Source organism: Lepisosteus oculatus, chromosome 10 (genome assembly GCF_040954835.1).
Source record: "Lepisosteus oculatus isolate fLepOcu1 chromosome 10, fLepOcu1.hap2, whole genome shotgun sequence".
Lineage (NCBI taxonomy): Eukaryota > Metazoa > Chordata > Actinopteri > Semionotiformes > Lepisosteidae > Lepisosteus > Lepisosteus oculatus.
This window is the reverse complement of record NC_090705.1, coordinates 19,562,870-19,810,113: the sequence shown is the minus strand read 5'-3', so window position 1 is coordinate 19,810,113 and position 247,244 is coordinate 19,562,870. Positions and strand designations below refer to the sequence as shown.

The following is a 247,244-nucleotide window of genomic DNA, read 5'->3' as shown; positions in this document are numbered from 1 at the left end:
TATATGAGTCAATATAAAGTGTTAACTCTTATGCAGTTAAAAGTTACATACTGTAATGTGTGATGTAGTGCAGAAGATTTTATTTAATTAAAAAAAAAACAATTTAAAAGAATAACATATTAACTTAATTGATGCTACTAATGCACATGGACCTACAGGTTTCAAGGGGTGACTTAGGCTCTGGGGGCAGTTCCAGAGGCTCAGTTTTTGTTTTGTTTTGTTCTCCACATTGTGATGTTACAGCTCTTCTTGTTTTCACTACTTTATGCACTGATGATGATACTTATTAATGCCATCACAGCGTGTATACAATTCATGATACACTGAGACGCATTTAAAGCAGAACAATGCTATTGGTTCCTATACTAATATGTTGCATTTAAAAATGCCTCTTGTTATATGATTTAAACCTATGCAAAAGATGGGGAGGAGGAAACATGCTGCAGGGGAATGAGCCTCTCCAGGGAGTAAATAAGGTGGTATGCATTGCTATATTCCAGGTCATTGCCTACCAGCTTGTGTTCCTTTACAGCAGTACAGAATTAACTGTCAGTGTGGACAAATTGTGCAGTCAAGTATGTTGCAATGTACTGTGTACCAGAAGGTGGCAGTATACGGTCACACAATGGCAGAAAAAGCAATGATGGCTGTCTGCTAGAATTTAGGTAAAATACCCACTTCAAATCCAATTTATCTTGAGTATCTCAAGTTGGCCTGCTTGCGTTGGGAAAAGTGGTTTGGACTAAAATCCTGGCAGACAGAATAACTCGGAGTCCATAGCCTCCACCCCCCCTCCAAAAAAAAAGAAATAGCAGCTGTATTCTCCTCAAGCCAAGTTTACTGCTTTTACAGCTTTCTTGTGGAAAAAACGTTTTTTTTTTCCTTTTGATAGCTTCAAAACAATATAGTATAGAGTAATACATTTTTGCTTTTCCCAGACATTTGTCAGACAACAATGGTGAAAAGCATTCACTTAGCTGAGAAATACAGCTAAGTTCTGCAAACTGTCAAAGAAGTATAGTATTCGTATTCTCAAACCTGTGATTTTTTGCTGATGCTTATAAGGTCCATTTTGGGTTAACTGGAAAGCGTAGTTAATCTTTGTTTGTTATAAACAGCTATGAGACCACTAAATGCATCCTTTGTTGAATTTAAGCATTTTTTTATGTTTATGGGTCAAAATATACAGTAGGTACAACATTTTATGTGAAGTACCATAAAGTAACTGCACTGTGAATTATGGTAATATTTTGAAGACAATTCACCGTTTTCTAGGATTTATGCTCTATTTAAAATTATGTTCAATTTCAAAACAAAACTGCAAAATTTGCATTGCTGCATTAACAAGTATCCTTGAAGTATCCATATCAGTGAGCTATCTTTACTGAAAGGCATTGCAAACTAACAAATACTATTGGTTCCAACACTCATTTGCCTCTGCTTATATTTTTGCGAGTTGCATGTTTATATATGTATTAGCTTTTTTTTAGCTAACTCTTTTATTTAGAGATGATTTTGAACAGGATGGAGACAAGGAAAGTCAAAGCAGTTAAGAATACCTCTACCATACTGTACTTCACAATTTGCTCAGAAGTACAAAGATGAGTCAGGAAAGTTTAATGGACTCATGAGAGCAAGATAAATTTTACCAAAGGGACAAAAACTGTGGAGAAAGAAGGGAACTGTAGATCTTCCAAAGAACTCCTCATCTGTCCTGGTCTGGTCATGCATGGCCACCTCTGGAAATGGCTCACCCGTCTTTATTAATGATGTAACTACTGCTGGCAGTATAGGATTGAGTTCTGAAATCTACAGAAACACTTTGCCAGCTTATGTGGAAGAAAATGCTTCTATACGGGTTGAATGGCTTTTCACCATGGAACATGCCCTAAAACATAAGGCCATTGCAACCAAAGGCGAAAAAAAACTGGAAAAACGCAGACTGGCAAAAGTCAATTTAAATCCTATTGAGCATGCATTTTACATGCTGAAGAAGAAACTGGCAAGAACTCAAAGTGGATGCAAATCTCAAATGATTACAGAGACTGGTGAGCTCAATGGGTCACAGACCTTATGCACTTACTGCCTCTAAAGTACAGTGCATCCAAACAGATACGTTTACACTCTAAAATTTAAAGGGGAACTGCGGACCCATTTTCTCAGACTGGTTATTAAATCTTGGTAACAAAATAAACTAATTGGCAGTGTAAAAAAAATTGTACAGATTTCAAATTAAGCACAAAATCGTGAACTACAGTAAATAGCAAACCCCTGGTCTCGCCATGGGTGAAAGCAAGAGTTCCCACGAATTGTGATGTGATGCGGCCCTTCCTGCTCACTAGTTTCTGTAATGACTAACGAAATGTGATATATGGGCAAATAATTACAGGTTGTGGACCAGACATCTCAAGTCAGAAATGTTCCAATGTAATTTGGTTTTATGCTTTATTTAAAACCCGTCTCGAAGGCGAGAGCAATATTTCTATTGGAATTAAAAGAGAATTCACAAGCCTGCTTCTTAACAATGTAACAGGGCCAATCACATCTCCAGGTGTTCTGTTGCCTCATTCTGAATTCCAGATGATGGCTCTGCACATACCTGGAAATTTCATCTATAGTGATCACACCTTAGTGATGCAAACTGGAGATTTACATGTGTGTACGTTTTACTTTCATTGTGGTTTGAAATGCACTCATCGGTGCTGATTCTTTCTAATCCTGAAATATAAAAAATAGCATTGCAGTTCCCCTTTAAAGCGAACGTGTCCCAGTACTTATGATCACTTGAAATCACTGGATTGCACACGTTTATGTTTGTGCTCTAGAACGATCACATGTATGCATGGAGTTACAAAAATGGTAAAAACAGAAATGGTATTTATTATCGCATACAAATACGTTTGGTGGCCACTGTACATGTGTGTAGAGATGATCATTTAAACGTTGCTAGTCCTAAAAAAACTAATGTGGGGCAAGAAATATCAGAGACGTGCACCTACTTAGAACAAATAAGTAATGAATATGAATTTGATTTAAAACGTATGGTACAAAGTCAAGTATCACAATGAACTACAGTATAAACAGTATGCCCTATAAACCTTTCAGTTCATTGAATTTTTAATGTAAACCATGTTATTGCTTCAAGGAAAACTTGGACTGCAGATCTGTTGTGTAACTGGACACCTCTGCTGAACAAATTCCCAGTTTTGAAAGCTCAACTCCCCCAGCCCTGTCTCAATTCAGAAAGTCTGGATTCTTTCCTCATAGTGCGTTTTCCATGCTCTTTGTTTAAAAGTTTTGAGTCTCCTGATTTCCCGTGGTTTCTGAAAAGATATAAGCAAGGCTGCAGCAGGATGCCTCTTACAGTGCACATCTGGTGCTTTACGAGGGCGATAGAGAACTCACCTCCTGCCCTTCTAGATGCAATTTTTTTTATATTTACGAATGACACTAAATATTTTGGATACCATCAGTCTGTATTTGCTTGTCTTGGATCACTATTGGTAGTTAGGATGAGTGCTGTACATATGAAAAGCTGTGAGTTAAGGAAAAAAACATGATTGAAGAAATAATTTTGGTTCATTTTCATAACTGGTAAAGAACGCTAATGCCCAAATCTAGGAAACAATGACTCTGTCTCCCTACAGGATACACATAAGCATCTGTACTATGAACTGCTGCTTAGTTCCATAATAGCACAGCTGTTCTTTAGTGGAACAGGCAGAGTTTTGAAACAAAACAATTTAAAAATATAGAATTACATTACATATATACAGTACAAACACTTAGTCCATACTTCATTCCAGACATCGAGTCTATGACCCTGAAATTTCATAATAAAAGTAAGGTCTGATTTCATCCAGTAATGACAACAAGACCAGATGTGTATACTGTAATTAATTATGGAAAAGTACTGGAACAGTAAAAGTTATGCCATACACAATACAGGATCCTCTTCACTGACCAAAAACAATTCTTGTTGAATATAAAGACTAAGAACACATTATGACACTTTAAAACACTGGACCCTATTTTCAAAATACTGTAAATTTCCATTACTTCCTATGGTGATTCAAGCAGTTAGGTGTTTTGAACATAGGGCCTAGTATTTTTAACATACTGAGAAATAATTAGAAAAACAATGACCTTTCCATGTAAGTAAAAGAGGTACTACAGTATATAGTATCAAGTATTCCATTACAATCTTATTGTATTTATTCATGAATCATAAACATAGTTTAATGCCACTTATCAAATATAGGATTCTCAATACTCAAATCAAATATAACAATTTCTAAATAATAACCACAGCAATGCTTGGCAGGCATTGTTATATAATTATAACTGTTTATGTGATAATGAAATGAAAGCATACACAACACTAAAGTACTCAGGTATGTACTGTGGTGCCAACATTTGTAAAATCAAAGTTGTTTGTTCCATTCCTGCCCTGTCAAATTACAGCCTTTTTATAATCAAAACAAAAAATGTTTCTTCTCATGATCACACATTATTTGTAATTAGTGTGTAATTTCTACAGCTGATTGAAACAAATGGTGTATGTCAGGCTTTTAAAATGGCTTTAAAAAGAAAATTTGGAATTTGTTATTTGTTATTAGTTAAAATGGCAGTTCTCTCTCTGCATCCCTCCCAGTTAAGGATGATTGTTTTCCTTGATGGCCTTATCTATGGGTCAAATAGCTGATGATGTCAGTTTCTATTTTTGAGAATAATTCTTCCATTCCAGCCTTTTGTAGCTCACATTGTCATTGCTTGGTTTTGAAGCATCATTCTTGTCCAAACATCTCCCTTACGTTGGCCTCAAAGTCATCGTCTTCTGCACTTTTTACCTTGTATGCATACTTTGAGTGAGCGGTGAGAAAAAGACTTGCTTTAGGAGTCTAGAGTTGGACTTTGGGACATCATAGCAGTTCTAAAGACATTGATATTGGAAAATCATAATTCCAGTGCTCATCGCATTGACTTAATTGACCTCACTGTTCACCAGCATCAAATTGTTTTTGTCTCCCATGAATGGCCTGTTTTCAATATAGGAAACAATTAGGTCAGTTCTTTATTTCCAGAGACACCAATTTAAACATAACTACATTCAAAATATTTTTACAAGATGGTAAACTTTGGTTGCAGGATATTTGAAGCTTCCCTCCAGTGGAAGCCAAAGATTCTTGTCCAATCCAATCTCTCTGGCATGAACTACCTTGGGGTTGATCTGAATCTTCAAATACATTCCACTGCTGTAGTAGAATACAAACTACTTAAGGACTAAATGAGTAATACGGCTACATAGATGAAGATTAAACTCTCCCATAAAACAGCTCTTTATGGCACAACCAATGGCCTATCTACAGTACACAGTCTAATAAAGAATGTGTCATTTCCCATTTTCATACCTCTCTGATTGAGTATTTGATCTCCCTGAGGGAGAAGAGCCCCACTCTTCTCCCTCATGCATCTATTACATCTCTTCAAATTTTCGAAAACTAGGCCACCATGCCTGATCGCCTCACAAGTAATTTGTCAACACATTGCTGCCTTTCAGTTTTCCTTCAGCTGTTGTTGCTGCTGGTGTCGTGTGGGTAGCTGGGTGTGACATCTCTTTCTTGTGTTCTGGCTATCGAACAGTCTTTCCGTGTCAAGAGTGAATTGCTCATGCTACAATTCTGCACAGCTGGTTTTTGTATTTTTTTTAAACAGTTTTAGAAAAGCTTAAAAGGAAAAAAACCCAACAAATTTAACCCCGTGGCTTCTGAAAGATGTCATGTCAATGTAAGAAATACCGTATACTAGAGTGTGCTCAGTCATGCCTTTATAATAAAATCTAAACCAAATAATAAATGCAAATTAATTGTTGAGGAAAGACAAACCGTATTTGCCTAGCAATAAGAGTTAAAATGGGACACTTGAAACAAAGCGTGACATATTCATTCCATGGTATATTATTGCACTACAGTAAATAAAAAAAATACTTGTAGGTTCGTCTTTTTGGTTTATTAAACAGAGGTATTAATTAAAGCAACTGAAACTGACGAGAAGCTAAAAAACAGCACTACCTGTACAGTTAGAGAAAGCATGCAATCACAAAGCATGCAAGCTGAAACTCAAAATGCCCACCTCAAAAAATATTACTTTTCAGTGTTGGAATTAAAGGCTCTTAAAAACGGGGGTTAATTGCAATAAGAAGCAGGGAATAGTTATCAGTTGCTGCTCTTTCATAAACCTGTCACACATCTTAAAAGCAGAAGAGTGAGGACTGAGGCCTTGACCATTCAAATTCATTTTGAAAACAGAGAAATACTGTAGCAGCAGTAAATGACGATTAATGACACAAACTTAGATCACTTACATACACAAATAGGATAAAAATCCAGGTGCATCATCCAGGTGGGTGCAACGCATTGGTGGTGGTGGAGGGGAATCCCCATAATGTGCACATATTGTGTTATAAATGTACATATGCCATTTCTAACGTACGAAAAGGGAAACTCAATTGTCATTAAAATAGCCGATTTACATAATAACATAGTAGTAACTGGTCCATCTTCTGAATTCTTTTCGTTATTGGCAAGGCATGCTCATAGACAGTACCACAATCTTCTGAACGGGACTTTATAATTTTGTGGCTTTTTTTCCAAATTATATATTGTAAAAATGTAAATTAAGTTTTCAAAATTAACAAGGTCTACAATAAGAATCTCCCTCTATCTCCCACTGGTTTGTTAACCTGACAATATTCCTGAAGTAACATATTGGGGGGAGGTTTTCAATTCCTATTACACATTTCTTGGCCTCAATGTCGGTGAAAAGAAAGACTTGTCCTAAAATAATACTCTGCTAAGTGAATTAAACTCCTAAACCTTGAATAACATCATAAAAAGGAAACAGACCAGAGTAACATATTTGCAAAAACGAATGTTAAAATGAGGTTGAAAACTCAATTTACATTTGAGGTTGAAAGCTACACTTGCAAAAAAACCAACGTAACACTGTTGTTTGTGATGAAGGAATTCGATGATGACTTGCCAAAAAAGTTATTCTGCTATGAAATTTTAAGAGGTAAACCATAGACCTACCAGAAGTATTGCTTTCTCATTAGAGATGACAGTATACACATGAAAATACAGTTCTGTATCTATGTATTTCCAAAAGCAATTACTTTATTTTTAAATGTGGTACAACTAATCGATCAGTTTCACCATCGCTTTATATTAAAATAACACTTCCTTAAAGAATTGAAAAACAGCCAACATTAAACAATAAAGCCTTTTAAACTCATGTTATATGTTTATTTGAAACAACACAGGTGTAGTTGGCTACTTTCAGTTCTGATAGTTTGCATTTATTTCCAGGTGGAGGAAAAGTAATTTGTAGGTATCAAAATATTAAGAAAATAATTTTAGTACAAAAATCATAGTATAACAGCAAAATGGTCAACTGCTAACCAGCAGCAAAGTTTTATCCTATATTTTTTAGCAAACATTATGAAAGTAAAACACTTTTTCTAGAAAATAACAAGAAAACAATTACCTTATAGAATGGTTTGGTATGAAAATCACAATTATTTTACTTAATTTAGTCAAAATTGATCCTTATAATGGTATCAATGTATATAAAGTCAACATGGAAGGTGTTAATTTTTTTATCAATATAAATATCTCAAACATGGCAAAGCTATTGTAATGTTGGTGTAGAGGCTGTACTCAAACTGTAATTTACTAAAAAATCAACAGACCTTCATAAACACACATTCTCATTAGGAACCATTAATATTTTAGATTTGACTAAGTATAAATGAAATTATTATTCTCAGCACATTTCTATGAAAATACTGTTGGTCTTTACATAGTAAAGGGTTATTACTGTATGTAAAGGAGAAAACACTGAGGCAATCATTTCAAACAGAAATAACTAAATTATCTGGAAACAGTGGCATCGCACTGTACTTTTTACTTTTTAGGTTTGCCCACCTAACCTCAGCAATTACATCCACATTGCTTTATTGTTTGTTTGGTCATAGTGAGCTATAGCATTTACTAACCAATAGAAACAATGAACAGATTCCAAGGTTAAACAGCCACATTCGCAAAACGTATTTCTTCATCTCTGCCTCTTTCTTTTAACGTGTGTGTTTGCGTGGCATTTCTGTAGCTCTTTAATAAAATCCTCAGGGATATTCAAAACATCACCCATACTGCTATTCTCTTGAGTGTACAAAGGGCTTGTGATTCCTTCAGAGTAAATCCCACTCAGTGGCTTCATTTGAATTTGAGGAAATTCCTATGCGAAGTTGTTTTAATCTCCTTCACTTGCTCTATCATCAAAATAAACTAAACATAAAAAAACCACAAAGACTACAATGATTTTGGTTAAACAAATACTGAACCTTTTTCTTTCCAGTATTATTGCAAAGCATCAGGGATTCCCATATTGAGAATCTGTTTAGTTTCTCAAGAGTATTAGAAAGAATTCATTTGGTACCAAAGCCTTACCCCAACATCACATTGACAGAATGCTGACTTCAGACCACACATGCAGTTGTATTCCAAAACGGTTTGTGGTATCTAAATAGGGCAGCTAAATTTCAGTTTGTAGTGCTTAACAGCCACAATTTACACGAGCTGGTTGTTAACTTCCAACTTCAGTGGTATATTTTACTTTCTCTGTGTTCTCCAAAACCATTTGCCATATTATAAGATCAGCTCAGGACATGCCCAACCCAGGAAGAGAAATCCCAATATATACGGAAAATAACACTCTACAAAAATCTAACACCACATTTAACTTTAAAATGATGGTCCTGTATGCATATATTTGGAATTCTGAGAATATTTTTAACTCCTGTACAAACAAAGGTACTGTGATATACAGGTGTAGCACACATCCACATATATCACAGTTTACAGATGAATTCCATACAGCCAGCAGTGTGGAGCAGTGGTTAGGGTCCTGGCCTTGTAACTGAGAGGTTGAGAGTTCAAACTGTTATATCACCAGCCTCTCTGCTTCAATGGTGGATCAACTCCCCCTTTCAAGCACATGAAATATAAAGGATTGTATTGTGTGCACTTTTCTTTACAATGTCTTAATGATTAGTGTAATGAGGAACACAAATGACACACTTATTTATAACATGAAAAACAGCACGTTACAACGAGCTTCCTGAATGACTGTTCCTTTCCCTTGATTTATACTATTTTAAAGATATGTTGGGTTGACTAATAAAATGATTGGACAAATGAATGTAAAGCATTATTGACAAAGACAGCCTTTTCATTTTGGATGAAAAAATATATATTTTGTTAATTTAAAATGCTGAATTTGCCTTTAAACATACTGGTGTTTTTAATAGACCACTGACACTTTGTTGAATTTAATTCCAATTTCAGTCCAAAACCGAGCCTTCTTGCAGACTTACTTCTGTCTTCTGTTGTAAACTCAGCACACACTTCCCATCTTCAAAAAAAACACAGCTTACTCTTTGCACATAAGCAAATGTTAAAAATTTTTGTATTGTGTACGTACTGTAAAGAACTTGGATAAATGTAGCATTAGTACAAACATCTTACGAACTACGTTTTCATAGCGTAACTGATTCTCTAACACTGATAAGATAGAATTGATCTCTTTTAATGCTTCCAAAGTTTTCTTTTCCTACTTCTGGAAGCAAGTGTCCAGTTTTTAATCCCTTCCAACAGATAACCCCATTAATATGTATATTTACCAGAACAAGCTGATATGGGATAGTACTCAGAACAGATGACTAGCAGTAAAGGTAGACAGGTTAGCTCAGCAGCTATGTAGTGAAGTAGACGCCGTGTTCATATCTTACACTTCAGGTTCTTTTAGGTCTCACATGGTGTTTATCCTTTAAAACGTAATGCATTACATATGCAAAGCACCGGCTTTTTCACATCTGGAAACTCTTGAGTACTTTTGTTCAGCTCTTCCTGGTCGTTCGCTGCCGTTTTATTCAACAGAATGCCGTTTTAATCCCTCTCCCCTCCCCTTGTGCCCGAAGGCAGATGAATTTCGTGGCATTAATCAGAGAACCTTTGCTGAATGACTTCCTCTCTCCTGACGCCGTTATCCAGAAAACGGTCACAGGGGAACTCGATGAGATCTGCCTCATCAATGGCGCACATAACATTCCGGGGGCGGCTAGCCTGGTACCCCGTGAAATCAGATGACACCCCTGTGCCCATGGAGCGCAGCGGACGCCTCGTTGAATACATTTGTCTCACGTGCACGGCCGACTTTCTCCTGTTGAGCCTTTTCCTCAGAAACTTTGAGAACCACACGGAGAGAACCAAAAAGACGAGCAGGGCGTTGACGCCCAGCATGATGACAGTGAGCAGCTGGAAGTCCACGGCCGTCAGCTTCTCTGGGAGGGTCACCACTCCTGTGCAGTGGTCCCTGGAGGCCACCTGGCAGACCAGGTCAGCAATTACACTCTCGATGCAGACCATGTAGGTGGTGTCCTCCTTCAGTTCCTGCAGAGTTACTGAGTTGGACTGGTCCCGCACATAAATAAAACGATGGAACCTCACTGGCTGGCCAAACCTATCAAACAGGACTCTGAAATGAACCGGCGAATTCTTGGGGCCCCGGTGCTCCAACACCTTCCAGCGAACAGTGGCGGTAGTGGGCGACACTTGCTCTGCTGTTATGTTAAGGATGAAGAACCTGTTAAACTCGCAGGGGTCCGTTACAAGTGGAAAAGCCCCATTTTCTTGCTGAAATAAATTCAGTTTCTCAACTTTGCCTTCGTAAGGCTGTGGCGTTGTCAGGGAAAGTGGATCGAGGCTGCCCCCTTCAGCCAGTACAGTAAAATTTCTGTTAGCTGGGGTCCCTAAGGACTTGTTTTGTTCCAGTTTTCCTGATACTTCAGACCCATTTCTTCTTGCACTTGCTGGGGGTCGTGTCCTGTGGGCACTGGCCTCCTTCTTTCGTTTGTTTTTTTCGGAAAGCAGTTTTTCTGGAGATCCCAGCCCTCCTTGGTCTGCCTGAATGTTCGCTTCTCCCCCGGGCAGAGATCCCTCCTCCCCCGGAGCACCTGGAGTGCGGTCTTCTAATGAATCGGCCGCAGAAAACAAACAAACCTTGGAATCATTTCCCGAGGACAGTAACTGGGAACTGTTCAGATAGTCCAAGTACTTTCCTTTCAAAAGGAGAGGGTGACGGCACTGGACAAACACAGTCAGTAGTTTGCCTTGTGAATGGGCTGAATTCATCCAGCGTTTAAATCCTCCAAGTCTACAGTCACACGTCCAGTTATTTTCATTTAAGTCAAGACTATAAAGACCATTGTTAAAAGCAAAAATATTTCCAGAAAGGGCCGTTAGCCTATTATTTTTCAACTTTAATACTTTTAAATGTTTTGATTCTCTGAATGCTAAGGAGTTGACTTCAGAGATTAAATTATGACTGAAGTCTAATTCCTCTATTTTTTCCAAGGGATCAAGCAACCCCAGTGGTATGTCTGTGAGCAGGTTCCCATCTATCAAAAGCTCCCTGACGGCTGACAGTCCTCTTAGAGCTTGTGTGCCCAAGTGAGAAATTTTGTTATTGCTCAAAGAAAGTTTGGACAATTTTTTCAGATTCTGAAATACTCCGTCCCCGACGTGTTGGATATCATTTTCGGAAAGTAACAGCGTTGTAAGGGATGAGAGATGGGCAAATGTGAGGACGCTGCGTAGCGCTGTTTGCTTGTTACCAGAAAGATTAAGAAAACGAAGTTTCCCGAGCTTTGTAAATGCGTTCCTGTGGATGTAGCGTATTTTATTAGATTCCAGATGAAGATAAAGCAAATTTGTCAAGCTTTTAAAAAGTGCATCCTGTAAAACTTCTATCGAGTTGCCGTCTACTCTCAGCTTTATAAGATTGTCTAAATTTGCGAAGTAGTCAGGAGTCAGCTTTCTTATTTCATTGTTGTTGGCATATAGAATTCTTAATTTTTTCAGAGAGTTCAATGTACCGGGAGAAACGCTTAGTATTAAATTGTTACCCAGATAAAGTTCCTCCAGCCTCGACAGCTTCTCAAACGCTTTCGGGTGGATTGACTGGAGTTGATTGTACTGCAAGTCAAGTCTTATCATTTGGCTAAAGCGGACGAAATCGAAAGCAGAAATGTTGTTAATGAAATTACCTCCAAGGCTGAAGATGAGGATTTCTTCGGGATTCTGGATAGCTGCTTTGGGGACTGACCGCAGCCCCCTGTTCGTGCACAAAAGGTGTTGAGAATTCTGACAGTCGCACCGATCGGGACAAATAGCATTTGCAGAATAAATGAAGGGGAGAAGTATTATCAAGCAGATACCACACAGGTTTGCCATTCCCAGACGTAGGTGAAACCGACGTTTTCGGCATTCCTTTGTGTTCTTCACAGTTCTTTTATATTCCCCTTTCAAAGCCTGGACATAGTCTTCCACCAGCCACCCAGTAACCAAACATTAGCAGTGCAAATGCAAGCATCAGTCCGAGCAGAGAGGAGCGTGATCACAAAGTGATGTAAAACATGCAAAAAATAAACTTCGCACCGCACTCCAGCAACTAGTGCAAGGAAATGTCCTCTTCCTACACTCGAAACCCCCCAAGTGGCAGGCTAGTGCAAATCACAGATCTGCAAAATCTTCTCATTTTACCAGCTGAAAATACCATCCCCCACCCTCCAGCCTTGAGATGCGTTTTTCCCGTATTAACCGTACACTTTTCTTAAAAGTAGAAATCACACAAAATGTAACTGCTGTCGGCCAAACAACGGTGGCTGTGTGTAGGACAAGAATTTTACTTTTCTACTGTTGCACGGGGTCCCCCTTGTTTAGTGGACAGGGAGACTTGGAAATGACCGACAAAACGGACGGAAAAGCTTCCCACACACTGCTCCAGAGAGAGACGAGTTCCGTCTTGGATTGATTGTGATTTCTGGGAGGTGGGGGGTGGGAGAACATGCGGACGAAAACATTAAAAGTGGGAGGCAGGCACTGTAAAAATGTAAAAATACCGTTTCATTTTCATCCGACAGCTGTCTAAAGAGGGGGAAACTCCCCCCCAAGGAAAAAAAAGTTACTTTTTGCTGAGTGAAGTGCACATGCACAAAAAGATACATCAGAATTTAGCGTGTGCCTTATAACCTATAAACGCTAAATGCAGAATTCAAATAATTATTTCAAGAAAACCTCAGGGATTCCCCACATTTTTTCAATTCATACACGTAAAATTCCAAACCGCCAAATGGTAATTTGACTAATTCGACATAGGCCTACTTTAAAGACTTCCTTAACGGTTTACAAAATCATTGCAAGTGTTAGTGAAGGTTCTCTTTTAGAAACTGGGAGACGATTTCGAACTGAAAAAATATACATATACTGTGTACTGTACATATAGAATCAATAATTCAAATAGCCTCAATCGTACTGCCACCCTTACAAGAAAAAAAACAACTCCTGATAATGGAACTGATTAGCGTGCTTTCTGCATCAGAAAAAGAGAAACGTAATAATTACCAACTCCTTAAGCATAATTGCATCTCTGACATAAAAATTTTGATGACTCAAAACTTCCTTCATCTTAACTGTGACAAGACTGAAGTCATGCTTATTGGTACCCCCCATCAACTTCGTAAAGCCACTCCAGTAACCCTGTCTGTAGATGGCTCTGTACTTGAGCTTCAATCAAAATTGAAAAACCTTGGGGTTTTATTCAATCTTTTTTTCCACCTTAGAAATATCACAAGACTACGTCCTATGCTATCATTAACTGTGGCTGAAAAGCTGATCAACATATTTGTATTCTCTCGAATGGACTACTGCAATGCTCTACTCCCTGGGGTATCTAAATCTACTCTGAACAAGCTGCAGTATGTCCAAAATTCAGCAGCCAGAATCCTGACCAGGTCTAGTGCAAGTGTTCACATTACTCCTATCCTGGAGTCCTTGCACTGGCTTCCGGTCAAATTCCGCGTAGACTTTAAAATCCTCATGCTCACCTATAAGGCTTTACATGGCTTGGCACCTCAATACCTGTCTGAACTTTTAATCGCCCTACTACCCACCTCGCAACCTCCGCTCTTCAAATTCTGCCCTCCTTACTGTCCCCCAAACCCGTCTACATTGTTTGGGCGACAGGGCCTTCTCCTGCTATGCCCCCAAGCTCTGGAACTCTTTGCCCAAGGATATTAGAGAGTCACCTTCTCTAAACTCCTTCAAATCTAGACTCAAAACCTTCTTTTTCAGGAAAGCCTTTACTTAACTGGTTCCATTCTTCACCCCTCTGCTCTTCTTAATACCACCTTCCACGGTCTCCTCTATTGTTATTGTTGTAATTATAATTGTGTCCTATCTTGTGAAATCTTCTTATTTATTGTTGTAGTCTTCTTATTTATTGTTATTGTTATCCTGTAAAGCACTTTGAGAAGCCACCTTTAAAGGCGCTATATAAAATAAACTATTATTATTATTATAATCCAAATCATTATTTATGAGGAGGTAAGAAAAAAAAAAGTCTTCAAAAACACTTCTCCATCTCTTAGATTGTGGTTGGTGCACATAATAGCTAAAGCTGAGGAGTAAATTGCATGTTTCCCATTGAATATAACTACGAAGAAGTCATCTGAAGAGTTTACATAAAATGAACAATGCTCTCAACATATTTAAGAACTTTTGTGGTAACAAAATATTCTTTATCACACATAGCCTTGGTCTAGAATGTGTCCCTCAATTTATTTGAAATGCACAAATCCAATTTATATAATACAAAAAAACCATGATGTTTATCACAGAACGTTTGATTATATAAAAGGCATCAGTAATATTCAAAACCCGAAGCACATGAACACAGGTTAACGGAAGAAAAATGTTTTCTTCGATATCAAATATGAGCGTTAAAGGTACGATTTTAAGAGAGGCAGCCTAAAATTACACCGAAGTATGGCTCTAAAAAAAAAACAAAAAACAGATGGGTAGTACAGTACAGTTTGAGCTTTCAAACTGTTGAAATTGAGAGGATTATGTCAATCTTAGTTACTCCCTTCCTGTAAATGATTCCTAAAATTGGTACCTCTGGAAGACTAAAACTTAAAAGTATATAGTGCTTGAGAGTGAAAAGTGGATGTTAGCCACGCTCAACTCCCCCCCCCAAAAAAACCTGTTAATATTTTTAATTGACCAATGAATGACAAGTCTATCCATCCATTTTCTAACTACTTTAACCAATACAGGCAACAGCACACCCGTGATCTCATCCCAGTAAGCAATGGGTGAAAGGTGGGGATACACCCTGGACAGGACACCAGTCCATCACAGGGTACACACACCACAGCCAGCTTATTTAGCACTATGTCTTTGGGCTGCGAGATTTTCATTTTAGAAAATCTCTAGAACTAAGAATCCTTATTTTCTCAGGGTCCAGCAAATGGACCACCATTTTAGCCTTCTGATCTCATGTTCATGATAATGTAGTTTTCTATTGTAAATCTTTGTGCTGTTACCAAGTCTTCCTGGTGGCATTGACAATTAAATACTTAAATGGTTTGTCTTTCCTTATTCCCTGAATTTATAACCTAAATTTTGAATAAAATATTCAGCAAGCTCTTCTTACTTTCATAGGTTTTTTGTAAACCCCAAGTTAGTAAAAGGCAAACTTACAGTTCCCCTCTAAACACGTAAGAAAAAGTATCATGTTCAAAGTTTCGGTAGCTAAATGACTACAAAATACAACTTTTTGCAAACTTTATTGAAGCAAATTATGTTACTGTAGTAAATTGTTACAATGTACCCATAGGATAGAGTATACAGTATGAAAACATTTACATTCAATTCCAAATTAGTACAGACAATCAATTATCAACAATTGGTGATCACATAATCCTGAGGAATCAAAACAGAACATTACTTCCACCCCCCAATGTGTAAAAAGAAAAATGGGTTACCACCCTTTCATTGAAAGAAATCTGTCAATCATATCAAAAGATCTTTCTGGCTGATCGTAAGGTAAAATATGTCCCCCACCACGGACAATCACCTAAAAAGAAAGCAAAGAATGAATTTAATTCAAATAGGCCATTTTCAATTAACTACATAGTAGAGAGTCACTTTATGGCTTACCATTTTTATGTACTGCATTTCTTTGCAAAACGGAAATAACTCGGAACTGAAATTTTATCCAAAATTGCTCCCGAGATCACAGTAGGGCTGACAGCTTGGCTTTGAAGTAAATTTCTGCTTAAAAGTCCAGTATTTGGAACAAATCAGAATTAAAAGGCATTACAACGTTCTTCAAAGTTTAGTACAATGACGGAATTATTCATTTGAAAAGACTATACGATTAAACTAGAGGCTGAAAGACCTAAAATGAACTAGTTCAAATAGGTAGCTGCGTCAGCATGCGTAATCTGCAAAGGTTTATTCTGTGCTGAAAAGAGAAGGCTCCACAGCCTAAATGTTGCATTTCTTTTCTTCTCTTTTCAGCATGGAATAAACCTTTTTGTTCCTAAAATGAACTAGGCAGTCTGAAAAACCTCCCAGTGGCATGTTTTTAAATGCCACTGTCCTGGTTTTCCTCTTCCTTAAAGGGTTGAGTCCCTTTACCGCAGATATGTGGTACTGAAATTATGCACTTCAAATTGAAAGTCAAAAAACAAAAGAGAAAATACATTTAATTTTGTGCCACACTAATTAGTACATTTTGGAAAGCAATACATCTAAGATTCACCATCCTTTAGGCTAATATCAGCCATCAGTCAAGCTTTGTGCCCTGAAACAATGAATTTTATACAAATCTTAGTCAACAGGATAAATCAAGAGCAACTACTGACCTTGTCCTCATCATTTCAATTAACCAATGCTTAGATCACACTTAGATCACACAGGTGATTACTACCTGCCTTCATATCCGACTGAGTTGCAATATTAATTCTTGTCTGCCTGACATTTGCTCTTGTCCTTGTTTTTTTGTCCATTTTCTGTGTAACATTTGAATCTTCTCCAAGACGTTGTTAGCTCATTTCTGTTCAGGGTCTCGTTTTCAACTTCTCATCTTAATCTTTTTAGATTTTCCCCCTCCATTATTTACAATAAGACATGACAAAGGACAGTAAATATAAACCAAACTAAGCAAGATACAGTATGCAAGAATTAAAAACAAGCCGTCCACACCTCACAATTAAGGTGGCAGAACTAGTGTGTCACCTAAACATACATAACCCTCCCTTCCAAAGTAGGGGTTACTGTGATGTGTCATACCATGGTCTTCTAACAGGGTGTGGATGCATAACTGGCTAGAAATGTACTTCGCTGACCAGCACATTTTTGTCACAGTACAAAAAGCAACAGTGGAAATTACCCAAAACGTTATTCACCAATGGGTTGTTAAAATGAAAAGCCCACCTATTTATTACACTTCTGACTTTTGGATGAATATTTGGTGTCCACCTCTAAACACATTACTAGTTAAAATTCCACCGCACCTTGGGTCACAGGTTTATCTAGACTATCTAGGTTTATCTAGGTTTATCAAATAACACTCAAATTACTGCTTAAAATAGCACAGTTGAGGTCCTAACCACTGATTCTAATGGCTATGCACAGGCTTTTAAAAGTTTTAAACAGTGTATTAAAATTGTAGGGGTAGATTTTACAAGCCCAATTTTATTTAAGATTATTGCAGTAAAACATCTGTGAAGACTTGCTTTCTGAGCCATTGTGAGCACCCTGAAATAAAGCACACAGTCATGAGGATGTCTGCTTTCATAGGGTTGTTACAGTATCTGCATTTCAAACTCTACACACCTCATTTTTACTGGGGTTCATACTACATACCTTTGTCATATTGCTGCACCCCCTGTCCTCCATTTATATGCTAGGCTGTTTATCTAAACTTCCTTTCCGTTTCTGCTAGGACACTACCAAAATAATTTACACATACCCTATACAAGCACTGCTTTAATGGAATGGAATTCTCTCCTTACCATTTACAGACTATAGTTATATCTTTCCGAAGCCTTGGACAGATAGCTACTATTTCCCCTCAATTCTGTCTGATTCCACGCCAACTTACTTTTAGTTATAAATAGGACCACATAAAACACTTTGCTCCATGATTAGACCCTTATAGGCTTTTTTCTGCCTAATCCTTCGATATATTTTTAGCACTCATTTGATTCACATGGAATCGAAATGTAAACGGCCTATTTTGTGACTACAAATCCATTCTCTTTTATTCTGTGCAGCTTGAAGCATGATTTTAAGAGCAGGGAAAAGGTTACCAACTCATCTTTTGAGCTCGAGTGCGGACATACCCCTCCTGCTCCTACTTATGTTATTCCCATTTTTTTAAATATCTATATTACATGCCAAAGAATGACTCAAATGTTCTACATGTAACTATAAAATGATGAAAGTGGGTTGTGAATCAAAATTCACATTCACAATTTGCTCCGTCGCCGTTTCCTTTTTCTTGTCCTCTCTGGTACAGCGTGTTGTAACCCACTTTAAAATGGAATTACAAAGAAACTATTCAGGATTTTTTTTGACAGTGCTTCCTGTCACCATCTGCCCAATTTGGGAATACTTAAGTATCTAATGTTCCCACATTACTTTCTCCTTCATGCTGTGCTTCCTCTTCAAACACCAGCCAAACCACCAAGGTTGACGAGATGTTACTTATTAGATTATGCGGAATGTGTTGCAACGTGTCCTTTGTTGCCAAAATAATTGGCAAATGTTAAAAGTTGTCTAGATTAAAAGCTTTTGAGGCAATAAAATATAAGGCCACAAAAACTTGTGGGAACTTTTGTCACTGGCAAACAAAACTAGCAAGAAAAACAATACTCTGCTCTGGAGGCTGTCAAAATGAGTTGAGCCATGTTTCTTTCCAACTTTAAATTACATTAGAGTGCAGACAACAGTGTAATCAGAACACAAGCAAAGTCTTTCTGTAGTGCCGTAACAAAGCACGCTAGCTGGATCTCTGTCACAGGCATCACCATTTTGATCCTGCCCACGCAATAGTAGTGACAATGGTCCGATTGCTACAGCAGGATTGAGGGCTATTTCTCTCCAATTTTTTTTATGGAACTGTGCCATTTTAAGATAACATTTCTATTTATACAGGGGATAACGAAAGATTGCCTTGAGTGAGAAGAATTCAGTTGGCAAGGATAATGATGTGCACGTGTTATGTATTGCAACTCCAAGTAAAATACCTTTGCGTGACACCCCGTAAATGTCAGAGCGATCATTAGGTTTAAAGAGTCACGACTTAGTCCGAGAAGGGTTGAAAAACTCTAGACTTACAACAGAACTGCAATCAAATGAAACTGCACTTTGTCACTGAAGCACTATAATTGGAGACAAAGGTCAGTTGTCTGGTTTCAGAAACAGAGATGTACTGGAGAACGAGAATATCTGTTGAATTGTGCTGTAATGCATACACACAGCTATTACCAAAACTAAAATGAAGAAATGAAAAGCATTCTAAACACCTAAGCTTGGCAAAAAATCTATTAACTACAGCAGGTGTAACAGTGGGCAACTCAAAACACTTTTCTAGCTTATTTTATACTAATAGGGCCACAAAAATCATTCATTCAAGTGAGACCAGTCACCCGTTTTCATAAGGCAAGTATCATTGTACTTCAATGCCAGTTCTTAAATGATGGAACTAGTCAGTTCCCACCCCTCCAAAAAAACATATCGACAATTTTACAACCAGGTTTGGTTTCGGTATTAGCTACGTGTCCATGAAAAGCAAAAGAGAAAAGTTAGCAACCAGTCATTCTCAAATGTTGGTCCAGTACAGTACTGTACGTCAAAAGAATAAATGCTTGAGTTCATCATTGTTCATTTTAAAACGATGGTTACACTGGTCCAGTTTATCATTTGGGATCAACCCAAATTTGAGTTTTAGGTGCAAAAATATCTGCACAAGATCAGTTAGTGACATATTACCATGAAGTAGAAGATTCAAAGGAATGGTGGGCATGTTTCACCAGAGAGAGGTGCTCTCTTTTTTTTTTGTTACCTGACAGAAATCTCCGACTTGACGGACATAGCCAGCAACTTCTCGGTCGCCGGGGCGGACTTTCCAGTAGAACCGGGCGGCCTTCTTGTAGTCCTCCACTTTTGACCACGGCACAGTAGGAAGAAATCGCTCAGTGAGTGGGGCGGCTACTATAACATCGAGCTGCCCACTGTACATCAGTACCTGATTGAGGGGGAGAGACAAATTTAACAGTCAGTAGAACCACAAATGACTGCTTCAGTTTCCCACTTTACCTTCTAGTCTGTAATCAGCAACTCATGGTAGGAGGCTAAAAAAAAAAAGTCAACGTGGCACTTTATCTACATTTTTAGCAGCACATTCTTCCTACTCCCCGCTTTGAAAATGTTCAAAGCTTTTCTCCAAGCTTGTTGCATGCAGTTTTGGCTCACTTCCCCCAAAATGTTTTTAACAGCATTTCCTGCAAACAACTTTGAAGCAGCGTAATCCTAAGGGAAGCCATTTAAAACATTTCAGCACGAGAGGCATTTAGGGGCTTTTATCCTTGTGCAAAAGTTTGTCACGTTTCATGTAAATGGCGAAACAAGAAATGCAATCATGGAACTTGCTGGTTTCCTTAATAAAAGGGAAAGTCAGAGCAGTTAGACTAAATTCACTTAAATTCTCCAAGAAGATGTTTTCTTCCAAGACTTTTCATGTAATGCAGATTACATGCAAGGGTATAATGTAAATGAAACAGTAGATTTACAGTTATACTAGTGATCACATGGGGATTTAAGTAGCTGGCCGATACACACAGGAAGCACTGTTAATACTATATGGTTTATTGGACAAGCCTGACATTGTCAAAAATGTCCGTGCAAAGCTAAAACAGATGCTTGCTGGACTTGCTTTGCTGCTTCTCAAGAATCCAGAGAAGGACAGGTTGATAACGGAGGTTGGAGATGGGAAATCCAATTGAAACCAAAGCAAAGAGAAACTACACTGAGCTTGTTACAAAGGATTTGGCCAGAACGTCTCTACCCACTATTTGTCAGAAAATGCCTAGCAGTTCCATAAGAATATAAAAATAAAATAATGCATTCTGCAGATTCTTTCTTACCCAGGTAAGCACTTGCCATAGGTTTTGTATTCAATTTGGCTCAACCGGTGATATAGCAATCATGTCTAGCAGTAACACGTTATAGAATGTCTCATGTGCAAAGACAAGTTGCAGAATTACAGGTTGATTTTATATTTTTTCCCCCATAGTTCTCATACAGGTAATTTACTATAGGCTTTGCTGATGTGCTACTACAGTATATGAAAAGAAATCTGATTTTAGGAATGGAGAGAGATTAGTAGTGATGTTTTCAAAATTATCCTGTTGCGACCAAGAGGAATTCACTGATGACAATCGATTTCTAAATAATCTACTTGCAGATTTCTGAACAGGCAAGAGCAAATATCCATCAAACATCTATCAACATGCATACAGAACCTATCAGTTTGGGTTGATTCTGTTCACACAGAACAACTAAAGATTACAACCATTTTAATTGAGAACAGATTTCTTCTATACTTTTCTTTCTAAGGTCAAGAAAGGCATTAATATTAGCTATTATTAAACAGTCACAGATGAAAAATATTCTTTATCCTTTGCATTCCAAAACACACAACAGTGAGCTAAATGTGGTCATGTTTTAAATTAGCATTCCACTTAAATTTGTTTAGGTGGAGTTGTGAATAATGAAGAAAGACCACTCCATGGTCTACATTACTACAGCTTGCCCCATTTTTCTTGGAATTTTCACAGACAACACTGTGCTCCTTTCCCAGTGATCCAGTGACCCTAATCTCTGACATTCTGTGGTTTCCTGTTTGGGGAAGCATTTGAACAGCAGCCCAAGCCGCTGCACAAGCCCAGCTGACTGAGTACTCGCCTCTCACGTCTGACTGATTGCGATCACTGAAACTAGACCTTGATACAGATGCTAAAAGCGTTAAAGACATCTGGAAGGAAGCCTACCTTATGAAAATATGCTCTACTATTAAATCTTAATCAACTTTTCTTCATTTTCTCATCAATGTGCACAGTATGTAAAAGGCTGGAGGTGGAGGGTGTTTTTCTACTGCACCATACAGGAAAATTTTCATTCTTCCACTTCTTTGCAGTTTTAAGAAAAAGCTATTAAAATTACCTTTCAGTGTTTAGTGGGTGAGAACAGGAAACATGTTTAAAAAGTGATTTTTAAGAACAGATTAACCAGCTGTTCCCAATGTTTTCCTTTCGGATTTACCAAATCCTCTCTCATACCCATATAAAAACTGAAAAGGTGGTGGAACAACAAGAGCTCAATGCACAGCCCAGCTCTCAAACTATTGAACAGCTGACACCTGCAACTGCCCACAGTTCTAGACTGTTCCAAGTACTGCACTCCAGGAGGTGAGAGGGGAAATGGGTCTTCAAATCAAATGAAGGATCATTTGAGTATTTCTGAGGTTTGACATAAGACCATAACATTCCATTATTAAATCCTTTCAGTGTTCAGAAAGTGTTTTAAGGAGTACTGATAAATGGTGCAGCAGAATGTCACTGGTACTGCCAACAGTTTCAACATAATACTCATTTTTATGCTGGAAACGAAGTTCAATCATGATTGCAAAGCTCATTCTAATGCAAGATTCATCTCAGTCATATGCAGCAACATCAAAGGCAGATCCCCTGTCCAATAAAGTTTTGACTTCAGAACTAATGTCCTTATCTCACTAAGAGATGGATCATTTTGCAAAACATTGTGTTGAAAATGTGCTTGTAAAGAAACTGAAGTTTCAATGAGTATAATATTATGGTTTTAGCTATGAAATAGGAATGATTGTGAAAGGTTTCATTCCATTTGGTCTAGACTTCTTGAAGCCCCATTTAATTAGCCTGCAGTTTAACATTAATCAATGACCCTAACCTTACCAAGAGTCAAAGTTCTCCCAGCACAAACCACATGGGGTTACTTACCCCTGCAGAGAGCAAGGTATTTGCTGCCTGACCTTTTCCTCAGCGACCTTTGTAAACCGTTTCATTAGTAAAACAGGGATGTCTTAGCACGTCTTGCCTTCTTGACCCTACATTTTGATCAATTAATGCTACTGCAAACACTACTTCACAAATAATTATACTGAAACATCATATGTTATGAATACCAAATAGATTTATTTTTCATTCACATTAGTTAGCTAGTCCAGATATTGCTATTGGTGTACGAAACATCCAAAAGCTGAGGGGTGCTCTGTAAAAGTTGCCTGTAACATTGCCATTAAAGCAAAGCATTTGAGATTTAGGCTACAGGATGTCCAAGGCAATTTTGCCTCTTTTCAATTTTCCTTCTTTTATGGATTTATTTAATTCGAAAGATCTTCACTTTTTACCCCATTCAAGATACTACAAAATGTGTAATTCTATCTCACAGATCAGAAAAGCCGTGCGACTTGACCAACAGAAGGGTTCTTGCATAAAAACAATGCCATTCTGATGAACGGTGACTCAGTGCCATGAATCACCATTAAACTTGTACTGGGCTTTGTTGGAATCCAAAATTGCTTCTCTTTTTTTACCTGGTGTATGTCAGATGTGGTCAGTGATTGGGGGACAAATTCAGAGAACTTTAAATTTTTACTCCAAGAATAAAGGTAGTTGAAAGCAGTGAGTCACAGTGGCACAGTAGTTAATCTTTTTTGTCTTGTCACAAGCAAATAAAGCTTGAAACTCCACTCAACCTCCTGCCTCGATATTCATTTTGTGAGCTTGCAAATTCCCTGAGCTTTGAAACTTGAAATTCAAGTCACGCTGTAAATACTAACAGAGTAGTGAGAAGGGGAGGGGGGGGGGGGGAGGCCATTTTTACAGCTTCTTGCTCCAGGGCACAGTCCTGTTCTGCTACTTGTTAATCAAAGCAAACAGTGTTTGTCCTTTCTAGAAAAAAAAAATCCATGAGGTTTCATCAGAAATAAAACGACATTTGTGAATGAGCGCACAAAGGCTTTAAAAAAGAAGTTATGCAGATATCAAAAAAACTGCTTTTGCATTCAGACCTTTTTAGATGTTTCCGAAACCCTACATGAATTCTTTACCAAATAATTTTCTGCATCTGGGCAGAAGTTTAACCAGGAAAAAAACCCAAACAATGGTCTCCATTGGAAGAAAGGCATTTGGGATAATTTCCTTAAAACACTTGATGCTTTGAAAAATCTCATCTTGGCTTGAATAATGTATGTACTTTATAAAGTATCTGACTGAAGGTTATTTACAGCATTATTGGTGTCCATCTACAGCACACTAGCATGCTCAGTAGTTAAGATCTATGGTCCTTATTTTATTTTTTTTCCAAATTAACAAGGGGGAATGAGGGCACTACTTCAGCAGAACTCAGAACAGCTTTTACACTTTATGGTTCACTGTATGTTCGTGTGGGTATTCTTCAGTTTGCAGTCTCAAGAATGTCTTTGTCTATTTACAGTCCATGGGAAATAATAAAAAGGGGGTGAAGCAAAACATGTACAGAACTCCGTCAGAAAATAAAAATCCCAAAATTTCACATCCTTGCATCTAAATGATACTAAAACAGGTTTCCATTGAGGGACAGCTGTACAACCGTTGGAATAACAGATTAGAAATTGAAGAAGAAAACAGACCACCTCCAAAAAGGTCCAATTTCTAAAGTTAATTACATATAGATTCACTTTTAAATGAACTATGGCACATTTTAAAAAAGGAGCTCCTTTCCTTTTAATGAAGCCAGCAAGTGGGATAGTCACAGTGACAAAAGAATCAGTTTTCTGTCGACAAGCATTTGCCAGATGTTACTGTAGCTCATTCCTAGTGCAAAGATCATGCATTTGTTTCATCTGCTTCCTTGCTAGATCTCACTATTACACAGGGCAACAACTTTGTTATACTCCAGATAGACCTTAAACATTCCAGACCCAGATACACACATACTGTACACTACAGCAATGCAAGTTACCTTTTGTTTCAAGTATCTTAAGTGTCAATGAGAACTCACACGGTAGTTATCCATCAGTACTGCCAACCATGGTTTTATGGTCTTCATAACATCTTGCAGCAAGTGCTTTTCCACTTCAGAGCCATCGTGAAAGGTCAGATTCCCCACGTGGATAGATGTCCTTACTTCTATCAATGATAAAAACTGGGAAAAATACCCCTGATCTTCAGGCTCCTGTATGAGGATTGAAAAAGAAAGGAACTGTTAGATTTGTTTTAAAAGTAAATGTAATGCCCCATAATTATAAAGTTGATATATAAACAAACTTTGAACTTAATTACAGGAAACAGTTAAAACATGTCAACTTGTCTCATCTTTCTGTATTAAATTTAAAAAAAAAAGATGAAAAACGGCCTTAAGTCTGCGAAAGACAAACTCGAAAACCTTAATCAGCAGCCTTTATTAATTCACACATCTCTACATACTAAATTAACTTAAAAATCATGTCTAGTAGATTAAAAAAAAACTTTACTAATGCTTCCTCACAAAACTTTAAGTACATGGGAATGGTAACTATTCTATGCATGTTTTACCCACAATTGGATACATCAAGTGTCAAATTATAGTAAGAATCCAATTAATAACGATTCTAAAAATCATTCTCGTTTTCAGACAGTGCGGACACTGGAAATCACCTTTACCTGGCACTGCAGGAAGTTGAAATAGTTTTTACATCCTGTAACGTTTTCATAAAAGGATGGGTATGGGATAGTGTCTCCATTTAGCAAGATATCAAAAACCTGGGGAAAAAAAAAACACAAATAAGCCAAGAAACAATTATGTGATGATTAAAATAAAGAGAGTGTAACACTTCTGACAATGGTTCAAGTTGATGAGAAAATCTGCTCAGTGGTATTTCACTCAGCAGTATGGAAGAGAGACAATTGAAAACACATGTTGGTATTTTCATGTCTCCCCCCCATCACAATAGCACTCTTCTCTACATGAAAAATGAGTCTTCAGTTAGAAACAGAAACAAAACGGGTAACACAATGCCTGATGCATACCTCTTCTTAACAAAATGAGAAATAGATTTCTATCTCCAACCTCATACTTCCCAGTGAGTTAAGCCACAGCTGGACTCAGCACCTTAATTTTCTGCAAAACGGTCTTAATTATCTGGGATTTACAAAAAAACATTAAAGCGAATGTTTCAAATCAAGCAATAAATGCACTCACGGATGCATTACTGGTAGTTTTAGATCTCAATTACATGAGAGAGATAGACACATCTTGAGCCGGTAACTTAAAAGGAAAGTGCCTGCACATTTGGAGGTCATTAGTGCACAAAGAAAAACTCCTTTATGGTTACCAGCAAACCTGAACTTCAAATACTGGCAATACCATTTAAAAGAAGCCCTGCTACACTGCACTTGGACCTAGAAAGCCTACACAAAAACTCTTAAAAATATCAATAGATTAGGGTTAATAGTAACAAAGAAATCCAGTAAGTGCAGTTACCAAAATATATGATTAGAAGTATGATTAATTGGGAGTTCATGGTTCCATTAACAATCCGCAATGATCATTGTGTAGGTAAATTTTGCCACAGGAGCTTTTCCGTTCCATTTTAGAACTAAAAATCCATCCCTCTGGTAATTCCTCTTTTGCATGTTTTTTTAATCTGTAAGCCATGTGCCAGGTCATTCTCTGTAACCCCCCCACTCCACCCCCCAAGAGCTAATTATACACCAGACAGTCTGAACTGTAGGTGGCTAAGATTTGCCGAGTGGTAATTTAGAATGGACAATAACTAGCCCCACATCAAAAGACATGCGGCAGTCTCCTAGAAACTATGGAGCTATGCTCTGCAGCTGCCGTGTTTCTCCTTGCATTTCGCTTCCACCCACTACATCACGGCTCCTGCAAAAGAAATTACAGCATACCCCCTCCCAATCACCCATATCTTGGACAGACTTTGAATAAGCGGATTCAATAGACAACACAAAGAAGATGCACTGTAGTCTGTATACTGTTTGCACACCAAATTTCGGCCATCAAGATTCCCCACTGAGAGATCTGGAATGGAAAGGACGACTGCGTCAATACATTGCACCTAAACTGTGAAAACCTGTTGGCCAAAATCATAGAGGACAGATGACAACAGAAGGGCAAGTACGACAGTTAAAACTAATAGCTGAACAGAGAACTTCACCCTGTATTGCATTATACCAGCTTATAAACTGATGATAAAATATAATAACATCACTTTATTAACCCCTTACAATTTCTTGCATTAGGAATTTGTCTTTTCGCATACCCCAGCTTGCTCTCCATGAGACACATAGATAGGAAGAAATCCTGGGGTCAGAGGGCAGGGTCTGCCATTGTACAGCGCCCCTGGAGCTGGGGTTAAGGGCCTTGCTCAGAGGCCCAACAGAGTAGGATTCCCCTGCCGGCTGTGGGATTTGAACCGGCAACCTTCCAGCCACAGGCACAGATCCTTAACCACAGAGCCACCGTTCCGCCCGTGATAACTTGGAGAAATAACTTAGAGAAGCTTCATTCAATGGGATCTCTCCCCCCACCCCTTTAATACTCTCAATGACATGCAGTGCTTGTGACTATGCAGCAAGTTTCTAAAAGGGCTTAAAACTTCTGGCCCCCATTAAAACTCCCTGCTGCTCAGCTGGTTTAAATCGTTTCGATGCAGGCATGGTTCACTGGTGCTTACTTCAAAGGCTTTCACCCACTTCTGCTGCTGGATGTAGGACACCCCCAGGTCAGTTTGCTGCTGGACAAACTGTTTCTGCATCTCATCCACAATTCCAGTCTGGTACAGGAACTCAGCGTAGCCACCCAGCATCTGGCCATTGCACATTGGGAGAGAGGGGAGGGAAATAGGTTATTCCTAAAATAGAGAACAATCAGCTTGCTTCTCACAATGACTGCAAACCACCAAAGTTTGATTCTACAAACCTATAGAAGACTAAAGCATGTGGAAGGAATTAGCAATAGAAAGCCCTGTTGCGGAAAAATCCCCCCACACACACACACACAACTCACTCCATCTAATTACCCCCCACCCCCCCCCCCAAAACAATTACCCACCGTTTCAGGATCACAGAGGCCATCTCCAATCATGACTCCTTTAAAGTTGATTTTGACTTTAGCAGAGGGGTTATGCGTGTGGATGTAGTAGCCAATAGCTGGGACATATTTCCCTGCATAAGACTAAAACAAAACAAAAACACACAAACCTCAGTACAATCACCACCATAAAAAACACATCAGGATTAGCTCCCCAGCACCTGTAACTAGGAAAAAAAGCTTAAGGAATGTCAATTTTACCTTGTAACAGTTGACTTTTTTGTAACTAAGGAGTTTAAAATCTGAAACATTCAATGTCTTTTAATGGGATAGGATCTTTTATTTGGAGAATCCTGATGAGAAAGATTCAGAGAGAAAAAGGTCTTTATTTAAGGCACCTTTGTTAGTCACATGTTACCACAGCAAATGCAGCTAGAAGTAAAATTACAGTTCAAATTGTAAGAACCTGCCTGTCTGAAATCAAATTAATTGAGATGAGGTTTATTATGAATCCCCCTGGACTGAACCTTCATAATTTCCACCCAGTTATCTGTACAGTATTTTTTCAGGATGCAATGGAAAGATCCGTTTCCTCTTTAAAGGATACATTTGTTGCTTACAATGATACTGTATGTCTCACTCAATTCAACTGTTGAACTCTTTTGAAAGGTGTAATTCGAGACATGTTAAAAACTGTCAACGGATTAACCAACAATAATCCTAGGAATGCATAAGAAAATATCACTTCCCTTCCTTTGTTTTAACTGATGGAGTTAACCTCACATTTCCAAAAACTGGATTAAATCAACACTCATCACCGGTCACAATTTACCAACTAAGAACTAGGGCATGTCTGCCTATTGGAGACTTCTCCTTTTACTCAACAGAAAGTCCCTATCAGGTACTGTGGTTTGTATTCGGCATCGGTTATTAGGGTCGAATCGGCCAGTTTTGTTTTAGAGTGATCTGAACATGACCTCACCTTAGAAATTAAATGCTTTGCAATGCACGATTAGCTATTGGCATTCAGCTATCAAGGAGGCAGTCATGAACAGAATAAAAGGTCTGCCAACACAAATCTTTGCAGCTCTTCAGGACTTGGGATGAAAAAGGTATACAGTACTTTGTATGTAACTGAACAGACAGTGCCCATTAAATGGCAGCTTCTTAACCAACAAGAAAACCAATTCTTGCTGAAGTAATGTTTGCTCTTTCCAGCATAACATCAGAAGATGAGACTTAACTGTAATGAACTGCAGATGAAAGAAATCACGAACCGAATGCATTTCTAATTAAGCATTGTGTACAATTCATCAGTTCCCTGTTGCCGTGCACATCTACAGATGGACACACAACTGCATAAACCACAAAGCACTTTGTTGTCGATCAACAAAGACATACTCCCTGGATAATTATCAAACAGTATTTATTTGTTCCCATAGATCTTTCAAATAGGCCTGCCTATTAATCTCAAACTGTATTCATAAACCTCTCTCTTTTAATAAAGAGATCGCCTCTTTCTTTTAATTGCAATACAGTCTTGTTCAGATCATACTTCGTAATGGTTATTAGTTTCTCTTACCAGGTTAAAGATCTAAAGTTAAAAGCAAAAGCCTGAACACTGGTTCAATTGCACTAGATACGGAGAAATGCCATGTTTGATTTTTTTTGTGTAAATTTCTGCTCCAACTATCATTTAGAAAGAAATGGCAGTACTGTATATCAGTTTTAGGGACTAACAATCTCCTTGTCACAGTCTTAAGATATTTTTTAAACACATGCTTTCAGATTTATATACAATAGGTGTATTTATAAAAAACACCTTAAAACTGATGTACCGTAAGAGTTATGTTACTCAATATTTACTGTTGTACAACCACAAATATGACTCCCAACTGAATTCTCCCTTGGGAATGACCAAGTGTGAGAAAAAAAAAAGACAAAGGAGAACAGGCCTACCTCTCCTGTGGCATAGAAATCATTTTTCTGATACTCCCAGTATATCTGAAAGAACTGTGTAAGAGCACTGTGAGAGAACCAGAAAGAAAACATTATCTCCAGTCCTCTACACATCTGAGAAACAACAGAAATAAATAAAACAAATTTGTTTAAATACAATTCCACGTCCAACCTGTATAAATCTCTCCCCACGTCGTCCTGATTCCGTGCAAAACCTTTATCATCGTCTGTGAAGCTGAACCCAGTGCCAACCTTGGGAAGAGAGAAAAGCATACAATAACTGAATCCCCTTGTCACCCAGCTCCACACTCTGATGGAAATCAACACTTTATGAAGCTTAAGTACATATTCCTTATACAAGCAAGCCATATAGTAAGAGATGGATTGCATCCTGCATTTTAGATTTGCAGTAATTCATGTTAAAAATTACAAGATACAGGAGCTCTGAGAGATCATCCCAGACAATTCTAATTTGTAGCATTATCTTGCAGTTACTAAAAGCCACTGCAAAACTGTTTTTGAGCTCCATTTAATACCACAAGCATTCTTTTTTTTTTTGCTAAAAAAGGATCAGCCCTCAAACTGCTTAAGAAATTTCGTTATGAAAAAAAAATGGCTGAAAGCCTATTTTGACTATCACTTGGCTTTCCGGGTAAACCGCGAGAGGGGAAACGGGGTGCATCCACACAGACTCCAGCTTTGCTGGGGGTTCAGCCACATGCATGTCAAGAAACATGTGGCATGTGTTTGCGATAATGGTTAAAGGAAGTTCTTCCAAACAGATGTGAAAGGTCAGCTATATATATTCCCACTGAGATGGAACACTGACATGTGATGTCTGACAGAATCCTATAGTCCCATATTAGCGTGCCCTCCATAGAGGAGCAGAGAGACAGGGTCAAAAAGCAGCAGCTGGGAAAGGTTTAGAAAATGACAGTTTTAACCAATAACAGACAATGCAGACTGAAAATTTATAAAATAACCCATTAGTGGAGAATTTTACATTCGCTGCAAATAAACAAAAGAATTCCATACAAAAACCAGCAGTTACAGTACTTCTTAGCAAGTGAACACTGATTTAAACCATAAGACCACAAACACAGTGGGAACTCAATATACTGTACCCACTGAAAGCCAGATTGTGGTCGCGGAAGCTACAGTACACGGGTATTGTGAAGTCTGCTTATTAATTTTCAGAACAATACCATTTAATTTCAGTGCAGTGCTAGAAGCAGGTTGGTTACAAAGCTCTGGATGTTTACCATGTGGTGTGGATTCAAATCTTACAACGTGTTACATACAAACAAAGTAACGTACTGGGTTATCAATGTAGAGCATCGAATACTTGTCGGTCCATGGAAAGCTCCTTATACCCACTGCAAATAGACATACGATCAGGTTATTTTTAGTGACATTTCAAGCACGAACAAAGGAAAGATAAACATTACTCAATACGAGCCATCACTTCAAAGTCTGGCATTCCTACACCTCATGCCAAATCTATGACGCTAATTCACATTCACAGGTGTTCAGGCTTAAGAGCCTTCGCAGAGCTGCAAGTTGAAATGTTGCATTGGGTTTGCCTACGGATGAGAATTTACATTTTTACTTTTGAGAAATCTCATCACTCTTTGAATTGGCCAAAACAAAGGTTACATCCTTGTTTAAACAAGACTCACTTTCCCTGTCATCCGGCAGTCCACAACGCAGGCAGAATAACCTCCTAAACCGTGGAAATAAGACTGTGCACAGGGACGACTACAGCCTTGGCTCCGATTCCCCATGGCATGAGCTGCTGTTGCTTTACTTGGCACAGGCCACACACAAATCCTCATCCAATTGTTTCCCTGCTGTAGATGACCATGTCTGCAGTCTAGACTCCAGACATGACAACTAATGAACTTTAACCTGCTTACAATTCAAGAAAGGTTGTCACACCTAGTGATGGCATTAAGCGCTAGAATTTCCCAGTTTCACAGCCAAACAAAATGAAAAGAGAGCATGTCAAAGCCTGCATTCTTACGGGAATCTACAAACTCATTTTAAAGAAGGATGTCTCATTAAAGTATGGGGTCAGACACTGTCTGAACTTTGTTAACAGGCTTATTATTCTATATTTGAGAAACGAGTGCTTTAAGCTAATGCAGTAACTATTAGATGGCACAGCAACTGGCACATTGCACCACAATCATGCCAACATGAAACGATTCCCATAGCTTTTAGCGATGCCTGCTCAAGGGTCACTGCTAGAAAAACAGCTAAAGTTTAAATGATACGGTGCCATGACACTGCTTTTTCCAGAAGAGCTATATTTTTTTAATCATACAGTAAAGGCCTGAATATTGCATGCAGTATCAATCCTTACAGTACATTACTATATTTGCTTAGCAGAAAAAAAAACTAGTCAATATTTGATAGTTTTCAAAGGCTGACATATTCAAGTATTTAAAGGTTGGTTTAAAACCAGTTGCAAGATAATAAAATGCCTAATGTACATTTTCACTGTGATAGCAGTGTTACCACTTTCTGGTTAACAAGACTGATCCTGGTCACTGTTGGAATGGAAGACCAAGGTGCTGGTGTGAGTGGTACACTTCCTTCTGCACCAGAATTCCCAGTCTGACACATCAATATGTTCACAGGGGACAACAGTTTACGCCAATCTTTGGGTGATACTTTAAGCCCAGGTCTAAAATACTAGGTTATTTAAACTCTTATAGCATTGTTCATCAGAGTAGGAGTTAAAAATCCTGTCTTGGCTAAATTCCACTCTGGCTTTGCACCATCTGCCCAACATCAAGGTCCTCCTTCATTAATTTGGTGAATCAATTTCTTACTTCTTACCTACCTGGTAGAGTACATGCAAGTAAAACACACAAGTCTATTACAAATAGTTTTAATAATCCTTAACACTTACCTGTCAAGTTTTTGTATACAACATAAGGACCATGTTCAACAAATAGCCCAAACATTGAGGTACCTCCTGGACCACCCTGAAGCCATAACAACACTGGTGCAGTCTCAGGGCTTACCTAAACAGAAGACACAGGCATAGTTCAACTACTGTACGCAAAGAATATACAGTACCTTTACACACCTTGTACCCATACAGTGAAGTATACAGCGGCTCCCAGCTCTTCCATTGAAAAGAGCAGTCACAAACATGAGAAGGCCCTTCAGTCCATCCAGCCCATTTGGAAATTAACAGCTAAATGATTCAAGGATTTCATCCAGCTGTTTCTCGAAAGAAGCCAGAATATCAGTTTCAAGTATTTGGCTGGGTAGCTTTTTCCATGTTTTAACCCTTAGGACAAAAAAAAAAAAGTGTATCCTGTTCTCTAAATGCACTTCCACATAGCTTGTCTCCTCTGGCTCATGTTTCACTGCTCATTCTGAAGAGATCCTATAGGTTGATTATTAGTGCCCTGGAGGATTTTGAATATTTTGTTATCAAGTCCTCTCATAATCCTGTCTGTTCACGAGTAAAGGTTCAATCCCTTTAGTCCGTCAGTGTAGGCATTCACTAAAGTGATTACCCTTATTCCAATCATCGGACATAGCGGATGGAAAGGATTGCCAGAATTGTTTTATTCAAAACAAAAAAAAGTGTGCATCCATTCGCACATGCAAGATTTGTTTAAAATCACTGAAGAACAAAGGAAACTTACATTATGACCATACCCCTAATATTTTTTTCCTAAAACATTCCATGGAGGAGTACAACAATACTTGTAATCCAGAAAATGACTGAGTTAATGTTCCGGGGCAGGAGACAGAAATCAGGAGAAATGTATGCAAGACACCATAAAGGGCTTGAGAACTGACGAAGACTTGCTGTAGCTGCAGCTCAGTATAAATGGTTCTGGTACTGTAAGTTTGCTAAACTTTGTTTTACGACGTTATTTTTATGCGTTATCATAGCGATATGGAAGGAATTAGAATGGCGTTTAACCTTATTCAAGTAATGAGTCAGTTATTCTAGAGCTGTTAACACAAAAAAAACCTACAAGGTCATTTCCATCTGCAGTTCCAAACACTTTCATATAAAGTCTTTATAACCACCTTCAGATCTTGAATAACTTAGTACTTTGTTGACCTGTGTGAATATTTGTATGTCAAAGACATAGAGTCCACTAAAAGTACATCCACTGCAAAAAATAATGCTTCAGTTAGAGGCTTTTAGAAGCCATTTTAAGCCATTTTCTCTGGAGTATAAAAAACTGGATTAAAAGTTTACTTTTACATATTAGCAAATTGGTGCCCCTGAGAAATGATGGTCATCCGCTATGTCCGATGATGACAGTTGAACTTTGTGCAGCTCATCTGTTTGGAAGATGAGCTGCACAGAGAAACCTGTGCAGGAGAGCATTTTTTAAAGTGGGAAAGCCGTTGTACTGGGGCAGTCCCACTTTCTTGACCTCAGAAGCCTGGGTCCAGTGGTACAGGTAGTCGTCACAACTGCAGACTTCCTTGGTTGCAGTGATGCCTTTTTGTCCCATCACACTATACTGGGGCATTAGGAGCCACACAGACCATGGGATGAGCTCCCCCTGCTGGCCCCACTTACACCTCTTCCAGCAGCAGCCTTAATTTTGCCCAGGAGGCTCACAACTGCTTAGCTTCAGTGGGTTGCCAGTTGCGAGTTGCAGGGTGATATGGCTGCTGGCAGCCCTAAGAAATACTAAATTATGATGTATCCCACAATGACATGAATGGATATTCATTAATACATTGTTGGGAAATTAAGGGACTTTTATAAATGGAAGACAAGGCTCCAAGCGCATCCACATAAACAGGAAGCAAACTCAAGTCTTGCAAATATTAGTTTATGTACAAACCAACAGAAACGTATTCATAAACTATTTGGAAAGACTGCAAGTCCATGAATAAAGGTCTTCTAGAGAGCAAAGCTCAAAGATAAGCCAACCTGAGTGCAAACTGTAACAGACTGCACCACCTTGAACAGGTGCTATTGATAGTCACTTTGGATAGGTCTGCCAAATTAATAAATGCAAATGGAGTTTGCAGGCTAAATACTTTTTTAACCAGAGCCCCCTACATGATAAGGAGGTTTTTTTCGAACAGTTTCTGATCCATGCACATGTAAAAATTAATGTAGCAATTTTTCAAGTGCAAATTTCAAAAAGCTTTGTTGGTTGATGTAAACCGCCAGATTAAATGCAAATTGTGCAACTATTCATTAGAATTTTCAGGAGTGTCATATGGACATTTTGGTTGACAAGACCCCACATTTTTTTATAAATTGAACCGTTTATCAGGCATATGGAGACAGTCTATCATGAAGCTTCATACTTTCTGCCTGGCAGCCCAGTCTTTCAACAAAAGAAAAAAATAAAGCTTCTCTACAATCTCTATTAATTTCCACTATCATGGATACCTTTGGAATTAACATGGGCATGGAGTTTTTGATCTTGAGCGGTTTGCATAGAAGTCTGTTTTTAACCTGCAGCTGGTGACCTGCTTAAGACCGGAAAATTATCACTGCAACTTGCAAGGTGCAAATCAGTACCAGCTTTAGTTGTTGAAGAGATTCAATTACTGTAGTGCTTGTGAAGACAGACAGCTTGATGTGCGAGAGTAAAAACAGAGGACCAGCAGCATACAATAAAGTGTGCTCACTAGGAAGATAGTAACCATATTAGGACTTAATTGACCAAATGTATTTCAAGCAGGAGATCTTTACGTGATGGGGCTTGCGTTTCAAGTTTGACCAATGGCGGACATAGAAGTTTCAGACACAAAATGACAAGTTTGGTTATTAACAAAGTCTGAAAGTTTGGAGTCAGTCTGAGCAGCGGTTCATAAGAACATTTTGACGAGGTTTCAGATGTAAAGGTCTGGCTACAATCTTGGCTGCAGTAAACCTGAAATATTCGTAACAGATATAATGGCTCATCTTTCTCAGTATGATGATGCTAGCTGGCCTGGTCTTTCAACACCAGGAGCTGTAAAAGTATTTTTTCTTTGAACAAACACTTTAGATGGGACTACAAAAAGCAACAAGCAAATAACACGCAAAATGATGTTTTATGTTCTTAGAAATAGTGCCACCGTGTGGTTAATCTGACTGCACTAAAAGGAAGCTGTGGAAAAAATGGATGTGTAACATCAATCTCTAAAAAAATCTAAAGTGAGTTACAAGTGTTTGTAATTAAATCAATTCTAGTGTTCAATCTTAATCACACTTTCACCAAAACCTCCAGTGCTCTCTGCTACTGCCTGGACAGATAGTGTGACGTCTTGATAAACCATGTTTTTATAAATTATAATTACATGCCAATTAGAGGGGAAGAAACCTTACCTTGGCAGGAAAAAACCAAAAGAAGAGGTTGCTGTTGTAGGTTTTATTGACTGTGAGGTACCCAGAGTAGCTTTTCACATTTGTTCCAGGGAGAGGGCCCACTAAACTCAACGTCCTGGCTAAAGGAGCAAACAGCAGAATTGACACCAAACAAATTTCACATTCCCTCATGAAACGCCAAAAAAGGCAGTACACAAAGAATGCTGGTACTGTACAAACTGTTCCAAAATAGATTAAAAAAAAACACACAAATTTTGCCGTATTTGTGTTCAACAAACCTAGTTACGCCTTTCATTCTTGTTACAACTTTACCACACTTCTTCCTATCAACACCAGTTGTGTTCTTAGCTTAGATCAGGAGCCACTAGACCTATCCTTTGAAAATTCCAATCCTGTCAAAATTATGGGTCATCCTAAATTCTCATTTTCCATATATCTGAGATATTAATAAGTTACTAATTAAGGTCAAGGGAACTCAATTTTTGCCAATGGCCTATTTGAATCTTATAATATAATCTTCATTAAGCACAGCTAAGTGCTCTTTCCTCAGTCCTGTCTCACAGACCACACTGGTTTTGCTGTGTTTTTCTACAGCTACCCAAATGTTGTGATGAAGTTATAACCTTAACACGGTCAGAACCCCACTTAAAGTAGTAATGAGAAAAAGTTATTGACAGGTTACAGTGATGATTTTCATCATACTTCTCACAACACAATCACAATCTGCTCCACCTTGATTTCTGTTTAGAGGCAGGGGTGTTCTAAAATGGATGCAAAATAAGCATGACCGAAAGGATTAATTCTGCAATACATTTTTGGAACGTCTGGTTACATTTCTTGAGTGAAAGGGATGTTTTCATTATATCAACATCAGTAAAACACCTTAAGAAAAGCAAAAAAACAACCACATAGGAATGTATAAGGAACATCAGATTTGTTCATTGAATTATATTTTACAGCTTGGAATCAGCATACACCCAAAAGTCAACTGAGAATATCCTAAACGAACTCACGGAAGTTTTAAAAGCCCTTACCTTCATCAATATTCCCCGCTTCCAGATAAGGTGTGAGAAACAGAGGCTGCCCTGGGACAGGTCCAGCTGGTCTGCTCAGATGGGCATTTCTTGAACAGAAAAATCTGGAGCATCTCTTGGCAGAGCTTGGTTCAAAACCAGCCCAAAGGAAGACAAACCCAAGAAAAGCAGTCCTCAGCATCCTACAAAGAACCCATCCAAGACAACAATGAAGGGCTTGCTCATGAAAGTGAGCAATAACATACTGTAACAAAACAATGAGAGTTTGCCTTGATGAATGCCAGAGTACTTTTGCCAAAGAGTTAACCATGTTTATTACACTCATTGTGTAAGTTCTTACCCTTTTGCATTTCCATAGTGCAAATGTGTAGAAAAGGTTACAAACTATCTACAAGGAAGTGCAGTGCACACCCTAGCATTAGTGGAATTCCTTCTCCCATGAAAGGCAAGAAATCAGTTCTTTATGTACAAGTTATAGAATCATTTTAATTGCTTAATCTCAAGTGTGTATATTAGCAGTAGTTTGTATTGTATACTAAGTAAGCAAATGAAAAATTAAGTTTCCCACACTCAAAGCAAATAATAATGAATATGGCTGGAAAAAACAGGTCCTTGTTATTGCAGAACACTGTTCACGCACATGATCATTACGAAACTGAGATATTCGCGACGAACTCTTAACAGACGACCTTTTATGATCTCGATTTCAGTGGATACTTTTCTTTCCATTTATGACACCACTAATGCCCGTGGACATTGCAGAGGATATTCATTTACAAATATGCAATCATAAAGGATTTTTATCAAATAAATACGCAAAACGTGTGACTCGGTACAGAATCCACAGTAACTGCTGCCCTTAGTTATACGTTTCGTCGTCTTATTTAAAGTCCCTAATTCTTAGCATAGCGGCGTTACCTCCCGTTTTTACGGTACGCTCTCCCTCTCCCCAAGGCCGGGCTCAAGGCACAGGCTTTTCCGAGGAGCCTCTTTTTCTCCCAATAGGCCCAGATAGCGAAAATGAAACCGCCACGGTTTTGACCCAGAAAGGGTAGTTTTGTAGAGTCGCCGGGACTTTTCGCTTTATTTGTACTTAAAGACACCGAGATCTCGCGTATTTCACGGTAAAATTACATCTCCCGGACCGAAACACTCGCACTGCTACCTGACCTCGTACGAGAAGAATCATCAGTGGTTGCTCCCTGCTGCTAAATGGAGTAAACTTCAGAAGCGAAACCTTAAATTCTTCAAAACAGCAATTTGGAAATGCAGAACAATATAATAATTCGTTTTCACTTCTACCTAACGTTTTCAATGTGTGCTGTACACTCACGGGTTGCTATAGGTATTAAACGAAACCTGCATTTCCACAATTACATTATTTTTACCTCGTGATTTTTTGTAGATTGTTTACAGCACGGTTATTATCTACTTCCCCAAAGCAGTACAATTCCGTAAAGGACATATAGTATTAGCTCGCTCTTGCATATTTCAGCATCTCAATCGTATACAAGTCGTGAAAATACTGTAATCATCTTTTTTACTGTGCTTGCAACACACTTGATGTCTGCTTAAAAGAACAAAATTAAAGAGTATATAAACTTAATTTTCTGCATTTCCACAGTGCAATTGTGAGGAACGAGATGCAAACATTATATTTTTACCTTCAAAATCATTAACTCCCATCAACTTTTCCTTGGTCAGCCCAGTGTCAAAATGCTCTATTTCAACAACTTCAGCATATAGAAATTTACACAGCATCTCCTCAATTTGGATATTTTTTAACTAAACCGCTCTTACTAGTTGAATAATTGATGATGAAGAGACTCAGGTGGGAATGGCAGAGATGCCTACAAGCAGCACGTTTCACAGAATTGCTTAAGATTCAGGCAGCACACCTGAATGAGGGCAGTCCTGAAACTCAGAATTGGTAAAGAGCTGATACCAATTACAAATCGCCTTTGGCACTGACAATTTTAAAGCAAATTTAGAAATGGGTTATTTTCTGTTTACGTGTGCTCCTATTGTTCAATGCTTGATAAAAAAAAAAAAACTAGCCTGTGTTGGCTAAATGGTGGACTGTCTGCATTAGGTTTATCTGCTCAAAATATAACAAAACTTTTAAATATAACAAAGTTAAAACGTATAGAAACTTAATTTGATTATGTTAATGATTACTTAATGTTTATGTCATAGTCTGCAATAGTTAAACAAGTATACTGCCTGTGTAGTGGCTCCACTGAAGGTCCAGTTGTGGAGTTGTTTAGTATCTCCTCTTGAAATTTGACTAATAATCCTTTAGTTGAGAAGACAGAACATGGTGGTGGTCAGAACACAGTCAACATAAATTCCATTAAAAATGTATATGAGAGCATTTAAAAGAACACACTGTACATGGCTTTTGAGCTGCTGAATTTTCACAGAAACCAGTTTTATTCAGAACATCTTTTTCTGATGTTGAGACTTAATAGATCCCCTTCCTTTATAATAATTGCAAATGCATAATCATTTGCATGAAAAAATGCAAAATAAAAATGGAGTCTACCCAGTTTTGAATAAGAAACCAAATCCCTGCCAAACGTAAGCTGAAATTTTCATGCTCCTTTCCCTTCAGTACTAACAATGTTGCAATTTTTTCATGTTCATCCCAAGTAAGGCTTATTAATATATGAGATTGTCTAAACATATGAGAAATGTAAAGAGACTGTTGTTCTCATTCTCCCAACACAGACCCGGAGTTGTACAGTAACAGGACTTACAGCTGTTACAGTTCCAGCAGACCATTCACCATGCAAAGGTACACTATTTGCCTTTTAAATATAAGCAGGACTACCACACAGCTGAACCCAGGGAACACTAGGACTTGTGTGCTCACGTGACAGTGAAAAACTTTCAAAAGTTTCACCATTGTCAACTTCTTATGTTCTTTTGTGAGGAAATGGGAGAAATGTTGGTTCCCTTTCTGTGTGGAATGTGAAAAGGCAGTACCTTGCACTGATATACTGAGTCTTGTACTAATCAGTCCCGTGAGGCTGCAGACAAGTCATCTCAGTCATCCCCTTGTCCTGAAATATGGATGTCAAGTGTTACTGAGTAGTTTTAAAGGGAAACTGCAGCCCCGGTTATTAAATCTCAGTAACAAAATAAATTCATTGACTTTATAGGAAAAAAGTACAAATTGTGAATTAAGCACAAAATTGCTGTAGCAAACTCACATTCGAGTTCCCATGAATTGCCACATGATCCAGCCCTTCCTGCTTACTAGTCTCTGTGATGACTAATGTCATGTGATGTACAAGCAGACAAAAACAGGTTGTGCAGCAGAAATGTTACCACAGAAATGATCCATTTGACAGCAAAACTGCATTGAAATTGAAAGCAACATCTCTGTTAGATTTAAAGAGATGTATTCACAAGTCTGCTTGTTTACAACGTAACAGGGCCACACACGTCACTGAAGTTTTGTTGCCTTGTTCTGAATTGCAGAACAAGGCGCTGCGCATACCTGAATATTTAGTCTATTTTGTGATGGAATATTGAGGTTTTACACGTTACTGTGTACATTTTACTTTTATTGTGGTTTGAAATGCACTCATTCATGCCAATTATTTCTAACCCTGAAATATAAAAGTAGCATTGCAGTTCCCCTTTAAGATAATTTAACAGTAAATATACTGTAAGTGCAGATACCCCAGCAACTGGATGATGCAGAACTGTCATTTTGCCTAGTGGCCAGACTTATTGCCACGTATGGGATTTTAAAATTGGCCTATTGGAACACCTGGACAATGAATATCAGTGCACTGTGGAGTCCAAAGTATTTTGTATGTGAACTGAATTTCAGTGCTCAATAGTGTATTTTTCACCACTCATTTACTTCAAGAGGCTAACAGCCATTGCAAAACACCCTATTAGAGTTATTTTAGAATCAACAGATCAACCCTGGATCAATGATTCCTGTTCTTTACTTTCCTGTTTTTAACCCCCTTTCTGAGACTCAATATTTTGTAATACCCTAAAGAGTGGTGTTTGTGAACAACAGCTGCTCCCTACCCCTGTCTGACAACAATGCCCAGAGTGGTTTATCAAGCCTTTGCTATTTAACATTTGAAATCAACATGTTTTCCCAGAACAGAAATTTTAAGAAAGAAAAAGGTACTGATTCTGTCACTGAAGACCCACAGTCATCACACCTGTTCATAAAAGTCTGTTACTGACATTTATTGGAATTAACTTTATTTTCTCATTCACATTGAAAGTCAATTATTTTCAGATACAGTGCTAGCAAATTGGACAAGACAGACAAAATCCCCCAATAGTCAGTTTTCCCAAGATCCTCATGTTTTCACATTCCCGGCAGAAACCACGAAGGGACGGGTTCCATCGGTCTCCACTACCTTCCTGTCCACACAAGAAGCCGCAGGGATAGGGGACCCCTACAGCATCCTGGGATCAGAGCATGCGCCTGAAATTGGCCACGGCCTCCTCTACCTTCTGGAGCTCTGTCAGGCTCTGCTGCAACTGTGATATGGGATACAGGGAGTAGAATTATAAGTAAAACAAATGACAGCACCACAAACAAACATGCTCTGTGTCTTAAGTTACTTAACATGTAACCTAATGCTACAGACTGTTCCGGATAAAGGTGCTTGCTGGCCCAGGCCTCACCTTCTCAGCGTCGCTGTCCTGCACCTTCGCCGGCACCTTCTCCCGATAGTCGGCTTTGCCCATTCGCTCCTGCAGCTTCTCCAGCTGCCTGCGCAGCTCGGCCTCTTTCGCCGTCAGCTTGGCGATCTCCTTCTCTGCGTCAATCAGGCCCTTCGGACAACAAGCAGACGGTCACCAGACAGCAGGCATCTTCTCGCATCAGTAAAAAGCCTCCTCTACTTATTAGGGGATTTAGGTGTATAATATATGACCACACAGACATGCGTGAAACACCTTTCAGGCTATTGGTGTGCATTTAGAACATGCAGTTGCTAATTATGGGGAAGAATATTGCATAAATCACTCTCTGTATAATTATGCAAGGAAGACAGAACCGTGTTTTACGACTTTTAATTCTTCCTTTCTCATATACCGTATAAAATTAAAGTCAGCAGCCCCCCCATCAAAAAATGGCAAATTATTTTCCCAAAAGGATTATTCTAAGAAAAATGAAATGTCTATTACACTGGTGTTAGTTAAGCCACAATCACGTGCCTTAATAATGAGGCTGTCTATACCTGTTAACTTAGACTTTACTTAATGAATTCTTGCACTGCAGATCATGTCGTCATGCTGTTAAAACGACTGCACATTTGCTATTAATGCCACAGTATGAGGTGAGACCTGTGCAAGTATCTTTTTAGTGTATTGAAATCTGAGAAAACCCCAGCCAGAAGCAGCGCACCTAACAAGACCAATGCTCGGCCAATTCTGTCCCCACCTATGATGACCCGGTGAGGCATCCCACACTCAGACCTGCAGCAACAGTTTGGACCGCAGGGCTCAGCCTGCTCTTTGACAGCAGTCCTAGTGAGTACTGTTAAATATCGCAGCCTTGGCCGGGCTTCACCTTCAGCAGCAGGTGGACAGTGCACTTGTCGGATGCGATGGCCACAGCACAGCCCTCAGGAGGTGTCTTGGCCTGCAGCGCCACCACAGACTTGGAGGAGGACAGAGTCTGGATGTAAGGACTATACTGCTGCACCAGGCTGTCTGTCTCTGCGTCCAGACACTGCAGGTAACCTGGAACACAGGGAGGAGGGAAATGAGAAATATCAAAATCCAGAGAAACTTCCAGAACAATGCTCCCTGTCTGAGAAATCACCAGCCAGAAGGGAGGAAACACACCAAAACCGTCTCACGGAAGCAATGCTAAAGAGGAACTGAACAGTTGATTTGTGTAAATGGTTACTGTCTGTACTGAGTGTAATAATTCCAATGTTTTAGCTGGTAATTCCAGATTACAAAATATCTCATGCCACCTCTGCTCTGCACAAGCAAGTCAGTTCTACAGTGAGCCCTGTTCTGTTTAAAGGGGACTAAAAGAAATAGCACATAAATGCTAAACATCTACAAAAATATCTTAAATGTCTGAACGCACACATCATTTATCATTTATTGATTCAAACCTAGAAAAATGAAGTTCAACTCACAGTCAGCCTTGGTCTTGGTGAGGTTGTAGTCAGCCCTGAGAGAGCGGATGGTCCTGACAACTGTCATGATGAACTCCATATTCCTGTCAGCCTCTTCGCTTCTCCAGCAGAACTGAGAAAAGATGGAAAAAAAGGAACGTTATAGCAATGTCTGAGACAACAAATCCTTTCAGAATTCCTAACAATTAAAATTTCCAAGTGAGAGCAGTGGGACACTTTCTCTGGTCATCGTTTACCTCTGATGTCTCTGGGTAAGGCGAGACGCAGATACTGGGTGGGGCCTGGGCGGAGCGCTTCGGCAACCGCTGGAAGAGCTCCTCGGTGACAAATGGCATCAGAGGGCTCAGGAGCCGCAGCCCCACCTCCAGGCAGGTGTACAATGTCTCCCTGGAGATGGCCACAGCAGTGACATCACTTCCTGTGAACACGGGCTTTAGGCATTCCTGCAAAAGAAGTGTAGCATAAGAAACTCTTGACCATAGACTCTTGTCTTACAGTATGTATGATTAAAGCAACAGAAGGCACCTGCAGGGTCACATCCAATATTGTGTGTTCAATTGAGGAAACTGCTGCTTGGGAATCAGTACAGATAAGAACAACCAAATATATCCACAGGTTTAAAGGAATACCCTACTTTGACATGGCACTGACAAACTGAATCTTATAAACATCTTCAGGATCAAAAGTCAAATACAAGCCAGGGGACACGGTAAACTTTAAACTGAGAATGGGAGGCACTGTTTTATACAAAGGGTTGTGGGGGACAGGAACAAGCTACTCTGTCATGTTGTTGAAGCTGATATACTCTGGTTTCTTCCAAAATGTATATGGATGAGATTCTCAAATCAATAAGCTACCATTGTCTTAATGATTTATACAGACTGAATGTTTGTGTCAATCATTAAGCTACTACTAGGCTTCTTAGCCCCTCTTATTTAGAACATTTCTCATGTTCTAAGTGCTAAAAATCTTCTAAAAAAGATTTCTAAATCTTTTGAATCTGAAGCTAAAATTGAATTGAAATTGAATCTCCTAAAAAAGGATTCCACCAAGAGACCCAAGGGGCTGTGCTGCAGGATAATCAGTAAGTAGAGGACCTGGCGTCACCACAAGAAAATAAAAGCAGAGGCATTCAGCACAAAACGCAGGAGGCCCTTCTGTACAAAGAGAGAGTCAAGAAGGCAAAATAAATATTGTACAGATAAAGCTTTACAGAGGAGCATGTCGGCACCATATTTAAAAAAGGAGAATGCCAATACCAGATAGACGTCACACAGCTCATACAACCAGAAGTTGTAGACCGCTGTAGTAATGCCTGGGAAATCATAGCTCTTGAACCCAGAGTCACAGAGCTCCACGGCGTGAGAGAGCCGAGACAGAATCCAGCGATCGACCAGGGACTCCTGTCCACCCAGCTAGGAGAAAAGAATCGAGAGAGATGTCAGTCAAGCATGGCACATGGCAGACAGAGCTGAGAACACGCAATGATCCTCTAGTGTACAGGAGAGTGTTACTGTATTGAAATTGTGTAACAGCCTTTACATGTACAGGATAGCATTACTAGAGAGAGAAATGAAATAGTAAAATAAGACCAATAACAAGGCTGAAACCAGATTGTAGAAGCATTGTCATTTTTTATCCTGTTACACTACCAAACAAAGACTGACAGGGAAGCTAGATCAGAGGAATGTAGTTTTAATTCATTATTGAGCTAAAGACACAATAATCTCTCTTTGAAGCTACATTTCACCTCCACCCTCTCTCTTGCAGCTCACCTGCGCTGCTCCCTTCGGTGAGAAGTTGTCTCCGAGTCCCCGGATGGCGAATTTGGTGGCGTTCCACAGCTTGTTACAGAAGTGCCTGTACCCCAGGATGCGGTTCACATCCAGGTTGATGTCACGGCCTGTCACAAACAGAAGGGGAAGAGGGGGAAAAAAACCTAAGAGATTGATGGAATTACTCCAGCTGCAGTGAGCACACAGGGAGTGCAGAGAAAGTTCCTCTGGCCAGTGTGAACACACAGAGAGTGGAATATTATTACCCCGGCTGGTGTGAGCACACAGAGAGTGGAATATTATTACCCCGGCTGGTGTAAGCACACAGAGAGTAGAATATTATTACCCCGGCTGGTTTAAGAACACTGAGAGTGGAATATTATTACCCTGGCTGGTGTAAGCACACAGAGCGAAGCGCAGGGCGTCTGTCCCACACTCTGGAATCCCATTGGGATAGTCAGCTTTCTGAAACAGAAAATTCACAACATCATTACAAAACGGCCCCAGACTAAGTCCAGAAGAGACAGAAGTGTTTCTGAAAACCTAGGCTTCCCCTCGACAAAGGGTAAAGACATGTTAGAGTCCTGAAAATAATCACTTCCTGCAGAAAAGGATGCAGGTAAAAAGGAAAGATTTTCTCAAAGGAAGACACACCTGCCCCTGTTTGGCTCGTTCAATCTCCACGGGGTCCAGGTTGCTGTCGGCCAATTGGTCGTGGAGGCCCTGGGGGTGAAGAGAGAGCAGATTCAGCTAGGTGCAACGCTGAGGGTGTTATGAAATGTAATGTCATCAAATACTTAATTTACTCCTGACACTAGTTTGAATACAACTAATTTACAGAAATTATATACTGTAACAATACTAGCAAGTGTGGCTATAATTGTAATTACAGACCTCCACTGGTCAGGCTTCTTTAATTCACCAATAATTAATTGGAAGTGGAGTTATTAACAGGATATAGCTTAAAAGTCAAATAGTTTTAAAACCATGAAATGTAAAAACTAAAAAACAAATTTGTCTTAGAGCCTAAAACGTTCAATACTAGATCCCTAACACTGACCACATAAAAGCACTCAGGAGTAGACACAAATCACATACAACAATCCTTCTTTGAGCCTGACTGCATCTAATCAGTTCCACAAAAGAAAATACAGTTACTTGCCACAGCTCTGGTCTAAGTCCCTTTCATGTCCACTATCTGACAGTCCATCCATTTATCCAGGAGGAATTCAGACATGAAGTTATGGGTTATAAAGCTTTAAATCACTCTCTCCTGTCTTGTCACTACTTCTCTCCACTTCAGTAAAAATTCTAAACCCACCAACTGAGGTAAAGTTCCATTCCTGATTAAGTTAGGCAGCCACCTGGTCTCAACTTCGCAGGCCCATCATCCCCAGTCCAGAAGGCATGGACAAGGTTTCAGTCCATTCAGGCTCTTAACGACCTCAGCCCATTGATGGCTTAATAGTTTAACTGTTCTCTTCTCTGGGCACTTCAGGTGCCGCTGCTTTAAAGACACCTAGAAGACCTGCCAACACATCGCCCCTCTGTGACAAGGACTACAGCAGGGCAAGGGGCTGAGAGTGGAGGGGGAGTTCTTTTGTAATGTAAGGGGGTATGAATACAGGCGTTTTGAAGATACCCCCTGCCCGCACACCCAACATCGTTATGTTATTGTTCTCACTTCCAGCGAGATCCCGGTCACCACATCCAGCGGGTCGATGACGTTGCCCAGCGACTTGCTCATCTTCCTACCGTGGGCGTCTCTCACCACCGCATGCAGGTACACCTGAAACAGAGAGCTGCTGTAAATACCGGGGACACAGCTGCCCTTGTCAGAACGGGCTTTTACCACACACTGGTTCTGTCATGGCTTCAAACATCTGTATTACACATTCAACACAATCCAATACACCTCCCCTTAGAGTACAGGATGTTTTTTGTCATTATTAACCATTTTAAATTTATACTGTGCTCTACTGAAAAGAAAACAGGGCTAGAATGTGAGTTTAATGGGCTCAGAGATTAGGAAAGTCCTGTGGGGGGAAACATGCAATATAACTCTCACCTACTGTATAAAGCTATCATGAGGGACTAACGACACAAAAACCTTTACACCTGAATTGATCATTGAAAAGCAGCTCCTTAACTGGGAAACAGATCAGTCAATGCTGAGATTAAAGCAACAAAAACTAAAGTAATCATACTTTACACTTTACATTGCAGTTTCATATCACATATCATATCACATTTCAGACATTACATGTTTACCTGTCATACAACACAATGCTCACTCACAAATTCTTACACAATAGCCATACTAATCTCTGCTTGTTGTCAACTTACCTAAACGTATGAATTCATAAAGCCGAATATTTTTTTAAAAAATCAGTTAAAATCAAAACGAACACAGTGATAACAGACAGATCAAACTTTTGAACTAGCTCCGGTGTCCCTATTCCCCCCTCCGCACTCTTACCTCCTTGAAGGGCAGTTTGCCGGTCAGTTTCAACCCCATCATGACCATGCGGGCCACCCAGAAGAACAGAATGTCATGTCCCGTCTCAAGAAGAGTTCCAGGATAGAAAACCTGCAAGTCCTTGGACTGGAGACAGGGAGAGGGAAGGATTATGAGTTTGTCAACACATTTTTCAGCTATAATGTTCCTTTATGTTAACATCATCACAATATATGCGATTCCTATACTTTGTGCAGAAGTCAGAAATAAAAGAGAACAAAAACAAAGAGGAAAGAAAAAAGGTTCCCTTGGGGCAATCAAATAAACAATATTAAGAACAAGCTTGAAATTTTAAGAGTGAAGAAATAAGGGTAATTTGCCATTTGAAATTGATTGGATTGTTACCGTCTGGCAGGGCAGGGTATGACCAGCCTCTGCAGTGAAAGCATTCTCCAGGAGGAGGTGCTACAGTCTACAGTTTAACATCTCTGAAGGACTAGAGCCACCAGCCTTACCACCTTACCACCAGCAGAGGCAAGGCTTCAGTGACGTGGCTCCAACAGATAACATTGTAAGACCTTGGGTTCAATGTTATCAATGTAATCCCAGCAGTGAGAGGCCTTACAGATGGTTTTCCCAAGCCTTGCATTTTATCCCAGATGAGCTGTGTGACTTAACCAGATGCTGGAAAGAGCACCTCTAGCACACTAAGAGCTATAACATGTTCAATAAAAAACACAAGTAACAAAGGGATCAGGAGGATGGAAGACAAACACACCACCCTCAGAGAAAGCAGGGTTCTAATCGTTACCTCGTTGGGCCAGCCGAAAATGGAGAAGGGGAAGATCCCAGAGGAGAACCAGGTGTCCAGCACGTCCTCATCTATGAGACAGATAAAACCGAACAAAAATAATTTCATCTTGCCGTATGTGCTCTCTCCACGGTTGGTAACACTATACCACAAAAGCCTGAGGCCTTTCCTACACATATGTACAGTGTAAGCAGTGTAAGTGGAGCGTGAGTTTAGATTCCATTTTTTAATTTTGCACGAACAGTATGTCTTAATATTAATGGCAAACTTGTCCAGAAGGAAGAGTGCCATCTACTGGATCATCAACACCACATACAGCGGGAACCTGATTTTCTTATCGTTCTTCTAACCCATAACTGACCATTAACAAGCTAAGAAAGGCTAGGGGAGATCTAATGAGATCACAACGGTACAAGGTAGAAACATGACTGTTTCGTTTTCAAAACAGAACTCGGCTAATTTGCACTGGAACTGGATCTACAGTATGTGCTGTGGTTTATGATCCGTATTTTTTAAAAAGTTACAAGATGGTCCAGTGGTTAAGCTGCAGGGCTTGTTATACCAGGTCAGCTGTTCCAGTCTTTAGCATACAGGGTTTAAAAGTTGCCCGCTGCTCCGGTGGTTAAAGACCATAACTCACCCTGCCGGAGGGAGATCTTGTCAGCTGTGACTCCAAACATCTTAGCTGCCTTCTGTCGGGCCTCATCTTCAGTGCGGCCACTGACCCAATACTTCCCATCCATGTCCTAAACACAAATAAGGTCAGATTAATAAAGCATTTCCTAAAGGATTAATCCCTTCCTGCCTAACTTTTCTTCACTGCAGTTGTCCCAGTGTGCCCCTGTGTTAATGGGATCTATGAAGCTTCCTAGTTTTGCTTGTCAGCTACAGTTGCAAGAAAATGTTTTTGGACCCTTTGGAATTACCTGGATTTCTGCATTAATTACTCATAAAAATGTGGTCTGATCTTCAACTTAGTCACAATTGTACTTCTTCTTGTCAATATTAAACACATTGTTTAAACATTCACAGTCCAGGCTGGAAAAAGTATGTGAACCCTTGTATTTAGTAACTGGTAGAACCGTGCACAACAGTTAGTAGGAATTTTAGACCATTCCTCCTTATAAAACTGTTTCAGTTCCTTGATATTTCTGGGATTCCTTGCTTGAACAGCTCTCTTCAGGTCATGCCACAGCATCTCAATTGGGTTGAGGTCTGGACTCTGACTTGGCCATTCCAGAACACAAATGTTCTTCCGTTTAAGGCATTCTGTTGTTGATTTACTCCTGTGTTTTGGGTCATTGTCTTGTTGCGTCACCCAACTTCTATTAAACTTCAGGTGACGGACCACTACCCTGACATTCTACTGTAAAATTGCTTGATACAATTTGGAATTCATTGTTCCCTCTATGATAGCAAACTGTCCAGGCCCTGAGGCAGCAAAGCAGCCCCAAACCACGATGCTCCCTCCACTATGCTTCACGGTTGGGATGAGGTTTTTGGTGTTGGTGTGCAGTGCTTTTATTCCTCCAAACACAGCGTTGCACGTTTCTGCCAAAGAGTTCAACTTTTGTCTCATCCACCCACAGAACACTGTCCCAGAAGCATTGTGGAACATCCAGGTGGTCTTTTGCAAACTTGAGACGTGCCTCAATGTTTTGTTTTTTTGGAGAGCAGTGGTTTCCTCTGTGGTGTCCTTCCATTAACACCATTCTTGTTCAGTATTTTTCTTATAGTGGACACATGAACAGAGACTTTGGCAAGATCAAGAGTTTTCTGCAGGTCCTTTGCTGTTGCCCTAGGGTTCTTTTCACCTCCTTTAGCATTGCAACCTGCGCTTTTGCCATGATCTTTGCAGGACACCCACTCTTAGGGAGGCAGGCAACAGTACTGAATTTCCTCCATTTGTAGACAATTTGTCTTACTGTGGATTGATGAACAACCAGGCCTTTAGAAATGCTTTTGTAGCCTTTTCCAGCTTTAAGCATCTCTACAATTCTTCTTCTAAGGTCCTCTGATATTTCTTTTGATCAGGGCATGGTTCACATGAACAGCTCTTTGTTAAGAGCAGACTGTCAGTAACCAACCTTTGTGTGCCTTTTTTATAGGGCAGGGCACCTCCAATCTCATCTCATTGATTCCATCACCTGACTCCAGTTAGCTTTTGGAGAAGTCATTAGCTTAGAGGTTCACATACTTTTTCCAGCCTGGACTGTGAATGTGTAAACGATGTGTTCAGTACTGACAAGAGGAAGTACAATTATTTGTGTATTATTAGTTTAAGCAGATTGTGTTTGTCTACTATTGTGACAAACGTTTCCCATCATGTGTATCACATGAAAGCAAACAGGCTAAAGGAGTCACTTTTACACTTTTACACTTGAACAATAAAAAACTATGAACTGTGGGAAGGCCAGATCATACAAGAGTGCAATGTATTTAGTACAACATGATTAACACCCCTATCTTACTCCAATGAGATGCTATAGAAACACCGTTAAGCAAAGACTATATACCCGTCACTATCTCCAGTGTAGACTGAATGGCAAAAAATTACGGACAGAACAAGAAGCCTTACCTCCCCAGCTGGGACTGAGGGATCATCGACAGTCACAAAGTAGGCCGGGATCCGGTGACCCCACCACAGCTGCCGAGAGATGCACCAGTCCCTGCAGGGCAAAAACACACAGCATTCAGCACCTTTGCCAAAATTAGGCTCCTCTTCTCTCCTTATATCCTAGTCCTGTGATGAGGCTTAGCTTGCACTGTGTTACTTCACCTGATGTTGTCCATCCAGTTGAACCAGGTCTTGGTGTGGGATTCCGGGACGATCCTCAGCTCTCCTGAGCGGACGGCCTCAGCGGCCTGTCGACCCATCTCCGCACAGTTCACGTACCACTGCGGCTTCATCAGCGGCTCCACCACATCCTTCGAGCGGCTGCACAGACGGCAGCGTGAGAATTCAGACACATTCACCCAAGAAAACGTTCACACTACTTTTCTAAGGATGGGAAGGTGGATGTGATGCTCACCTGCAGACAGGAACGACCATAGGGTTGTCCTTCACCTCCCTGAATAGGCCTCTATCCTTCAGAGCCTGGAGAACTGCCTTCCTGGCATCAAACCTCTTCATTCCCTGAGAAAGGGGTTAATACAGACACACTGACTGACTGGGCACTACAGGACATTAACACTGCACTGAGACAGAGGGGGGTTAATACAGACACACTGACTGACTGGGCACTACAGTACATTAACACTACACTGAGAGAGAGGGGGGTTAATACAGACACACTGACTGACTGGGCACTACAGGACATTAACACTACACTGAGAGAGAGGGGGGTTAATACAGACACACTGACTGACTGGGCACTACAGGACATTAACACTACACTGAGAGAGAGGGGGGTTAATACAGACACACTGACTGACTGGACACTACAGTACATTAACACTGCACTGAGAGAGAGGGGGGTTAATACAGACACACTGACTGACTGGGCACTACAGGACATTAACACTGCACTGAGAGAGAGGGGGGTTAATACAGACACACTGACTGACTGGGCACTACAGGACATAAACACTGCACTGAGAGAGAGGGGTTAATATAGACACACTGACTGACTGGACACTACAGTCCATTAACACTGCACTGAGAAAGAGAGGGGTTAATACAGACACACTGACTGACTGGACACTACAGTACATTAACACTGCACTGAGAGAGAGGGGGGTTAATACAGACACATTGACTGACTGGACACTACAGTACATTAACACTGCTTTAAGAGAGACGGGTTAATACAAACACACTGGACACTATAGTCCATTAACACTGCACTGAGTGATTGGGGTTATTACACACCCACAGACTGAATGAACACTAACTATAACCCTGCTGAGCTACAATACAGATATACAGACTGGAATACCTGCTCTGAACCCACATCCCACTGGACTGAACTGGGAAAAGGCTCAGAAGCAAGAGATTTACCAGGAATGGTTCCGGCACATTGATGAGGAAGCCGTTGTCATCCAGGATGTTAATGAAGTCCAGGCCCTGGCGCAGCCCCACCTCGTAGTCATTGTGGTCGTGGGCCGGTGTGATCTTAACCGCTCCTGCACAGGAGAAACAGGAGGCCATGACTGCCTGTCCCCAGCCCAGGCCGGGAGTAGCTCAACCTCTCTGTCGAGAAGACTTATACCTCAGCACTGCAACTGTCCATCATCCTTACACAGCTGTAACACAGCTCCCGCACAGACTCTGCCCCTCACCTGTCCCAAAGCTCATGTCCACAAACTCGTCAAACACCACGGGCATCTTCCGATCGCAGAAGGGGTGAGTAGCGGTCTTGCCTCTCAGATGCTGCAAGGGAGGCACAAGTCAGGTTTCGGTCAGAGGCTAAAGAAACCCTCCTCGGAGAGTGTTTAAAAACGAAGTGCGCGACGGAAGAGCGCTGACCTGGTAGCGGGGGTCCTGGGGGTGCACAGCCACGGCGGTATCACCCAGCATGGTCTCGATACGGGTGGTCGCCACGACAACCTCTTCATCTGAAACCGAGAGTAGAGGCTCAAAGAGACTGCAGTAGGCCTGAGAGAGTGAGAAACCACCAAAATAAAACTGACACTGCTTTCCGGATGGGAAAAGCTCCAACGTTCAGTGCTCTACAGTAGGTCTTTCCCATCACAAGGCGTGAAGGAGGAAATAATTAATGCTGTTTTAAAGTTAGTACAAAAAAGGTCTGTTTCCTAGTAACGTATTATGGACTCAAGAGTACTTTTCATAAACTTTTAAAATATTATTAGGTACACTGTGTTTATCAAATTTCCATGGTGACACCACACCCTGGACAGTGATGTGCCTATGTGGTTTTAGGGATGATGGAAAGGGAGATGTGTGGTTTTTGATCGCTCACCAGAGCCCTCGATCTTGTAGGCAAAGGACACCAGTACCCCGAACTCGACCTTGTCCTTGTACCCCGGGACAGGCAGCAGAGTCCGCCCACTCAGCTCCTTTTTATCCACCTGCACAAAGACAAAGTCTGACATTACTGACCGGAATGACTGGGCGCTGTCTGACAGTAAACCGCACGGGCTCAAACAACATGGTATATAGCTTGAATCTCAAGAATAAACATAACACAAATACATAAATAAATCTGTTCAAATGGACTGGATCATTGGTAAGGTTTAAACGGAACAGTTTCAAAGCTAGACTTAAAAGCAGACCAATATGTTCGCGGATGACTGAAACCACATAAATTATCTGTCATCAAACCCACCTCAATGTCGGAGATGGCAGAGTTTAGGGTGCAGGACCAGTTCACCAGCCGCTTGCTGCGGTAGATCACTCCTTCCTCGTGCATTTGTACGAATGCTTCTTGCACAGCATATGAAAGTTTCTGGAGCACAAACAGGAAAGAGGCTCTGGGTTAATGGAAAGGGGGGGCAGAGGATGTGTGTAAATTTTCCAAGCCCACTGTGTCCTCCCTAACTGAACCGCTGAACCTGCATGTGCTTTGTCCTTCCAGTGGAGAAACTGAGGTCCTGAGTGACTGCAGGTCCTTCTGTTACCATCCCTCACTCTCCACTTTAAGAATAAACTACTAATTAATAATAATAATTCCTTACACTTGTATAGCGCTTTTCTGGACACTCAAAGCACTTTACAGGTAATGGGGACTCCCCTCCACCACCACCAATGTGCAGCCCCACCTGAACGCTGCGACAGCAGCCATTGTTGCGCCAGAACACTCACCACACATCAGCTATCAGTGGGGAGGAGAACAGAGTAATGAAGCCAATTCATAGACAGGGATTATTAGGAGGCCATGATTGGTAAAGGCCAATAAGATGTTTGGCCAGGACGCCAGGGTTATACCCCTACTCTTTTCGAGAAATGCCCTGGGATTTTCAATGACTACAGAGAGTCAGGACCTCGGTTTTACGTCTCATCTGAAGGACGGTACTTTTTTACAGAATAGTCTCCCATCACTATACTGGGGCATTAAGGCCCACAAAGACTGCAGGGTGAGTGCCCCCTACTGGCCCCTCTAATACCTGTTCCAATATCAATCTTAGTTTTTCCCAGGGGATCTCCCATCCAGGTACTGACCAGGCTCACACCTGCTTAGCTTCTGTGGACTGCCAGTTGTGAGCTGTAGGGTGATATGGCTGTTGGCTACTGGCTATGTACAGAAGAGCCGGCTACAAGACGATTATGTCTCCACTGCCTGCTCTGGGAAAGGAACTGTTTCCAAGGGGGGTAACTGTATAATTTACATTACATATATAATAAATGTCTGTTTTCCTTGTAAATTCAAAATGCTCACCAGTTTTCTTCAGAAATGGTGAAGTTACAGTAAATTAATTGTGTGGTACTGCCCCCTTCGTCTGTGACCTCTGCACTGTAGCTTCAAGAACCCATTAGAAAGTCATCTCGTACTCACGGAGTCCATGGTGAAACAGGCCCGGTCCCAGTCCAGAGATGAACCTAACTTCCTTAGCTGGTGGTAGATACGATCACCTTTCCTGGTAGGAAAATGAAACATCAGTCTTATACCTGAAATATACCTGCAGGGCGGTTTTGTAGCTTCTGAGCACGCTTTTGCTGAGTTTACACCAGGTATCCTGGATTTGTGTTTTACTTTAGGTCACCTCACTACTCTGTACCATGATTTCACTGAGATTTATTAAGGTTTACTGTGCTTTTACAGTATACAAGGTATACAACAACACTATTACTAAACAATGCAAGGATTAAGCAGCACTGATCTATCAGTGTAAAAATAATAATAAACTATTTCATATAGCGCCTTTAAATGTGGCTTCTCAAAGCGCTTGTGATCTGTGTGGACTTTGCATTAAACTGCACAGATCTGAAAGTGATTCCTCTGCTCGGCTGGCTGACCGTCCCAGCTGACAGGAGTGAAGACCTCATGACTGAGATCTATAAAGACACAGGAGGGATAAACGTCTATAAAGAACTTGTAGCCATTTGAACCATTTACTCTACTTACTCGTTCTTCCACTTCCACACCTCGGCGATAAAGGCGTCTCGGCCGAGGTCGTGCCGCGTCTTGCCCTGCTCCCGCCACAGCTTCTTCTCCACCACCACCTGGGTGGCGATACCAGCGTGGTCGCAGCCCGGGTTCCACAGCGTGGTCTCGCCGCGCATCCTGTGCCTGAGTGAGACACAGAGACAGGCTGGCATCGCTGGGGCTGCACACAGACAGGGGCCGACGGATGGGTAAGTGAACAGCATTTACAGCAACACAACTCACATCGGCACACATGGACACGCAAACACACTTCCAGAGATGGAGACAGGCAGGCACGAGCTCTAAAGACACACACAAACCCGCACTCACCAGCGGGTCAGCGAGTCCTGGATGGAGTTGGTGAGAGCGTGGCCAAGGTGGAGAGATCCAGTCACATTAGGCGGAGGGATACACATCATGAACACACCTTTGGGGTTGGGCTCTGATATATCCTTCCGCTGGATTTCAAAAGAGAGAAAGAAAGCAGAGTTTCATAAATATGCATCTCCAACAATTCTTAATTAAAGGTAAATGAAGTGCTTTTGCTGTATCTGATATTCTATTTAAAATACGAATCCGGAAGTGGGGCTCAGAGCCTTAGTTTTTTCCCCTCACCCCATATTCTGGTTTGAAGAAGCCGTTTTTTTCCCACCAAGGATACCAGGCTGCCTCCACATACTGGGGGCTGTAGGAATCAGGCATTGGGCACTTCACATCTACAGAGAGAGACAGGGGTTAATACTGAAGGGTTCAAAATTCTTTATCTGTTTCAGCAAAATGCCAGCTGCAACATTTCAGTATCTGCTGCCAATAAGACTAAGGGCCTGCAGCCACAAAGAATGCTTGTTTTAAGAATCCCAAATAATTATTTTGTGTGGAAGGCCAATTATAACTACCTGCTTGAAGAAAACACCGATATAGCTTAGTTACGTAGACATCTTCCGATTAAAGCAGAAGTTTGCTTAACCAACAGAAATTAATTAAGAGTGAAGTTACTTGTATTCCTTATCAAGTAAGTGTATAAAAGGTCAGCTGTAACTTTTCTTGTTGGAACCATCTTCCTAATTGCAAGGAAGGTGCTTTGCTTTGGCTAAAAACACAATTGAAACTCTGACACTGTTGTTCTGGGCTCATTAACACAATAACAGTTCAGTCACTGGGAGCTTGTCTGGCTCCTTTTGAAAATCAGGCACTGACCTTTCTTCTCTCCTGGAGGTGTTGGGAGGTTGTAGCTGATGACTCCCAGTTCCTTCTTTTCCAGTTTAGGCTTTTTCTGTGGCAAAAATAAAACGTCTTAAAGGGAATGTCTGAATAGGAGAAGTCTTGATCATGATCCCAGTAGGAACACAGAGTAAAGTCAGTTAGGAAAGTCCCTTTTCATTGGCTTTTCTTTTTTGTCAGGCCATACAGTTACCAGCTTGGCTTCATTTTAATGGAAAATCCTTACCTGACTACAATCAAACTCTCAGTTGTCTCTGGTGACAGCTGTGAGGCTGACAGTGAAAAGAATCAAACCTGCTTTTTAAATTAGTTTACCACCAGTACTTAAGGAAAAGATGCTATATTAGCACATACATTTCATTATGTATTCTTTGACTCAAAGAATAAAGGGACATATTTCAGATTTTGACTGATTTTTAATTTTTCCATCTAGTTTTGAAGCCCACCCCAATTAAAGACTGCAGTAAGGGTATGTGGCCTGAGACTGAACAACAGGTGGTATCAGGCACCTCAGTCTGCTGCTCCTTCTTCTTCTGCTCCATCTCCTTCTTCTGCTGGAACTTCTCCAGCTTCTCCCTCTTCTTCGCCTCCTTCTTCAGCTGGGCTTCGGTCTTGGGCTGGGAGCCGGCAGGCGGCTGCAGGCCTGCAGTGACAGGGAATTCAAGAATTCCTGGTGCAATGATTCTCCATCCGGTTTTATAGCTCTGTGAAACCACTATGTCAGTCGGACATAAGGTCAAAGGGAGAGAAGTGCTCACTGAAGACAGGACGTGAACTCTCTCTTGCCCAGTCTAGAGAAACTGTTTTACATTGAAGGTTCTGAACAAAGAATATACCCTGGTAATGAATTCCATGTCTACATAATCCTTAAATAATACACTATTTGTGAAGTGTATTATTTAAGAAGAAACTATGTACTGTTTAAAAAAGAAACCCAAAGTACTGTAACCATAAACTCATAAAACATGTAAACCCAGCACAGTGCAACAATTCACAGATAACAGACATCTGGTACAGCCCAGTCTCCCAGCTCCAGGGTATCAAACTCAATACCAATTTGGCATGCCTGTCTTTGTGGAGTTTGCATGTTCTCACCACGTCCTTGTGAGGCAGGTTAGGGCTGACTGGCTACACAATTGTCCCTTTCGTTCTTTATCCTGAATGTCTCACACAGATTTCCACACAGATCTGGTTGTGGCCTCCTTCCCCTCTCACTTACTGCTGGGCGTGGGCACTCCGTTAACAGCCGCTGGCAAGGCCTTGACTGGCACAGCCTTTTCACACAGCACAACGTCTCCCAGCACCTTCTTGATCCGGGGCTGGTTTAAACAGGTCACAAACCAACGGGTCACGTTGATGATGGGTTTCCGGAGCCCAGGTTCCAGCACCTGCATCAACAGAACCCCGTTTACCCAAAACCGCTCCCGTTTCTTGCGAGATGGGATGGTATTTGAAAAGGACATCAGTGTCAGCTTGGCAAACAAAACCGAATCCCCAGTGAGACCCCATCTACAGCTCCTGACTCATCAGCTCTGAAGTAGACTAAACACAGCCTGCAGCAGAGGAACATCCTCTCCTCTCCAAGGTCTACATGATCAACACTGGTAGTCAGAGTGCTTAAAAACTGTCTTATAAAATTGAACTACTATTAAAATCAGAACCAGAAGCATTACTGTTGTCGTTTCCTCTGCCTATTACTGCTGGTATTTACACTATTAATGTACTAGTTCAGGTGGGTAGCTGCGTCAGCATGTGTAGGCTGCAAAGGAACAAGTAATAGGTTTATTCCATGCTGAAAAGAGAAGAAAGGAAACACAACCTTTTGGCTGTGGAGCCTTCTTCTGGTGCGAGACAAGTATTAATGTACTAGTCTTCTTGAGACGTCAAGGGCTCTGCTCTCTGCCCCATCCCTGTCACGAGCTCTCCAAATGCGAAGGCCCACAGTAAGACGATGGGGCGGCAGGATCTCAGGAGGAAAAGCAGAAAATGGCTCACGTATTTGAAGGGCAGCAGCAGAGTGGTCGCCATGGTGATGTCAGCCAGCGTCACCGCCTCCCCCACCAGGTAGGTCCTCAGTCTCAGGTGGGCATCGAGCACCCCTAGGATCTTCTGCAGCTCTGCCCGGGCACGCTCCACGGCCTGCAGAATCACACAGGCCAAAGGAGTAATGCAAAAGCACATCTCACGGCTCGCAAGTTGATCATCTTGTAAAGGTCTTGCTCACCATGGGCCACGGCTGCAATGTAAGCCTGGATCATATCATTAGCCCATTAGAAATAGGGAGGCACTGAGCCAAACTGGGAAGGTACCGAGACAAATTGTCTCACCTCTTGTGCACACTGAACCGCTCTCACCTGATCGTTGGCCTTCAGCGCCCCCAGCAGGGGAAAAGCCACAGCACAAGCCACCGGGGTCAACTCAATGTTGGCAAAGCTCAGCCACTGATGGACCAGAGCGGAGTCCCGCAGCCCAGTCCCACACATCTGGTCCGGACACAGGAAATAGCTCACAGCCGGGGCCCCAGACAGGACCAGGCCGTCGCTCGTCACCAGACATGGCAAGGCCTGGCCACCGGGGGGCGCTGTAACCACGCTGACAGCCGGCTTCGAGGGAGAGAACTCCGCTGCCACAAGGGCAAGCTGGCAACGGAAATCATCTGGGTGCCCAGATACGTACAGAGTTGCCATGCTGCAGATAAAAAAAAAGAAATGCAAGACGAGCAGTTTCGTTAAATAGTGTGGCAGAAAGGAAAGAAAAGAAAAAAACAGAGACCTACTGAATCCAATAGATGTTAATTCGCTATATCATATCATTGCAAACACTGTTAGCTTTTTAATTCATTTGGGTGTGTTTTCAGGTGTTCTGCCCCCACTCCATGTATATAAACAGCCAAATTCCAGGGACTATTAGGATTATTACTGCTTGCATTTCATATTTTCTATAAAATTGCTTTTATTAATATTGTGCTTTTTCACAATATGACACTGTCTTGTTAAATTCACACGGAATGCCCTAAAAGTATGTTTTGTTGAGTTGATAGGGGCTCTAGGAAAATATATATATAAAGTTACAATTGGTCATGAAGCATAGATGAAAGTTTTTTTTTAAAAATATTATATTTAGAAACACCAAAACCTCTACAGAAAAAATGCTGGCCTCACCAGCCCAGAAACAGAGCTTTCAGGAAGCCTCCAAAACAGAACAAGCAGTCAAGACACTCAGGTCTTAGGCAGGTTTCCTGCTGGCTGAGCACCTCGCTACAGAGCAGCCCTGGCTTCTGTAAGCTCATGATTCAGCTGAGCTAGACCATCACAACAGACTCATTTTCCTGTTTGAAAACTGAATTGCTCTCTGGCGGCTATCGGCCTTGCACTCTACATATTTCCATGCACACACCTGCAAATACATTCATAACAGTAAAAGTATAATGCATCCATTTAATGTCACATTTGGTCCACTCTCTCCATTTATGTTAGAAGTCTTTGTTGAGCTGTCATTTGATTTAAACAGATGCAGACTTCCTGTTTGTTTCTAGACATCAGCTTCAGATAATATCAGTCAATTTAGACCCATTAGCTGTTATTCCCTATTTTTCTTAACCTCTTGTTAGAATCTGTACCAGAAAGACTTTTAAAGAAATCTGAAAACGTTTATTTTTAAAAGTGTTAAATAGATATGTATTTGCTTTTAAAAACATTTATAACACCCTGGGATGCCACACCATAAAGGTTTCTATAGAAGGATCAATTCGCCTTCCATCTTAACTTATTTTGCAGCTTTATTTCTTCTTTGTATAACTATGCTAGTGAGTTGCAGATATGATAGATATCCGGGAACAAAAAGAGGGATCTGAATTCGCATTATATTCAGGGTGATCAATTCTACGCCTTATATGACTAGCGATTCGACTAGTCATCTTCCCGATTTTCATTCATGCCACACAATCAGAGATAAAATAATCACACTGTGCTACTGTAATTATTGCAACTGCGTTTAGCAGATCTATCCTTCAGATGGTACACCAGACCTCCCCGCCTACAATTCACCTGCAGGTCTCTGACATACATAAGGAGAAAAATCTACATTTTAAAGTATTTAATACCAGGATAAAAAACTAATGATATATTAAATGTGCAAATTTAAGAGTCCATAACATTTCTACTCTTCTTCTTCAAAGACAGCACAAACTTCCACACATTTTAGCAACATAACTTCTACTCATTACAGATTGATCGGCATGATCAAATCTAAATTGAATCCCTGTTTTTGGAGCAACGACAATAAAACTCACCCCCTTTTTAAAACGGATCTTAAACAGACTTTGAATAATTTTCTAATCCAATGCCAATAACTGAAACTGAAAACCGGCAGTGCTGTCTGATGAAACTCCCCGAGTCAAACCCACGTGCGACACTTAGCTGAAGACTCCTTAGGACCCCTTCTGCTGTACCAGGCAGTCCCTGGCTGTGCCTGAACAGAATCGATACACAAAAAAGACATTTCAAACAACTGAACCTTCCTTGGATATTCAAACGAACAGAAATTTGTCTCTCTGTTTCCTAAAATGTGTTTTTCTGCATTATAAAGTCTGGATAGGATAAAGTAGATTCTGTCTAAGCGAGAAAACTAGCTTGTTGGACAGAACTTAAATTGCGTTAAAGATCTAATACAAAACTTTATCAGGACCGTAATTTATCATTTTCGAAAATCCTAAAATATTAAAATAGTCTCTCCTAACAATGCAGTTATGATTGAGAACTCCACTTAAATAAGGACCCTAAATTAAGAATATACATTTAAAAGTGTTGTTATTGCATTGGCGGTGCTTACAGTATATAGAAGAACAATTTAAGTGTAATAATACAATAATAAAAGTTAAATAGAATACACATCAGTCAGCTAATATTACAATAGTACAAACCAAAACAACATATGAGCATCAAGAGACAGCAATAAGGATATAATTTAAAACACATCAAATGCAATCAGAAATGATCAAATATGAAGTTCAACAGAAAGTATGAAAGATGCTTAGACAAGACCGAATAACTACTTTTGTATTTTTTGTGCAAAATACTGTATTTCCAAACAGATAGTGCATGGGACATAGACAATATTACACAGTGTGATTACGAAAAGCAATCCAGTGTCTGAGTTAGTCAGGAACAAGGCTCTGGAAGAACTACTTTCTCAGCAGACGCCCCCCTAAAGGGTTTCTAGTTTTACATTAAGCACAGTCAACAGTAACTGAAGCAAAAACAGCACAGAACAAGACTGAGGCATTATAAAAACGACACAATGAATAATTAAACAGTAAAAACAGAACAGAGGGCAGGAAAGCCATTGTGTGAGGGTACTGATTGTACAGACTGTTGGACTTTTTTGCTCTTGAAGGTGAAAGGCTTCTTTCTGTGGGAACCCCCATTGTCCGAGAAAACGCATATCTTCCTAGTCTGCTGGATAAAGTTATTTCTCATTTAAATGTATCATATCAATGATAATGATTATAATAATAATACAATCGGCACGCAAAAATGACAGTTAAACCTGATAGATCCTTCACCTTAGTTGTCATATTGAAAAACGTTACTGTGAGGGAGTCGACATTACAGTGTGGACTAGAGGATGAAGCATCCATTGGAAATAGCCATTTTGGCTCTTCTTGGAAACAAGGAAGGCCACTGAGCCAAAATGGAGACCAACATCCAAGCAAATGAGTTGCTGTAGGCAGGGATAATTACTCGTAGCTGCTACTGTATATACAGTACACCCTGTTGAAAAGAGTGGGTCTGTGTTTATTGGGAAAAGCAAAGACAATTATGGAGTGAAAAATGAGTGAACTGAGAAAAATATAAGTATCCTAAAAAAAATAGATAAGTCAAGTGTATATACTTGGTTTTTACACTGTACAGCTTTTTTGGAATCAGACCTAATTCATTCTGCATAAGATGTTTATTAAAGTGAAGTTAGAACTTAAGACGTTAGGACAGGGTTTTAATTTGAACTGAAAGAAGTTATCCAGGTGGGTGTTTCACATTGGTGGTGGAGGGGAGTCCCCATTACCTGTAAAGCACTTTGACTGGAGTGTCCAGAAAAGTACTATGTAAGTGTAAGGATTACTATTACTTTATTGTATAGTGTTGATTCGGTAGCAACATTTTAAAACGATGAAATTCCACATATTGCTATCCCCTTTATTTCTGGATTACTACTTAAATAGCCAAACAAATAAAATCACAACCAAGAACTATGTATATAAAAATCTTGCTTATTATTGTTTTTACTTCATGGACTGTTAGAGTTACAATAACTGGTTTCCCAATTAAATTAATACCATGTTTTAAATGTAATGTAAACAATGCAAGAACAGGCAACTTGCTGTTAAATATTCGGAAATGTACAGTATGTACAGTTAAAGGTTCTTTTTCCTGTTTCATTCCACTGCATGTCAACTACTTGAATTTTCTTTTAAACTGAGCAGAACATAGTTTTACAGCATGCTTTCCTCATCATCTCAAATGTGTTGCTTTTGACAATGAATTGCTTGTAAATTCAAACTTACAAACTATTTTAGATCTACAGTAGAAGCCAATCTGATTCAGTGCATTTGATCGAGACTGTAAAATAGTCAATGCTTTGGATTTCAAACCTATTATTGTACAAAAAAACATACAGAAGGTGCTAGTGTTAAAATACTAACGAGTAGCCAAAAACACTGCCAGGAAAATCATGTGCTAAGGTACTAGAGTCCTTGACAACTGCTACCTAAAAAACACTGAGTATATCCTGTGTTGGAGTTCAGCCTGTATAAGTATTCTAAATTCAGTGAGAAGTAAAAAAGTAGTTAACATCATTTAATAGACTTAAGAATACACTTTTAAAGATAAATATAGAAACTACAGTGTGTAATTCTCTCCATAACTGTGGCAGGAGAAAGACTTTTTCTAAAAAGACTCAGAAAAGAGTCTGTGCTGCTTGTGTTGACATACTGTAACTAGCTGTCAACACAACAGCTACAGTAGATGGGCTGACCAGCCTCCTCTTGTTTGTAACCTTTCTTTTACTGTATATTCAATTGCCATTTGAAGACAGACACATTTCGCCTTTCAGTTTTGTCTGCATTCTCCCTCCATATAATCATCACCCCAGATCATAACATAAGGACAATAGGAACCTGAATTACTTGTTTGTATGGCATTTAGTTCTACTTTCTCTATTAAAAGTAGCCATTTGACACAAGTGGCAACAGCTACTGTAGCAACGCTGCAGAGAAGTAAGTCATTTGTTTTACTTTTCAGACACTGCTCAAGTGCATTTTAACAAACAAAATTGTTTCTCTGTCATCTGAATGATGTACATATTTTTCTATGTACAGTTTTTTAAATCAATTGAAATTTTTACTTGAATTTCAAAACGAAAACTTAATGCCATTGTCAAAAGAGGCAGTGTTGGGTGTATCTAACAGAGAGATGCCAGTCAAGTATCACCTGTTACCTGGTAGACAGCCTGTGAGCAGGTATGGTAGCAATGTTTCTGTGCAGTTCAGCACATGTATGTACTCATTTTTTGTTCCAAAAAAAAAATTTAAAAGAGTTTTTAAATTGCTGTGTATGTTATGTAAATCAAGGGAAAATTCATTTCAATGTATTAAAAAGTCTGGTTGTAAAACAACAGTATTTGCAAAGTTCAGGGAGTGAATACTCTCTGAAGACACTATATATGCGCATTAAACTCAGCTTTCACTGGCTGTTCTTTAAATAGAAATGCATAATCACAATTCAAAAGGATATATAATTTCAGAATTTATATAATCTACACTGTATTCTGAATTTAAATAATATGATTTGTAATTATTTATTCTTGTGGTATATGCTTATATTTTAAATCCTGTCTGAATGTATTTATTACAAAAATGTTTGTGATATAGGTTATTTTATCTGATTCTTCACCCTTCTATGGTAAATTTGCAATCATTAAATCATTACATTAAATTGCATATTTTAACAGTGACATATTGGTCACATTTAAAGGGGAAATTCATATACCAGCAAACAGCACAAATGAATGACCTTTTATCAATACAGAAAAAAATATGCTGCATTTTTAGTTTATACTCAAACCACATTACATTTGAGCAAGATTATTTTTTATAATGAACCATTCGTGCTTTTCTCAATGTGACAGCTCCTTATTCCCTTTAACTTGAGTGCTTTGTAACAGGTAGTTGCAGAATTCAACCAATCATGAAGCAGATTATGTGGTTCTCCAGCCAACGAGCCTGTGATGCTAGTGAAATAGCCTCCTCATTCCCTGCTAATCCTCAGCCTCTAGTTTCTCTGTAGATGTCTGAGATTTCTGTTCACATCCTTTTCTCAGAAACTTGCCACTCGTCTGAGTATAAACGAACATATCAAAATTATTAATACTAGGCAAAGTCTATGTCAGATCATCCTTGGGAAAACATACGTAAACAAGACTAAGACAATTTGGCTTATACAATATCCTAGTCCAGTAATATACTGTACTCAAATGTCTGTTTAGGTGGATCAGACTGGATGAATAGCTCTTAAGTCGCAGACTGAGACCACTATGGACCTCCACAGACTGGCTGAGACTGTGGACAAAGGATGATAAATGGAGGCTGAATCAGCCCTAATAATCTCCCTCTATCTCTGTTTTTCTTTTAACTCCAGTTTGGTTCTGGAGCGACACAACCTGAAGATGCCAAGGCTGAAAATCATCAGAAGCAATGGTGACATAAACATTCTTTTCATGAGATGAAACCATAAAAAAAAATGTTTCCAAATGTATGAGCTGCTTTTGAGTTCAGCCTCATACATTTAATAACAAATCAATACAACTGGTGGCAGTTTGTAACATTGTAACAGAAGGGGTGGGAAGTAAGTGATAAGATTCAGTTTACGCTGGCTGCTTCATGACAGCCTGACTGTTCTTCTGCCTGTTGTTCCAGCTCAAAGAGGCTCTGCAGAGAGTCGTAGTTGTGGCAGCAGTGGTGATAAACGTGCCAAAGAAGACACCAAAGCACGCAATTGTATGTCATATGAGTTTGATAAGCCAAACCTGGCTGAGGTAAGTTGATACAGATCCTGACTGAGTGGCTGAGAGATGAAAAGGGTGTGGACAGGAGAGGCTTAGCACAGACAACTGCTGCACTGCAAAACATGAACAATAAAACCAATCTCATGAAAGAATCAGTACTCATATACTGTACAGTGACCTCTCAAAATAAGAGTGAACGGGATAGAGCCCTTTGTCTCTCGGATGTGGGACAGAAAGATTTCATGTAAAATGTGAGATTTGCTTTGTTAAAACAAGGAAGTGACAGGTATCGTCAAGAAAACCACAGGCACTTAACCTGAGATAGGAGGGCCAGATATGGGAGTTATTTCTCAGCTGACGTCAACTCTGTATCGTGTAGCTGCAGCCCACAGCTGACTCGGTTTATCTCCTCGCATGACCATTTGGAACATCCTGCAGTCTAGGCAGAGGTTTGGTTGAAAGACACTCGAAAGAAGAAACAGAAAGAAGTTCCTCGTATTTTAGATTCTTGTGTGTTGAAATGAAATCAATTAAATCCCAGAGAATTCTGTGAAACCTGAATATTGGGATTGCTGTGAGGATTCCCAACATAGCAGTAATGAGCAAATATGAACTTACCTAAATATATAACTTGGTGATGTTTTTGCTCAATTATCACAAAGCAAATTTCTAACATTTGTTAAGAAGAAGTTTGAATAATATAGCCATGAAAATAAAGGTGGAATAATAAGAACAAAAGAAAGGTTATAAATGAGAGGAGGTCATTGGGCCATTCACTTGGTTACAGCTTCAGTCTTTCAGCAAAGCTCATTTGATCTTAATGCTGTGATTTAGTGGAAGACAGGGAAAATTATGTTTAAAATGGCTTTAATAAAGCCTATACTCAGATAGAGATTTTAAGATTTTAAGCTGTTAGTCCTAGGAAGGGAGACGTTTTTGTGTAGAATCAACTTAAGTGGTCCAGTTAGCCCCCTGAGGCCTTATCATCGATATTCACTGATAGCAAACCTGTGTTGAACTGGCGGTTTCTCCACAGGTCACGGTGCACAAGGTGATGGATGTCTTCAGGGGCACAAAGGCAGTGGTGGAAAAATTAAAGGTGAATAAACAAAGAAACGGGGGGTGAATCTGGGAGAGGGAGAGGAGTCGATGGGCTGGATAATTGGTACTTTTTGTCATCAATACATGAATCATTTCATTGATAATACTGTATAATACCCACACACAACAAAGAAAAATCCTTCAGGATTCTGAGACTTAAAGCCTTACTGTACTCAATATGAAATAAGATCCACAGGAAGCATTTGGGTTTACCAAAGCAGTCATTTGCAGGATACTTGCAGGATTGTTTTATTTTGAGCAGGTAACAAAAGGCTTGGTTAGCAGTGAGAAAGAAATTGTGCGACACAGTTAATTGGTGACCAGCAACCAGGATAATAAATGAGGTCTGTCCTTATCCTCACTAAGAGGCTCTCCATATCACCTATGCTTCCTCCACCAGGGATGCTGTAAGTACACCAAGAAAGACATCCAGAGCCTGGAGGAGAGTAAACGCGTCATCCAAGAATTGGCTGCTGAGCTGTACAGGGTCTCCCAGGTATGAGGAGGGGGAAGGTGTGGGCAGCTGGGAGGGAAGATTTGTAGCACAAAAGCAGGAGGGTGTGGGGTTCACTGGGTGAGGTAGAAACATACAGCTGAATGAGAAAAGAAAAATCAAAAAAGAAAAGAAGGAATTGAAGTTTTCAGCAAAATATTCATAAGATAAAAATACGTTTTATATTTGTACCTTCCTCCTATGCTGTGACTGCATCAGAACAGCGAGGTTTTGTCAAGAGCCTGCAAGAACGATGACACCGGCAACCCAAAGGAATGCAAAAAGTTTATCCTGGAGTGGGCTGAGGAACTGAAACCCACATTACAGGTACACAGGGCCGAGAAACAGAGGAACACAGCACAGACACACAGGGCTGAGAGACAGTCGCACACACAGCACAGGCACACAGGGCTGAGAGACAGTCACACACACAGCACAGAGACACAGGGCTGAGAGACACAGTTACACACACAGAACAGATACAAAGGGCTAAGAGACACGATTGCACACACAGCACCGAGACAAGACTGAGAGACACAGTCACACACTGCACAGACACACAGGGTTGTAAGACACAGTCACACACAGCACAGACACACAGGACTGAGAGACAAGATCACACACAACACAGAGACACAGGGCTGAGAGGCACAGCATGTTTTTGCTGGCTGGTCTCTTCTTTTCCCTGTGGATTCAGGATCAGGTGGAAGGGTAAACACATTAAATCTGAGGGTTTTTTTTTAATTGTTATGTTTAATCAATCGGTTTGCCTGCCTGAGGGTACTGCATGACTATAAATAATAAAATAATAAATTATAAAATTAACTTCTGTGTTCAGCAGAAAATTGTAGGTGTGCCTCCAAGCGAAAGGTCATCAGAGGTCCGTGGTGCTGAGGAACAGAGCCAGTCAGAGCCCACTGAGCCCCAGAGTCCAGCCCAGGAGCTGAAGATGAAGGACAGCCAGCACATCCTGTCTGAGTGGGCCAAGAGCTTGAGGTCACTTCCTGAGGTCAGAGAGGTTCTCAAAAATCCACAATTCTGGACTATCACTCAACTTACTCAGCTTAGTAACTCAGCTCTTACCAGCCCAATATCACTGCTGTCAAACAGGACATACTGTACTACTGTACAGTACAGGACACAAATATGTCATGAGCCCACTGTAGTGATGAAGCAGCTCAATATCTGATGTACAGAAAATGTTCTAGAGAGTCGTCCCTTTATATTTGTTTTTCTGTATTCTATGACTTATAGCAATGTTCCTCTTCTCTTTCACACTCATTTTCTTTCATCTTGTTGTACTACATTTTCTCACACACACACAATGTCTTTCTGCAGGGCTCTGTGTCCGCAGGACAGGATGTGACCCAGGTACTGGAAGAGCTGGGCAGCCAGTGGAAGAGAGGTCTTCTGCCCAACATCCTCCCCATCCTGGAGTTCATCATGTGGAGTGTGATCAGAGACAGACCTGAGGAAGTGAGTGAGGCTCCTCTGAGCTCTTTCAACACCACATAGATAAAACCCATTAGGAGCAAACCACAGCACAGATCTTCAATATTAAACAAAACAAACTTAAAAAAATGTCAAGATATACATACCAGTCACCCAGATTCTTCCACTGAATTGTGCAGTTACTGTGAATTTGAAGTGGATGGGACTTTGGCTGAAGAGTCAGAGCCCTGCCTTTCTGTATGTTGTACACCTCCGCTCCTGTCACCTCCTCCCGTGTCTGAGAGAAATGGTTTTGTTTCCCCCAGGGCACCATTCCCCACCTGTGGCTGTCCACCAAGCAGAGGTTCAGGTGTGCAGGTGAGTGCAGAGTCCCTGCCCTTGACACAGTGTACTGAGAGACCTGCCTGAAACTGTCCAGCTGTGATTCACTTCTGTGTCAGAGGTCTAACCAGAGAGACAGGATTCATGCTGACCAAAGTCTTAGCTTGAGGCCTCTAGCTTCATCTGACCTTTTGCTAGTACCAAAAATCTCCACAACCACATTTCACCTTCTTTTTTGTAACAGAGTTTATTTTGTAATGGCCGGATCACCTTGATATTTTAGTATGTTCATCCAACTAATTGTCTTGGCTCTCTAGTGCATAGAGACAATATGCCCGTCTCAAAATCCAAATTCTGCGATTTGAATCCTTGTAGGCCAGGTCTCTCAGAAGCTGACTGGAGCTCAGTAAGCACTGTTGTCAGCCCTCAGGACTACTAGAAGAAGCCATGGTTCCCACGAGAATACCTGTGGGTTTTATCCCATTTTCCTGTTAATAGGTTTTAATTTAGAATTCCTCTCTGTAAGATAAGCAAACCAAACACGCTAAGCCAAGCATACTGAATTTTGAGAAAAATCATTGCAGAAAGAGGAGTATCAGTTGAACACAATCCCAGCGTTTATCACTTTGGATTTCTTTAGAGGCCTACTTGAAGTCAGATAATTCAGGAATGCGACAGGTGGAGCTGTTCTGTTATTGGTATTATTTATTATTGTATTCACAGATGCAGTGCAACACATCCCTGACTCAGGTAAGTTTCTTAACTCGATATGGAATGTACAATAGTAGATAGTATGCCTGTCTACAGACCTTTGAATCCAAGTTCTTGGGTAAGAATTACCTTAAACTAAATTAATGTCTTTTTTATTTTCAGTCTGGAAATGGATTAATAACATGTCAGGTATGTAGCCATCTTTAATGTAACTCCTATTTAGTATTTGAAAGTTTTTGAAGTAAACTCACTCCAAAGTTGTTTGTCATGACGTCATTATCTGTAGACGAGGACAACTCCTTCTAGCTGTTTCAGCCTCTCCTCACTGACAGTTCATACAGGTCTTTTCACAAAGTAATCCAGACTTTCAAACAGAAGACAGCTTCCTGTATGATACTCCTCAATGTGAACCAGCTTGTATTCAAATGCCATAGAAGCAGGCCTGTAACATTATCCACAGAGATACAGATGAACACAGAGGCGTAGGAACCACTTCAAGACAATCATTCTCCATCCCCTTTTCACTTCTATCCAGATGATGTACAGCTGGATCCCAAAACAGCCAACCCAGGCCTCAAGCTGTCCGAAGATGGAAAACGTGTGCAAATGGGTGTTATAATTGAAAGTACCAGCTCAAACTACCCTGTTTTAACTTCTCAAAAATATGATGGGTGGTGGTGTGTCGTGGGGAAGGAGGGCTTCACCTCAGGGAGACACTACTGGGAGGTACAGCTGTCAGGGAAGCAGGACTGGAGGGTAGGAGTGATCAGAGAGTCTGCCCCACGCAATGGGTTCGTTGACCTGAACACAAGGACAGGTTACTGGACCCTGCGGCTGCAGAATAGTCACTTCAGAGCCCTCACTTTGCCGGCCACCATCCTCTCAGTGAAACTGGTTCCCTCCAGGCTTGGAGTCTACCTGGACATTGAGGAAGGGCAGCTCTCCTTTTACAATGTGGAGAGAAGAAGTCACATCTACACTTTCAATGCGACCTTCACTGAGAAAGTCTATCCTGTGTTCGGTACAACAGAAACAGGGATAGACCTAGAAATAGTTGACACAGGAGGAGAAAAAAGAATGAGATCTAAAAATGTCTAAATGCCATAAAGCTCTGATTGTGTTAGATTATGTTTTTGTTCTTATTTTTTTACAGTATGAACGTATAAAATTTTAAGCCAGAGCATGTTCTCTCCCACCCTGTAATCACAAAGGATTCCACACAGTACCAGAACCCCTGTCTTGTGAACCAACTTTTAGCTGTACCAGCACACTTACTATTTCATTTAAAGAGTTTTTAGATTTGTCTGCAGCCATCTAAATTTGCTTTTGGCCTTCATTTAACTCAGGAATGGAATGTTTCAGCTCAGTAAAGTTCACAAAGATGATACAGTATATAACTCTGCCCACTGTCCCATTCATCAGTGCTAAATCTGCCGTGGGAGCAGCATTTAAATTTTAAATTATTAGGCAATGAATAACATTATTTATATAGTATGTATTCCTAATCTATTTGTTGTCCAAATATGGACCCAGCCTGTGACACAGGCAACAGAGAACCCATTTCCCTCACCCTCTCCACTCTGTCCTGGATCTCAGTGCTTTCAGCCTGTGTGTGTCACATTTCTTTCTGGTGTTTCACTGGATGGTGCTGTTTATGTAAATGTATGTAAATGTTGCACCTTAATACAGAAAATAAACATATTATTAAAACAAGTTTTAAAATGTAATTGCATTTTCTCACGCGTGCACGGCTCCATCTGCCTTATTCTTCTTAAAGGTAAAGACTCAGCTTTGTAATTGCCTCCTGTGTTCAGCACTTCAGACTCTGTTGACTGACTGTTTGGAATCAGCACTAGATGGCGCTCAAGCACTACACACATCATCAGTGACCACAAAGTGTAGGGCAGTCTCTCTTGTGTGCAGTGTTACTGCAGGGCTGAAGGGCTTTCTTCTGACACCAGCTGCCTTTAAAACAAAATGAGCTGTGAACTCAATCAATTCAAAATTACAAAATCGTTTTTTTTCTGGTTCTCTGGTTAAATCTGGTTTTCTAAAATGTGTCAAAAAGGCTATATTTAATTTTCAGCTCAGAAATTGAGCCAATCAAAAGAAATTAGCAACAATATGTAATGGAGGACTCTGTTATTCACAACTAAGAGTGAAGAGTGTCTTCATTGCAAGTAGTTAAATGGAAGCATTCTTTACTTAAATGTCCACATTTTCTTGCCAATTGTTTTATTTCTTTCTGAATAAAACGCTTTCAAATCTGCAGATTTTATTCTTTCTCAGTTACGTAATGTATTTTCTGATTTAATTATGTGGGCTTTTTCCCTCTTTCAGTAATGAGCCAGATTAAGAGCGGGCAGGTGTGTCCACATGTGTCTAATTCCAGGTTGTTACAATGGAAAGTGGATGGTGATTGGTCAGAACCCAAGTGCAAGGGACCGGAGAGTGGCAGATCAGCCCTCATGGTGTTGCTATCTTGGCTTCGGAGTGGATTCTAGCTGCCGAGCTCCCAGAAAGAGGAGACCAAACAGCCTCCCTAGTCTGGGTCCAGGCAGATGGACTAACAGACTGTTGCGGAGGGAAATTCCAAGGGAAAAAATAAGAAATCCTGGTCTGCAGAGTAAGGAATGCCCCGCAGGTTCAGCAAAAAAAAAAGAGTGGGTGAAGCACAATGGTAGAGGGAGAGATTAATGCTCTAAAGAAAAAAGGAGCCACCTAAAATCCTCTGTGGTCTAGTTGGAGGACCCAGGAGCCTGTGATTGAAGATGGATGCCCTTAGCGAGGTCTCTTCCCAGACCAAGCCAGATGTGCACTGTCAGCTTGGTCTCCCAGGCTCCTCACTCTGATGGAAGCGCCCTCATGCAATCAGCATTAGATATCCAGGTGCCCTTTGGATCAAACCAGGAGAGACATCTGCTAGGGGCAGGTGAAACCTGTCCTTTAGTCCCCTCTCATCTTCTGGAGCCCCAGATCATCACAGGTGCTGGGGATATTCTCAGTCAGAGCCCAAGAACGCAGGAATCCTCGGGGTTTTGCTCATTAGGCTTCAGGGCACATTCCTAATGCCTGGCTCCTGGGAAGGAAAAAGGAAGACTCCACAGTGGTGCTGGAAGGTGGCTAGGAAGGGAAAGAAGACAAAAAGCAAAGAAGCCTGAGAAAAGAGGGTGAGAAAAAGGAAAGAGCCCTGAAGGACCGGAGAAAGGCCGCCCGGAAGGGAAGCCAGAACTGTGGCAGGGATGAGGGCAGTCGAAGAGATGGCCTCTACAGGACAGGAATGGAGCTGCTAGCCTCAGGGACGATGAGTCCCAGAGAGAGCCTGGGGTCCTGGATGACACAGGCTGTCCCCCTGCAGTGAGTCGGACGATTGACGGGGAAGAGGAGGCCAGGAGGACAGAGTCCAGGGATCCAGGGGCGAAGGCCAGGAGCCACGGGGCAGACTGGAGTGCAAAGCACCGAGATGACCAGGAACTGGAGCTGCAGTGCAGGCTGCTTCGGGGAGAAAGGCAAGGCTAGTTGCCAACAAGCCCTGGAGTTAAGGAGCCCGGACACTCAGTCCGTCGACTGAAATCAGAGAGCCTTGGCTTTCAGGGTGGTGGCCTCTTGGTTTTGGAGCAGACTCCTGCTGCCAAGCTCTAAGGAAAAGATTGGGTCACAGGTCTGGCATTGCAGGGAAAGATGAGTGCCCATGAAAAGCCTCTGAAGTTTGAGCCCACCAAACTGGAGAATAATAGAGAGAGTGAAGACAGTACTGCACCCGAGGAGAACAGCAGAGTCAGAAAAAGAAACGATGATGAAGCATCGCCAAAGTGCCAAAGCAGTGCCTGGGCATTGAATAAGGAAACAGAACAACTGAATAATTGAAATCATAATTCCTCATTAGGAAGAATTACCAGAAGGGGGTCTGGGCAATGCAGCAAGCCCTGGAATATCATGAGTCCTCGTTAGAATGTAACGGTTTCCCAAGGCAGAGACGTGAGATGCCTGCCGTGGGACAGTAGTCATAACACGGGTACGTTCCTTGGTTATTCAGGTAAGATTAGGACAATTGAGAGCTTAGAAAAAGGAAGATGTGTATCCACAATAGAAAATTTGTCATTTTCTTCAGAAGCGGACTGATCTGATGATATATATGAATTATTTTGTTTGCTCGATTGTTTCACTTCCTTTTAGTGTGATTCCCATAATCGCTCCTTTGCAGCTTCTTGGAAACTGTGATCACACACTGATGCAGGGGCTAGCATTGCTGTCTCACAGCTCTGGGGCCCTAGGTTCAGTTCTGGAGCTGGGGTACTATCTGTGTGGAATTTGTATGTTTGCCCCCTTTTCACAAAAAAACATTTTTCTGTGAGGAAAATGTATACTGTTGTGTTTTTACTGCACAGCCATCAAATCTGGAATTGTCAATTCAAAACTTTTCTTGAATAACTGCAACTTGCAAATTGACTTCCTCTCTGAATTGTGTGGCACTTCTCATTTTGTACCGGCTTTGAAGCAGTGCAGACCTTATTTAAAACAAAAAGTAATATTAAAATAAAGATGTAAATGCAACCAACTGAAGTTATACCCAAATTGAAATATGTGAATTAGAATGGAAATGCCAAGATTTTGAAGACATGCAAAACATTCTACACTAGAGAGTGTTTGCATTATTTAAAATACAATTCTGGGCTTGTGGTAGTCAAACTATACTTGTCCATTTGGTTTTCTGCAGTATAGGTACATGAATTTCTAGAAGTGCTAGGCATTTTCTGCTTAATTTTTATGAATTAAATATAAAGTAGGTTTAAATAAATGTTTTAAATTGATAAAATAGATTTAAATAGATGAGACCTTGAAAATGAGGGGCAACGTGCGGTCATAAATGGTCCCACATTGCTGCTCAAGTAGAAGTCCTAACCCTGGTATCCAGGCACTAAATATGAGTAAATTCAAAGTCAGGCTTTTACATTTGCTTTGCATCATGGAGCTGCTGGTGTAGAATGTTTGTGAGCCCCTCCTGACCGGTAAAGAGCTTCTGAAGGAGAATGAAAATTGCTATAACAAGGAAAGGTCTGCCTGTCCCACCGTCCAGCTATTTACAATCAATCCACTGCTCAGTCTCTTCCCCTTCCATGTACCTAGTGGTCTTTTCTAGGGAACCTGCTATCAAATCATTTAACGGAGGAGAGCTGCACTCCTGCCCTCTAAAAAGACATCTCTTTACAAGCCAAGTGGTGGTGACTGGCTGATGAGGTGAGCAGCTTCTGTGTGTCTGAGTGTACGGCAGGTGGGTTTTTGTCTATGAGTCTGTCAGTCACACCTAAGGTGTTACAGTAAAACAAAAGCAGAAAGTATACAGTATGTCCAGGAATCTCAAAGAAAATGTCAATTGGGATGTGGTGAACGAGTTCTCCATCCAGTAAATATCCATTGATATTTTTAGAGGTGTATTGTTGTTTCAGTCTGTTATACTGTACAGTACTTAATATTTTACCAAGTAAAGAAGAGGTTTCCTATGATTCACAGCATATTTACAGAAGTCCGTCTAGACCAGGGATAGATGAAGATCTTTCCAGGTCACTTGCAGCCCTTGTAGTCCTAGGTGTTTGCAGTGCTGCTCCAACCAGTTCTGCCATTATTGAATTGATAATCAACAATTTGTCACAAACAGTTCTTTCCGGGCCCTATGCAGATGACACGATCCGGTTGTGGAGGACACAGTAGGGAGAAAATCATGCAGGAGAAGGGTATGGAGACAGGGGGGCGTGTCCAAGGTGAGCAGGTGTCCAGGGGAAGCGAGTCCGGGGCGAACAATCAAAGACGAAATCCAAAACGGGGAATTCGAAACAGAAGAGTAGTCCAACGCCAGACGATCCATCCGAAGGAATTAAAAACCAGGAGCCGGGTCGGGACCGGCGGGGGGAATCAGGAACAAAGGGTTAAAACCATAACGGAGCCAGATACAGCAGGACCCCTGGGTTCTCAAGAAACGGGATTCAATGAGGAACCAGGAGTTACGTCTGCGTCTGGCTTTTAAGGTGGAACGGGAATAAGAAACAGGTGCAGGTAATGGGGCAGAACAAGAAAGGGCTGGAGCACCCTAAAGAGGAGGATTAGCGATCGTGACACAATTAAGTCTAACAATTATGTTGCTGGTTGAGACAGCATTCTAGATTTAAAGGGCCATGTGTTGAGTAGCACTGCTCTTAAAAATACAATGGCATTTTCCTTAAAGTCCCTCTCTAACATATCAGGGGCAGTCCTGAGAATTTTACCAAGAAATCCACCTTTGTCCTCCATTGAGCTTTTGACACAACCAAGCCCTTTCAAAATGACTTATTGTGAGCCAGTGCACTGAGCTCTTACAATTGAAAAATCTGTGAGGAAGAGTCGTATTAGAACTACAAACAAGTGTCACGTTCTTTACAGAAAGAGATCAGAATATGAAACCACCTGCTGGGCAAAAATTGCAAATATATCTGGATCATCATACAACACTAGCTGGTATGCAGCCATGAAAGAGAAAACAAAAAAGCAGTGACTACTGAGTTACTAAAAGAAAATGTTCATACATATGCAGCTGTTGGCAGTGGAACCTAACTGCCAGGTGATTTGGTTTCCTTACATGTATGAAAGACGTGCTGGGTAATTTTATTGACTGTTCTAAATTGTCTCCTTCTCTGTAGCCCTGTGATGGACTAGTGTCCCATCCTGCTAGCTAACAGGTGTTTGCTCTCAGTCCCAGTCTATTCCTTAGGCTTCTAGGATAAAGGCTCCAGCTTTATCACCCTCATCAGGAAAAGTGGCTTTCCAATAATGGATGGATTGTTTTAGATTGAATCCAGGTCTGTCAGGTAGTTCTAATGTACCTGAGAATTACTGCTGCAAATATATCCTATTAGAATATAGCTGGAACAGGCAGTGCAGTTTTATATATATATCAATAAAATCTGTTTTAAAGCTTGCTTTCATTTTATTCTTTTACTTCTGCTTAGACTTTCTTTACAGTGCCATCCTTAAAGGAGCGGCCTGGATGTCAAACATCTGTTCTGCTAGTGTCATGGTCTTTGTATCACACATCACTCTGTGCACCTCACTGTTTGACAACAACAACAGTATAGCCATCCTTTGGTATGTATTCGATTTTATCATAAAGTGGCAGTGATTTTCTCTGGGCCCAGAAAGTAATATCATAGTGCACTGTCTGTTGGAATCTGATGGTGTGATTTTTATTTGACTGTGAAAGGTCTTGTATCTGTGCTGAAAAGTCCACATACGTTGTGTGACCAATCTGTACCCTAAGGAGTAAATGGAGGTGAATTCCACACTGAAAAGTAAACAGAAGAAAACATAAACGTACAGTACTTATTAATTGAAGTTTGAGAGGGATAACAATGGCAAGTTACACAGCTGTACCTAATCACCACCATTATGAACTCCCTAGATATACTGGCCTCCCTTCGCATTCATCTCAATCGTCTATCCTCCACCCACCACAACCTTGCAGCTTCCGCTTGGTTCATTCAGTTTGAATGGGGTTTGGGCCACCTTGTCCTGTGCCCAAGAGGCTACCCATTCACCAAAGGGGTAAAGCCACACTTTCAAACATATATTCCAAACATTCACAAAGCATTCAATTCTTGGATGTTGTTTTTCCTAGTGAACCATGCTTTGGCTGTCGGTGGAGCCTCTTCAGGTGTGTGCAGAAGAGAGCAGAGGAGTGAGGGGAGTAAGAAAGAGATCTTCAACCTCGTGTTCTCATGTTCTTTCTTGCTTTTCAGCATGAAATTAACCTCTACGTCTTCCATTGTATCTCACAAGTTGATATACAGTAAAAAACAGTACAGTTGAATACATTTTTAATACATCTGCCATTGAGATCAATGGTATTCACTCCTGGGGGTCCTCAAGGGCCCTAGTCCACCACGTTACATAATGCTCAATGAGTAAAGACCTGGTAACCAGTACTGTACGTACATGAACAGATGAGTCAAATAAACTCTTTAACAGTCTGGTTGGAATGTTGGAATGAAAAGCAGAAGAAACAGCGCTCCCTCCAGGACTAGGGAGTGAACATTATTGTAGGGGGTCGTATCTGGTGGAACCAGCCCTTGACATATCAATTGAAAAACATATCAATTTCATTAAAAAAACATATTTTTTTCTCCCAAAATATGAAAATATTTTGAGGGTGTTAGTTTCAATATGATTTCTTCTTGTTTTCTTAGAGGAAGGAAAAGACAAGTTGTGGAACATTTATGAGCTGGTCTCGCAGTAATTATTTAAAACTGGTTTAGAACAGAGTTTTATTTCTACATTTACAGTTCACTCTTTAGCTCCAGAATGAGGGAAGAAAAAAATAAACAAACTATCCAAACAACCAGTGGGCTAGCCCTTTTCACCAATGACTCAAGGCTGGTTAAACTCCCACTTCCCTTTAATATGGCTTAGTTTTTCTATTACCTTTAGGCTACAGCTCTCACTTTCACTGGTCATGTCTATGTCTTTTCATTTCTCTCCCAGCTCTGGAACAGATTTCACTCACCAGCAGGAGATGTCTCAAAACTAAACACCAGGAATTGTGTCTCGTGTCCCTGCACAAACACCTAGAGACAAGAGAAAACATCTACAAGTAATCAGTGCAGTGAAAATGATCTGGTGGCCAGCAACAGAATAGTCAACGATAGTCCTACAGCTTTCTAACAGCAGTTGTGGTTTTAGTCAGTATGGCTAAATAAAAAATTATGAATGACAGGTCGGCACGAATACAAGGGTTATGAACATTCCCTCACCCTCAGCCACTGCATACCCCGATATGTGATAAAAGACAAAGGTCACAAGTTTAACAAGATGGCAGTGTGTGTGGCTATCAGCTCAGATTCATGCTAGTATCATTGTGATTTCTTCATTGCTAGATTAACAGAGCAGGAAGTTTCCAAACAACCCAGAAAAGCAGAAGCACAACTTAAGTCTGGCAAGTATGACTCAAACAAAAACATTACAAAATACTTTATGGATTTTGTTATGAATTCTAAATGTTATCGTGTTTCATTTTTTTTGTACTTTATTATAATATTTTATATCTTAGTCTTCACATTAGTATTAGCAGAAGCATGAACCCAGGAGAGAACAGAATAAAGGTTTTTCAGGAAACTAGGGACAGGACAGAGTGGGAGCGCCCTCTGGCTGTAGAGAGCGTGACAACATTACCTTTGATACATATGGTTTAAAAAAGATTTTTCTATTAAGTGGAGATGTTGAAGTAATTTGAAAATCTAAACATAGCATTTCATTTGTACAGTTTATACCCATAACTGCTGTTGTTAGTTCAAATTATTCTTAATAAGCTAGCAATTCTTTTAACAAGTCAAGTATTCCTTTCCATACCCAGCAGCCATATCACTCTGCAACTCACAACTGGCAACCCACTGAAGCTAAGCAGGTGTGAGCCTGGTCAGTACCTGGATTGGAGACCTCCTGGGAAAAACTAAGGTTGCTGCCGGAAGAGGTGTTAGTGGGGCCAGCAGGGGGTGCTCACCCTGCGGTCCATGGCGCCCCAGTATAGTGACGGGGACACTAAACTGTAAACAGGTGCTGTCCTACGGAAGAGATGTAAAACCGAGGTCCTGACTCTCTGTGGTCATTAAAAATCCCAGGGCGTTTCTCGAAAAGAGTAGGGGTGTAACCCCGGTGTCCTGGCCAAGTTTCCCATTGGCCCTTACCAGTCATGGCCTCCTAATACTCCCCATCAAGAAATTCGCTTCATCACTCTGCTCTCCTTCTCACTGATAGCTGATGTGTGGTGAGCGTTCTGGCGCACTATGGCTGCCGTTGCATCATCCAGGTGGATGCTGCACATTGGTGGTGGTGGACGGGAGTCCCCATTACCTGTAAGCGCTTTGAGTGGAATGTCCAGAAAAGTGCTATATAAGTGTAAGCAATTATTATTATTATTATTATTATTATTATTATTATCTCTCTTATAATCACTTTAACATCCCTTGCAATTAATTATACTCCATTTCCTTACATTGATGCTGTTTTTAATCATTTTTTAAAATGCTTACAGGGAACTTTACATTCCTTTTATAAAGTACATGTGAGTCACCGTGCTGCCCCACAATTTTGGTTAAGTAATGTTCAGAGTGCAACGATACGATTAACAGTGCATGAAGGATATGTTCTTTCATGAGGTATAATGAAAATGTTATAGAAAAGAAACTACACATAATCCAAGATAGTCATTACACAAAAGGGCACAAAGTGTGAGTTACATTGTTTGATCTTTATTTCATTTATATAAATATATAGTACCAGGCAATCTATGGCACTTGAGAGATCATGTTATTTCTTTGGAAATATATATTTCTCTAAAGCATTTCTGACTATCACTTAGAATCCCTTAGAATCTTTTTGCCATAAAGATGGTCCTGTAGTTTAGTCCTAAAAGGAAGGATTTGGTACTATTTGTTCTATTAACATCCGGATGGACTTTTAAAACAATCAGAGATCTCAATGTCCACAGATGAGAATGTTTGGCATTGACAGTACAGTATAATTTAAGGGAGACAACCTCAGCAGCCAAGAAATATTTGACATGTAGCCATGAAGACGGGCTGCTGGGCACACACTATCAGCCGCTCCCTGTGTTTATGCCATGGCACACCTGACAACACCTGGCCTGGCACCTACTGTAACAATACACATCTCCTCATGTCCTTGAAGAGACACCTGTCCATGTTCTGCAGCCATTAACGCAGTGCAGCAGGTAGACAGGTCTTGGCTGCAGGACCTTGACACAGACTTCTGAATGTGCAGCTGTTACTTTGAGGCGGACGGCTGTGTGCGTTCGAAGGCTACATGGAATGGTGATGTTTTCATTTCAGGTGGCTAAATCCGTGGAGAGGGGGTACAAACACATGCATTGCAAAGGGGAATCTTGTCGCCTCATTGAGACACACTCCAACAGTTTCCAAAGAACAGAGACGGTGTGTTTGCCATAGATTGCTGAAGTCGTGTGCTTCATGACTAATACAAATGTGAAAAAGGCTCCTCCAGTTAATATCCGAGGATGATGATTCATGCATGGAATGGTTAATACTAACAGGATATTTCTACTACTTTTTTTCCTGTTTATTTAAAAGGAAGGCAGCAATCATCACACATCTTCTTTTGTGAAAGCACAAGCACTTGAAGCACATCAGATAATCGCTTGTCAAATACACTTGTTTTTCGCAGAAGAACCCAGCAAGCTATATGATTATATTGGATACTTCTATCTTGATTTTGTTGTTCTAAAACAATGCAGTATTTCACTTCACAAATTCAACAGTTTCATGGGAAAGAGGAATTGTATGCTAGAAATTTAAAAAGAATGAGTTTGCTGCTGATTTTGGGGGTTCTGTACCTTCTTCCACATGGAGGTGAGTATTGCACCTTTAATTCTCTGCATTTCTAAGCAAGTACCAAGCCACGGGTTTAACAACCCTTACGGAACTGAAATATATGTAAAATATATATTTGTTAAATATATTACTACTAATATGAATAGATTTTAAAATGTTATAATATACTTTAAGGATAAATATATTATAATATCCAAAAGTATGCTAAGATATATTTTAAATATGTAAATTAAATTTTTATATATTGCAATATATTTTCCAACATATACAAAATATATTTTAAAATACTAGGTATAATATAATGTAAGATACATTTTATGAGTAATATTATACTCTTATACTCCAGAAGTCTTGTTATTTTATTTAAATAATTCTGTGACAGCAGATTTATTATATCACACGCATTCAAAAATCATATACAGTTTAGCACATAGCACATACAGTATGGTGTTTTAGTGAACCTTTAGTGAACTTTAGAAATGAACTTTAAAAATAAACAGGCTTACATGCACAGACAAAATGAAACTGATTGCAGATAAAGTACAAAAAACATTAGACCAACATAACATAAATGGTATCTAATTTAATTGTTTAAACATTATTGCTTTTTGATAACAAGCTGCATAATCATTTTAATCATAGTTTGTTGCTTTGTATTTTGATACACGAGAGAATGTACAACTTTCCACTCATCTAAAATTTGCTTAATTAAGGACAGATGCTTTAATATGTCAGATCTGTTTATAGTTTGCTTTTAGTCTGACAGTATACTTATTCACTTCCAAAAACTGACTTATATTTGCTTTAAAAGAGAAGATTGAAGAAATCACTGGTATTGCATGTTTTTTGCAAATTATCTTGAAATGCATATCAGAATACATTAAGATTACATTACAAAATGTTTCTTAAAACAGTCAGCACTAACAGTAGATGAAACATTAAATAAAAACAGTAGAGCATATAGTGTATACAGAGCAGACTGAGAGAAGTAAATAACTAAGAGGCTCAACACACACACACACTCACAGACACACAGTGTCAACACACACACATTATCCTGAGAAGGGTTTAAATCACTTATAATTAAAAGACTGTGTATCATATCAAGACCTAAATGATTTCTATTCTATTATTAGAAAGTTTCATACAATATTGACATCAATACAGTAAGTGCAAAAAGACTTTTAAATTAAAAATTACATTACATTAGTTGACCACAATGAACATGTTTTTTTTAGAATTATTAGATTAATTCCTTTGGTATACAATTGGATCTTCCAAACATTGTTCACTGTAACAAAGTTACACAAAACAAAGACTGATTAATTCATTAAATTAATTCAGAAATATATTCATCAATGTACTTCCTACTACTCAAAGCAGTACAACTTTTAATTTAAATGGCAAAAATGCCAAAAATCAATGGGTTAAACTTTAATAAAAAGTCACCTACCTTGTCTAATCTCATTGTTTTCTGAAAAAATCAGAATGTATGTTGCATAAAACAAACCACCAATGGAAAATGAATATCAAAACTATTGCGAAATTAAAGCAAAACAAAAACTAAAGTGTCTGGATACAATTCTGGTGCTCTGAATTACAGTACATCATTTCCTTCATCATTTACTTCAGCTGCAGGTATGATTTCCTGTTTCATCTTCCTCAGATAGTAACAGGGCTTGATTTTTCCATACAGTATGTAGTCTTCCCAATATCTCCTCTTTTAGGTTCCAGGGAATTTCCACTTAGATTCATCTGTTAAAATAAAGTGGGGAGTAAACTTCTTATTACTAGAGTAAACTGCTAGGCATTCCACAAATTGTGAAATGCTTTGGAATCCTTTGGGGGTGCCAAGCACTATATAATATGAAACCGTTTTCTTACCAACAATTGCACTCAATTTCTGCCTCTTTTCTCTCATCCTCTTTTGCCTGTCTGCATAAAAAGAAAAAACAAAACAAAACATTAATCCCATTGCAGGAACTAGCAGTAGACCATAGTTTGGGTATAATACATCTATAGTTTGGGTCAATTCCATTTTTCCAAAACTATTTTCACTTATAATTGCAGTTAACCGTGATGGACAACCTAATTGAAAAGACGAAGGAAATAAATGTATTCCAAAATCTGTGATTCAGTTAACAGAATTGTATCATGTAATCGGTGGTAAAACGAATTGTGCTTCGTTTTTTTAAAAGCATCTAGTAGAAACATTCAAAAGACTGTCCATCCTTAACATTACAAGTCCTGGTTTACCCGACCATTGATGTTTTGAATTATCAACAGGATAAAACAGAGGCTTAATTTTGAGGTAAAACGTTCATTGCTGCGTTAAAAACACGTAGCATTCCCCGTCGTAATCGGTTGTCTGTGAAATCGGGAAAATTGAAATCAATTAAACAAAAGCGAAAACGATTGCGTCTAAAAATCTATTGTGCCTCTGCATCCAAATATCTTGAGTTCTCTCCAGTTTTTTTTTAATTATATCTGACATTACTGCACATGGAAATGTTAAGTCTTCTACGGAGGGGTTGAAGATTCGTTTTGTTTTTGTTGAACAAAGAATGTATTTCCCAGCGGTGTCATAAACGGGTCAGTGCAACTTTATAAAGGAACACAAAGTACAGGAGCTCAGGAAATGAGCAGCGTGTGATCAGGTTATTATGCGGACTTGGACTGACCGTGCTTCCACGTTTACTTTTGTGTGCAATCCTGCCCCATCATTAACCTAATACCTAATATTATCTTTTATAATGATAGTTATAAAAAATATAATTATTTTATCCTGGTATTGTCAGTTATAAATCTTGCACTCTATTATATCTTCCGAGTTGAAAAAAGATGATCAAAAACGCTATTAGGTTATTAACACAATTTCTCCATCAAATGGTAAATTGTCGAGATAGAATTTATTCAATCACAAAGAATTCTCCAGTAAAACAGTTAGTGAGGGATATCTCCCCAGCACAAGTTGAAACCTTTTGGATTTAACGTACTGTACCTGTACAAATTGCCATTTTACTTGGGTATTCCACTGGGTAGCACAATACTGTCTGTTGTATGTGCTCAATAAATGTTAAAATGTTAAACGAACTTAATAATGTTTCTTAAAAATAAACAAATAAAAGGCAAGTCAACAGAAGGAAAATCTCGACAGCTTGGTTCAGGTCAGACTTGCATGGAATGTGCGTCATAGTCTCACTACATCACTGCACAGGCTTGTTTTAATGACCTTTCTTTTGTCTTCATCCAGAAGCCATCAATGTCCGACTGGTCAATGGACACAATAACTGCTCTGGGAGGGTGGAGGTCTTCCGCAATGGTCAGTGGGGGACAGTGTGTGATGACAACTGGGACATCAATGCGGCCCAGGTACTGTGCAGAGAGGTGGGCTGTGGACAGCATTCACTAATTGTTCCCCTACATGGCGCCTACTATGGAGAAGGACATGGCCCTGTTATCCTGGATGATGTCAAATGCACTGGGACTGAGTCCTCACTGCTGAACTGCAAGACTGGTGAAACAAAAAATCAAAAATGTGATCACTCGGAGGATGCAGGGGTCGATTGTTCAGGTAGGACCATTTGTATTCCTTGTTTTTCTTCTGACAACGTGGCAAGTCCATATACTGTACATGCGACAAACAGTTGCAACTGCCCCGTTAGATGGCCAGCTTTGCAAACTCACAGACACGGTTGGATAAAATCTGGGGCTCACTGGAATTCTAACAGGAGACGAAAGCCTGAACAAGACTGTTTGCTTATGGAAAAGACCAGCATGGGTTCCAGAAAACACAACTTTTTGTTCCATGTGCTTCAGTGCAGCCAGTTTAAAAACTGAGACAAGAGAGTTGAGAAACTCATGTGGCAATGCCTATAGTGATAGAAAAGAAAACAGGACTGCAGAGTAGGTCATTACAAATCATTATGTAAACGCTGTGCTTTTGAATGAAGCCTCACTAATCGTCCATAGTTATTAACTCTAGAGAGTGACTTCTAAAGTATGCAGACGTATATTTTCAAATGTAAATTAGTGACTGATGTCACTTCAAAAACTTTAAATTTTAAGCCTTCTTTAATACCATCTAAAGAATAAACCAGTTATAAGTCGCCTTATCTTCTTTTCCCTTCCCAGAATGTTAGCTATTCTTGGATCAATTTTGTGAGAGCTGCACAAAGCACTTTCTGTAAAACATGGGATGAACTCTCTCAGCTTTTGCTAGGTTAAACATATGAACGGAAATGTGCATGATAATTACACAAGCTACAGTTCCACTCAACATGAAGTAATTTTCTATGAGTTTCCTCTTCAAGTGTAAGTTTTGATCTCTCAGCACAAAATTGTAGTTTCCTGGCAGCCAGTACTTCCACTGTTTGCCTGAGACATTTCACAAACACTCGTATTAGCAGTCATGTTCAGGGGGGTGATTGAAAATCACGCTGAAATCTGAACAGGAAATCTCAACTTACTCCATTGTTTCATGAAAATAAACAGTTTCCAATGAAAACTGAGAGAGTAGTCTCAATAAAGTTACAAAAAAGAGAAGGACTCTCAGACACTATATATAGAACACTCTTGTAATTACTGTGGACTAGTAATATAGACTTCTAATCACACAACAGCACCGTGGCACATACTTTTAATAGGTTGTTCTGTACACTCTTATATGAAAGAATAAGTCAAATGGCTGTCCTACAGAAAGAGCAGTGTTTTTTTTCTGCTTCCATCATTCACCTGTGAATTTCTAATTAAAATAATTGTCTACCAGCACAGATTTTTTTATATTTTCATTTTTGGCTGTGCTGTGAATTCTGAAATAGAACATGTATGTAATTGAACAACAGAATTTAAATCCAGGTACTGCTATATTCAAGATATACAAAACACAAATAAGAATTAATTTAAGCCTAGATACAGTATAAACTACATGAATAACTATGTTTGGGAACTACAGTATCTGCTATATACTGTATGATATTCACTCATGGTGAATAGTGTAAAATCTAAATGATCGTTATTATTGAGGTATAGATTTAGTGTAATAAATTAATAAATGTCCAAAATTGAGTGACATCTACAACAGCAACATTGTCAGCAGGAATCATGACTGACTGTGAAATACAAATCTTTGACTGACCGACAGCTAAAAGGTTATGCCATTAGATGATAAGTTTCACAGTGAGAACTACTGTATACTGTATGCTTACAAATGTTCAGCTGTTAAACCCATTGATTTTTAATAATCTCTTAAGTCCTCAGTTAGATCGTGGATGGATTTAATGGCTTAAGCAAACATCCTGCTTACCCTTACCATATTGTTATTTTTGCACCTACTGTACTTGTTTCAAGCTTTTCAGCTGAATGTGCACTTCTTGGTTATCTCTCAGTGGCATGATTTCTTTGACCCTGCACTGTGGCCATTTCCTTTGTTATAGAGTGCTTCATAAATCCAGTTGCATCACACTAGAAGTCATTACTACCTCTGGCATCTAGCTTCCTAAGGCTGTTTAAGTACTTAAGAAGTGTAATCATTCCAAAATAATCATTATACAGAGTTTTCAACAAACGTTTGGGAGGATAGATGACAGCCAAATTCTCTTTTACTTCTGCTACACTAATTCATAGCCTTCCTGTGAACAATGACACTGTGAACATCTCCCTTCCTTGCTTTATTATTCCCTCCACCCCATCACCATCTGTGCAGTTACCCCTTGGTTAGCTCCTCCCTTTGTATGGGGGTCCTACATTCATTTCCTTATCTTATGCCTAATCTCAATAAATTCCTTTTTCCTGTCTTATTCCTTAAAATACTTAAAATTCCTTAAAATATCACATATACTGAAATTGAAATATCCATAGTGGATATGTTAGTTTAGTTTTGTGAAAAAGGTGCCAATACATAAGGGTTTTTTTTTAACAGACTAACAGGAGAAAGGTCAGAACCTCATCTTGTCCACTTCTGCTCTCCTATGTATATTTGTCTCGACTTAAGAGTTTCCCTTTGCACATCTCGCACTATTCCCATCTTCACCCTTGCAGCAGCCCCCTGGTTCATTCCTTGTGAGAGTGAGGGGGGGTTCGGTCAGCCCCATCCTTGCGATAAGGCTGCCGTTCCCTCAGCAAGGCATTGTCCCACACAGTCCAATAACACATTTCATCTCAATGGCTCATTTTTTTAAGATGTGGCCAAACTACTGAATTGTTTGTATTTGATATTAAGATCATTATTTTTTTGCGAGATAGAAGATTTGTGTTATCATACTTAATGGGTCAATGGAACAAGTAAAAGCTAACATACTATCATACTTTGACAAAAGTGTTTGGGTAATCAACAGACTTACTGAAATATTAATAATTATAACCAATTGATTTGCAAATAATCCCCAGATAATTATTGAGAGAAGGTGGTTAAGACATTCACAAACAATTCACTAATACCTAGACATGGGGACACTCTAAGGTTGAAAACAAAGAACCCCAAGAAGAAATTAAAATGTACTGTACACAAACACAAGAAATTGAAAATTTCACCTTACGTCAAAACAGCTCAAGACCCTCACGATTCCTTAAAATTTAAGTCAGATGTATACAAATTAGTAGCACAAAAGCACTAATATCCTTGGAAGAAAACAGTAGAAGATAGCAAAAAGTCCAGGTTCAAACATGAATGAGGTAATGGGATGATACGAGCTTGTTTTCAGAGTACCCTGGTACTGCTCAGTCAATGCTACAGGAGCTAAGTAGCGCCACAGAGAAAACAAATATTGTCAACGTGAGATAATATTGCGTTTCAACACAGTAGTTAATTTGCTAATGATATTTCCTACTATATTAATATCTTGCATTACATATACAATAATATGCAAAGTTGCATTGACTTTAACAACAGAAGGATATCGTTACATTAGGTAATCATCAAATCCTCTTTTTGGAAAAGAATCTAAAGGAGCACTTACAGTATAACATAACATCACTTTATTACCCATATACAATTCCTTGTATTAAGAATTTGTCTTTTTGCAGACCCCAGCTTGCTCTCCATGAGACACACAGACAGGGAGAGAGAAGCTTGGGGTCAGAGCGCAGGGTCGGCCATTTTTACGGTGCCCCTGGAGCAGTTAGGGTTAAGGGCCTTGCTCAGGGGCCAAACGGAGTAGGATTCCTCTGCTGCGGATTATGGACCGACAACCTTCCAGCCAAAGGTGCAGATCCTTAGCCACAGTTTATATATGTGAAGGAGAGCACAGTGTTAGTGAGCATTACACACTTCCAAACCTATGGTGCTCACTTCTTTGTAAAACCAAAGAAGTATTTTTTTTCATTTGTTGTATTTCATTTTCTCTGCAGTACATAATATAGTATCGTGTAATGGAGCTAAAATTTTAATGGCACAATATTGGAACATTCAGTTTCTTCAAGTTTTCCTCTGTTTTCGTACCTGCCAAAATCCATTCGTTTTTCATTTTCATGACGTTGAACTGGGTGGTAAGCCGATAAATACGAACACGCCCGAGGCTTCATTCATTTCTCCCTCTCGCCTGCAGGCCCAGAGATCCCCAGAATCAGGCTGGTCAATGGAAACAATAACTGCTCTGGGAGGGTGGAGGTCTATCAAAGGGGCCAGTGGGGGACAGTGTGTGATGATCACTGGGGAAAGGCTGATGCCGAAGTCGTCTGCAGAGAGGTGGGCTGTGAAGGCAACGGGTCTTCTGTCGCAGTACATGGCTCCTACTATGGAAAAGGGAGCGGTGTCATTCACATGTATGGAGGCTGCAGTGGGAACGAGTCCTCGCTACTCAGCTGTGGGGCAATGAGACGTTTTCACTGTGACCACTCAGAGGACGTAGGAGTCGATTGTATAGGTAGGACTGCTCCGCTTTTCATTGAAATAGCTAGATATACAAACTTGGTTGTTATTCTATTGATATTCGTAGACACAGTGGGTAGTGTTATTGCCTCTCAGTGCTGGAGCCCTGGGGTGCTGTCTGCATGTTCACATGGGTTTCATCCAGGTGCTTTGTTTTCTTTCCATAGTCCAAAGACATACTGGTAGGTGAAATGGCTTTTGGCAAAATTGGCTCTGCTGTGTGCGTGCATATCTGAGTGTGTGTGTGCCCTGCAATGGACCATCCAGGGTGTTTCCTGCCTTGCGCCTATTGCTTGCTTGGGATAGGCTCCGGCTCCCACATGACCCTTGGATAAAATGTTTAGAAAATTATAGCTCCAGCTTCAGAAGACACAGCTTGGAGTCTCCGCATCATGAAAAGGAGAGCGAGATTTGCTAGAACTGGATGGATGGACTACAGCTGATTACAAATATATCTACTGGGTGGCATAGGATTTCAAAGTGACTCACCAACTGAGTCCATAGTTTGCTCCAAACAGGTAGTATGAATTTGGAAATATGTAACGTGAGGCCTCTTTCATCTTGCTTTGCCGGTAACAATTATTGGAATGTTTTGGAAATTAATTGGATCCTTGTATCTTTCGCAGTGTGTATAAGCACACCATTCATCCATCATAAAAAGGCCACTTAATACTTGTACTGGCAACCCACATCCTGTCCTGGATGTACTGTATAGGAAGCAAGACAGGACTACACATGATGGAACCTCAATCCATCAGTGCACTGCAATGCACACACATACCCACACAAGCACAAGCATAGAGGGACAATATAGAGACACCAATTATCTTAACTAGCACATCAGCACCCACAGGAAACTCACACAAGAATGGGGAGAGCACACAATACAGTAGGTGCAGCAGACTAGAATCAAGCCCAGAACCCATGATCTGTGAGGCAGCAGAGTTGACGTCCCTGCCACTGTGTCACCTCTTTAAAACAAAAGGAGTTAACATGTACAATGGAATCAAGCTGGAGAGATGTAAACAACACATTCAGGCCTTATCTTACCTCATGACCACAAGACTCCAGCAACTGTCCAGACCTGAGGCTTCAGCTTTAGGTTTTGCTTTAGTTCAAGGTGGGCGCCAGGTACAGTATGTATTTCTCAGTGATCTAAAGCGTTCTCTCAAGCTGTTGTTCATTTGTTTGATAAAGAGTCTTCATAGTGAGTTATTTCAGTCGTGACTTGCAAATCTGGAAGGAGGCGGTGTTAAATTAGATTATTCTTTCTAGGTAGTCAGAGAGTATATATTATTACTCTCTGTGTAGCTTTAATTTAACATTTCTGCCGTACATTTAACAACATAACGACATTAGAAATATTTAAAAAATGAATAATGTATACATTAATTACATTTATACATAATGTAATTAAATAATGTATAATAAGGTATACATTAATAATATGCGGTGCAATCAAATCAGAATCATTGTGTAACAAATAATCCTAAGAAAATAAATCATTATCAAATAATGAAAACTTGCTTAATAATCTAGTGCTACACTAAAGCTTTTCATCTATGATTTAGATTTACTCTTGATCTTTGTCAGTTTGCTGCACTTTTCTTTCCTACTTTTCCTTTCTTTTTTTCTGTTATGTGTTGCTTCTGTGCAACTGTACTTTTTGTTAGGCTTTTAAGTGCTCAGGATTCAAATTGCATTGATGTTACAGCCAATACTTGAATATAAGCAACGTCAAAATTATGGGTCTTAAGACCAACCAGTACAAAACACTCATCGAAAGTGCTCTTTCATTGTACATTTGCTCTTGTGTGAAGGCTTAGAGACCATCAAAGTCAGGCTGGTCAACGGATCGAATAACTGCTCTGGGAGAGTGGAGATCTTCCACAGAGGCCAGTGGGGGACTTTGTGTGACCATTCCTGGGGCTCAACAACTGCTCAGGTAGCATGCAGGGAAGCAGGCTGTGCGGGAAACGGCTCTGCCGTTGCAGTATATGGAGCACACTTCGGCCAAGGAAGTGGCCCCATTATTATGACTGAGTTCTGCAGTGGGGACGAGTCCTCCTTGTACGAGTGTGGACTTCATGGAATGGGACACTACGGGTGTCAACATACGGAGGACGCAGGAGTCTTCTGCTCGGGTATGAAATGACTTTCTTAAAATGAGTTTTGATCCCATTTTCCCAATTCTAGAATATTTCTTCAATAGTCTTTATTACAAAACTTGCCTCTTTCCACTCAAGAAAATATATTAAGTTGCTGCGTGACATCTCTTCAATTGTGCTGTGTTGCTTAAAGAATATCTTTTGTTTTTCAACACACTGGTATGGGTGGACAGCAATGATTAATGAACCCCGCAAGGTCATTAATGCTATTTTGTACTGTTATCATGTAGTCACCTTGGACATTTGATTATTGGTAACCAAAATAAAGGAAGCAATTACTGTCCATGATACATTTGATTAGTGTAGTCTGAGTCTTATCAGCTAACCTCATGTTTTCGTCTGCAGATTTACCTTAAAAATAATATATGTACGGTACTACTAATGAATTGTAAATACAGCAAACACTTACAGGCCCCTCAGTTGAATTGATGCAATTAAAACTCAAGCTTCTAGCTAAGGTTTAATGTATTTAAACAATCTCATCAATTAAATAATAGAGGGAAAGGAAAATGTGCGAATTTTGGCAAATCTAGATTTGCCAGAAGCATTTGTCTGTGGTATTCCCCCCTTCCTGCAAAAATAAGAAAATCAAATCAGATAGACTATCCAAGGACAAATCCTTAGGATAAGATCAGAAAATGATACACAAAGGCATTGTCCAGAGAAAACACTGAGGTCTTTTAATGCAAACATGCTGGTGGTCAGAGTTATTGTTTCACTTGCTGAAGTATCTCTGAGGAAGAAGTGAAACTAAGCAGAACGTTGTCTACGTTCTCTCCTTTCAAGGCATCGATACCTTAAAAGTCAGGCTGGTCAACGGATCCAATAACTGCTCTGGGAGGGTGGAGGTGTTCCATGGCAACCAGTGGGGGACAGTATGTGGTCATAGCTGGGATACCAATGGAGCCCAGGTGTTGTGCAGGGAGGTGGGCTGTGGGGAGGCGGAGAATCTTATCCCTCTGCACGGAGCCTACTATGGAGAAGGAAGTGGCCCGGTCTTTGTACAAGGTCACTGCACCGGAGACGAAACCTCTCTGCTGCAATGTGGACTGCGGACTGTGAGGTACTTTGGCTGTGATCACTCAGATGATGCGTCAGTTGATTGCTCAGGTAGGACCTTTTTTTTTTTTACTGTGGATTACTTTTACAATGCAGAAATACTATTGGTAAATTATCTTCAGTTTTCATTTCTTTTAGACAGTTACGTAGAAAAAGGTCCCATTTAACTTTGTCAGTATTTTTCCTGATTGGTTTTTGTAATTATTATTGATTTGTGTCAAAAAAATCTTCACTGTCCCCAACCCTAACTTAACAACTGGTCTCCCTTAGTGGGCTGCCGAGGAAAACTCTGATTTCTGAAAACAACTGAGATTGCATTGCTTTTTATAATCCAAAAATCCACCATTTCTGTGGTTAATCTGTGATTATAGATTTGCAGGAGCACTTGCCCTCTGACTCCAATTTACAAAGTCTGAAACTGAAGGTGCATTGTTTCTAAACTTCTAGAAATCCCAGCAGTACCCCAGTTACAGAGTGCATGAAAAAATAAAGAATTCTCAGACCAAAATTAGCCAAGGCTTTTTTTTACAACGAAACAATTGATATACAGCTTAACTTCCTTCCCAAGAGTGTGCCTAAGCAGGTGTTTCTTCAGGTCTTTTCTTAAAACAGTACCAATTCAACCAGAAAAGAAGAAACCCAGTTATGGATTGCTGATAGATATTACTGAGGAGTTTCATTAGCTCAGAACCTGACTAAGGTGGAAACCTTTGGAGAACCAGCAGTTTCCCGATCAGTGTGCCCGGCAATCTCAAACCCTGCCACAGCACTGCACCCACAGTTCATTCTTCCTGTGCTGAGGGCTTCAGGAAGGACGCAGGAAAGACCGGATACCTTGGCTCTTCTTTCAGTAGGCTCACAGGAAGCTGGATCTGTTGACTTTGACAATGTTATCTACAGATTTTCTGCTGGAAAATCGAGGGGGAAAAGTCCTCTGAATAGTAAGCCACTCTGTAGTTTAAAATGTTCATTTCTAAAATTCTAATGCATTTCAAACTATAGAAGGATATCACAATACATTTCTGTGCTGAGGACAGAAGAAAGTGGAACCAGTCGATGTAAGTTGCTCAGGGACAATTACATTTTGGTTCTGGGCCTTCTTACTTTAGACATAAAGATGACAGAAATATATATTTCTATATATATTTGTTATTGAGCACATCAATATTGCATTGAATAAAACAAATCAAAATAAAAGTGCCTTAAAATGTTTCTGTACTAGGGCTTCTTCCTAATATATATCAGTGAACTAGATTTTTGTATAATTAGCAGACTAGACAGGTTTGCAGACAACCTCAAAGTAGGAGGATTAGCAAATATTACAAAAGCAGCAAATGAGATTTTAAAAAAATACTATAGATTAAAATTCAAGATTGGGTGAACACCTGGCAGATGCTGTTTTATGTAGACAAGTGAAGAATCAGTCCAGAGAAGAGAATCCAGAAGAAATTGTGGGGCTTAAAGGAATGTCATATGATGACAGGCTGAACAAACTGACCCTTTTTAGTCTGGAGCAGAGAAGATAGCAAGGGGATCTGGTACAAGTATTGACAATCTTCAAAGGCATGAACAATGAAAGACATGGGAACCAGAAGAACAGGAGTTACTGTACTTCCTTACCCAAAAGGCTATGGGAGTCTGGAAGATGCTACCCAGTCATGTTGCTCAGTTGATACTCTGGTGTCTTTCAGGAAACAGCTGGACAAGATCCTTGGATTAATAACAGTAATTACTAGCTACCAAAACTGAACCGATGGCTTGACTGACCTCCTCTCGTTTGTAACTGTGCTCATGTTCTCATTTTGTTAATGTGAAAAAAATGTTAATGTTAACGTTTTTCAAAAAATATTCCTGCACATAATATGAAATGTATATATTTATGGTACAGAATGTACCTTGCAAAACTAGTCACCCCCTTCCAATTATGTCCCATTTTGCTGAATTACAGTACAAATTATGTATAGGTATTTTTAATGTTTTTAATCAAAGTTTGAATTCTTCACTTGAACATTTTTAAGAAGTCACCTCTCAGCAAAAATAAATCCAAAACTAAAATGGACTTTAATATAAATATACAGGATGAAGGCTTGATAGTTTGCAAGGCACTGTAAGTGCAATGAGATTAACTACGGGATTAGATGAGCTGAAATCATGATAAGCAAACAATAATTTGTTTCAATAATTTCATTAACTACTTTCTGTTGAATGCAGGCACAGAGAACATAAGAGTCAAACTGGTCAATGGACACAACAACTGCTCTGGGAGAGTGGAGGTCTTCCACAAGGGCCAGTGGGGGACTGTGTGTGACCGTAACTGGAACAGCGAAGCTGCTCGAGTGGTGTGCAGAGAGGTGGGGTGTGGGGATCGCGTGTCTGCAGTGGCCGTGCACAACGCACACTTTGGAGAAGGAACTGGAACGAGCTATGTGCATGGCCACTGCAATGGGGATGAGCCGTCTTTGCTGAGCTGTGGACTGCGAGACAGGGGATATTCTAGCTGCGGTCACACGGAAGACGCAGGAGTTGATTGTGTGGGTAAGAACCATTTCCAATTCTTCAAAGCGTTTTGAAGCTGTGCTACCTTCTGGTTGGACTACAAAATTATTAAGGGGGCCTTATTAAGGGGGCTGTAAGCAAAAGGAATTGCGATTTCGGCTTTGTTGCCAAAAGTTCGCAAACAGCAGGTTTTAAATGCCAGTGTTAAATTCTACAGAGTTCTAATTTTCACATTTTTAAAGACTGTGCAAGAAAAGTAATAGTTCTGTGAAGACACCCCAAAGCTGTAGGTTAAATCTTAACATCTAGCTAATGAAGTGAAGCTTGGACTTAACGTGTAGATCCTGTAAAGCATTCTTGGTTTATGGTTCATTATCTAAGAACAGGTACAAAGGAGAGAAAGACATTTGGCTCGTCTAGCATGTTTTTTTGTTCTTTATCATTATCTACTCTAATCTTGTGCGAAGGCATAGAGAACATGCCTATCAGACTGGTGAATGGACACAACAACTGCTCTGGACGTTTGGAGGTGTTTCTCAGCAACAAGTGGGGGACAGTGTGTGATGACAATTGGGATAAGGCTGCTGCTGAGGTGGTGTGCAGACAGATGGGCTGTGGAGTGGGTGGGTCAGCCATCGCCATACACAGTGCACACTTTGGAGAGGGAAGTGGACCCATTATGCTACTGAATCACTGTAGTGGGAACGAGTCCTTGCTGCAGAGCTGTGGAATACAATACATGGAATATCAAGGCTGCTATCACTCCGAGGATGCAGCTGTCGATTGCTCAGGTAAGACCAATTATTGCTGTTTACATAATTCTATTTTAACACTAAGGCTTGACACAACCATGGCTTCCATGAGAAAATATGCACATTTTCAAGTTGCAGTCTTCCAATGGAAAACAATGCATTAGCTTCCCGGTATTGACAAACAGTTTTGCTATTGGCCAAGGTCTTGATTTCCATACAGGACCAGAAAGATGGGAAAGGAATAATCTGTTACGAAAGAAAAAAAGAGAGGTCTCCCCTGTGGTCAGTGTGCTCAATCGAATCAATGACACTATTTTTTAGATGTGGTTATGTGCAAACAACATTTGGTTTGGTAAAAAATGTAGACGGAAAAAGTGGTGTAATACATTACTAATTACCAAAGTTAAAATCCCTATCTTATTTTCCACTATCAGTAAGAGAACACAATCATTTTGTACAGAAATGTTGTCTAGAAAGGTGGTTTGGTTGGCTTTCTCACTCCTAAGAGTAATACCATGGAGTCTTCAACATATTCAGAAGTATGTAGCTCAAGTTCCTGATTGGCCATGACAATCCCAAGACATCAGTCCAAAAGAACTTTCATGACTTTTATGAAATTACAAGCACAGGTTGTGAGACTGATATGTGTTAGGAGAAAGGTCTGAACCAATTAAAAAGCTAAAATAATTAAGAAATTTATTTGCAGCTGTTTAAATACATTTGCTGGCTGTTTAGAAACAAATGAGTCTTTTTACACTTGCATGTCACTAGTCTGTACAATAATAGAAGCCATTTGTTTCATCATTTGAATTTCTGCAAAACAATCCTAAATCTACACCTGTATTTTCTTTGATTAATTGCCATTTTATGTACACTTTATTTTCTTAAGACTTACATTTTTTTTATATCCTCTTGTCACTATTCTTTTCAGGTCTTGTGAGTCCAGGCATTGAAGTTTTTGTACAACCTCAAGCCAGTAGCAAATACATTGTGATCTGTTCTTTCAATGTGCACATCAGAGGAAGTACTGTTTATTTAAATGTCGTGGGCCACAATAACTACACTGTGCATGCTTTCCATGAAGCAGAAAACATATCCGTGTTCATTATCAATGAAGCTCCTCCAGTGTCCTTTACCTGTGTGCATGACATATCAGAATCTGGACAACTTGGCTCAGCTATGTTCAGCGAGACAAAATCTTTCAGCGTTCAAGGTAAACCCTCATCACCATGTGTGAGTCATTGTCCTTCAATCGTGTAACCTTTTATCTTATTGCAGTTAAGACATTCAACAGTGGCTCCTAAAATGCTGACCCTCAGGAAGTGAGAGAGGAGACCGCATTAGCATTGCACTAACGCTGATATACACCCCTGTCCCTCTGGCTTTGCATGCAATGGAAACTAAGCCAAGGAGAAAAGAATAAGAAAGACGCAGCAACAGTAGTAACAGTGGTGACAGAATCAGCAGTAGCGCAGCAAAAATAAAATTAGCAGTCATAGATCAAATATACAGTGCCTTTTGGGAAGTATCTAGTTTTTTGTGTGTCCTTGCGCCATCTAATTAATGTTTTTAGCTCACTGATATTGTTTTTCTCCATACAGGTGCTCCATACAATAATTGCGTCTCCACTAAAACCTACACAGCATTTATTGTGATTGGTCTGATTGTGATCGGGGCGATTATCGGGGCTGTCGTTTTCACAGAGCTCAGGGCACGACGACGAGGTAAATGTGGGTCCTTTAATGACAGTTTAGGAGTTTTTGGGGTGCAGTTGCCTCATTCTTTGAAATGCAAAGATTTCTTAGCCATCCTAAGATGAACATCAAACTAAAGTAAGTGCAATGATAACAGTGCTAGGTTAGTTTTTAAGGGGAAACTGTGTATAACAATCCAAAACTGTCACAACGTCCTTCATGCTACATCCTATTGTATGCATTTTAGGAATGTTTCTCATATAAGCATAGATGTACTGTAAGATGTAAAAGATGAAAGAGATGTTACTGTGTAAAAGTTGAACACAGACATAATGCTTCACATACAAAATACACTATATTTCTAGAGTGTACAGGGGACTGGACTCGCAGTCCATTCAGATATGTACATTAGAACTGAACAATTTCCAGTTCCATGAACATAAAGGCACTGAAGCAAAGTGTCCTGTTTAAATGAAAAACTGTACATACAGTATACAAAACACAGTGATGCAGAAACACAATGCATTCAGAAACTGAGCTCATTGAAGTCATTCAGAGTAATTTGTACATAATGATTCACAATTGCTATAATTTTACGCTGAAATAATCGAATGATCTTTTCAAAGTTACCACACATTCTTTTTCTACCACAGCAGCCTCCAGTGATGAAAAGGACAACAGCTGTGAATCTCAAGAACTTTCTCTAATAGAGGACACCTCACCAACGGCTGTTTTGCTTAATTCAAGCTAAATACTGTATGGGTTTCGAGACGCATATCAGCCTCTTGGTTTCAATGAGAGCTTTTTATTGCTTCAACTGTACCCCAAATATAATGCCAATATTAGAATATACAATACTGTTATAACTCTTATTTTGTCATTTATCTTTAAAGTATTATTGTACAGTGGCTGTTTTTATTTTTCCTAATCATTTTAATTAGTACACAACAAAAAATGCTTCTGTGCTACATTTAGACATTAGTGTTTAATCTAAAAAATGAATTTTAGTCCTTCAGTTGCTTTAACACAATATATAGGACCTATAACAGCAAGTTCACAGCTAGCAATGCCAAAGACAGCTGTACTCTACTCAGGTAGATATGATCTATGCAGAGAAAAAAATGCATGCAGTGAAAATGAAAGAATTTGCAAATAGCTGGGTAGCAAGAGACTCCTCAGGCCACAAACCCCTCTTGTTCCATTTTGATTTTCATGCTACTGGGCTTCCATCATGATGAAACACTGCCATCCAAACCTGCAATCCTCAGAACGTCCTCGCACCTGTGAGTAAGTGGGAAGCTGTGCGTTGGGTTCGAATGTTTGAGACTGTGGCTGCAAGGACACACCTCTTGTGCGGAGAGGACACCTGTCTCCAGGCTGGAGAACTGAAGCACCCAATCCCAGTAAAACCTTGTGTACCATCCTCACCTTCAGATTAATCTCTGGCCCGGTTGGTCGAAGAAATGGAGTTTCTGCGATGGAATCTGGCCTTCTGCATACAGTATGTGCAGCACCATTTCCTCCATTTTAATGAGCCCTGGACAATAAAGCCAAAGTGTAAAGAAGCCTTTTCTGTATAAGGACAGCTGGATAATTATGGAAGGTGTGCACGTGGCCTGGTAAATCAATTTAGGGTACTTCCATATTCGTTTTGTCTTCTCTGCACACAGCTGATGATTCACATTGTTGTAAAATTTTCAGCGCAGACCTCAGCTCCTCTCTGTGAATTTATTCCTGAACAGTGTGACAGGCCTCATCCAGCCAGAGGGGGATAGACACCCTCCAGAGTCTTGTGTCTTGTGAAATATTAAAATATTTCAAAGTGGGCCCACTTGTCTATTGTGCTCATTTTATTTTTATGTTATGGACACTCATGCAATATCCCAAGATGAATAAGGGCAGTAACAATTTAGCTCTAGCCCAAATTTCTAACCTGCCTAAGAAGGTGGGTTTCGTCTCACTTAGATTAATTTCCAAATTGGGATTTGGCCAATGGGCTTATAAACCACATTTAAAGCTTTGAGCAGTATTTCATGGAAATGATTCTCGTTGCACAATGGGTCATTGTTGAAACTGAGGGTAAATTAGTAAATATAAGTGGCAAAATAATCTGGAATAATCAAATACATTTAAGTATCCTTTACAAACAGAAGGTGACTAAGAAAGCCAAAAGCATTATGGAATGTGTGTCTCACCCTCTCCATTGTGAATTCACACTTCTCCCATCTGGGAGACACCTCTCTACCCCCAGGTGTAAAACCAACAAACTCAAGAAATCTTTCATCCCTACTGCGATCACACTCTTAAACAATGCAAAATAACTACCTTATCTCTTGTTACCTTATCTCTTGTTATTATAAATTGTCACACCATCTCAGAGCCTCATTTGTAACCAAAAACTAATAATTTATTCTGCATTATTTCCATTATATACTCACATTTTTATTGCTATAAGTTACATTGAATACAGTACAGTATATTCATCTGTATAATAATTCTGTGATATATCATAGCCTCTGATCACCACAGACAAGCTATAATTTATTTTTGTATTTCATCTCAGGAAAGGGTTCCATACTGTGACTTTGTTAATGTGCTTTATTGCCAACAGAGAGGAAGAGCACTACTCAATGACCGCAGGAGAAACAAAAACAGAGAGGGAAAAACAAAGAAGGAAAATATTCAGTTTTCAGTTCTCCTATTTTAATATCATCTGCAAAGTGCTACTTATACTGCAGTGCAATTATCACTGAGACGTGTGGAGACACACGATTTGGACAGTATGGTTTCTCCAGACCTCATCTAGGCAAGAGATTCTTCACCAGCAGACAGGGTTTTATTGGAAATCAGATATGAATTGTATAATACTGTGGTGCGACAGCATATTATTAAAGATAACTGATGAAATACAAAGGCACCTGTTGTGGATGGTTTCTTTTTTTCTAGAGAGATATAAAAAGAAATAATATGCAAAAATATTATTTTGAGCCTGTGTACTCTACAAAAATTAAAATATGTCTTTTTTTTTGTCTTTTGATGTGGGATAAACGAAATGTCCATATTTAACCTTAAACCTATTTCTGTAAGAGCCATTCTGCCAGGTCAGGGAGAAGTAATTTCTTAGAATTCAATTCTGCTGGTTAACATTATATTCCAGTTACAGATGTTTCCTGGAGGATATTGCACAAGAATCACTGTTAAAATTGCTATACTGATTGCTTAATAAAGACATTTTGATTGACATTACTGTATATCTGTGTGTGCTACTGAAATATTGTCTCTCCAAAATCTAATATCGTGCAGCCAGTTGGGCTTTACAGCACGCCTACAGTATATACTTCTGCCTTGGTGGATGTGTCCTCTGCAGTAGCTGCCAAGTTCCTTGCCACACAGATCACAAAGAAGGAAAATACTGCGCAGACTTGGACTTTTTATTTTGAGTGATTAAATGTGAATGTGAATCACTCTCTTTGGAGAGTTCCTCCTGGATATAAACAACAAATTAAAATTACTACTAGGGGGGAAACGCTTTAGACCAGTGCTATACCATGCCATTGCATGTGCTCCCCTTGGACACTCAGACCATAATTTGATCTTCTTTGTCCCCAAATACAGACAGAGGTTGAAAACAGTCACGCCTAGTGTCACAGTCACGGTTCCACGCAAGGTCGTGCCCCCCGCTACCCGTTCCAGCCCCCACACCTGGGGCGCAAACCCGGGTCTCCAGCGTGATGCAACAGGGCACCAACTGCGTGAGCTTAAGGAGACCTCCCCCAGCCCAGGCAGCTGGGGACCCTGCTATGCGCAGTGAGGGCGCTGACGTCACCACACGAGCTCCGCTACACTAGCATTAAAATTGTGTGAACATTCACCACAATTAGAGGACATGCTAAGAGACTGTTTTGACATTCCGCAGTCTGGAATGACTTCAAAGACTCTGCAATCTTGATGAGCTGGCAGATACTATAAGGTCATTTATCAGCTTCTGTGAAGGTGTGTGTATCCCCTCTAGGACAGTGGCTGTTTATAACAACAAACCACGATTCAAAGACTTTAAAACTTTGTAAAAAGAAATTTGACACATTTAAATGTATAGATAGAATTTTGTACAAAGCAACCAAATATGAGTTTGAGTGGGCAGTGTGGAAAACAAAGGGCCAAGACAGAGGTGTGCTGAAAGGCAAATTGAAGTAGCCCTTGATAATGACCCAGAACTCCCCCAGAAGTTCTATGATAAGCTTTCAGGTACAACAAATAGTTAACGTACCTCTGGAACCCTCTTCTCCTCCCTTCATCATCTGAGAACATGAGGTTAGACATCTCCTTTGCAAACACAATGGGAGGAAAGCTCTGGGCAGAGATCATGTTTCAGTTGCTACTTTGAAATCATGTGCAGATCAGCTGGCACCCATGTTAAATAATGTCTTTAATGTGTCACTGCAGCAGTCTAAGTTTTCCAGTGTGTTTTAAGTCTGCTGTTGTTATCCTAGTGCCAAGGAAAACAATCATAACATGCCTAAATGATTTCAGACCACAGCCTCTCCATCAGCCATTAGTTAGTCTGAAAATATCTGTTCAACATCCAGGTTAGACATATACCAATTGGCATACAAGGCAAAGATGTCTGTTAAGGATGAGGTCTCTGAGTGCATCCAGTACATCTTATAGAACTTAGAGGCCCCTAGTATATGCTGTACTCATGAGTCTTGTTGGCAGATTACAGCTTGGCCATTAATACAAGTGTACCCCAGAGGCTTTTGCATAAACTAACTGACAAGGGTATAAATCAATCAACGTGTTTCTGATTCTCTAACATCCACTGATTTTAAATACGGGTTCCCCCTAGGGTTGTGATCTGTCACTATGTCTGTGCTCCTTCTTTACTAATGACTGTGCATCTATTACTAGTTCTGTGAAGTGAACCATGTTTGCAGGAGATTACATCCTGGCAGTGCTAATATAAAAATATTAGCACTCGGTCTCTTTGCAGGAAGGAGGTCAGTCAGTGCTTTGGTGAGCTGGCGCAGTCAAAACAATCTCCAGCTCCATGAAAGTAAAACCAAAGTGGTAATCTTTGACATCAGATGTCAGATATGACAGCAATGAATTACAACCCTTTTAAGCTCTTTGGCACAGCAATTTCCTCCACTTTGAAATGGGTGGCCGATATAAACCGAAGGCTGAAGAAAGCGGAGAAAAAAGACCATCAGAGACTCTGTTTTGTCAGGTAGCTTAGAAGTTTTGGTGTGTCTCTGGCCATGGTCCATTTTTACAGGCAATAATTGAGAGTATGTCAATGTTTTCTGTCAAGGTCTGGTTTAGGAATGTAGCCTCTTAATAGAGAACACATCAGGATATAGTCCACACTGCTTCAAATTAAACTGGTTGTGACTTACCATCTGCTGCTTCCATATATGCAACACATTTCAATGGGAAAACTCTAATGGTGAGAGTGGGTGCCCACTCTCTCCCAGCTTTTCCCTTGCTTGAGCTCCTTCCCTCAGGAAGAAAGTTAAGATGTACGAAATCTAGAACAGAGTGGTTCCAAAATAGCACCTATACTAAAGCTATTTGGTCTTTTTGCCTCAACACTGTTATAAAAGTATGGTTTTGTATATGAAATGTGCATGATACAGTATGTGCATGACTTGTATGTAATATGTGCATGTTATTTATGCTTTATCTCCTTTTGGTATCTGTCTTTTTTATCTCTGTTATTTAGAGTGCACAACAACAACAACAAAAATCCTAGTAACCCAAAGTGCTGGTTTGGCAATAAAGTACACTTTTGACTTTTCTTATTACTTTTTTGAAAGCAGTGACAGTGCTCTAATGAAATCATTTTCATTGCTGAAAATCAGTCACAAACGCCCCTTTCCAATGTCCTGTAATCGGTTGTACACATGAATTATTCTAATATTAGATTCATGCAATCTAAAAGCAATCCAGAGCCAAAAAATGCTCCTCTCAGTTACACTGTATAAAACGCCACAACATCTCTCGGTATCACCCCAATTACTCTCTACAGAACACTACTACTCTTCTCAGTGCGATACTAATTATTTTGGGATCCAGGAATATGTTAATGTGAAATGAGGAAGAACATTTCCTGTTCATGTGTTAAAAATCTTCTCATAAAAGGATCTTCTCATAAAAACGTAAGCGGCGCACTGTTCAAAAGAATAATAAATGCGCCACCTAGTGCTCATTTATAAATAATCACGTATTTGAAGCTTTTGTGGTCACCAGTCTGCCACAGTAATATTACAATGGTTTTAATTTTGTGTGAAGATATTACCCCAGTGCACAACAGATCAGGTGGAAAAAATCAAATTGAATTAAGAACCAACTGAATTAATAAAGGGTGAAATTAGGAAGACCGGATTGTACTAACCCTGAGTAGTATTTAGAGAGTACACCAATATTAAAAACAGGAAGCCCTCCTGTACTTTCCTTGTCAGTGCTGGCTAATCATTTCTCCTCTTTCAGATCCAGGTGAAAATTTTAAAGAGCAAATCATATCACATTTGCTTCAACAACCCAAAGGGTTTTTACTTATAGATACTTATATCTCAAAACAGGTAATTGTCAGGGTTATGGTGAAGGTTTAAGATCATATAGTCATTCTAAATGCTAGATATAATATTCATTTGCTCTTAGCATGTCAAACACTTGCAGTCTGTGGTTACTAAGCTTAACTTTATATATAAAAAAGGCTGCATTAGTTATATTATGGTTCTGTCTCCATAGCCAAGCTTTGTGAAACTGCCAGAGGTTCATCATTCATCCCTATAATATATTTACACATACAGTAAACAGTACATGACAAAGGTGCTTGTGTTATTCTGACAGGATAGTGTATATGTATGAATGCTAGATTTGTAATGTATTCGTGTAGAATGACCATACTGTGTCAAATGAGCTAACAGCTGCTTCTGTAATTTCACCCCTGCATGAGAAATTGGAGATCTTGTTGCCTAATTGAATTCCCTTAAATGACAGAAAGATATCACCCATACTGATATTAATTATTGTCTCATTTTTTAACAATATTTCTTACATCATTTGGATTATAAATAAAGTAAAACAAAACAAAACAAAACAAAACAAAACAAAACAAAACAAAACAAAACAAAACAAAACAAAACAAAACAAAACAAAACAAATCAGTGTTGTTGCCAACATCTGGGGTCTCCATGACAATTCCATCATCATCATGTGGCATCACAACTTGTCCCTCTTCTGATGTCATCGGAACCCTTGACATGAAGGTTCCAATCTTTTAAAAGCAGAAACCCAGAGGTAAACTGGGCATTTAGTGTCTGGCTACCATAGTAAAAGGATGCAGGCTGTGAAGAGTCTACTGGCAGCTTTTGGCCTCCTAGTGTGGGGAGGGCAGTTTGCTAATGAAAAGAGGGTCCCAGTCTCTGTAGAGCTCCGCTTGGTGCCCACTGAGGCTGAACTGCTGATCAGACAGGAAGAGAAGCTGTGGGGGCTGGAGAAGGACAGACAGGAGACTGGGCAGCTCACAGTGGAAGACACACTGGTAGGAAATAGCAGGCTCTGTCAGGACAAATATTATATTGTACTGGCTGACCAACATCTCTTTCTGATTCAAAGGCAGAGTAAAGACAAAATACAAAATAGCACGCAAAGCAGTTAAAATACTATCTTGATAGATAGACTTAATTTCTAGGACAAATTACATTATACCTTATTCTGTTTTCCTAATATTCTTAGAATTTTCTGATTTTATCTACTCAAATTTACTATCTTTCTTGCAGATTCAGGTCAACAACAGGAAGGGAGAGGAACCCAATGGACCAAAACTGGCCTTTGACCCCAAAGCTGCCGCCAGTGCAGCCCAGGGGAAGAGCTCTGAGAGCTGGGCCCAGATGATCAGGACCCTGGACCCCTTGTCCACAGAGACAGTGAGGGCAGGCTGCCGTCTGTGTGTGGAGTACAGTGGGCTCCTTCACCTCCTGTGCTGTGTCCTGGTCTGGATCAAGAGGCGTCTCCCACTGAAACAGGTCATTGAGTCAGTCTGGTATAACTGCACCTCAGTTTTAGGTACACAAATAGTTCAATCAGTGGACAGTCGTCCACTCTAAGGCACATGGTACAGAACTGCACAAGGGGAACATGAGCAGGCAAAAAATGAAAAACACAAAACCAGTCCTTTTTGTTCTATTGTCTCCATACAGGCTATAATATACTGGCTTTGCTGAAGTCAAATTTAGAATAGACCCCTACTGAGTTCAGAATTGTACTGCCTGATTATAGCCCCATTCTACACGTTTCAATCAGTTTTGCCCCAGATTAAGTCATAGAAGTCGTGTGTACTCAGGGACATCGAACAGAGACGGCATGTGTTGAGTTGAGATGCTGTTTCTTTCTCAGGACTGTGTAGCCCAGAATCGACCCTGCCCAGGCTGTCTGTAGAACTGAATGATCCTCATACTCATGGAAACACACACAGGATACAGAACAGGACAGGATGAACACATGACCCATCCTTTTCATGTTGTCTTCAGGGCTTCATATCTGCTAAATTATATTGGCTTTACAGAAGTTATGTTTTGAGTAGGACCCTACTGAGCCCAGACTGATACTGTCTATAACCCCATTCTACTAGTTCAATGACTTGACTTCAAATTAGATTTGGCCATGAAAGAGAAGAGTACTATCTAATATTTGTATCTTTGTGCTGCAGAATCGACCCTGCCCAGGCTGTCAGCAGAAAGAAGAGAGGGAGAGACAGAGAGCTACTGGATACTAGAGCCCCACCCCTCACACCCAGCTCACACAGCACACCAAGAAGATGAGCAGCAGGGGGAAGGGAACATTCTAGATTGACCCTGGGTATCAAGATAGGTGCAATTTCAAACTTCACCTGTTTCATGTCATTACCTATTAAAGATGTTTTACTTGTTTAACTATATCTGTTATGTTCTCTTTTGAATAATATAACTTACAAGAACAGAGTGGTTGAACAGAGTCACATCATTCAGGTGGGTGCTACACATTGGTGGTGATGGAGGGGAGTCCCCATTTCCTTTAAAACACTTTGAATGGAGTATCTAGATAAGTGCTATATAAGTTTAAGGATTATTACTTTTTATGTACACAATATTTAGCTACTGTATGTGGATTCTTAATGAACTAGCACCATACAAGTCCTCAATTCCTTGCTCAACACCCCGTCTCTCTCACTGACGTGTGCCTCACAAGAGCCCAGGGAGTTGACATTTATAGGAAGAACAAAAGGAAATCCTTCAAAAGAGTTTCACACAAGAAGTAACACTAACATTAACTTGACATCCAGCAGTGTTTGTTATATGTTTAGCAGCTGCCTTCATCCAAAGTGACTTACAAAATATTCAATAATACATTAAATATGTGAAAAAGAAATAATAAATTCAGTAAAAAAAAGAAACAAAATGGAAAAATACAAGTGACAAGAAAATCAGAGACCTGTGGCAGCCAGGATAGACATATACATGTTATATATTTAATTGGCATAGGCTAATTTAAAATAAGCCTAACCCTGTATCTTAGTTACAATTAAAGCAATATAAACACAACTAAGTCAGTAGAATTAATAGCAACCTGACAACATCTGAAAAGTTTTCATAATTTGTAAGGTGCAAAAGCAATGTAATTAGATTGTTGTTTGTCATTTTCTCTAGTTTTCTATTTATTTATTGCAACACAAAATGTATACAATATATACACAAGAGTGCATATAACATGAACAAGGATACTTGCATTTACAAAAAGATTAAATTAATGAATAAAGATAAGGTACGCCTAATTATCATGTTCATCCATTTAGAAAGAGTCTGGAGATATGGTTCTCTAGCTTTTTGTGCATGGACGTAAGATTTTCCTGGGAAACAGACCGCAGCGAGATAATCAGCACGTCGTTCGCAGGAATCATGGGATAGCTGTGGCTCTTTCCGCTTTTAGTTTGTGTTTCCGGGTGACTGTCTAGGAGGTTGTTTTTTAGAGTAGTGTGAGTATGTGTTGGAATTTTTAACGAAAGGTGGGAAGATGAGCGACTCTCCCGTGCATGTGTCTCCATCTCCCGAGTTATCCGAGAATTTGCAGGCTCGGCTGCGGGACCTGCAGGAGCTAAGCGAGTTTGTGGACAGCTGCCGGGACCAGCTGAGCGGCGTGTTTGCGGCCCTGGGCTGGAGCCAGGATACCGGCGCGGCTGGCATCCAGGTACAGGAGCTGAGGTCTCCAGATATTGTGCAACACTGGTGTGTGATTAGCTGTGTAGATGTTTAAATAAACTCCGAAATATATTACACGAGCCTTCCATTAGCGGTTGAATTTACCGCCTGTTAAGTGATGTCGTCCATTGCGGTTCTGATCTTTGTTCGCAGACGGGTATCGGTTGTGCTTGTGTATTTTCAGGAGCCGATGACAACGTGTCCGTATGATCCCCATCACCGAGTTCCCGAGAGGAGCCTGGAGAAGCACCTGGGGAGCTGCCGGCTCAGCAAGATGGGCTACTGCCGGGAGGAACAGGTAACACAAAGGTGGTCTTAAAAATACGGGATTTTTCTGTGAGTCTGGTCTAAGTGTCCTAGTCCCGTGGTAAAGTTTATTGATCTGAGAACAATCAATGTGAGGTTCTGTTTTTAACAGAATGAAGTGCATGTGAAAAGTAAAGTCGATGTAGTTTAAGTGTGAAGGGGGTAAATGACACAAAATTCTGATGCCCAGAAGTACAAAGCTGGGGCTAGCCCAGAACATGGAACTGCATGATATGGTTGGATGTAACAGAAACTGGGCTTTTGTCAGTCTCACTACCTGTATCATTAACACCGAAATGAGAAGCTGGTGTTAAAAAGTGTCATCTGTTCTTTGAAGAATAGCAACAGATCTGTTCTGCTAAGTAGGGTTAGCATACTTTGGCCCTATTGTCCTAGTTATAACTGATGGACAGATTCCAAAGTTCACCAGGATATCTTAGCTGAAAAATATAGCCTTCTGTGAAGAAGAATACTACTGTAACAGATGCAGTATTGTTAATGAGCAAGTGGTTTGGAGAACAGAAACATTAGTGTATTGGTTTGGTCATCGCTGTCTGTAATGGCATATTAGAGGTATGAACTGAGGGAAGCAGATCACAAGTGCAGGACACAACTTGGGGAAGCTGGAGAGGTTCTGCATGGAATGCACTCTAATATCCATTGGGAGTGATAAGTTCTAAGAACCAGTTAAAGTCCGAGACGCTGGCTGGGTATGAGTAAATCTCATAGAGGAAGATCAAACATTCAGAAATACTCTAAGAATAATTCTTTTCTACAGGTGATCTGTTCATGCATCTACCATTGAAAAAATCTTAATGCTTTTTGTGTTATCAAGTTTGTTCTAATTTATCAGTGCCATGGAAGAGTTTGAAGACTGCTGTATGACATCAGTCAATCAAGGTTTATTTATCAGTGCATGAACAGTACAACATACAGCGATGTTGACAGCACAAAAGCTGGTGGTCTTGGTCTGTATACTTCTGTATCGTTTTCTGTATGGTAGTAGAGAGAACAAGTTGTGGTCAGGGTGACTGGGGATAGACCTGGCCTTCTTGAGGCACCTAACAGAGTAGATATCCTCGATGTTCGGTGGGATGCAGCCGGTAGTGTTTTGAGCCAGTTTCACCACCCTCTGGAGTACCTTGCACTCTCAGGCGGAGCAGTTCCCATACCAGGCAGTGATGCAGCCGGTTAGGATGCTCTCAGTGGTGCACCTGTAGAAGTTGAAAAGGATGCGAGATGGCACGTCGAACTTCTTTAGTCTGCGGAGGAAGAATAGGCGCTGCCTTGCTGTCTTGGCTACGGGGTTGGTGTGGTGGGTCCAGGTTAGATCGTCTGTGGTGTTGACACCTAGGGATTTGAAACTGTTGACTCTCTCCACTGCGGACCCGCTGATGTGAATGGGTGCGTGGTCTATTCCTCGATGCTTCCTGTAGTCCACGATTAATGCCTTAGTTTTGCTGGTGTTCAGAGAGAGGTTGTTGTCCTGGCACTCACCCTGTACTCAGACTTATCACCGTTTGTGATCAAGCCGATGATCGTTGTGAGACCTCTTGCGTAAGACATCTGTTCTTTTACAGCTCTGTAGCTGAGGTTTGTGATGGTAATTCTAGATGGTGTCTTCTGACAAAAGGCCAGTGGTTAAACAGCTGAACTATCCATTGATTTGTTTTGTTTCTGACTATTTTTTTTCAGGATGAAATGTACGATCCCTCAGTTTGCTATGAGAAAGCAAATGTGCCATCTGTAGTCATTGGTGAGTACAGCAGCCTTTCAGAGTTAGTTGTGCAAAAGGAATACCAGTGCACTGTTGATATATGGTGTACTGTACTCATATTTGCAATCTTTATGTAAGAGCAGTTTTTAATTTTTAATGACCTGTTTTTTCTTGCCAATCCTGATGCGTAGAACAGAATGCTTTAGTTAATGAGTATCATCTTTTCTTCTTCATCAGATCGCCATTTGCAGCAGCAGATAATTGAGCAAGCACGGGCAAGCGCCCCTCTAGGCAGAACGGAAGACCTGCACTCTCAGAGTAAGAACATCTGTGTGTCTGGGGCATGTTGCTTGTGCTGTGTTCACAGATAGAAGAAAAGGTGCTGCTATATTTTCTGTGTTAAAATTTATGCTTCAAATATTTTAAATAATTTTGTCAGCACTTGATTAATGATCAAATACTGGGATAAGCTCTTGCCGAATTTATACAGTAGGTGTCACTCATGAGTAGTAAGAAGGGCACAGGAGTTGTCAGCATCTGGACAGCATACTTTGTTTTTATGCAAGATCAGATTCAGTTAGCACAATATAAATGGTTATGTTTTAAAAAAGTAGATTTGAAGCCACTGTCTTAGAGAGACAACATACAGTATGATGATAATCTACTGCAGTTTGTGAAAAAAAATTAAGACTACCTGTTACAGTAAATAGTTTATTTTCTCTGTTTTTGTTAAGTCTTTAGTTTCATTCAATTCATTCTGCATAGTGTATTTATTTGTAAAGTCAATTCAATTGTTTGTTATTTCTGATATTCTTTTGTTGATTTAAGCTATTTTCCGAGTCCTCGACAGTGTCTGCCTTTTGTAAACAAAAATCTCTTTACAGGGAAGAGTGAGGTTTCATTATGCAAAGTGTCCTGTGTCAGCACCTGATTTATCTTTGTCCTTATATTCTCCTTTCATCTCTGTTTCTGTTTGGCTGTCGGCCCAATGGGATGGTCATTTTCAACATTTTTTTTACAGAAATCTTAATTTCCAAAAGCAATTTCTGCTTAAACACAACACTTTTTTTTCTAATTTGTGAGTATGTCTGACATGTGACGAAATGTTTCAGATGTGCAGAAATGACCTTGGCAGACGTTAATCTAAAGTGCTGGAGAATTTTTCATTTTGCACATGCAGGAACTAAAAAGTAATCTTTGAATAAGTATCTATAAGTATCTTGATATCTAAACAAGAAATGAGAGTATTGGATTTTTTCACTGTTTTGCGCAGTGAAAGAGATGTCTCAAAAAAATAAAAGCATAGATCTAATCGTTTTAAGGTTTAATCACTTAATACAGGAGGAAAAAAGACATTAGACACTTTATACAGATGGGCTGTCCCCTTTGCACAGACAAAAGACACATTAGCTTAAACAAAGAAATCAATTTTAAAAAGGATTTTGTATGGCAATTTTTGAGGCTTCTCCTAAAAAAGCATGTCTGGAAGGAGCAAGCCTGCTTCTGGAATAGTTCCCCACTGAAACAGCAACAGAGATACATGGGGGTGCTTGAATGGATACTGTTTGAAATGCAGAATGATCCAAGTGTGCATTTTGTAAAATATTTTTTTATGAATGCCATAGAACAGGAAAGCCTTTCTTATTGGTTTATGGTTCCGCTGTTCAGTGTTATCACTTTATTTTTTTGTCTTTTTCAGTAACAGGGGTGAGTATAAAGAGGAATTGAGAACTAGACTGTTCTTCTCTCATGCAGGCTTGCCTGTGTACTTACAGTATCCTTTAAAGATGATATCCTTTCAAACAAATTGTGGGTGAAAGGCAGTGCTGCTTCCAGTGCAGGCAGGAGAGATGCGAGGAGCTCAGACTAAAAGAAGCATTGTGCTTTGAAAGTGCCAAGGTGCAACTCCACTCTGCAGCAGAGCCGTAAAAGTCACAGCACACTGCTAGTAGGAGTTACTGTGAGCCTGAAGAAGCAGAGGTCAGAATATCCCAGATCAGATCATACAGCATGACAGCATCACTGAGGAATTTGAGATAATTATTAAAGGCTTTTATGAGACAAACACAAAATATTCATATATTAAATCATGTTTTTTATGCGAGTATTAATTCATTGGCAAAAGCAGTAACATCCATCATTTGTGAGAATGTGCTGGCCTTGCTCTGTCATTCACTGTTGATAGAAATCTAGTCAGTTAAGAACTCTACATATGCTCCCCTGCCACAAAAAAACAAAGGAAGATTTTTCAGTGAAGTGGACGCTGGGTTTATTTAATTGGATTTATATCTGAAAAACATGTACCCGCCAGCTTTGTGTGAGTTGGGGAAAGGTTTGATAATTTTTTATGCTTTAAAAGATCCAGTTGATACAATATTATTCTGCGAGCTGCTGTTTTCCAAAATGCAGCAGTATTTCTTCCGATGTGGAACTCTACCTCTTCTGTGTCATTGTCTAACCTTAACTGTAAATTATATTGTTAGACGATACTGTTTTACCAGTGAAATCGCTTGTGGGTTTATTGATCTCTTAGCAACCCCACACATTTGTGAGAACCTGCTTATGCATTAGATTAAGATTTAAAAATGTTTAATTGACTGTCTGTTATTAATTTACTATAAAATAAGGTACTGTGGAATGTTAATGAAACATCCATAGATGCATAGTAGTGGTTGTACTAACCTCATCACTACTGACTGTGGATATGTGGATTAACATTCTATTCACTGCTATAATGTATATAGTATGTGGGTAAAGAAATATCTACGGTGTTATACTCTAATGCAGAGATGTAGGGGAAGAAGATGACAACAGTCTCTCCGGTTCAGGAGAAAACTTACTTTTCCGTAAGGGCTGTAAATGAGGCAGTCAAACCTGAAACGGCAAATGTGATGGCTCATCTCGGTAAAAAGGCACAGTTAACGTGACACAACTGTCTCAGATACACCATGTTTTCCATAGAAGTCCTGCTTCAGGGTTCATGCAGAACTCTTTAATTGTTTTCATACAGAGGCTTCCAAGTATATAATACTTCCACATTTAAGGGACCTTTTCCTCCAGGCTCATTTCGTAAAGCTTTAGTTTGCTTTTTTTGGCGGTGTTGATGGCCTTTCTGTTCCCTGCACATTCAGGGTAATGCACCATTCCCGAAACATCTTGAAAACAGCTTGTCATTGCTTACAGGTTTGTGCTCCCAAATTGTTCAGAGGTGTGAACGCACTTTGAAAGCACGGTTAGCAAATACACGGCCAATAGTATATTGGTAACATTTCAGGAACACAAGTTTCGGATTGCAAAAGGTTTCTTTTGGTTAAACTAGCCAAGAAAGTCATGATTTCTGTGAATCCCATGAATCGCACACTTAATGTTATAGCTGAATTCAGTCAATGAGCTGTGTGTCTGAAAGAAAACAATTTAAAAATTGAACTTCAGCTTGCTATGACAAAGCAAGGTTATTCCCGAGACTTCAAATCACAGAAATAAAGTGATAAACTTGGAAAGGCCACGCATAAGTCATGAATTCCTCTTTTTTAGGAATAGTAACTGTGTTTGACTTTTTACTTGTGGTCCAACATCATAAGATCACAGATCACCTGTAGTTTGCAAAGGGGATCGGGGAGATGCACAAGACTTCTCTGTGCCTCTTCTCCCCCTCTGCCCCAGGTAAAGACCCTGTCTGTGTGCTACAGGTGAGTATTCTACAGAGGCTGCCGATGTTCCTCAGAATCACAAGCACGCTCTCTGTGACCTGACTGTGGCTGACCGGCTGGCCATCTATGACTACGTGTTGCGAGAGACAGCCCAACAGAGGACTCGTGCAGAGGTGGCTGAGAATGATGACCTGTATGTGGATTTGGTAAATAAGCTTAAGAAAGGTAAGTATTTTTGGAAAGTCCATTGTGATATTTAGAAGTGGCCACAAAACTTTGTTGGCTTCTTTCTTTTCACATACGGTTATTTTCCATTTAAAGAGGAGCTTTGCTAGCTGCTCTCAAGCCTTCTCATATCTTCATATAACAGTGTGGTTTATTATATGCATTGTGGTAGCAACCTTTTGTTTGTCCTCTAAAGATTGCTTCATTAAATCCCTTTAGATGATGGCCAGAACGGTCCCAAGTCACACCTTGAAGTTCTTGCAGAAATGAGAGATTATAAAAGGCGGCGCCAGTCTTACAGAGCCAAGAATGTTCATATAACAAAGAAGTCTTACACAGAGGTAAGAGTTCCTTTCTTGTCCTTGATATGGGATAGCTAACGTTGATTATCTCTGATCATTTAATCTTATGCCACAGTAATGCTGGGCATAATGTTTGTGTTCCATATGAGCAGGTAATCATGTGTTCATAGTAACAGTAAGTATTAACTTATTCACAGGTGATCCGAGAGGTGATAGATGTTCACTCTGGAGAACTGGCCAGACTGTGGCAAGAAGACAAAGAGATGTGCTCTTCAAAGCCCTCGTCACACAGGTACAGACACCTTAATTTAAAGCACAGCTAAGGGTGCAGATAAAAAGCCTTTTAATTTATTATACCCCTAACATGTTTGTGTTGACAGGTATTGCTTATAGCGAGAAATAACTTCTATAAAGTTTAACTGCAAGATGCAGTTCACTGCCAGTCACAGTTTCTTACAATCTAGACACTGTCTCTGCACATTTCCTGTCAGTTCACATCTGTATTGATAATGGCTGAAAAAGGTCTGTGGCAGACAAAACATCCATCAATTTCCTAACTGCTTTATCCAATCCAAAGTTATGGGGAAGCAGGAGCCTATCCCAGCAAGCAGTGAGCGCAAGGCAGGATAGATCCTGGATGGTATGCCAGTCCATCACAGGCACATACAGACATAAACACACATGCACCAGGGTCAGCTTTCTAGAAGCCAGTTAACCAACCAGTATGTCTTTGAACTGTGGGAGGAAACTGGAGCATCTGAAGGAAACCCATTCAAACATGGGAAGAACATGCAAACTCCATGGAGTTAACACCCCAGGAACTGAACTCACGGGCCCCAGTTTATTTCCTTTATGGAAACTGAGGTTCTGTTTATATAACCTTATATGACATAGGACCCCATTGCAGTTTATCTTCATCTTTTCCAGGCGGACATCTGATGCTGGCAGATCAGCCTCTGTGGAGTCCCGGCACTCTCCTGGGAGCTCCAGAGACGCAGAGAGCTCGCGGCGCCGGAGGAACCTCAGCCGGGAAAGAGACAGAGACTCCCGGAGGAAAAGGTGGGTCAGCATCACTAGTGTGCGGAATAATAGAAAGTGAAGTCAAGGGTTTTAATCTTGTCTGCAAGCTTATGGACATTAGAGATGAGGCCATTAGTCAAGTCTTGCAGTTTTGATGGGTAATAATTTACATGATTCAACAAAAAGTTTTCCAACTTCAATAATCCAAATAAGTGCTTCACTCAGATAGGAGACAAGTACATTCTTAGTCGTGGATTATTCTGTGAGGATGCGCACCCTGCAATTACTTCTCAAGCCACCTTCTCTAAACCTCAGTTCATTTAGTCGTTGGCTATTTACGAGAACATATTTGTAATTCTAATTTAGATCCATTCCAATGAACAAAAAAGCTAGCTATATTGATCCTGAGTTTAGCAATTGCATAAACCAAAGTACATCTTTTTACAGTCTGCTGTAGGTAGTTGTACTCAGCAAGGCCATACTTTTTAGTCTTGAGGACAAGGAGTATTGAATATGCAGCAAGTCGCAGCTATCTAAACTGTAGATGACTAGAACATAAGAACAGAGTTTATATACACTGTTACCTTCTTCAGGTGAACATTTTCCTTCCTTTCTTTGTGGAATTAACACAGCTCCACCATTTAGAGTACAGAATGAGCAATGTTGTTAAATGAGGTTTTGTATCATGGTGTACTTTTGTTTTATTATTGTGGTTTATGTTAAATGTTTATGAGCTCTGCAAGTACAAGGTAAATTTCCTTAGGGACAAAGTTTAGTTCAATTCAGGTCACTTGAATGGTTTTATATTTATTGGATAACAACATTACTGCTCCAGATAGAGATGCATTGCATCACTTATCTGACACTTGGTAGTATGTGTTTGATAAGTAGTTTATGAATTTAGCTATTGCATACATTGCAAATTAATGCATGTAGTTATAAGATGCTCTCTGTCTGGTGAAGGGATCTGGAATCCATGAGGCTAAAGCTGTTAATATTGTTCAGAACTGGAATTCTGCTCTAATCTCGAGGTTCTGTTCAGTTTTTGTGATTGGTAATGAGACTGTGATTTCACTCACTATTCTAAAAAAGATATTAATGCTTTACATAATTTTACTACATTTGAATTCTGTGCATTTTGAAATCGATGATAAAAATAATAATTTTAGATTGCTAGATTGTCTTGCTTGGTGTTATCAGTCAAGCTCTGTGATCATTATTTACTCGATTTTCTCTCTTAATTCTGTATCATGTGTAGCAATTAACATGCATTGTAAATGTGCAATTACAGTTTAATTGTAAGCAGTGAAAGACATTTACTAAACAGGTCTCTGTAGTACAATTAAACAATGCATACCTTGCTTTGTACTTTAAAAAATGTTGGCATTTTTATTTAATTTTTTTTAACTTATTTTTCAGAGAATCTCGCTCCCCAGATGAAAGACACCATGACCGCAGACGAAGAAAATAGATCTAAGTGGAGAAAGTATTAACATTTGTGTATAGTGAGATATACAGTGTTGGGGAAAGGACTGTCACAAAATGACTTTATTAAAGAACCGTGTTGAGACTGACAGGAAAAATTTCAGGAGTTGTGAGTCAGTCTCTGGAAGGCTGTGTTTCAGACGAAGAAAAATTGCAGGAATAGTAGCCATGTGACACTTTATTAGAAATAGACTCTTAAAGTCCTCCTTGAGTCTGATAGTAATCATCTTTTAAATTGGTGTAGTTTTTAATACGTAATTCTTCTCAATTAGACTAGCAAATCCACGGTAAAACTTAGTTGGAATTTCACTTGTGGATAAATCGGCATTATTGGTATAACATCAATATTTTTCAAAGAATCGTTTGCCTGCTGATTTGTTTTAAAGTGAATGTGAGATAGACATTGAGTTTTATGTTGCTAACCCTAGGTCTTGCTGTAAGAAACCGTGTATGCAGAAAAACAGCAGGAACAGCTCTGCATATAACTAGTCCTTTTCACAGCAGCTCCAAATCTCAGGAATGCATCTCGCAGTGTCAGGGTGCCATGCGGGTGTGGAATCTGTTTTATGCAAAATCTCCTGTATTCTGTGGCATGTCAAGTTTCAGGGAAGAGGAGCACTTTTCTCTTGACCTATTTTGTTTCACATTATTTTCGTTTACAAATATTTCCAGCACAAAGTACTCCTCTTTGCAAAACCTGGGTATGCTTCTTTTTTTATTGTAATCCTTTCATTGTTTCAGTGCACATAGATCCAGAGAAAATAGTGCACTCTTTCTGTGCTTAAAATCTGCTCATGGCAGGGGGTGCTGATATAAAGAGAGATTTAACAATCATTATTAATATTTATTACGATGCAATTCCTGCTATTGTTTGATTATGAAAATGCAATAAAGAGCTATTGGTGTCAGTACAAATTCTGTTTTGGTCCTCCTTTTTAATAGGCAACACGGCAATACTTTCTCAAAGCAACTGGATCTTTGTAATCGATGGGCTTCATCATGTCCTGTGACTAAGAGCTGACAACTAAGATGTCACAGAACTCATAATTGAGTCTGGTCTCAATATGCTTTTTTTTTTTATTCTGTTTCTCCCGAAAATGATAAAATTGTAAAGCAGACAACTTAATTTTTTGTGTAGGGTAGCTGCTTGACCTTTTAAAAGTTTAGAGATCATTTCTTGACTTTATGTAATATATAAATGTCTGTCCTTTATATATGGAAATTACAGCTCTTTCATCCTTAAACTCCCACTGCAATAGCTGTAAGTGGTTGCTGCAGTACAAAATTAAGACTGGAATAATCCAACTCCCCTGTAGTACTTTAAATATCATGAACTCGGTCCTTCCTTTCCATAGGCTTGACATTAATGGGGAAACAAAAGTGGAAGGAATGGCTGTCTCTTCCTGGGAATCGCCACTTCTGTGTGTGGAGTACTATCCCATAAATCCACCTTTAAGTCCAGAGGGTGGATCCGCTGGCTTTGGAAATTTCAGATTTCTTTTGGAAACCCTTAGCTACGGCTATCATGTCTAATTTTATTTATTTTTTGTTCCAAAACTTGGTGACATTGGGTTTTGGGCAATAAGCAAAAAATGAAAACAATTGCCGACGAAACTTCGACGGCATTTTGTCTTCTGGCTTCAATGCTCTGATTCTACTTCATCATTTTTTCTTTCCTGAAGACAGAACTTGGCGTGAGAGGAAAAGATCCTCTGATCCATTGTCCTTTCTGGTTGCACTTCTCTTGGTCTTGCAATGTCGAAAGCCGGCACATTAAAACGGCGCGGGGTTTGGGTGACGCCGGCCTGGAGAGGCAGGCCATGCCACGTCGCGAAGCCTCCATCAATCAGTTCAGTGTCTGGGTGAGGAAAGTGCTCAGGAGGGATGTTTGCACTTAAGAAGGTCAGGTATTTCTCACCAGGTTGGGGAGAGCAAATCGCCTCCCTTGGCCCCCTGAGATCAGCCTGACACGGATGGCAAACGCAGAGGTGTAGAGAAAGCCCTGCCTTGCTTTCTCTAGGCAGAGCTCACTAGGCAGATAGGAACCTGGTGAACAGAGAGGCTACACCACCCCGGACAAAAGAATGATGTAAAAAGGATACCTGAGTGAGTGAAATCGAGAAGGGCCCTCTACAACTCGCCAATATCTGCACCCATCAAACTGTCCTGAAGCCATGGCAGCTGGAAACGCAAAGGTAGGAGTCAGTTGCTCTTCTGTGATCTTCCTGGAGCTTCCTTCAGAAGATTCAGCACAGAGCGTCTTAACTGTGTCGCTGAGATGCCCTGACACATCTGCTCATTGATGACGGTTGCAGTTTGGCAGGGGCAAGGAAAGTATGTTCGCAGTACTTAAAAATGTTTTACCAGGTGACTCGGTGTAGGTTATAAAATGTCCGCGGGAGTGTCCTTTACAATTATTGAAATAGATTATGCTGTTGTTTTCAGGAGAATTGTGTGATGTACAATGCACAGATACCTTTTATTGTCCCAATGATTTGCTTGAGAATCAACCAAGATTTGAACCCCCTGCATCAGCTACCTTTTATCAATACAGGATTCATTGAGAGGCGAACTGCCCCCTTTGTGCAGGTTGCATGTGGAGTCTTGTGACCCCTAGACTTGGCAAAAGGCTAGTTGAAAATGAATCTTCAATCATAATTTGAATGCATTAAAAATGTTCTTGTCACTGTTCTGGGTGGACTACTTCTATAGGCAACCTGAAATGATTAACTTTTAAAATGTTGCTCATATTTGTATTGGTTTGTTTAGCTCTAAACAGACCTAAGTGGAGTTAGAACTTGCATCCAACGTGAACTATAGCTTACATATCAGCTGAACTGTGTTCTTGGAATGATACTCCCTGTATCCCAGCTAGGCAATGATTTGAAGTTATCTTGATAATTGACCTAAAGAGTAAATAGCCAATGTAGGACTCTGCCATTTTACATTTAAGGCAACGAACATTTAAAAGGAAATAACTTTTGTGAAATTCTGAATTGTTAGAGTTTAATATAAGTGGATATTTAAAAATTCATCAAGAATGCGGAGAACTTGTCTCGCTTTGTCAATTGGCATTTTTGTTTTAAGAGTTTGCCATTAAACAGAGCTTTATAGGAGCACTGAGGCTATGAGTCTGGTTTTCAATGCTGCTCCTCTGACTCCCTGGAAACCTGAGGGTCTTTTACAGGAGCAAAACTGGCACAGAGACAGATGACCCCTACTTTAGGTATTCACGTAGCACTCTGCGTACTGCTCTGTGCCCTCTGCTGGTGTTAGCGCCATCGTTCAACTTCACAGCTTCTATTTCTGTTATTGTATTCGTTTTATGCTTGTAATTCAAGTGGTTGTGTATTACCCTAAAGTAAAAAAGTATGAAGTTATTTCAGCTTCCAAAAAGAGCACTTTATGATGAGATGTACTAGCTTACTATAACTTAACCCGTTGAAAGAAATCAAATTTTCTGCTGGGAACTCAGTCCGCTTTTTGGTCACAAAAGACACAATTTTGTGAAATTAAACTTTTGAAAAGGAAAATTTGCTATCCTGTCTGAAATGATTTTTTTGTTGTATGAATCTAAATCTCTGTTCGAAAGCTGGACAAAGGTTCAGCTCAAAAGCCACTATGTTAGAAGACGGTATTCCAGCCTCATGCCTGGCTGGAATGTTGGACTTGTGGGAACAGTCAAACCTCTGTCCTTGTCTCAAGCCGGGCTGTATCCAGAGGAGAATCATGCCTGGTTTGACTCATACACTTAGTGTTTGAAATACAATTCACTGCATGTTTCTACAATTACATTTGAACTTTGTTTAAGCATCATGAATGTTTGGAGACACCATGGACAGAGATGCAGAGGTACAGAACAATAATGACCCATTTTCTTAACTGTATTTGCTAATTTCATTAAGTTTCTCTCATCTTTTAATATTTATTACGTAACAGTATTATTCTGCTTCCCAGTCTCTCTGTACATGGTGTTGTCAAACGTTTGAATGGTGCTGTACTGTAAGTGAAGGACATAAAGTAATTTTTGTTTTTGCACCCAAAGAAACTTCAGACGTTTTAAGGGTTTCCGTAAATTGCCCTCAAATGAGCTTTCAATTGAAAAGCAAATAAGAGCATTGGCGTGTTCCAGATGAAATAATGAGAATCCGGTATGCCGTCCTAATTAGATCTGTGCAGAAAGAATTTCTCGGGGTTCTGCGATGTGCAGCTTTGAGGGCTTGATCAGTCGAAAAATGGCCACTAGGGGGCGACCGTGGTCATAATATAGCAATGGGAAGACTAGTACTCAATGTTCTGAAGCCAATTCAGCTTTTAGTTCATTTTCTCAGGTTGCATTTGAACAATAACCTAGTTCAAACTCAACGAAAGAAAGAGAATAATGGAATCAATGACTTCTTTTCTTTTAAAATGATAATTTAAAAGCTGAAATTCTGAGTTCAGTTGTCACTAAGGCTAATTAATATTGTACCTTCAGGTGAATTTTGTCCAATTGTGTTTAGATAAAAGCAGACCGAGGACTTCATGACAAGGTTTGTATACAGGGACCTGTGAGTGTGCTCCTGTTTCTCTGTTCTGGTGAAGGCAGATTGATAAAGAGCACTTCAGCAGCTGTTTCTGTGTGTACATACAGTATATGTGCAGAATTCAGAGGGGAGAGACACACCAGTGATGAGTCAGGTTTTTCAATCGTAACTCTCATTCCTTTTAGCAGAAAATGTGTCTATAATGCCAGTGATTGAAGATAAGAAGACTGTTAAAAGGATTCCTGTGGTTCACTACAGACCTGAACGCTACTGGTGTAGACACTCTCTGGCTTGGGGGTGTCACATGGTTTTGAAAACTACTGTTGCAGACTCTCTCTTACTGGGCAGAGTGAGACAGTTCTGAACACTACTGGTGCAGACTCTTACTGGGCAGAGTGGGAAGGTTCTGGAACATGTAATAGGTTTACTGTCTCACTCTGCCCAGTTTAGTCTGCATCGGTAGTTTTCAGAACTGTCTCACTCTGCCCAGTAGAGTCTTCACCCTACTGGTGCAGACTATACTGGGCAGAGTGAGAGAGTTCTGAGCACTACTGGTGCAGATTCTCACTTACTGGCTGTCTGGCTGGGTGGGGCAGAATTGTTCTGAAGAGTATGATCTGTGTTTTTCCCCTGTGGTCCTCCCAAAGTTAACTGTGGGTCATCAAATGTTTGTGGAAGAACAATTTACTGTGTCACAATGTAGTTTTTAAAGAGTTGAAATGTTAAAAGGTTTGAGATTGGGCTCTGAATGAATGTACTCTTCCTTTATAATGATCTTACTGTATTTTAAAATTATACAGTATAGTTAGATATTTTACCAGGATATCTCAGAATATGATCAAAGATTATATACAGTTTATGAATTAGAATGATTGAGTTGGATTTGTCTTATGCTAGGAAGGAGGTTGTTGGTTCCTTTATTAGATTTTGAACTGTCTGTCAGTTAGTTACTCTGGCAGGCAGTTAGCCTCAGTCAGAAGAATGAGTTTAACGTTTAAATACAGTAAATTGTGTTGGATTTGAATACAGAAAGACTTGGGAGGATATTTTGGGGGTTTTGTCCTCTCCCAGAAGTTTTGTAATATTTTTGTAAGTGAAAGCCCCACCTTGACAACTGTTACTGTACCTCCTGTAGCAAAATTGACCCATTTTCAGAAAAGCCAGATGCACAGATCTCTATTGCATTTGGGTGTGCTGGGGCAGCAGGCATCTAATCAAGTCATTGCTTAGGGAAAAGCACATTCAAAACGACTGGTTACTGTGGGAGCTTAAAATATCACAGGGTGGTGAGTATAGAGAACAGGCTTTGACACATAACAAAGATGATGAAAATCATCAAAGAACATTGAATATATTGGATCTGCGACTCAGTGCAGACGCATGTCAGTGAACCCTTTTTTCTCCCCTAGGTTTCTTGCACAGCGAGAGCAGGGGTTTGGCTGTGGCTGACTATCTGCAGTCTCACTGCTTTCTGCACCCTCCCAGTGCATGGCCAAGACTACTCTGGGTACCACTCAGGTCAGTGACACTTTGCTCCCTTATCCACTTACACAGACTGTGACATAATTGCACTGTAACACTGTGTACAGCTGCATGTGCAGAATCTCCTATCCTTTGCATTGTTTGTATTGAAACAGCTCTTACACTTAGCAATTAATGCCAGTACTACCTCATTTATTGAAGTATTCCTTGTACTCCTTAATAGATTACAGTAATTGCTGGAATTGTTTGCTGATGTTCACCTGCCAATAATGGTGTTGTGCAACTCACCTTATAACTGACAAAAGAAGGCTGTTTAGTGGTTCAGCCAGAAACAGCTGCAGTTGTAGAATCTAACTTGTCTTTATCTTTTAAAAATAGGATGATTCACTCACATTCCATAAAACTGTTTTCCATGTGTTTAGTGATTAACCCCAAAACAAAGAACTGGGCTGTACATAGTAAACACCAGTACTGTCTCTCACTAATATTACCAACAATCTTCCCCCTACTGTATGTCTTACACAGATACAGAAGGCAGAGGGTAATTTATTAGCTTTTTAATAGTTTAATCCATTTTAGGGTGTTCTTTGAGATGCTGTGACATCATGATGCACTGCACACAGTTAAAGCTGTTATTGTCATTTGACTTCCTTTTTTGCTTCTTCTTCAATCCCAAACTCGAATTCCTTCATTACAGCTCAAGTCTAAGATGAAATGTTAGCAGTTCTGCAAAGCAGCAGAGTTTTGTCAAATGACACCGCCCCCACGTTACTACTATTGTCTCTGTAATTTTTGCTTCTCGACGTTCACATCCTGTCAAATGTTTAATTATGCATCTCAAGTGCCGCACGGTCTCAGGTGCCATGAAGAGACCAGCGTGTGTCCGACATCGCTCGTGCCTGCAGAAACATTTGCCTGCAAGCGCTGAGGAAATGGGAGTGCCTTCTGTGTGCACTTCCCGATAACCAGAGCAGTGACAGCGTGCCACAGAAAGAGCTCTCCAGCGCATCCCAGCGCTGCAACAGAGCACCTGGGACCACGACTTGAAAGCCAGAGCAGTTGAGGTTCTAATTTGTTGATTTAAAAGCTTGTTGAGTTGTGAGAAATGCAGGGGAGAAGCAGAAGGACCTGCGCTGTGTCTGCCTTCAGTGATGTGCTGGGTGTGTCTGAAACCTGCTCCTTCCTCTAGCAGAGCGAACAGGAGCTAGAGATGAGCAATCAAATGAATAGTACAGGAAGCCACAGGATTTCCAAATGCCCCCTTTTAATTTAGTTGATGCCATATGCTAATTTTTCAGATTTACAAAAAGCACCACGAGTTAATTTGAATAAAAGAGTTACAATATGTCACATTAATGAAGAGGTAGCTAACCACAAACACCCATGTCTGTATGCAGGAGAAACGAGACATATTGTTAGAGACAATGCCTCTAGCAACATAATCCACACCCTACAGTAAGTACCTTCTTCAGTGCCCAGTGGTTCTAAATTCCTAACCAGCATTACATATCTCTGTTGTTCTGCTCATGTAAGGGCTAAGAATACTAAAGGTGTAGGTAATGCAGAACCCTTTGGCAATATTCTATATCACTGTTCCTAGTTTTCAATGCAGGACTGATGTAATACAATTTACTTGGCATCACACTGATAGAACGGCATTCTTTTTCACTTTTTAAATGAACACCATAGAAAAAAATAAGCAAAAGACTTGGTTTCCTATGGCATCCTTTTCTAAAAGCACTTAAGAAGATTGCTGATATTGAAAAATGTGGTATTAGAATTTCAGAATGGGTGATGTTATTGAGGTGATATCTTTCAATCACCATGGTCCCCAAAGTGGTGCAACATGTTGACTTCACAGAGGCACAGCAAAGTCAGTTGTGGGATGAGAGACCTCTAAGGAAAAGCAGTTTGCTTCTTAAATGATTTTGGTGGAGAAGTAGGTGTGCTCTTTCCTCTGAACCAGTATTTCCAAATTCCAGTGAGCCAGTATGGTGAGACAGAGCAATAAGGTGTCTTGGGTAAATTCCCACTTGGACATATACAGTCTTCACCATCCCATCCACCCATTTTCTAATCATCGCTTCAATCAGGCTCACAGAGGAACTGGCGTCTATCTCGTCTAGCAACAAGCACAAGGCAGGGTACACCCCAGACAGGGTGACAGTCCATCGCAGAGCACACACAGACACAGACAAAAACAGGCACACACTCTCACACCAGCGCCAGTTTCCCCAGAAATCAATTAACCTACCAGAATGTCTTAGGACTGTAGGAGGAAACTCTCACTCCTACAGAAAACTAAACAAACACAGGGAGAACATACAAACTCCACATAGATAGGTCCCCAGAATTGGGTCCAGAATTGAACCCAGGGCACCAGCACTGCAAAGTGGCAATGCTAGCAACTGTGCCACTGTGCTGCTCGCCAGTCTTCATGATATTTCCTTTAACTCAATTGAGTATTTTCTCATTTCTCCCTCTGATCTGCTATGTAGAGAGGTGGCGGGTGCATAATGGCTGGCCTGTGTGTCACCCAGGTGGGGCTGCACTTCCCTGGTGGAGGATGTGGGTCCCCTCCTGAAGGTGAAGCGCTCTGGGATCCTTGAGATGAAAAGACATTTATAGATGCAAGCAATGAATTATTATAGCAGACAAAATTTCCCTCAACTTCAATGCAGCTGGCCAGCTTTCACTACAGAATCCCCACATCTGCCCCCACCACCCTTCGGAATAGGCATTTGCACCACATTCTGAATAGTACTTGACCTTCCAGACTCAGGAATGTCCTTCTTTCTTTTGGGCTTGTTATTCTTATACAACAGAGCTTGTGTGTGTTTAACATGGCTCTGCCTAAATAATTAATTTGCCCCATGTATTAAGTATTCCAGAAGAAGATGGCTTCCTCAAAATCTACTACTCAGATGTAGAGTGGGAGGATAATAAGTTTATAACAGCACCCTGAAGCACACTGTGAACGTGCTGTGGAACTGATAAAGTTCCCCACAGCCTCACTCCAGCCTTGAGCCTTCTGTGCCTGTCAGAAAGCAAGAATAGTCAATAAAGAAGCTAGGGTCCCTACAGAAATGAGTCAGGAAATACTGAAATAGCGCGGGAGAGTGGCATATGTCAACTTCCTTTTTTCAAATCCTGTCAAGAGGGGAGAAATTAATTTTCTGCCGACTTTGCAGAGTTGTTTTATTTCATGGAAATGCTGAAGTTTAGGAAGTTTAATTCTGTAATGTTCTCTTTATTTTGAGATTGGAACAAACAGTTGCTGAGATAAAAAAATATATGAATGGTTAAATGGAACATGTTGGAAACACATTTCACTGCAGTACAACATTGTGCTGCTGGGAATTACAGTACTTGAAACTCCAGAACAAACCTATGAAAGATATGTTTTACCTACCCACTAATACATCTATCCTTATCCTTATCTAACACTGTGTCAGTGTTGCAAAAGATCTTTCTGAAGACTTGTCTAGGATTAGGGTTTAAGTCTAGGTTAAAAATAACATCCACTCTTTTTTAAGTAAGTTATTTTTGGAAAAACTACATTATCTATACAGTACAGTCATGATGTGTGTGGGATACATCTTTAAGAAGATTATGTTGGAATTCTTTTGTTATCTCAGTCTTTTTTGCTAAGACTGCTTGACTTTCCTTATAGCAGCTGAAATAGTCACAAGCTTTAGCTACAGTATCACTGGCACCCTGCTTTCCTTTCTTTCACAACCCCTCCTTCCTGTAACTCACCTCTGTTTGTGAGAAGAGAGCAGCTGACAGGTGTTAACACTCTGGAGAGAGCCCAAGTTTCTCTCATTGACAGAGAAAGTCTTTTCTTCACGGACGGATTAATTTTAAATACTTATTCTATTATTTAAAGAACAATAGAATCATTTTTCTTTAAAAATATGTTTTCACATATTTTCAGGGGTGCTACTAGCATGAAACATACAATAAAAAATTTAATTCTGAAGGATGCCTGTCAGTAGTTCACAGGTTAAACAGATAATCACGTGAGTGTGTTCTGTGCCGAATGCTGTGCTGTACTGGTTGTACAAAACCTGAAGGGTTCCTTTCCATCTCTGTGGAGTTCGATAAGAAAGACAGATGAAATGACTGTAAGAACCCTGTCTTGCTTTGTGTTTTTGAAGGAGATGAACATGTCTATGAAGGCTCAGTGGTTGACTCCTATGAAGAACACTCTGGATACCACCGTCCAGGTACACTATTACAGTACCTCTTCAGTGTGACTTCATAGAGTCGTCTTGGTAATTCTCCCTGTAAAATTCAGAGAAATGTAAAAATGTTATGGTGTGTAACCATAACATCCAGTAATAATGTTCCAAAGGCAGAGTTCCAAAAACCTACAGCAAGGGCAAAGTTGTGATTTTGCAGATGTAATAAAGATATTAATTCATTAATTACCTTTTGCCAGTGGATCCTCCCGTGTTTATGAACAATGTTAGCATCCAGCTTTTCCCATTTATTTAATTTATTTACTGTGGTTGTATTGATTATGAAGGTAACTGCATTTTGCTTTCTACCCCTTCAAAAATAAGCACCATGCACTGAAAGCAAAAAAACCTTGTGAAAGAATGCAAAATTCGAAAGCAAAATTATGCCTGTAGGGTCAGGTGTTTCGGTATTACTGATCATTGTGGGAGACATTGTAATCTTTCCTGTTAATACAGTACAATATTATGGGTAACTAATCAAACAGTCTACAAGCATCAGGTGTACAATGGGAATTCATTTTCAAATCCACTAAATTGAAAACCACCTTATGTAGTTCAATGTTGCTGAATTTCTAATGGTTCAAAAGGGAAGAACCTCAAGTAACAGTCTGAGACTTTATTTAAAAATAAATAATAAATTAAGAAGTGTTGATACAACTATAACATTTAGGATCACGTGTTCTCTTTTCAAATCCAATTGGTATGCAGTAATTTAGAATATCTAGAGAAATTCGTTTTCAACATATTATTCCTAGCACATAATTAAAAAAAAGGTCGCAATCAGATATTGTGGGTGAATGTGAGTACATGTGAGTACAGTTAGTGAGTGTTCAAATGTGAGTGTGAGTGTGAATGTGAGTACAGTAAGTGTTCAAAACTACAGATACCAGCTGTCTTTTTCTGAACTCTGTGTTAAACATCCCCTATACATTCAGGGGTACAGGGTAGTCTGGCAAACTGCAGAACTACAGTGGAGTGATAACATTCAAGCTGATGTCTGGAGGCTGTGTATGATTAGTGTGTACATTTCAGGAATTCAGCAGACGATGCTTTGTCTTCAACCCACTATTATATTGATTGATGAGCAATATTTTGGGGAAAACCGATAAAGCTTAAAATTGCAATCCTACATTTCTAGAGGAAGAATTTAGTTTATTGCTATAGTTATTGTTGTTCACTAAAGCAAAGAACCAGAGAAGCGATGAAATGTGCAGATTTTGTACGTTCATTCAAGTTATGATGAACATAGAAGAGTAGGGTGCTGCCATATTCTAAACAGCACCAGCAAAATTGTGCAAATATTCAATTTTCCAACAATGTTCTCCCATACATGATAAAAATACTGACTTCTACAAGATGCACAATTTCAGGCTACAAGATTTAAATTCATGTTAATTCCTATATTTTTGTTTTGTGCTTCACATTTTGTCACAATTGTACACTCACTATCACAAATATTAGGAACGTGCAGTCAGATGAATGGAGTCTCTCAATGGCAGCAAGGCACTGTGTGGTGAGCAGGAGACAGAGACTTCCTTTACCTTCCCTGGCCAGCGCAATCCTTTTATCTCGGTCCTATTGTATGGCAGATCAACCTGAAGAATGCTCAGTTCCATCCCACACACCATACCCTCATTGCAGCCTTTACCGAAAGAAACAAATGGGATAAAAGTGGCCTGCGGATATTCCATGCCCTGTGGACTCCACACCACTCTTGCTGCTCAGAGAGGCCTAACACTATCGTCAGAGGGGGTTTCCTCTTGTTTGGTCAAGCAGGTGTGTTAGTCTCGAGCTGCTCATTTCAGTGTGGCTAGGACTGGAATATCCGAAGTCCTCTTTCTGTGGGTACCTAAAGTGAATAAACACAGCACACCCTGTACAGGCTGAAGAAGCGCCAGACCTAACCTTATCTGAAACTTCCTCAGACGAGTACCCCGAGGAGCCAACGCCAGGGTATGAGGAGCACACAGCCTCGGGATACTACCCCCCTCCCCAGCCCACCCCCGGGGTGACCATGATCACAGAGGAAGAGTACCCCTATGCCACCACCACTGAGTCCTACCACTACGCTAAAGAAGTCACCACCATGACCACCAGAGTGCCCTACGAGTATCCCACTACCACACCCTCACCATTCGAGGAAGCATTCCCAGCCCCTGATGTCTACGATGATGAAGGTACCTGTCCACCTGTCTGCACAGTCTTTCTGTTTGGGTCTCTGTCCTTTGTTTTCGGTTTTCCTGTTTAGTTAATATGCCAGTAAATCCGTCTTTTTGGTGCAGCCGTCCCTTTGTGTCAATACTTTGATAAGTCAAAGTTGGTCTGTTTAGCTGATGTTTCTGCTTAGCCTTTCCTGATCTGTTTAGCCCTCTTCCAGTTAGCCTCAGTTTATTGTAGCATCTGTGTGCATTTGTGTAAATATGGTACGTCTGGTATTTAGACTTTCTTTCACAAGCTGTAAATATTTAAGTATCATTCTCAAACCAATCCTTGTGTATATGCTGTTATTAGTTCTAGTTTAAAAAACAGAAATGGGAAATTACAAAATAGACCCAAATTTCCCTGTTGACAAACCGCTCAGTTATTTACTGCCAGGATGCCCACTGGGGAATTAAACGTGATTCCCTGCTGTGCTCACCCCTGGTTTATGGTTTTTGGAATAAAGTTATTAAAATGAACAAGCAAGCAACCTTATCGACCAGCAGAACTGCTATAGCTGTTTTTCCCTCTCAGATGTGCCGCTCTCCTCACACTCTGTCGTATTTTTGCCTATTTGTTTTTTGTCACTGGAGATGAATTTGCTCTTTTCTCTGTGTTTTAAAAGAGTAAGCAAGCGTTTTGTCCATTTTGTCCTGATGAGAAGGAACAACCACACGTGTTGTTTCATTTTGCCATTTGCGCAGGGCATTTTGTGCAAATTGTGACAGAACTGAATCATGTTTTGTTTAGTGTGTTTCTTTGCTTTAATTCAAATGTCTTGTTACATTGTGTTCTGGTGTAGGCTGAGAATTTTATGTTGCCCATAAATGAGGCTGAGCATCATTTACTGTAAATGTAGAAGAGACACCATTTAGCATACTGAACACATTTAGGAGTACCTAATTGATCTGAGGATTTCCTCCAGCTGTTCTTGAAAGAAGTCAAGGTGTCAGCTTCATCAACGTTGCTGAGTAGCTTGTTCCACACTCCCACAACCCTTTTCTTATTGAATTTTCCGTGGTTTACTTTCATTGTCTAGAAGTTTTCTGTTATTGTACCAGACGCATTTCCCTTTGAGTTTTACATTTCTTAACATTATAGCATTGTTATACTAGATGTATTAACATAGGGTTAGAAAATATATTGTTAATAATATATTAATACTAATATAAACTATTTAAAAAATAATAAAAATAGCTGAATTTAGCACAATACACCATTGTTTCTAAAAGAGTTTCATAGAGGAAGTTCGGCCTTTTCTGCTTGAAAACATGCATGTTTTAGTTTAACAGATTGTTTTGACACTTTCAGTGGCCCCAGTCAAAGGGAGATTCCTGGAGTCTGTTTGTGGCATATGAAGGAAAGACTGAAAAATTTTCATGGTCAGGCTAAGTTCTGTGAAAGTAAATTACTCATGTTTAAGTAGAAATATTGTCAAATTTTCTTCGCTGAAAAGCAGCACAATCATGACATTTACTGAAGGTCAAGGGGTTCTTAAAGGACACAGGCAATGAAGAAAATAGAGGACACTCGTGCTAGACTAACTGGGATATACTGCTGAGTATAGCAAAGTTCGGAAAAACAGAGTCTGTCTTAATTTAGTCGATGAAAGATGAAAGATTAATAAGATTAAATATTTAAACTAGAGCACCTCAATTTTTTACATGAAAAAAAGCTGCAGAGACGCAAGAAATGCTTATGGTTCTCCATGCTTTCAGTTGGAAGAAAGATCTGTAGCTAGACAACAAATTAACTAGAAAACTAAACAAGAATAAACTGTTTTACAGTTTGCGTTTTACTTTGTTACTTTGTTTACTTTAGGATGCTTTTGTCTTGGCTAGAGATTAATGTGTAAGACGTACGGTACTGTTTTAAAATATTAGCTTCGTAAGCTTCGATCTGTCAGAAATTTGATTTGTGTTCTTATTTTATTTTCAAAATGTAGAAGTGAGTGTGTAAAATTATTTTGTGTGCTGTACATTTCACAGCATGTCATAGCCATTAGAAAGAATGTTCTTTAGTTACGTTTGTTTACAGTATGTGACTGGGTCTTAAACTAAGCTAGAAAACATAACAGCGTCAATATCACATTACAGCAAGTGCAGGCATTTAACTCTTATGTATGTATTTCTTCAGAAGAAATACATACGGCATCAAAAGGGCTAGTTATTAATAATATCACTGAGTTACTGTATGTTACTTGTCCTGTCTGATTTAAATATTTTTAATAAACTCATTCAGTAGTTCCCCTGTAGTTATTACAGATTCAGTATTGTCAGGAACCTCTAACCAAATTTATAATAATATTGCTCTGAACTTTTTTGAAAAAAGACACTTTGGGGAAAAAAAATGTTCACTAAAAGCTTTATATAAAAGTACAGAATTACTATTAACAGTGCCAAAATAGATTTTCTTTTTAGGAAAAATTCACAATGTCTGGATAAGGTTGTATATTAATCTTGCACATATATATTTTTTATTTTATATTTTAATTTTGGGGGATCAACACACTTTCTGTCTTTGTTGCACAGTCTAATCTTATCGGATGTGTTTAATATTTTCTTAGAAATGCAGTTTATTACACGTGTATACATTTGACTATACAAATAAATTAAACTGCTTGACTAAAATGTGCCTAAAACTGTTTTGGTCAACTACAAATAAGACTAATTATAGTCCAAACTTAGTTGACTAGACTAAATTAAATATAGTTCAAGTAGGTAGCTGCGTCAGCATGTGTAGTTTTTAAAGGAACAAGTAAAGGTTTATTCCATGCTGAAAAGAGAAGAAAAGAAACAACAGAAACAGGCTGTAGAGCCTTTTTCAGATGTGAAGAAGAAGCCGAAGGAGTCACACCGAAAGAAGGCACCACAGCTGAAACATTGTTTTTCTTTTCTTTTCTTTTCTTTTCAGCATGGAATAAACCTTTACTTGTTCCTTTAAATGAAATGTTGGAGACTAGAAAATGACCATGACTAATAGACACTTTAGTCAACTTGACCAAGACTATAACTCAATCAAAAACTGGTGACTAAAAACTGGTGCACAGAACATTGTAGTGAAACAGTGAGATAATGGGAAACACAAATTAAGAATAAGATGATGTGGACTTCTTTGTCTTAATTTATAGTTTTTTCTAAGTTCCAGTATCATTTTAAGTGGTGTGTAGTTTTAATGCATTGCATGGCTTGAGACAAATTGAAGTTCATATACATTTTAATCAAACTGCAAGTTACAGTGTTTTAAATATAGCTCAGAAAAGTCAAGCCGTCAATGTGAATAAATGTTCATTTTCACCATGTACTGTATATATTTGATAATACGTTGAAAAAATACATAATTAGTGTAGTAATATTCCTAAGTAACATAAGGTTCTGTTGAAAATAAATATATAATTATATTTTATGATCGAATATGGGCTGTATATGATCCATCACTCTCTCGTGTGTGAACCACAAAACAGCCCAGGAAGACTCAGAGGACCACATGCAGGAGCCCTGAGTCTCTCCAGCACTGCTTTGACACTGTGGCTTCTTTCAGGAACGGACATATTGACGGAGCTGAGAGTCTCCAGTGCTGTAGGGGTGAACGTGGTCCCAGGAACGCAGCCAGACCGGACTGCCTACCGCCTGAGCCCTCGAGCGCAGGCCAGGCGCGAGACGAGGTGAGGCTCTCTTCATGGCAGGGCTCGTTCTGAGTTGGCGTTCCGAGGCAGAATTGAGCAAATGCCTTGGAAGTCGAAAATTCGGCTTTGAAACTCTGGCAAGCTCTGAGCAGGGCAGCAGAAAAAACAGCTCGAGTTTGTCAGTTTTTTTTCAGAATGCCACTGTAAGCTTTTGACACGTAACCTGAGTGAACAAAATGCCCACATTCTCACGACTGAGAAAAAATATATGATCCAGTGTCTCGGATCACTTTATGAGGAGAGTTCTCACAAGTAATATATTCTCTTAAAAATGTTTTCTTCTATATTAATGTGCCCCTGACTAACTGTGTCTAACCTCAGCAAGTTATTTGACTGGTGTGTGGGCCATCTCTGGAGTTGAGACATGAACCGGAGGTACTGGAGTCGGTGACTCTGCAGCAGCAGGGTCCGGGACACTTTTTCCAGCCCTCGTCTCTGGATGATGCTACAGGATGTGCGTCTTGCTGAGGGCGTCTATGCGTGTGTGTGTGTATCACGCAGGCTGGTGCAGCCTCAGGGCTTCCCTGAGGAGTTCTCGGTGGTCTCCACGTTCCGCATGCGGGAGGAGACCCCCCAGGAGGTGTGGAACCTGCTGCAGGTGAAGGACAGACAGGGGGGCAACCAGTTCCACATCCGGCTCTACGGAGAGATCGACGCTGTCGACGTCTACAGCGCTGCGGCGGCCGGCGAGGAGAAGGTCGCCACGTTTGAGAACGTGGGCCAGCTCTTTGATGGCAGTTGGCACAAGCTGGCCCTCAGCGCCCAGAGGGACCAGCTGACATTGTACCTTGACTGCCAGCAGGTGGGCAGCACCCCTTTCAGTCGCTATGGCTCCATCCGAACAGACGGACTGACCTCCATTGGCACCAGGAGCAGGGACTCCGCCACCCTACCAGTAAGTCCCAGTATTCCCCTTCAAGAGCAGTTCAACACTTCCCTGTTACTGAAATGACTCGGATTTAACCAAATTGGCTCATGGTACCACACAACACACGACAAAAAAAAACAGGTAAAAAGCACATTTGAACACATTTGAAAATTAAAAAATTGAAGGAATACTTCTGCCTGAAGTAACATTTAAGGTGTAAATAGTTTTATCGTAAAATGAAGAGGCCTTTTAAATACACCTAACGAGAGATTCACAATGGCTTGCAATTTTTTGTGTTTATTTGTCCTTGAGCTTATTGATGTGTTTTTAACCTTATAAAAGCAGTAATAGAAGAGGTGCTGAGATGTAAGGTTTCATTTTCTTATTACTATATGCAAGAGAATGAAATTCCCTTTGTAATCTCTTTTATTAGACATTTAACTGGTCTTATTTGTCAGTTTATTTTATTTTTTTGTATTTACAACATAAAGGGCAGAAGGTTGGCGAATGAGCAGGAACAAATATCCTAACCAAACCAAATAGGCCTAACCCTGGTGTTTCCCAGGTCCACAGGAAGGTATCCCTTTTGGAGACTGCATCATCATCATCATCATCATCATTATTCTGTGTCTGAGAGTTAGGGATTAGATTTGGGTTGAGTGGAATGGACTGATGGTTTTATACACAAGTGTGATGAACAATTAGCTCAAAAAAATGAGGATGAATAGTGAGAGTTGTTGTTGATCTAAGGTGGTTTCTGGATCTTGTTCAGTCTGAATTCTCAGTGATTTTCTTGTGTAAGTATTTAACTAAAAAGACATGTACATGTACTGTATCTATGTCTTCTGGCATTTTATTGAAGCTGAAGCTCTAAGATGTCTAAGAAAATAATGGAGGAGGATGAGACATTTTGAAAAACTCCAGCTGGATCAAAGACCAGAAAGAGTTGTTGGTGGTCTCCAGGGGGGGAGTGCGTGAGTCTTGGGTTACAAGTTAAAATTTCGTCACTTCCATTCCAGGTAGATTTCCAGCAACTGCAGATCTACAGGGATGCCAACAGGGCTGGGGACATACCCTGCTGTGACATCCCTGGCACGGTGAGCAGTTTTCTGATCGCCTTGTTTCTGGCTGAGGTCTGGCCCCCCTTCCTGTCTCACTAACTAACCTCATCTTCCTTGTCTCTGTTGTTTGTTTCTGCAGGCAGATGAAAGGGTGAGTCTCTTCTCTATTTTACTGACTCTGTTGACCCCCTAGCATTTAATACACTTCCCACTCTTTTAAGGTAACAGACCTTCCTACTTCTTATTTCTCACAAACCAGTGTGCCATACTGGGAGCCGAGACTGGCCCCACAGACTGTGACTGTAAGCCTGGGGAGCCTGGTTTTGCTGGCTTTGCTGGACCAAAAGTAAGTTTTTTTTTCATTGTAATAAATATGTATTTTGGAAAAACAAAATATGCAGAAGGATTCATTTCCACAGCTGTTTCCGAACACGTTAGCACGTGAGAGGATGGTTTTCAAGAGTTTCTGTTGCAGTCTGCTCCTCATTCTGGAGAATAGCTGTGAAATTTCTAATGTGCAGGGGAATTAGAAGTATTTCCAGTTTGATCAAATGAAATAAATCAGTCAAACTTTGAAAGTCATCATGTCTGATTCTTTTCATTGTTTTCTGCTGACAACAATAGAAGTTGAGCTCATGATAAGCCAAGCCAAACTGGCTGTTATAGTTTCCACAGCATTGACAGTGTGACTTGTTTGTGACGAGTGGGTGGAAATTCATATGAGGTTATTAAAGAAACTCCCGTTGAAATTATTACAGTCTGAAATAGTAAACAAAACAGAAATGCTGTACAGAGTTCCCTCACTTCCTGGGTTTGAATTGTGAAGGAACAATCTGTACGTCTTTGATATATATGCGTTTCATACATGGTATGGAAAGCAGAGGATTTTTTAACACATACTGTAAGAATGGTTACAAACAAGAGGAGGCCATTTGGACCATGAGGCCCATTTGTAACTGTAACTAATTGATCCAAGGACCTGTTTACAGTTTTTAATTGCACTGTAGTTTCTACTTGTTTCCACTGCTTCATAACTCACAGTGCATTGTGAAGAAAACAGCTATGTTGATCTTGTCGGTGCCTTTGACTTTGTATCTGGTTGCCCTTTAATCTTCATATGCAAGACTAAAAAGGATCAGGTCCTTAAGGATACTTCCCTTGAGCCCAGAATGTATCTGGTTGCTCTTCTTTAGATTACAGCACAGCAATTTCTTTATCTTTTTTTATAATGTACACAATATTCTAAATGAGGCACAGTGATTGTCATGCTACTGCTGAATCCTAATAAGGATGCTTATCTAATTGATTATGGCAAACTGTTTACTGAAAATGGGTTATCATACTTGATGAAGCAGTTTCATGACCAATGAGTGGAGGGAAACTCTTGGGTATTGGGGGGACAATAAATATTACATGAGTTATTTTTATTTTATTTGAAAGTACTAAACAATTAGGACGGCAAAGCTATTGAGAAAAAAATGTTGGAGTCCATGCTAGTAACCCCTACTAATTTTTATACTTTTCAACATCTTCCAGAGAAAGTCATCACCACCATCTCCATCAGTGGTTTCAGCTATCCTGATACAGTGGAAATTCATCAAATCCTGTTTTCTTTTGGGTTTCTTGTCTAATGCATTTGCTAAATAAAAACAGCTTGACTGCAGATTGGCCAGCCCAGAAGAGCATGTAGATTCTTCTAAGCTTAGGCAGACTGAAACAGAAAAGGTTGGGCCTGTCCAAAGAGAGATGAGGGAGACAGACCAAAACGCAAGCAGTGGTGAGAGTTGTGCAAGTTGTACGTTTCCTCAAACTGTTTTTTTTTCCCAGGGCGATAAAGGAGAACAGGGTCAACATGGATTTCCTGGAGTGCAAGGCAGAGAGGTAAGGGCAAAGAATCCTAGGAAGCTGCTGAGACTGAAGGCAGCTCCTTTACTTTCCTGAGGTGCCTAGCCGCAACCTGCTCTCAAAATGGACAGGATCTCGGACCTTCAGAGTGGCTCAACATGTTAAGGTGCTGAGCAGATGTTGGGCTCTGTGATGCCGGTGTCAGGGGTCCAAGCATGGATTACATCAGTAGCTGACTGGGATTGAGATTCCTCCAAACAGAGGTGTAGAGCTTGTTGGACTCCACCAGGGGTAGAGTCGGAATTGACTGCCAGTACACTCGGCAATCCCTGTAGATTACTGGACACCTGCAGGCTTGTGATGTATATGAGAGATGTGTCTCTCTAATGAACCTCCAAATGTAGCTTGGGAAGTGTTAAGAGATGTATCTCCTCATTTCCCCCACACATAGTTGCAAAAATAGTAACTACTGTATGTGCTGAACCATGAACACAGCTAGCAATTCTAGATTGACTAGGTATATACCAGAAACACCTGGAAAAAAATAATAAGCCCAGAAGATGTTTCAAAACTACACCTGACACTGTGATGCAGTCACCAAATTAACTGGAAAATGTTGAGCACTGAAGATCTGAATAACTTTTTCTTATCTTTAACCTTTCTTATGAGTCAGAGTGACATCACTTCCTATACTGTTTTTAAATAATACTAAAACTTTTAATGTTTATGCGTTTTTGTGGAGCAAAGATCCTGTACTGTGTCTGTTTTTTCCAAAGGCTAAAATAAGATCATCTCCCATTTTGTGCGTATGTCCTACATGATTTCAAAGTGCCTTTTCATAAATCTTTGGTGTAGTTATTTTTTGTGGTTTATACAATAGTTAAAAATTGATTAAATGGTAATAATGAGGTATAATCAGTATCTTTGTGTTCTACAGAGATCAAGGAACTGCACATCATTACATTTCTCTCCCCTGTGTGATTACTGATAATACTATAAATGTGGAACATAGCCTCAAACACTGATACAAATAAAAGTTTAAAAGACTTACTAAAAACTGTCTGGAAGGTCTGGGACTTTCACAGTGAATTTTGAAGAAGAGGTTGTGTAGAGTGTTCTTTCAGGGTTAAAACAGCCAGGGAGCCTAAATGGTGTTTGTGAATTGATGGTGATGACAGAGCAGCGACAAGAACTTGGAGCACAACAAGAAGGACTGGCTACAAAAGCCATGAAATCTGATCTTGTAGTGTATAAACACAGCTTGTGAATTGGAATGAAGCTATGTACAGTTCACAAGGCACCCACAATGCTGTAGCAGCCAACAACCTAGTATAAAATCCTGGGTTTGGTTTAGGGTTTTAGGCATTCATGTGAAGGAAAACAGAGCTTTCACTGGCCGATTATCAAACTTTATTGATAAAAAAACAACAAATCTAGCAGACCAAGAAAGAAGAAAAAAAATAATGGACACAGCGCGAGCCTGAATTCTCTCCTCAACCACCCTTTTCCTTGGATCAGAGATGAAAAAAAACTTCACTCACACCAAACAAATTACCACACACAAAACACTGAACATGTTAACCCAAATATGTCTCACACTAGCAATTCAAAAATGATTTTATGAATAGGCATGATTTCTGGACTTCTGCTTGAAAGTTAAAGCAAACCAAAGCTGCTGACAAATTGGTAACATGTTAGATCTCCAGCAGGTTTCTCCAAGTAGCCCTGGATTTTGATTCTGCCATCCCTACAAGCCTGTTAATAGTTAGTTAATCTGGCACGGACCATTGCTATCTTGTTTGGAGAAATGCTAAGTGCCCAGCATGTTGGCCCTTCTGCTTTATTGTTTGGTTTGGAAAGCTCAGGTACCAACTGGCTTTCACCGTGCGCCCAGTGCTTTCTGGGATAGGCTCTGGGCCACTTTGACCCTGAATTGGATAAGCAGTTATTAAAAGTGTTGTGATTTGAGTTTCCCAGTCTCTGGATCAGATTTGGCTCGGAATGGGATTTGGGACCAGTGCAACTGTGGAAGATGAATGTCTTTATCATGGGCACTGGCTGCGCTGATTAGTCACATGCATAAAATATCTTCAAACTATCCCTGCCAAAATGTGCAATGAGCACCTTAGATTTATACAGTTAAGTCTTGGTGTGTCTTACCATCTTTTGAATAAATCTTTAAAAAAATTGAATTGTCAGTTATTTGTTTTATATCCATACACTTTGGGTTTTGCTATAGTTTTAAGATTCACATTCCTAAGCTCTTGGGGAGAATGAGGATGTGCAGATTCTTGCCTGTCAGGGCCACACTGCAGGATTACAAGGGAGCTGGCTCCAATTGAAGGAATGGTGCTACTCTCACCACCACAGGCTTGCAGGTGCCCAGTGGGTACCAGGAGTCACCGTGACATCATGTATTGAAAGCACATGGCCAGATCATGTCTGCCCGACACCTGGCAGCATCCATCCAGCTGGTCTGCTAAAGATATGGCCCACACTAGAACTTGTGACTTCTGACCTACAGTATAAGGCTCAGCTCGTTCTTTAGGCCAGTGACTTTACTGGTTGAGCCACCCAGGAACTGACACATTGGCCAGCGGTACTCTGGTACTGTATGTTTAGCAACACAAACATAAACTATGCAAAAAGAATTTGTAAAAGTACTTAAATGACATTATTCTACCTTATTTGCAATGTACTGTGAACAATTTCAGTAATGGGCTTAGTTACTGATTACCAACAAATCTGGTTCCTTTGGATACTGAACGTTTTATGGAAAGTGAGATGAAACAAGCTGCAGGTAATAGTTTAAGTTACAAATAGTTACAAATGACCAGTTAAAGAATATGTAACATTCTTGTCTGTAAGAATTAGATGTAACTCCAAGGGGCAGATACGATATTCCAATGGGATAATTTAAAAGAACAGTGCCCACGTGTGTTTTTATCTTTTATTGCCAGGGATACAAGGGTTTTAAAGGGGCACCAGGAAGAAGGGGAGACACTGGCCCAGAGGTGAGGTCATATCTTCTTCTCACAATGCTGAAGAACACAGATGCTCTGGTCTCAAAAGAAATGAGGTGGATTGCATGTATTACTGATACTACACAGCTGGCTGTGGTCTAAAAAAAGAGGTGCTCTTTTCTTCTGCACAGCAACACTGTTTTTCCCATGCACCCCAATGATAATAATAATAATAATACATCAACAGAGTGGATGAGTGTTATAATTATTATTGTTGTTGTTGTTTTATATACTGTAGCACACTTGAGAGTAGATTCTCTTAGCGCTTCACGGTAAGAGAACACATTGAATGTCTATTAGACTAAAACAGTCTTGCTCAAAGCTGCAAGCTCCATATGGTGAATCTCTTGCCTAAGTGTGCCAGAGATCAGCCATTTGCACTGGTGCTACGTGTGTGAATACAGAATTGGATCAGACATACTTCTCACTAACTATGGAGATCTTCTGTACCATGTAAAGCAGAAAAACAAAAGCCCTATTGCCTATTGCATTTCCCTTGCCATGTGATGTAGGTAGTGAACTGTGACAATTTGATTGGGGATAGGAATAGCAGAACCATATAATGACGAAAACTGAACTGTACAATTAACACTGTGATAGAATATATAACTATACAGTTGTAAAAGCTGTAACCTGTGTTTCAAGAAGCATAACTTATGCAGGACTGACCATGGCATGTTGTTAAAGTACGGCGGGAGTGGGTGTAATAGGCTGCAATAATGGTTTACAGCACCTCACTTCTGCCATGGAAGTTTATTTTAGTCTATAAACAATTAGTTTGAGTAAATATGCTGGCTGTAGCTGATAGAATAAAAGCACAGAAGAGGCATGCAGTTGAAGCCAGTTCTCTCTCTTGGCAGGGTGACTCTGGTCCTCATGGGTCTGATGGTCCTTCTGGGTTTTCAGGAGCCATGGTGAGTGTGCCCTTCCTCAGATCTCAGATATTCAGATATATCTCAGATATTCTCTCTTTGCCAACGTGGGCTGACTCTGTGGTTGTGTGATCTCTATGACAGGGGCTCCCAGGATCTCCAGGGGACAGAGGCGACATGGGTGGGTCAGGCTCAAAGGTAGGTATTGTAGGTACTGGCACATGCTTTCTGGCTCCCCAACTTCACTTCTTAACAGTCACAAAGGAGAAAACTCCTCATCAAATACACTCCAGTGCTGCTTCCAGTATGGCTGGCAGAAGACTCAGTGAAAAAGACCGGCACCATTTCCACCAAGCATGTTCTGGAATGTCCCTGGTACCTACTTGACATACAGTAAGACCGTGCCCATTAAGTGATCACTGAACAAAGAAAGAACAATAAAAAGGAGTCCCCCATCTTTGTCACTGATTTTTTTCCTCTGTAAAGAAAAAAATGTTTTTCTCTTTTCTGTGGTCAGTGAGAGACTTTGGTATTAGGATTTTTTGCACTGGTTTTGCAGTTAAGAGTTTAGTCACTAAGACCCTGCTGTGAGAGGCTGTGCTGCAGCAGTTGTTAATGTTGTTCACTTCACATCACTCCCTACCCTCTGTAAGCCAGCACCTGCTTAATAAATGCTTACTATAACTAATTTTGTCACTAGAGCTGACATATTTTAAAAATGTATTTGGATGAAAGAGCAGATGTTGTGAGATCACCTCTTTATTACCCAGAGTTTCCCGGGTGGTGGCACACAACTGGCACATTGGCGCCAGTGGTAGGGTTGGGATTAATGGGCCTCTTAGCTCCTGGCGGTGACCCCTGTGAGTTTTCAGCTACCTGCAGGCTTGGAGTGATGTCACTGAGAATCACATCGCTACTCCCGTCAAAGCTACCATTCCTGTTGGGCTCTGCTGGGCTTGCAGCATATCATGGGATGAGTGGCTCAGGTGGGAGTCAGAGGAGTTCTTCTGCCAACCCTCATGCCCACCTGCAGTACAGGAGTCAGTGCTGTGAGACAAGACACAAAATATCAATTGGTGATTCCAGATTGACTATGTCTATGTCTGTTATGATCATCGCATTTTATTATTGCAAATTCCTACTGCAAATTAACATTTTCCCCAAGTAGGGTCAGTTTTTTTTTACCTGCTGACCCATCTAGATGATGCCACTCCTATTTGTCTGGCACAGGGTCTGTTGGGTAACCAGGAGGATGATGTCAAACTTTCAATCTTATTTGTTATACCGTGGACCCTGAACCCTTCGGCATCAGTCTCATAAGATTTATGAGACAGTTATTCAAAAAGCTCCTAACTACAAACATCTAAAATAAATTAAAATCTGCCACCTTAAGTTCCAAAATTCCAAAGAATATAAGCAGCTGAATTCAGAATGCATAACTGCTGGAGTTAGACCTTATAATGACTGTCCTCTCTGTCTCAGGGTGATATTGGACTGCCAGGGCCTATGGGAGAAGCAGGACCAAAGGGAATAACTGTGAGTACTGTAGAACTGTCATGAATGATACTTCTCTTCCTGTTGATGGTCCCTGGTGTGAATCAAACGAGTTTACACGTGATCTTAACATCTGATTTAAAAAATGAGGAAGTACAGAGAATTTGCAACACTGAATTTTCCTTGTTTTAACCATATTTGAGACATCGCTCTTTCAAACTGTGTTTAATACAATTGTCTCATGGCAATTGTGCTGTTTTACACTTTTTCACCTCAGGTGAACAGCCGTCATTAGCCAGTTTCACTATTGCTGTGTTATGAGTCTGTACAACCCTAGTCTAGTTTCCATGAGTGTAGAAACTCTGACTGTTGAAGGTGACTGCACTGTTTTCCATCACGTAACCTGCGTTTTACAGCAAGAGTCGTTAAGTTATTGTAAGAGAGGCAAAATTGTGAAAACAAGCCTTTTGCCCTTAATATGCACAGCCTACGTTATCACATACATCAAAATGTGATAACAGTAAAGCATACGACAGTAAAATTAAAAATTACATTTTGATAAAACAACGTAAAAACAACACAAACTGTTAAAATACAGGCACTTGTAGACTAAAGTAGCTGTGCTCCATTTTTGTCAGTGACATTTTCTCAATTAGAGCTTGAGTAACTTAGAGTTACTGCTCACAACTGTTGTTAAAGCTTTGTTATGTACTGTACAATCACAGTCATCCCGTATGGCAATCAATGCTATCGACACACCTTCAGATATTCTCCTTGGGCAGGTTAGTCCATTGCAGAACATTTTTTTTAAATAAGGAATGCTTGCCATGTCCTCGTTTTGCATATTTGTATAAATTCTGGCAAAGAAACATAATGTGGGACAGAGAGTAATCTAGGCAAATTATTTCTATGAAGGAATAATTTGTTCTTGTGCAGATGGGAACATTACAGAGAGAGTTTGTTCCCAGACAGAATTTTGTTCCCAGCCAGAGTAGAGGGACTCAGTCTGTTGTTCTATTCATTTCAGGGGGAGTCTGGTGAGCCAGGATCACCTGGGCCAGCAGGGACCAAGGGTGAAAAGGTAGATGAAATCACTTTTATGCGAGTCATTACATACAGCGCCTCTGTCTTTTCCCCCAAGGCTTAAAAAGATCTGTTTTTTCTGGCTTTTCCTAATGTAAGCTGGTGGGAGACAACTTGCTTTGTGGTAGAGGAGATGATTGTATCAAAGCCACAGCCCTCATATAGCAAATTAAAAGCCCAGCATTTGATGAAACTTTTCTATGTCAATAACTATTCACTTGTCAGTGTGTACCTGTTAAATGTGTTCTGATTAAGTTCTGATTAATTTGGTACTCCATCTAAAGAAGAGAAATTGTTTCGCTTTCCTACCACATTCATTCTCAGCTCAGTTCAATCACACCACCAACTATTGCCCAAAAAATGAAAAAAAGGTAAGTGTTCTTGAGGTCATTTTTTGTTATTTAATTATTTTACTGCTGAGAAACAAAGGGCCCAAATTGTTTTAAAACCTTAGCATGAATAACAGACTTGAACTGCCGGATGATATTCAAAAGCTAGTCTAGAACTACAAACATTGTTATTCAGTTTTCCACTGTGGATAAATAACGATACACCATAGGTCAAGGGAAGTTTCTTCTTCTTAGAGTATAATTACATAAGAATGCAAAACAGGATTAGACAAAAGGTTGTAAACTGCTGGTGTATCCATTAATTCTTCTGAACTATTTCTAGTACAGTCTTATTTCTGCAGTAGTAAGGACATAATGGGGATTAATGAGGCCTTCATCCACAGGGATCCATTGGACAACCTGGAAAACAAGGACATATAGGACCTGTGGGAGAGAAGGTACGGACAGAAAACATTTTCTTCTGTAACACCAGGATGTTCACCTTCTTCTTAATCAGCTTCTCCAAAGTTTCCTAGGTCTGCTAAATTGTGCCCTTTTTTCCCCCCAACACATACAGGGTCAGATAGGAGCACCTGGATTTTCCGGAGACGTCGGAGAACAAGGATACATTGTAAGTGAGAGCAATTGTTTTAAAAAAGAAGCAATTGCCACATTATATTTTTTCAAATTTTTTTCTCCCAGTTTGAAATCACCAGCTGCCAGACAACAGCCGTGCAAACAATAAAGCCAGCTGTCCTGCTCCTTGCCTGGCCAGTTACAGTGGAGGATCTCTATGTCAACTCCTATCCATCTTCTTGTTTCAGTTTTGTATGAATCTACACATTCCAAGCACAATAAAGATCAGTACAATGAGCAGTACAGTTCAGTAAGTTTATCGGGTTTGCCAGCGCTTGCTGTAGATGCTATGAGATCAAACATTACAGAAACTAACATTAACAATGCACTTAGTCCATCCATTTCTGAATTACACAAATTACACTCTAGGTCCAGAATTGAACCCAGGGCTCCAGTGCTGTTGTCCACCAACAATCCCAACCACTGTGCCATGTTCTGCCCACTAAGTATATCTGGTTTGCAAACACATGCTGGAGGTGCTACAATACATGCAGACAGCAAATATTATAGTGCACTTAATGTGTCCAGTACTTTATTTTTTTGTAATACAAATGTCTGAGGCAAAATTAGCATGTATATCGACAAGTGGTTTATAGTGAAAGAACTAACAATGAGACTCCAGTCTCAAACTGATATCGTCTGGAAACTATTTAAACCCACACAAGTGAATACGAAGCAGATGGTGCACATTTCATTTCCAGGTGGATGAGTTTTTAAAATGTTTTTGGTAACTGATGAGAGAGGTGTGCAACGGTAAATTGAATCTCAAGGTTTCTTTATAATGCCCTAATGAGCTTCCTGATACTTTCATAGGGATATCCTGGAATCCCGGGAGAGAGGGGACATTCTGGTGAAAAGGTATTCAACAAAAACTCTTCTTATAAGTGATGGTGTTTTTTTGTTGTGTGCTGGTGAATCTCCCTTTTGAATTTCTGATATGTCTTCAACCTGTACTAAAGCATAAATGCTGTGGTACAGAAATCAAATTTCAAAATACATTTTGATCTAATCCCATTTTTGTTATGAATATTATTATTGTTGAAAATTATTATTCCCAGACCATTGCTGCAGATTAAGGATATCAGGTTAAGGTTAAGGATATCAGATTCATTAAGTCCTTCCTGATTTCTCTAGCATGTTGGTCTGGATTCATGTTCACAGCGAGCGAGTCTATAATGCCAATCAATACCAATCCTTAATAAAATGGATGCGCCCCGTTATGGAAAAACATTCTGATTAGATGGCAGTTTTCGTATGGATGAAACAGTAAATACTCCTCCTACAGCTGTGGAGTGTCTTTGTTGAATGAAAGGTAAGACTGTGAGAGCATTTGACTCACATATGTGAAATCCTGAAAATACTTTCACAGATGGTAGAAGGAGCCTGGAAGAAACTGAACTGGTCAGTTGTTATGGTTGATTACCTAGAATTCTACAAGAGACAGATTGACAAGATCCTTCAATCAATCTACTATTCCAAACTAAATAAGCTCCAGTCAGCCTGGTCTTGTTAGTATCCTCTTTTATGTTCTTATGTTTCTAATGGCTGTTTTCCATCTCACTTCCTGCACAGGGACAGAAGGGTATTGGGGGAATGCCTGGCAGCGATGGGGAGCCTGGAGAAGACGTAAGTGGCCTTTCAGATTGAACTGGAACAAAAGCAGGCATTTCATGCACTGTTTCCCAAAACAAGGCTCTTGACTTCTTTCTCTGTCTTTATAAAGGGTCCTCTGGGTGTCCCTGGATTGAGTGGTCTGCCAGGATCTTTTGGGAAAAAGGTAAGGAGGAAGGCAAAGGTTGGGAATTAAAGAGACCACAAAGAGCCAGCTTTTTCAGGATGATCCTATGGGAGAGAATTCTATGGGGTTAGAAATGTCAAAGCTGATATAAACAAAGACAGAGCTGACATTTTCTTTCTCAGAATAAATGTAAAATGTATTGGATTATCATAAACAGGGCAGGTTGATTGGGGAATCCATACTTTCTGCACAGCTAGGAGGAGCAAAACTGTCTTAGGGAATGAAGTTACCCAGCTGTCAGAAATGACATTTGTTCTCTCTCTGCTTTGGATAGACAATTGTTTCCCTTGCGTGGACTGCAGGAGTTTAAGTATCACCCTGGCACTTGTAGAAATGACTACTGTGCGAATTCTGTTTCTCAAAATGCTTTACAAGCTACAGCCTATAATGGACAAGTCACAAAGGATCTGTATAGTTTTACACCCTCTTTTAACCTGCGGGGGTTTGTACTCCTGCCTCTGCGTGCCAATGAAGTTCCGGCTGTGTTAAAGTGTGAACTCGGTATGCTGTCCAAGCAACTACTAGTGCCATGACTCTATTCCTCAGCAAGCTTCTATGTACTGTATAAGTCACCAGCCAGTTGCACTGAGTGAGGAGTCAAGACTCTGTTTTCAAGGAATTTATTACACCCACAGACCTTGCTCTGTAATGGCGATAAGTGTCCCCGACTGTATCCTGCAAAATGTCAATGCTGTCCTTAGCACTAATTCTCCATCTCAATTCTCTCCATCTTTCCTGAAGTAAAATACAAGATTGTTCTCTGTGGCTGGCTGTTCTTGTACTTGATAGGACACCATAATAAGAGAATATTCAAGTCTCTAAGTAATTGTATCCTTGAAGGAAACAATGTACAACTTAATCGCAATTATTGTCTTAGTGTAGTTTCTTATTTTACTGAACAGATAAGTGCCCATTTAAAAAAAAGTTCAATTAACCTGGTTAAAGGAACTAGAAGAAACAATCACCTCTTTGAAATAAAAATCTAGGAAAGAGTGGTCCATTGTGCTCACCTAGTTCATTAGATGGCATTGGGGTACCTATATGCTCTGTAGAATTTTCGAGAATGTAGGAGGACTTTTTTCAATCCTGTAACAACTGGCTCTGCCTATAGAGTTTCATTTTACTCATTACAATGTTAGTGGGCAAGCTTAAAGAATACCATATTCTGAGCAAAGCTCAAATGAACTAAAAAAGACCAAGGATATTGAGGTACAGTATGTTAGACATGTTGACATCTATCAGAATTGTACCGAGATCAATCATTTTAATGTAAGCAAAGCAGCATAGCCTGGATTTGAACAGAAGTGTTCCCTTTGCAAATCTGAGAAAATTTCACAATCAAGATACTCCAGAATCAGAATGGAAGACTTTTGCTTGCTCTGAAATTGCAAAAGGAGAAAGCTCTGTGCTGTTCATGAAAGCAGAAAACTGTAAAGGATCAAAAGCTTTCAGCTCAGGACAGATCGTCAGTATGAAAGATTATTGTGTGCTGCTCTGAAATCTCACCCTATGGGCTGCGCTGAAAGATCGAATCAATCTTAACAAATAACTCTAGTTTGAATAACAATATTGTTTACAAACTTCTAAATAAAATTGATGGAATAGAGGGCATCAGCACTTATGCCTTGTTACAGCTTAACAGATAAATACCAATACATCCAGTACAATGAAATAGGATCCACAGGAATAAACTTTGTCTGGCACATGTTGTGTGTCCTGTCCTTCAGGGTGAAAGAGGGGATCCTGGACGCAGGGGACCGCCAGGGAGACAGGGTGCCCAGGTGAGACACCTGCTGTTGAAACAGAACATAACATAGTCCTTCTGTTGTCAGCTTTTATGTGTTTGCTGGTTTATCTGGCCTTTAAAGGTGTGAGAGGCTAATGTTATTAAACCATTATTAGTGTTTGCAATGTGTTTAAACAGAAAAAGGAGATGCATTATATTTACAATGTTAACAATCTTTGTGTTACATATACAGGTATGCAGAAAAAAATAATCAAGAGAGCGGTAAAGCAAAGAGACATATTTGTTCAAAACGGACACCCTTAGCATTGTAAAGAGATTTTTTGTAGCATTTTTGGAGCACAAAAAAGTTGCTGTTTAAACCGTGCCATCACCAATCCCAAATGCATCCCTCTCTGTCCTGGGATTCTTGGAGTCTTCCACCTAAAACTGTGGTGGCATTATTATCCACAATTCCTTTTCATTGGTTTTCTAAAAAAAGAGCCCTGGTTTGTATTTGAATATATTCGTGCTTTTAAAAAACATTAATGAACTTGGTTATAAGAACTATATGAAACAGTCACTCCTTTGATTTGTCGCTTGATTTGGTGCCCCTACCTCACGCCCCTGTTTTAAACTCTTTAGTCCTTAAAAACCTGCTGTCCAACAGAGGCAAACTGCATCGGACAGGTAAATCTTGGTTGCAGGAGCTACACATGGCTGTCTGCTGTGCCAGATTGGGGTCTTGGACACAAGGCCAACTAGGTTTGGAGACCATATGGAAAAGTGCCAGTAGCAGGGCCTTATTATGCCTCTGTGTGAGTCTGTTCAGTACCATTATGGGGGCTCAATACCCTTTTCATTATGTGTTGAAACACCCCTGTACAAATGTTTTCCAATATTTTAAAATAACTGCAAAATATATGTTGAGAAATATTTAAAAATGTAGACATACACATTTACATCTCAATGTACTGTAAATATAAATTTAGGTCGTACTGACAAGTTTAACACTTATACATAAGTGTAAAGTGAAACACACTTGTAAAGTGTCTAACTGAACTGTTTTCTTTGCCAAAGACACTGTATGCCACTTGTACTTTATATTCAGCTAACACCATTTCACTAGGGATACAACTTCCAGGATTTGAATATTTTGGCCACAGAACAAGGAGGCTTGAACCCCAGTCAGGCTGAATGAATCAAGGGGAAGCTGCAAGGTGGAGATGGGGAGGATGACACGAATGTGAAGGGAGCTGTCGAGTTCTGTTTATGTAGCTACTGTAGTTTGGTGGTGGTGGTGATTGGGTGCAGCTGTGTGAGACTGATGTGTCATTGTCATCCCTGCTGAACTTCAGTTCATCACTCTAACTGAAGCTCTGCTGTGCTTATTCAATAATAATTTACAGTTTTAAGTGCTATTTTAAAATATTTAGAAATTTTCTTGAATAAAAATCTCTGGTGTGATTTTCAAGACTTTGCATCAAGGAAAACTTGCTCTTGACACACTTTCTGTTTTTATAGTTATGTAACATTTTTTTTCTGGGTTTCTAAAATGACAGGGCTAACTATGCTGACATTGTTACTGAGGAAACAAAGTTTTCTATTTTTTTTGTCGTTTCTGTCCATGGCAAAACGAAAAATCTTTGAATATTTTTTAATGTCTTTTCTGCTGGGTTCATTTTAACTGAGCTTTTAATGACTAAACTGAATTAGTTTGTTCTTAACTTGTCTTGAGTTCCTAATAAAGCCTGCTGGATTTGGGCTTTCACTGCATTAAACGTTTATTAAATGAAAATATGAGTGAAATAATATTTATTCACAAATCCTTATTTGAAAATTAGTTTTACAATACAATTTGAACACATTTGAGAACAACAAAATTTGAATTTGTATGTAATTTAAATTATAGTTTACAAATGTAATTTGCAGTATATCCTGATCATAGTTAAGGGCCTATAAGTGTACTGTACTATTAAAAGTACAGTAAATTACTGAGAAACAAATGCATATAGAACACCATGCTTTACAAAAACACAGTAGTTGTATTCTGTGAGGGCAGAGGTTAGTGATACGTACTGTAAGTGGGTAGTTCTGTTATCTGCCCCTCTCATGTGTATGTCTGACTTTTATTGTCATCTCATTTAAAAGGTTTTTTTGTCTGTGACTTGGTAAAAGAGGAACTCTCTTTAGAGTTTCACACAGACCACGCTCTGGTATTTACAAAGGTTAACCCACAGAACTGTGTGGGAAGACTGGAATGTTTAAAGACGCACAGGACTTGAGAGTTTGTGAGTTGTGAAATGGCATGATTTGCCTCACATTGAAAAGAGGCTGAAACACATTATGTGGGAAAGATCACTTTTGTTGCTCTCCAAGGTTCTGAAAATCCACAGAAGGCAATTGAATTCTTTTTATGAATCCATAGCTCTTATGATGTGCCTGTGTGTTGTATTTTTACCTGTACTCTGTTAAAGGATATTAATTTTCTACATGTCCATATGACAAGATAGAGAAAGTTTTGACCAAAAAGAGCTTAAATGATTGTAGTTGTGAGACTGAAAATGAGAAATAAGACTGCCGGCTTGGAATGATATTGTAACGCTTACGGCCGACAAGCACTGTGTGTAAGAGCCGGCGTACCAGAGCGGGTGACGTCACCGCCCTTCCCTGTGATAGCAGGACCACAGCTACTGGGCTGTAGAGAGATCTCTCTTTAGCTCACGGGGCTAGGTCGCTGCAGAGAGACGCGGAAGTCCCGGGTTCGAGCCCCGGACGGTGCAGGGGCCGACCAGATGCGGCAAGGGCGCCCGCCTGAGCCCCCGTTGCGTTACAATATAATGTTTATGTCCATAGTGTCTCTTAACTGAGACATTCGACTGCAGCTGCCTTGTCTCACTCTCTCATTTCTTTTTTCTTTCTGTTCTTCTTATCGCGGTGCCTCGTCAATGTGCCGTGTGCATCAGGGAGCCCGAGGAGACTCCGGAGATCCAGGCACCCCAGGGAAGCCTGGACCCCAAGGTCTGAAAGGACAGCCCGTGAGTCATTCCACCCCTGGATGCCGCCAGATTTCCCTTTCTAAACCTTTGCCGCGGTTGCTGTTTTTCTTGCCCTTTGGCCCAACCCTTCTGATTTCTCTGGCGTGTCTTTCCACAGGGAGCTCAGGGAGAGACCGGTCCAGATGGGAACAAGGTGAGCTCACTCAGACATTGGGGTTTCTTTGCGTTAAAGAGTTCAGAGTGTTGTTCCAGCAGAGGTGGGTAGACAGGGACTCTGACCCTCCGTGTACCCAGCAAACAGCAGCCTGCCAGCCCCTGACATCAGTGCTTCCTGGGTGCCTATGTCCAATCAATTTTCTTTGCTCCGTAATAAGACACTGCTCAGAAAGTGCAGCCTTTTGAAATAAAACATGACAGGATTGTTTCACTCCCAGGTTTGGTCATTATTGTTTTTCAACAAGCATTGAATAATTATTTTACACTGGGCTCTAGCAGTACTCCAGCCATTAATGCTGTGCTATCTCTAATAGTTTCCTAAATGTTTTTTTTTCCTACAAGTTCTGTCCATGTAACGGCTTGCAGTGACCAGGTACAAATTCCTAGCACAAGCTTGTGTTCAGGCCTTGAGTATTTGTGGAGTCCCAGATGCCAAGTGTTCCATGTGTGGTAGCCTTGCACACGGTATGGATTCACTCTGTTCTGTGTGGTCTTGTCTCTTCAGGGTGAGCGGGGAAGGAAAGGCATCAAGGGAGATAAAGGGGAGGAGGTAAAGCTTTACTTTTTCACATGTCCATCTGAAGCCCCTGGAATATCCTGGCATCTGTGACCCCTTGGCTTCTTTTTGTCTCTTTCCATCACAGGGAACCAAAGGATCCAGAGGAGATAAAGGACAGGTCTGTAAGATACATTTGTTTGTTTTGTTTTTAAAATGTCACTTTTTCACCAAATCTTCAATTGCCATTTTCGATCTGAGAGGGAACCGATTTTACGGCTGTGTTTTCTGGGACACTGTGAGTTACGTCACCTCACACGGCCAGCCTAGAGCTTCAGTAGCTGGGCAAGGGTGCCAGGCCATCACACTGGAGCTTCTCTAATATCGCACTGTCCTGGTGGAAACTGCCAGTTGAACCTGGTTTACACCAGGCAGGATCTAAGTAAAGAGCAGAACTGGTCTGAAGAACAAAGCGATGTACATTCTTTGGATAAATTTAAGCCTGTATCTAAAAGCCTAATAAAAATAAATATAATTTATCGTATATAGTGAAAGCAGGTTAAGTGAAATGTAATTTTTGCTGTGTGCTATTGAAATGTGTTTTGCATAGTTATTTAACCATGTTAGAACAACATAATTTGTTGTGTTCAATCCTCCCACTTCAGTGAGCAAGTGCTCATCAAGTGTAGTCAGCATTTGGTCACATATCCCTTACATGCAATGGCTGCTTCAAGTTTGCATCCCATTCACATCGTCAGACTCTTGATATGTTCCTTTGAGATGCTTTGCCAAGCCTAAAATTAGACCATTTTCAGTTTGTGCTCTTATGTGGGGTTATTGGCTTTTGTTTCCAGCTAGTCATTTTGTTTGAAAAGGGCTCTGTGAACTATAGCAGTCCACCACTGTCACACAAAACCAAATTTCACTGAGAGATTTCACTGTTTCAGAGCTAGTACAGGTTTCTAATTTGTGAGATTTTCTCTGTTCATTTTAAATTCAACTTCCAGTCAGAACACTGTCAAACAAAGCTATCTTTCTCTTTTTGCTGGTAGCATCTTTGCAGTATATTGGCATTCAAGCTAAATACATCCAGGTAAAATACACAGTGAATATTTCTAAAGTCAAACAGCATGAACATACTCAAAAAAACCTACAGTTGTGAATGAAGTGGAAGAGACCAGCTCAGACTTAAATAAGCGCAACCTTTGGTTGCTTGATTAATCCCATCCGAGGGCTGCTTGGTTTCTGACGCTGTGTGCTCTGTTGGCAGCGTGGAGAGAGGGGCTCTCTGGGCCCTGATGGCCCAGTGGGACGCAGAGGCCCCCCAGGGATCCCAGGCCCAAGGGGAGTTCCTGGTCCCAGTGGAGACGCCGGGGACGCAGGCCCAGCAGGGCCAAAGGGCGTGCAGGGGCCCCAGGTGAGTCGACAGCGGTATCAAGTAGTGGTGCTTGGCATTTTCAAATGAATATCCACAAAGCCTTCTCATGAAAAACATTTCCCACTGCACCAAAATAAAACAGATAAGGTGTTAAACACGCAAAAACTATAGCAGGGGCATATTTTCCAATGATACTTGATAATATTCAATGATATATACAGTATATTTCAGTAACAGAGAGTGAGGGGGACTGAGGTTTTACCTTGACTTCACCTTTGGTGTGGTTTGCTCAATCACTGAGTGCTTGTGCTCCTAAAACGCAGAAGTGTTGTTACAGCAAGAGAAACTGCAGAGGAAAAAGCTCTGACCATTAGAGAGAAACATACATTTTTGTTAATTCATTTAACCAGAGGCTCTTATCCAAAGTGACTTGGAAAGGGCGGCGAGTTGCCTTGTAGTTGTCCTGTAGAATACCAACAGTCCATGAGCTTGAAACTCCATCTCAGAGATGGTTTTTTTCACACTATTTTATATCTTGCCAAAGCATAGTTAATTATCCAGTTGTTCTCATTGTCATTCATTTCACTCTTGCATGGAAAGGATTACATTCAGCTGTAAAATATCATCAACGCTTTTCTGCCTATATAACAATTTCAAGAAGAAATCAAAATCTTCATTATAGACGACTATATACTAGAAGGATTATCTGTTGAGAAAAACTTGTTCTCCTCCAATTGGTTCCGGTTAATGGGGATGGCAGGTCATTCCCTACTGATGTTTGGGGAATGTGGTTCATACTGTACAAGCACTGCCATCTTGTTTGAAATGACTTCCCTTTTGCACATTTCAGTAAGGTCCACTGCTGTTTTAATGGTTTATCAGATGTCTCTTTTGTAGGCCACTCTTAGCATATTAATCCATTTTGATGGCATATTAAAATGTGTATGTTTGTTATTTTGTTAGTAATTTACAAAAAGTTCTGAGGGAGAAGCAGGAAATTCCCTGGAGTCCCTTTTTTGCATGGTACTTTCAAAGTAGATTGCTATCGCTATCACCGTCACTTTTGATGCGATGTGCTTAATTCATTGTTTTAATGTTAAAAAACAGATATTCAACTACACTGTGTAATGTCCCACTACCGAGGAAGGACTCATAGTGCAATCCAGGAATATGGAAGAACCACTTGCTGGGGGAGAGGCAGCCGGGCTTGGGAACCTGCCAGCTACACACCAGGAATAGCCCAGAGCTGCACGTTACTGATACCAGTGGGAGTAGGGAACACTACTTGCTGACAAACGAACGTAGTAGCCATGCTAACAGACAGGCATGCTGTAGTGGCTAGCTTGGGGGCTGAAGAAGTTCAGTCTGTAGTGAGGATGAGTTGTATTCGAGTATCCAAGTTCAAATATGAATCCAAGAGAGACAAGATGAGGACACAAACAAGGGTCAAAGCTGAGGAGCACAAAGTAAGGAACCAAAGCCGAGGGGTAACAACGAAATAACAAGCTAGAGGGATTGAATAAGTACCAACTACCAAACTCAATGACAAAGCCCCGCGCTCCTTTAAAATGTATTGATTTTTTAACTTTTTTATGATATTACATAGTTCATTCCACTGTGTTGTGTTTTCTGAGCACTAGGAAAAACACCCCTATTGGTGGTGAAGCTCATGTTCTTCAGTTCTAGCAATAAGAATGATCCCCTGCAGTGCATCTAGAACTGAGACTGGTCCTAGTGTTAAGACTAGAGTCTGTGGCATTCAGCAATGAATCAGTCCAGTCTGGTCAACCACACGAGAGCTAGTTTCTTGAAGGAATTCCCCTTATGTGTTCCATGTTTTCTGTGTAAATCTTGAGTTTGGAATATTCTGTGGTTTTGGTTTCCTTGATGGTACTACATTTTATTAAATAGAAAATGTGTAGTTCTTTGTTTTCTCCTGGCCTTGTTTTAGTTGTCAGTTTATCAAGAAATGAGATACTGTACATTATTGTTGTGTTTCTGTGACCTTAGCAGTAAGTTTATCACTTTGCCTTTAAAGGTGTCAACAGTAGAATTCCTGGAATAATCCTAATTTACTAAGAGTTCGAGTTACCAGGTAATCATTATTGATGATGTATTGATTACTTTAGATCTGTTTCACCTGTTCGACTGGACTGATAAGTTGAGTCCAATAAGACTCTAAACTAGGATGCTCAGTTGTTCTAATTCAGCTTTCACAGCTCCAAGTGAATACAACAAAGATAGATTACTTTTGTCTCCATGTAAGGAGAAGAATAAAAAGCAAAGAGAAAATCAACAGTTGTCATTGAGCAAACCGACATTTTGATCTGCTTCCCAGGGTCCAGGCTTGAGTGACGCACAGATCTATGAGTTGTGCCGAGGTGTGGTGACAGCGCAGATCTCGCAGTATGCGGTCTCCATCCGCTCCAAGTGTGCCCAGGGCTGCCCCATCAACAACAGGACACTGATTGGCCCCCCTGGCGTCAGAGGACCACCTGGCTTATCTGGGAAACCTGTAAGAACTGCAGGGCTTGCACCAGTTAAACACCAGAAATGATAAGCAGACCCCGCTCTTGAGGAAAAATGCAGAATCAAAGTAAAGTGAATGAAAACTAAACCGTTTTCAAAGAACAATGACTCTTGGCACATCAAGGTTTGTTATTCATGTAAAACTGATAATGTCTGTTGTGGAGGACTAAGCTACTTTAATGGGGTACATGGCATACAGTTAGGTGATATAATGACACAGAGTCAAGATGTTTAACAGTTTGCTCTTCAGTTCATGATTTAAAAAATGATGCTATATTGCAATTTTCTTTATTCAACCAAAGGCTTGTGGTGTCTTTTTTCCAGGGGAAGGCAGGACGTACTGGGCTCAAAGGAGCCCAGGGGCTGAGAGGGCCAACTGGATTGGAAGGTCAGAAGGGAGCAGTTGGAGAGAGAGGTAAAGTCCCTTTTCTGGAGTCTCACTCCTCCACTGTCTACACTCCCATGACTGTGCAAGGGGTGGACAGGCACACTCCATTCTCTGAACAGTGTGGTGACTCTGGCCATGTTAAATCCAGCAACCCAGTTAACTTCTTTTGCTATCTGCTTCACGCACTCTGGGGAGCATGATAAAAGCTGAAAAGGTGTGGCTGTAAGGAGTTCCAGAGGCTGTTTGTTCTGTGCCTTTCCCTTGCTGTGCTCAGTTTATGCCATGGCTCTTTTATCTTCCTTTACAATGACTCATAGCTGGTCCCATCTCTTCTTGAACTCCAGGTCCAAAGGGCAAGAAAGGAGAGCGGGGTGATCCGGGCATGGGATTGCCAGGACACGACGGACCTCAGGGGCTCCGAGGTAGGACGGTGTAACACATTCATCACAGGGCAGACCTGTTACTGGGGCATGCTTACTCTGGGTTACTGCAGGATCACTGGAGGGTGAGGACTGGGAAGGCCAGTAGAGGCCTACTTCAGTGTTTCCCACCATGGCAGGCCAATGAAAATCGGTAAATCCTAGAGTAGTTTCATTGCCATATTGTCCTCTTGATGGCTGTTATAAGAACGCACACGTCTACTGCTCAATAGCGCACTTAAAAGTGGCAAATGTCCTTCCACAGGCTATCCCGGCTACGCAGGACTTGCCAAAGATGGAATCACCGGCCTGGAGGGCCCACGTGGTTACTCTGGTCCTGTGGGTCAGTCCGGCTTGCCTGGGCCTCCAGGGGTGCCTGGGGTGTGTGAGGCTAGGGACTGCAGCATCCACGCCCCTGTGGTGAGGAAGGAGCAGGGCCTGGTGAAGCACCCTTCCGCCTAACAAAAAGACTGACTGGGTGAAGGACCAATTTACCTCACCGATAGCTCAGGTGCGAGTTTTTCCATCTCGGCCTGGAGGTGCTAGAAACATCCTGCACCTTCCTGAAACTTCAGTCTGGCCACGGGTCTTGACATTTTTCTTAGAAATCACGAATTTCATCTTGTTCTTGAACCACCAAGACCGCGAAACATCATTCCACTCCGAAGAAGAAGGACCCCCTCCTTTATCCCTCCACTACTAACCCTCTGACTCTGGTCACTAAAATTCATATTTGAATCTGAAAATGTTTGTAATTGTTTTAAAGCTAATTAGATTTTGAGCTATTTAAAGATGTTTTTCATGCTATTAGTAGTGCAATGGTTAAGAGGAAAATAAAAAAGAACTGTAAATAATAACTGTAAAGTATCTTAAGTACACAAACCCATCTTAAAAATACAAGTGTGTTTGGATGTTTTCAGCAATTTACAAACCAGCAAAAGAGAACTTTATGAACCATGTTTCTAAAAAAGAGATTTATCTGAAATGAAGACTTCAATTCTAGCAAGAAAACGAAAGGATGATTTGTTTAAGCCCAAAGATGTATTTGTTAGGAACAGTTGAGCATAATAGATATTAATCAATATTACTGTCAGTCATAGATCATTTTTGCTGATTTGATTATAAGTCACATATTGTATATCTTGATCAGATAAATTGATTAAGAGCCAGCTTAGGCTGTCTTCATTAATGTCATTTGGGTTTGTGTTATATGTCATCTTTGAACATTACAAAGGAGAACAATATAAACAATATAAAGGCATCACAGTCGGATCAGTTTGAGCCAGACACATCAAAGTCCAGGTCAGGTTTCTGAAGGTTGGATTTTAACAATCACACCTTGTTTTAGCCTGTTTTGGGGTTTTGTTATCAGTTATAACTCCTTAAATACTCAGCTTAAAGCTTTTTGACTGGGACCAACATTACAAAACACTACCATGGGTAAAAAGTAATTTCTCACGTTTGTGACTCCAATAAATTCTACTGTATTTCTACACTACATATTTGATGTGATTGTATTACATTTGTCACAATATTTATTAAAATGACACAAGGAGAAATCCCACTTTCTGCTTTATTTTTATATTATTTTAATTACATCTATTTTTAAATACAGTTCGTTTCAATTACAGGATGGGTATTGGTTTCATTTACTCCTCAGACATTACTACTGACCACATCTTTTCAGTTATGTCAGGATCTCATGCATTAGAATTAAACCCATTCATTCAAAATCAAAGGACTTTTCCTACTAGAGGACAGAAGTCATAGATACTGATTTGCTTATAGATACGTTTGAAATAAGTGTGCATGGAGTTACTATTTTTCTATGGTATTTATATCAAGACATTCTGACGTTGTCCCTCCTCCCCGTTGATAGCTTTGATTTTTTCTGTAATTAAAAACAAAGGACGATGGTATTTCACATTGTTTTTTATTGTGTGATTGTGTTCCATCTGTTCCACTCCAGAGATACCTGACTCTCGTCTCCCCTTTTCCAGAGATACCTAACTCGAGTTCAGCCAGTCCCAGAGATACCTGACTCTCCTCTGCCCTTTTCCAGAAATGCCTAACTCGAGTTCACCCAGTCCCAGAGATACCTGACTCTCGTCTGCCCTTTTCCAGAGATACCTAACTCTAGTTCACCCAGTCCCAGAGATACCTGACTCTCGTCTGCCCTTTTCCTGAGATACCTGACTCTCATCTGCCCTTTTCCAGAGATACCTGACTCTTGTCTGCCCCATCTCATTGATACCTGACTCTCATCTACCCCCACCCCAGAGATACCTGACTCTGGACCACCCTACCCCAAAGATGCTTATTCCTCTCTTTCAGATCCTAGGGATTCCTGATTCTAGACAGCCCCCCTCCAGAGATGACAGGCTCTAATACACCTAACTTTGGGGAAACCTGACTCCACCCCTGCAGCAGTCACTTGAGCAGCCCTACTTGACAATTTCTTGTTACAACTAAGGACAAACCTAGATTTACTAGTCATCTTGAAATCGACGCCCTGTCTACTTCATGACGTAAGTACAACAGGGAGCTGGCAGCCAGGTGCTCAGACAGTGCAAGAAGATAACCCATGTCTTGTTTCAGTCACCAGCTGTGCCCAACATTAAGTTTGGGTTTGTGACCACACAGTATAAGACTTTTCATCTGTGATGTCCTGTTGCAACTTGATGACAAAAAAGAACCGTCAAAGGGCTTTTGGAGTCAGCATTTTTTAAACGTGTACGACATTTCTATGATCCCAAATGCTGCCGGACGTAACGGCGGTAACCTCACAAGACCGTCAGAGAGCCTGAACACAGTACAAAGTGGTTTTATTTACCTCATCCTCTAAATAATCATGTTTCCAAGGCGTCACTTCCTCCTGCAGCGGGACCACAGTGGCGGCCTCTCTCTGTGAGAGAGCTCCTGGCTCTGGAGCCAGAGACCGGAGAAGGTCCACAACCTGCTGTAGGGGCCAAGCAGACCACTCAACTGCCGGTGCTGGGGCATGCATGGACATCAACATTGGTATGGTCTTTCCAAGGATTTTCCATTCATCCTTTCAAATGACAGCTTGAACAGATTTTGTAAGTCTGGTAAACAAGAAGCGAGATACTTAAAAAAATTCCATGCTGAAAATAGAAAGTGGAAGTGAAACCAGCCAGGCCTTACAACGTCATCCCTCCCAATGCAGCAGAGAGTTTTCAGCTTGTTTTTAGTAGTAGAGGAAAAGAAGATCACTTTCAGTTACACCCTACTACAATACCCTGTTTCTTCTGTCATTGTTAGTTTGATCATTTCATCCTTTGCTTTTTTTTAAATTAGGCTGTCACATCAAAAGAAGAATTTATTTAACCAGAGTAACTCAAACAGAAACAACAGAGAGTTTTTCAGTTGTCACGTGACAAACGCAAGTAACAGTTGAAAAACTGATCTTCCAAAATGATATGTGAATAAAACCTGAATAAACCCTGTGGAGCCATATGAGAGAGAGTCATGTTTTGGCCACACTTGATTTCATGCTTGCTTTTCTCTGCACCTACGTAATGATGTCAACATAGAAACAATAATCAATATTTGCAGTTCTAAGTTGGACAATGATAGCCAAAAGGATTAAGTGTTTAAGATTCTTGGGGAAGCCTCCCAAAAGTAGATCAATACAGATTGATAATGATATATTGAGAATATTCAGGTGACAATAAATCAATACATCCCATTGCTGTTATTCTGCTCACTCCTGACACCAGCAGTATGATCAGTTTTATGATCAGTAACATACAGCATAAATTTCCATGAGAAATTGAGCCAAAGGGACTGAAACTCGTGGAAAATTAGCACTTGTCTAATTTAACTGGGGTAATTAATTGCAAATACTAACAGACAAAGGAAAACGCATAACCATAAATAATAAAATGTAAGGGAATTGAAGAGGTCAGTCATCTTTAAAACACTGAAGGTGCTGTACTACAGTATGTAGCCCCTGGTACTGTATATAACTCATCACAATATTGCATCTACGACAACTTGCATCGTAGTTGAAATCCCAGATACTTCTGGGAAATATCTCACACTGTGGCATTTGAAATTATTTTCGTATTTTTTCAGTTCTAAAATGGATACATGGACAACACCGCATGCGACCAAATTTGCTCCTAACAACGTTGCAAAGAATACATCATGTGTCCACACTAACACTGAGAACCTCCAGTTTCGAAAACTACGTCTATTTGTCTATTTGTTTGCACTTCAGAACCTCAATACAATTTGGCTATTAATTTGAAATGCTGCCAGTTGCTTACAATAATATCAACAGCCTTGATCTGAATCAGTTATTATGTAGGTCAGTCAGTCAAATATTATTATATATCTTTACCATTTCATGAACTGATGAATCCTAGCAAGAAATAGTAAAGATTCCAGGTGAAGTAGCTCGAGTTCATTGGATGTGATACAAATGCGCTGCGCAGTCTTACAGGAAACGATTCACTGAACTAGTGAATAACTATTTCTAATTATTTTCTGAATGTATAAAACCTGTTTCAGATGAAGGGTATGCAACTACAAATGGGCAATTACAGAACATAAGACTATAAGAAAAGTAACGAAGAAGGCCTTTTGGACCATTCTGTTTTCTAGCGTAGTTGCTTATTATTCTGTGAATCTGCTCCATCCAGTCCTGGAAGGAGCCCAGGAACCTCTTCCCATCACACGGTTGGGCATCTTGTTCCAGACTCCACTCACCCTTTGTGTAAAGAGATGCCTCCTGATCTATGTTCTAAATGTGCATCCTCTTCATTTAATCCTCAGCTCTGTATTTCATCATTGGTTATCAATAATGGCTGGATTGTTGCAACAAGTGATTGCCAAGTCAAACCACTGCTAAAATTATTTGTTTTGTTTTTTTTATCCTGTCAGTGCAGGTCATGTCATTAAGTCCAGGTGTCACTGCTGATTCTGACATGGTCCATTAGATTGATATTGGTGGGGGTGCAAAGTCTAGAAAGAGTTGAATCACTGATCATAACACTGTATTTTTATTGCTACAGTATGTACAAAAAAAACATACAGTTCAATCATACACCCATAGTCACAAACACAAGCATCTCCAAACATAATAACTCTGTATCCAATTCCCAAAATGGTTTTGCAAGCTTCTCCCCACACCACCCCCAGTAATAAAAAAAAGGAAAAGGTGTTTCAGACCCTTCCACCCCTCCAGACCCACTGTAACTCAAAAACAGGATCCTCTTCCCATCAGCCTGCAACACCCTATGGGGCAAGATGGGTCACTTTTCCTGGGCTCATTTTGTATTTTTCTTTCAATGTTTAAAACCACGTGTGTTCAGTGGAAAACTGGAAAGGACAGAAAATATTCTGAAAATAAGGTAAGAACCCCGCTAGTTTCATGTAGCTAGACATACAGCTACATGAAAAATAGAACTAATTATTAAATGATCCAGTAAAGGGGAAACATCCAAAATGAACACTTCACACCATAACAATTGAATCATTATTTCCATTAATGATTACGCTAAGGGTTCTTACAGTAGTGGAATAAGTGTATACATTGGATTAGTCTTTCAACTGGCATATCAGGAAGATCAGTGTCAGCCACAAGATAAATTAGAAAAAATAATTTACTTCAAATTAAAATATAAAGGCTACATCACATTTCAGGTGGGATACTTTGGACATCAGTGACAGCAGCGAGAGACACATCTTTTCTCCAGAAAGCCCTGACTTTCCTGCCAGGCACAGTGCTGTATGGGAGTCACTGTCAGAGAACTGAGTCTTAACATTAACCGACAATTCCCCACAAATGTATACATGTACAATATTTGGCTCCAAGCAGTGAAGTATCACATTGTATGATACTTATATCAAGGATCCCTTATTCTTGCAGAACATACCAATATAAAAAGAACAACTGCAAACAGACCCACGCTGAGACAAAGTCCTGAAAAACAGAAAGAAAAAATATTTAACACCATCCACAACAATTTTACGTCTGCACTGAAATCACTGTGAACAAAATATCTTACTAGTGACAGTCAAGAATAAAACTCACCACCATCTAAATATTTTAAGACGCATCCACAGTATGTTATTCATTTCAAGTAGAGGGGTAAGTATCTGGTAATGCAGTATCTGGTACTAAAACAAATACAGTAATTGGATGCATGCATTGAAATCACTAGAAGACCTTCTGATGTCCATGGGTCATGGTTGTGAAGGCTCTTGATGATCACGAATGACCATAACTGACTGTCAATGCTGTTTTCAGGTACATCATCTTTCAATTAGACAGATCTATAACTTAGCTTTAATTACAGAAAAACTATAGGCTGGCCTAAGAGCAAACAGCATGTGACAAAAATGTACTTTGAGTTGTTAACTTTCAATGTTCACTAAAAGAGGTATGAAGTGCTCCATCTGAGAGTGGACGCTACAGTATCAACATCCACAGTAGGAAGGCCACAATAAGGTATGGTATCAAATAAAAGGTACTACTATACCTATGCGTTTGTTCTGTCCAAAGCCTTTGACTTTCTTACCTGAAATACACAAAAAATGTTTCTGTTTAAGAGAAAATAAAAATGCAAAGAATACATCATGTGCCCCCACCAACACTGAGAACCTCCAGTTTCAAAAATGAAGTCTATCTATATGATTATCAAACAAAAATAGAGTAGATATTAACAAACATCCTCCAGGATAATTGCAGTCAACAGTGTTTAGTTATCTGTTTTTAATCAGGTTTGATCAGTATGGTTTTATTCCACATTTCATGGGCACAAGATTTTCTTTTCAATCACCTGTGAAATGAAAAAAATGTTACCCACCATTGAAATGCACTCTGACTTCCTTCCAGGTGTTCTGAAAAGGTACAAACACAGGTCAAGTAAAAATGACACGCCTTTTAACTCAAAGTATAAGATCTCATTTTTTAGTCACTCCCTCCAAATACCTTGTTGAGCCTCTGTGAGCAGTACCAACAGCTTGGACTGGGTGTGGGATATATTCCACAAGTTTCAGAAATATTTTCTGCCCAGTCTAGTCTCACTCTGATAACAGGATCACGTTTAGCTGAGGCTGCAATGAGGGTCATAGTTTGTAAGACTAACATCTGTGATCTGGGGATTATTCTCGCCAGCAAAGGCGACAAAATTGGCTTCTTGAGGCAATCGTGTATCGTCTGCCACTGAGCGTCTAGTCATCCAATTGGATGTTTGTAATATTTTACATTTTAAAGCGAAAATAAAATCAAAACTATATGTACTAAGTTTCCATCCTTTGCAGACACTGTCCACTGACCTCTGGGGTTTTCATGAAAGTATTATGTAAATTTGGAATGGAGTTTTCTTGATTTGTTTATATCTTTTTCCTGTAACTTGTTAGAAAATCCAGAAACCCGTGTTTCCAGAAATCAGTACATCTAGCAGCAACTTACTGTATCCTCAGAGCACACAACAGTGAGAGTGAGATCTACACACTGGTTGAGCTGGATCTTCCCAGAAGTGGACCATGTACAGGGACTCCTGCATTCACTCTTGTTGTGGAAAATTGAGACTGGAGAATTCTGTAAATCAGGAAGAAAGTCACACTAATGCAAGCAGACATTTGCTTGTGCATATACTGTACAAGATACTGTAGAAAGTTTGAGCACATGTGTAATGTATTTCTGCTGCTATGAATTTTATTACGTTTCACTGTCACACAATGACATTTTAGACATTGTGAGACATGGTCAGATATACCATATGTAACAAATGTGTTACATGTTACAGTTGTCTAAAGTAAAGAATGGTACCTGTTGTCCTGTACCCCCAACACATTTGAACAGAGCAGAAACACTGAATGGGTTCCCATCTTTCAAAATCCTCTTATGCTTAAGATTATGCTGAAGATAATGAACACAGTCCTGGGGATTTCTATAGACAAAAGGGATCTTTTCACCCTCAATCTACAGTAGTTCAATCATCCATCTTTAAACCAATTCTTCCAATTCAACATTACAGCGGAGGTGGAGCTTATCCTAGCAAGCAATGGGTGTAAGGCAGGGTACACCTGGACACGATGTCAGCCCACTGCAGGGCAGACAGACACAAACACGCACACATTCACATTAGGAACAGTTTATCCCAGAAGCCAATCAACTTACCAGTAAGTTTTTGGACTGTGGGATTTAAACTAGAGCACCTGGAGAAAATCCACACAAACACAGGGAAAACATGCAAACTCCACACGGCTCTGGAATTGAACTGTGGCCCTAACCACTGTGCCACAATGCTGCCACCTCACTCCACTAATTTCTCAGATCAACACTGTATTAACACACAATCGACCTGCTCTTACAGTAAATCTCTTAACACCAGTTCCACATTCAATATTACAGGATAAATGAAGCTTGATTGGTAGAGATTGATCATGGAACAAAGAGGCTACTGTAATGTATGTTTTAGGACTGCTAAAACCATAAAAGACCAAGCAGCAGAAAGCTGTGCTGTGCTTGTCTGACCTCGTTTCTTTCAAAAGAACACTAAGGTTGCATATCAAATTGCACAGCAGGTTCAGCATTCTAGTGCGTCCTTGACAAGACCCCTTTTAACACTCTGACCCTTCAGCGGTTGTTAACAGCATGGTCTTCAGAAAGGTCATACAGCTGACATGAGGCTCTTCAAGAACAGTGTTATTGTGGACAGGAAGTCTTACACTTGTCTTCAGAGTCCATGTCTGCTCACAGTGCTCAATCCTGTAGTCTTCAAGCAGGTAGGACACTTCATATATGTGCTCTCCGTCTGGGCAAAAATATTCTCTGTACTTTTCAATGATGACCGAGGTGCATAGCGCTGAAAGAAAGGGGATATCAGTGATATCAGTAAGAAACAAGTTATCAGTAATGTTGGCAGAAAGTATAGCTCAATCAGCTGAACTACTGACTTTTCTCCAACCCTTCGACCCTGGTTTGAGTCCTGTGTCTCTCTTGAATATTTTTTTTACCAAATTCCATGCAACAAGTTGATATGGTAATAAAGTATTGACCTTGTACAGGTACAGAATTTACACTCCACCTTAGACGCTCCACCTGCTTCAAGCTGTTTTGTGCTTGAAAGAAAACTGGAAAAAGGTTATTTTTTACACCTTTTCTAACTAGCAAATGCTGCAAATGTCAGTTTAGCAAATTAAGAGACAGTCAAGTGGGGGGATTATTGTATTTATGGGCACAACAAGAAACAACACCCTCCACAGAGTTGACTTAAATACAGTAATATACTGTATACACTTTTGCTCATTTTAATTATAAAGGGAACATGTACTAGAGTAACAAACAGTAAAACTACTAAGTTATAGACCATAGTGTACGTCTTGTTATGATAAAACATAATAAAGTCTGGCATACGTGAACACTATTCTGAAGTGTTCAAACTCAGAAAAGATTGAGTACAATAAACTGAATTCACCCTCAAGGTTTATATGGACCTGTGTTTTTGAATGTGGTGGCTAAGCGATCTTCAGTGAATGGTAAACTAAAGGTGAGCAAAGTCAGCATTTAACCTCAGAACCGGTGTTGTGTTCTGAAAGCGCAACGCCCAGGTAAGAAATTATTTTTGAAAAATGCTTCTGCTCCAATTTGAAACGGCGGTGTTTCTGATGGAGGACGAACAAAACAGCAGGGACGAATGGTCGTCGTTAACTTCGTCGTTATAAATAAGGCGATTAGGAGATGTGTAATTATTAATATCCCGTGCCCTTACACCGCCTGCATTCATTTCACATAAACCATAGCCTATAAAGGTTAAATCAGACTAGAATTACTTGGAAAACAATATGAATGGAAAATTTCAATTAAAAACAATAAGATATTTAAAGCATTCAGTAGTATTTTACAAAACAACGTCTAAAAGGGGAATTTTTAAATCTTTGTGACTCAGAAAAGTCCTTTTAGGGGAAATCCCCATTGTTAACTTGTGTAGGGAGGTACTTTCATTGGGAAATTTATCTGCCTAATTATTGTAAACAAGAATGCGTCCTGTCAGCCATGCTTTAATGTTAATCTTATTTTTATTAATTATCCATTAAGGAACTGATTGATGATCTTATTTGCTTAATTAATCTCACGAGACGAGATCACACATAACCCCCCGCAGTTAATGACAAGCAGCCAGCGAGCAAGCGGAACTCGTGACCGGCTACGTCACACAGTCACACATACCGAAACACAGCGGCGTAGGCGAATCTCTCCTCTCCCAGTTCCCCAGTTTAAAATTAGATTACACCAGGTTCGCCTACAGTACATGTTCTACTCTGCAAAAGTCAGAATTGCAGTGCAACTAATCTCCGTTCCAAACGACGTTTTCGAAATGCGCTTTTGAAATGTTCGGATTACAGTTTACACATAGAAATAATACCTGTGCAATAGAGTAGTTTAAAACCTTAACCCACGGCTGATTTTATTTGTATATAATTTATACGGATTTTATTTTTGGTCAATTATAAGTCTCTACTTTCATAAGCGGATGCTATTAAGTCGCTTACCTTGAAACAAAAGAAAAACTCCAGAAGCTAAAAGCGAGTTCATTTCTAATCGGCTCTACAGGAGTTCTTAAGGTCGATAAGAAAGAGTATATTGAACTTTAGGACAGCCTCAGCCCCGCCGCTACAGTAGGTATTCCCCCTGACGTCACCAAGGCTGTTTATATCGCTGTAGGTCCTCCGTGTCTCATCATTTCACTTTACTTTCTGTGAGGCGGTGCAGAAAAGATGTGGTTCCTACCGACCCTCGTTTTTGTCAGCGGTAAGATAGATGTGTTTGACCTGTTTTTTTTTCTGTATTGTCATTTTTTTTTTCCGCGCAACGGAGTTTGATCAACGCGCTTTTCATTTCAGGCTTGATTGGCGTCCGTTCCTCAGGCGCCCCGGTGCTGGAGGTGGAAGAGAGCTGCGGAGGCGACACCGTGCTGACCTGTGTTGTCACCCCCGAGCCCGGGGTCCAGTACAGGAGCGTGAGCTGGTACAAGGTGAGGCACGCTGAAGGGCCAGCGGTCCATTCTGTCCCTGTACCGTGCACCCGTTTTAGCTCATTTAGCTGATTTACTGTAGCTCATCTAAAGCGCGGTTCCACTTTTATTTAGTCGCAAAGGATGCCTTTGCCTTGACAGCAAGACATAAATATAAAATACTTTGTGAACGCGCAGTGATTCAGTTGTTCAGTTGATTCAGCCGCAAAGAATGTTTAATGCCGTTTTAAAAGTACAGTAATTGCCTCCTTAATCTGAAACAGTTATTCACGGATTTTCTTAATCTCCTCGATTTTAGAAGAGACGTTTGTTGAACACTTTCCTTGTCCCAGGTAGCGGTAGTGTAATACAGGATAAAACGGTGTTCAGTTTCTCCTTCTCTGAAAAAGTGTGGTGCGCCTGAGTTTTTTAGGATATATACTCACGGCTCGAGACTGATCGAACAGTTCGAACTGATCTGCTTCTGTCACCTTATGATTGGGGTAGGGGGAATCTAACGGAGGACCCATAGTAAGATTTTCTTCTTATTTTTATTTTAGGTAACCGAAGGCCTTAATCCGCTGTTAACTGGGGTCATCAAAAACAACTTGTTGAAAAATTCCTCGAGGAAGTACATTGGCTTCAACCGAACAGTGGAATTGCTCCAAGATGGGTCCCTCAGCCTGGTTCTGAGGAATATCACAGAGGAGGACAGTGGGAAGTACAGCTGCTTTCTGTCGGCTCCACTGGGAAAGCAGAACAAGGAAGGCTACATCTCTCTCCGAGTGACTGGTGAGTATCTGCGGAGTGAAATCCTTTGGCTTCTGCTGTTCCCGTCTGGAGAGCTGGGTACACATCATTCACCAGAGCTGCTCTTGCGTTTGCAGAGTGTGAGGTCTTGTATAGTGGCGTCATGGCTTTGCTGCTGAGGATCAGACCCAGATGAGAATTGCTAACGTTTCTAGATTTAAATTGCTCGCTCATTATCCACCAGAGCTGATCCTGGTCAGTGTGGATTTATTAGACTTGCTTGATCGAACTGGACTAAAAGGGATACCAATATGGGCACATTTGCCATGTCAGACATTGGAAGGAAACTGTTAAACATCAAGTTGTTGGAATCCTTGTCAGCCAGTAATCCTCAATGTTGAAGTTATGAAATCTGATTACCAGTTTGCCAAGGACATTGGGAAAACCCTGAGCACACAGCCAACACTGGACTTATGTTGAGGGTTGTACACGTCCGGTTAACCAGGCAGGAAGCTCTCAGGCAAACTAAGGCTTTTGCATGTGGGACATTAAAGGAAAGTGAGCAACAGTTTGCTCATATTGAGGAGGAGTACCTGGGTCTCATACCAGACTATACAAATTCCAATACTTTAAATTTTAGATTGTCTGGTACTGAAACAGACAGAACTCAACCGTCCAACTGCAGCTGATAAAAACATGCCAGTAATATCTTGCCATGTGTTGAGTGTGGACACTAATTGTCTACTAAAAGACCCACCAGGGTGGGCCCTGCTCAGTCTCTTGGTTCAGCAGGCAACAAATACCCTGGCAGAGACTGAGTGCTGCTGTTCCAGTCACTCACTGGAAAACTGCATGGTCCCTCCCTCGCTGACTGAGGTCCTTCATAGCCGGACTGAACACCAGAGCACGCTGCATCTCTCTGAGGTCATGCTGTTTAATATGAAGGAACAGCGCACCAGACCGGTTCACCAGAGTAACAGCACAACCTGTCCTGAAAGCAGGAAAAACGGGCCTGATTGTTTTTGCCATTTTAATGAAGTTCCTTTATTAGAAAAAAAAAACCCATATATTTCAAAGAAAAAAAGGGAACATTCTGAAAGGTCTAGCGATTTATTTAGAGAAGCCTTCACGTTATTCAAAACTAACAGCTTTCTTTTTTTGCTATTGTAGGTTGCACTGATGAAATAAAAACCAACTACTTGGATGCTGTCTGGGAGGTTGTGGTCCGAGTACTGTGGCTTGCAGTTTCGTTCCTCGTCTGTTTTTTATGCTGGGTAAGTTTCTTGTCAATTTAGGGATTTAGGGATTTGCGTAGGGTAGAATACACTTTGCTGTTAAATTATTGGAAATGGCACTTGGCCACACAGTAATATTGGCTTATGAAGTTATTGAGAGCGCTGAAAGAATTTCTAAAATAACTGAGGCAAGTGTAAAAGGTCCTAGAGGATTGTGTGTGGGAAAGCAAGGCAGTGATTGTGATTAACCAGTGCCTGAAAATCAATGGCTAAATAAAACAACAGCATTAAAAAAAAAGCTGGAAATTGACAGATAATGAAATGGAATTGTTTTGTAATGCCTGGTTGCTAAATCTAATTATAAATATTAATATCGTGGTTGTGCTGTGAAAGTCACAATGTGTGAAGAGAAACATCAGCTCTTGAGCGTGTGCTGATACATCGTTGTGCTCTCTCAGAGGTGTGTGAAGAATGTGCTGAGAGGCAGTGGACCGCAGGTGAAACAGGTTCTGAAGATGGATCAGCAGAAGACGGCTCTGGAGACGATTCTGGTGACCAATCAGAGTGGTGGAGAAACACAGCCCACTGGTGGAAAGCTGTGCCGACCTGAGGATTTCTGGGTTTGACAGTACTGGGCTGTTCAGAATATCAGTCTACCTGGCTTCTAGGACAGGACAAGAGAGAAGAGAGCAGGGGTGGAAGTAAGTTCTCTCGGGATTCTGCTCCGAGTTGGCCATGTCTGGCCTTGTGGGAGACAGCCTCAGGAGGATGGACAGAGGCCGACGCAGAGGAACATCACAGAGATACACTGAGAGAAGGATAAAGAAAAGACTGATTTAAAATCTCTGGCGGTCTGTCTGTTTGTCAAGAGGACAAAGAGAAGAGAAAGGGTTCATTCCATCTGAAAACAAAAACTGCTGCCAATTCCTGGAAATGTGGTAAATCTCTTTCATCCCAAGAAAAGCTGACCAGACTGCGATGCGGAGATCCTGGATGGGGTAGCAGATGAAAGCAATGGCAAACTGATGTGGGCCTTGTACTTGCTCAGACAATACCCCTCAAGAAGCTGAAACGGACTTTGCGATGCGGACTTTGTGTGCTGCTCAGCTGTTGTTCCAAAAAGCAGCAGCACTCAGGAGCTGATGGAAAGGACAAAAGATCCCCGCTTGGTGTCTGTTCTGAAACAATGATCACTGCCTATGGCAGATTAATGCTAAAAGAATATAATGACAGAGAGGTACAACTGTTTCTTGTCTACTGTGATAAATAATGTGCATTGTTGAGAAAATCCTTGATTCTGCACCCAATAAGCTATAAACATACATGTTTGGATTGATGTGCCTAAAAACATGAATTTTGCTGATTTGATGAGTATTCTGAGGACTGAAGACAACTTTTCTTGCACTGCAACTTTCTACTTTATAGACATTATAATGCAACCAGGGGCTGTGTATTCTGTTTTAGCTTTATACAATGGTTTCAAGAGCTGGTTTTACACTAACATTCACCAACACCAGCACCAGTCTGATCAGGAAAAGCAAAATGTATAATTTGTGCATTTATGCACATCTGTTTATTTTCATTTGTAGAGAGGCGTCAGTTTCCTACTTTAACGTCCACTGAAATTGAACACTTGACTGACTTACAGCTAACTTTAATGACTTCCTGAGTTTTGAAATTGTTCTCGGCCTTTGACCATTTGTATGTGACCCTGGGTCTCGCACCCAGTTCCTGGAGTGCCTGAGGTCCTCTGGGTTTAGTTCTCATGCGAGACACCAGTTCTTCAATTAATATAATGATTTTCTTACTTAGAAAAGCTCTTCTTGTGAGCAAGTTCTCATCCCGAACAGCTCTTGCTGTTGCAGGGAATCGACAGCAGCTGCTCAGGCTGGGCCTTTCAGTGTGGTTTGTGCTGTGGAATAAAATACAATTGCTGTCATTAATAAATAAAACACTGTTTTTTTTTATGATTGCCTCATCTCGACTGTTGTTCTTCAGTGAAACTCATAACCTGTATTTTATAAAGAAAACTGGCTTGCCAAAAACACAAAGTGCTTCATTAGAACATAAGAACGTTTATAGACAAGAGTAGGCCATTCGTCCAACACAGTTCTTCTGGTTGTTCAGTAGCCAGGGGATCAGTTTCTTATGGTACCCATGGCTGGGTTACAAACTCCCACAATACTTTGCGTTTACATGAAATAATTCCCAGTGTTTAAATGCACTTCTGTAGTTTCCATTTCTGTCTTCTGGGATTTACGCTGAATATGTAAAACCACGTAAAGCCATCTTCAGTATCTTTTTTAGATACTGTTTGCTTTTTTTATTCCTTCTCCGCATTATCTGAAAGATGGAAGCAGTGTGTCAACATAAACTCCTAAGTCTTTCTCACAGCTAGGAGCTTCTAGTTCAGGGGTTCCTGTTTTCTGCTAACACTTTTTGCTGGTATTGATTCCAAACAAATCCCAGCACCTGATTGCAGTAAATGTCATCTGCCCAGTGTTTTCCCAATTTTGAATTGCATCTTCATCATTTTAACTTTCATTTGTTGCTCCTACAGTTTGCTACAGTAGTTCTATGTTTGAATCAAATGTTATCAGTTTACTAACTATAGAAGAATCTAGATTCTGCTAACTATAGCAGAATCTAGATCATTGATATGAATTGGGATGAAAACTGTTTCTAATACATTCATTCTAATTAGTACTCCACCAATTACATTTGAACAATTTAAACATTCATGATGGAAGGGTGACTTACGTGAAGGATGGAGTTGCAGTGTCTTAAATTGATACAGCCCATACTGCATTATACAGCTACAGAAATGTGAAGTCTCTTATACAGTAGCTGTGGATAACTAGATCTCACATAAAAAGAACACAAAAGATGTAATAAATTCAGATGTCACTAAAAGAAACAATAGTTGTTTAATAGTTAGTATGAAATAATTGCAGAGCACTGATGTTCTTCAGTAAGGACAGACTTCAGGCACTGCCCCTGGTGTTCTCTCCTGGACAGTGTCAGTCTATGAAGGTGTCTTCCCCCTGCTGCTCATCTTCTTGGTGTGCTGTGTGAGCTGGGTGTGAGGGGTGGGGCTCTAGTATCCAGTAGCTCTCTGTCTCTCCCTCTCTTCTTTCTGCTGACAGCCTGGGCAGGGTCGATTCTGCAGCACAAAGTTACAAATATTAGACAGTACTCTTCTCTTTCATGGCCAAATCTAATTTGAAGTCAAGTCATTGAACTAGTAGAATGGGGTTATAGACAGTATCAGTCTGGGCTCAGTAGGGTCCTACTCAAAACATAACTTCTGTAAAGCCAATATAATTTAGCAGATATGAAGCCCTGAAGACAACATGAAAAGGATGGGTCATGTGTTCATCCTGTCCTGTTCTGTATCCTGTGTGTGTTTCCATGAGTATGAGGATCATTCAGTGACTGAATTACGTGTGTTCCTAAGACTGAAGTGGAGTTATATCAAGTCTGACCATAGAGACTCTGACCCGTTTCTGTGTGAGACGCCTCTTGATCCAGACCAGGACACAGCACAGGAGGTGAAGGAGCCCACTGTGCTCCACACACAGACGGCAGCCTGCCCTCACTGTCTCTGTGGACAAGGGGTCCAGGGTCCTGATCATCTGGGCCCAGCTCTCAGAGCTCTTCCCCTGGGCTGCACTGGCGGCAGCTTTGGGGTCAAAGGCCAGTTTTGGTCCATTGGGTTCCTCTCCCTTCCTGTTGTTGACCTGAATCTGACAGTAATAGAAGTAAATTTGAATAGATTAAATGAGGAAATTCTGAGGAATTTAGGAAAATAGAGTTGTAGTCTGTAAAGTGTGTTTTATCCCAGATATGAAGATGTTCCATTGAATTCATAGTACCTATTTTTTAGTTATTTATCATGGTAGAAAATAGCTTCTTAAATTGTTTTTACTCTGCCTTGGAAGCAGAAAGAGAAGTTATTTGGCCTGCTGTTTCCTACCAGTGTTTCTTCCACTGTGAGCTGCCCAGTCTTCTGTTTGTCCTTCTGCAGCCCCCACAGCTCCTCCTCCTGTCTGATCAGCAGTTCAGCCTCAGTGGGCACCAAGCAGAGCTCTACAGAGACTGGGACACTCTTTTCATTAGCAAACTGCCCTCCCCACACTAGGAGCCCAAAAGCTGCCAGTAGACTCTTCACAGCCTGCATCCTTTTACTATGGTAGCCAGACACTAAATGCCCAGTTTACCTCTGGGTTTCTGCTTTTAAAAGATTGGAACCTTCATGTCAAGGGTTCTGATGACATCACAAACATGGAGAGCTGTGATGCAGCATGATGATGTAGCTGTTGTCATGGTGACCAAATAAACTTGCAGGGACAGTAATACTGAGTTTATCAAGGAGGGCTGGGCATTTCAAACCAAAAAGGCAGACATTACTAAAAAATCAGAATACATAAGAAGTTTCAGTCCCTATCATTTTCAGAGATGTTGTCATTGATATTTTTATTCAACTGGTATACGAGATCACGTCAGATATAGTGCATCAAGCATCATAATCATTCTAGTGAGCATCAAACGTAGCACAGTTGTTACAGAGAAAAGGTTCTCTTCTGTATTTCCAGACTGACAACAAGTCCTCAGGGAATTAGCCAGGTGGAGTTATGATGAATATCTGGGTGACTATATAGATTTTGGATTTTACCAGGTTAATTAAGCAGTTTACAATGGTGACCTGGAGTTCTACAGTATATATACAGTCGAACATCCCCTGAAACAATCTGAGTACTGTACACCCCTCAAAAATACAATACTATCATCCCACCTGGGATTTAATCTCACGACGCTCCAGTCTGGACCCAGAGCCCCAAATCACTAATATACACTGTGGACATGAGAATAGTTACAGATGAGAGAAGGCTGATTGGACAGATAAGCTCTTTAATTGCTACTAGCTCTTTCATCCAAAGATGTCATACAGCCATTTCGTTAAGCAAGATTATGAACTTCCATAACATGGCTGGGCAGCTTGTTTCATGTGTAAAGAAGTTCCTCCTGTTCTCGGTTTCAAATGCCCTTCCACATAATTTCTCCTGTGTCCTCTGGTTCATATTTTCTCTGTTAATTCTGTAAAAATCTATTGAGTTAGGTTGACATTGTCATTATTGCCTTTTATGAATTGAATATCAGATTCTCTCATAGTCTTCCCCTTTCAAAACCTGAAAGGAACAGTTCCTTCAGCCTGTCAGTGAAGAACATTCCCAGAATACATCTGGTTGTTTTTCTCTGGTCAGATTCCTCTGCAGCAATATCCATTTAAGAATGTGGTGACCATAGATTTACACCATATTCTAAATGGGGCCTTATATACAATTTCAACATACAGTAGCTTCTCTTGTTTTAAATTTGATACCTTTAATTTACTTTTTGTTGGCCTTTTTTAATGCTTCCCCTTAGTGTTTAGAAGGTGTAGATGAGGTGCCATCACACAAATCTTTTTTGACTCACTGACTGGTGAGGAATTTCTGTCGCAGACTGCACAAAGCAGAGTGACCTGGGTCACTCTGGGTTAGAAAATGGATGGATTCATGTAATAGACAGACTTTACTAGTGGGCTAGTCAAGTCCATCCGTTAGGTGCATCCATTCATTTTCTAACTGCTTTATTCAGTACAGGTTCAGGGGAGAGGCAGTACCCATCCTGGCAAGCAACAGGCACAAAGCAGAATACAGCCTGGACTCCAGTCCCTTGCAGTGCACACACAGATACTCTTACACTCACCCCATAGACAGTTTTCTCAAAAGCCAATTAACGTGCTGCTATGTCTCTGGACTGTTGGAGAAAACTGGAGCACCTGGAGGAAACCCATGTAAACACGGAGAGAACATACAAACTCCATACAAATAGCACTCCAGAAACCCAGGACCCCAGCACTGAGAGGCAGCAATGGCATCCACTGCACCACCATGCCACCCTTCACTTAACCAGTAAATAAGTATTTCAAATTATTTTCCAGATACCTGGAAACCTACTGTTCTAAATGAAATTCTCCCAGTAATCACAATTAACACAAACCACCTGGAAGACTTACCCTAGGTGGGTAAAAACGCTTACTGCCGTTGTGGTGTTTCAATAGGCTAAAGCAGCTGTCAGTCGCCGAGGCTGGCGATCGTCACGCAAGGGGTAGGAGTTTATGCTAAACAGGCAGCATCACGTGTCTTTTTCGTCTTGTAACTTGGTCGTGTGTTGCTGGGTGAGTAATGAAAGATAGCTGTGATATTTAATATAGTATATCGCGAGCTGATATTATAATAATAGACATGAATTCATCTTCAGTGCGCAGCATTATTAAAGCAAACCACACGTGCTGTACCGGTTTTGTCTTGAACTGTACTGATGAACCGTGTTCTGTTATTACCAAATGTAAAAGACAATGTAAAAAAAACTGCTTTATGGCTTTAAATGCAGCGTGTAATTCCTGATGCTGTGGTGCCGACAAAGACTAGACTGCAGAAGAGGATGTGAGGTGTTACACTAGCGGGTGCTCTAAGTTACTGTGAAGTCTGTGCTGCGAGTGGAGGACAGCAGGCCGGGCAGAGAACTTGGACTTGAGGATGACTAAGTGTTGCTCAGTGGGATGGGTCTCCGCCATTCAAAGAACAGGGTTTTCTTCTACAAGAGTCAGTTTTTTTTTTGCATAGATGCATTTGGGGTCTAGGTGTGAAAGTACCTCTGTACTATAGGGACGAAATGTTAAGAATTTATCAAGAACCGCTGTTAAATGACACGGTAACTGCTTGTTACCGTGCATTTGTGTTTAGCAAGATCGGTTCCACTCGGTGGTTTCATTTCTTCAGGTGGCAGAACTCATGTTAATGGTTGTTTATTATTTTTATATTTCACTATTTGCTGAGTCTATACGTCTAAATTTAAACCCATGCAACTATACTCTGTACAATTTAAATACGAGCTAAATGCGTGGAGTATGCAGTCCAACACACCTAACCAGATGAAGGTCTACCTAGCGGGTCATCAGCTTTTTCAGTTTTCGGGGTGGCTCGGAGGACGGTTAAAAAAACACAAAAACCGACAAATGTCCGCCTGTTCCTCCAATTTCATGGTTTAAGCTTCTTTTTTATAACCCTACAGGACTGCTGGCTGGACCTCTCAGTAAAGCTCGTCAAATTCTTTTGTGGAAAAAAAGTCAGAAATGGCAAAGACCTGAGAGAAGTCAGGAGATTGACCAGTAGCTACGTGTATGAAATACATTTATTGTTTTAATAGATACAGATAATACCAGCGGAGGCATTGTTACGATGTCATATCTTAAATGTGTCTTTAATTTGTTTTCAGTGTGCTATTTGCATCATTCAGCCCCATTTCCCCAGTTGCTCATTTGCAGTGAGCTGTGCATGTAAAAAAACAGGTGATCTTTCTCTGAGGAACAGGAAACTCAGCTGGATGATAGGCACAGTAAATAGCTTCCAGCAAACCTGTGTATCAGGCCCCTGGGTCTTAAAGTAATGCTGACAGGGTTTTGTTTCACTGTTTGAAATCTATGAATGTGCTGTTTATAAACTCACTAGATTGTGTTCACAGAAAAGTGACCTCTCCCCATCCCTCTCTCTGGTTACTCAGAGGAAGTGGGAGCCTGTTCTACAGGAATAGGCTAATTGATGGGAGGTTGGAGGAGTGTGCAACAAGCTCCCCAACCATGTGATTGCAGCCGACACCTTGTTTCCTTCAAGAAACGGCTGGATGAGATCATAGGATCATTTATCAACTAACTACCGATGGGCTTAATGGCCTCCTCTCTTCTGTAACCATTCTGATGTAAGCCACTGTACTTGTAGTGATGCTGGGAACGTATACTGAAGCATCCTGATGAATTGGCACTCTCAGTATGACGCAGCAGTTAAGAGACCCCAGCTGTCCTGGGTCTGGGATATGCTGGCTCTGAGCCTCTGCCTGTAGTTGATGTCCTAGTGTGCCAGTTCTATGAGGGATACTGATCACTTCCCTCCCTACTGGATGGTAGGACACTGTGATTCACTCAGCTCCCTGCTAATGTGCAGATTCTCTTCTTTTTACTTGTTGCACAACACAAAGTGTGCTGTCTCAGATCTTCCCAGAACTGCAGCATTTCTTAATGTGCTGTGGCATTACCACCCTTAGGCTTAATTCCAGTTTTTTTTTTTTTTTACTGCCTGTTCAAAGCTTTTGTTCTCCCATGGGTGAAACTGTACTCAAAGGTGCTTGACTGGTGCTATAAGGTTCAGTACCATCTTTTCAGTATTTCTAATGTTCATGAGCTGTTTTCTGTTTGCCTCTGTGTTTACATCAATTCATGTTATCTGCATCCGTGACAATTTTCAGCTGCAGGGCAGTCTTGTCACTTTTTATACTTGTTTTTCTTTGTGATTGATGTTTGTAGTCTCAGTACATTCATTGTTTTTTAAGAAGTACCTTTGTTCTAATAATTTGAGTTTTAAAAAATGAGAAGATAACAAAAGTGGGTTTCTTAAAATGAGTTTTTAAACTTCAAATATTAATTCTGTCAAAAATGCACTGTTCCTTTGAGGTAGTGTAGGAATGAAAGAATTCAGGAATCCCTAGTGTAACAGTGACAGTATTTTTATAGCCTGCCCTGTAACAACCTGCTCCAAGAGGAAATTGGGATTTGGGATTTATTATGTCTTTCTTTTGGAGTGAGAGAAAATAAAGAACATCAGCGCTCTTTTGTTGAAATTATCATATGATTTAGTGCTTTAAATGCCTTCATCTAATTTAATAAAATATCCCATTTCAAGAGAAGATTAAACCTCAAGACAATTCATTGACACCCCAATCCAGAATCTCCACCAGAGAGCGCTGAAGATGACAGCACTGTTTAATGTGCTCTGATTGGTGTTGCGGTCCAATTGATTTGTATTACAGGTATTAAGTGCTTGCTGAGACAGGAGAAACTGGTAGGGGCTAGTATGGGCTCTTCTTTGTCGGTACCGATAGCATGCAGGTAATCAGTGATTTAATTGAGACCAAGGGTCGTTGGGCACGTCAGGCTGTGAGGGAAGTTACTGTTTAACCACAGACAGCAGCCTTGTCAAATTTTGCAGGTCTGAGATTTTTCTTTGGCTGTTACTGTGAGTGTCAGCAGGGAGTTTTAAAACAGGGGTGGAGCTGTATCCTCAAGTATGTATAAATGAGGAAAGAAATCTGGTTTTGCTTTCTCTCACTTTCCAGCTGCGCTCCTGACACTCAGTGCTGCTTTCCCTCCTCCGATCCTGACTAATCTGTCGTAAAAGATGTCTGGCCTCCACTCTTTGTTCAAGTACATTGATGAGCATCAGGATGTGTACGTAGAGGTAAGACGTTTCATGCTAGATAGGCTGTAGCAGTAACTGTACACTGCTAAACATAACAAAGATTACAAAGCAATATAGCTCTGCACAGTACCATGAAATATTGTTCTGAGGAAAATTTCCAAAGCTGTGTAGCATTTTGATGTTTGCTCTTAACAGAATTGCACTTCGACTGACACACTCCTCATTTACTACACTGCAATGTAGACGCCTGGCAGATGGTGTGACAGGAAAAGCTGAAGCCAGTCATGTGCTTTTTTTGACAATACGTGCAACATCCGCGCTTTTGTGAGATGAGGACCTTCGCGTGACTTTTGAGGAAATAGTGATATTAACACAGCTTTTAACAATGAAAGAGCTGCCTTTTCATTTCTCTTCAGTGTGTTTATGGAACCTTATAGGTTGTAGGATTTTGTACAGAAATAAAATTCTTGCATATTTTTTTTACTAGTTTGAATTATTTTATCAACTTTCTGGCCAGGAGCTTTTTGGAAACATTGTGCAGTATTCTATGGTTGTTCTCAGTGCTCTTTGAATTTACCAGCTTACAGTTTGCTTGGATGGATTCTTAAAGGCTCTAAAATATGTTTCATGGTTTTTTCCCCCACTAAAACAAATTCTGTATTTGAGCTCCATATCTTTGTATCCAAATACATTCAAAATGATGGCAGTACTTTTGTTTGATCTAAATGAGAAATAAAGCAGTTTTTGTAGAGTTGAAAAGCAACAACATACCTTCTGCAATTTCTGGGCCTGTAAACATCCTGAAGTTGTTAACCCAGTTCTTTGACTTTCCTTTTCTGGAATGAAAAGTGTAGAATATATCCCTTGGTGTGTGTAAGGCCTGGTTGTGAATTCAGGGTTGTGCAACCAAATCAATATATGTTGATATATATAATATATTATATACCAGTTGGCAGTGACTATATCAGCTATTGGCCAAACATGCTTTGTTTTTTCATAGCTCTGCATTTGGCACTCAGCCTGCTGCTCCTTTTACTGGCTGTGTTTCTCTGTGAATCTGACCATACCTGCATCTCACTTGTGCCCTATTCCTCCATTCACAGCGGCTGGCACAATGGGTGGCTGTGCAGAGCGTGTCGGCCTGGCCGGAGAAGAGGGGAGAGATCAGGAAGATGATGGAGATCGCCGCCAAGGAGATTGAGAGGCTGGGCGGATCAGTGGAGCTCGTGGACGTTGGAAAGCAAAAGGTGAGAGTGCCAAGTCAGCAAGACCTTCACTCGGCTCCAGGAAGAAGAGTGGCTTTTAGTTTTAATTTCGTGTCGCCAGACAAAGTCAAATAGCTTTGGCTCTTGGGCACCCAACCCGACCTGTGCAGCTCTATGAAGTGTTGTCCCATTGTTTGAAATATCGAAAAGAATGTCCACACCCTCCTAGCTGCTGGTGCTGTTCGTGGTAACTACAAAAAGGTCTAGATGGGTCAGTTGGCCACCTCTCATTTGTAACTGTTGTTATGTACTTAAGAGCAGTTTCTTTTCAGCTTGTATGTTGTATTTCTACCGGTTGGTCCTTATTTACCTAAAACTTACACACTCTTATGGGTTACAATGTGTTTTCTAGGTTGTTACAGATAATTCAGAGGAAATCCCCTCCTGTAGTTAGATGTTGTTCCTATGGGTTGCATTTCCAAACCAAATTGCCACTCAGGGTATCTAGCTGATGTCCAGTTTGGGATAGTCTTTAATTGAGCTTAAACCCCATCAAAGCAGGGATGCAGTAAATTGGCTCTAAATTCTCTGGGCACTTAGAGCTGCTTTTTATCCCTGGAAATGTATCGGTGAAGTTAAAATGTACCAAGATGATAAGGATGCAGAGATGCTCCTCTCCTTTATAAGTTTCTGTCTTTGTCTGCAGTAATTCCTTATCTGTGGTTCTATCAGTCTGCAAACTCAGCAGGCTTCAGCGTTTTAGTATATTGAGAATACTGCTGGCAGGTTGCACCGAGCCTGTCTTTCTGATCACATTACACCAGTGCTTCTGTAACGGACACCTTTAAACCCTTTGTCCTGTATTTTTTACTATGGTCTACCCCATAGGAATGTAAGTTCTAAAAGATAGCAAGCACTACTTGTAAGAATGTTTTTTCATGTTGCCGTTCAAACCTGGGTTTCCAGAAATCAGATCGGAGTTTAAAGTTAGAGAAAAACTGATAGGACTTTATAGGCCTTCAGTGTCAAATAAACAAAGATTGCCTCATACCCCGAGTTCCTGGCTGGCTTGATCCCGTGGGTAACAGTGGGTCCCATGGTTAACGTGTGACTCCTCTGTTGTTTCCCAGCTTCCCGATGGAGCAGAGATTCCCTTGCCGCCCATCATCCTGGGCCAGCTGGGCTCAGACCCCGGAAAGAAGACTGTGTGCATCTACGGGCACCTGGACGTGCAGCCTGCCCACATCGAGGACGGCTGGGACAGCGAGCCCTTCACCCTGGTGGAGAGAGACGGTAAGACTGGTGGACTCCATAGCGTGGCCGAGCAGTATTTGCCTCTGAGCACTGCGGGTTTCTGGGCACCTCGCGTATCTCAGACTTCACACCCAGCACTTGTGCTCACACACACTGGCCCCCAGACCCGTCACTCAGGAAGAGGCCTAATAACCCACGAACTTCATGATGAGTTCTTGTCCTAATACTGTTATACCCTCCACGCAACACCAGCTTGACATGCTGTTTAAGCATTTCAGCGGTAAACTGAACTGCTCATCACCAAGGTTTTTTTTTTGATAATTTTATGTTTTGTAACCCCAACATGGTTGTGAAAAGTGTATCCTATTGCCGCATAGCCGTGCTAATCTATTACAGAGTTTTAAACAAAACAAACCTGGTTGAGTTAAGCTGACTGCCGTGGGGGAGCTGTGACAGAGTTCACTCCTCGGAGGAGCTAAGTGTCCTACGCACTTGTTCAAAGTCCAGTGGCTGCAGCTCAAGGGCAATATCTTCTGGCAGAATTTCACCTGTGCAGCTCAGCAGAATACTGAAACTCAGCTCCAGTCTGAAGTAGTAAAGGTGGCTCCTTTGCTATGCAATCATATGTATTTGTGTATTATTTTGTGATAATGTATACTCACTATTTAGTACAGGGCAGTGTAAGGATCATTAGATTGCATTAGATTAGCAAAACTAATGCAGTGCAGTGGAGATTTCCAAAGTTTTGTGGGAGGCATCTCAAAGCACAGATCACAGTAAAAACCTGTTGTAAAATGTTGCTTTCAATACACCTCCTGATTACAGTGGCTTTAAGTGTTATTTTAAAGAACTTCTCAACAGTGCTCTGAATTGGAATTATTTCCAGGCCTTGTGTTTCTTACTCAACACAGTCTTGTGACACAGCAACACAACCGATTGATTGTACAGTAGTTTACTATTGCAACATCTTTTGTTAAAACCACTTCTGGCAGTTCTAAGCAAGCTGACAAAGTCTGAATTGAAAAACGTGGTGCTGACAGTGCATTCATGCACCCTAGTGGAAAAAAGAGAAGATTTGAGTTCAGACTGATAGCTGTTGCCTCCTGCACTTACTTGGCTGCATAAAACCACTAGGAGAAATGCTTTAATGCTGCATAATAGCTCATTTTCATTTAAAAAATCATTTTAGAACCTAAAAAAAGCACCTAAAAAAAAGATACATTGAAATGTAAGAATGCTTGAACATTATGACAGGACCTGGAATGCTTTGACATTTGTGTAATAGCAGTAGATGGAGGCGATAAAGGTGACATGTGGCGCAGTAAATCATCCCTAGCCAGAGCAGCTGAGTACATGAGGTTACAGGTCCAGACAGGAAGCAGAGATGGCACTTTCCTGAAGTATAAAGCAACTCACCTAAATTGCTCTTGAGCTGAAGATCGGCTGCAATTTCATGTTAACCTGTGCACATGTGCACATTCTTCAACATGAAGAAGATACAGCTTCTATATTTAATGCGTTGAAATAAAAGCATTAAATGATACCAAAGGTTAAAGGGGATATAGAGTTTGTGGTGACTTTTAACACTCCTTTACTTTGAGTTTTTATTTCAACGCTCTGTATTCTTCGTTCCAGGGAAGCTGTTTGGACGCGGCTCTACAGACGACAAAGGACCAGTGTTGGCATGGTTCAACTGCATCGAGGCCTATCAGAAGACACAGCAGGTAGGGCAGCATTGCGCCACATTGGCAGGACAGCTGTGCAAAGGTCTGTCCATATCAAAGACAGATCACCAGGCTCAGCAGCTTGCGCTTTGCTTCGGGCCAAAATCTTATCATTCCTTGATTATTTGTAATTGCTGTTGGATTTTGTTAACTGCAGCTGGGAAAAGTGCCAGTTCTTAGCCTCCGGATTCAAAAACTGCTTTTACAGGTGAAATAAAGTCTTCACCCTGGAGCAGTAATTTTAGACCACAAAGTAACAGAAATGATCAATTCATTTTCTGGTTCCAGTCTTAATTTTATCTAAAGGTCACCTACTTCATAATAATTAATAATTCCTTACACTTATATAGCATTTTTCTGGACACTCTACTCAAAGCGCTTTACAAGTAATGGGGACTCTTCTCCAACACCAGTGTGTAGCCCCACCTAGATGATGCGACGGCAGCCATAGAGCGGTAGTACGCTCCCCACACCAGCTATCAGTGGGGAGGAGAACAGAGTAATGAAGCCAGTTCATAGATGGGGATTATTAGGAGGCTATGATTGGTAAACCCAATATATTTTGAGCAAATTAGGTCAATAACACTTACCAATGAACTTTGTGAAAGTGACGATTTATTTTTAAAGCATCAGTGTCGCATTGTTTTAAGTTTAAGATATCCTGTAGAACAATGTAAGCAACTGTGGCTGGTATCGGAATAGTAGCGGCTGTTTAAGTGCTGTGTCTGGAAGGGGCTGGTCTAAAATATCAGCCCACACCAGTAGGTGGAAGTTATTGCAAACTTCCAGAGCATGGAACACATTTGGTTGAACAGGTACTTGTGGGAGTTCAGTCCTTTGAAGGAGAAACTTAATATATTCTGAGACTGTTCTCTTACAACTTTTAAGAATATGCTAGGTGTTTGAGGAATAGAAACTGGAGCTTCAGAGAGACAGACTTTTTGCCAGTTTAGCAAGGGTTTGCAACCCCTCTCTGTCACTCTGTGTTAATGGTAAGGATGGTGCCTAGGCTCTGCTTGTGACCCCTGAAGATGTGCAACATACAGTTAGCAGAGACGTCAGAGGAAGGCTGTGCGTCATCTCATCTCTTCCAGGCTTTAGCATGAAAGCAAGTGGAATGATGAATGATTACTGCAAGAGAAAATATAATGAATGTAAAATAAGGAACTTGGATGAAAGTAATATAATCCAACATAACACATTAGTGTTCTCTGAAGTTACATAACCATATGTGTGTACAATAGGTTGGTAACTGAAATAATCTCATCCCTTAAATTCAGGGAGTAGGGACTCTCGCAATCAGGAAATATAATGGAAGTTGAGAAAGACACAGGACTGCGGTGCTTCAATCCAGCAGGATGTATAGGTCTTTTTTAATTCTTGCTTTAGGTATGCATTTCAAGAGCATAGGCTTGAGTTCAGTAGGAAATAATTAGTTACTTAACACAGGGCCAAGTGAAAATAAGAATTACATCTTATAGCTGGAACAGAGGTCTCATCCAGTTAAAAATTGTTTTTGTCTGTTCAGAAGCTGATTTCAGCTTGTCTTTTGTCCAAACAAAGTAAAGTAAAGAAGGATATTAAATAGTCACAAGGGTTTTGATTTGCTTTCTGTTTCACAATTGCAGGAGCTGCCCATCAACATCAAGTTCTGCCTTGAAGGTATGGAGGAGTCTGGCTCAGAGGGGCTGGACGACCTGGTGTTCTCCCGCAAAGACACCTTCTTCAAGGAAGTCGACTACGTCTGCATTTCCGATAACTACTGGCTCGGCAAGAAGAAGCCCTGTATAACATACGGGCTCAGGGGCATCACCTATTTCTTTGTGGAGGTATGCGACATGCCCAGCTTGTGTGGCTCTGTCTCTTGCACTGGTGTCAAAGGTGTTGTTACACCTGGATTTGTGGAATTTCATACATGGATTAGGAAACTGTTTTTAAGAAAGAGTTCTTACCTTTGCTTCTGCCCAGTGCAAAGCATTATGCATTGGCATTAATTCGAACAGGTATGTCTCGAACTGAATATATTTGAAATGCTTGCCTTTTAAGGGTGTATAACCATATTTGTGCTTGTGGTGCTTCCATTCAGTTGTTTGTCAGTGTAGTTTACAACAGACTTATCAAACAGAGCAAAACTGTCGCAGCTTACAATAATGTTGATTAGGATTAAAGCCAGTGAATTATGAATAAATAGTGGGCAAACAAACATTTTTTGATATTATGTACAGTATGCCTGTGTCTGTGCTATTAAACATTTTATAATGTTTATGCAGTTTATGCAGTGAATGTTTTATGAAAAAGATAATTATCAAATAGTAGTTTTCATATTTGTTTTATCATTAAGCATTCAATCATGTTACAGTACATCAGAGCAATCAGGGTTAAATTAATTACAAATTAAAACATTACATCAGGGTTGTGTTCCAAATAGCATCAAAATGATTGTATTTGTTTGCTGACAGTATTCAGTTCCTCTAAGGTAAATGAAAGCTGGTTAAGCAGCAGTGATATATCAAACTGAAAAAAAAAAGTAATATCAAACTGTTATGTGACAGTTGACACTGACAAGCTCATGTATCCTCACTGCTGATACTGACTTAAATATTTGATTTTGGTCTTGGAAGACTTCACGTCTGAACAAGTTAAAATATTTGGCTTCCTGAAGAAGATTCCTCTATATTTTCAGTGTTTGTGGAGATCTAAAGATCTTCAAGTGTAACCCCCCAACCTTGTTTCATTAATAACAATCTCTAATATAGATTGATGAAAAAGGTGAACTGATTTAGCTTGGTGGTTTATCCAATTACAACTTTTGCGGTTACAACTCATTTCCGCATGATTTATTTTTCTTAACTTCAGCCTCTATTAATGCAGAGTACAATTAGACATGGGCGTGTTTTGAATGTGCATGAAACCAGGGAGCTTAAAGAAAGATCAGAGGGCAGCAGATCTTTTGAAAAGCGTGTTTGGTGAGAGAATGGTTCAGTTTCACCCTGGGCTGTAATGTATGGGGCTTCTCTCGTTTCCTGCAGGTGGAATGCTCTGACAAAGACCTCCACTCGGGAGTGTTTGGGGGTTCGGTCCATGAAGCCATGACTGACCTCATTGCCCTGATGGGTGAGTGATCCCAGCTTTTGAGCTTGTGGCCTTGCAGAAAACCTGACGCCCGATCAGCGATCACTCTACACATGCTCTTCCAGTCAGCAAGGCAGCGCTGACACGGGAGAGGTGTGCCTGTTCCCAGAGGGCCACTGGAGTTCTGGGATATACACTCCTGCCAGAATACCTGTTTTTTTTTCATTCCTGTAACCAGGATTTGATTGTAGGAGGACCACCCCTGTCCCAAACCCTGTTTGTAGCCCCAATCATGGTCATTATTTAAATTAAACGGTACCATAAGCAAATTTGGTTGTGAAAAAAAGTTTGTGAACCCTTTGGAATTATCTGGATTTCTGCATCAATGGCTCCTAAAATGTAATCTGATAATAATAAATACAGTCTTATTTAACAAACAACACACACATTTTAAATGGTCATATCTTTATTGAACAAATGGTTTAAACAATCAAGGTCATTGACGAAAAAAGTATGTGAACCCTTATATTTAGTAACTAGTAGAACCTGCTTTATTGGTAGTAACCTCAACCAACAGTTTCTGTAGCTGCTGGTCAGACTTGCACAGGAGTTAGATGGTATTTTGGCCCATTCCACAAAACTGTTTCAGTTCACACCTGCAGAATTCCACTATGTTCTTAAAGACTTGGCATCTCCTTGTAGGTGCTTTATAAAGGAAGTCAGATTCCCCAGAACACACCACTTCCTCACAAGTGTGAAACATTGTACATTTTTTTAATTGTCTGGGTGTAAATAAAGAATGTATTTACTGTGTTTTGATTTAGTTTTGTGTCGGTGTAAACTAGGAGTTCTCCTGCCGCATGTGAATTCAGATGACATCTTGACCTGAAGTGGGGAAGTGTGGGGAAGATCCTTAACTGCAGGCAAAACTCTTCTCCTTCAGTTTTATTGAAATCTCATTACGGTGTCCTCTGTGCTTTGTAGGGTCTCTGGTGGATAAGAGAGGTAAAATTCTCGTCCCTGGCATGTACGATGCAGTGGCTCCCTTAACCGATGAAGAGAAGAAGCTCTATCAAAAGATAGACTTTGATCTGGAGGAGTTCTCCAAAGATGTGGGAGCCTGCAAGTTGCTACATGACACAAAGGTACCCTCCATCTGACTGTTGGAGGTTATGAATATCTGGTAGTGCACTGTGTGTGTGACCAGCAGAGGGCAGGTGATCACAGAAGCAGGGTGCTGATTAGAAGAACAGTAGCGGGGATGAGGCCAGAGCTGACATATCTAAAACTCAGAATGAATTATCAGGAAGCGGCAAAAAATCTGCAACTTTCAGGCAGCACACTGGAATAAGTTTTTTGCCCAGAAAAAAATAGTTCGAATTCAGTTTCAGTGGGTTAAGATGTGTAGCTACACTTTTTCCCCCAGAGAGGCTCTGTCTCCTTTTCTTTCTTTTTGAGCCTAACACTCTTGACAAATAGATAAATCTGCTGTTTTCCCAAAACTCGTGTGTAATTAAATGCACTGGAGCGAAACAACGACAAGGGCAAAAAGATCCAGTTGAATCAGGCAACGTAAGCACAAAGTAATCAATCACATTTTAAAAACCTGTGCCAAAAACCATTCTGGGGATCTGCCTCCAGCCCAGAATGGTTTTTAATTTAATTTTCACTCACTATATAATATTGTATAAAAACAGAACGAGAGGCAGTGGAAGGTCCTTAAAAGTATAGAAATACATATGTCAGTGTGTGTACTTCCTGATTAGGAATTTCGTATGTCATCGTTGACTTCCAGGAGCAAATTCTGATGCACCGCTGGCGGTACCCCTCTCTCTCCCTGCACGGCATTGAGGGAGCTTTCTCTGCCTCAGGAGCAAAAACCGTCATTCCCCGCAAGGTGATCGGGAAGTTCTCCATCCGCCTAGTGCCCGACATGGACCCCAAAGTTGTGGAGAAACAGGTAAGGGGCAAGACTGAACATGTCATTTTAATATCTATTTTACACAGTGAGCCACTGGAAAAAAAAAAGCAGATTGTGACCCCAAGAACTTGAATCCAACTGAGCTGCTGCTTGATGTGAATTATTGCAGCATGCCATGATAAGACAACTCTGGTATTTTTCTTTTTTCACTTTTTCATATTGCTCTAGATTGTTTACGAAATGACCCTCCTATGTTTTCATATTTCTGTACGTGTACTACATCAACATAACTTTATATACCATTCACACCCCCTTCTGGACAGATCTGAGTAAAAAGAGTATTTTACATGGAGAGCTTTTTATCTGTTTTTATTCCACTTTTCACTGTTCATTCTGTCCTCTTGGCTGGCTTATTGTTTTTGAGGATCTTAGATACCCTCAGCACAGTATCTAGGGTAGCTTTCTCCATACAGGACCAAAAGATTAAGTTATTTCAGCCAGTCAGGGTAGAATTTGAGAGAAAAATACTGCAGAAAAGGAATGTGCTGTATATTGTTTTGCACATGTAAAGTTTAGTGTACAGAAGTGGAAATGTTTTGAATTCCATCAGTATTTAATCAGATCAGTGTTTTAAAAATCATTAAACTTATTAAGAGGTTTATCCAGAAGCCTTTTGCTAAGCAGTTAATTTCACAAGAGCAGACTGGGTTTTCCAGAATCCAGTGGTCAGCAGTCAATGTGCCAAGTGGAGTTCTTGCCACCCAGATAGGTAGTTGTTCACTGCAGAGCATAAAAACAATGCAAGGTTTTAATTAAATCCCTGTGGACTTTTTTTTTGGAGAAATTGTTGGGCAATCTATTGGCTTGTTGTGACCTGCTTTGATTATTTTTGCAGTTCAGCCATTACAAAAATTATTTGAAGGAGATTAGAGAGATTATGTGCCCATTGCATATTAATTTGCATATTTAGAGACCTGACTCCAAAATTCAAGCCTGAACTAGCAAAAAGAGCATAGCAGACTTGACAAAACTGGGATCTACCACAAGTTTCTTTGCCCTGTATGGTATTTCATACTTGAATCTTAGTCTTTGATTAGACATTTATTTTATCTTTAGGTAGCTGAACAGCAGGATTTCAGTCCCTGTGTTGGTTAGCCCAGAAAAATAATATTTATTTTGCTGGTTTGAATTTGTGGTTTCTTTAATCCCTTTTCAGAAAAAGTGTGACTTGTCTGCTGCAAACATGCAAAACGTTTTTCCTTCATGTCCTGTCTTTCAAGGTCAGCGAGCACTTGAAGAAGACATTCGCTGATCTGGGCAGTCCCAACCAGATGAAAGTATCCATGGGTCACGGGGCCAAAGCCTGGGTCTCTGATTTCAACCACCCCCACTACATAGCTGGCAGAAAGGCCATGAAGACAGGTAGAGTATGCTGTGGCACCATCACCTGGCTACTGACAAACTCACTCTTACATTGGGGGGGTTCCTGTATCAAAGAATGACCCATGACATCCGTCTTCCAAACTGTGTCTGCTCTGTGCTCTGTGTCATTCTCCACAATTAAGGATAAACCCCACTATAAAGGCTTATGAGTTTGCCAGTACATAGAGAGTTGGCTACACAATCCTCAATGCTGTCCCAATATGGTTTCATTAGTTTTGCGTTAAGTTGGATGTTCCTGGTTCGCAGCTTTCTCTTGTGTTAAAATGAGGTCAGTGCTAGATGACCTTCTTCAGTATCCAGGATGCAGACATCCTGACATCAGCACAGGAACTTCCATCCATGTCAGAACAGCAGTGTGCATTGTGTGGGTTATTATAAAGATTTGTGTTTGTCAAAGCCATTAATATTCCACCAATGATCTGTCTTGCAAAGGGGCGCCAGTTTTATTCCAGACTGCTGCGTGTCTGAGGCCATGCGTATCACAATGTTTAAACCTTGCAGTCGTAGGATCAAGACCAACACAGACCCAGTGTGGTGCCAAATCGTCATTATCACAATGTCAAACCTGGTTGGTTCTCTAGCTGCTGGAAGAAAACAGCAGTTGAGCTTTGTTTCCTCCTTTATTTTTTTTCCCACCCCCCAGTTTTCGGTGTGGAGCCTGACCTGACGAGAGAAGGAGGAAGCATTCCCGTCACCCTGACGTTCCAGGAGGCCACAGGGCGCAATGTCATGCTGCTGCCGATGGGGGCTGCCGATGACGGGGCCCATTCCCAAAACGAGAAAATCAACAGGTGATCTCTTAGAATGGGCTGAGGGTCTATGTATCAGCTCTCCGGTTCCTCCAAATGGTAATATTGGGGCAAATAATCCTTGGGACGTGCCAGATGGATCAAGACTCAAAGGTTACAAGGTTACATCTCATTCAGCTGCACATTTTCAGCTTTTAAGGAGTTCTGCTTTCTTACCGAGAGATTATTGTGAAGAAAGGGGTCTGCAGATTATTCATTTGCACCTGGAAAAGGTCACCAGCAAGGAAGTCAACACCAGAAAGCTACTATTGTAATACAAAATGGGACATGACTTTTAAAATTTGTTCCTAAGAGTTTGATTATTTTGCTTATACTGTAGATCATGTGGGAAAAGTGGAGAATATATTTTGAAGAATGGAAACAAATTGGGCATTTCTTTTTCAGGTCCAACTACATACAAGGAACCAAGCTGCTGGGAGCTTACTTCCATGAAGTCTCTCTTCTGGAGTAATCGGATAAGTTACATTGCATTAAGCATGGAAGTGTAACACGCCATCTGATGGACTTTGGACAACCCACACCGTTTTTCTTTTTCTTTTTTAATTTCGTGGCCCATGGGTGTTTAGTTTTACTTCAGTCTCTCAGTGAAGGCTTGTCAAAAGAAATGTTAACTGCCAGCCAGATCTGCAGTTAAAAAAGTTACAGGACAACAGTGATTGCCTATGGTGGAAACAGGGCATTTTGCTGCTTGTGTGTATGACTGAATTAGAGGAAGCATCACATATTTGTTTTGAAGGCAAGCTTGTGCCTGTATCCAATCAGTAGAGCGCTGGAGAATGGGGGGAGTTCTGTTTTTAATTGAGTACTGACACATGATGCTGAGCCAATAATCCTTGGTTACGAGATCATGAATTCAATTCTAATTCGCTAGCAGGCAGGTGATAGAAGCGGGAGCTGACGTGTTTGAGAGAGAGGACAGAACAACAGGAAGGCTTTTTTTCCCCCCAAGATTGTTATCTTCACTACCCCTTCCAAAGCCATGAGTATACCTCTGATCGTCACCTGAGAAAAGCGCACACGTAAGAAATTGTAAAAATAAGACAAAAAATGCCATAGATCACAGCCTTGTTTTTTTTTAAATACTCTGAAAATGTTGAACGTACAATATGAATTTGTAATGACAACTTTAAGCATTAAAGTATAAAAATATGCAACAGTACAGTTTCTTCATTTTTCAACAACCAGCAAACACTCATTTTTATCCTGTGCACAGTTTTGCTTGGTCAGTGTCTATCAGCTGTGTCAAATAGGAGAAGCCCTGGGTAGCAAGACGGTGGGTTCATTAAAACCCAATTATTAAAATGAGCGCTGCAAGAGAATGATGAAATACATGCAAGATAAAGATGTGGGGGAATTTAAGATCTGTTTGATCAGCATGTTTCTGTCTAAATAGCGGTGTCTGTTTGAACAGTGTTTCATGAGCAGGTTAGATTAGCTCCCGTACAAACCAGTGGACCTTGTTGCTTCTGATTGATCTCCTGATAGGAGACTCCAAGGTCTTTGCACTGGTCTTTATAGGCCTTGATTTCTCAACCCTGTCCAGATTATCAGGAGTTGTCTGCAGGACTTTTTGCATGTAAATGCAAACAGGCAAAGTACAGAAAACACTCCATAATTAAGATGCCCGTCCATGTTGTTAAAACCCAGGTTTCTTTTATGAAATAGTTGAATATGATCTTCAGATTATTTGGCTGTCAACATCTAAATGAACTGAACGACTTCATCTTCTCTGGAACCTAATGCATTATGAGCATAAGAAGAGAGGTTTTATTTCAGTCTAAACCAGACGGTAACGTGTCAAATACAAAAGTATTTGACATGAAAAAGTATGAAATAAAAGCATTTCAATCTTCTTTTTAATGTGCTTGATGTTTCTTTTTAATAAAACTGCAAAATGTAACAATGGCCTGAGAATAAAAACATAGGACAAGTTTACTTAACTGGAATTTATTTTTCAGTTTATTAACCTCAAAATTCATATACAAGATTGGGGCTTAATATCGACATTCCTATGAATTAACCATCATTACTGGCTTTTCCTCCTAACCCTTCATTTTGTGTACCAGTCATATATGAGGCAAAAGTACAGAATGACGCCTTTTATTTATGGGTATTTCTGTGTTTTAAACAGTACTGTATGTCGTACTGCCAGCAGCCATGTCACCCTGCAACTTACACTTGGCATCCCACTGAAGCTAAGCAGGTGTGAGCCTGGTCAGTACCTGGATGAGAGACCTCCTGGGAAAAACTAAGGTTGCTACTGGAAGAGGTGTTAGTGAGGCCAGCAGGGGGCGCTCACCCTGCGGTTCATGTGGGTCCTAATGCCCCAGTATAGTGACGGGGACACTTCACTGTAAACAAGCACCATCCTTCAGATGAGATGTAAAACTGAGGTCCTGACTCTCTGTGGTCATTAAAAATCCCAGGGTGTTCCTCGAAAAGAGTAGGGGCCAAATTTCTCATGCCTCCTAATAATCCTCCTCTATGAATTGGCTACATTACTTTGTTCTCCTCCCCCCCATCACATTTAATTCTTGGTCACATTTAATGGCAAAAAACTGGCTTGGAAGAAAAGCAAGCAATCTGAATGTTGAAAGAAAAGAGGAATCAGTCAAAACCATAGTACAGAAACTGAGCATAGTAAAATCAGCTATTTGGAATATCTTAGAAAGAAACCTCTTGGTGTACTTGGCAATTGGCAATGACCAGCTCAGCCAAGGAACACAACTGTAGTTGATGATAGAAAAATGATCAGAGCTGTGAAGAAAAACTCTAAAAAAACTTGCTGAAACCACCAACAACCTCTGTTGTGCAGGGGTGAAAGTATTATCGCCTACTCTTCACAGGAGATTTTGACAGCAGAATTATAAGGGCTACACTACAAGATACAAACCTCTAATCGGTGTAATAAATTGAATGGCCAGATTACAACTTGTTAGAAAGAGCTCAAGAACAAAGTGCAAAGAAACTTGCACATGTAAGGTGTACATTCCAGATGTTCTCTGGGTTTTTCAGGTCTGGTGCAGGAGAACATGGGTTGAACACTTTACATGTGCAAAGAGGTTTCTTTTCCAATCTGGCTGAATACACCCCAATACACCCCTCCGTAGGTATTGGGACAGTGAAATGAGAATTATTATTTTAGCTGTATACTCAAGCACATCAGATTTGAGTTGAAAAGATGAATAACGGGCAAAAGTATCAAATGCCACCTTTTTATTGCTGCGTATTTCAACGCATACAGTATATGCTTTAATATTTTAAAATAATACCACTTTTTATGTTTAGAACAGATCATGCAAAACCATGCAGCAATTTAGTGGTTATGGAGGAATGCTTTGAGGTTTATTAAGTAACAGACCTACAGCTGGACTCTGCTAAATTCTAATTCGTATGAGCTATAGTGTTGCCAAAGCAATTACGATTGACTTCCAATTCGTTTTATTTGGTTGTACTGTATATGACCTTTCTGTAGATGGCAGGGTGGGTTATTAGGCATGTTCAAGGTTTTTGGAAGGCTTTTCATTTTTACTGGAGAGGCTCACTGTGTTCCTTAGATTGTGACTTAAGACCACATACTGTGCTCCCACCTCTTGATTTTCTCTCTCTTTTCCACTTTAGGACTCATAGCTGCTCTAGTACTGGCAGTGTGAGAATTTTAAGATTTGTTTTTATTTTTGACAGTGCAACTTGAATTTCTGCTTTTCCCTGCTGGTAGTGGAAACAAATTGTCTTCTCTGGGTAACCAGCTCTGCATGTGTCAGGTACAGTAGTTTTAACTTAGCCTGTAGTTCAACAGGATCTTGTTTCACCTTGTTCTTGCTCTGATCATATACTTGGCCAATGTGTTTTGTCATTTTGTGATCAGTAGAATTCCAGTTCACATTGTGTTTCTGATAAATCTTCTGCTGGGGTCCGTCAGCTTAACTGATAAGATAGAAGTTTCAGTTAAGTTGGTGTAGTGTCTTGCTACTTGTTGCAACTTGCAAACCTCACCCAAACACATACTGTAATACTGTGTGAGGTTTCTGTGAATCAAAAACGGCCTCTTTTATAAAAGACTTACAAATCGCCTGTTCTTACTCTTTCACCCATCTGCTTTTGGTTGCAGTAAGTCTACCATCAGTGCCTTATTGGTGCAAATATTGTCACAACTACAGTTATGTTCAAAGTTAAAGTTACAAATCTTAAAAGTGAAAATGTAGCACATTTGGTTCACTTTCCATTTAACGTTTATAAGATTACAAGGATTCTTTGCCGCCATGCAAACTTGAATTTTCTGAAGCTTTTCTGCATTTTTGCTCCATTATATAACAAATTAGACTGCATAAGGAGATATACTGCATTATGCAGTCATAAAAGTGACCACCTTACAGTAGTTTGGCCCTTCAAGTGCTGTAGCTCTCCAGCTGCCATAATGTTACCTGACTGGTAGTGTACACACTTAAAACGAGAATCGTGGGTAGTTGAAAGTACAACAAACTGTCTTAATGCATAATGTATATTGAGTTACGTATAGTTGTACCGCGTATACCGTATACCGTATACCGTATACCGCCTCTTTATAGATATACAGTATAGTAGGGCGGTCAGTAGGCAGTGCTCAGGTGTTCTGGTTTTGAGGATAGAGCTAGACACAGTCCTTTTCCAGCCAGATGAGGAGGAGTTTGTTCCAGAGTGTATAAATTATGGCCACAGGCGACAAAAAGCGTGCAGGGGAAGCTGGATTGAACAACCAGACGTTTTGAGTGGTGCTTCATTGCCAGTGACCATGGTAAGGGATATATTTATTGGAGTACTCCTTGCTAATTAATAAAACAAACAAACAAACTACTTTAACCTGGTGGTTCGGTTCCACTTAATGTGTGAGGAGGCATGAGTGCGTGGCTTCATTGGTTATATTCCTAATCTTTAAACAATTTTCATGCGATCAATAAGTGCGTAATAATGAATTGTTCGGTTATTTTTTTCCTGTAATTGAATAAGTTTGAATAATTATTTTGCAATTAGTCTTAAAAATGGGTACTCAAATTTAAAAAGTTTAAAAAAACGTGTGCTGTCTTTACTTATACCACCGAGCATTGTGAAGACCTGTTTTTAAAACTATCCCGGATTAAATGAGGACCACTGGATATGGACATGCCTGTTAATACAGTTCGTACTGTACTGTTCTCTGTAGTAACACGTTTTCTAAAAATCTCAGGTCAGCTAGAACAAACGTAATAAAGGCAGTTTATACAGTGAGTCTTGGCAATATTTCAGTGTGCACTGCTCCATAAAATAACGCACGATGTGTTAATAAGGTAACGATTATTAGTCGCATATCAATGTTTGTCGCCTTAAAGCGTCTTAGAAAGTAATGGCAGAACAGTGAGGACAGCGGCAATCGTGTCTCCTATTTCATAAAAAAACACTCCGTGTCAGGAGGCTGCTGGGCTCAGGCTAAGCAGAGCTGTTCAAACTGCGGTGTCAGGACACGTGCACACGGGGTGTCTGGCCAGGGAGCAACGGAGGAGGAACTGGGAGCGCCCGGGTAAACAGCTAATAATCACCATGTCAACCGTAGCGCAGTAACAATGAGACAGTGCCCATGGCGAGCTTTTGCACTGTTGTGATTTCAATACTGAAGTACACATCACCGAAGAGATTTAGAATGTCGTATTGTTGCATTTATAATTAAGAGCTTTCATATCACAGCAGATAATCACAGTGTTAGCTGTGCACGCTTAGTTGCTCATACTGTAAAGCTTGTAAGCGGTAGTATTCAGTGCCCATGAACTCCTTTTTTTGAGAGGCTTTAGATTTGTTTTTTTTTATGACCGTATTCAAACTTTAAAATTCAAATGTAAAATTCCCTTTTTTAAAAGCCTTTGTAACAGAATGAAAAGTTTGTACTTTTCTGTAGTTAAATGATTTGATTCTGAATTGTTAGTGTAGTGCCCCTGGGAGTCACCATTCGGATAAATTTGTTACTTAAATGAACAATAACAAACCGGGCATAATGGATGACAGGAGAGATATTCAAATATTTAACCTTACAATAATCAGGATTTTCTTATTTCCATCAAAACAACTGAGAATACTATATACATTTGCATGTGGAGATAATTTTGAAAGAAAATAAATGTGGCGTCTGAAAGGTATTTAGTTAAAAAGGAAAGAGCAAATCCACCCTTTCAATAAAACATGCCCCCTCACAATCAGTACAGTTCTGCAGTATACTGGCTGACTCCTCAAGGCAATTGAGTTGCTGTATGTCTGTATACCATTGTCATATCAATTTCACATAAAAGTACAGAAACCAAAGAAGTTATGTTCAGTGATGTCTGAGGTGCAAAGTGGAGGTGAAACAGAGTGTGGCTCATCACGCAGGGCACTGTAGGGTAAAGGGCTGATCACTCAAACCCGTTAATGTGTGTCAAGTACCGGAATGCTGGTCTTGAATGGGTCACTCCCTTGCCAGACACTGGCTCACACAAGGCCGACTGGCCCTTCGGCTCTCAGCATTGTCTTGTCCATCCACAGCAGCGCACACCTCTGTCCCAAGATGTTTGGGAGTGAACCCTATTAAAGCCGTGTAGTGTCAAATAGTAATCCAGTGCAGGCTGTTAATAATGCGACAGGAGTCTCAATAGGCTGTTCAAGAACTGTAGCAGAGATACTACTGAAAGATACAGAATCATTTTAAGGAAATAAGAAAGGTTAAGACGTGAAGGACATTCATCCCCATTCCTGGTAACTGACAGCTATGTATTCTGCTTTCTACTATGATATTGTTCAGTTATTTTGTTTTTCTTTCAAATGTGATCTCCATGCTCAGAATTGTTGTTTTGTCCCCATAGCTGCATTTCTTACTGTTGTCCACACTCCTGCTCATGGCTCAAGCAGACCCATTCCAGCTGGATGCCTTGATTCAATATGTTGACAGCCACCAGGATGAATACGTGGAGGTGGGCTTTTCAGGGCATGTTTAAGAATTGGGAGTGGGAGAAGTGAGAGTTTTTTTTCTTGTTTTTTTTTGCTTTCTGCTTGCTGGGATAGGCTTCAGCCCCCCACGACCCTGCATTGGATAAAGCAGTTAGAAAGTGGATGGATGGATTTCTTTTTGATGGAGGCACAGACAGCTTTTTAAAAATCCCTTTAGTTTGTATTCTTCAATCTGACTGTTGCCTTGCCTGGCAGTGTGTCTTTTTTACAGCACACGTTTTGTCATCTATATAGAAGTGATTGCTGTTATTCTCTAAAGCTGTCATTCATAACCAGCAGTCCTACAGACCCCAGGGTATCTTTAGGGACAATCTGGGGGGTCAGCAGAAAAGGCGGGTGTTGTCACCCTCCAATTCCAGTAGTGTCTAAAGTCAACTGAGACCTGCTGCTTCTAACAGCTATAATGGAAGCTGACCTTTCATAATAAGGTGTTATTTTTGTTTTAAATTATTTCCACATTGCAAGTAGAGTTTTATTTAATTCCCAACTGATATCAGACTGTACCCTTATTACATGGGCAAGTTTTGTTTTTTTTTTCAAATGGGTTTTTTGTCCCAATTTGCCAGCCTGTTGCCTGTTTGTGCCCCTGCAGACCCTGCGCGACTGGGTGGCTGTAGAGAGCGACTCCAGCGATGTGCTAAAGAGGGCTGAACTGGAGCACATGATGGACATCACTGCAGAGAAGCTGAGAAAAATGGGTGGAAAGGTGGAACTGGTAGACATTGGTGATCAGGAGGTACTGATCTGCAGCTACTGTACCTATACTTCCCTGAGAAGTTACATAGATAGATACTTTATTGATCCTGTGAGTGAAATTGCAGTGCAACAGAAGTGTAGCACAGTCAACACAGCACAGTGTAATGAAATAATACAACAATACAGTACATACAATACAGTCAGTACAGTCAGTGAGAAGTGCACTAAAAAATGTTGCTCACAGTAAAGATTACAAAAAACAGAGCAGTACACAAAAAGTTGTATTACACATTATAAATATGAAAATTATATTGCACAAGCCCCTAGCATACTGTCTATTGCCCCCCCAAAAGTTGTAAATAGGAAAAACCAGATGTAAGCAGAGAGTGTAATGTTTAGTCAAAAACAGGTCAATGCCATTGTTGCCCCTGCACAGACATGTAGTGGATGAGTTGCACCCAACAACAACAACAATAATAATTATAATAATAATTTTAGATATAAATTAAATGTCTGATGATAATCATTGCTGACCTGTTTTCTTTTGATGTGATCTCCTACCTCATGCAACCCTCATTCTGGTGGACCACTGGTAATGTACTGTAGCTGGCAGTAGGAACGGAGCATTACTGAGCAGGCATAGCTGCGATGAGCTTCCCAGTCCTAGCTTTGTGAACTCTGATGCCAGATGAGTTCCCAGAAGCTTTTACCTATTACTATGTTTTTACATTATTCAAAAATAAATGATACCACATCAGAGTCTTTACATTCCTCAGTGCTTGTCGACCTTTCACTTGCAGGCTGGACATTGGGAGGAGAGTTTGGTAGATGCCCATTGAGAGTATTAGAGCACGATTAATGTGACGTAATGTGACATATTGTAAGGCTTTGCTCTTTTTCCTAGAGGACACATTTGTAACCCCAGTTACGTCAGTCGAAAGCTGCGCTTCCAGTTTGATGTGGTGCCACAGGAGAGGAGCAGCACAGCGTGGGTTTCCCCACTATATCATGTGCCAGAAGTTCCTCTCACCTTGGACCACATACAGTATGCCGTGAGGCCCCCAGCAGTTCTCCTACACTGGAGCATGTGCTCAGAGAGTCCCCTAAAGGTCTGGGGATTGAGCGAGACCTCAGAAGCACAGAATGACTCTCTCAGCCAGATAAGGTTGACATTGATGACATTCAAGGACTCCACAATCCTTGGTCCCACTCTCATGGGTTTAAATTGGTGTTACTGAAGGAACAAAGGGCTGGGTAATCTGAAATATGTGGCTTACTAGTGCCTGCCGCCTTGAGTAATACAACATTCAGAAATGTCAAAACTAACCCCGAACAACCCTGAAGACACTTGAGCATGAATCAGAGGTTAAAGGAAGTCCTTGTCTTGTCCCATTGTGTATGAGTTCTCTCTCCTTATATTAAACCTCTTCCTTTGTTTCTGATAGCTGTCTGATGGCACAAAAATTCCCCTCCCCAAAGTTGTCACTGCTCAGTTTGGCAGTGACTCAAGCAAACGGACTGTCTGCATCTATGGCCATGTTGATGTCCAGCCAGCCAAGAAGGAGGACGGCTGGGCGACGGATCCCTACAACCTCACTGAGATCAATGGTGAGGGCCTTTGATTCTCACACACCACATGTCCTCCTTTATCTCAGGTGTTGGTTTGCAGGTACAGTGTAACAGTACTCCTGCACAGGAATACAATGTTTGGGGTGGTGCGGAATCTGTGCCTGTGGCTGGAAGGTTGCTGGTTCGTATCCCACGGCTGGCAGAGGAATCCTACTCGTTGTGTCCCTGAGCAAGGCCCTTAACCCCAACTGCTCCAGGGGTGCCGTATAAATGGCTGACCCTGCGGTCTGACCTCAAGCTTCTCTCCCTGTCTGTGTGTCTCATGGAGAGCAAGTTGGGGTATGCAAAAAGAAAAATCCCTGATACCAGAAATTGTATACAGCCAATAAAGTCATCTTCTTTAGTCTGATCAGAGTAGTTAGTTAATTACTAGTTTGTAGTGGGATTGTAAGAGCAAGAAAAGTGCCCAAAGACTAGCCAGAAATCTAGGAACTATTGTTAAATTCGTGCACTCCACTAATTCTTAATTATAATTAAGATAATTCATTATAACCATTAGGTATTTATAATTGTCTCCATGTCAACACATATTCTACATCATATTAACACAGTGCAAAATTAAAAATATGAAGTTGCCATTGTACATATTTACTGTATACAATATTTCACCTTTGCCATTACTTCTGTTTTATCCCTCCTACATTGAGAATAGGCAATCTCTATGGCCGAGGGGCTTCGGATAACAAGGCTCCAGTTCTGGCCTGGATACATGCAGTTGAAGCTTATCAGGCCCTCAACATGGTGAGTCTCAATTATACTTTAGGTGTGGGCTGAACTATACAAATTTAAAATCTGAACTTGTTCTAAGCTCTTGGCTGAATGGGTGCATCAGGATTGCAATTGTTTGAACTTTTACTTTGGGTACATCCTGAAATACACAGTTTCGGGTGGTAGTTCTGTTATCTTTGACACAAGATTTTTGTTTTAGATTTCTAGTTTTGGATAGAAAAAAATAGTGTAAAAAGGATTAGTGTAAAAAGGCAAGTAAGCCGTCTCTCTAGTTAGAGAGAGGAGTTTGATGTGGTCTGGCACACATCTGTAACAGACACATTCAAGACGTGTGGCTTGACGACTTCCAGTCATGGTATGACAATCTGAAATGTGGAGTCCATTTCTGTAACAAAGTAGTACTGTCTTGTCTCAATGGTGAAAGTCCTGTTGCTACTGGATGGTGTCCTCTCATAAGTCTAGTTACTGCACACAATAACACAGCAAACCACAACTTGATGCTAAGATAGAAAAAAAAATCTGATACAAAATAATATCAAACTAATAAAACTTAAGCCTTTTCACCCATGTTTATCATTAGCTAGTAGCAAATGTTTGTAACTATTGATTTGTTAATTGAAATTTGCACAGGGGTTCACTGTGGTTGTGAAAACTAATGCCTTTTGTGATTTGGCCAGCATCCATATCACCCTGCAACTCACAACTGGCAGCCCACTGAAGTTCAGCAGGTGTGAGCCTGGTCAGTACCTGGAGACCCTCTGCGAAAAACTAAGGTTGCTGCTGGAAGAGGTGTTAGTGGACCAGTAGGGGATGCTCACCCTGCGGTCAGTGTGGGTCCTAATGCCCCAGTATAGTGTGATGGGACACTATACTGTAAAGAGGCGCTGTCCTTCGGATGAGACGTAAAAACCGAGGTCTCTGTGGTCATTAAAAATCCCAGGGCTTTTCTTGAAAAGAGTAGGGGTGTAACACTGGCATCCTGGCCAAATTTCCTATTGGCCTTACCAATCATGGCCTCCTAGTAATACCTATCTACGGTAAAAATTGTCTTCATCACTCTGTTCTCCTCCCCACTGATAGCTGATGTGTGGTGAATATTCTGGTGCACTATGGCTGCCGTCGCATCATCCAGGTGGAGATGCACATTGGTGGTGGTGGAGGGGAGTCCCCAGTACCTGTAAAGCACTTTGAGTGGAGTGTCCAGAAAAGCGCTATATAAGTGTAAGCAATTATTGTTATTATTATTTGCGCTGAGCTGTTTCAAAAGACCTCTCACTTATTTCAGGAACTCCCCGTCAATGTAAAGTACATCCTCGAAGGAATGGAGGAAACTGGGTCGAACGGCCTGGATGCCATGATCTCTCAGCACAACCACACCTTCTTCTCTGACGTTGATTACATCATCATCTCAGACTGTGGTTGGCTGAGTCGCAAGCCCGCTCTGACCTATGGGACCAGAGGCAATTGCTACTTCTTGGCAGAGGTGAGAAGACAGCCTTAGCACGAAACATAAGGTGGGAGGGCAGTGATTTTTTTTCCTCACAGATCTAAACATCAAGTCACCACCTGCTGTGCCTTGCAGGATTGACCTTTGGAGAAAAATAGTAGTAAATTACACACCTGCCTAAAAACACTGAACATTTATTTTGTGCAGCAAGGTTGCCTCTCTATACTTGGGTGCATTCGTCTATTGATTTCTTTCAATGAGGCATAGATTTTGTTCTTTTAATAAACAGCTCTTTTACGCCAGACTGTGCAGAGTGTAAAATAACTTTCTGTGTGTGAGCATGTTTGTTATGTGTTATTGAATAAAATAGTGTTCACAAATAGGGACTCTCAGGCAGTTTTAATCAAAGCTAACAAAAGTCAGTCTAATTGTTTAATGTACAGTATGTGGACCACCCCGTCCTTATCCTCATCCAAATAGATAAAGGGTCTTAATTTAAAATATTATGATAATGCCCCGAGATTGCCTTGATTAGCAAGAAGAGATAAACGAGCCCTTCTCTAACTTTCCAAGCATCCTCTTTGACCTCGTCTAAACTTCCTTATTACACATTTCTTGGCCACAGGTGGAGGGTCCGAAACAGGATTTACACTCCGGAGTCTTTGGGGGCACAGTATTCGAGCCCATGACAGATCTCATCGGTATCCTAGGTAACCCAGTTTCTTCTAACTAATGCAAGCGACTGTCGTACACACTTGACTGTAATGGCAGAGGAAGTTCCGAGTAGCAATTTGTGTTTTGATGTTTCCAGCATTTGCCTGACAGGTTTGTTCTTTGCAGACACCCTAATTGATTCCAGTGGTAAAATCCTGATCCCTGGAATCAATGAGGCTGTGGCTGCTCTAACAGAGGAGGAAATGAAGCTGTATGAGGGCATTGAGTTTGACCTGGAGAGCTACCAGAGGAAAATTGGGGTTGACCGTCTCATGTATAGTTCAAAGGTAAATATTTAGGGCCTGTGCCATCTCAAGGAAATCTGTTTAGTATTGACAGGCTGCCAATTGGCATGTCAAGGGCACTGAAGGCAAGTTTAGAAAGTCTTTCCTTTGGCCAGATTCTTCAGGCAAATTTTCTATATAAATCCTCTTCTCTTTTGAGTGGGCAGTGTGCCCAAACCACAATGGAAAAACCAGCTCAGCTCAAGAGACCAAATGATTCTTTTTACATGTGATGAGATGAGTTCAATTTGCAAAAAAAGGCTACACATTTCCTGCAGTGGTCTCAGTTGCACACTGGAAACATTCTGTTCTTTCATGCCTCTTTTGATCCGCAGAGTGATATTTAAAGCAGTGATTCTCAATTTTAAAGACAGGACTCCAGGGATGTACAGTATCTTACAGTACGAAAAACGGGAGCCTGAAACAGTCCTAAACAGAAAGTTTATCCAGAACCTCAATTTCTTGGCCACATGGCAAGTTCATCACTAAAGAAAACCTTTCCACTCTTGCTTTCTAGTCACTTTAAATTGTTGAGATCGGAGGGACAGAATTAAAACTGAATTTGGAAATTTCTGAAGTGGTTTTAAAAAGGCCTTTGGCAGAAAGAAGAATTTTGCTCAGAGACAGTACACTAACTTGATTTTCCTTCAGGCAGACCTCCTTGCCCATCGCTGGCGCTATCCCACGGTGTCCATTCATGGCATAGAAGGAGCCTTCTCTGCTCCTGGGACAAAAACCGTCATCCCTGCCAAAGTCATTGCCAAGTTCTCAATCCGACAGGTGCCTGACATGGACCCTTTGCTTGTGGAAAAGCAGGTAGGGAAAAGAAAGCAGGGATTTGTACTTCACTGTTTGTGTTCTCTGGCCTTCCTACATGGAGATTCAGAAAAGCCATAATCATTCATCCCCAAGTGGATTTCCTGAATGCAACACCAGGGACAAGGACACTGGGAAACTGTCTATATATCTGCCTGTTTTAAAAAGACCCACTGAATGAGACGTGTACATTAGCGCCTTTGTGTTGGAGCTCATGGCTACTCTGATGGAGTTTCGTACTGTAAATCCCTGATTCCTTCTAAATACAGTGTCGTTGGGTCTGTCCTTGCAGGTGTCTGACCATTTGAATGCTGAGTTTGCTAAACGCAACAGCCCAAACAAGCTGAAGGTGACCATGGTCATTGGGGCCAAGCCCTGGGTGGCTGACTTGAAGGACTCACTGTATGAAGCAGGCAAGAGAGCTGTAAAAACAGGTAATCCCTTCTGCCCTGGAGCAGGTCTTGAGCTCTCAATAATTCTTATGCAGTTGCACAATACTTGGTAGAAGACCAAGTATGAGAACTAATTAACACAAAACATGTGGTCAGTGCTCCTGCCCTTGGGATGTGCCTATCAGTCTAGAACCATGATAGGCAGTCATATCCTGACCCAGCCTGTACAGGTGCTGTTTGGATTATGGTGGCCAAACTGAATGGAGACAGATGGAACAGATGGAACAAGTTGGGATGTTTGTCATAAACCGTAAGCTTGCAAAAGAATCCCAGAGACTTTCAGGTTTTTCAGAATGTAGAAATGTTATGCAATCTGAATTCTGGTTTTGATTGTGCTAATTAAAACGTTTTCTTTAGTTTGTTGTATGGCATCTTTACAATGCACACTCAGCTGAAGCCTGAAGAGTGTTACTGATGTAAATGGAAAGCTAAACATCCAGAGAAGCTTTCTCTGCTGATTGTTTTTGTCAAAGTAAAAAATATGTAGTGATACAAGAAACACAAGAATAAAAATATCCCACCTATGACATGTAATGTAATTTTTTAAGGAATGCGTTTGCGTGCGTAAGGTTAAGATTAAGGTTGAGAAACACATAAAGTTATTTAGGTGGTCTGAGCACCTGAGCATAACAGAGCAGCTGTTATTTGACTGCACAAATGGCCTTAAGCTCTTATTGAGCATTTTATGTTCAGAAAACTTTCTCCTTAGCTCTGCCTGACTGTGTCATGTCAGTGCTCACACCTAACGTAAAACAATTAGCACATTTCCACATTGACAATAGATAACTCATTGATATTGATTTTTCAATGAGTTTCTTCATTTATTATTCGCAGTAGGGGTTGTTCAGTTTCTATGACGTCTTTTTTGAACAAGATGTTTTAAACATGGTACAGTACACATCACAGGATCGCAGGTGCGTCCACCATGTGCCCTTCATTCCTGACCAAGAAGGGGGTCATGAATTCACTTGGTCTCCCTCAACTTTTAAGCTTTCTTTGGTATTTAGAAAAACAACTCTGGTAACTGTGGCTTTCCGCCTGCTTAGGGGCATAGCAGTGAGACAACACTATGGACAAGGGTCTTTCCTTTGACTCTGTAAAAATGACCTCCTGACGTGTTCCCTCAGTGCTGGGAGCGGACCCGGACATGATCCGAGAGGGAGGAACCATCCCGATAGCGAGAACGTTTCAGGACGTCACAGGGAAAAGGATCATCATGCTGCCAATTGGGGGCTTTGATGATGGCCTGCACTCACAAAATGAGAAGATGAGCAGGTAACTCCGCTGACAGCACAGTAGTTCCATTACAGTAAATCATTCTTGGAGATCACAGACATCGATGCAGCCTAGGATGCTGAAGTCTGCCATTCTCCAAGCTTGCCTTAATTGTGTTAGTGGATAATAGTAATCTGGCCTCTCCTGTTCCCTTACCTGCTCTGGGTTTAAAGATGTTTCGAATGCACTTATTTAGGGTTTCACTGTGATAATAATTCTTCATAATGTAAAGGCAATGTGAACATGTCTGAAATCCAGATCAAGTTCAGTTTTTTTAGGGTTTGAGCCCCATATCATAAATATATTATGTATCTGAACACCCTGGGGAAACAAATGTTAACTAGATTCATTTAAGCCATGTGAGTGATTAGTCTAATTTCTATAAGGAAATAAGAAAAATTTGCTTAATTAACAGTGCATGATTATATTTAAAACAACTGCGTCCACAATGTCAAGCTACCATGGGTTTTACAGTATATCTCTAATCTAGGAAGAGATTTTATGCAAACAGAACCTCAATTTTATCATAAATGAGTTATGCTCTGATTCAGAACTTTATGTCTTCCTTAGTCGTTGACATTATTTACCAGTTTTCCACCCTTACATCCCTTACATCCACTTTTACCTGAACAAGCACATCCCACTAAATATTTTAACGCCTTTACTAATTTACTATACTCCGTTTTCAGCCCAGTCTGTGAGGTTGTCCTGTCACTTTCAATGTGTTCTACACTGTTCCTGTGTTTGCTTTCCAGGTACAACTACATCGAAGGAACTAAGCTCTTTGTTGCCTACCTCCATGAAGTTGCACAGGTCTGATGAGTCCAAGGGGGATCCCACACAATCTTCAAATTTAGCGAAACAGCCAACCTCTCCTGTAGGAAAGTCGTGATTTTTTGGTGCTGTGTGTAAGAAGTATGTCCAAATCAATAAAATCTATTTTTCTTTCTCAAGCACATTACACAAATATTTCGCTGATGTAGTCCTTTCAGATCAAGGGAGATTTATCAATTGATATGTTACAGAACAGTTGTAGATTTCTTAATTGAATCAGTGCAGTCACATTTCCATTATAATTTTGTTAATTTGGTACTGAACTGCACCACCCACTAATCCATGACTGAGGAAGTGATTGTGGTGAAATTATGGATGCAGTTACAAAACAACATTTTTTTTCCAAAACGAATAAATAGACGGCTGTCTGGTTTTGTAAAAGTTTTTTTGTAGAACAGCTACATCCTACTGCCTTCAGCATGAAGTAATTTCTCATCCTGTTAACAGCATTAATATAAAGTCGGCTTATGTTCCTGTTTTAGTGGGTTTTAGTCAATGCTTCTGCTATTAGTATTTTGTCTGTCACCAGTGATTTAGGAAGTCACTTCTGGGATGTTACTATACCGATTAGAGTATGTTCCCTTCTGTTTGCGAAATTACATTTTTTCATGTTGTCAGATGGAAAATGAAACATGCTGTATGGCTTGTAGAAAACATATCTAACATGTCCTTCGTCTTCTGCGTTTAGTCCTTTGACTCTTCTATTAATGTCACGTGACATTTAATGTGCTGTAGAGTGATTTAGAGTTACTCAAGCCTGGGACACTTTCCAGAGTCGGAGATCTATAAATGATGGAAGTTTGCACTGGGTTTTTATTTTCAGAAAATCTTTGATGGCTTTACCTGTTTGAGATTATTAAAGGGTGTCAAGTGTCCTGGGGAAGAGTGTGTCAATGCTTCAGTAATTTCAGTAATGCTTTCACTGATGCAGAATTCTAAAGACATTTCAGTGAGTTGTGTGCTTCCTGCTGTGGCTGCTGTGCTGTGATTGAGCTCCAGGACACTTGTCCATGAGCATTTAGTGCAGCTGGAGGCTGGAATCCAGGAAGGAGTGCAGGGAAAGGAAGTGCAGGACAGGGAGAGCCATAAAAATCTGGAGCTTGAGGCTTGCTTTGAGGCCGGGCAGGATACTCCCAGTCAGGGCGGTCATCCTCAAGTCACATCTATACCGGGCTGAACAAGCTGTGCCCTCATTGGGGGGGGGTCTTCTCCAGAGACCAGGCCAGCATGCGACGTCAGGGCGGACCAGGGAGATGCACTGTAGACCAGGCAGAGGGAGTCATCTGCTGAGGTCTGGGTCTGAAGCAGGGTCCTGACCTGTGGTTCACACTCAGCAGCCTGGAGAAGCCCTGGACAGCAAAGCCTTGGACAGAGCTCCCTGCTGGAGCCCAAGAGAACTGTCAACCAGGAACAGGAAGGGCTCCGCTGGGACGCTGGTATGTGGCTCAGGAGTGAAGCGATGAACACGTCAATGCCAAATCACTGAGGAGAGACGGCACAGGAATTGAACACCCCAGAGCACCAAGTGTTGTGAGAGTTCTCACAACAACCGAATGCTCTGTGGAAGTTGTCTCCATGACAATCAAGTCCGAGTGGCAGCGTGGTCCCCAGCCACTGCAACTGCGACACAGCCTGCTGTGAAAACATGGGGTGGGCATAGCAATGGAGCAACAAATGCAAAGTAGGTTATGCATGTAATGTGTGAGTATCACAAGCACATCACAATTAAACTTGGCAAGATCAGCCCTTGTGCCAGAGGAAAGACCTCAGAAACAGGTACAAAATGATGAGTGAGGCTAGGAGCACTTAGCAACACCTCTTCTTTAACTTAGATATACAATAAGGCAGTTCAAAGAACGGAGATTTGAATAATTTCATTTAGATATGGTAGCTTATTATGCTTCTAGATCTACCCATTTTTCCAAATTTTACATTTGAAATCTGAAAAACTATAGAGATGACAAGAGAGATTTCATGAGAATATTCCCAAAATTAGGTTATTGTGGTGCTTAATCTCTGTAATGAATGTGGGATGGCAGGCAGAGAATCCCCTAGAAATAATTAGAAAACAGCATAGTGATTTCATTGATGGTTTAACTGTAACAATAAGAAATTGGGACAGTAATCTCAGGGGGTTTCTGAGGTACTAGCAATCGATCAGTCCGAACAAAAGTGATATACACCCATGGATTGCAAGAATATCATTTTATTAATAGAATACCAATATTCAAAATAAACATACTGTATGTGTGTCAGTCTGCTGTGCTACAAATGGCTGATCAACAGCTCATTGATTTCAAAAGATACTAATCAAAACACGATTCAAATAAATGTTTTATGATTCTGTTTACATGGGTCTTTCCGCCTGGCAGTCACATTCAGCTTTGTTTGTTCCAGTTGGGGTTCAGACAGCAATGGTTAATGTCACGTGATTATGTAGCTGTCTTGTTGCCAGAGTTAAATAGAGCATCACAACTGTGGAAACAGTAACATCATAGCATAATGGGTGGTGAAATGTCTGTGACGTCATTGGGTGTAGTGGTCTTCACACAGGGTAGGTTTCGCGCTGGTGAATTCCTCTGGCAGTGGATTTATGACAGGTGACCTCCAGCCAGGGTTTATCTCCTTCCTCTTTTGGAGTAGCAATCTAAAAGGTTTTGATATGGGCCATTCATTAAAAGAGGTGTCACAATGAGTCCAATTTATGATGTCCTGGTTTGTGTTACCAAGACACACAACCTTAATTGTCAGTGATCTTCTGTTCAAGGCAAGTTAATACTAATATAATAATAAAACATTTTCTGAACACTGAATTCTAAGCGGAAAGAAACTGGATAGTAAGGATAGAATAGCTGGAGAAAATGCACTTTGTAGTCTCATCATGAGACCTGAACCCTGTATTCCCCAACAGGAAGAAACACACAACAGGCAGTGATATGCAATCCAAATTAAGCGCATTAATATAGAATACTTTAAAAGTAAAATACTAGTCGGGTCTGCCCACAGACCCCCAAAATACTGAGGAGATTATAGCCAACCATAGCAATAAATACAGACTTTACAAAATTCCTTAATAACCAAGGAGCCATTGAACAAGCAAATAATCAGCTTTAAACCACAGTGTTTACGTAGCACAAAGTGGCTAGTGTGGGATTCATCGTTTTACACCTCTGAAATTACTTTAAGAATGGATTAATCCTGTAGTAATCACCAAGGCAACAAGTAAACAATCTATTTTAAAGTGCATTTTCTAAATGCTAATCTTCTTTTGCAACCAAAAATACAGCCTTCTCAGCATCTACATGCCACTGGGGTTATGTGGTACATGTATGTACAACGACTGCCTGTATTTTCAGAAACAAAAGTAGTTTTATTTAGTATATTTTTAATAGTGTCTGTTTTTTTAGTGTTACTAGATCATATTATATTTGTTCTACAAAGATTTGGGCAGCAAATTTGAGTATGAAACCAAAGTATAATAATAATCATCATCATCATTTTCATTTGAGAATATATCCCAGACAGGGCACCACAAATATATTTTCTTTTTTGTTTTAATTTTTTTAATGTTCAGAGATTGCAGGCGATTATAATTGAAATTAACCGTATTGGGGTTCTATCAGATTCTAAAGTTTATAATGAGGATTGCAATTCTCCTTTTTTCTCATTGCAGAGCTGTAGATATTTATATTTATTGATATTAAATAATGATATTTTTTCTCTTTGGAATCTGTTTAGCCTGTAGGGAAACTGATTTCCCCACTCAGGATTAGAATTATTGCTGGTGTAGTGCTGGTGCGCAAGACCTCTGCTTGATGTTAACAGCTGATCTGTAGCTGGGGGGTGGGCATCTCCACCGCAGAAAAGAGAGACACCTTCTCTTTTTACAACACAAAGATAGAAAAGACAGAGCTGCATCAGACTGTTGAGCTTCTGTGAGGTTAACTATGGTGAGTCTCTTCGTTGTTTCTGTTTTCTACATGACAGGGGCCTGAGATGCTATCAAAAGCAATGCAAATGTTTTAAAGTCAGCTGATTACTTGTTGGTGTTTGCACATTTTAAGAGTGTTTGCTGACCGCTGTTGACAGAACAGAATGAAACAATCTGCTTTCTGTTCTTGCCATTGCTGTCGATAGGGGTACTCTGCCCCCTGCATCAGCCATCTGAGCCAGGGTATATGTATTGCAATAAGGTCAGGAGGCGATTTTTACTTTAAAACAGTGTAACAACGAAACAACATTATAGTACATGCAAAGGCTTTCACAGCACACCATCGCACAAATCTCTTCCATCATTATCATAAACTCGCTTACCAAAAAATGTTCAGTTCTTGAATAGAAAAACCTGTTTCAAATGTTTTAATGTTTCAGATTTGTGTTACCCTACATTAGTATTAGTCTCTGTTCATGCCTGTTCACAATGAGAGGATTTTAACAGTGACCCAAGTCAGAATCGATACAAATGTTGTTTAGTACTGAGGACTAGTCCACAACGCGCAGAAAATAGAATGAATACAAGTAGCAACTGCTCGATCTCAGGCTGGACAAGTTTAAGAACTCTAAAGAAATCTAAAGATGGAGTCCCACTGGTGTTATGTAGCCTACCCCTCTGTCCCTGATGGGGTGATTCTTCTGATTTCTACTTCTGATCTTAAACACTTTTTTCAAAATGTGGGCGCTGGCGGACTGCCCAGTCAAACTGCACGTGCAAGGTTCAGAAATGGTAAAGTTAATGTTTTAAGGAACTGCTGTTGACAGATAGAAAAATAATTGATATTAAAGAACTTTGCAGATCACAATGTCAGTCATAGGTCATTAACAACTGTATAAGACTTGCAGTTGCACAGAAGTATAAAAACGTGGTTTAAAGGACATGTTAACCATTAACAAGAAAATACTCTTTGACCTTACATAGATAGCTGACTAAGCCCAAAAAATCTAGGCTTAAGGATTTCAGACAAGACAGCAGCACTGCAAGGTGTTTGTTTGACAAGACGCTCGGAGCCACACGGTAAGAGTTAAATCCAGGAGTTGTGGTGAAAAAATTAGCAGATCCAACAGAATTATATTGAAATAACTGAGCTAAAATTATGCTCAAAGAGCTTTTTATGATCCAATTATACATTACAATAAGAAACGAGAAAGACATTGCCTTACCAGATCATGCATCCATTTTCTATTTGCTTTTTTCAAATCACAGTAAGGGTTGTGGGGGAGAAAGAGTTCATCCTGGATTCACTCTGGATGGGACACTAGTCCATCACAGGGCACACACAGACACAAACACTCTCACATGGGTCCAATTTTCCCAGAAGCCTATCACAATGTTTGACATCTGAGATCATTCATGCAAGTGGTTTATGTAAGAAGGAAAAACTGAAAGATATAACAAAATGTATACAGTACATACTCATTTCATACTACAAAAGTATTGTGCATACAGATCAAGGAGGATTCCCGTATTATGGAATTTCTATTTGAACCCAGAGGGACCCTGGCACGTGGATGTGTTGAGCTGCGGAGGGAATGGGCTTACGAGTGTTATAACCCCGGCCATTGGTTTAGCGATTTAAAATGCCAAATAACATCTTCAGCATCTATTGAGGTAGCATCCAGAGATACTTCAGCTGCAATAAAAAGAACAAAACACGGGCTGTGTCCGATATTGTGAGCTGGTACTCCTCTCCTCCTCTCTGTATCCCATTGCTTGGCTTGTGTACCATAGCAGCTGCCTGTATCGCACAGCAGGACTGTGTCTGAGGCCCGAGTCAGGCTGTCAGTTTGGTCTGAGGATCTTTATTATGTTTTTTGTTAATGTCTTTTTATGTTAGCTGTTATCTAAATACAATAACACCTCAGTCATTCCTAAGTTTGTACACTCTCAAGACTGGGACAGAGGAGGAAATGGTTATAAGCAGGGGTGATGTTAACAAGAGGGATGAATTAAAGAGTCCAACCGAGCAATCTAAATTAATATGGGAGCACTGCTTTGTTCAGCAAATGTACAAGTCAGAAATTTGCTGCTGTTTTTTGTGTTACTACTGCACTGTTTGGAACAGTGACATGAAACTCATCATGACCTAGACTAAAGGCTGACTGCTATGTTTTTCAATTATCATTGGTTGACTAGTAACTGAGTTAAGATAAGATCACTTTATTAGCCACATACAATGTCTTGCATTAGGAATTTTTCTTTTCACATACCCCAGCTTGCTCTCCATGAGACACACAGATGGGGAGAGAGAAGCTTGGGGTCAGAGCGCAGGGTCAACCATTTATACAGCACCCCTGGAGTAGTTGGGGTTAAGGGCCCAACAGAGTAGAATTCCTCTGCCAGCCATGGGATTTGAACCGGCAACCTTCCAACCACAGCTGCAGATCCTTGGTCCAAGTGCCACCTGGTATCAGCTAATAGGGCAAACTCAGAAGAATGAATATCCCTTGTCTAGGAGAGATAGGCCATACAATTAGTGTTTAGATTTGTCTGTTAATGTCTGATATAGTATGTGCTCTGTAAAACAAGGTTACTGATCAAAGCTGAATTACTTTTCAAGCATATAGCTTGAAGCAGATTCTTTAGCTTTGAAAATGTTCTCAAAATTCAACATTATTTTAATTTCTGGAATGACAAACACCCAAGCATCATGAAAGCATCATGGAGAGAAATTGTGGCTTAACCCACTTGGCTGAGGGTTGGCCCCCTGGCCATAGGACAAGGAGGCCAGGACCCCCATGCAGGGTGACCAAGGAGTAGCTGCAGGGGTGGAGGTAGGATGCAAGAGACATGAAAGCGAGAGAGATAGGGATCTTGTAGGCATTTATACCGTTTGGGAGAGGAATGGATTGTCAGGAACGATTGCTAATTACTTATAGATGAGTCTGATTGAGCTTGGTTGTTGTCACCCCTCCCGAACTTTTGTTATAAACTCCATATTGTTTGAAATGTGTTGGTTGAAATTAGTTTCAATCATTTCCAACAATTTGTAAAGAAACTATGCATTTTATTTTCCAATGCATATTTGTGTGCGGATGACACATTTAAACATTTGAAATCTTTCAATTCAGTCTTTTTGTCCTGCTACAAAGTCATAGTATCCCTCAGGTAGCACATCTGGCCCAGTACCAAGATAAGATTAGTCAGTTTGAAATTGCCACTGTTATGTTAAAGGAGCCAATTTAACTCGAGGCTGAAACCTAGAAAAAAACTGGTAGAGCAAGAAACTCAAGTTTAAATTTGTACCTTTGTTTGTTATTGGTTAAAGGAAAGCAGGTAAATGTTAGCACACCCTTCCCACAGCACAGCTACAGCTCATTACTATTCTCTTTTCATCTGGTAAGATATGTGCTTTGTGCTTCTCCAGAAGGTGAGTACAGTTCCTGTTTGGACCTGTTTCCAGCAAGCATTTCATACTAAGTAAGCCAATTGTCACAATTCTGTCTGCATAAAAGAACAATGGAGTTAAAGCACTGAGATTGTTTTTATTAGTTAATTTATTAGTGCTTGTGAAATTGTGAAGTGCTTTCTGATAAACGATTTGCACCTTTGTGACCAAAATTGTGGCCTTATTTTTGAGTTTCGTGCTTACTCAGAGTGAAAAATGATGGTCATGGAATGTTTTCAGCACTGTTACTAACTAATTTTGCACAGATAAATCTCTTAGGAAATTCCTTCCTAACCACATTTATTATGTTTTATTTTTTCTTTCACAGACCAAATTCCTTTTCTACATGTTTATGATGCAAATGGCCTGTGAGGTCACTCCATCAGTTCTGGATCCTTTATTTCAGTATATTGATGGGAACCAAGACAAATATGTGCAGGTATGAATTCTACAGTGAAAGAAAGTGAATCTGAATTCCTCCCGAATTCTTGAAGTTTGCATGCTATGGGTTTTTGTCTGTTTGCCTCAGAAATGGTGGAGTCATTGCTGATGTGCTAAAGTGAGTTTTGAGATTCCTGTGTTTCTTTTCAACAAGGGGAGACACAATGGAAATAGTAGAACCCTCTCCTTTACACTGAATCACATCCATCTTATTTAAAGTGGGCCAGACAGTCCTACTGTATAATCATTGTTCTCCTGGATCCATTGACATCACTCCCAACACAATCCCTGGGAGCCCTACTCATGCTAAGGGTGTGCAACCTCCATTACCTGAGGTCTATGCTTCTCCTACAATATGTACAGCATGATAATCTTTCAATTAACAATGGCTTCACTCACAAAATCAGTAATGTGGCCCACATTATAACCCTTTGCTTTAGTTACTGTAAGGTGGAGGGTAAGCTGGCAGACCTTGTAGTCCTCAGGGTCCAGCTCTGCTTCTCCCTGTCATTCAGAATGATTGACTGCAGCCAATGAGTTAAGTGAGGCTATAGTATATGTCTGTTTATGGCAGTTGTGGTTTGGATAATATGTCTTTGGGGGGGGGGGCAGTGGCTCTGTTTCAAAAGGTTTTATTGTGAAACCATCTCACCTGCACTGTTTAAATAATTACATGCAAATTAGCTGTTTTTTTCCTGCTGTGTTTGCGTCACAGAGGCTAAAGAAGTGGGTGGCAATCGAGAGTGAATCCAGTAATTCTCAGTCCTGGAAGGAAGTGGAAAAGATGCTGAATGTGACTGCTGGCCAGATCCGAGACCTGGGAGGAAGTGTGGAGCTTGCCAGCGTGGGAAGTCAGGAGGTAGCGGTCTGATTTCTAGTTGCTTTCAGTTTTTGTTCTTCAAATCTAGTGAATTAAAAAGGAGAATGTGTTCAATTATATAGATTTTTGCAAATATCCAGACAGATGCTAGGGCTCTCAGAAAATCCACTTCCACAATCAAGTCACTTTATAAGGTAACGGAATGAATGTGTATCTCTCCTTGAACCACTGTATTGTACAATAAGTTAATGTTAAAGGGTTGGTTAGTGAACCAAGACTATGTCATTTCCCAAGTCCCTGCAGATGTCAGTCTAACATTTAAACCTAACTTATTTAATCGTGTCTTCATATTTATCTGTCTGAGGTTCATGCAAAGGTTTTTGCAAATAAGGAAACCATCACAATTTTCAAATTGTAGCTGCATTGCATTGATTTTGACTTGCATTAGCCCACTCTGGATGAATTGGTGCAGTCTGCTGTTGGTATGTTATGGCAACAAGTGAAAGAGATCAATCTGCCAGGTTGATCTGGACTCCCAGGGGACAACAGATTCTAAAACTGGGAGGGGGTGGATGACACTCTCCTGTAAATAGATTAAAATCTAAAGTTCCGTCATGAAAGCAGAGCCTGTCTTTCTCTATAGATGCCCAGTGGAGAATCTATCCCGCTGCCCCCTGTGATCTTGGCTGAGTTCAAGAAGGACCCGACCAAACCCACCCTCTGTGTTTATGGACATGTGGACGTGCAGCCTGCCAAGAAGGAGGACGGCTGGGTTACTGACCCCTACAATCTGACAGAAGTCAACGGTCAGCCTGGGTTCAACTTGCTTCCTTACAGCTCTTGTTTCAAAACACATCTTCAGTCAGAACAGTGTGAATAGGAAGTGTTCTTCAAGTTCTTCAAGTGGAATCTTGGTGTTTTCCAATTAAAATAGCAGCTCCTTGTGACACTAAATAAAAATGGTAGAGTACACACCATGGAGCTCAAACCTGTCAGTAGCCTTTCTATAACCCGCTGCCTAGCTGTTATGTAACATATTTTTCAAGGAAGCAACATGATAAAGGTGTATTGATAATAAACTGAGGGACAATACATGACTACAAAGACCTCAGCTTAAGAAGCTGCTCTTGAATCTCTGGATAGTAGATTTGGATCTGTAAAACTGACCTGACCTACGACAGAAGACTGTGATTAAAACAGGCTAATTAGCTGCCTCCAGGTTCTCAACTGATTGCGACAGATTGAAAGTGTTCTTGTCCAGTACAATCCCTACTCACTTTTTTGAGCTCCACATCAACGAACTGTTGCTGTTGGAGTTTTGTATGTATATATAATGAAGACACGTTGCATTTTGCTAGGTTTGTACCTTTTAATGTGAATTTCAGGCTTTTTCTCCTAGTGGAAGGTGTTACATACAGTACTGTGTTAGAGGAAGTGGAAGATTAAGTAAATGCTGCAGTTTTCCATGTCACTGGTTTTGGTTTCGCTGCTTTATCTGCATGGCCTGTGAAAGCGTGGCTAGGGATGACACATTGATTTGCTCCCCATAGGGAACCTGTATGGACGAGGAGCAACAGACAACAAGGGGCCAGTCCTCGCTTGGCTTCATGCAGTGGAGACCTACCAGGCACTGAAACAGGTAGCTCACGTGTGCTTGTGGATGAGGAGATCCATTTCTGCGGGTGTAGCCAGCCTCAGGTGACATGTTTCCTCACCCCACAGGAAATCCCAGTGAACATCAAGTTCATAATCGAGGGGATGGAAGAAGTGGGATCAGATGGCTTGGAGACATTGATTAGGCAGCGGAATGAGAGCTTTTTCTCTGACGTGGATTACATTGTCATCTCAGACAATGTCTGGGTGAGCCGGAAGCCTGCCCTCACATATGGCACCAGAGGGAACTGCTACTTTTGTGTTGAGGTAAACACTGTTTTTCTTGCTTTTATGATATTTGCTCACCATGCCAACTCCATGCCTGGTCATGGATTTTGAATTTTGTCTGCCACTTTGCCTCGCTTTTCCTAGCCGCACACAATGGAAATTACAGTATGTGATGTAGTGTGTCAAGGGATAACATACTGTAGTGCCCACGTGGGGCGGTTAACAGCTGCTCCATCCCCTTTGGCCATGCGTGCACAAGGCAGGCTGGGTACAGTCCCTGAGGGGCGGGACTTGGGGGAACCAGACTTATAACCAGTATATAAGGGGGTGGGGGCTGTCAGGCGGGCTCTTCCCTCCCGTGTCTGTGTTAGTGTAGGTGCAGCGCTGTAACCCCCTGTCCAGGTGTGTGTACCTTTCCCCGGTTCTGGTTAATAAATGTGTTGTCCAACCCCCTTTCCTGATTCCTACACCTGCTCCATTCTGTACTAAACCCTGTGGTCATAACAATACTATCCAGGGGTTCACTTCTCCCCTTCCAGCTGCTAATGACAGTGAACTAATTTGATCCTTTCCTACAATACCATTTTGTGTAGAGTAGAGTGTAGAGTTGTGCTGAAAACAGATTATTTAAACTGGTCATAGTTACAGACAACAGCAGACAGCACCCAAAACCCAGGCGAACTCAAAGGCTGCTGTGTTTCTGCCCCCACCACCTCAGAGGCAGAAGGAAATGCAGTATGAATGGATGAGAGCTCACAATCCATCTTGCTGGGGACCCTGGGAACTTATCTTAAATCATAAGACATATTCTTTTTATGAATTAAAGATCTCAAGCTCATTCATGGAGACACAGAGTGTCTTCTTCTTTTTGTCGTTTCAAATCTGAAAATACGAGCTCCCCGAGACACACCTGCTCCTTTAATTTGGAAAAGAGAGCAGGCACAGTAAATAAATATTTTTTCCACCATTCTTAACCTCAGCTGAGTTCTATGCTTTTCACTGTTTCGTTGTTTTAGCTGTGGTGTCTTTCCCTGATGACTTCATTATTACTTTTTGTTGGCCTCATTATTTTAGTCTTTCTTTCCCAGCTGCAGTTTGATTCCAGCTGGGAACTGTAAGCAAAGTTAAACATTGATGACAGGTTTCAAGCTCCTGTGCATGTGCTGAAACATTGAATAACTACCCATGTTTCATTGTTGGAGTCATTGATCGCTGCCAATGAACGTCAATGCCAAAACCTTTGATGCAAGGTTTCATGGATAACAGCCAGTGCAGAGTGTTCCTATGATAGACTTTGAAGTTACTGACCAATACTTTAGGTTGTTACCCTTATTTTAACAGATTCCACAGGAATGACCTGGGATCTGGGAGTTGTGTCTGCAATTCCCTAGATAGATAGATACTTTATTGATCCCATGAGGGAAATTGCAGTGCAACAGCAGCTTAACACACACAACACAGCCACAGTGTAACAAATTATATAATAATAGTACAATACATACAATACAATACAATACAATACAAGAGTTACTCAAAGTCCGGACACACAAGAACAAACTAGAACAGAACAGTACACAGAAAAATCGTATCACACATCTGAATATAAATATAGATGTAACTATAGATATACTGTAAATATAAATGTATTGCACAGGTCACTGGCATATATTGCACAAAAAATGGTTGTAAACTGGAAAAAGAAAAAGAAAAAGAAAGAGAACAGATGTAGCAGTAGATGTGTAGATGCGTTTAGTCCAGAAACAGGTCACTGTCGATGTTGCCTCTCCCAAGACGCAAGGTTGTACAGTCTTATGGCAGAAGGCAAGAATGACCTCCTGTAGCGCTCCCTGTCCCACCGTGGATGAATCAGTCTATTGCTGAACGTGCTCTTCATTCCTGCAAGTCTGTCATAGAGGGGATGGGAGGTTGTCCATGATGGCCTCTAGTTTGGACATCATTCTCCTCTCAGCCACTACCTCCAAGGGGTCCAGGTCAGACCCAATGACAGAGCTTGTTCTCCTGATGAGCTTGTTCAGCCTTTTAGAATCCACTGCTCTCATCCAAGAGCCCCAGCACACCACTGCATAGAAAATGGCACTCGCTACCACCGACTGATAGAACATGTGTAGCATCTTACTACACACATTGAAGGACCTGAGCCTCCTCAAGAAGTAAAGTCGGCTCTGTCCCTTCTTATAGATGGCCTCGATGTTCTTAGACCATTCCAGTCTATCGTCAATGTGCACTCCCAGGTACTTGTACGAGTCCACCATCTCCACGCCACTCCCATGGATGTAGACAGGAGTAGGTTTGACCTTTTTCCTCCTGAAATCTACCACCAGTTCCTTTGTCTTTGTTACATTCAGTTCCAAGTGGTTCACCCCACACCACTCCACAAAGCTGCTGACCAGTCCTCTGTACTCCTCCTCCTGCTCACCCTTGATACATCCCACAATTGCAGAGTCATCTGAGAACTTCTGCAGGTGGCAAGACTTTGAGTTGTACTTAAAGTCCGAAGTATAGAGGGTGAAGAGGAATGGAGAAAGAACTGACCCTTGAGGTGCCCCTGTGTTACTCACTACCTGTTCAGACACACAGTTCTGAAGTCTCACAGACTGTGGTCTGCCTGTCAGGTAGTCAGTGATCCACGAGGTCGTGGAGGCATCGACTTGCATCTCCTCCAGCTTCCTCCTTAGAAGTAAGGGCTGGATGGTATTGAAGGCACTGGAGAAGTCGAAAAACATGATCCTTACAGTGTTGCCAGCCCTGTCCAGGTGTGAGTAGGCCCTTTGCAGCATGTAGATGATCGCATCCTCCACACCAACACTGGGCTGGTAGGCAAACTGCAGTGATGAGCTGACCAGCCCCTCCAGTCTCTTCATGACGTGAGAAGTCAGTGCAACTGGTCTGTAGTCGTTGAGGACAGAGGGGCGCCCTTTCTTTGGTACCTGACCGGGCATGATGTCTTCCAGAGCACCGGGACTCTCTCCAAGTGCAGGCTCAGGTTGAACAGTCGCTGGAGCACTCCGCTCAGCTGATCAGCACAGGCCCTCAGAACTCTGGGACAGATGTTATCTGGTCCTGTGGCCTTACCCTGGTGCAGCCTCTTCAGCTCCTTCTTCACCTGGTCAGCTGTGATGGTCAGCCTGGCCTGGGGGATGGTGCTCATAGTGCTTTCAGTGCTGCAGGTGTTAATGGCGGAGGTGTTGGAGAGTGGCAGTTGTGGGGGATGGGTGGCTGAGTAGCTGTCGGGGGTTGTAGCTGTAGCCGGCCATGTTTGTGGGGGGATGGAGGAGGTGTTGGGCAGTCGCAGCTGTGAAGGGTTAGGGAGCGTGTGGCTGTGGGGGGATGGGTGTTGCGCCACAGAGGACCCAGAATCAAACCTGTTAAAGAACTGGTTCAACTCGTTGGCCATCTCCAGGTTCCCTTCTGTTGCACCCCCAGCCTGTTTGAAGCCAGTGATCTCTCTCATGCTGCTCCATACATCTTTTTCATTGTAAACATTGTCATTTTTTTAAGCAATGGTACTTGATGTTATTTTGTATTTTTGTAGAAAACATATAGAGCATAACAGTAAGGAATAACCATATCTCCGTTGCTTACCGGGTAAAAAACATGACAGTTTAATTCATGTACATTCGAAAACAGGGAAGAACAGTGCTGTATTAAAAGGCTACATGTTATATCTTATATACTGTATAGATAACACAGGTCACTCACCTGGGGTACTTGCTGCTGCCTAATTTGATGAAAGATAACAAATGATCAAATACAGTAACTATTGGTCTTCGCCCAACCCCACAGTTTTGTACTGTGCTCACTACTGCCTCTCTGTGATCGCACTGCTCTGCTCTGTTTCAGGTTGAGGGGCCCAAGCTGGATCTGCACTCTGGGGTGTTTGGAGGATCTGTCCATGAACCCATGACAGATTTGATAGCTCTGCTTGGTAAGATATAACATGTAGCCTTTTTATACAGCACTGTTCTTCCCTGTTTTCGAATGTCCATGAATTAAACTGTCATGTTTTTTACCCAGTAAGCAACGGAGATATGGTTATTCCTTACTGTTATGCTTCTTGTATGTTTTCTGCAAAAATACAAAATAACATCAAGTACCATTGCTTAAAAAAACGACAATGTTTACAATGAAAAAGATCAAACCAAAACATAAATTATGAATGCCACAGTAACAGTTCTAATGCAATGAAGTGTGTTTCTACAGATTGTGTTCCAGTGAAACCAAATAACCAAGCGTGAAACAACTTGTTCTTTTTCATGAGTCCTGCAGGCTAGCGCCTCACACTGTGCAATCCAGTGTGTAAAGGGCCATCTTTCTCACACAGGTGTGGTCTGATGCTTATTTTCATTCATGTAGAGAATACCTGAGCAGGCAGGCCTGTTTTATACTCCTTTCATATTAAAAAAGGATAAGCAGTACATCCAGAGGGATGGATGGCTAATATCAATCAAATTTGGCCATTTTCACACTGGGGGTTGCCTTTCACAAGTTGGCTCATCTGCCTTTGTGACCCTACTGAAAGCTTGCCAGTTCTAGGATTTGAACATTTTCCCATCTCTGGAAGATCTTCTCTGGTGAGCTACAGTACTTATTCTGAGTCAACAGCAAATGTTTTAATATCTTGTCTCACGCCTCTGGGGATTATGACACACTGGGGTACTACAGGGTTTGTTCAACTACACCTGGGCCCATTTTGATGATGAAAAAGTCTGTTTCTTTAATTTAGTGATAACCAGAAGGAGTCTCTTCAATGTTTCTGTCTGAGACAGGTAAAAAGGTCCTGGAAGAAATTGATATACAGAGAAGTTTTATCACAACATGCTCAAAACACTGAGGGTCTTATGGACTTTTTGTTTAACTCTTAACCCCCAGCTAGACAAACTTCAAGGATATTTCATGACCTGTGCTTGCTGAGGCTCTCAGTTTAGTCTCCATCTTGATATTTCTAAGAAAGTGCAGCTATAAACATGTGGCATTCTTCATAAATTTACCTTTTTAAATGCTCACAAGGAAAGTGTTTGCCCTTTACTCCATGTAACAGCATTTGACCTGTTAAAATCTTAAAATATTACTTTGGGTTAAAGCTTTCTAGTGGATAAAATGTGAAACTGCATCTGATTTTCAATACAACTGTGTTCGACCTTCTTCCCTTGCAGTGTTTTGTGTTTGTTTGCATTTTGCCTGTTACCATTCCAGGCAGCCTCATCGAGCCCAGTGGTAGAATCCTGATACCTGGCATCAATGAGGCTGTGGCTTCTCTAACAGAGGAGGAGAAGAAGCTGTACAAGGGTATTGAGTTTGACCTGGAGGAGCAAAAGAAGGATATGGGCATTCCAAGATTCCTACATGACAGCAAGGTAATAATAATAATAATAATAATAATAATAATAATTTTTAGTATGATGGTTGTCTGTCATGTCTGACGATGACGGTTGTACTTTGTCCAGCTCATGTTTGGAAGATGAGCTAAAAGAAGAAACCTGGGCGGGAGAGGTTTTTTTTTTTAGTGGGAAAGCCGTTGTACTGGGGCTGTCCCACTCTCTCAACCTCAGAAGCTTGGGTCCAGTAGTACAAGTAGTCGTCACTTCCTTGGTTGCAGTGAATGGCCATGATACCTTTCTGTGTCTCGTCATGCCCTTTGCTTTGCAACAGTATAGTGTCCCATCACGCTATACTGGGGCATTAGGACCCATATAGAGACCACAGGGTGAACACCCCCTGCCGGCCCCACTAACACCTCTTCCAGCAGTAACCTTAGTTTTTCCCAGTAGGGCTCCCATTCAGGTACTGAGCAGGCTCACACCTGCTTAGATGTAGTGGTTTGCCAGTTGTGAGCTGCAGGGTGATATTTTTTGGCCAGGATTTCCCTGCAGAGCTCCAGAGAGCTGGAGCACAGTAAGGTTGCGTTTACACACTCCTGTGATCCAAACTTGGCACCTCACGGGGGGGGGAGTGGGTTCAAGGGCCTAGTCCCTTAGGACAGGACATTCACCTACTGCAAAAATGTAAACTTTGGCAAGCAATCTGGAGACTAAAAAAAGTAAACATCATTAACTCCTTTTTCCTCCCTGGAACATGGTTTTAAACTTCAGAATATAGAGAGTGAAAGTGAAATTCACATTGTTTTTTTGTTGGAACTTTGAACAGCTGCAGAATCATATTCATTTTACAGGGCTGAAAATGCTCGTGGTTTGTCGTTTTTGGCTGAGCTGCAGCACACCACATGTTTGTGTACAGCAGGAAAACATGGTTACCATTCTTTACACTTTGCCACCTGCTACAAACACTGCAAAATGCCTGTCTCTGCAGGAAGGAATGGAAAAGCCTTTTCCCCCCAATCAACATTACTAAACGTGTTATCCATCTCTCGGAAAGGGATGAAGTAATGCAGTTTAAGGACACTGATACGCTGTGTGCGTAACGATGCTGTTGCCAAAAAATGAGAAGATGATGGATCCTATGCGAAGAAACTGATGATCTCACGCGTAGAGCGAGAGAGAGAGAGAGCAAAAAGTGTACGAAGAAGAAGCCAGGAGTACTTAGCCAAATCGAGGGATCATGAATCGTAGTGAAGGTTCAGACACTAGCCGAAAAGCTGGAGGATCAGTAATATACATTACAATAGTTTCTCGTAAAAAAAAAGGCGAGAGTCAGGAACTCCTCTCGGTGTAACCAATACTAAGCGTTGTGCTGATTGTAGTGAGCCCTTAAGTGTACTGAGAGACGGGAGGCGTGATGCATAGTGAGAGGAGTGATTGGAAGATTAGTGAATGCGTTGACGTTCGCGGAAATTGGAAAAAGCAGGTGTCTGTCTGCGGTCGTGGGAATGTGTCGGGGTTTGCGGGAAGGACCTGGTGTTAGATTATGTGTGGTCGTGACAGTCTGCACATATACTGTGGCTTGGGCAGTAAAGAAACATTTCAATCTAAAAGTGAAAAAAAAAACAGCAGAGGAAAAGAATAGTACAAAACCTGCTAATAATAATATTTTTGAGTAGTTGACTGTTAACTCTCCGTATGTAACTGCAAGACAAACGCAAGGGTTAAAATTACGGTTTAAATTTTAAATCAAATTAAATCAATAATGGGCCCCATTCAAATATTCATGATTATTTACTACTTAACACAATTAATATGATTCACCTGCTTGGTCTCATTCAATTACGTTTTTTTAAACAGTAGCTCCAGTTCCATTTGTTCACATATAACTGATTACTTTGCAACTACTGTTCTCTGAGTGATGCAGTCCTGCAGGGTTTAAAATTCCCTTCAAATGACCACAGTCATGTCCACTGTCTAAAGTAAGTAATTGGCTGTTAGATTTTACACTGTAATAACGAGAAGCACACCCTGGGCACTCCTGATGCTTTAGCTAGGCTTCGCTGATCTGTTTCCAGGAGAAGGTATCGCTCTCCTCTTCAGCACTTGGACCCGCAGGGATACCAGAATTCGCAGCTCAGTTCAGTGTAGTTTTGAAATAGTTTTGATTATTGCAAAAGGTCCTCTTAAGAGCCACGCATCGACACCATTGGAAACCTCTAAATTTCTAGGCGCTTTTTTATACCCTAGACACTGCCATGATCATCATACTGTTGTTACTATCTATGCTGTGTTAGGAAAAAGCAATTCAGAATGGATATCCTTGCATACCTCATAAAAGTTCAGCTATCAGATGTTGCTTGGGGGCCCTGGTTGGCCTAGAAAATGTCCTGTCACTGCCAGGGTAACAAAACAAGTCTGCTGTTTGCCGTTTTAAACTTGAAGGAACTATGTCAAACTGAATTCTACACACCACTGAATGGAAGGAGATGATGGAGAGTGTGTGAGACAGTACTTCCCACAGCAATCATCGCAGAGAGCTTGCAAGAGATTAATAGCACTTCTTAGCATGCTAAGCGTCATACAGAAAAAGGAAAATGCTATGCTAGAATTCACCTTTATTCACATTTCAGGAAGAAATACTTATGTCTCGCTGGCGCTATCCATCCCTGTCAATCCATGGAATTGAGGGAGATTTTTCTGACCCTGGATTAAAGACTGTTATTCCCAGGAAGGTCATTGGAAAATTCTCCATCCGTCAAGTTCCCAATATGGACCCACCAGTGGTGGAGAGGCAGGTATGGATCTCTTGACCCTTGATTTGTTTTGTCCTAATTGAAATATATGGAAAAAAAAATAACTGGGATGTAAATGGTCACACACAATGGTGTTGGTGGCTCTGGTTTAATGTTTTAAGTATATTCTTAGATTTTTCACTGTCAAAATTTTAAGAGGCAGTGGAAAAACAGTTGATACTCCATAAGGTTCCGCTTTGTTTTCACAATAGTGATTTTTTGAGAAACTGTGAGAAAAACATTAGATTTTCTTCACATTAGGTACTGTAGAAGTATGTTGGTTGTTACAGTATCTGCCGTCAATACTTAATGGTTCTTGTAACCCAAACCCTCCACTGGCCTGAAATGCACTCTCACTTAAATACCATTTTTACAGCATTTTTCACCTCAATGAAAATTTGCCTAAAGAACATACAGTATTGAAAGACATCCAGTTCTCAATTTTTCAATGGTTTTGATTGTTTTAGACTCATAAGTCTTGTTTTGAGGAACATTTTCACATATGATTACTGGAGGGCTTCAGAGACACATTGCAGATTTTCTCTGTTGAATCCCCACCAAGGGATAGCATTCCCACACGACATAGACATTTTTGAAGCTCAGTGCTGGATTTGGGGTCCTTGGCGAACTTTATGGCGAGTGGTAATTTGCTCCTATCTGATTTTTTTTTTCCTGAAGACTATTGGCTGCTTATATTGTATATTGCACCATTCAGTAGCTCTAATCCAAAACTGAGTTAGATAAAACATTGCAAGAATACCTGTTCTACTGGGTTAACTCTCTTAATTTTGTCATATAATGTGCAAATCGATGTATGCATGTATATGTTTGGTTGATCAATGAGTTTAAACAGACACATTGATCAATAAATTATTTTACTGTAAGATTTGCCATTTTTTGCGCCATTCCTTTTTCCTTCAGGCATGACAAACGTCCCAATGCCTGCTGATGAGAAGTAGCACATAACATAATGCTGTCGCCAACATGCTTGACAGTAGGGATGGTGTCGACTGAGGGATACACTGGTTGGGCACACCAGACATATAACACTCTGCATTTAGACCTAAATGTTCCAGTTTTGTCTGATCTGATCGCACAACCCTTTGACACATATTGCAATATCACATAAATCATTTGTTGCAAACTCCATGAAGGATCTGAGATACTTTTATCTAATAATGGCTCTGTCATACAGTCCAGGTGCCCTGTGGACATTTTACCTCCCATCTCAGTCATTGACTCAGTACAGTGTACAATTTGAACTCTTTGAAATCCACCTCATAGCAGTATCCCTAACCAGTTTCCTGCTTACCTCAGTTTGGAGAGAACAGCCTGATCTAGGCAGTGTCTGGCTGGTATGATGTACATTATACTACATGATGATGGACTTTACTGTATTCAAAGGAATGGTCAGTGTCTTTGAATGCTTTCTACTCTTTCCCTGACCTGTGCCTTTCTACAACCTCATCCCTCAGTTGTTTTGAAAACACCTAGACAGGTCTGTTCATCCTGAAATCACATCAACCACTATTATTGCACACAGGGGCCATTCAACTAATTGTGTGACTTGTGAAAGTAATTTTGTGCACCTGAAATAATTTAAGGGATGCCATAGAAAAAGGGGGTGAATACATTTCTTTGCAGTTTTTTCTGACATTTAACTTTTTTTCCACTAAAGGTTTTCAGTTCTCATTCTGTTCATGATTGCTCTGTCCCAGGTGAAGGAATATCTCCAGGGTATATTTGACAAGCACAAGAGCCCCAACAAGCTGAAGATAACCATGATTGTCGGAGCCAGACCTTGGGTGGCTGACCTAATGGACCCTCAATATGTTGCAGGAAGAAGAGCGATTAAAACTGGTTGATCAGATCTAATATTTTGCTTTTGTTGTCTAGTAATTCTAAAATGTTGCTCATCGTGTTCCTTATAGGCATTCAATATACGGCATCTACTCAGGAAAGCATGTATTTCATATTTCCACTGGGGCTGGTGGTTTATTTAAAGCATGACCGCATAGTGCACACTAGGAATATTTGACATAATAATCTAATTAAGTACTAATTTTCATCTAACAAGCTTAATTCTGAATTTACAAATTAAGATCTTTTGATTTATATGCCAGTTTCTTAGATCAGAGTGTCCCAGGGTACAGCCTTATGGTCATCCAATCTATTTCAAACTCCTTGTTACTGGCTTTCTGATGGCTCTATCACTTCACAACTTTGGATATTGTGATCACATTATGCTAGATTCCCGTAGGTCTAATTCTCATGTTAGTGGGCATGGTGGAACTATATCACCACAATGGAAAACAGCATCTTGACGTTTAGTCTGAAACTGATGTCTTCTGCCCCCAGTGTTCAGAGTGGATCCTGACATGATAAGGGAGGGGTCCACCATACCAATTGCACAGACGTTCCAGGAGGTGACAGGGAAGAGTGTGATGATGCTGCCCATCGGGGGCAACGATGATGCAGAACACTCCCAGAATGAGAAGATCAGCAGGTGAACTTGCTGCATTCCCGTCACCACCAATACCTTCAAAGGATGGCACTTCTGTTCATATTAGTAGCTGATCCAAATCTACATCTGCGATTCCTCTTACAAGTCTCAGTGTGCTCGGTCATTACAGCAGCCTAGACTCTTGGTAAATCCCGAGGGAATGTGGTGTCTGAAAATGGCATTTCCATACCCTAAAACTAAATTATTTTGACTTATGAGGAATTTACATACAAATATGATTTTTTTTTTCAGATTTGTGTTCTGAAGCATAAAATTCAAGTGATTCTAAAAAGAAAAGTCACAAAAGATGCTAAAAAGTTTGGGAAACTTCAACATATTATAAAATCCCATGACCTAAGTACTGTATGTACCTTTACACTTCAGTATAAGCCAAATTGATTATGAATAATTAACGTCTGTATATACATTTTTATTAATAAGATGAAATAGTTAATTAATAATGACCTAATTGATACATAGAAAATATTGCATTATTAGTAATTTATCACAAGAACTTTCATTTTCTGTCTGATGTCTTTAGCATAAAACAGTGTCCAAGTTTCAAATCAGACTTGTCAGAACATAGGCATACTGATGATACTCTTTCTTAATGATTTCTTCTTTCTTGCTCCATTCCCGTAAAGAGCAAAGCATTAGGGCTCTATGCACCAGTTGTGCTCTTTTACCCTTCTCAGTTTCTGTTAGTTTAATGCATTTTTCCCCGCAGGTTCAACTACATACAAGGGACAAAGCTTTTTGCTGCCTATTTTTATGAGCTGTCTCAACTGAAACACTGAAGATTGTTCAACTTAACGAAATGGCCAGAGTATTCCTGTTTTCCTGTGATTTACACTTTCTGGACTCGCCACGCACATGCTCAGGAGTGAGAAGAACGCCTTCTTCCAGCTGAAAAGCTGTGATGTGCTCCAGGCTTCAGTCATTGAGCCTGTATACACATGCAACACGTTTACCTGGCATTGTACAACTCTCTTTTCTATCTTTCTGGCTTGTATGACCAAAGAAAATGGAATATGGCCACTGTTTTGGTCATTCAGTTTTTTTGTTGGTTTTCCATACTCATTCACAGTGGTCACGGCCCTCATGTGCTTTGTAATTCTTCTTGCTGGTGTCTAAACAATTTGAGTGTACTGTAACCCTGCAGTTGCCCATAATGTGTGTTTTTTCTGTACATACTGCAATGGATGTGTCCTACAATTTGATTGACCTATCACTTCATGTTATGAAGTCAATTGATTTGCTGTCAGTGAGTTCAAATAAACAGTGCTTTAATCCTATTTTAAGCTAATGTTTGTATTTGTTTTAGTGTCAAACACAGAAGTGCTCTGCTTGCATGCTCCACTGTTGTTTAATATTTATTTTATTAGCATTTACAGCAGCAGCTTTACCACCTTCTAGCCTGTAGTTATGATAATTTAGAAGCTAATTCACAGCTGGACTTGTTGTGGATGATCCTGATATGTGATAGTGTGGCCAAGATCACTTGCATAATACCCATAATGCTGATGTATAGTTCCACCTTCTCTGGTGGTGGAGGGGATCCCCATTACCTGTGAAGTGCTTTGAGTGGAGTGTCCAGAAAAGCACTATTTAAGTGTAAGCAATTATTATTATTATTATTATTAATTCTCTAGTTTAGTAAACACTTGCAGCATCCCATTCACTTTACACCCACCATTCTTCCCTGAAAGACTGGTCACATTTACTCCCTCTATAAAGCCTTTTTATGACACAAGTGCTACTCTCCTGGTTTCAAAGCCTGCCGGGTTGGAAGGTCTCTGAGGTTATACATACTAGAGGCTGCCCCTCTCCACTCCCTGTTCAGCTGCAAATTAAGGCTTGAGGCTGTCAGTTGCATTTGTCAGCTGTGTTTCAGACAGAAGTTTCAAACCTGTGCCCCAAGTATGGTGAGCAGGGACACTGTTCTAGTTGCTAATGATGCCTTAAAATAACAATAATATGAATAATAATAATAATGTCTGTTCTGTCTAATTACACTCAGGCTTTCCTAAAGTTTCCCTTTAATTCAATAAGTGAATCAGTTTCTAACTCCTCCTTCATGATCTGTAGTGTAGTGGAGTTACTGGTACAGAATGAAGAAGGCTCCACGGCCGAAACGTCGTGTTCTCTTTCTTCTTTTTTTCAGCATGGAATAAACCTATTACTTGTTCCTTTACTGGTACAGAATGGCTGCTTTTGGTGGCAACAGTACTTACTGTATCTTCAAGGCTGTTAATGTAAAGGCCTTTGTCTCCCTCTAGTGTTTGCGGCTAAGAACACCAGTAAACACGTTAGCTCTTGTAGTCAGGCTAAAGTTGTTCTCCTGGAAATTCATGTCTTTACTCCTATTTTTGCATGTACAATGACTTTTTCTTAAACAACTTAAGGGAAGAAGCCAGGATGATTTGAGTTTGTAGTACAATCCAAACACTACAAATTATTTTGTCAGTATTTCAACTTACTTCCATCAAACCTATGAGTGTCTCATACGTTAAATGGAACTTTATTGTCTGCATTTATTCAGTTTTGACTAAAACTCCCAAAGTCCACAGATTTACTATTTCTGTCTCTAAATATATCATAGTTTGACTTTCCTTAATCTTAAAATTACTGCCCCTAACAGGCCAGAAACAATATGTGCTAAATATTGCTTCCACATTGCAACCTTACAGGTGCGTAGCCAAAGTCATAGCCCAGTGTATCAGCACTCAGTACAATACTGTCAGTCAGGGAATCCCTGTCACCACAGGTTTGCAGTGTAGCTTAGAATATCACAGGTAACCTCTCTGGTCCTGCCTGATATTCACACCGACTTGTTTCCCGGGCAACCAGTCTATGACCTTGCTTTATGAGAGCTAACAGGGGCTGGAATCCTGTGCCATGAGATGGAAGAGGTGCACAAATGAGCTGGGACAGACTGTAGTCGTGCAAGATGTTCAATGTGAATGGCATCATTGTTCCAGCACTAAAAGGCCCAGCACTTTTTGCACTCGAATGACCAAATGACCGTAGGCTGTTGATGCCTAAACTGTCCCAAACCTACTTTCCAGGTCTCCATTTCTGCATCCCAAAATATTTTTTTATCAATCTTTTTGAATTATTTAAAATTTGAGTTGCAACAGTTCTTGGTTACATGATTCATGTTGGTTTCAGCTTTTTGAGATGTGAAACAGACCCCCTGGTTTGTTTACACGTGCATTTGCACTTTTATTATCCATCATTTTGATGTCCCGTGAATAGGACAGAAGTCATTTAGGATAGGATGTTCCAGTGACCTTTTCTTGTGACGCTCCATGATGTAGCATCAATTCTTTAGTGCACAGTGGCTTGGGAGCCCAAATGTCTTCAAGGTCTGCTTTGGCTCCTGTTTTGGACCTTTTATTAGTGAAGGAAGGGCATACAGGACCAATACTCAGGTCCTCTTTATGCACTCAAGTGAACAACTCTTGATAGTGTGCTGTTCACCCACAAGGTCTCCATCCTTCCTCGTACCCAGTGAAACTGGGACAGGCTTGAGGTACCATGTTTCCTGCAGTGTGAGAGAATAGTTATATCCCAGATGGTGACTTCTGAAGAGTGTTGAATATGACATAAATCATAGCAAATAAGATTTCCAAGACTGGCATTATACTGTATAAGGCTACTGCTGACTTTAAAGGCAGTGAATGGGCCTCAGGAATGACTGATTTGTTGCCTTGGGTTTTATGAATAAACGCTTAGAAGTGCCGAGGAAGTCTTGATGTCAAGCAGCAGGTGTGTCTGTTGGGTAGCTCTTGTTTTGCAGATGACAGGGAGCGTTTGAGCAGAGATTGTGGGGCACTTTCATCTTTATAGGCCAGAAAGACGAAAAAGAAATTATATGCTTTGAACTGTTCTCAGCTGCTTAAACTGGAAAGTGGGATTTTGTTGCTGAAGGCTCGCTGCTTCATTATACATTTCACATGGGTTTGGTTGTAAATGTGTTTGTATTTAGTACACATTACCACTTTACTAACGGAGTGGTATTTAGACCAAGACGTTATCCTCAGCACATCCATTTATACTGTACAAATGTGTACAGTTTACTTAGCAAATGTTTCCACACAGAATTAATGCTTTCATGTCATTTTAATAGTTTAAACCAATTTTATACACAAAGGGTCAGGTCTGACATTTATGCTTTTAAAAACACTGATTCAATACCTTGTGGCACAGTGGTTAATGATGCTGCCTTGCTGTGCTGGCCTACTTGGTCCAATTCTGGACTGTTGTTGGTGCTATTTGTATGTTCTCCATGTCTGCGTGTGGGTTTTCGCCAGGTATTCCTGTTTCCTCTCACAGTACAAAGATATACTGGGAGGTGAACTGGCCTCTGGAAAAACTGGCCCTGGTGGGAATGTGTGTCTGTGTGTGACCTGTGACAGAATGACATCCCATCCGGGATGTATCGTGCATTTTGCCTATTGCTTACTGGGATAGGCTCCAGTTCCCCCATGACCTAAACTGGAGGAAGTGGTAAGAAAATGGATGGATGGATCATAATGTAGATCAGCGTTTTACTTGTATTTAGCTTGAAGCAACCTACTAAAATCAGTAAACGTAACTGAACTAAATTACCTTTTTAACACTGGGAGGCAAAGGGTCCCTGTTCTTTTAAATGTTATGGAGGGTCTGGGAAAGATGCTAAATATGTCAAGAATTAAATAATGGCAGATGAGCTTTAAGCTTTTAAGCATACCATTCCAGACGTCATCAACAATGATTAATTTGTACAATTAGAGTAAAGTAAACAATGGAATGAAAATAATGAAAAAATGAATTCATCATCTTCTGGGCTTGTCGGCCTATCGGACGTATCAATTAAGGCAGTTAGGCTAATCCATCTTCAGATGGTGAAAAATGTCCCAGTACCCTGTGATTTATCGCTGGCCATCAATTAAATAGCGTCCAAGGATTTCAGCCAGCAGGGGTTGCTGTGGTGCCACACGGGAAGCCTGGAGTTATATTGTGGCCCAGAAGAGTGAGTCTGACACCTCACTCCACTCTGCCCGATTTTGAGAAAAGGAAAACAATTTCTTTGTGTCTGACATTCAGCTTTCAGCACACAAACGAAATGCCGTAACTCTGCTGCTTATCATTCACAGTGGGAAAGGCATGGGGGCAGAGGTCACACTGATGGAGAGGGTGATGGGTTAGGTGAGAGGATACATTGTGTTTAAATTGGTGCTTCAGCTGTATAACAGTCTAACACATAGGGCCAGCTCTTTGGCCAGAGGATAACTTCAGATCTATGATCCCTCTGTACTGCTTCATTCCATATTCGAAATGTTTGTTTTCACTTTCAGTCAATTATCCTGTTTCCTGAGTCTCAGGAAGGCACTGATTTGTATCTGTTTCTCAATTTTCTCATGTATTTTAAATGCAAAATCCAATGTATGGTATATTTTCAAAATTGTGATTTCTAAAGGAGTTACAAAAGTCTTTAACAAGTTTAATGGTCTGTTTCACCTTGCTATAGGGTGGCTGACTTTTCATCAGGTTTGGGAAACATGATCCTTATGGGACACTTAACACAGTCCAGAAATTGCTGCAGTCTAAACTCTAGTCATTGAGAACATCATCACCACAATCATTGTGTGCTACCACCAGCTGAGAGGATGTTATGGTCTTCTCGGATTGCATAATACCTATAATGCTGATGCATAGTTCCACCTTCTCTAGTTTGACAAACCCTTGCAGATTGTAGAGATAAAATCACACTTTCAATGCAGAATCAAAAGGCACGTTTTGTGGATATAGTAGAACAAAACTTCTTCAGTCTTTGTGCGCAACAGATTTGGTCAAAATTGATAGAACTTTTTTAACATCTATACAAATTCCAGAAATATTCACTGGGATGAATAAAAAACTAAAAACTGTCTGATGGGGTAATGCTTGGTGGCCTCCATGGTTAAATATTCCTTAAAGAAAGGAAGTGGAGTTTTCTAGGTGTTTTCCTACAGTTTAGTGTTGCCGCAGCCAGCCAACCACACTGTTGAGAGAACATTGCTGGAAACTTTGTGGAAAAGCTCTGTATATACATCAGAAAATCACTCACAGACAGTTTATGAACTCCTTAAGAGTTTCATTAATTTCCAGACAAGATCAAATAAAGATTGCAGCTGTGTGAAAGTGCATTAGCCCTCCATCAGGCCCCTTTATTAAGCTTGCAGGGCCTGACAGGGACAGTGCAAGTGGACAGGCTGAGTCCTTGTCACTCTCTCTGTCTGTCACTCATTCCTAGCCCTACTCCTGCTTGTTCCTCGGGAACATGTCACTCTGCCTCACAGAGTCACTCAATTCAGCCCAGGGACAGTCGTGTTTTGTAATTTGTTTTTCACCGTCTCAGAAAAAAAGGAATTCTTATCCTTTGTGGAGCCACAAACTGAAATGAGGAAGACATGACGAAAGACCGGGGTCAAACTCAAGCCGTCACAATACTGTACATTCAAAGAAAGGAAGCAAGAGAAAAACAAAGCTTTCACTCAATATATTTGTTATTCAGAAAACGACTACTGTGCAAAAACAGAATTCTTTGCCATCATGTAACGGTCTCAGGAAAGTGAGTCACTGGAGAAGCATTTATCTTTCAACCATGAAATTGAGAATTAAACTACTCTTCTGAGAGTTAGATATGGAGAATGTACTGTACCATGGTATCTGTGCATGGTTACTATACTGTAACTTAACCTTGTGTTTGTTGTGGCATTTTATAGCTCTCACATGAAGTCACTGGGTTTTACATATAGACCTGTCCAGTATGCTAAAACACACAGGAAACTACAAGAGACACAGGGTAATATTACCCTATAAATCTGCTAACAGCAACATGGTGAGCTTAAAGTCTACATTACTGAGACTGGTAAAAAATATCAGATTATGTGCTGGAACTTGCCTGAATTCTCATGGCCTGTGATGGTAGGCAACAAGGTTAAGACAATTTAACACTCTGTAAGCAAGATTATAAGAGACACTTTGTCTTGGTCTGATATTTTTTAAATACAATTCGGGTGAAGAAAGTGCTAAACTACGTTATCATTTCTGGGTTTTCATTTCTCATAGCATCTGCATACAATATGAATGTAGATGTATAGAAGTGCATACAGTTCTTTTTACAATGTAATATTGTGAAATTTGTTACACATTCTTTTTTTAAAAACATAGTAGCAGATGTTATTGACCATATAAGAAGATGAAGCTGAAGGTCAGAAAGCTGCATGCTGAGGGAGCAGCCCAGTTGAGAAACCTTTACAGGTCTTTTGAGAAACCATGTACCAGAAAGTAGGCATACTTTTACATGTATCACATATACATCTTAATGTATCATAGTTAGGTTCTAAATATCCATTTTAAAATCTGGTAGTGCTGTTCCAATTAATATTATCTGGTTTTGTGGAATAAAAAATTGCATGCCATAGTTTGCCAGTTTATTATACAATACCATGTTTGCAACCCTTATAATTTTGCAACTGGGAAACAAAATGTCATGGTATTGTTCGTTATTTTTTTAAAGACATGCTTGCTGAAAAAAATTGTGAAAATAGAGGAATTAGTAATAAATCGTAGGCAAACGTAGGCATGAAACTGAATTCAAACATGAAGCCATTTTGACGCCCGTGCCTCCTAAAAGTCATAACTGCGTGTGGCATGTGTAAATTATTGGGTGTGTCCAGTAGCCAAAGGGAGAAGGCCTTTTCTTGGGTGTCACAAATTCACTTTTGCTCTTTAGATAGAAATGGATCCAGTGCTGTGGACCACAGGACTAGGACACCAGGTTCTTTATCCAGCAGGTTCTAAAGCCCTTAAAGGTGCTGATCTCAGACTATTTAATTATATTTAAGGTAAACAAGTTTAAGAGAAGATCTTATGTCAGTCTGTGAAACCTTTTATGTACATTCATTTATTTTTTGTATATTTAAAATACAAGCCATTCATTAGCATGGCTTTTATACATATACAATATTAAATAAAAAGCACCTTAAACATGAACGTATACCAATAAAGATATCTGTTCATATTTTCCTAGCAGTTTCCTATGCTTTTTCGCACTAAACTTCAACGCAGGGCCTTCCTGCGCAGCCCCGCATGTATCAGAGGCGCTCTGTCTCTCCGCCCCCCCACGCCGGCCGCCTGTGACGCAGAACTGCTGCTACGGCACGCCACTGGTGACTAAGAGCAGGGGAGCGGACGGAGGAAACGCTGGGCTTTTACAGCGGGTAAGCACCTTTTATTAACCTTAACAGCGACGATTTACACCGATGTCCCTGCTTTCAAGAGCACAGGGCAGCTTGCAGTGAATTCAGATCAAGCTATTTTGCCTGTACACCCCGTTTCAGCTGAAGTCGCTTTTTACTGGCTTTTTGGGCCTCTGCGATGCCGTCGTTTTTCGAGGCTGTAGGCTCGTTAGTCCCGCCCTTTACCTTTCTAGATTGGACAGACGGGTTGGCGGAGACTTCTCATTGGTTTAGCTTCCCGTCAGTCAATTAGGGCCGTCTACCATAGATTCGAAGTTGGGGAAGTGTTTGGTCGTACTAGGGAAATACTTGCAGAGCAAGAGAAACTGGGGGCATGTTTGGGTTTTAAATGCATTTTGCCCTGGGGACACAGGGGACTATTGTCATACCGTCCCATGCTTTGGCTTTTGCTCAGTTTTAGTGTAGTTGCATGTAGTGAGTGTGTAGTAGGGGTTGTTTTGAACAGAAGAGCAGTCCGCTGCGCAAGTCGCTTCTTCGGCGATGGCGCCGTGCTCTCCTGAACATACTGCTGAACATTGTACGTGAAAGCTTATCCGTAAGAGTTTAAGGAGAACGTGTTAAAGATTCCGTGCCTGGCGCCTAGTCGGGCTGTTAACAGGTAGACGTGTGGGTGAAGTGCTGTGCATTTGTTTTGTGTTATATAAGTTTACTGTTGAGGCAGGGCAGTGAGCTGGCAGTGCACCGATATGCAAATGAGATTGTGCCTGTTGATTTGAACCGACCCGCTGAGGTTAGCAAGACTTGCTTCTTCAGGTGGTAACCGCCATAGGTGGGCATCGTGATTCTATAGGCGAGGGCAGTTGAGATCAGATAAAAAAAAGGTTCATTTAAAAGTCACATACCGTATTCTATTCTTCACATTCTTACTACTCATATTTTAATCTTTGAATTGGCTTCATCACTCTGTTCTCCTCCCCACTGCTAGCTGATGTGTGGTGAGCGTTCTGGCGCACTATGGCTGCCGGCGCATCATCCAGGTGGGGCTGCACATTGGTGGTGGTGGAGGGGAGACCCCATTACCTGTAAAGTGCTTTGAGTGGAGTGTCCAGAAAAGCACTATATAAGTGTAAGCAATTATTATTATTATTATTATTATTATTACTGCTACTAATAATAAATTGTAAAGTTTTATCTGCGTACTGCACTAACATGGTTAGTGTGTGGCCTTTAAATGGTGGAGCTTAGTAGTTGAAATTCTTGCATTATCCCTTTATGCGAGAAACCCCTTTTAATTTTTTATACTTTGGCACTGACCATTGTAATTTAGTTCCACTCGTTGCTGCAACGTAGCACAAGAGTGACTATGTCAATATAGGTGCTCTTGGGCTGCAGCTTCACAGTTGACAAGACACAGCAAAGGCATCCGATGCAACTATGGAGCTCTTGCTGATAACCCTGCAGTCTTGCTGGTAGCTGGTTAGGAATTGCAGGGTGGCTAGGAACCTTGATTAATTTCAGTCCTGCAAACCCCTAAGTTGGTCTGCTAAGTACATGCCGCTCTGTAAACAACTAGCCCACATAGATTGTTGGGTAGCTTGAAGCTTGATGATATGAAGACCACCTCCAGCTAGCTGTTAGAAGATACCGTGGTATCCATTTTGACAACATGGCTGGGTAGCTTGTTTTAGACTCCCACAAACCCAATGTCAAATAAAATAAAAAAGTGTTGCCTGTGCTTAAAACGCACAGCCCTGTTATTTCCGTTTGTGTTCTCTGTTTTGTGTTTTGTCAAAGCATTTGAAGTGGTCCATTAGAATAACTGCCAGTGCATTCAAAGATTCTGAATACCTGAATCATGTCCACTCACAGTCTTCTTTATTCAAGGTTAACAGAATTCAGTTCTGTAAGCCTGTCAGGATATTTTTTAAGCATTAGAATTACTTTTCTCTGGGCTGATACCACGGCAGAAACATGAATTTTTATATGGTGAGGCATAACTACTGCATTCTACACTGTTAGTATCTCTTGATTTTAATTATACGCTTTAAACTTTATATCCTAGCATTGTTTGCCTTATTTCATTTTTATTCCCTTGCCATCCTCAGGTGATGCTTGGAACGATTTTTTTTTTAAAAGGTGGCATACTTAGTATTTCACCATCTTATATCTGTCTTGAATTGACTTGTCTATCTTGAATGTCATCTGTTAAGTGTTTGCCAGCCTAGAATGTCTTCTAAGGCGGTTCGAATTTCCTGTGGTCATGCACAGCCCAGATTTGACACAGTGATCTCTGGGCTGTAGACCATATCTCTAGTCAGTGCGGAGGTCTTTCCTTAGTGAGCTATTGGGAAGCTCTATTTCATGTTCTAAATCTTGGTATGGCCCATTTGTAATGCGCTGCTATTACTTTCGTATGCCACACTTATCTATATTGTAAATAATTTAGAAATTTAAATCTTTTCTTAACACTGTAAAAGACATTGGATTGTTTTATCATTAAGGCAATGATTAGTTTCTCAGTTGCCTAAGAATATACAGCAAAATTTGATACTGAAATTTGAAACTATTTTTTTTTCAGTGGTTTATAGTTTTCCTGTTTGTCTTTTGTTTCTATCCCTGAATGCTGTGAGGCTATACCAATGAGTAGATTAAGTGCAACCAGGCTGGTAATTTAAAGTATTCCTCTTTAATACAGATTTCTACATTCATTGTCATTTTAATGGTGTTATTTATTCTCCAAGGGGACTCTGCATCTGTCTTGGAAGGAAGACTGCTCGAGCTTCCTGGAGGCAAATTCTGTCAGCAGTTTTCCTCAGCCTTTAAGTTTGGCAAATGGGTTTTTTGTTCATTAGAAACATAGAACAATATTGGCACATTGAGTGTAATATTAAGTGACCTCTTTTCCTGTCCTAAATGAATTGAAGGCTTTTCTTCTCAGAATCCAGGTGCGTTTTATCATTAGCCAGAGGGGGAAATAATATCAGCTATTCTTGATAAGTTGACTTTAAGTAGCACAGAGCATTCCCTAGACAGGTTGCAAAATCTGCAACCTTGCTTTTAGACAGCTTGTAAGCTAATATAATGAACTGCAGAAGGCTTCATTCTGATATTACACGTTAGTGCATCTGTATTGAAAGCACCAGCGTATGAACAAAGATTTCCTAAATTGTAATATGGCAAACTTATAGTACACTGTTACATAATTAAAAAAAGAAACAACAGAATTTGTAAATACAAATAACATTGTCTCATTTAGTGGTGAAGACAGCACTGCATATATTTAACCATTGCTTTTTATTTATTTTCTGTGAAAGGTCCAGTAGAGAGCATATCAATGCAACTGACTTAAATCTGTTCTCTAAAAAACAGCTTTACAGCTTCTTGTTTATTATCAGTTTATATTTAACACTGCCATATTGAAGTGAGGAGCTTTGGCAAAGATGGATGTGTTTCACAAAAAAACAAGTGCCTCAGGAGTTCCTTAAGAGGGTTCTTTAATGGCATGATTCTTTGTTTTGAATGAACCCCCCCCCAATGAAAGGTGTAAACTATTATTTACGAGGTTAGTTTGAAAGAGTTGTTACAATAACTAACGTTTGTAGCAGTATTTTCTAAATGGCTTTTAACAACTTGGTTTAATGTTTTTTCACCTTTGGTAACAAATAAACCTCGCATAATCCTTTAAAGCAATTTACAGCTGTGTTCTTAACTCTGATCTTTTTTTTTGTGTGGAAAAATCCTTTTTATGCTTTTTGTTAGGCTTTTTTTTATGTTATCCATTGTTTTACATTTTCCGCTTGAACTTTGTACACTGTCGGATTAGTATGCTGTCTTTGTGTATGGTGTGTTATGGATAACACTGTGGACTCACTGCCTCCATGTGAAGACAGTCATCTGTGTTCATAGTGATAGTGGCCCACAAAGGGTTTCTTCAGTAGTTTGGGTGGTGGGATCTCATGTGATAGAGAAGACTGAATGTCACGCAGGACTCCGGATCAAATTACAAAGTGCATGAATGAAGTGAGATTCCTAGCCTAAGAATGGAAGTTGTAGGTATGATTTGTCCTCCAAACAAACTACAACCTGTGAATAGGGAGAATGGCTTTGAAAAGACGAACATCAGTATGTGCTCAAGGATGAAGAGCAGGTGAAAATCAGAGGAAATAAATTAACATGGGGTAAAGATGCTGATGTATTCTACAGGAGGGTAACTGTAATTCTCATTCTTTTTTGAGGTAGAGGATTTTTACTTGAGACTTATAATGACAGTCTTCTCAAACCTGTAGTGGTTTGGCTTTTCACTGTTTATCATGTGCCTATATGATGAATTTTGCAAAAGTCATGCCTTTTTTCTGGCTAACTCCTCAAGCATATTCACTTTCAGCATGTGCATGGCCCAGCTCACTACAGACCAGGTGCAGCAGTCTCTAAATGTCTGTGGATCAGTTACAGGTTTCACAATTCCACCCCTGTGCAAGCCAGACCCAGGCAAGAGCAAAGTGCCCTGCTATCTGCTTGATTACGAGAAAGCTCAGGTCTCATTTAGAGGCTGAAGTGTGGAGTACTGGCAGGATCAGCAAACAGATGTCTAAGGGATCTGTGCTTTTCAGTGACGTAGACTGGTGGGGGTGTTACTAGGGTTTAAGGGGCCTAATAACATACTGTACATGTTAGTGATCAGTTTAACACATAATGAGTTCATTAAGTCTGGGGTTGACACCTCTGCCCTTGGAAGCCTGTAAGGTGTTTCTTTCCTAAGGCTCTGTAAATTGATTTATTAAAACTGTGACTTGCTTTAGTGTTATATTATGTTATGATTCGAGGTTCTAACCGTTTAGAGCTAGTTTTTTTAAATCGGTCGTATGTACCAGGAATATCTGGTGTAAAGGTGATATATAAAACCTGCTGTACTGTAGCTGTCCAGGATCCGGATTGACCATCTCTGATCCGTAGCATCAAGCAATACTGAATGGGGGAGCTGAGTGGACAAATCAAGCAAACACATTTGTGCCTGTCACCTAATAAAGTCCTTGCCAATCTTTTGGTTATTTGTTCTTGTTCACTTAATCCACAAGCAACGGGAATCAAGATGCCATATGTCAGTGCATGCAGGGCTACAATTGTGATAGGCCATCTTTAGAATGCTCCTCAGAACCTCTGAAAAAGCATAATATTTTATCTTTCATTGAAGGTTTGTGCTTTTAATGTAATCACCCACTCATGCACTTATTGGCACCATAGGTGGTGTATGATACCTGCATCAACTGGTGTTGTACTGTTTTCTTGGAGCCAAATGCCTTCAAAGTGAAGCGTGAGCCCTGGGCTTTATTTGTAGCATCAAGCCCCTGTCAGCATGCAGGCATTTCATGGTTTCAGATGTTGAGAAGGATTATTTCAAGGACAGGTGGAATGACACGTAGCCAGCGCTGCTCTCCTGCATCAGAATTGAGGTCACCGGTGTCACTGGCCTCCACCAGCGCCTGAGGTGAAGAGCCGGCAGTGTGAGGCGAGGTAAATAAATCAGAAAAGACAAACCTGTCTCAGGGTGGGAACTTTCCGTGACAGCACATTTGAGGCAAAATCATACATGGTACTATAGCCCCCAAGATGGCTTTTTAGTTTCTTACAAGTTAAAGTTTATTGGCGCTATTTTTTATGAAATTTCCTGCCATTTGTGTTTACTGAAATTAATTTACATTGGCCTGTGCTGTCCATACAACAGCCTACATTTCTCGTTATGTATGCATATGGTATGAATTTACCAGTAGAACACTGTGTTATTGTTTTTTTAACCAAAGAGCATACAATGTCACCTTTATTTATTACTCAGTATATGTAATTACTGCAGTAGCATCTTTTTATCAATAAGAGACTGCTAAGAACATAAAAGTTACAAACAAGAGGGAGCCCTTTAGTTCTTCTAGCTCATTTGCTTACCAGTAGCTAATGGGACTGAGGATCTTATTCAGCCATTTCTTGAATGACCCTGGAGTGTTGCCTGTTGAATCCTTGAATCAGGTCCCATTCTCTGTTCAAAAGCTATACTTGAGTGCAGGAAGTGGGCTTTCTGCAGACATACTATTCCAGGGTATTGAGACCATTACAACCTGGAGTGTTAACGCTTTAGTACAAATCTAAATTGCAGAAGTGTCTTGCATACAGTAAAATGTAAGTCTACATCTTCCCAGGTCTAATAAAAAAAACAACATTATTGTTGTTATATATACATTTTTGTATTCACTTTAAAATTGTGATCAATATCAATTCATTTTTTCCCAAAATTTTCAGCATCAATTCTGGAGTTTGTTAGAAAGTGATAAGTATTTAACATGCAGTGTTTGGCTAACCAAGGAATCATAGCTGATTCCAGTTAAAAAATATGAATTTAATCAAAAGACAGGCGAAATGGGAAGTACAAAGAAAAAATGGAACAGGACAGAGTAAATGACATCCACTAAAACAGAAGCATGCTCATAATATAACTTTCGCACCTGCCTGCATACTGTATCTGAGCAGCATTTTGTGTGAATATGTGAATGCACATAGTGTATAAGTGTTCTCGTGTTACAAAAGTGTGGCTTGAGGTTAAGTAGTTTGTGAATTATGGGTGTAGTTTTTTCCTCTTATTCTGGAAGTTTTTCTATTTGCTGGTGCATTAAAAGCTCATAATGTAAATAAGTAGCCAATCCACTAAGTCAGTGGTCTTTGACCCTGTTCCTGTACTGAATTGGTTTAGTTTTCTCTGTATTTTCAGTCTGTGGCTGAAGACCTCAGTAATCTTGACTAATAAGCTTGTTCTCCTGAGCAACGGGAGTGAACTTTAGCCCCAGGGTTATTAATCCACTCTACATGTACAGTGGCTGTTAAAAGTATTCTCCCCCCCTAGGACTTTATTGTGTTACAATATGAAATCATAATGTATTTAACTGGGAGCTTTTGCAATTGATTGACAGATAACACTCTTTAATGTCAAAGTGAAAACAAAATTCTGCAGATCTTCCTAAATTAATTATAAGTAGAAAATAACAGATTGAATATTATGCAAGTATTCACCCCGTCTGAGAAAAAGATTTGGTAGAGGCTTTTCTGGCAAAAAATTACAACCATAATTATTCTTGAGTTTCTACCAGCTTTGCACATTTGGACACTGCAATTTTGCCCATTTTGTTTGCAAAATTGCTTAAATTCTCTTATGTCCGATGGGAACTGTTGGCAAAGAGGAATTTTAAAATCTACGGCCAGATTTTGGATTGGATTGAGGTCCAGGCTTTGACTGGGTCATTCCAAAACATTTAACTTTTTTCTTTTTGAGTCACTCCAGTGTGGCCTTGGTTATATCTTTTGGGTCATTGTCCTGCTGGAAGATGAATCTTCTCCCTAGTCCCACGTGTCTTGCAGACTGCTGCACAATGTCCTCCAGGATTTCTCTGTCTTTGCTGCATCCGTTTTTCCTTCTATCTTCACAAGTCTTCCAGGCCCTGATGCAGTCAAACTTCCCCATAGCATGATCCTGCCACCACCGTGCTTGATGGTAGGGATCCACAAGCAACGTAGAATCGTCTTCCATTTGGTCTCAGAGTCTCCCGAATGCCTTCTGGAAAAGTGTAGTTGAGATTTGATGTGAGTTTTTTATCACTCTCCCAGGAAGCCCAAATTTGTGAGGCACTCGGGCAATTGTCACATCCACAGTTTCTCCCATCTCAGCCGTGAAAGATTGCACATTTTTTTGAGCTCTCACAGGCCTGTTGGTGGCATCCCAGACCAGTGCACTTCTCACCTGGAAACCCAGATTTTGAGGACACCCTGTTCTTCACAGTTTCACAGATGTGTCATATTTTCTACATTTCTTTATAATGGACTTTACTCTGCTTTGGGGGATATGTAAAGCCTTGGATATTTTCTTATAACCTTTCCCTGATTACTACTTTTCAATAGCCTAATCTCAGATTGACTTTGTAAGTTCCTTTGTCTCCATGATGCAGTTTTTGTTTGGAGCTGTTTTAATCAACTTTGGGCCCTCATAGAGATAGGTATATTTATCCCAAACTCCTGTGAAACACTCTAATTGCACATGACTGGACTCCATTCAACAAGTTATTTTGCTTCTAAATACATTTGTTTGTGTCAGAGCCTATTTATGTGTGTCATAGTAAAGGGGATGAATACTTATGAAAGTATTTAGTTTCTGTTATATATTTGTAATTAAATTATGATGATCTATAGAATTTTGTCAGTGTTTTGTGTCGATCAATGAAAAAAACAAATACATTGTAATTCTGTATTGTAATACAGTTAAATGTGAAACTCACTTCTCTTAATCATTTTGCTACAGCTGCCTGTCCCTTAATTGTTAAATTGATAAATATTTTAATCAATAGTGCAATTATGCATTGGTTACATCCCAGGGAAGGGAATGGTAGGGCCTCATGCTGATTGGTCATATAAACACTACAATTGTTACAATGGCACATATGCAGATCCAAAAGTTTTGATTCCAAACCAGTCGTCCATTTCAAATGTTCAACCTCATATAGAGATACAGAGATACAGGAGATACAGCTGTGTGTAGTACTGTATTTGTGTAAGTGAGACCCCACACCCTGTTTACACTAGATGGCAGCAAACTGCTGTGCTTCATCATGGGAATAAATGTCTGGTTTGCTATGTTGCGACCTAGTTGTGTGTTAGACAACAAGGCTGTGTAGCATACATGGACAAATCTGTGGTTCAACTGCAGACATTTTCTTGGACTTATTGCATGAGCTCTATTAAAACTCACTATAATTAAACTAAATTAAAAGTATATCATATGGGGGGGGATTCAATTGAGTGAACCGAAACTCAGAAACTTTGCTAAAAACTGTTATTCCAGTTTCTACATGAAAAGGCATTAAGTTGGATTAAGCAGTGTTGTGCTAAAGAAACCTTTGAATCTTACTTTGGCTTCAATATACATATGAATTCCTAAGGCACTGGGATCAGTTTTCTGTTCCTTACTTATAAATCTACTGAAACACATATAATTTTTAACCAGAGTTTAAAGCCATATTTTAAACATAGAGAAATGTTACTTTGCATTTGTCACTATATCACTGCTTTTGCTGTGTGATTATTATATTATGTTTTGGCACCAAGTTGAATTTAAATCATGGTGAGGAATTTTATTTGCCTCACACATTTACCCAAGGCAACTTAAATGTTTACAGTAAAAAATAGCTGTGCTATATAAGTACAATTGAATTACACAAAGGTGCAAAAAAATAAATTTAGTAGTTCGCATAAGGTAAAATAGGAGTTTCCAGTGTAGGAAACGAGAAGCAAAGGGCTCTGCCAACCCTACAGTGTGGTGTGTCCAGTGCAATGGGACAAACAACCCCCAGTTGATGTTAGATTGCAAGGTCTGGAGGAGCAGGATGAAAAGTCATGAGTGAGGTGCCCGAAATGGAGAGAGTTTCTCACAGCAAAACTGAACTGAAGGATTTTACCCTTGTCTATTGGCACTGTTATTTTAGTCTCTTTCAGCAGTGAAGCATTTTATTTTGCTGTGTACTTCAGATTTAAAACCGATGCCGCCGTTGTTTTTTACACTAAACAACTTTCTCTTGACTGGTTCTATGAACAACAAGACTCAAAACACAACACCATTGAGGGGTATTAAGTGTACCAGCATTTTTTAAGTGTGGAACCATTGAGCATTAATCGTGCTGAACATCTGTACTTTATTGGTGCACATGCCAAAGAAAAGGCGAGACGTAAGGGAAAGTCACAAAAACGTAAAAATTTAAACTATTTACCCAAGGTGCCGTAGTTAGGCGCATTTGGTTAGAAGGCCTGCGGTTAACCTGTCAGGTAAGAGGGTGACACACCCACTTGACTTGTAACATAGAGGAGGCTATACTGTATCTTTGGGACATTGCTAATTTTGCTTACATTTATATTCAAGTACTTGGAGTAAAATCCAGACTTGACATGTGAGATATTAATATGAAGAGAAAAGAGGGGGCAGAAGTAAAAACCCAGAGGTTACTGAACATCTGTTGTAGTCTGTGAAGTAGAGGTTTGAGTTAACCTTATCCTAATCCTTTGCCAAGCGTTGTACTCTGGAATGGGTTAATGAGTGTCTTATTTGTGTAGTTTAAACACTGTTGAATACGTTTGAGTTATATCCTTTTGTCTTCTCAGGAGTCCACATTGTGTTCTAGGGAAGTTTGAATAATTACTTAAATATATAATAATAACTGTAACAGTTATATTTTGATCAAACACATGTAAATCATTTTTAATTTATGTTTTTTTTTTCATTTCTAGCCTGTAGATAAATAATATTTTTGATTCACATATTATTTGTTGTTATACTGTTTTGTAATGAAATTACAGGAGATGTTTGTTTTCTTTACTTGATGTATGTGTAATATAAGTGTGTTTTAGTAGCTCAGGTGCTTCTCTGGGGAAAACATACCCTGCTGTATACTACTATCACAACTTGTTCCAGAACTAAATATTCTGAAGTCCTTATGGAATTGTTTCAGAAAGTCTTTAAAGAGTATTAGACTTTTAAAGTGTTTTTTTTATTTATGCTTTGTCAACATCCTTGCAGAATGTTCACAGGCTATGTTAAGCTGTTTTATGAACCCCTAACATTTCACTGTGGCTGTTTTACCATTAGTTTTGGCACCTTGGAATAAGGAATGTTTTAAGTTGTTGCTAGAAACCAGTTTTATTGGTTCCAATGCTGTATTACCAACATAGATTTTCCAAATCGGATTGACTCAGGAATGATGCTTGAACCAGATGTTTAAAACAATGTCTACCCTTATTGTACTCTTGTCTACAATTTTCATGTTTTACTTCTTATTTATTGGCAGATTGGATCATCCCTTTAAAATCCTGGAAATTGTGCACATATAAATTAATGGATAATCAGAAGAGTTCATCATCTGAAGAAGGAAAGGGTGTTGGACGCTCTGAAAAAAGTAACAAGATGGTTAAAGAGTCAAACAATAAAAGGAAATTAAGAACCGGTAAGGATGTGCTTGAGGGTGGCGGGGATGGCAGTGAGACCAAAGCTGAAGATCAAGATGGTGCAGGCTCCCAGGCCAAAAGAACAAGGTCCGAAGAAGACAAGGACCCTGGGGAGAGTGAGAGCTGTGAACCTGAGAATAGGCAGGGAGAAGGAAAGAACGATCAAGCCACTGCTGATGGTTGCACGTGTCCCCACTGTCATTTTCTGGCTAAAAATCCAGTTGCGTTGAAAGTGCACATGAAAAGAAAGCATTCTCGTAAGATTCCTAAGAAAGTGGTAACCACAGGTGCAAATAAAGAAAGCAGAGCTAAAAAAATACTGTCTGGGAAAGGAATCGAAGATCTTGGCAAAGTGGAGGGCGAGATATCTGAAGCATACAATGAGAATAGCTGCCCTCAGTGTAGCTTCAAGGCAGAAAGTGCAGTCCTATTAGAGGAGCACATTAAAGTCAAACATAAAGACGTTTCTTGTGCTGCTGGTGGTATGGGTATTCAGGCTCATCAGATTGAGAAAACCAATTTGCAGAAACAAAGCATTACAACAAGAGCGCAGATAAAACGTTTGATCTGCAAAAGTCAAGAAATGGAGGCACTTGATTGTACAACATCAGAAATTAAAGGTGCAATGAAAAAGACTGACCATGCTACTGGTCAGTCTGAAAGCAGTAAAGAAAATGAGGAAAACAGAGATTCTGACATGGAAATAGTCGATCAGACTGTTGCATTGGAAAATGAAAATTCTCCAATTAAAAGCAAAGGGAATGAACAAAGCTGTTCAGGGAAGGAGATGCTGAATCCTACACAAATCCTTATGAACATGGTTGAATTAACACCCCTTTCCTCTAGTATAGAAGATAACGGCAAAAATGTGAAAGAAAATGAATCCAAGGGCATTGATAATGCTGACAATGGCAGCACAACACAACATACAGATGCAACACTCGATAAAGATTTATTTTATGTAGGAGCTACACCTGAAATGAATGTGGAGAGTGCTGAAGCTCACCACAATTCTGAACCCACCACAGATTCCCTCCTTCGTAGTACAAATGAAGGCATCAACAGCAATGTAGAGGTGCAACTGAATGTTGCAGAAATTAGTGAAGACCAAGAATCCTCTGTTTGCCAGGTTACTGCAGTCTCCAAAACTGACAAGCGTAGATTGAAAGCAAAGTCTGATAAAAAGTCTCAGCCCACATGTAACTACTGTGGCAATGGATTTCGTGACAAGCAAAGCCTAGTTATGCATGTGAAAAGGCGCCACACGAAAGAAATGAGCTTCTTCTGTGAGCCTTGTACTTATGCTTGTGTGGCTAAGGGTGATTATGAAAAGCACTGTCAGAGCAACAGACATAAAACAAAGACCTCAGAGATTAGCAGATACTCAGGTACACCAGCCCAGGTGAGCAAAGCCGAGAAGCAGAAAGACACATTTGAGATAGAAGTCCAAATACCGAGAGAGAACTCCAAACCTACTGCGACCCAAGTTGCTGCTGCACATTTGCTGAAACGTTCAGCAACCACCAGGGGTCAGCTACAGTGTAAGAGCTGCATCTATAAAACTAGCTCCTCAACAGTGCTATTGAGACATGTTCGCCTGAAACACTCAAAAGAGTATCACTTTC

General features: G+C 40.4%; 12 protein-coding genes and 3 long non-coding RNA genes across 27 annotated transcripts in view; 10 read left to right on the top strand and 5 right to left on the bottom strand.

Annotated features, from left to right (window-relative positions):
* Positions 1–7,279: 7,279 nt before the first annotated feature.
* Positions 7,280–12,898, bottom strand: tril (TLR4 interactor with leucine-rich repeats). Its single transcript, XM_015357125.2, has one exon. The coding sequence runs from the start codon at positions 12,348–12,350 to the stop codon at positions 10,056–10,058; it is 2,295 nt and encodes a 764-aa protein (XP_015212611.2). The 5' UTR covers positions 12,351–12,898; the 3' UTR covers positions 7,280–10,055.
* A 2,831-nt stretch (positions 12,899–15,729) lies between these two features.
* cpvl (carboxypeptidase vitellogenic like) lies at positions 15,730–39,164 on the bottom strand. Of its 5 annotated transcripts, none has more exons than XM_015357132.2 (13): positions 39,059–39,164; positions 37,395–37,576; positions 36,361–36,479; positions 32,956–33,070; positions 31,356–31,414; positions 30,211–30,290; positions 30,039–30,105; positions 28,101–28,223; positions 27,724–27,855; positions 25,691–25,789; positions 25,050–25,223; positions 20,035–20,217; positions 15,730–16,035 (listed from the first exon to the last, which is right to left on the bottom strand). In XM_015357132.2, the coding sequence occupies exons 2-13, from the start codon at positions 37,573–37,575 to the stop codon at positions 15,940–15,942; spliced, it is 1,428 nt and encodes a 475-aa protein (XP_015212618.2). In that variant the 5' UTR covers position 37,576; positions 39,059–39,164; the 3' UTR covers positions 15,730–15,939. The 5 variants fall into 5 exon arrangements, with proteins under 5 accessions (XP_015212618.2, XP_006635742.3, XP_015212615.2 ...); XM_006635679.3 differs by lacking the exon at positions 39,059–39,164 and adding an exon at positions 38,783–38,876; XM_015357129.2 differs by lacking the exon at positions 39,059–39,164 and adding an exon at positions 38,728–38,774.
* A 2,426-nt stretch (positions 39,165–41,590) lies between these two features.
* Positions 41,591–61,263, bottom strand: vars1 (valyl-tRNA synthetase 1). The gene is made up of 31 exons (XM_015357121.2): positions 61,137–61,263; positions 59,200–59,533; positions 58,841–58,984; positions 58,065–58,233; positions 57,355–57,488; positions 56,822–56,897; positions 56,240–56,340; positions 55,955–56,082; positions 55,604–55,768; positions 55,034–55,115; positions 53,867–53,986; positions 53,501–53,609; positions 53,047–53,135; positions 52,860–52,950; positions 52,579–52,703; positions 51,611–51,714; positions 51,358–51,516; positions 51,157–51,247; positions 49,219–49,324; positions 48,579–48,649; positions 47,789–47,914; positions 46,994–47,098; positions 45,964–46,032; positions 45,696–45,774; positions 45,310–45,437; positions 44,794–44,949; positions 43,771–43,977; positions 43,535–43,646; positions 42,952–43,124; positions 42,063–42,212; positions 41,591–41,915 (listed from the first exon to the last, which is right to left on the bottom strand). Exons 2-31 carry the CDS (start codon positions 59,530–59,532, stop codon positions 41,847–41,849), a joined length of 3,771 nt encoding a protein of 1,256 aa, XP_015212607.2. The 5' UTR covers position 59,533; positions 61,137–61,263; the 3' UTR covers positions 41,591–41,846.
* A 2,772-nt stretch (positions 61,264–64,035) lies between these two features.
* On the top strand, positions 64,036–71,696 carry LOC102695408 (E3 ubiquitin-protein ligase TRIM39-like). 3 transcript variants are annotated; one of them, XM_069194975.1, is made up of 12 exons: positions 64,036–64,118; positions 65,539–65,597; positions 65,817–65,935; positions 66,942–67,004; positions 67,407–67,502; positions 67,719–67,826; positions 68,338–68,508; positions 68,838–68,975; positions 69,257–69,308; positions 69,996–70,022; positions 70,146–70,172; positions 70,519–71,696. In XM_069194975.1, the coding sequence occupies exons 2-12, from the start codon at positions 65,567–65,569 to the stop codon at positions 71,079–71,081; spliced, it is 1,395 nt and encodes a 464-aa protein (XP_069051076.1). In that variant the 5' UTR covers positions 64,036–64,118; positions 65,539–65,566; the 3' UTR covers positions 71,082–71,696. The 3 variants fall into 3 exon arrangements, with proteins under 3 accessions (XP_069051076.1, XP_015212622.1, XP_015212621.1); XM_015357136.2 differs by lacking the exon at positions 64,036–64,118 and adding an exon at positions 64,284–64,361 and having other exon boundaries at positions 68,341–68,508; XM_015357135.2 differs by lacking the exon at positions 64,036–64,118 and adding an exon at positions 64,284–64,361.
* Positions 71,697–80,902: 9,206 nt separating this feature from the next.
* LOC102695215 (deleted in malignant brain tumors 1 protein-like) lies at positions 80,903–99,235 on the top strand. 2 transcript variants are annotated; one of them, XM_015357124.2, is made up of 10 exons: positions 80,903–81,391; positions 84,627–84,947; positions 88,918–89,235; positions 91,061–91,384; positions 92,195–92,518; positions 94,679–95,002; positions 95,431–95,754; positions 96,647–96,928; positions 97,317–97,439; positions 98,066–99,235. In XM_015357124.2, the coding sequence occupies exons 1-10, from the start codon at positions 81,271–81,273 to the stop codon at positions 98,158–98,160; spliced, it is 2,556 nt and encodes an 851-aa protein (XP_015212610.1). In that variant the 5' UTR covers positions 80,903–81,270; the 3' UTR covers positions 98,161–99,235. The 2 variants fall into 2 exon arrangements, with proteins under 2 accessions (XP_015212610.1, XP_015212609.1); XM_015357123.2 differs by having other exon boundaries at positions 80,906–81,391; positions 98,063–99,235.
* On the bottom strand, positions 81,709–84,010 carry LOC107078580 (uncharacterized). The gene is made up of 2 exons (XR_001479536.2): positions 83,258–84,010; positions 81,709–83,128 (listed from the first exon to the last, which is right to left on the bottom strand). It is a non-coding gene; the product is annotated as an uncharacterized lncRNA (long non-coding RNA).
* A 5,475-nt stretch (positions 99,236–104,710) lies between the features above and the next one.
* On the top strand, positions 104,711–105,846 carry LOC138241462 (uncharacterized). Its single transcript, XR_011190690.1, has 3 exons — positions 104,711–104,955; positions 105,194–105,439; positions 105,825–105,846. It is a non-coding gene; the product is annotated as an uncharacterized lncRNA (long non-coding RNA).
* A 1,482-nt stretch (positions 105,847–107,328) lies between these two features.
* snrnp48 (small nuclear ribonucleoprotein 48 (U11/U12)) lies at positions 107,329–117,267 on the top strand. Its single transcript, XM_015357138.2, has 9 exons — positions 107,329–107,636; positions 107,832–107,945; positions 109,649–109,709; positions 109,908–109,988; positions 113,360–113,545; positions 113,765–113,886; positions 114,045–114,139; positions 114,775–114,906; positions 116,287–117,267. The coding sequence occupies exons 1-9, from the start codon at positions 107,463–107,465 to the stop codon at positions 116,336–116,338; spliced, it is 1,017 nt and encodes a 338-aa protein (XP_015212624.2). The 5' UTR covers positions 107,329–107,462; the 3' UTR covers positions 116,339–117,267.
* A 1,005-nt stretch (positions 117,268–118,272) lies between these two features.
* Positions 118,273–156,839, top strand: LOC102694825 (collagen alpha-2(IX) chain). 2 transcript variants are annotated; one of them, XM_015357122.2, is made up of 30 exons: positions 118,273–118,547; positions 122,288–122,396; positions 126,521–126,589; positions 128,530–128,781; positions 132,344–132,467; positions 132,990–133,383; positions 134,376–134,453; positions 134,557–134,568; positions 134,677–134,763; positions 136,245–136,298; positions 139,223–139,276; positions 140,146–140,199; positions 140,302–140,355; positions 141,640–141,693; positions 142,679–142,732; positions 143,468–143,521; positions 143,641–143,694; positions 144,513–144,557; positions 145,272–145,325; positions 145,423–145,476; positions 147,225–147,278; positions 150,187–150,258; positions 150,377–150,412; positions 150,941–150,985; positions 151,080–151,112; positions 152,202–152,348; positions 154,648–154,824; positions 155,163–155,253; positions 155,571–155,648; positions 155,911–156,839. In XM_015357122.2, exons 1-30 carry the CDS (start codon positions 118,527–118,529, stop codon positions 156,105–156,107), a joined length of 2,661 nt encoding a protein of 886 aa, XP_015212608.2. In that variant the 5' UTR covers positions 118,273–118,526; the 3' UTR covers positions 156,108–156,839. The 2 variants fall into 2 exon arrangements, with proteins under 2 accessions (XP_015212608.2, XP_069051075.1); XM_069194974.1 differs by lacking the exon at positions 134,557–134,568.
* Positions 156,840–166,212: 9,373 nt separating this feature from the next.
* Positions 166,213–170,588, top strand: cd83 (CD83 molecule). The gene is made up of 6 exons (XM_015357140.2): positions 166,213–166,301; positions 166,387–166,434; positions 166,527–166,657; positions 167,197–167,428; positions 168,557–168,660; positions 169,080–170,588. Exons 2-6 carry the CDS (start codon positions 166,401–166,403, stop codon positions 169,245–169,247), a joined length of 669 nt encoding a protein of 222 aa, XP_015212626.2. The 5' UTR covers positions 166,213–166,301; positions 166,387–166,400; the 3' UTR covers positions 169,248–170,588.
* A 943-nt stretch (positions 170,589–171,531) lies between these two features.
* Positions 171,532–172,841, bottom strand: LOC138241461 (uncharacterized). Its single transcript, XR_011190688.1, has 3 exons — positions 172,598–172,841; positions 172,122–172,367; positions 171,532–171,784 (listed from the first exon to the last, which is right to left on the bottom strand). It is a non-coding gene; the product is annotated as an uncharacterized lncRNA (long non-coding RNA).
* Positions 172,842–174,740: 1,899 nt separating this feature from the next.
* On the top strand, positions 174,741–190,501 carry LOC102691691 (cytosolic non-specific dipeptidase-like). Its single transcript, XM_006635660.3, has 12 exons — positions 174,741–174,844; positions 177,835–177,956; positions 179,021–179,164; positions 180,253–180,415; positions 182,012–182,100; positions 183,729–183,929; positions 185,130–185,214; positions 186,157–186,317; positions 186,968–187,132; positions 188,374–188,515; positions 189,180–189,327; positions 189,730–190,501. The coding sequence occupies exons 2-12, from the start codon at positions 177,897–177,899 to the stop codon at positions 189,794–189,796; spliced, it is 1,425 nt and encodes a 474-aa protein (XP_006635723.1). The 5' UTR covers positions 174,741–174,844; positions 177,835–177,896; the 3' UTR covers positions 189,797–190,501.
* Positions 190,502–193,085: 2,584 nt separating this feature from the next.
* On the top strand, positions 193,086–205,327 carry cndp1 (carnosine dipeptidase 1). 2 transcript variants are annotated; one of them, XM_015357168.2, is made up of 12 exons: positions 193,086–193,109; positions 196,188–196,295; positions 196,925–197,068; positions 198,474–198,636; positions 199,310–199,398; positions 200,672–200,869; positions 201,459–201,543; positions 201,674–201,834; positions 202,483–202,647; positions 202,940–203,081; positions 204,227–204,374; positions 205,130–205,327. In XM_015357168.2, exons 1-12 carry the CDS (start codon positions 193,101–193,103, stop codon positions 205,191–205,193), a joined length of 1,476 nt encoding a protein of 491 aa, XP_015212654.1. In that variant the 5' UTR covers positions 193,086–193,100; the 3' UTR covers positions 205,194–205,327. The 2 variants fall into 2 exon arrangements, with proteins under 2 accessions (XP_015212654.1, XP_015212653.1); XM_015357167.2 differs by lacking the exon at positions 193,086–193,109 and adding an exon at positions 194,005–194,119.
* A 3,680-nt stretch (positions 205,328–209,007) lies between these two features.
* LOC102694234 (beta-Ala-His dipeptidase-like) lies at positions 209,008–227,661 on the top strand. Of its 3 annotated transcripts, none has more exons than XM_015357169.2 (12): positions 209,008–209,158; positions 212,919–213,029; positions 213,747–213,890; positions 214,495–214,657; positions 215,402–215,490; positions 215,574–215,771; positions 219,594–219,678; positions 220,947–221,107; positions 223,702–223,866; positions 225,582–225,723; positions 226,222–226,369; positions 227,094–227,661. In XM_015357169.2, the coding sequence occupies exons 1-12, from the start codon at positions 209,156–209,158 to the stop codon at positions 227,161–227,163; spliced, it is 1,479 nt and encodes a 492-aa protein (XP_015212655.1). In that variant the 5' UTR covers positions 209,008–209,155; the 3' UTR covers positions 227,164–227,661. The 3 variants fall into 3 exon arrangements, with proteins under 3 accessions (XP_015212655.1, XP_015212656.1, XP_006635735.2); XM_015357170.2 differs by lacking the exon at positions 209,008–209,158 and adding an exon at positions 210,127–210,219; XM_006635672.3 differs by lacking the exon at positions 209,008–209,158 and adding an exon at positions 212,491–212,572.
* Positions 227,662–234,532: 6,871 nt separating this feature from the next.
* Positions 234,533–247,244, top strand: part of znf407 (zinc finger protein 407) — a 225,630-nt gene continuing 212,918 nt past the window's right edge. Inside the window, exons 1-2 of one of the 2 annotated variants that reach the window (XM_006635671.3) lie at positions 234,533–234,618; positions 245,463–247,244. The exon at positions 245,463–247,244 is cut by the window's right edge and continues 2,223 nt beyond it. In XM_006635671.3, the coding sequence (XP_006635734.3) occupies positions 245,510–247,244 (1,735 nt within the window). In that variant the 5' untranslated portion in view covers positions 234,533–234,618; positions 245,463–245,509. Of the gene's footprint in view, positions 234,619–234,718; positions 240,109–245,462 lie in introns of those variants that run through there. The other variant, XM_015357157.2, reaches the window with a different exon arrangement.

Excerpts from the sequence above, each read along its gene's own strand:
- tril (XM_015357125.2), bottom strand. The coding sequence starts at position 12,350 with ATGGCAAACCTGTGTGGTATCTGCTTGATAATACTTCTCCCCTTCATT.
- cpvl (XM_006635679.3), bottom strand. The coding sequence starts at position 38,859 with ATGTCCTTTACGGAATTGTACTGCTTTGGGGAAGTAGATAATAACCGT. Across the intron at positions 33,071-36,360 it reads TTTGGTTTTTTCCTGCCAAG|GTAAGCCCTGAGACTGCACC; the intron begins GTAAGGTTTCTT and ends TCTTCTGTTTAG. Across the intron at positions 30,106-30,210 it reads GTGGGGAGAGATTTATACAG|TGCTCTTACACAGTTCTTTC; the intron begins GTTGGACGTGGA and ends GTTCTCTCACAG.
- vars1 (XM_015357121.2), bottom strand. The coding sequence starts at position 59,532 with ATGGCAACTCTGTACGTATCTGGGCACCCAGATGATTTCCGTTGCCAG. Across the intron at positions 47,915-48,578 it reads TTTTCGGCTGGCCCAACGAG|TCCAAGGACTTGCAGGTTTT; the intron begins GTAACGATTAGA and ends CCCTGTCTCCAG. Across the intron at positions 46,033-46,993 it reads TGACCGGGATCTCGCTGGAA|GGCCTCCACGACCAATTGGC; the intron begins GTGAGAACAATA and ends CTTCACCCCCAG.
- LOC102695408 (XM_015357135.2), top strand. The coding sequence starts at position 64,315 with ATGCCAGTCAAGTATCACCTGTTACCTGGTAGACAGCCTGTGAGCAG. Across the intron at positions 65,936-66,941 it reads ATAAGCCAAACCTGGCTGAG|GTCACGGTGCACAAGGTGAT; the intron begins GTAAGTTGATAC and ends GTTTCTCCACAG. Across the intron at positions 68,976-69,256 it reads TCAGAGACAGACCTGAGGAA|GGCACCATTCCCCACCTGTG; the intron begins GTGAGTGAGGCT and ends TGTTTCCCCCAG.
- LOC102695215 (XM_015357123.2), top strand. The coding sequence starts at position 81,271 with ATGCAGTATTTCACTTCACAAATTCAACAGTTTCATGGGAAAGAGGAA. Across the intron at positions 81,392-84,626 it reads GTACCTTCTTCCACATGGAG|AAGCCATCAATGTCCGACTG; the intron begins GTGAGTATTGCA and ends GTCTTCATCCAG. Across the intron at positions 95,755-96,646 it reads TGCAGCTGTCGATTGCTCAG|GTCTTGTGAGTCCAGGCATT; the intron begins GTAAGACCAATT and ends TATTCTTTTCAG.
- snrnp48 (XM_015357138.2), top strand. The coding sequence starts at position 107,463 with ATGAGCGACTCTCCCGTGCATGTGTCTCCATCTCCCGAGTTATCCGAG. Across the intron at positions 107,946-109,648 it reads GCTACTGCCGGGAGGAACAG|GATGAAATGTACGATCCCTC; the intron begins GTAACACAAAGG and ends ATTTTTTTTCAG. Across the intron at positions 113,887-114,044 it reads CAAAGAAGTCTTACACAGAG|GTGATCCGAGAGGTGATAGA; the intron begins GTAAGAGTTCCT and ends ACTTATTCACAG.
- LOC102694825 (XM_015357122.2), top strand. The coding sequence starts at position 118,527 with ATGGCAGCTGGAAACGCAAAG. Across the intron at positions 132,468-132,989 it reads CAGGCCAGGCGCGAGACGAG|GCTGGTGCAGCCTCAGGGCT; the intron begins GTGAGGCTCTCT and ends TGTATCACGCAG. Across the intron at positions 145,477-147,224 it reads CAGGATCTTTTGGGAAAAAG|GGTGAAAGAGGGGATCCTGG; the intron begins GTAAGGAGGAAG and ends CCTGTCCTTCAG.
- cd83 (XM_015357140.2), top strand. The coding sequence starts at position 166,401 with ATGTGGTTCCTACCGACCCTCGTTTTTGTCAGCG. Across the intron at positions 166,435-166,526 it reads GACCCTCGTTTTTGTCAGCG|GCTTGATTGGCGTCCGTTCC; the intron begins GTAAGATAGATG and ends TTTTCATTTCAG. Across the intron at positions 168,661-169,079 it reads TCGTCTGTTTTTTATGCTGG|AGGTGTGTGAAGAATGTGCT; the intron begins GTAAGTTTCTTG and ends GTGCTCTCTCAG.
- LOC102691691 (XM_006635660.3), top strand. The coding sequence starts at position 177,897 with ATGTCTGGCCTCCACTCTTTGTTCAAGTACATTGATGAGCATCAGGAT. Across the intron at positions 177,957-179,020 it reads ATCAGGATGTGTACGTAGAG|CGGCTGGCACAATGGGTGGC; the intron begins GTAAGACGTTTC and ends CTCCATTCACAG. Across the intron at positions 180,416-182,011 it reads CACCCTGGTGGAGAGAGACG|GGAAGCTGTTTGGACGCGGC; the intron begins GTAAGACTGGTG and ends TCTTCGTTCCAG.
- cndp1 (XM_015357168.2), top strand. Across the intron at positions 200,870-201,458 it reads ATTGCTACTTCTTGGCAGAG|GTGGAGGGTCCGAAACAGGA; the intron begins GTGAGAAGACAG and ends TCTTGGCCACAG. Across the intron at positions 201,835-202,482 it reads GTCTCATGTATAGTTCAAAG|GCAGACCTCCTTGCCCATCG; the intron begins GTAAATATTTAG and ends ATTTTCCTTCAG.
- LOC102694234 (XM_006635672.3), top strand. The coding sequence starts at position 212,549 with ATGTGCTTTGTGCTTCTCCAGAAG. Across the intron at positions 213,891-214,494 it reads CCAGCGTGGGAAGTCAGGAG|ATGCCCAGTGGAGAATCTAT; the intron begins GTAGCGGTCTGA and ends CTTTCTCTATAG. Across the intron at positions 215,772-219,593 it reads ACTGCTACTTTTGTGTTGAG|GTTGAGGGGCCCAAGCTGGA; the intron begins GTAAACACTGTT and ends GCTCTGTTTCAG.